The 286,369-nt window shown below is 38.0% G+C and overlaps 23 protein-coding genes and 3 long non-coding RNA genes across 51 annotated transcripts; 9 read left to right on the top strand and 17 right to left on the bottom strand.

The window, feature by feature from the left end:
• Positions 1 to 3,143: 3,143 nt before the first annotated feature.
• LOC133737726 (auxin response factor 16-like) lies at positions 3,144 to 3,641 on the bottom strand. The gene has a single exon (XM_062165231.1). The coding sequence runs from the start codon at positions 3,639 to 3,641 to the stop codon at positions 3,144 to 3,146; it is 498 nt and encodes a 165-aa protein (XP_062021215.1).
• A 13,000-nt stretch (positions 3,642 to 16,641) lies between these two features.
• LOC133735361 (myosin-6) lies at positions 16,642 to 30,120 on the bottom strand. Its single transcript, XM_062162778.1, has 39 exons — positions 29,746 to 30,120; positions 28,726 to 28,854; positions 28,406 to 28,549; positions 28,070 to 28,215; positions 27,821 to 27,977; positions 27,596 to 27,654; positions 27,326 to 27,485; positions 26,534 to 26,683; positions 26,309 to 26,445; positions 26,066 to 26,212; positions 25,858 to 25,959; positions 25,355 to 25,412; positions 25,166 to 25,267; positions 24,862 to 24,899; positions 24,631 to 24,757; positions 24,350 to 24,520; positions 24,128 to 24,259; positions 23,925 to 24,034; positions 23,764 to 23,824; positions 22,950 to 23,127; positions 22,623 to 22,828; positions 22,300 to 22,419; positions 21,987 to 22,085; positions 20,986 to 21,198; positions 20,651 to 20,790; positions 20,328 to 20,460; positions 20,187 to 20,231; positions 20,016 to 20,099; positions 19,601 to 19,771; positions 19,289 to 19,435; positions 18,965 to 19,153; positions 18,589 to 18,714; positions 18,397 to 18,467; positions 18,214 to 18,313; positions 18,069 to 18,125; positions 17,688 to 17,744; positions 17,478 to 17,558; positions 17,283 to 17,365; positions 16,642 to 17,151 (listed from the first exon to the last, which is right to left on the bottom strand). Exons 1-39 carry the CDS (start codon positions 29,746 to 29,748, stop codon positions 17,037 to 17,039), a joined length of 4,548 nt encoding a protein of 1,515 aa, XP_062018762.1. The 5' UTR covers positions 29,749 to 30,120; the 3' UTR covers positions 16,642 to 17,036.
• A 1,820-nt stretch (positions 30,121 to 31,940) lies between these two features.
• Positions 31,941 to 35,433, bottom strand: LOC133741075 (probable mitochondrial import inner membrane translocase subunit TIM21). Of its 2 annotated transcripts, none has more exons than XM_062169013.1 (9): positions 35,277 to 35,433; positions 35,064 to 35,173; positions 34,903 to 34,973; positions 34,790 to 34,808; positions 33,966 to 34,129; positions 33,376 to 33,557; positions 33,212 to 33,260; positions 32,561 to 32,680; positions 31,941 to 32,420 (listed from the first exon to the last, which is right to left on the bottom strand). In XM_062169013.1, exons 2-9 carry the CDS (start codon positions 35,146 to 35,148, stop codon positions 32,250 to 32,252), a joined length of 861 nt encoding a protein of 286 aa, XP_062024997.1. In that variant the 5' UTR covers positions 35,149 to 35,173; positions 35,277 to 35,433; the 3' UTR covers positions 31,941 to 32,249. The 2 variants fall into 2 exon arrangements, with proteins under 2 accessions (XP_062024997.1, XP_062024996.1); XM_062169012.1 differs by having other exon boundaries at positions 34,908 to 34,973; positions 35,277 to 35,432.
• A 4,198-nt stretch (positions 35,434 to 39,631) lies between these two features.
• Positions 39,632 to 46,940, top strand: LOC133738427 (uncharacterized). Of its 14 annotated transcripts, none has more exons than XR_009860119.1 (15): positions 39,632 to 39,887; positions 40,154 to 40,933; positions 41,070 to 41,150; positions 41,656 to 41,715; positions 41,864 to 41,967; positions 42,282 to 42,379; positions 43,091 to 43,149; positions 43,450 to 43,566; positions 44,085 to 44,126; positions 44,733 to 44,805; positions 44,916 to 44,971; positions 45,745 to 45,787; positions 45,910 to 46,132; positions 46,252 to 46,325; positions 46,620 to 46,940. It is a non-coding gene; the product is annotated as an uncharacterized LOC133738427 (long non-coding RNA). The 14 variants fall into 14 exon arrangements; XR_009860118.1 differs by having other exon boundaries at positions 39,646 to 40,469; positions 40,864 to 40,933; XR_009860120.1 differs by having other exon boundaries at positions 39,648 to 40,933; positions 45,910 to 45,973; positions 46,061 to 46,132.
• A 4,389-nt stretch (positions 46,941 to 51,329) lies between these two features.
• LOC133735189 (uncharacterized) lies at positions 51,330 to 53,015 on the bottom strand. Its single transcript, XR_009858829.1, has 2 exons — positions 52,879 to 53,015; positions 51,330 to 52,714 (listed from the first exon to the last, which is right to left on the bottom strand). It is a non-coding gene; the product is annotated as an uncharacterized LOC133735189 (long non-coding RNA).
• A 16,035-nt stretch (positions 53,016 to 69,050) lies between these two features.
• On the top strand, positions 69,051 to 72,999 carry LOC133735517 (multiple C2 domain and transmembrane region protein 10). The gene has a single exon (XM_062162921.1). The coding sequence runs from the start codon at positions 69,655 to 69,657 to the stop codon at positions 72,718 to 72,720; it is 3,066 nt and encodes a 1,021-aa protein (XP_062018905.1). The 5' UTR covers positions 69,051 to 69,654; the 3' UTR covers positions 72,721 to 72,999.
• A 266-nt stretch (positions 73,000 to 73,265) lies between these two features.
• Positions 73,266 to 78,433, bottom strand: LOC133740997 (uncharacterized). Its single transcript, XM_062168928.1, has 13 exons — positions 78,197 to 78,433; positions 78,057 to 78,111; positions 77,873 to 77,962; positions 77,640 to 77,717; positions 77,479 to 77,553; positions 76,975 to 77,027; positions 76,223 to 76,373; positions 75,998 to 76,108; positions 75,613 to 75,739; positions 75,340 to 75,437; positions 74,265 to 74,403; positions 73,638 to 73,690; positions 73,266 to 73,520 (listed from the first exon to the last, which is right to left on the bottom strand). The coding sequence occupies exons 1-13, from the start codon at positions 78,361 to 78,363 to the stop codon at positions 73,440 to 73,442; spliced, it is 1,278 nt and encodes a 425-aa protein (XP_062024912.1). The 5' UTR covers positions 78,364 to 78,433; the 3' UTR covers positions 73,266 to 73,439.
• A 4,616-nt stretch (positions 78,434 to 83,049) lies between these two features.
• Positions 83,050 to 88,455, bottom strand: LOC133736924 (receptor-like serine/threonine-protein kinase ALE2). Its single transcript, XM_062164539.1, has 9 exons — positions 87,926 to 88,455; positions 87,587 to 87,655; positions 87,194 to 87,310; positions 87,012 to 87,113; positions 86,116 to 86,484; positions 85,782 to 86,036; positions 84,738 to 85,130; positions 84,285 to 84,525; positions 83,050 to 84,031 (listed from the first exon to the last, which is right to left on the bottom strand). The coding sequence occupies exons 1-9, from the start codon at positions 87,993 to 87,995 to the stop codon at positions 83,323 to 83,325; spliced, it is 2,325 nt and encodes a 774-aa protein (XP_062020523.1). The 5' UTR covers positions 87,996 to 88,455; the 3' UTR covers positions 83,050 to 83,322.
• Positions 88,456 to 96,286: 7,831 nt separating this feature from the next.
• On the top strand, positions 96,287 to 100,015 carry LOC133736929 (WD repeat-containing protein WDS homolog). The gene is made up of 4 exons (XM_062164544.1): positions 96,287 to 97,794; positions 97,923 to 98,024; positions 98,822 to 99,457; positions 99,572 to 100,015. Exons 1-4 carry the CDS (start codon positions 97,144 to 97,146, stop codon positions 99,755 to 99,757), a joined length of 1,575 nt encoding a protein of 524 aa, XP_062020528.1. The 5' UTR covers positions 96,287 to 97,143; the 3' UTR covers positions 99,758 to 100,015.
• A 5,716-nt stretch (positions 100,016 to 105,731) lies between these two features.
• LOC133736926 (uncharacterized) lies at positions 105,732 to 109,398 on the bottom strand. Its single transcript, XM_062164540.1, has 2 exons — positions 107,569 to 109,398; positions 105,732 to 107,207 (listed from the first exon to the last, which is right to left on the bottom strand). Exons 1-2 carry the CDS (start codon positions 108,812 to 108,814, stop codon positions 106,156 to 106,158), a joined length of 2,298 nt encoding a protein of 765 aa, XP_062020524.1. The 5' UTR covers positions 108,815 to 109,398; the 3' UTR covers positions 105,732 to 106,155.
• Positions 109,399 to 109,953: 555 nt separating this feature from the next.
• Positions 109,954 to 116,893, top strand: LOC133736927 (uncharacterized). Of its 2 annotated transcripts, none has more exons than XM_062164541.1 (14): positions 109,954 to 110,217; positions 111,206 to 111,367; positions 111,524 to 111,640; positions 111,732 to 111,816; positions 112,255 to 112,363; positions 112,478 to 112,545; positions 112,648 to 112,767; positions 112,847 to 113,808; positions 113,998 to 114,198; positions 114,286 to 114,346; positions 114,728 to 114,841; positions 115,406 to 115,519; positions 115,641 to 115,765; positions 116,500 to 116,893. In XM_062164541.1, exons 1-13 carry the CDS (start codon positions 110,138 to 110,140, stop codon positions 115,722 to 115,724), a joined length of 2,277 nt encoding a protein of 758 aa, XP_062020525.1. In that variant the 5' UTR covers positions 109,954 to 110,137; the 3' UTR covers positions 115,725 to 115,765; positions 116,500 to 116,893. The 2 variants fall into 2 exon arrangements, with proteins under 2 accessions (XP_062020525.1, XP_062020526.1); XM_062164542.1 differs by having other exon boundaries at positions 111,209 to 111,367.
• Positions 116,894 to 118,474: 1,581 nt separating this feature from the next.
• Positions 118,475 to 122,016, top strand: LOC133737727 (uncharacterized). Its single transcript, XM_062165232.1, has 3 exons — positions 118,475 to 119,575; positions 119,839 to 120,996; positions 121,099 to 122,016. The coding sequence occupies exons 1-3, from the start codon at positions 118,475 to 118,477 to the stop codon at positions 122,014 to 122,016; spliced, it is 3,177 nt and encodes a 1,058-aa protein (XP_062021216.1).
• A 6,792-nt stretch (positions 122,017 to 128,808) lies between these two features.
• LOC133736934 (uncharacterized) lies at positions 128,809 to 129,382 on the bottom strand. Its single transcript, XM_062164548.1, has 2 exons — positions 129,114 to 129,382; positions 128,809 to 129,033 (listed from the first exon to the last, which is right to left on the bottom strand). Exons 1-2 carry the CDS (start codon positions 129,233 to 129,235, stop codon positions 128,823 to 128,825), a joined length of 333 nt encoding a protein of 110 aa, XP_062020532.1. The 5' UTR covers positions 129,236 to 129,382; the 3' UTR covers positions 128,809 to 128,822.
• A 7,547-nt stretch (positions 129,383 to 136,929) lies between these two features.
• LOC133736931 (alcohol dehydrogenase class-3) lies at positions 136,930 to 140,151 on the top strand. Its single transcript, XM_062164546.1, has 8 exons — positions 136,930 to 137,221; positions 137,894 to 137,940; positions 138,021 to 138,346; positions 138,629 to 138,711; positions 138,796 to 138,871; positions 139,350 to 139,507; positions 139,583 to 139,744; positions 139,834 to 140,151. The coding sequence occupies exons 1-8, from the start codon at positions 137,051 to 137,053 to the stop codon at positions 139,948 to 139,950; spliced, it is 1,140 nt and encodes a 379-aa protein (XP_062020530.1). The 5' UTR covers positions 136,930 to 137,050; the 3' UTR covers positions 139,951 to 140,151.
• On the bottom strand, positions 140,010 to 143,262 carry LOC133736930 (ammonium transporter 1 member 4-like). Its single transcript, XM_062164545.1, has one exon. It carries the CDS (start codon positions 142,786 to 142,788, stop codon positions 141,310 to 141,312), a length of 1,479 nt encoding a protein of 492 aa, XP_062020529.1. The 5' UTR covers positions 142,789 to 143,262; the 3' UTR covers positions 140,010 to 141,309.
• Positions 143,263 to 143,396: 134 nt separating this feature from the next.
• Positions 143,397 to 146,860, bottom strand: LOC133736933 (uncharacterized). The gene is made up of 8 exons (XM_062164547.1): positions 146,582 to 146,860; positions 146,295 to 146,507; positions 145,995 to 146,186; positions 145,696 to 145,898; positions 145,499 to 145,577; positions 144,740 to 144,872; positions 143,854 to 143,946; positions 143,397 to 143,768 (listed from the first exon to the last, which is right to left on the bottom strand). The coding sequence occupies exons 1-8, from the start codon at positions 146,684 to 146,686 to the stop codon at positions 143,695 to 143,697; spliced, it is 1,092 nt and encodes a 363-aa protein (XP_062020531.1). The 5' UTR covers positions 146,687 to 146,860; the 3' UTR covers positions 143,397 to 143,694.
• Positions 146,861 to 147,573: 713 nt separating this feature from the next.
• On the bottom strand, positions 147,574 to 148,386 carry LOC133737728 (uncharacterized). The gene has a single exon (XM_062165233.1). It carries the CDS (start codon positions 148,384 to 148,386, stop codon positions 147,574 to 147,576), a length of 813 nt encoding a protein of 270 aa, XP_062021217.1.
• A 288-nt stretch (positions 148,387 to 148,674) lies between these two features.
• On the bottom strand, positions 148,675 to 152,118 carry LOC133736928 (uncharacterized). Its single transcript, XM_062164543.1, has 3 exons — positions 151,569 to 152,118; positions 150,392 to 150,478; positions 148,675 to 150,290 (listed from the first exon to the last, which is right to left on the bottom strand). Exons 1-3 carry the CDS (start codon positions 151,866 to 151,868, stop codon positions 148,950 to 148,952), a joined length of 1,728 nt encoding a protein of 575 aa, XP_062020527.1. The 5' UTR covers positions 151,869 to 152,118; the 3' UTR covers positions 148,675 to 148,949.
• Positions 152,119 to 170,709: 18,591 nt separating this feature from the next.
• LOC133738123 (uncharacterized) lies at positions 170,710 to 179,608 on the top strand. The gene is made up of 20 exons (XM_062165575.1): positions 170,710 to 170,896; positions 171,176 to 171,852; positions 172,313 to 172,513; positions 172,931 to 173,014; positions 173,130 to 173,189; positions 174,201 to 174,245; positions 174,342 to 174,541; positions 174,664 to 175,110; positions 175,221 to 175,310; positions 175,542 to 175,635; positions 175,727 to 175,906; positions 175,998 to 176,087; positions 176,782 to 176,844; positions 176,976 to 177,050; positions 177,335 to 177,385; positions 177,915 to 177,992; positions 178,228 to 178,365; positions 178,688 to 178,795; positions 178,897 to 178,962; positions 179,082 to 179,608. Exons 2-20 carry the CDS (start codon positions 171,502 to 171,504, stop codon positions 179,154 to 179,156), a joined length of 2,496 nt encoding a protein of 831 aa, XP_062021559.1. The 5' UTR covers positions 170,710 to 170,896; positions 171,176 to 171,501; the 3' UTR covers positions 179,157 to 179,608.
• Positions 179,609 to 179,721: 113 nt separating this feature from the next.
• On the bottom strand, positions 179,722 to 183,055 carry LOC133738124 (uncharacterized). Its single transcript, XM_062165576.1, has 7 exons — positions 182,231 to 183,055; positions 181,863 to 182,063; positions 181,496 to 181,603; positions 181,211 to 181,348; positions 180,857 to 181,108; positions 180,395 to 180,715; positions 179,722 to 180,299 (listed from the first exon to the last, which is right to left on the bottom strand). Exons 1-7 carry the CDS (start codon positions 182,942 to 182,944, stop codon positions 180,132 to 180,134), a joined length of 1,902 nt encoding a protein of 633 aa, XP_062021560.1. The 5' UTR covers positions 182,945 to 183,055; the 3' UTR covers positions 179,722 to 180,131.
• Positions 183,056 to 185,119: 2,064 nt separating this feature from the next.
• Positions 185,120 to 185,734, bottom strand: LOC133737729 (uncharacterized). The gene has a single exon (XM_062165235.1). The coding sequence runs from the start codon at positions 185,732 to 185,734 to the stop codon at positions 185,120 to 185,122; it is 615 nt and encodes a 204-aa protein (XP_062021219.1).
• Positions 185,735 to 219,850: 34,116 nt separating this feature from the next.
• On the bottom strand, positions 219,851 to 221,468 carry LOC133735973 (acyl-acyl carrier protein thioesterase TE3, chloroplastic-like). Its single transcript, XM_062163409.1, has 5 exons — positions 221,269 to 221,468; positions 220,721 to 220,821; positions 220,353 to 220,462; positions 220,062 to 220,157; positions 219,851 to 219,970 (listed from the first exon to the last, which is right to left on the bottom strand). Exons 1-5 carry the CDS (start codon positions 221,466 to 221,468, stop codon positions 219,851 to 219,853), a joined length of 627 nt encoding a protein of 208 aa, XP_062019393.1.
• Positions 221,469 to 230,168: 8,700 nt separating this feature from the next.
• LOC133737730 (uncharacterized mitochondrial protein AtMg00310-like) lies at positions 230,169 to 230,693 on the top strand. Its single transcript, XM_062165236.1, has one exon. The coding sequence runs from the start codon at positions 230,169 to 230,171 to the stop codon at positions 230,691 to 230,693; it is 525 nt and encodes a 174-aa protein (XP_062021220.1).
• Positions 230,694 to 237,962: 7,269 nt separating this feature from the next.
• Positions 237,963 to 241,341, bottom strand: LOC133736985 (uncharacterized). 9 transcript variants are annotated; one of them, XM_062164613.1, is made up of 7 exons: positions 241,127 to 241,341; positions 240,907 to 240,990; positions 240,098 to 240,235; positions 239,708 to 239,765; positions 239,030 to 239,221; positions 238,783 to 238,936; positions 237,963 to 238,285 (listed from the first exon to the last, which is right to left on the bottom strand). In XM_062164613.1, exons 1-7 carry the CDS (start codon positions 241,154 to 241,156, stop codon positions 238,228 to 238,230), a joined length of 714 nt encoding a protein of 237 aa, XP_062020597.1. In that variant the 5' UTR covers positions 241,157 to 241,341; the 3' UTR covers positions 237,963 to 238,227. The 9 variants fall into 9 exon arrangements, 5 of the variants coding, with proteins under 5 accessions (XP_062020597.1, XP_062020601.1, XP_062020600.1 ...); XM_062164617.1 differs by lacking the exon at positions 239,030 to 239,221; XM_062164616.1 differs by having other exon boundaries at positions 240,098 to 240,990; positions 241,132 to 241,340.
• Positions 241,342 to 243,328: 1,987 nt separating this feature from the next.
• LOC133738677 (uncharacterized) lies at positions 243,329 to 246,194 on the top strand. 3 transcript variants are annotated; one of them, XR_009860221.1, is made up of 5 exons: positions 243,329 to 243,493; positions 243,648 to 243,793; positions 243,899 to 243,962; positions 244,583 to 244,706; positions 245,306 to 246,193. It is a non-coding gene; the product is annotated as an uncharacterized LOC133738677 (long non-coding RNA). The 3 variants fall into 3 exon arrangements; XR_009860223.1 differs by having other exon boundaries at positions 243,330 to 243,493; positions 243,648 to 243,742; positions 245,306 to 246,194; XR_009860222.1 differs by having other exon boundaries at positions 243,333 to 243,493; positions 243,648 to 243,721.
• Positions 246,195 to 259,859: 13,665 nt separating this feature from the next.
• LOC133737731 (acyl-acyl carrier protein thioesterase TE3, chloroplastic-like) lies at positions 259,860 to 261,817 on the bottom strand. Its single transcript, XM_062165237.1, has 5 exons — positions 261,618 to 261,817; positions 260,754 to 260,854; positions 260,360 to 260,469; positions 260,067 to 260,162; positions 259,860 to 259,967 (listed from the first exon to the last, which is right to left on the bottom strand). Exons 1-5 carry the CDS (start codon positions 261,809 to 261,811, stop codon positions 259,860 to 259,862), a joined length of 609 nt encoding a protein of 202 aa, XP_062021221.1. The 5' UTR covers positions 261,812 to 261,817.
• Positions 261,818 to 286,369: the final 24,552 nt, after the last annotated feature.

Here is a 286,369-nt window from a genome sequence, read left to right on the forward strand (position 1 = left end):
ACTCTCTACAGTAGCAGACTCCACCATCTACACAGCCTCGCCCTCCACCATGAAAAAACCAATCATGACCAACAATAAAATAAACAAAAAGCCATTTTGCTGATGGGCCGAGAACCACCGAGCCCACCAACACAAAACAAAACAGCCCACAAGGAACCCTAGCCCAAAGAAGCAAGCCCACTTGGAGGCCCAAGCCACCAACCAAGACCAACCTCCATCTTCCAAAGCCTCCGTCCAGTCGCCAGAGAAGAGTTTACCGTTGTCGTCAACGTAAACCGCTCCACCAGCATCCGGGATCCAGAGCGCCTCGATCCTGGATGACACCTCCATCAAGGTATCAATTTCCTCCCCCTCAACCGCATCTACTTCCTAAGGAGGAGCTCTGTCGCAAGCAATGAAGAAATCAGTCCCTAGTTCGGGACGAACCCGATCAGAGACGCACAGCACAACCTGAAAAACCACCAAGCTTAGATCGAACCCCCGATCTCTACCATAGCCTTCCCCGACACAGATCGTTGGATAGAGAGCGGATCCACCATCACTGCCAATTGAAAATCCTCCATGCCAGATTCGGTCAACCAGAACCCCATCCCCACCAACATCAGCAAAAATGCCTCCTCCACCCGAAGAGAGAGGTAGACAAATGATTTTATCGCCGCCGCTATATGAAAAAAGAAGCAGGTGAGAAGTTTTGTCGCCGTTGCTCGCCGTAGAGAATAACTGACGATAGTCCTCTCGAGAGAGGGTCAGAGACATTTTCTTCCAAACTAGAAACTTGTTTAGGGTTTTGTCAACAAAAAATAAAAAAAAACTTGTTTAATGTTTTGTATATTTCCTTTTTATATTTAGAGTAATGTCATAGGTATTAAATGTTTGTACCAAAATGTGTATCAAATAACTTGACATCTTGTATGTTACCAAGATATTTTATGTCTAAAATGAGGGCATGACAGTCATCTGAGTATCTGACCACATTATGGTAGTTAAGCAATTACTCGTTAATTTTTAATACTTAAAGAATATTTTAATAATTTTTTCTGTTATAATTAACGAGATGAATAATAATAATATAGATATAAAAACTTGAAGTCAATTTCCTTCCAAGAATTAGGAAGTTTTCAGACAAGCATAAAAAGGGAATTAGGATGTTGTGACAATGACAAGTCATCCTAAACTGATTTTAATTGGCCCACAAATTCTCCCCTTCAAAATAATATTTGGAAAAAAGGAAAAAGATCTATTCTAGCATGAGGTAGGAAATGTCTATGTGGCAATTGACTAGGACCCCAAGCAAATGTTCCCACGTGCAGGAGATGAGACCCGGGGATCACATCGAAGCCCTGGACCCCTTGGAGGAGGAGGAAGAAGGTGGCTCCATGCATAGGGATTGCGATTGCAAAGCTGGTTCCGGTCCACAAAGCCCATCCCGGCCAACCGTTCCCGCACCACGCTAGCACCCTTGTTGGCCCCACACGTGTCCGACACATTTGTACGCGAAGCGATGATAAATTGATAAAGTCGGGAAAGTTTGAATTAATATCACGTAAACAAATTTTTTTTTTTAAGAATAAGCTAATTAGTCTGCAAACACATATTCTGCACGTATAAGAAAATTGCTCAGATAGTAAAAATTATTAAGAACAAAAAAAGTTAGAAAGTTATATGATAGTGGATAGTTATTTGAATGATTCGCTCCATGCAGATAATGGATAGATCTGTAGAGAAAAGTGGATTGTAGTTTCCTATTTTTTCATTTTTATCTAATTTTTTTTTGTTTCAGTACTTTGACAATTATGTCTTTGGAGAAAATAGTGTAGATGAAAATGTTTCAAATAAATATCAGAAAGACTCTATCTAACAATGTTTGACAATCTAAAAACTCTATGGTCTTTTTCATAACGATGTTTGATGATGATTTACATTATTATTTATATTAAGCTTACAAATGAGTGCTTGTTTTCACAATCTAAAGATCTATATATAAAAAAAGAAAGCCTAGAGTTTAGTTTCATGGGCTGCACCAAATTTTAAAATGTTTAAAATGTCTTTATGAATGAAAAATAAAAGCTCAAAATAAAATTATCCAAAAGAGATATTATAGTAAACTAAAAAAATAAAAATAAAATAGAAATATGAAAATTTAAAGAAGTGATAGAAACTTCCACATTTTTATATTTTTTATAACAATACATGCGCCGCACGGATATAAGACTAATGATTGAGAATGACATATATACCCCTTTTTTTTCATTAAGATATATACCTAAAAATACAGGTACAAGTACAACCTTCCCACAGGCCACAACCTTTCCCATGCCATCGGGAGGAAAAGTAAAAACCCTAGTTTATAGGTAGAAAGCACGTTACTTTCTTTTATCTTTAATAGTTACTATAGCTAGCTAGAATTAAAGGTCTGCTACCCCGATGAATATAGAATTAGTATAGTACGTTTTTAAGTGATAAAAAATGATTCCTCTGGGAGATTAAATTGTATGATCGAACACCTAGCTAGCCAGCTAGCTAGATTCAAAGCACGAATCTATCTTAGCTACATTATGTTATTTGATAAAATCTATAGGTCCGTTCATAGAATCATAGTACGTACGCGGAAGTTTGAGAAAAAATGATGTGTTGGATCTACTTTCGGTAACAAATTGAATAAATGTCATTTTCACATGCGTCCCATGGCTGAAGCTAGCTAACCTAGAAAGTGAATTTTAAACTTTTTCGTGATCAAGTTCATAAGTGGATTAATAATAGTGTATCCGATGTCATATAGCGTTTCATTCAAACGTCATTGCAGGTATAAATTTTGGGAACAATTTTACAAACAGTATCCAAACTAAGGCTCATTCTTAACTTCAGTACCCAATTATGCAAAACTATTACTTTGGTACCCCAAGTTTGAAGCCCGACCCAACAATCGTATACGCCGTTATTAACGGTGTTAAGTCTTGTGCCACCTAGCAAATTTTGAGGGATATTTTGGTCACTTCATGTCTTAATCCAGATTTTTTTTTTATATTTTTAAGAGACTATTTTTAATTAATTGCAACTTGGTTTCTCTCTCCTTGATTACTCCCCATTTTGTTCTCTTCATCTTTCTGAAACACCGAGAGCTCGGAATACTAAAAACCCGACGCTCATCTAGAACCACCGTGGTTCCACCCTGATTCCGACCACCCATCCGGCGATCCCCGCTTGGCCCGCCAAATCCAGACGCAGAGGTCGCCATTTTTGACTCGCAGGAACACAATCGAGTCACCGACAACGAGCTTCTTCTGGTTCACGAACATGCTCCACTCAGTCATCAGCAAATGCCTGCGAGGGATGCCTAGGTAAATGTGCTGAAACTTCCACACCTCGCCGTGGACGCCCTTGGTGACCACCGTCTGCACCGGCGGGTCAGCGGAGTAGTCGAGCCTCAAGAAAATGATCTCAACGCAGTACCTCGGGACGGAGAAGCTGCCGCCATTGTTGGCGTCGGACTGGGTCAGAGTTTTAGCTAAAGAAGAAGGCTTTTCCAGATTGTCAGACCCATCAGAGTCCACATAGCCCCGGTCTTGAGCAAAAAGCTCGCTGCTCTCGGAAGGGAGAAGCCAGATTCTGGCGAAGACCTCGTCGGTTTCCGGGTCGGCCATGTATTCCCTCACTGTTCATCTCTCTCTCTCTCTCTCTATGCAACAGGGTTTACGAATTTCAGAGAGAAATTGATAAAGTTATTGAAGGATTTGGTTGTGTATTGTGTTTGTGAACTGCGATTCCATGGATTGTTGGGATTTCTTGGGTACGGTTTGGGCTAGTGGTGGTGGAGGAGGCGGAGGAAGTGGGGGAGTTGGTATGTGATTTGGGTGGAGTTGTTGAATTTGGGTTTGATTGAGAGAGTGTAAATTTGGGTTGAAATGACTTAATTACCCTTCAGGTTTTGCCACGTGTCTGGGCTCTTAACATCGTTATGGACGGCGTGTACGATTGTTGGGTCTGGCTTCAAACTTGGGGTACCAAAGTGATAGTTTTGCATAGTCGGGTACTGAAGTTAAGAATGGGCCTTAATTAGTGTATTGTTTGTATAATTTACTCTCAAATTTGTAAAAACACATATTATAATCTTTCAATTAACTAAATCTTTGTCATTGCTTTTTCTTCTTTTCAATACATAATAAAATGTGAGTTGAATACCTATATTCTCAAAGTTGTGTGATACAAAGTTCGTAATTTCAGTTTTGATGAAAATTTTGGTGATCTGAATTACACCATGATTGAAATATTAGTAAATATTAATATTTAAAAATTATTTTTAATATTGCTCAAATAACAATAAGGTCAAATTACTATTATTTAGACGAAAGTTTTAATTAATTATTTTTAAAAACTGTAAAACTTTGGGTATGACATACTTCACGGATATGCAAGATAATAGTAGATCACGACCGTGATTGAAGCTAGGGTTAGGGTTTCTGTGAAATATATAGATGCTAGCTAGGTGGCCGTGAAATTCATAGTCTACCCCACATCTGCACTCACTCACTCCACTTGGAGCTAGCTAGCTCATTAGCTCGGATATGATCAGTGTGAAAATCAAAGAAAATATCAAACACTTCATGGGGAGGAGAGGAAAGCATGTGCCTGAAACCTAGAATTCCATGAGGCGTCTCTCCTTTTTACGAAAGGTCTTTTGGGAGATAGATAGAAGCTTGGCCTTTCTAGGGTTTTCTGCATATTATATCCCAGACTGGCTTTGAAATCAATGAGACTGAGTAGTATCATCATCACCACCATCATCCCAACTCTACCAAGTTACTACAAAACCCTATTTGCCATTTTTAAATTGGAAAACAGAGCTGAAAGCTCCAAATGCAAACATACAAAAGGGATATACATAATCCCATATCCCATGCATAATAATATGATAGTATTTGATATGATGATAGGGCTGTGTGCTTCTTTGTTATCCCCTAGCTATTCTAACAGCCTTGCAATGCTCCACTGCCAGTCTGCCAGCTTAGGTAGGACGTACCACTTTCTACTTTTAGAATGATGGGGAGGAATTGTTTTCTAGCTCCATCGTAGTATATTCATCCCTGCCTTTTCCTCTTCTTTCATAGAAAGATCCTAGCTGCATTGGCTCGCTACGGTTTGTTTTCTTTCATCGATATGTGCATGCATGAGCTTGGCTAGGTTTAATATTTCCATGGACGGCGCTACAGTTGCTGAGAAGGAAACTAGCTAGGGCAACCGCGTTTGAATATTGGAAATGGAGGAATAATATCTTTCTTTAGATGATCGATGATTAGTTAGTGCTTTATAGCTCGTTAAAATAGTCACGCGTAAGGAAAAGTGCTTGGAAGAAAAGCGAAATCATATCACTGGCTTCGAAGTTTGTTTGTTTAATTTAAGATTAGCTAGCTAGACTTGCTATAGAAGCTGAGTTTATGCCACAACTTAATTGATCATCACCAAGCAGAAAGGTGATTTGGGGAATGGAAATGGCGGTGGCTAGTACAAGTGGAGAGCATGAAGCACACATGGATTAGAGGGTAATAAACAGAAGTGTAGCTGGCATATATATGTGGAAGTGCATACAATCCTCTCCATGCATCGTCAGTGCATGGGTACTTGCAATATGAATGGATGTAATTTTTTTTATATTAAAATATATAAAGGGGTGGATTAGATGAGTGGCTGTTATTTTTTTAGAGATTAAAATAACCGACAATGCAAGTGCACTGTCGGTGCATACAATCCTCTCCAATCTATCTAGGGCATGTTGGAATTAATCGTGGAGGTCGAGTAGACAGTAAACTTGTAAGAAGAATGTCCTATATATTTGTTGAGTATGATTTTTTATTTTATTTTTATGTGAAAAGACTATGAATTAAAGGTAGATATTTATTGAGTATGTTATATATTAGGGCTGTAAATTTGGCTGGACATATGGCCGGTTCTTCTTTTTGTTCTTTCTCTTCTGGGCTTTGTATGTAAAAAACTGAGTGGAGTTTGAACTCAATATTAAGCTTGATAAGATATAAGAACTGATTATGAACACTGATATATCTATATTTAGAGAAATGATATTCACACATCATTTTATTTTCTTTTAAAAATGCTAATCACACACCTTTTAATTATTGTTCTAATTAACACAATAGAAGGTGTGTGATTAGTAATTTGTAACACAAAAGAGTATGTAAATATCACTGGCCTCCATATTCATATCGTAAAACTCATGAACAACTTGTATACCTTTAGGAACCATCTTGAATATGTTTGTGCTCGGTTCATTTACTAAAACTTAGTTCGAATTGATTAAATAGTTCTTTGACTCATTCCCCAATTGAGTCAAATCGAGCTAAGCTTGAGCTTGAAAACAAAAATCAATCCAGCCTAGCCTAGCTTGAGCTTGGAAAAGATTAATGTCGAGCCAAACAAAGAATTTGAAAATGTCTGAGCCGGACTGCCGGACGAAAGATTATTTTATGTATCAAATATGCTATATCAATATTTACCTAACGAGTTAAAACTTAAAAGGATAGAAAAATGATTTATCAAAGACTTTTATAAAAAGAATACATATCTAACGAAAAATAAATAAATAAAACCAAAGTAAATAAGTAATCACTTCTAAAATCAATTAACGTCTTATGTCATTAGTTGATTTCTCAATTCCCGCCTATATATGCATAATTTCGGTCTTATTGACTCATAAATTACACTGTTAATGATCTCCCTCGATCATTTTTTTTTCCTTCGAATTACATGATCGAGAAGGGAGGCTACCGTCTTGACTCTAGCCCTCGATTTTTCATTTAAAAAGTTAGTGAACGTATCTATTAACAATGTATTCTTTATCTCTAAAGAATTTCATTAGAACCTTTATTATGGGGCTTCTTCCTCTTGATTTCCATACTGCTCATCATCTTCGGATTTGGTAGTCTCACACTTCTTCTTAGTCAACCAGAAGGAAAGGAATATATAAGTACAATATTTCGCTTGTATGAATCGAAAGGAAATATATAATAGAAATTTAATTGTAGGGTTAGGTCCAATTAATGATTATGCAAGGACCCCAAAAGATTACAAGAGGTTGAATATTTTTAAGTATGATAGTATCAAAAAATAAGTATTAATGATATATACTATATCTCTCATACACTCATTTCACTCACAACTGCAAATTCAAAGCTCTCAATTATTGTTTAGCAAAAAAAAAAATGATAATCGACTTGCCGACCCACCCAATCATTAAAACAACGTTAGGGTGAACCCCCAACCTCACAAATCAAGTGGCTCATAAATCCACGGCTCCAAATGCGTCCTACCTGAATTTTAATCCCAAGCCGTTGATGTTAAATGCCTTGGGGCTCTATCAAAATGCCTCACATGACATACACAATGAAATAAAACAAAGAAAATCTGAATCAATATCTATACACACACATAAGAACATTAGAAAGATTTGGAAAGATCTTCAAACCTTCTCTTGCTCTTCTTTCATGTGGTTCACTAAATTCCTCACCAATATACAAGCAATATTGAAAAGAACTTAGATTAATTCTAGAAGGAATATATCTTCCATGTGTTTGGATATGTTGTACATATAAATTCGAACATAAAATCTTAGTGATACATAAATTATGGTAGGTTCCTTTCAAAAAAAAAAATTATGGTAGGCATAAAATTGGTACCAGGAGATTAGTGCTTAACTTTTGTTTAGGGTTTAGGATTCTGGTCAACGGAAAAATTCATGACATTCTATTCAGTCAAACGTATAGTTAGTGCATTAAATGTTATGGTTCTTAATTAATGTGAAGAGTAGCTATTTTACATGAAATTTCATGTCGTTAAGTTCATTTTTATAAATTTGACGATTCCTAAATCTTGTTTTAACATGGGGCACAAGAGGACAATTTTCTATACATAATTGCTGCTTATGATTTTTCTTTTTCTGAAATCTTCTTATTTGAATGCTCGACTAAGAAAAACTTGAGGGGAAAATGAAGATTCTAGAGAGAAAGGAACATGGCTGCATATACCTATTGAGGAGCTAATGGTATTATAATTTATACAATCTTAATTAAACAAACCCAATAAGGCCTATAGTAGTCATATACCTACTATATACTGTTAGGTATAACCCTATAAGCTTTCATTGAGGAACTAGGCTGTTTCCACTTCTTAGTAGTACTTTAATTGTAAAAAACCCAAATATTAGCTTTTAGATCATTGTAGCTGGGGGGAAAAAACAAAGGATTAGTGTGTAGCATGTGCTATCCAATTTTGGTATGAATACCATTGAAAATGCTCTAATAAAATTAGAATTGTGCCCTAAACTATGGATTACGCTGTGATCACTTGGTAAGCTAGGATCCCAATTCCCAAATAATAAGCATTTTGTTTAATCACATGGTTTGAGAACATGGTCTATGTGTTTGTTTAAAATGAATCATTGAGCTTGGAATGTGGGTGACCTCATTAATTACGGGTGTGTATGTTCTCATTGTTTCTTCCCCTAGAAATCAAAATTAAAATGTAAACAACACGAAAATAGATGGTCATTCCTTTCATTTATTAATTTCGGTTGATGAGGGTCGGTAAAACAGTTTAATGAAGTAAGTGTCAAGTTATCTCCTAATTGGTATCTATCTATGTTAGGATCATTGCACCTGGCGCAACCGTAGCATTGCATGTGGCATTGGACTTTTATGTTTTAAGCAATTTATTTTCAAACAAATATTATTAATTTTGATGTGAATTTTCTACTAATTTGGCCTTCTCTTTATCCTAGGTGCCGCCCCCTTCTATTGTTATACCGGCCACAAACCCGGCCTCAATATCCACACACAGATTTAGTCTCCCAAGTCAGTGTGAGTAAGAGAGAGGGAGTTCAGGTGAGACCGTGAGAGTACTGTTTGATTAGATTAGAATATAGAGCGCGCAAGAGGTGAACATGTGGTAATTCTTGATGAGATGTGTTGAAGGTGTTTTCTAGGTCATCTACAGCAAGTTATATATATATATATATATATATATATATATATAATCTTGCTCAGGTGCGGATATCCGTACCTTTTGCACGGATTTCTGGTTTTTACTCAATTTTTTATCACACATTTACATCTTAACCGTTCAGTTTTTAGGTCCTAATGTATAGATCATCTCTACAAATTTTCAGCCAAATTGATGATCGTTAAGGCATCCAAAACTGCAATTTACACGAACAAACCGAATCTGTCGAACCGGAACCGTTCGTGTTCATTGTTGTAAATTGCAGTTTTGAATGCCTTAACGATCATCAAATTGGCTGAAATTTTGCAGAGATGATCTATACATTAGGACCTAAAAACTGAACGGTTAAGATGTAAATGTGTGATAAAAAAGTGGGTAAAAACCGGAAATCCGTACATTTTGCTTAGGTACGGATATCCGCACCTAAGCAAAAACGTACGGATTTTGTGTTTTTCCCCACTTTTTGATCACACATTCACATCTTAACCGTTCAGTTTTTAGGTCCTAATGTATAGATCACCTCTGCAAAATTTCAGCCAATTTGGTGATCGTTAAGGCATCCAAAACTGCAATTTACACGAACGAACCGAATCTGTCGAACCGGAACCGTTCGTATATATTGTTGTAATTTGCAGTTTTGAATGCCTTAATGATCACCAAATTGGCTGAAATTTTGCAGAGGTGATCTATACATTATGACCTACAAACTGAACGGTTAAGATGTGAAATTGTGATCGGAAAGTGGGTACAAACCGGAAATCCGCACCTAAGCAAAAAGTGCGGACGTCCGCAGCCAAGAAGGGCTGTGTGTGTGTGTATATATATATATATATATATATATATTTCCAATTATTCAAGTTAATTACTAAGTCTTAGATAAGTAAATATCCTTCCCACATTATGGTACTTCATATACTAATTGTGGTTTTCTTTTTCTTTTGTTTCTTTGGTCAAGACTAATTGTTGTTATTATCATATTATTAGCATATGGTTTGACTAATGCATGCTTATTTTTTATGAGGTAAAATTATTATATATGTGAGAAGTACAATATATATAACTAAAAATAAAATGTAAATTTCGATTTGGTCAAGTTATGGTTTCACCATGCATATGCTTACATGTGCTTTTGCAAATAGTAAAAGAAGTATATGCTCACAAGGTGAGATCATGCAATGCACATATGCACTAAAATGCCTAGCTACTAATTAAAATTGCTTTCCTCCTCTTGGAACACCACATACTTGAGACGTGTATTCTAATTAAATTAATTGGTTTATTTCCCAATACAATGTATTCTTAAAGAATTAAGTTGATGCAAGAAGACTGGCCAGAGCAGATCGATGATCAGGAAGAATTACAAAGGAGGGAATATATATCCAATCTAAATTTTCTGTCAGAATCTCAAGGAGTTCTCGAGAACAAAGTTAGTTGGCTGCAGTAGTTCGAAGTTCGAAGTTGGAAGTTCAATGATATGCATGTTGTTGTCTACGTGGCTATTTTAGATGCAATCAGATTCATGCATGTATACACGTCAACTCACCCATTGACGTCTGCAGTCTCATGTAGCTCTTTGATTCTTCCGAAGCTGGTAGATACAACTAGTGCGACTCCACACTGACACACATGATTAATTCATTAGTTTTTTTTTTTTTGAATAAATTTTTTAGTTATATACGGATTAATTCATTAATTATATTCCGTATATATATATAGGTTCTCACTTACCAAAATTGTTCGATATATTTTTTTATGGTGAAATAAACATTACAAATAGATTTCACAACTACCTATTTTAAACCGATTAAAGTTGTAAGTTAGAAAAAATTAACATTTTTAAGCTCTTAAGTAATCAAGTGAAGCTAAAGAGTTTCAAAATTTCCAATATGAATGAACACAAAATTACTTCTAGTGACTAGAATATATATATATATATATATATATATATATATATATATATATATATATATATTTTATAAGAAAAAATTCTGGTGACAACGGTTGATATTCTCAATCACATTCAAAGTAAAAAAAAACTAGCTAACTTTCTTTAAAACAAAATAACTCTAAATGATACCATTCCCGATTTTGGAGCATATTGGAAAATGATCTAGAGTAGCACAAACATGAATAACAAAGTTGCAGCTCGCAACTAAAGTTTCCTTAGCTCAAATTTATGTGTATTTCTTCACTTTATTCACTCAAACAATACCATTGCGGTTTCCTCATTTTTCAACTAAATGATGTCATTATTTCAACAGAATTTGATGATCAGTATATAATATACAGACACACGTACACATACTACATATACTGTTGCTCAAATTAATTTGGTTAATTTCAGATTTATATTTAATAAATAAGGTGCTGCTATCATAGTACTGTTCCATATTTTTCACTTTCTTCTGAAAAAAAAAAGAAAGTATGGAAGATACAAATATATATTTTGTGCGACGTCATTGATGAGCAATTTAAAGAAACATTAGTATGATAGTATCGATGATATCAAACAAAAAAGAAATACTATAGATGATAATATTATTGTCTCGAATGTAGAAGATACGTTTAAAATTCGATTTAATTTCTTTTAACTATGAATGTTACATGCTTCGTGCCTGGGTATAAGCAGCATGCACACTCCACATAAGAGGCATTATCTGAGGCTGGCCGGTCTGAACTGTGTCGACCGGCGTTGAACCATGTGGAGTGTGATCGTCGCTTCAAAAACTATCCCAACACCGTCTAAAATTTTAATGCCTAGCTATTTCATTCCATGTGATGTGACCCATGATCCTAATAACTATTCTGAGCAATTGGGTATGACCCGAATATTTTCCTCATTTGGAAAGTCAACACTTAAAAATTACAGATGAAAACCCAGAAAATAAAGTCACTTGGGTTCATGCAAAAGTCAACCTTTTGTTTAATATTTCCAAACCGAATTCTATAACCAGTACGTTTTTTAATTTCCTCTCGATCATTCTTGATGTTGAACTAGACGGCAATATATGTGAATATGGTCGTCCATAATCGAACGAAGACTGATTCAAATAAAAGAGAACTACTGAATACCAGCTAGCTAGGGTTAGATCAGGACCAGGACAGAATTGGAAGAAGCCAGGGTTTCGAATTTCATCTTATTTTTTTCAAAGAAAAATTTGAACAACGAAATCAAACACCCAAATTAAGAGTGATACTGATACTGATAACCAAGTTATACGAATTGAACCTCATGAAGAGGTCGGCAAGTCCACCTTTGAATACCTTTCAAAATCACAAAAAAAAAAAAAAAAAAAAGTCGGCAACACATCTTGGTCCTGATCTGAAAGTGAGATCGTTTTCAGTTCACTACCTTCAATTAATTTATTAAGATTTCGTGTTAACTAACTTTGTAACTACATTAACTGCAAGCTTATTATAAATATAGCTAACAACACTACTTATTTTTCAACTAGCTTAGGACTCGTGATTAGTTAATTAATTAAGAACATGACCAGAGCAAAGCTAGGTTTACCGGAGGAAACAAGAACGTGACCATTAACGATAAGAGCAATGGATGGATTAGCATTACGTCATGAATTAATGGCGATGGAGGTTTGACCAGAGAGATCTGGATTCTGGAAAACACATGAAACCACATGGAATAGCCGATTATAACCACCACCTTATTTCGAATAATAAGACCTCAATTAGACCGTTAGTGAGAAATTAGTCAAATCAAATTTATTAGCCAATTGAAATTCCATTTACCAAACCATCATGTGCAACAGATACATGATCATAATCCCACCCGTCTCACACCTATAATATTTGGTTGTCTTGACCAACTATAATCTCCATATGATTGTTCAATATACTAAAGAGAGGATTAGAGCACCATTGACTGAACAAATTAATGCATTTGGATTTTCTGCTTTTCCTTCTCGTAGTTTGTTGTGATGTATATATGCAGGTAGATAAGGGAAGCCATTGTTTTTTACGATATCGCTAAACTAATTGAGTAGTTGTTGCCAAAACACGGTCCGAGTCTTTAGAAGCTTATTATGCTAATTAGTAATCTGACCCGTATGCATGTTTACTTGTAAAACTATAAGAAACATGTACGTATGAAGTTTATAACAATAGGCGCCGTTCACCTAAGTGTAGGGTAAAAGCCAAACTCTTTTGATGAACGTGAGAGTGAAGTGTTCTACCACCGGAGCTAACAATTTCTCCCATTTTAGCCCTAGTTTTAAGTCCAAGTTACATATGATCACGAGATACATAAAATGAAGAAGTACTTCACCAGTCCAACGGCTGGGGGTTTTGCAGATCATTAGGTATCATTATGGCAGTACTAATTTGAAATGTAGGGGGACTTCTCGATCTTTGCTCTTTCTCTAGCCTACAATAACTAAGAACTTCTCCCCTTTACTCATAGCACTTTGAATCGTATCCACAAACTCTGAAACATGTATGATCTTAACCGGGTGAGACAAATATGATAAGATCATATCAAGGAGATGATCTCATAATCTATAACTAGAGGGTTCAACTTGGATACATTTGATGTGCCATGTGATAATGAAAGTGACTCACTTGGACTCCTCCAATTAAATCCCCATCATCTTCATCCTCTAGTAAGACAAAATTAGGGTACATCATACATGATTGCGAATGTCATGACAATGATCGATCACAACGACTACCGAGTTTTTTTAAATTTTTAATTTTTATTCAAAGCATGAATTAGTGTTATATATTGGGTCAAAGGCTTAATCAAATTTGGAGACAGATTAGGGTTTAGGGCACACAACAAATTACCCATCATCTTCATCCCCTAGTAAAGTAGTAAGACAAAATTAGGGTATATTATACATGATTGCGAATGTCATGACAATGATCGATCACAACGGCTACTTGGTTTGTTTTTTGTTTGATTCAAAGCATGAATTAGTGTTATATATTGGGTCAAAGGTTTAATCAAATTTGGAGACAGATTAGGGTTTAGGGTACACAACAAATTACAATGAGACTTTTTTTTTAACTTTGTCAAGGGAAACCCAAAGGCTTTATTTTAAGTTGCATTTTATTGGGCCCGTTTTTGCTCAATGATTGCAAAGTGAGTTTAACTTTGAATTTGCTTGTTATGTAGTAGCCCGTAACAATAAAAATGATAGTCCAGTCCGTGAGGGGGCGCAAGCATAGTCAACTAGGGCTATCAATGGGTCGTGTCGGGTTGGGTTCGTGTCAGGTCAAAGTATTTGTCATGTCGCAAGATACAAACTCAAACTCAACCTATTTAATAAAATTGTCAAAAATTTAAACACAAACCCAACCTATTTATTAAACGGGTTACCCATTTCCAACCCGCTTAACCCATTTAATAAATATGTCGTGTCGTGTTGGACAAAATGACTAATTTAAGGGTTAACATTGGGACCCATTTAACTAAAAAAATACATAAATTTATTAAAAACCCCACAAGACAAAGAATATAAATAATTCACTTCAAAAAAGAAAAGAAAAAAAGAATATAAATAATTATATATAATTCATAAATAACTAAATCCAATAATGGTGAAGTAAAATATTTCAAATTGTATCCTATGATCAAATACTCCCAACGTCCAAAATTTCAAGAAGTATAACATAATCAGGTTTTGGACGTGAAATTGATGATATATGAAAACATATCATAGTTTAGGATGAAAACCACAATATATACTAGACAACAGGAAGAGATGATCAATATAGCTAGCTACTTGATTGCTCAAATTGAGCACTCCCCGGATAAACATACATAAGGGTCTTATCAATAATTGAAGAGAAGAAAGGGATTCAAATTTCGCGTCTTTATACGGGTTCACTTTGTGTTGGTGAGTTGACATGTGGCCGACCCATTTATTAAATAAGTCATGGCGGGTTAACCCACGGCCTACCCGCTTTGTAATCGTGTGGGTCCAACCCGCTTTATTTCGTGCGAGTTTCGAGTCGTGTCGGAATTGACAGCCTTATAGTCAACTATGCCAATTGAACTTTCCGGAAAGCCATGAAAGACCTTCACATCTAATCTTTCAGTAAGTTTGCGATGCAAAATTTTCTTAGAACCTCAAAGAGGCTTCCCTACCCTATAATTATGCCTGCATTGCGCGAATGTGAGAACACGCCGAAATTTATAAACCGGTCACTCATTCTAATAAGAGAAATATCTTCTGTACGTTGGATTGTAATACTTGGACTAAATATAGCTAAATAATGTAACGGTCTGAGAAATGGACCCAACAATATTGTAGTTAATGATGTTGTGGTTTTTGTCTAATTTCCAAGTGGCAAGAGGAGAGATTAGATAAAAAAAAAAAAAATTGAGGGGACCTTAAGCAATTACCACGGACCAATACCAGGGTGTTTAAATTGGTTCGGCCAGGTGAACATTCAGGAATACCACATGGATCAAGTTGACATATATGTGGATAGGGTCCAATCCCAATTTGCAAGCTGTATGAAATTGATGAATAATTTTGGGAGTACAGTTGTACTGGTTTGAAATTAGGGTGGTCCAGTAAGGGGTCCTAAAATTATATCCATGGTCCAGATCCTAATGAGGACTTGGGACGTTCTTGTGGTTGAGAAGGGAATGGTGAAGCTCCTTGTGAAATATGTGAAGGAGTTTGGTCTGTCCCATGTGAAATCCTCATGGCAAACGAAGTAGAATTTTGTTTATACTCCAAAATCAATTTTGCTTTGATTTTCAACTGTGCAATAATACATGACCTCGTTCAATTATTGTTTAGCGAGTCAATATTGCTAAAAGTTATTGATGGCATGACCTGTTTCATTACAAAATATCTATGTTATCAACTTGTTGATATAGCTTAGAATTTGGTAATGGAAACTGGTGGAAAGAACTGGAGAATGAGAATGAGAATGATAAAGAAAGATAGTGATGCTCCAGAGGACTTCAATGCACATTGATGATTTGATAAGGGTTACCACCATGCATAATATGAACACAGGCCAGAAGGCTGGTCCAAAATAGAATTCACAGTATTTTCAGTGATGCTCAAGTCTCAATAGCAAAAGTCTTCAGCACATGCTGTGGACATGATTAAGTGCTTGCAAGATGCACATCGAAGAATATACACGCTAAATCCACAACACTTTTGAGTGCATTTCAAGTAGCACTGCAGCAACCGCAAAATTCTCTTACGCATACAAACATTGCAGATCAAGTTATCGTTCCGTTGTGTCACCGCTGCGTTAAAGCAAATAGAGTCGTCAGTAGAGCGCTCTTTGCTAGTTGGTGCTTTGTTGAGTACAAGCGTTTAGTAAAAACTCAAGATAGTATTTCAGGATGTTCTACTTATTGTAATCAGGGGTTTAAGCTCATTGTGCCCCGCCTTGTATTCGACAGTTTTTTTAATCAAGGCTTGAGGGCTGCCGCACCGCCCTTTTTCTAAAAAAAAAAAAAAAAAAAAAAACAAACAAACAAACATTACATATCTAAAGCCCTAAATTTGTGTGAAGGGCGACTACAGCCTCAGATTTAGGGTTGAGTCCTAGGCATGCCAACAAAGGAACGCCCAAAATTGCTCAGTGTGCTTAAGAGGTGATTTCTTTATAATCTCTAATGAATTTTCAAACTTCTCCAGAATCTGAGACCGAAAACATCAAAAAATTATATATTTATGTTGTATATATACTTCTTTTTGTACAACGAAAATTGGTGGCTACAGCAATAGCTAAGCTACCACAAGACATTCGTCTATACTGGACTTCCTATATCTTGCTCCGCAAAATGGCAGACAAAACAAGACGGAAGGGGAAAAAAAAAAAATACACACCCACTTCTATGTATTGTTGCCCCTTATAATGATGAGGACTATACAATTTGAATGCCACAATGAAAGAATAAACAGAAGGGGCATGGATATAAAACGGCTTAAAAGAAAAAAAAAAAAAAAAACAAGATTTACAACAACAAATGCAATATAATTTGATTTACTGCCTAACTTGTGAAAAATAAAAAAAAAACTTGAGCTTCCTTAGCCCTACTCGTGTAAAAATTCGAAGGCAGGATTCTCAAGAAGTTCGTCTGCTGGTTTGACATCGGTGAAATCCTTCTCTTGCAGGGAAGTAGAGAGGTCTTCAACCGAGAAAGGGATGCTGTGTATGAAGAAGCATGTTTTAGTAACCAGTTTTCTTTATAACTAAAACTAAGATGAAAAATTCATTTACAGTAAAACATATAGGAATTCCATCAGCGACAGCATATTAATGATAGACGAGATCCCAACCTAGAATTATCATCCAACAAAAATGAGTTGCTGACAGCATTGTTAGAGTCCTCCGTCATGAGTATTCTCATACTGGATATTACCTGTAACATATGATAAAAACAGCCACTGCTAAGACCCAGATTCACTGAACAACTATATGCATCCAATGACTGCAACTAAGGAGGTATCATCCTAATCCATAAACAAACTTACATCTGGAGATACACTTCGGGTATTGTAGTTGTCATCAAAGTAGAGAGTGCATATTCTATAAAGTTGCTGAACACTCAGGATCTGAAGAAACCAAGGCATTGATATGTGTGAGAAAAACAGAGGAAGAGAATTGTGTGGAAAATATGCTGGAGAGAGAGAGAGAGAGAGAGAGAGAGAGAGAGAGAGAGAGAGAGAGAGAGAGAGACTCACAGGACACAGATCATTGATAATTTCATCATAAGAAATCCTGTACTTCTGATGAATGACCTGTTAATCAACGTGAATTAATATCAACTATGCTATATAGCAATATAATTATAGTTGGGCCTAGTAAGTGTAAGAAAGAGAGACAGGAAGACCCCAAATTATGGAGGTCAGTAAGACACTACTAAATACAGGACAGACATTCCAATGCAAGTCAATAAGTGAATAACATTTATGCTACATTCTTTCAACTAATAAACAAGCATCCAAAATTGAGGGATTGTTGTGTCATCCATGCTAATTGGTATATGTATCAGATCTCAAATAACCAAATTGACCTGAGTGCAACACATGATATATACTATGATATTTTGATAAAAAACATACCAGGAAACCAACAGCTTGTCTTATGTGCTTAAGTTCATCCCAAGATGAGCCTGCATACTGCAATTCAAAGAGATGGAGGAGTCATGAAAGTCAGAAAAACACTAGAGATCTGTGCAGGTGCTTAAGTTAAAGAATGGAAAAAGACCTCTTCTTTGGCTTGGCAACACCATAGCTCCAACTCAGCCAATCCAGATTTGACATATTCCCCATTGCTGAATGTACAGCATTCACGGCGCAGAAGAAGACTGCAAAAGTAAAGCATGATCAGTATAGTTGAACATTATTTCAGCAGAAGTTATACAATTGCCAAGAAGAAAGAAGTAATTACCTATTAAAGAGCTGCACATTAATGTATGAGAAAGTCTGAGTGTAGATCTCCTTGACAAGAATAGGAGGCACCTGAAACCCCAATACCACAATCAATTTTATGCTTCAAGACGAAGAAAAGAATAAGACCAAATAAAGAGAGTGGCATCAATTGGTAAAGCATAGTCAAACAAAAGTACTATAAGTTTCTTACAAAATTTTCTTTCAAGGTGCTAAGGAAAGTGCTAAGGCTATCAATAATGCTCTGCCAGTGACTTGCAGGAGAATCTTTACCAAAGGACTTCCCAGATCTTAGTACACCCTTTGCTGTTCTTGGTGCCTATACCATTAATGTAGCAACAGAAAGGAAAAAAACCAAAGTTATTAAGAGAAAAGAAAACAAAGCATAGGACAAAGGAACTCAATGAAAATGACAATCTACGATTCAGAAGTCAAGAAAAGAGCTTCAAAAGTCAAAGTCGCATAATTCAATCAAATGAATTTATAGATGGTATCACAGCCACAGCCCCCTTTGGCAGGATCAACACCTTTATCCCAATCACACACAGATTATATAGAATTCAGTATACCTGGATACACAAAGAAAGCAATGATGATAATTCCTTTTTCAAGTTGTCTCGAAGTATGCCATATATTTTCTCCACATAGGCTGTAAGCTGCTGCTTGAAAAGTAATGCTGGGTACTTAGCCTCCACTTGGCGTACTACATCAAGTGCAGGTGCAGGAAGATTTGCAGAAGAAGGGGATGAGCGAAAACCCTACAATTAGAGAACCATATTAAGGACAAGAGTGACATCTGTGATACGTTTGTTATAACGCATCTCAAAAAAATATAAAGTGTAAAAAGAAGAGAAAAAAAAGGAGAGATAATATAGTGAGAAGATTTTTGATACCATGGTCATCCTCCCAAAGAGAGATGTTGGAGCAGATGGTTTCCGGTGTGAAGTTGTACCAGCAGCCTTCAGACTTCGTTGGAGCAAGAATAATAATGCAGAAGTATTTGATAACCAGTAAGCCATGTGGTCATTGTTGTCTTGGTTCTGGAATCAATCAAGACATATGACCAATGTTGGTCGGTTAAACATTTTATGATCATTTTTGTCTTTGAATTTTTATCACAAGTACAGATCAAAAACATTGATTCAAGTATCACATTTCAGTTCAGAAATCACTTCCTATAATAACACATAGATTAAGTCAGGTACCTCAATTTCTGAACCAATCATCTGGATGAGACGATCAAAGACACTAGTTCTTTCAGCCTCAAAAGATTTCCATTGGAGAAGACATTTGTAGATTGTAAAAGCTGCAACAGGTTTTCCCTGACTGAATCCTATGTTTTTCACAACACACTTGATAAGAGCATCAACACTCTCCTGTGGAAAAAGTACAAGTCAATGCGTTAATGAAGGGCGCCTACTAAGAAAGAACAGGAGTAAGGGAAAAGGCACAGCCAGTGCACAGAGCACGCTCAGGTGCTGAGTCTAGAGGAAGGCAAGACATATGAAATATGCATTAGTGAAACTTTAACCTCTGACCAGAAAAAAGAAAGACAAATGAGAAAATAAGGGGGGAGGGGCAAGACAAGATGAAAATATTCTTGTGTTACTAAGAACATACATGTTGCCGTTCAACAATAGATCTCCTCAACTTGCTATCAGCTTCTGTGCCGAACTTCTTCACAGGTGTTGCACTCTGTAATTCCTGAAAAGACAACTCGTTCAACTGCCAGAAAATACAATAAAGCTAAAAGAAGATTGATGGAAATGAAGAAAAGTAAAGGTAAGTTACATTGGCTCCGTCTTCTTCACTAGAGTGGTGACCATTTTCCAACCTCTGCAACAAAATAATAATAATAAATAAATAAATGGCGAGAATGAGAGGAGAGAGAGAGAGAGAGAGAGCACGTGCGGTGTGGGGGAGAGGGATAACCTGAGTTTCCGGAGTTGATGGAATAGGTGGAATACGTGGATGCTCTGATGCCTTTTTAACAGGCGTACTTTGTAAGGATTGCAGACGAAGAGCTTCGTTTTCAGATTCAATGTCAGAAAATTTTTCTTGAATCCTACAAATTAAAGTAACATCAATCACTATGACACAAACTGGGACAGGAAAGGCAGACGCAGAGAGAGCATGAATGCATGACTAGTAGCAAATTAAATGCAAATCTGTAACAAAGCCGAATTACGTTCAAATTGGACCATAAATCAATCCACGTGTCAGCCTATTACAGAAAAGAAGGGTAATGAAAGAACCTTTGCATGGTAGTCTTTAACTGAAGTATTTTTGATTCTGCATCCAAAGCTTGCTTCAACCTTTCCTCACTAATTTTGTTTGCCTCTACATATTTTTTCTCTGTTTCATCAATTTTCTTTTCAAGTGAGTTCACCAAAGCCTGCAGATATATCAGAGGAGCAACACCTCAGCAAATAGGGATGTGAAGTTAGAATCACATCAACAAAAACAAAAACAGAAATGGACGAGTTCATTTTCCCAAACTAACTGTACTATCTCAATAGGGCATCAGATTCACTAAAAGAATAGAATACTCTTCAGCAAATTGTACATTCTATACTTCTGGCCACCTTACCTTGAGCTTTTCATTTTCATTCGTTAGCTGGTCCATCATGGCATGGTCAACAACTGGAACCTCCTGTATTATTGGGACTTTTTCTTCTGCTCTTCTTGCAGCCTCACGTTCCTTCTCAAACGTCACCTTAGTTTCTTTAAATTGAACTTGCATCTCTTGCAAAGCAGACTTCAGTTTTTCATTTTCTTGTGTTTTAGCTTCTTCCAAGTCGGCCTAGAAGCAGCAAAATATTAGAAATGGAAAACATCATAGATAAAGGCAAGCACATTTATTGTCCTTTTGTCCCAATATATGTTGTTTGATTTTCCCAACACACCATTTTCAAGCTGGATACATTATTCATGACCACAAAACACACGGTGGCAACAAAAATCATTAGCAGATTAGTTGTGCCCCCCCCCAGTGACACCACCTCCCACATGAATAAGACTGGGAGGGGGATAAACAGCAGCATTTGACCCAGTGACCTGAGGTCCGATCCATCAGGCCAAAGCCCCAACATAGACCGAGGCCAATTGGCCAAATGGTAATGGCCCGGCCTGCGATACCCAGATTTTTTTTTTTAATAAATTTATTTTTTCCCTGGGCAGCTTTGGTCAACTTTGTCAGTTGAAAGTGCAACAGGAATCCAAGCCAACGCTAAGCCTAGACCCCTAAATTGGTCCAGCCCTTCCCGTGACAATAGTTTCTGGAAGGTGAGTTTTGGAAACCTTTGCACAAGTCTTGGGGGGGGGGGGAGAAAAAACAGGTTTATTCTGATATATCACCAGGAAGGGACACATAGACAATGGAAGCTCAAAGAATAAGGTCTTTCCACTTCACTATTCACTCTTCACCAACACTAAATGTTTATCAACAGATAACATGCAACAATTTCACATTATCCTTAGTTAAAGAACCTAAATCAAGAACAATAGTAATAATTAAAAATCAAGCAAGACCATTCTGATTAGTTGCATTTCTAGTATCACAACTTGCAGTAAATTCATAGCCATGCATACCCTCATGCGCTTCTCCAGTTGTAATCTCCATGTCAATTCTTCAACTTGCTTTTCCAATTTATTTTTGGCAGCTTGGAGGGCTCCCGTTTCTCTTGCAGCCTGTATAATTTTACAATAAAGAAATGAGATCATCAAAAGTCAAGTTGCGGAAAGTTAAAAATTGACAAACTCAACAGTTTATCTGCTTCGGAAAGACCACATAATGAAAGAAACAAAACAAGACATTATCACAAAACTTTTGGAGTCGGTAACATGTTGAACAGAGGTCTAGCATAAGAACAGCTGTGAGAAGAAAATTAAAGGATAAATTTACCATCTTAAGTTTTCGTAGTTCTAAACGAGCAACTCTTCCCCTCCAAGCACACTGTGTGGTGATTGCAGCTTTCTTTGTCCTTGTATAATGCAAACGTGCCAAAAATTTGCGACTGTGGCTCTGCAGTTACCAAAATAATTCGAAATATCTTCAGGAAAATTACATGAAACCAAAATATTTTGATATTGAAGGGCACAATTGGACTACTAAAAGAACCGTTCACAGATAGTTCAAAATTGGTATTGACATTTCAAATAAAAGGTCCACTTGCCGGGGAAAAAAAACAAATTTCAATGATCTATTTTGTCAATGAATTATTATACCTGGATGATAATTGCTGCTCTAGTCTGCCTTCTTAAGCGTAGCTCATTACGAGCAGTCAACCCTCGGATGCCTGTCTGAATAGATACAGCAGAGAAATACAAATCTTGGTAAGCTTTCCTAGCAAAATACATGCGCAGATGCCTTTGGATCATCAGACAGGAAGCTTCTCTCCGCAAACCCTCGTAAACATGTCGAGCAAGTTGTCCTACAATTGACACAAACCATGTGACACAACAATTATGAAAAAATCTCAAGGTCTCAGTAGAAGGAGGCACAGTAATATAGCTTTGAAACTCGAGATCATCTGTAATCTTTAGAAACCTTACCTCTGCAAGCCGACTGAATGAGTATTGCAGAAACACGAAGTTTGGCATAACTTCTTCGAGCCAAATAAGATCGAACCTTCCTTTGAATGATACTAGCAGATCGTCCTAAGACCTCGGTTCTACGAGTATCCAGTTCTGCCATCTGCCCAGCTCTAAGAAAGACCTTTGTCTTACCAATCTGAAAACATGAACAAGTTAAGATCGATTTGGAAAATTTAAACACAAAATCAATGTATGGCATGTGCAATCAAGTATCAAACTTATCTTAACTAAAGGAACCAATAATGATAACAACTCCATTTAATGGAAACCTATATTCTAGCCCTTCCTGTTAGCAAAATGGCATTATGATCACTGACATGGACTAATAAAAATGCAAACAGTGTTTTTTGGTCCATCATCGTACAACGCAATATTGATGACCAACAACTTGTTTGCAACTTGACATATCATTTATGTGTTGGAGTCATTAAAAGAAAATCATGCTTGTTGGATGCAGTGAAGTGAATGTGTGACCTGCCGACAACCAACTGGTGATCATAACTAGCAGCCAGCCTTCCTTATGCTGAAGGAGTTATGACACATATGCCATTTTCTAGGCAGAGGAAATACATTTCGGCTAGACAACTATAATAACTCCAATAATAATCAGACACATCTTCAGAAAAAAATCCTAAGCAAAAGATATACAAAGACATTAAAAAGCTACAAGATTGAACGTAATTTGCACTGAAACTATGCAGCAAAAACTAAAGTGATAGATGAAAACCGTGAGAATAAGTTTAAGGAAAATTTATCATCAAGAAATCATTACCTGATAGCCTTCTAAGGCCACCTTCTCTAAAAGTCTTTTGCAAGCATTGACCTCATCAGTACTACAACGGAAGAAGATAAGTAGAAGAAAAAGAAGTTAGCACCTGTATTGATATGACACTATATCAATGCATAACAAAGTCCAGCCAAGAAGAAAAGCACCTTCCATCCAAAACTTCAGGTGCAAGAAGGCCAAATCGGTCTACAAATTCAGCAAACGGTTTTCTAGTAGGATATCCAGCACAACTTATCCTGATTGCCTCCATGACACCCTGAATTGAGACCATACATAAGTGCAGGAAATTTAATACAACATGGGAAAAAGAAAAAGAAAAAAAAGTAATCTGAATATGACACCCTCTTACCCCACACCGTAGTTGTTGCAAAACATTCTTGTTCTCAAAGATTGCAGGTTTAAGAACATTATTGGGTTTTACACAGCGAATATAATGTGGCTCTGTGTGACTGAGAGTTTCAAGCAATTGTTGCAATTGTAGCTGCATAAAGTACAAATGAGGTATCATAACCAACACAAGTAAAGATATAAACCAATTATATACCTTCAAAGAATATTAAAATAATCAGACCTTAAACCGAGAACCGATAGAAGAGAACTTTGACGACTTAGCTGAATCCTCAACTAAAGACAGAAACAAGCCTGAGACAAAGGAACATTTGGAAGCACATAAAAGTGCCTGATGTTCAGCAACCACATAGTCCTTGTTCTTGTCCAGAAACAATTCTGTTTGATAAGTGACCTGGAAATTATATCAAACCTTATTACTAGTTGGGTCTAACTCTTAATAAAGCATACAACAAACTAAAACCAAAAGTACTCATAACACTTGGGCAAACAAAGCATACTTACATCACCAGCATAATGGCCAATTGTGAAGTCAGTCCGTGACAATTTTGGTTTACTGAAGCGTTGATGATTCTTGAATGTCTGATATAACTTCTGGGCAAATGTTTCATGAGTCGATCTTGGAAACATACTACAAAAAAACAAGACTCAGTTATCTCACCAGCAAAAATGTCAAACTATCAATGGGTGATTGATTTCCCATGTGTTATAAAAGGTCTGAAGTACTACACTTACCAAGCTTCATCTAGAAGAGCAATTATACCACCAGGTTTCTGAAATCAGATATCAAAACATATAAATTATAACTTTATTAAATAGAGTCATCAATAAAATATACACATTTACTATTTTGCAGTATATTCACTCAATTTTCAATTTAGCGAAAAGTAATGTTTTTTTTTGGCAGTAATGTCTGTTAAACAGTGACAGAAATGAAAACAGAATTACCTTGCAACACTGAAAATGGTAAACTGTTGTCAAGAAAATATCATGAAGGAAAATTTATTCAGGACTCCATGCACAATTAGAGAGTACAAACCTTTTCAATTAGATCTAGGATATCTTGATTGTCAACAAAATCAATGTAACTCCAATCAATTTCTTCTTTTGTATATTCTTCTTGCTCCATTTTAAAAACGTGCTGCCAAATAAAAAGATGCAACCAATATAGATGTACTGAAGATATTCCAAGGATACTAGAGAACATAAAAAGCCTCTTCAGTCAAACCTGATTGAAATGTTGCTGAAGCTTCTCATTCGTCAAATTGATACAAAACTGCTCAAAACTGCATCAGAAAAAAGAACCCAGAAAGCAACTCTTTAAACTGGGGTCACATTCTGTAACTCGAATGTCAATCAAACTATATTATGCATCTTAGAACTTCACATAAAGTAGGGCCAAAATCTTGCTCTCATACTGTGGTTTTCCAGTCAACCCGCATGCACCAACAAAGTAGGAAGAGTAAATGTAAACTATAATAACTTTACAATCCTCAACAAGTTTGGGTAGGAAAACATAATGTGTTCACTGGAGCTCATTGGACCAGTATAACCATGAGAAATTACTTTTTTTCTGAGTAGTGACTTTGAACAACTGATGGGAGATGATAGGGCTGCCTCAACTATTTCAGATCTAAAACACGTGCTTGTACTGGGGTGAGGGGAATGTTTAAGCACTTGACAAAAAAAAAATCATAAATGATAAAAACAAAAGGCATACTGTTTAAGCACCTGTTGGTCTTGAAACTCTCAAATCCGTAAATGTCCAGAACACCAATTAAAACCTTTGAGTTGGGGTCTTGCCCAATTGAATTGTTAATCTTGTCTACAAGCCTGCATGACAGAGAGAGAGAGAGAGAGAGAGCAATTAAAGAGCAAGCGAAAGAAAAGGTCCACAGAAATATAGCTTCTATCAAGCTATAATTATATAAAAACTTACCAATCAAACAGCCTGGAGTACACAACTTTGGCCAGAGCATCTCTGCTGACAGCTGCGGCTTCAGGATCCAGCCACTTTGTGATTGTTTCATCACGAGTTACAATTACACGTTTGCAAAGAGAATCTTCCAGTGCCTTCACATCACACCTGAAAATAGGATTGCATTACTTAATGAAGACATGGAGAGCCAGACTTAAATTAAGAGCATTGTATTCTAATGGGTCAATGAAATAGAATATTTACATTAGAAGCTCAGCAACAGTTCTCAGGTGGAACCAAGATTTTTCATCTTTTGGCATGGACGAGTCCATTTCATTTCCCTTTGCAAATTCAATGTTTCCAAGATGCAGAACTGCTGCCACAACTCGAAATATTGCATCCTAAATGCAGTAGAAATAAAAATTAGAATTAACATTCAGGCTATTTGTGAAGGCTCCTATCACTTGAAGCTACCTCCTATAAAAGTACCTGTTCATCAGTACTTATTCCAACAATATCCATTGCCTTCCGTGTTGCCTTGTACTCTTCAGAATCATCAACCCCATCCAACTCATAGCAATCTGATTGATTTAAATAATGAAATGTTCTTGGGTGTCCCAATTTGTACCTCTGAACATCCTGCAAATAACAGAGAACAAGTTGTAAAGAAAAAAAATGATAATTACATAGAAAAGAGTGTATCTGCTTCTAGATGGACATAATTTGATTGTAAGAGATAGTGGGAGAGAGAGTGAAAAACAATAGAATGCTATTTGACATGTAGATCAGTAGATGGCTCATATGAATAAGATATTCTAAACATATAGCTTCCATAATCCATACTTTTTTTTTTTTTAAATGTTCCATAATCCATACATGGTCTTAAAAGATTTAGGCAAATGCTACATTGTCCATAGGATTTGGTTGGGTAAAGAATACAGAATTCTAATATCATATCACAATTCTGACCTCCTAAAATCAATGTTGGCTGCTCTGAGGTTTTAATGTGCATGTCATGACAAAAAAATTGAAAATAAAAATATGCATGGGGTGTAATTCGTTACAAGAAATGAAATTTTCAATCAAGAGAGGGCATTCAAGCTCTTCTCAGTATTTGAATCCATAGTTTAGATCTTTTCTCAAGGCAGACTCAATTAATTAAGAAAAAAAAAATCGATCCAAATGCCAAGGGATACAGAAACACTAGGACCAAATGTGCAACACGTAAGGTTCCTGACTATTGTAAAGGTAGTCCAGTCATATGAAGCCAAGATTCATTACCTCTGGTGGAGCAGCACAAAGCATGTAGAAACAATGATAATTTCTCTCAGGATTGGACACCTGACAAACACGTGATCTTTCGAGCAAATAAGTTCTTATAGCAGCTCCAGATATTCTCCCCCTCTGATCAAACTGAATCTCCACAAATTTACCAAAACGACTGTAGCAACCGCAAGACACAACACAAAATAAATGCATATCCCAATCAAACATGTAGTATGCAGAAATTAGGGTGTGGAAAGGGAACGTTCTAAATAAAGATCATCCCACCTGGAGTTATTGTTTCTAACAGTTTTTGCATTACCAAATGCTTCCAAAACAGGATTGGACTGAAAATCAAACAAAACCAAAATAAGTTCATGTCATATGGATAAAGTGATAAACTTCAAAATTATAAAGAAAACAGTTGTCGACCAATAAACATGATAAAATCTGACAAGCTTTTTGGTTTCTCATCTAAGTTTGCCACACAAACTGAGGTTCAATCCTTCGTACCTCCAGGACTTGCTGCTCAACAGTCCTCCCTTCAGCAACAGCTCTCCCTCCCATGTAAGCAAGATACCGCATAAGCAATTTGGTGCTTTCTGTTTTACCAGCCCCACTCTCACCACTAACCAATATTGCCTGACTTACTCCGTCATTAATCATCAGTCTGTAACCAAATGAATGGAATTTTACTTCAATGTGCAAGAAGAGAGAACCAGAGACCATATAAACAAGCTACAATGAGATATGACAACATACCTATATGCAGCATCAGCAACAGCAAAGGGGTGTGGACTCAACTCACCAAAGGCTGCCCCTTTATATTGTGCCATCATATGGCTATCATAAAGATGAGGTAGTCTCATGAAAGGGTTCACAGCGATCAAAATGTTCCCTGTATAAGTCTGGAAGCACACTCATTATGTCAGACAATTACCCTTCACATAATAAAACAACTGAAAGGAACTTCACACGCCTGTGCATCACAAACATGCAGGATATACCTTATCGCTCCCTCCCCACTAGCAAAACCAGATGGAATATATACAGGAAAAATATTTAAATAGAAGAAATTTTTTGTTTATGCATACTTACATATATTTCGTTTATATCATATCTTGATCTTAGATTATCTAGAACTCCTGGTTCATGCAAATAAGCTAACTTTGTCATATCATCCACTCCACATGGTGGAGCTTCAGGATCTTTGGGATAGGCATTGGAAGTTTTAACAACAACCTGCAATTTCACATGAAAAAAATGGGATTAGTGAGGAATGAAAAGTCGGGAGTTATATCAAGTACACAATTGCAAAGATGACTCAAAGCAAATAACTGTGCACCATATTCAGCATAGAACATAATTAATTGAAATTGGCATGCACAACATAGTAGTATAATTCATAATGCACTTACCGTCTTCCCTGAAGTGCAGAGAACCTTGATCTCTTCACCTTTAACCTCCACGATTTCACCATCTAGCCATGCTTCTTCAGAATCCTCCACCCAAACAAGAGATCCAACCACAGGACTTACAGGAGCAGCCTACCAAGCAAAGAGTTTCAACAGTTAACATATAAAATTGAATTGCTTTGTTTGTTGCAGACTTGCAGTTGTATTAAGTGAGTTATCATAGTTAGAAGTAAGAAGCATTCAGTGAACATTTAAAGACAACCAAGAATTAGTGCCCCTGGCAATAACAAAGCTAAAACACTCTCTGTTTTCAATACCAAGAAATTTTACAGAACTAAGCAGAAGAATCAGCATATGCACACTAGCAAATACAAAATGCCGATCCCAAATCGTAAGGAAATGTAAACAAATCCGACATCCCATCGCATTAATTAACAAAAAGCCCTTAAACCCTCAGACGGGAAAGGAGTATACAAGGTTTATATCAAGTCAATAGTAAATAAGCTAGAAAAATTGAGAATGTGGAACTTAATAAGCTAGATTTTCAGCATAGCATAAGCCGTGGACTTGAACGCTCAAAGTTCGAACTCAATCAAAAATTCAATGGCATAAAAAGCCACCATTCCATTAAGTTCGAATACGGGCATCCAATTCCACTTCCATCACAAACTTGGATGTGGTCATGAATCTGCAGCATTACCAATCGCATTTTCAGCCTAGGGAAGTTGAACCATTCAACCCATGAGTCAAATTTCAGCACAACCCCCCAAACAAATATCCCAAAAGTAGTAATCACATTGAGTTATAACCTCTCATTTCTAAAAACTCTAGTCCTAAGCTAGATCAAATCTCTCTTCTGCTTCATCCCAAACACAGATCAGTCCACCAACAACATAAACACCATTGGCAACCACCAAATCATCAAGAACTCACATTCACAAACACAAGTTCCATACTTTTTTATGACAGCCCAGAACTTCCAACAAATCAAAAACAAAACAAAAACACATAACAAAAAAATACCATTCACGCCGAGAACTGATCGGATCAGAGACACAGCTTTGCTTCTGGATCTACTCCAACAACAACCATTCAAACCCAGCACCAAAACCCTTCAAAGCTTCAAACTTTGCCCCTCCAAGGCTCCAATCTTTACTTGGTCTATTCCCCCCAAACCAATCCAAAAACCAATAAAATGGGAAAGAATAAAAAACAATGATTTGATTTGAGAGAAATGAGAAGCTTAAACCCTTCAACAGGTCCAAAATAACTTGAAGAAGAGATTAAGCCACCCCCCACAAGATGCTGTTCTTCTTTTGTTTCCTTTCCTTAGTTGCTTTGTTTTACTGCTTCTCCTCTATCCAGCCTTTGCTTGCTTGGACTTTGGTCTTATTTTTCTTTTTCTAAGCCTTTATTACCCTAAATTGTTTCATATTTGGAATTTAATTAACAAAAATTAAACGCCTAATCCATGGCTTCGTTTCCGGAAATGCCCTCGGATCTCGAGGGTAATAACGGAATGTTTGGCAGTTGGCTCCAAAGACACCGTCTTTTGTTCGTTGTCCGAAGTCTTCTGGTCCCAGAAATTCTCGAACTTGGGAGGCGGTAAAACTAACTCCAAGACCTTCACTTTGAAGTATTTGGTTTTTGTCAACTTGTTCCTTGTTCCTTTTCTTTCCAGTTGTCAAAGGTCTTCTTCTTGTAAAGTTGTTTTTTTCTTTACCACTTTTTTTTTTTTTGAATTTGATTTTAGAAAAAATAAAAATTGAAAGTCTAATAATTGTTTTAGTCTTTACTACCCATTGGAAGCATTGTACATTTTACTATGAAACTAGCACATATTATAAACATAAATGGCCCCAAAAAAAAAAAAAAAACACATAATATGAACTTTCACAAAAAAAAAATAAAAAAATTCCAAGTTTGTTTGGCATTGGCAACATTGAAAATGCCAATTCGTTCTTTGGTACTCTTTAACTTTCACAAGTTACAAACTCTTTATTATAATAATAATTTTATGTAAAAACAAATATATGGCTACACATCATTGTTTATGAGAACTTTCAATATACATCAAAGAATTCATTATGCACTATCAAATATTCAAATGTGTTGTTCACAAATTATCCATTAATGGAAGAAGACAAAATATGCTATGTGCAAGTCATTGTTCAATACACGATATAGGTCGATATGGAGGTAAGAGTTGGTAATCATATTGTAAGGTAAAAACCCTCAATCAATCGTTAACCATGAGTAATTTGGTGTTTTCATTATTGCTTGATGGCACTATCTCAACTTAACATGGTAATTACCCTTTATATACAAGATTCTATGTCCTTAATTATCTAGAATCCCAAAAGTCTTCAATGTGACGTGCATCAGTGTAAATGCAATCCAATTTTTTTAGTGATAAATTATTGCGTCTAAAATTGTATAAACTTGACCATTGAAAAATTCACAAGGCTACCTTCGTAATAACATCCCAGCTTCCTGGGCAGTTATGGAAATACACAAATATACCTAAGCTAAACATGTCATCCAAGACTCATAAACAAAGTATATACGGGGGATCATTCTCAAAAAAAAAAAAAAAAAAAAAAGTATATACGGAGGTAAAATATCCGCTAATAAAAAAGCACATGGTAAAAGAAGGAGGCCAATAAGAAGGGGCCACGTAAGCCAGCGAATTTAGGATGTCGGAATCGACCACGCGCCCTTCGGTTTATTCCGTTAACCCACCGTGTCACACACATTACGAACTCTCTACACAACTAGAGCGCGTGAGGAACACGACCGTGTATTTGAAGTTGAAGTATTGAGGCAAGTCATCTGCACGTTCTTCCGCGCGTGTCGGCCCCAATCTGTTTAGTTTTGGACGTGCAAAGCGACTCCTTGTCTACCTAATATGGGGTCAATCAAGTTGACGGTGGAGATCCCAGGAGAAATAATGCGGTGCAATCAAGGCCGTTGATGGGGACGCGGTACCCCAAAAGTGCAATCCACCGCCATGACTCACGGGGCTCAAATTGGAGATTTGCAATCATATAAAAGAAGCTGTCACATTTATGCTTTTTCAATTAAAAAAAAAAAAAAACTAATTATGGGGTGATTAACAACAAATTGGGGTAATTAAGATCGTAATCTTAAAACCATGATGTTGACAAAAATGCCCACGACAGCATGATTGTTATAACTTTGTAGCGCAATTTGAGTAGGAAGGAAAACGTTTACCTGCTTAAAACAGCAACATGCACGTTCTCTAATTGAAAAGGCCAAACCACTTGAACAACAATATGCAAAAAAAAACGAGTCATTGTGTATCAAAAACGTACTCTTAAGACTTTCTCATGTGAGTTGATAAATAAAGACGGGGGATTCAAAAGTTGAAGCTCGGTACTGTTCTGGGAGAGTTAGGGAAGAGCAGCGCTAACCCTTTTCCAGGATATTACGGGGAAAAGATAAGAGAGGGATTATTAACAGGTCTAAACTCTAGGGAATTTGTTACACCTTGTTGAAGAGCGCGACTAGGGGGCTGGCTTGTACTCCGGCAGATAGGACTCTAGGATCAGACGTGATTGGGAAGGTGATGTTGTCTCGACAACCAGATATGTGTATTTCCACCTCTTGTCTGCGTCTTTGAACATCTCAGCGAATACTTTCCCAGCTCCGTGCGGCCCACGGACATAGAAATTGACCTACATTCAATTGGGCATACAACCAGAAATTAGCATTCTAGTCCAAAGATAGCAGTTCAGGATAGACAGATTTTGGACAATTACAAAACTCAAAATGACAAATGACAAATGACAAACACAACATGCTAGAAGGAAGTCACCTCTACGTGCTCTAAACCATCTTCATCAGTCCACATTCTGTTTGGAATGCGTTGTCGAGCAGCACGATTTCTACTTTCTTGACCATATCCTGTGATAGGGTATCCAACCCTCATTCTAACCTAATGAAACACAATCAAAGTAACAAAATATGAGATACTGTATTGCCACGATAATATATATGCTGCAACATTGATTTGACTTGGCCATCCCACCAATCATGTTTTCCAATGCCATGATAGTACTGTATAAAAACTTAAGTGGAATTCTCACCAAAGCAGAATTTTATCAGAATGGTGTGAGGTGTGAGCACACTTCATTTATACGTTGATTATGTCTTAAGTATGTAGCTCATATATTAAATACTATTAGATTTAACACTAGATGAGTGCTTATTTAACTACTGGCACCTTTTGCTTCAACTGGGAGTAAACTTTAAGTCCTTAAATGCTACTTTTTGCTTTTTAGGCTTCTGCCTACCCACACAATGCACAAATGATGCAAGTAATGTCTAAAAGGAAATTGAAAATCCATCAGAAAACACAAGGCACCAGAGACCAGCACACATAAGTGGAAACCCCTTTTAGGAAATCATCTTAAATCCTAAAAGATATGTTGTTCATGAAATTTGGAGGACAAAAAGATTTACTAACCTGAGCATCATCTTGAATCCGTTTAAGCGCCTTGTTGAAGATTTTGTACCTGTGAATGATCATGTTGTCAAATTATAGTGATATTTAAGAACAATGAACAGCATTTATAACCATGACAATTATTTTAACTAGGAAATTTAAATAAGATATGTTGTTCCACTTACTCTTTTGGTTCAAAAATAAGCTCCTTAAAAACGGCATATGCTGCCAAGCCAGCAATTCCAAACCCGATAAGAATGACAACACTATAGGATGCCCCCTCAACAAACGTCAGTGGCTTCTGAGGGATATTGTACGTAGGAGCATCATCAAAAGGCTCCTCCACAGTGGATATGTCTTTCTTAGTCTGCAAAGGGAAATAGTTGACAAATTAAGACCATAGAAGTTTAAACGTTATCAAGAGAGAATAGCAATTTCATGCGCAGAGCAAGAGATTGTTATTTTGAGGAGCTGATACAACTATCTTAATGTTTACACATTCACACGGAATCTTAGAATCCCAAGCAGGAAGATGGTTTTAAAACTTTGATCTGAAGAAATGACAAGAATTAGCCTGTTTTCCTCACATTGATAATGACACGTGTTTAACATATTTCAACCAGATTTCTATGGTACTATTCAGCATATGATCGATCAAGCACATGAACATAGATCAATAACAGATGATGTTTGCATGGCTTAATGATGCATCTACAAATATGAAGACAGAATAGAATGGACATGTAACTTTTAGAAATTTGATTCAGACTCTAACCTCAGATCGATTTCTTCGCGGTTTCTGTGAAGCTTCTGAAGACATGGTTCTACTAAAGCGAGGAACAACATTGTTTGCTCCATAGTTTCTCGTAAGTTGTAATGGAGCCCACTTAGTATTGATTAATTCTCTAGTAAAATTCCTTCCAGACAGAACCGAAATTCCTGCCAAACATGATTTCATCAAAATAAGATACAAATAATAAACCAATCAGTGATGCAAATGCCTACTTTCCTAATTGCTCAGTTCATCTCATTGATTGATTTCCAAACGACCAACGCATGTTCAGACCCTTCAAAAGTTGAACTTATCACCTTTCTTTATCAAAGCCCTATGTTAAGACACATTCAATTTTAGAAAGTCAATCTGCTAGCATAAATGTCAGTTTAAGAGAGTGTGAAAGAGATGTGAACATCCTAAACTATCTGTAGAAACTAACAAGTCATCAAGATTCAAACTATCAATGTCAGTTCAATGTTTTGGAGGCACAACAAATGATCACTGTAATTATATAAGATGGTTTGGTTTAAGAAAAAGCCACTAAACTCCATTAGAAATTCTATCACAACCCGCAATTCAATGAAAACTGGACCTATGAGGAAAGAAAAACCATCCTGCAGAAGGTAGATAGTCCCAATCCCCCCACCACCACACACTCACACACATTTCCTAATTCATTCAAATCGTTGCAGTATCAACATTCAACTACAAAAACTCCATAAAAGAAGCGAAAACAAACTGTTTGATATTAATAAAAAAGAAGAAGCTGGTTTTAATAGGATAAGCAATAAACAAGAACAGAGTACGTGATAGGAATCACTAACCATCAGTTCCAACTATGCGCTGCAGAATCAAAAAAGCAAAAAAACAAAAAACAAAAATCAGCTTACAATGTGCAAAAGCAAGAGATTGGTGAAAACCAATATATCACAATTACCTCACCCTGGTCAAATGACTTGAGTAAGCAGTAGACTGCCTTGCAACACCAGACTGCACCATTCCCAGTAGCTGCATCATTGCCAACACCAACTCCACAGTTTACAAAAGTTGAAGCCTTTAAAAAGCTAGAAACACTAGTGAAGCAAAAATCATAGATACCTGATCTGAAGTTGTCTTCTGGGTGTGGAAAGCCCTTGAAATCTTTGGCAAAACCCCAACTAAATCTGATTGCTTTCTCCTCCATAGCTGCAGAGCACACTTGTATGACCCTGAGAATCAAAAAGAAGCATTGCATCTGCTGAGTCAACTAAACCCCTTTAACATTCAAAAAAGTCAAAACCCTTTGAGGATGAAGAGGGATCGGAGACATACCCATGATTGTTCGGTGTGGTGGGTAGGGTTGAGAGTCTAGGTTTTGTTATTCAATCCTCTAAAACCCTTAAACTGGAGCTTCGGTGGTGGTTGCTATGGAATATGGATCATGGTCTCGGGTCGGTTTTAATTCGTTTGGCACTTATATGGGCCTTGGTTCCATCAAAACTTGATGGGCCTTCATAGTGGCTTGTGCTTGTGGAAGTTCTTTCTCTCTCCCCCTTTTTTTTTTTTTTTTTTTTTCAACCTCTAAATTAGATGACCTTCTTTGTTTCTTTGTTATTTAGTTTTGTTGAAAATAAGTTGTGCCTAATATCTTTCCAACCCCGATGATGAAAGGATGGACTCGATGTGTTATGATTTTGAAGAGAAATAGCATGTTTATAGGTCTTAAGATTTATTTTGCAATTAATTGTGACATGTGATTGTTGCATGATTCTTCCTACATTAGATTAGTTTATTGCAATTAGGGAAAACATTTCTAAACTTGTATGACTTGCATACCAACTTGTGAGATTTTGTGTTTTATTGTAAAATTGATGTTTATTCATATGATTTGTGTACTCTTGCTTTAATTTCTTCACTCTAGATGTATGGTTTAGGTTTTCCCCTCCTTAATCTATATTCGGTGTGTTGGACTATAATTTAGCAAACTAATTATTATGATTGATTGTTTTACAATTGAAAATGAACTTTACGATATTAAGAAGTTTCTTTCTAACAACAAGGTAATTTAAATACACAAATTCTTTTTTAATGAATAAACCTAAATATTTATTGAACTGGGGACAATGAGTACAACCGTAAATGATGTTCATCCAGTATTGAAATAAACAATTTTAAATTTGTTTTTACAATTGAAATATAAACTTTACATTTTCGAACCTAATACTTCATCCGTCATCTCGACCATGTTGTGATTCCTTATTACTTTTGCTGAGATAATTTGTGTAAATAGGTATAGCTTCAAGCTTTTCTCAACAAGCAAAATGTTTGTTGCATTGACAAGGCTTCTGCCTTTCTAAGCCCATCACCACCACCTTCTGCTCCCTCTCCTTCCCCTCCTCCTCCTCCTTCACTGACCAACAGCCCCTCCAACCTGGGCTATGTGCCTGCAAATTCTCACAACTCCGGCCAACTTTTCGGTTACGAGAAGTGCCGGAGACACCCCAAGTTCATACCCTTCCCGAAATTCTCCGGGCGGAAGTCGACAACCTTCGACGACTCTCGGAAAGTAATAGGTTTAACCAATACAGTTCACTTCAACGGAAGGCAGAAATCAGAAACAAGGAGTTCTTCGACAAAAATGATAAAATCGTTGTTTCCGACAGCCCCTTGAAACTGTTCGTTGAGCTCGAATACCAGAAGCAAGATGATAGGGTCGTTCTGAAATTTGGGGGTTGTGCTTCACCGGCGGTCAACTCATTGTTGGGGTTTCTGAAGGAGGCGTTTGGAAAAATCAATGAAGCTGAATTCCTCCACAATCCCCAAATTCCCTGCCAGCTTACTAACAACCTGCCGGATTTTGAAGATTTATATTACAAGAACGCAGAAGCTAAAGAGCTGGAGAAGGCAGCCAAGATGGTGGTTCAAGGGTTAATATGTTGGTTTTAAGTGTGGTGATGAGGGCTGCGGTACCCTATTAAAAAAAAAAAATTTGTTTCTTTGTTATTTAGTTTTGTTGAAAATAAGTTGTGCCTAATATCTTTCCAACCCCGATGATGAAAGGATAGACTCGATGTGTTATGATTTTGAAGAGAAAGAGCATGTTTATAGGTCTTAAGATTTATTTTGCAATTAATTGTGACATGTGATTGTTGCATGATTCTTCCTACATTAGATTAGTTTATTGCAATTAAGGAAAACATTTCTAAACTTGTATGACTTGCATACCAACTTGTGAGATTTTGTGTTTTATTGTAAAATTGATGTTTATTCATATGATTTGTGTACTCTTGCTTTAATTTCTTCACTCTAGATGTATGGTTTAGGTTTTCCCCTCCTTAATCTATATTCGGTGTGTTGGACTATAATTTAGCAAACTAATTATTATGATTGATTGTTTTACAATTGAAAATGAACTTTACGATATTAAGAAGTTTCTTTCTAACAACAAGGTAATTTAAATACACAAATTCTTTTTTAATGAATAAACCTAAATATTTATTGAACTGGGGACAATGAGTACAACCGTAAATGATGTTCATCCAGTATTGAAATAAACAATTTTAAATTTGTTTTTACAATTGAAATATAAACTTTACATTTTCGAACCTAATACTTCATCCGTCATCTCGTCCATGTTGTGATTCCTTATTACTTTTGCTGAGATAATTTGTGTAAATAGGTATAGCTTCAAGCTTTTCTCAACAAACAAAATGTTTGTTGCATTGACAAGGCAACAAGCTTCTGCCTTTCTGAGCCCATCACCACCACCTTCTGCTCCCTCTCCTTCCCCTCCTCCTCCTCCTTCACTGACCAACAGCCCCTCCAACCTGGGCTATGTGCCTGCAAATTCTCACAACTCCGGCCAACTTTTCGGTTACGAGAAGTGCCGGAGACACCCCAAGTTCATACCCTTCCCGAAATTCTCCGGGCGGAAGTCGACAACCTTCGACGACTCTCGGAAAGTAATAGGTTTAACCAATACTGTTCACTTCAACGGAAGGCAGAAATCAGAAACAAGGAGTTCTTCGACAAAAATGATAAAATCGTTGTTTCCGACAGCCCCTTGAAACTGTTCGTTGAGCTCGAATACCAGAAGCAAGATGATAGGGTCGTTCTGAAATTTGGGGGTTGTGCTTCACCGGCGGTCAACTCATTGTTGGGGTTTCTGAAGGAGGCGTTTGGAAAAATCAATGGAGCTGAATTCCTCCACAATCCCCAAATTCCCTGCCAGCTTACTAACAACCTGCCGGATTTTGAAGATTTATATTACAAGAACGCAGAAGCTAAAGAGCTGGAGAAGGCAGCCAAGATGGTGGTTCAAGGGTTAATATGATGGTTTTAAGTGTGGTGGTGAGGGCTAGGGTACCCTATTAAAAAAAATAAATTGTTTCTTTGTTATTTAGTTTTGTTGAAAATAAGTTGTGCCTAATATCTTTCCAACCCCGATGATGAAAGGATGGACTCGATGTGTTATGATTTTGAAGAGAAAGAGCATGTTTATAGGTCTTAAGATTTATTTTGCAATTAATTGTGACATGTGATTGTTGCTTGATTCTTCCTATATTAGGTTAGTTTATTGCAATTAGGGAAAGCATTTCTAAACTTGTATGACTTGCATACACGCTGACACGCTTAGGAGTTGCATTTGCTAGCTGTTTTTAGCATGTACATGTCGGTTTGTTATGTCCTAATCATCTGAGAATCTGAGATTATGATGAAGTCTTTTCTAATTAAGTCAAATAATTGTTATTAATATTGATTGAGATTGGTTATCCGTATTTGATTAAGACCAAACATTTGGTATATCTGTTGATTTAAATCTATACAATTTCGACATGACATTTGTCATTTTGTAATCAAATTTTAGTTAAAGTAACTAAAAAATAATTTGGTATTTGGTAATTATAATTGTAACCAAGAAATCAACAATGATTATGCGATGTATATGTTTGATTTCCTATGCATATGGAATATTATTATTTGGTGTTAAGTACCGAATAATCGATTGCAATCAATCTTTTATCAATTTATGCACCCCTAATTATATGATATAACATCGCAAGAAATCGACATTCATGGCTAAATAAAATGCATTGAAGACGAGATCTTATTATTATTTTCAACATTATAAAATCAAGAGAAAATTAATTAACTCATTCAATTACCATTAGTTTCTTTCCAAATTGATCAGAGTGTATGGAAAACTCCCTATCTTGACTAATACGTACCCATTGTCATCGATTCAATATGTAAAAGAGATATGATAAATGATTTCCTGCAAGAAATCAGGGCGAAATTGGATGAAACTAATAAAGTTTGGTAGATTACAACCGTACGTAAGGATTAAGGTGGCCTCCTTAGATGAGCAAGTAAAAATGATATAAACGTCTACTATGTGCAGTAATTAAATATCATCTAGCTAGCCAGTACGTACGAGCAGCTTGGTTGCATCTCCTTGGGATCTTCCTCGATGTAATTGCTTCAAATTCTTGCACCAAAAGTTGGATCTCATCAAAAATTGCACCTTCCAAACTTAGGTCCAAACTCCAAAGATGTATATATTGTTCATTAAGCTATAACGAGTGGAATATTATGAACTTTATGTCAAATCTGGTAATGTATTTCTGTATTCAAGCACTCTTACTACTGAATTACAATCATGCTGTTATAGAGCTCATACCATGATTACACTGTGTGTATTACAGCTAGAAAGCTTACATACACACCTCTGTCAATATTAGTATATTCCAGCTGCAGCATTGCTGGAAAGCATAGTGTGCTACAGCTCATGTAACACTTTAAGTATATATGCATGGAAACACTATATTGCAAATATGAAAACATATGATCAGCTTATCACACATGAATGTTTAATACCTGTTTGGTGCCTTGAGGATCACGTTGATCTATCTCTCTGGAGTCTTCATCAGGTCATTACAAATGGTATAGACTACGAGATTACAGTATATGAATTGGAATTGAAATTGAAATTAACATATATGATCGGCCCCCGAACCCCGTTTCCCCTTCCCCTTTCCGAGCTCTAGCGTTCCACCCTTTGCATGCCGGCTCTATTGGCCTCAAACCCCTGATTGGCCCCCGGATTCTTATTCCTCGATCTTCTCCTGAACTACTGCCCAATAGTTTTATTCTTTTCCACTACTCACAACTGCTACAGTAACCGTAACCACTCTTTGTCACGAATTCAGGCTCCGTTTGAAATTGTCTTGGATTCCTCATGTCTCTGCTATCAGCTGCTATCATTTCGGCATTTGCAATCATTAATTGGGACCATTATTAGGCCGTGGGTCTTTAAAGTTCAAATTTTAGTTGTTTTGGCTTGTCTTTGGCTTTATATCTCGGCGAAATCGGCGTCGCTGTTAAAGATCGATGTTTTTGCCAAGGGCTTTCCTTCTTCCTTTCACTTCAATTGAAGAATTTGGAGAGAGACGACGCCGCAGTTCAACGGCTCCATTTTTACAAGCGCAGAGAGATATTTCCCTCAGAAGTAAGAAGCATTTTCTGGTACGTACATGGTTCCTTTGACCTTGTTTTAATCATTGTTCTCAATTATACCAAGACGGAATCCAGGTACGTATACTCTTTATTGGAATTCTTTTGTGTTTCAAAACAGAACAGAACAGATCAATGCTTTTCTATGATTACTTTAATTAACTATCGCACCCTTAATCAAAGAAGTCTGGTCAATTACTTCGTTCACTATCGTAGAATTTTGTTACTTCTTCTAGAACCTACTTGGTTTCCAGTTTGTGTCCCAATTATTGATATTGATATCCTCACATTGCTTCTATGTATGAGACTGTTAATGCTACCATGAACCCCTTCTCATTCTCTAATGAGATGAGATGGGTTTTTTGTTGTGATTGGTTTTGAATTGATATGGGCTTTGATGTTTTAGGGGTATTATATTTGTGCTCGAGTTCGTTTTTGACTTCTCGCGTCTTCGTTTCTTTGCTGCGCAGAAACAGGTAAATCTGGAACTGATCTACAGTCTTAGAGTAATAGTCTTCTGTTTCAAATATTGAATCTCTCGACTAGTCTTTTAGTTATTTTAGTTTCAAATATTAAATCTGGACTGACTGACTTTGCTGGTTTTCTGTTAAGGGAAAGAGATACGTTCAGTCTGCAACTCTGATCGTGATTCTTTGACAGCCCGTCAGCTTTGTCTCCGTCGATACCGCCAAGGTGAAGTTTCAATTTTGGCATCATATAAAATCTAGCATCTTCGACTTTCAGTGTATGTTTGAAATCCATAATCTTCCTGTATTTTAAGGTCTTCACCTTAGATCTGTGTAAATTCAAAATTTGTATCGAATTGAAATCGGAGTATACGTTTGATATCTTAAATATTTTAGATTTTGTTCAAAAAGCTAAATATTTTGATAAGCTTTAGTCATTTTTTGTAAGTTGAGTTTGGTCAGTTTAAATAACTCCAATTCAATTCCCTTTTTGTGACTTCATCAGGAACATGGTTCATAGACACATTATTGTTCATAGAGTTTTATATAGGTTTTAGGGTTCTCTTATATTGATCAGCTTCGGATAAATTAAGTACAATTGAAATTTATTACACATTCTGATTGTTAGATTAAAGAGTCTTTTAGTTATGGTATCTATTGTTTATTACTTGCTTTTTTGTTTTTTATTTTTTTATTTTGTGTCTATTAGTTGATCATTTCGCACTAAACAGGCCTTTTTCAGCTTTCTCTCATCTGTGGTTGGCTCCCGCTTTTCTGACAAACCTTCACAAGTACAAACTTCCTCCTTATATTATTATACAAATGGAAGCTTAATGTTGAAAGCACCTTAATAAAACTTAAATCAAATAAGCATTTCAGATTTGTTTAATTCTTTCTACTATCAAAAAAATGCTCATCAGTTTTCTGTTTTGATTGTAGTAATATAACAGTGTCTGCATCTCCTTGCGATTTGAGTGTAACAACAGGAGTTAACAGTACTGCTTCGGTTTCTGATATTTGGATTGTTGCCTTTTGCTTTCTTCGTAAGTATTAGCATATACTCCAATTAATTTTTGGTTAGCTGAATTAATTGTCCGCTGTTCAATGTTTTTTTGTGAATTTATGTGCCTGTATATTCTACATTTAGGCTTCAAAACAAAATAATGAAACTGAAATGTGTTATTGCTTTGATTGTATGAATAACACAAACTGAAATGTGATATTGATTATGATTTTATTTATGGATCCTCGCATTAGTGTTTGTCATAGTAAGATTTGAATCTCTAAACCACCACATTTTAGTTTTATCTTTTAATAGTGTTCTCTCTAATGCATTCATTTTTTGTCTTGATTTTAGTCATTAGTTCTGCACCTACCTGGGATTTGAGTGAAGAAACAGAGGACGGACTGTGTTGTAGCCACTGAGCTCGCGAAGCCCCTCACTGCTTACTGCATGTAAGATTAGCTCAATTTAATTACTTTAGTTCAATTTTCTGATTATTTATGTCTGCAAAGAACAAACTTTTGGAGAAAAAATAATGTGTGTGATTGAATTGTGATACTAAGAATGAAAACCGATTAGACATAGCTTAAAATGGGTGAAGCTCATATTTTCAAGCTTTCCTTAATTTCCTTTATCCTCAACATCTGCTTAAGGCTTTTCAGTTGAGATATTATTGGAGTGGTATTTTTCTGATTTGACTCTGGTGAGTTCTTTGAGAGACATTACTGTTTTGTTTTTTTTCAAAACTTCATTTGCTTTTGTATTGTGGTTAGTTACTTTCGAGAAGGTGTGTTCCTGCAGATTTATTAATACCATATCTGACTATTAACAAATCAGATGATGGTGATCAATGACAAGAAATCTGTTTCTGCTGTTAATGTTCTTAAGGGTCTCTCACATAATGGTGATTAATGACAAGAATTAAATTCGATCTTATTCTCTGACTTCTTCATGCAGCATTGACAACGCATTTGGTATATGAAGTGGAACTAATTTGTGAGGACACATCAACAATATACCCTGATAATACAAAACAAATTTGATAGTTAACTAAAAGTAAACGATATCAAGTAGTAGGAAGTTGGTTTTAATTTTAATATTGATTGAGATTTTATTGATTTGTATAGGTTATTGAAAGGCTTTTCTTGATTTTGTTTTTTCAGGCAATGACAGAAACGAGTTTGGAGCAGAATCTCAGCCAAAAGAGGCTGAGGAAAGTGTGGTAAGTGATTCTGAACTTTTGCATTACGAATTGTGTGGCTCAATTGGTTTACGAGTTTGAGTTGCGAATGGAAGTTCTTTTGCATTTTTATTATTCTTAGACTACTTATAAGGTAGGATTAGTTGCTAACATGCCTTCTGGGTTTTGCACTTTTAGACTACTTATAGAAGTTCTTTTGCATTTTTATTATTCTTAGGTTCCATACTTTTGTCAAATTTGTAGTAATTTCATAATCAATTTGTTCATTATAAAGAGTTTAGGATGATCACATCTCATTTCTATACTATTGACCATGGCAAGAGCTCCATGTTGTGACAAAGCTAATGTCAAAAGACAGTGGTCTCCTGAGGAAGATAAAGCTAAATCTTGAGACTCATGGAACTGGTGGCAATTGGATTCATCTGCCACAAAAAGCTGGTTAGTTTATTAAAGGGTCTTTCTAAACTGGAACCAATCTTTAAGGATTTAAATGCCAATATGTATGGCAACCACGTATCCTATTGCATGTAAAGTAAATGGTTTTATTATGTTAGATTCTTAATGGAATTCTGGAATCGAATTTGGAATTTGTATGCTTTATAGTTGGAATTTGTTTTATTGCTCTTGGCTCATGATTGGTTTCATCAAGATCTTTAATTTAAACTTAGATAGTCACTCGAATTTGGTAAAGGAATTAATATCACTCCTGGCTCACGAGTGATATTAATTCTGCCACAAATGACATTGTAAAGGGAACCTGGCAACTGGTATGATTTGTTATCTGTTGTTTTGTTTGATGCTAGGCCTTCAAATTTTTGACAATATTCGGATAAATGGTAGAAATTTTAATGACCTATAATAAAGCCCAAATCTATTTTTAATTCCGGAACATTTTGTTCTGTGTTTATCATGAACTTATGACAACCTTGCTTTTGTTGTTTTTCTATCTAAAACAGGCTTTTAGGTTCTTCAACAAGAATCAAGTCGACCACATTAAGGTAAGAAGTAATCTTCTATGTGTATATTTGTTTTGTTAAATGAGGGCCAGGCTTGGTCAAAAAGTTCTATGTTGAGGGTGGTACAATGCACACCCACTGCATAACTTACATACCAAATTATGAGGGTGGTACAGTGAGGGCTTGGTCGACATAATCTTCTATGTGTCTATTTGCCAAAAAGTTCATTCAAGTCTGTGATGTTAACCAACTGATCGATTTTTTGATTTGAATAAAAGAGTTTCCAGTTTCTGAACATAGAATATTATTCTAGCTGTAGATGAATAACACTTCTAGCTGAATTTTGATTGAATTTCTTTACAAACTTCTTTGTTTACTTCAACAATTTTAATTTCTATCATAATTTACACTTTCAGTTTTATACAGCTCCCAAACTGAGATTTAGTTGATAATCTAAGAAAACAAACTCATACCAAAAGCAAATAGAAAAGGCTTGATTTTGAAACAAACCATCTTTCTACGGTTATTTTTTCAACTTCCGCACATCATTACTTTTATTCAGTTTTCTGCTCCGATCTACTCCTAAGTTCTGAATTTTGTTGATTTAGTATATGTTTATGTAATGTCCATTTGAATTGTATTTAACAGGGTGATCAGAACACGTGGTTTTCTAATAAAGAAGCCAAGCTGCTGAAATTGCAGAAAGTCACCTCTGAATTTGGTTTGTTTTTTATCCCTATTTGTTCTTCAATTTAGTTTATATTGGTCACTTTATATGGATTTATTGATCTGCCAGAATTGAGGCAGTAATTCAATGTTTTCATATTGTAGGAACTTTGTTTCTTCCATGACTTGGCATCTGAGTAACCGACTGCAATACTTCGAAGGTAACAATCTGATATTTTCCAATCAGTTCTCTGTTTATCTTATGAATCCACCATTTCAATCTGATACTTTCAAGCACAACAAACACTCAGCCACATTTATCGTCTTTTTCCTTTATCATTGTCGTTTTTTATTTATCTATTAATTTTAAATACATACAATTTGATCTCATTTAATAAGCAAACTTTTAAGTTTTCAATAGTTCCAGTATCCAAAATGTTTTGCTACTGCTTTCAGTTTTCAACTTTCTTTCTATTTTGTTTGTTTCTTTCTGTTTCCAGCTTCAATTTTAGATCTGTTGTTACTATTCCTTCCATTTTGAATTCTTGCTCATTTTGAAGCTCTTCGATTTTCAATTAATTCACTGAGGTATCTACAGCAAGATTGTTGTTTTGCTTATGGATGTTTGTTTTAGTATTTCATTTCTGTTAAATTCAGGGTTAGAAGATCGTTGGAATATTGACAATTGTCAACTCCTTAATCTTTATTGTTTTGTGAATCTTTATGCCTTACTATATCAATGCTGCTTTTTATTTCAAAATCACTATCTGCCATAGAGACAATCCTTTAGATCTGTATGAATTCCTCATTCAATAGGAATTCATCTTTGAAAAGAACATTCCCAAGATTATTGTTCTGCATTTTGATAATGTCATTCATGTTGCTTATTAGATAGTTGTAGCATGCAGATCCATATTCTTTTGTTTAGTTTATACTGATAAAGCTGCTCTAAGTATGTTGTTACATCATTCTTACAAACAAATTTCCATTACAGATAAGTCAGTTTATCAACACGCAGGCACTACTAGCTAACAAACGTACTACTTCTTCTTACTGTACCAAAGTGCTTTAAACTTCAAGCAGTTTTGTTTTTCATCTGATGTTAAGCTTAGAAAAATAATTCGTTTGCAACAACATATAATGCATAAGCTTTTGACAGAAAATGAAACTTCAGCATCCTTCAGATTCATATAAAAGCTGTCTTGCTGCCTTGACAATTAAAGGTTTGCTTTTATTCATCTCTAAATTCCTTATGTTTGCACTTCTTGACAATTAAAGGTTATGTATTCTTTATATTGTTTCTGTACAAGTTAAGCAATATCAGCATGTCAAAGATACAAAACGAATTGCTTCTAAAACGTCATGGTTCTCTTACGAATCTGGTATGGTTTGCAAATCTGATGGTATCTTTTTCTAATTTTTTTCTTTCTTTCTATATACTCTCCTTAAGTATACTTGGTTAGACTCCACGTCTAATCTAATTCAAGCACCCCTTCCACAGGTCTGGGAATGTCCTTCTGTGATTTTGATCATTGATTTATTTGTATTATCCTCCCAACATAGTGGCACTCAAAGGTCAGACGATAAAGTATTTACAGTCTTGGACATCATTTTACAGTTTTCAATTTCAATATCTGCATCACTATTTATGCCTGGTATCTGCTAAATGCATATATCCAAGTAGTTTAGTGTTGTTTAATGTAATGTTCTCGATGTAAATAGATACTTCTTCTTGATTTGATGTGGAGGTGTGCATTAGCTAATATTATGTTTTCATACCATTTCTCAAATTCTCCATCTGCAAGATTTTGTAACTTTGGATGATGACTGCAGTTGAACATCTTTCTTTTTCTTCTTTGGGTGAAACAGTGATAACTCGATCAGAGCTATGAGTAGATGTATAGCAGCCTGCTTCAGTACTCATGTTGTAAAGGCTTTAGTCACACAAAGGTGCTGAACTCGGGAACTTTGAGATCTTTTCTCACATGTTGTTTGTTATAGGAGAGATCTTCTATCATCGTTGTGTCTGAAATCTCTTTCTTTGAGAAATGCAGCACTTTTGAAAATTGTTTTTGTTATTTCCTGCAAAGGAAGAGGCAGTGACAGATAATTAATATGAATGCTGTAAAATATGATGCAGTAAACATGTAAAATGTTTGTCATTAATGAATCGATATCTGATAGCTTTTAGTTCTCCTTGCAATTTTATATCCATGCATATTTTTGGTAGTCTGTGTGTATACTATATAGAAATTTCTCCTAAAAAACATCGGTTTTCTTTTCTTTTCCTTAATTTCTTACCAATCTCAAAGTAGATAAAATCTGTTAAGTTCAGAGATATAGGAGTGATCATACTGGTATGTGTTTTTGATAATGGCATATGTTTTTGATTCGTGAACTGGTTTTCAGTATGCTGTAATGATGAAGTTTTAAGTTTTTTTTACTGGAGGTGTTGAAGTTAGTTCCTTTACATACCACAAAATTCTATTTATGCTCAAATTGGGTCTACTGCATTTGAATCACCGTGAGTATATCTCATACAACCAAGTAAAGCGGAATAATACGTTTCAATTAGCGGAATCTGCACTTCTTGTATTCCTTCTGGAATTTCAGGCGCTTAGATTGGATCTTTACTTAGGTTTCCAGAGCATTTTCCTAACCTGTATTAGCACTTTCTTTTCTACTCTTTCATTTTCAGTTTCATGTCAATTGTATTCAGTCGGTTTCTTTAATATGATATTAACAAGTACTCCAAAACCACACAGTCATTAGATTATACAAAAAGTAGGCAGAGCTTGCAAGTTTTATAATGTGAATGCTTGATGAACTTGAATATCCGCTGCCTTACTTCTACACTGCAATTAGTTGTTTCTTCATCATACAATTTGACAATGCCAACAAATCAAGTTGATAAAATACCAGATATATATTTGCTACTCTCTTCTTAAAATTTAATATCTCATTTCATCAATTAAATTTTCAACTTCCACAAGTTTCAGACTAAATATGCATAACTCCTCTACAACGGCATAACTCCCGCAGCAACGCGCGGCCAATTATTCCTAGTAGAATTTATGAACGGCTACATAGAGCTTTACCCAATTCTACTTGGCTTACTCGCTTCCCTCATGCTACTCTAACCAATCTTCCCATTCATGGGTCTGATCATGCTCCTATTTCTCGAACTTTTAATACTACTACAAAATGTACTTGCCGAGGTTTTAAGTTTGAAGCCATGTGGCTTTAACACCCTTCTTTTTCTGATTTGATTAAGACAGTTTGCAGTTCCTCATTTCAGGGTTCTCCACTTTCAGGATTTTCTTACTTATACCGGTCAATTTCAAGCTTTAGCTAAAACTTGGAATCGCAATATTTTTGGTAACTTGTTTAGTACTCTTTCTACTGTGCATGATCAACTGAAATTGATTCAGAGTCAACTTTCACATTCTTGGTCTGATGCCTTATTTATGCAAGAACAACAACTTAATTTATGCTCGGCTTACCGCAACTTATCAAGCTGGAGAAGTATTTTGGGCACAACAAGCTCGTACTAATTGGTTGCAGCTTGGAGATGAGAATACTAAATACTTTCAAACTCAAGCTCTAATTCGTCGTAAACATAAGTGTATTCTCAAAGTTAAGGATGATTTAGGCTTATGGCATGATGATTGTGCTGATATTGCTTCTATTTTTGTTAGAAGTTAGAACCAGATGGTCTAAACAAACGTTTTTCTGCTCCTAGAACTCTAGACAACTCAAGTATGACGACTTATTTACAGATTATTTCTCCTTGCATTTCTGATTTGGATAACTCTGCTCTTTTATCTCCTATTACAATGGATGATGTCTATATTGCTCTTTTTTCCATTGGTCCTCTTAAGGCTCCTGGACCAGATGGTCTTCATGCCAAGTTCTTTCAACATCATTGGAATATTATTAGTTCTTCGTTATTTCAGCTGGTGAATGACTTCTTTTTGAATGCCACTGATCTTTCTACACTTAATCATACTAATGTTGCCCCTTATACCTAAAATTGATAATCCAGAGGTTGTTAACCATTATAGACCAATCAGTCTTTGCAATGTAGCTTACAAAGTTATTTCCAAGATTATTGTTAATAGATTAAGGCCTGTTCTTGATTTAATGTATTTCGCCTAATCAGGGTGCCTTTTGCCCGGGACTTTCTATTTTCGATAATATTTTGATTGCTCATGAAATGTTTAACTCCTTTAACAAGAAAAAAAGCTAAACTTGGTTCTTTAGCTATAAAGCTTGATTTAGAGAAAGCTTATGATTACTTGAATTGGGAGTATATTAAGCAATGCTTGATTAGATTTTGGGTTCCATCCTCATTGGATTAACTTAATTATGAAATATAAAACTACTGTCTCTTTTTCAATGCTGATCAATGGATCTCCTCAAGGTAATTTCAAACCTTCTAGAGGTATAAGGCAGAGGGATCCCTTGTCTCCATACATTTTTATCATCTGTATGGAACCTCTAATCCGTCATTTAAATCAGTTGGCTCAAGTTGCTAAGCCCCAGGCAGGCCTTCTCACTTCTCCTTTTGGTTTCCATGTTTCTAATTTAGTATTTGCATATGATTGCTTAATTTTTGCTAAAGCAACTGTAATTGCAGTTCGTAATATTAAGGAAGTTCTTGATCTTTTTTCTCTTACTTCAGGCCAGCAAATTAATTATCACAAATCTACATGCTATTTTTCTAATAATGTTCCTTGTCTACTTAAAGATGATATTTGTGCTTTACTCGGTATTATGAGGAAAGCTCATATTGAGAAATATTTAGGTATCCATAACATTGTTTTTTGGAAAGATCCAGTTAACTCGACAGAATTAGTTTTACGAATGCAGAAGAAATTTACAGGCTGGAAAGCTAATACTCTTTCGCGAGGTGGTAAACTTACTCTTCTCAAAGCTAATCTCTCAGGTTTACCCATCATGTTCTTTCTTGTTTTAAATGCCCTTCTCGAGTTACTTCTAGAGTTGATGCTGAGTGTAGGAAGTTATTCTGGGGTTCTACCTCGGGCTAGCCTCCCATTGCCTGGTCCCAAATTTGCTCCCCAAAAGAAAAAGGAAGTTTGGGTGTGAGACCAGCTACTTTTAATAAAGCTGCCCTTTGCAAATTAGCTTGGAAGATTATTGCTGAACCTTCCAATTGGTGGGTTAAAAACTTAAAATTATGTAACAGAAATATCTGAATTCGTCGGGACAGTTTTTTCTTGGCTCGTAAGCAATCACACCATTCTTTAGCATGTAAAGGTATTTTAGGTGCTCGTTCTCTCCTTTTGCAAGGTATTCGTTGGATTGTTGGTAAACGGTGAGCAAATTAATTTTCGGACTTTTAATTGGTGCTTTCCTTTTCCTTTATATAATCTTGTCCCTGATAACCAAAAACCTTTTCTGGATCTCACTCTAACTGTTGATAAAGTTATTGCTAATGGTTCTCGGAACCTTGCTCCGGTTCAACAATTTCTACATGATGATACCTTACGAACTATTACTTCGTTACCTATGCCGCTGGTGCATAGGCCTGATGAATATGTTTGGGGTCTAATTGGCTTTGGAAAGTTTACTATTAAATCTGCCTCAAATCTTCAGTCATCTCACTTACTTGAGCATTCTAAATCCAAACTGTTTTCTATCATGTGGAGGCTTATAATTCCTCCTAAGGTGAAACTTTTTGCTTGGTTACTTACTAGAAATTGTGCCCGCGCTTTGCCGTGGAACATACTCTTATCAATGAATTGAAGTTAGTTTAGCTTAAGTAATTGGTGGAGATTGTTTAGGAGAGTAACTGCTTGTATAGACAACAACACTGGAATACCAATTATTACATCTTATTCAGATAATTGAAGGAAGTTTAGCTAAAGTTATTTGGTTTGATTTGTATAGTAAGAGGTTATTTTGATAATACGTTTGTAACTATACTACCTGATCATCTTAACACTACCTGGATCTACCCTACTTATAGTCTTTAGTACATATAAGTTCAAATCAAAGACTAAGTAGTCTGATGATCAGGTAGTATAGTAAGAGGTTGCAGGAGTCTCACTTGCAGTTTACAGACATTGATCTCTCTCTGCTTGAATTAAGCCAAGTTAATCCAAATTTGACAGAGGGAAAATAATTTGATCACGTAGTGTATACATGATGTAAATTGATGTTTCGAAAAATGATCTTTGACATAACATGCTTCAAACAAAAGATTAAGTATCAGGATCAATGTTTGGATGACGTTGAAGAAGAATATGAAAAATATAAACATGAAATGAGAATTATTACCACTATCCAACTTTGAAGTAGATAAAAATATGATAGTAGTGTGGTTTTATTTGCAAGCCTGTAGGGTCTCGAGTGTCTGCTGGATTAAGTAATAAGGTCTATTAAGAAATTAGCTCAGTTAATGCCTATCAAGAGTTGAGACCAAATAAAATAACCTTAATGATCGACCAACATGAGAGAACTGCACTAGTTCTCATTTGTAGTGTCAAATGAAAACTTAATTGTTTAGTTACTTTCTGCAACCTATATGAGTCACATTTCTAAATAGGCCTGGAATGCAAAAGAGTAATGCTGGTGCCACTAAACTGTACTTTTATAATTGCAGCACTATATGTATACATTTTTTCCGGTAAGGCATTCACCTTGAACTAAGTTTGCGTTTTCACTTCCAAGTACTATACAGACCGAAATTTGAATACCTTAAATTTCCATTCACTTCCTTGATTATCTCAGCAGTCGACCTAACACCCAAACTATTTTCAATTAAAGTTTGCCTAAGATGCATAAAACTAATTAACTTTTGATAACACTTTCAAACAGGGTCACTATAATTCCAGGTTGTTTTTCTATCTTCTTTGCAATAGTTTTGACTGCCAAGATTCAATCACAAAAGAAAAGGAACAAACTTTAATCAAATTCCCAAAAGGAAAAAAGGTTTAAGGGTTCTTCTGCTGCGTTAAGGGGATTAGAATTGGCAGTCAAGAAATTCAGAGAAGAAAACTCATTCGTGAAGCAGATCGTGCCCTGAATAAGGAAATTACCAATTAACCCAAAAAAAACACATAAAACAACCATTTTGAGCTTATAAACGATCAGAAGAAGCTCAAAAAAAAAAAAAAAATACCCACAAAATCTGTCTTATGATGCAGGCTCTGTTCGATGTATACTATATGAACACAGAATCTAAAACAAATGAGGCAAAGCAAAAGAAACAGATGAACCCAAAGCATAGACCACCTTAAATGGCAATCGATCAGAAGAAACTATCAAAGCCAAGCTCAGGATGATGAAATTTTACATAAAACCCTTAATCGAATAATCTCAAAAAGCTGAACCCAACAAAATTGACCGAAAAATTTATAAGTTAGCTGATACTTAATTTAAAGATTGAAACTTTGAATGTGAAACGGAAATTCCCAAATTGGGAACAGACTGAAACCGACCAAGACATCCCTTCCTCCTCTCTAGACTTTCCCTCAGCAAATCTTCTTCTTCTTCTTCTTCTAATTGGCAGCGAAAAGTCCCCTCCCTCTCTGTCCAAGTCCACCAAAAGCTCTTGGAGACTGTAATTGGATTACAGAATTCGAATCCAGACCCTATCCCTAACCCAATCAATCAATCTCGGTCTCTCTCAAACTATCTATCCAACCAAAGCTATTTCCTCTCCATTTCAATTTTCTACCACCCAAAGTTGCATGCACTGAAATTCAAAACCCAACCAATCGCACCCAAAATGTGAAACCATTCGACCAAATAAGAAGCTTACCTGGAGCTTAGGCCCAGTTTGGGATTGATTTTGAAGGTGCTTCTGGACCTGCTTCTGCTTTTGGGTTTATGTTATGCTGTTTGGTAAATGTCTAGAAAGTGGCTTTTGATCCAACTTGCTTCTCCTAGAATCTGAAATTGAGAAGCACCCAAGTACCAGCTTTGGGAAGCTGCTTCTGTCAAAACACGGAGTGAACAGTATTTATGTCCTCATCTTTTCTATAGAAGAGCATTACTAATTTCAAGTCTCCCTGCTCATTATCAACTACGATAATTCGATGATATTCAAGCTCAATACCAGAGGATGAAATTCGAAGATTAAAGCCAAAGGATGACGAACCTGAGCAAGAACTGGTTTGGGCAAATTGGCGCCTTGAAAGAAAGCGACGGCCTCAGCTCCGCTCTCCGAAAGTAAGCTTCCAGCTGATCCGTATACGCACCGGCCGCCATTTGTCTCCGATTTCGCACAGATCACATCCAAGACGCCAAACCGAATCAAATCCTGCTCGAATCTCAGGCGGCAATGGCGGATCGAATTGTGGCTGCGTGGGATTGGTCGGTGGATCGATTAGAGAGGGAGAGAGAGAGACATTGGGTCTGTTGTGTTTCAGACCAGAAAGGTAAAGCTTCGTTTGTAAAATTTTCATTGCAATTACAGTTGGAGGAACTTGACTCAACTGTATAGTAAACAAAAGGATTACTAATTTCTTTTGTTTAAGAATTTGTGTAAGTTGTCGTCACAGGAGTACTCTGATGATCAAATACTATTGAGGGGTAAAATATTGTCGTCAATATGGATGCCTGTTGTTGTTTCTGATTCTGTCATAATAATACTAGTGAGTAAGCAATGTATGATGAATTCATGTATATTAGTGTAAGCAATTATCTGAATCTGGTATAGTGGCAAACTAGTGACTGAGCAGTGATATTAGTGCAAGCTAAAATATGAACCAGCTATGATGGTGAACTAGTGACTGGGCAATGCCTGTTGTTTCTGTTTCTTTCATTTTGCTTTAGGCGTATATATGGAGATCGAGGGAAATTAAACTTGTGACGAAGCAATGTATAATGGATTCATATACAGTACAGGCACTTTTATAAAGCAATGATTTATGGCGCTTCAAGTGGCATTTTTGTTGTTGTTGAGGACTTTAGTGATTTAACATCATTTATACACACCAGCATACCTTTTATTCTCAAATGTTTTTATTATCTGTTTAATAGGGCATGTGATGTTTACATCAGTGATCATTATCCAGGTTTTGGATAACATGCAGGAGTCGGCTGGTCTGAATTATGGTGTATAATTTCTTTGCAATTTGAATTACTGGGTGATTGAATTGACTTTGAACTTTCGCTTTCAAAAAAACTGTCAGTGCAACTAAGGTTTTAGAATACTCTAATTATCTTAATGGTATTTGAAAGAGAATTATGTCCTACTGACAATAAGTTGATGCTTTGCTTGATGCAGGTGACACCACCTCATTGTCATGTAAGAAACTCTCCTTCACAAGCAGTGTGGGTGGCTCTTCTCCTCTAATTTACATGGTTTTTGCATTGGGGCTTTTCTTTGTGTCATTGTGTTAGCATATGACATTTTCTATTGGCTTTTACTTTATCAATTGTACATAATGCATAATTATTGGAAGGTTTGGTTTCTGTATTACTTTGTGCTACCATTGCTTGATTTTGCATAATCAATTGATTATCTTTAATACTCTACTTTCAGTATTCTTTTAGACTTTATTGATTACTATTATCATCTTTAACTGAGCTCAGATAAATGAATTTTGGATAACTCTAGTCTCTACTGTGAACTAACTTAAGATCTTGTGAACATACAGGCCGTAGACTAGACTCATAAGCCCAAAAGCAATGTACAGATTAAATTTGGAGATTTTACTACTACAAGAGGTCTCAATAAAAAGAGGACACATCATTGTCAGATAGTCTCTGTGCAACACCATTGGCTTGCCCAGGGAGTCGGGGACATAGAAAAAAGAGAAATACGAATGGGATCAAGAAGACAAGAAGCACCTGGATATCTTCTAGCGGGTTGACATCCAAGTATAGAAGATTTCATTGTTGAATAGCTTGAAGACAATTGGTTTCAAGAGTAGTAGGAATAGGAATACAAGGCTGCTCAAACATGTAGTTTATCTACTTTGAAAACGACCTCATGATTATTTTCATGATATTGTTGTCTAACGATATTCAATTTTTTGTTAATATAAATTTGAACTCACATACAATATATCATATGTTCTATTTCAAGAGGTTGCTGCTATTTCCGCATCATAAGAGGTATAGCATGGAAAAGGAAAATAAGACCTGTGCAGTCACAGGCTTCATCTACATATTACAAAATTGATTGAACTTTGACTATTATTGTACTATTATTACCAATTTGTAAGTGATCTCCAAAGAGACTGGATCACTATTGTTGTAAGACAAAATCATTGTATTTTAACACAATGTTAATGTTAAACCCCTTTCAAATTCATCGTCTTATTTCTCAACAAAGTTTTCAAATGGATGTGCATCTCTGATTCACAAACTTCTTGTTTGTTACCCAGAATTGCTTAGGTCCAAGCAAAATTGCCCAGATTAGTATTTTTAGCATTTATGACCGTTTTAGTGATTATACCCAGTCACAGCACTTTTATCCATTTAGCATTTAGTTGCAAATTTCAAGTGACTTTAACATATTGTGTAATGGTTCCCGTTGAACTATGGTTGGGAAATTAATTCAAAAATTAATCCAGTTATTCTAGACAATTGTGTAATAGTAAAACATAATATGCATGTTGAAGGGTTTAAAGTAAATCTTTTATTTGGTCCAAGGATAATACATAAGATTTTTTTTTATTTGGTATGGTTACATAATCAAAAAATAAAATTATGTATTTTAGTAGCATATCTTAGCATATATGACCATTTTGGTAATTATACCCAGCCAAAGCACTTTTGCCTTACAACTTACCAAACATCTAGAAATTGCTTTCGTTCTCACAGCACTTTTAAAATCAGTTTACCAAACGCCTCAGCTGCTTCTTCTCACAGCAAGTTCGGAAGTGTTTCCTCTCACAGCAGGTTCGGAAGTGTTTCCTTTCACAGCAGGTTCGGAAGTGCTTCTTCTCACAGCACAACAATCCCAAACTAAGCCTTAATTTTCCTCATATACCATAAAGCTTAATTTTGATGGCTCGATTCTCCCCTCCCATCGTGCTGCTGCGGGTTTTGTAGTGCGAGACTCATTTAGCCAGCGTCTCTTAGCTATATATGTCCAAGAACTTGGGTTTCATGGATGTTCTTTTTGCTGAAGCGATGCCCGGCCCTTCGTGAAAGTCTCTCTCATCTCTCCAACATTACTTCTCAACCTCTGCTTATAGAAGGTGACTCGCAGCTGCTTATTGATGCCTTGAACCATCGTGTCTTTGTTCCTTGGCGAATTAAATTCCTCATCGGTTTCTTTTGCTCATGTGTGGAGAGAAGCTAATTTCCTTGCTGATAACTTAGCAAACCATGGGCATTCCACTCCTTCGGTCCCGTTGTTTACGACCACTGCCTTGCAGTTTGATCAGTAAAGAAGCGGTTCCTGTTAAGACATATATGGTTGCAGTTGTGTGTCGAAGCTTGGATACGGAGGATTACTTTTGGAAACCACAAATTATTTTTTTTAAAGTTTATTTGCCTCCTTACTTGAGATGTTTAATCTCATCAAATTTTGTTAAGACATATATGGTTGATGATGTGCGTGATTGCTTACCACCAAAGTTGAACATTAGGAATAGAATCTTCACTTGAATATAGGTCATAGTGAGCTAAATTGAAAAGACTCACATTAAATTTGTTTAATGAACCTAATGTAAACTTGAGCTAAAAATATTAATGATGTAAGTCTTAAGTTCAATACTACACCATCTTCCCTTCTATGTAAGCTAAAAAATTGTGGGCTTATAGATTTTTTGGATTTCAACTTTAAGGCTTTACCTCTCTAAGGGATTCTAGGCCCAAATCACTTACTCCCCAAGTGTTGCGGGAGTAGGGTTCCTTGGGGTGGCGGAACTGTGGTAGTCCGGCCTTCGGGGTGCCACAATCTCAACTAGATTAGTAGGTGTTAGATCAATAAAGGTGTTGGATGAGATGCTTCATGCTTCAATGTAATCTTTAAACCTTCTCAATTGATACCACTCATGGAACCAACCTCTGAAACTGTATCCGGATCCGTTGTACCCAGACCCGAACACAAAGTACCCGGGGTCGAGACCTTCCAAATCCGTGAAGAAATCCAGCGGCTCGTGCTGTGCCGTCGGAGAACGCCAGCTCTTTCACGACGCTTCTAGAACTTTCGTCGACCCAAGCCATGGAGCTCCTCCACCATACCTCTCATTGAAGTCCTAAGCTAATCCGGCTCCTCGAACTATTATTCTGTAAATCATGGAGGCTGAAGACGTCTTCGCTTCTTTGTAATTCTGTTGATGAAGCTCGTAGGTCTTGAGATAGTGGAGAGAGAGAGACAGACAGACAGACAGACGATGACATGAGTTGTAATTTTTAGTCTTTTAAGGTCATGTTATTAGGAAATGGAGTGATTTAACATAAAATATTATGTTATTTAATCTAACATATCACATGTATAGATGACCTTAATTATCATTTCCTCTATAAAACAATCACAAATATATTTCACTTAAGGGTAATCATTTGGTCCACATGCCCAAAAATTCATGGGCACTCGCCTGGTTTAGTGGGAAAAATCTCGACCCGTAGCAAATCCTATCTCAGCCCTGCCCCTTGGCCATGAGGCAGGGTTAGGGCGGAGGGTTCAAAGCCTAGGCCTGGCCTTATAAACCCAGACATGAAAGCGCATTCAATTCTAGTATTAATAATTTTTTATGTAGTTATTAATTGAATCTGTGAATTAAAGGCCATATTTTCCTTGAATTTTGTATTTTATCTTGTTCTTTTTTCTTTTTTTTTGGGCAATATATTTTATCTTGTTCAATCATTAAAATATATCATAATTTTTTTTATATCTTTTTGTATTTTTTTTTTTTAAAAGAATGACATTACATATAAATATAATGAGCTCGGCCCTGCCCACCCAAAAAGTCTGTAATGCCCTGTGCCTATGGGCGGGCCTGAGCCTTAATTTTATGAAAAAGCTTGGTCAAAAAATAAGAAAACATATGTTGTGACTTTGCCCAGCCCGAGTCCATTGATTATTGATGACCCCTAAGCAATACTATTCCATTTTGACACCACTAACAGTGTCATAGGGATTAAAGAAGTAATACTTTGCATGTACTGAATACAATACACACTGATGGCCAATGATAGAAAAAAAAAACCCACCAATATTTTATATCAGTGTAATACTATTCATTTCTGGACCGATGATTTGTGGTGGCTAAAAAAAGGTGCTAATGGTAAAAAAATTTGTTACGTCCCGTATCTCAATTTACCCGTTTACTAGTCATTTGGACGGTAAACGACCTTTACTTTCACTTTTACTGTCGTTTAAGTACTTTTAGTGGCCCTAAAAGTTGACTTTTCGTTCGGGTCAAAATTTGAGGAAACTTTCTTCATGGAAGTCGTAGAGGACATTAAACCGAGCGCGTGCATACTTGGTTCGTAAAAATCGGAGTTCGTATGCGAAAGATTAAAGTTATTGTTCATGGTTACTGTTCACGGTAACTTTCTATAAATAGCTGAGTTACTGTGGTAGATTTCCATTTTCGGAAATCTACCGAATTTTCTCTCTCTTCTTCCCCGACTTTCCTTCCCCTTCTGCCTGTTTTCTTCCATCGGCGAATTCTTCCGTTTCCGGCCACCCCACGACGGAATCCGAGCACCGGCAGGCTCGCCTCCTCCTCCTTGTCATGCCTGCGGTGGTGTTTTGCGGTGGCTCGGCCGGAGGAGCTCAGAATTGAGCCGCAAAGTTTACTGTAGCCGAACGGAGGTTTCGTCGATTTCCGGCCGTATCCGGCCACCAAAACCACCGTCGAAGGTGCGGTTTTTGCCAATGATCATTTTGCCCCTAGCCTTGATCCACGATTTGCAGTGTAGAGGGAGAATCGATCAAAACCCGATCCTAGGGTTCTTGGAAAATTTCTGGGTTTTCTTCATCGGCCAATCTCGAGCACTTAAAGGTAAAATTGGAATTTCTTGTAGTTGTGAAAAGTGTTGGGTCTGTTGAGTAGGTGGTGCTGCCAAAATTTGGTGGCCATCGGAGGTGCTGGTCACCGGCGCGTGGGCCCTACGCACCGCTACTGTGGGTGGCGCGTGGAGGCGTGTAGGGTTTGTTTTTAATTCCTGTTTTAGCCCAATTAAATCCTATAAATGTTGAAGAGCTTGTATGTGAAGTTTGGTGAATTTTGGAGGAGTTTGGAATTGGTTGTGATTTTCCGAAGTTTGGAGTTTGTGATTGAATTGTGGGAAATCCGGCCGTCAGACTTCCCTTGTTTTCGTTGTGGAATATGTAAATCGAGGAATTGGTGTTATGGGTATGTTGTGGGTTGAATCCGAAAAGAATTGGAGAGATGATTTATGAGGATTCGATTTTGAGAATTGTATTTAATTACAATAGTTATTCACGAATTATATTTATGTACATGGCGTTGTACCGAGCTATTGCTCGACGAAGGAACTCGTACGCATGATCGCCTAAATGGTACTATGAGTGGACTTTTGTTTTAAATAATGATGCATGCGTTTATTTTCTTGAATTAATGCTTTATTTAATTAACATATTACTTTTCGAGCATATGAATTGATTTCGGAATTTGATTTCGGTTTATCTCGTGGATTTACTTTCATTGATGAGTTTCATGAAGTGATTATGAATTATTCCGGTTGTGATTTTCGGATATTAATTTTGTTATGCTCGGATTCGAAATTATGATTTATGTTGTTTTTCAACAAAGTATTTTCCATGGTATTTATTTTAAAGTGGAATATTAGTTCATTATTGAACTTCCTTGCTTATTAATCATTGACCCGAGAATATTTTTGCGTGTGGGACACGCCGTTGATTTATTGATATTTCTTATTTATTTATCGACTTTCGGATTTGGCATTGGGAATGCCTTGATGATGATTTTGGAATTGGTTTTGTTTCGAATTATGGAGATTATGATTTATTAATATTTCTCGCATTTTTTGCTATTGATTTGAGATACTCTTGGCGTGTGGGACACGTCGTTGGAAATTCATTTGCGAGAGTTGGGGAAGCTTTATGGATTTATGTGGTTTTCGGATTTTATTTTGCCAGACTTTGGGTGACTATTATCATTGCTAGCATTGATCTTCCGCCTTTGTGGCGAGGTGATGGGATCACCGAAGCCCGTCCGCCTTTGTGGCGCTGGTTACTGTCTTTGTGACAGTAATGTTGAAGCCCAGTATCCTAATCGCTACACTTAGTGGCGTGTGGGTATATAACGAGAGTATATGGGAGTACTTTAGCCTGGGAAGCTATCACCCGAGCCTGGGAGGCTCATTCGTATGGCTATCTTCTTCCCCTACTTTTATATTATTTATGGGCTAGCGGGGTCTAGTCCGATGATACGACACTCAGCGGATTTGATTTACAGTTTCCAGTTTCCTGATTTTAAAGATAAATGTTTTACCATTGTTGCATGCATCGAGTTTTTAAAGAAATAAATGTGGGAAAGTATAGAATCCTTTTTCTTTTCAATTATTTATTTTTGTCCACTCACGCTAACGTTTTCATATACTTTTCCCCTGGGCCCTTCGGTTTCAAATGCCCAGTTTGCAGGCGAAATTAGTTGAGGTCGGGCGTACATGGAGTCGAGGCATAGACAACAGCATTGCTTCCGCGTACTCATTCTATTTCTATTTTCTTTGTTACCTAGTGGATTAGTATTGCTCTGATAACCTGTGAGATTAATATTGTTTTTGGGTTGAGACTGATATTTGTGAAATTGGAGTTGTGATTTGAGGAGCAGGTGGCTCCAGGAGAATAAGGATGAGTGATTTAGAAGTGTAAATTTCATTTCTCCAGGTTTTGGGTAGTCCATTTTAGGGGAAGTTCTGTCAAATTTTTGAAAGAATTTCTTCTAAGGTGGACCCCGCAGGGCCACTTCGAATTTCAGGGTGAAATCCAGGGGCGGGTCCTGTCATTTTTAGTAATGAGCTTGATAGATTTCTAACAACTCTTTCTTGCAGGCAAAGATTGGTACTAGTCTAGCATATGTTTGGAGGATTGATACCAGTCTATCATTAAATTTTTTTAGAACTAATTGATTCTCTTCCATCACAATAAAAGCTATTTGTAGGAAATGCTTTGGTATCCCACCCTTTTTTAATGTAAAATAAAAAAGGAGGGGCAAAAAAAAAAGAGAAGGATTTTAGAAAGTATTTTGTATATTTTAATCAATTAAGTACTGAGGTCATTCAAGTTTGAAAATGAAAATTACTTTCTTCGAACTTGATCAATTTAATCAATATAATAGAAAAAGAAAATTTATTACATTTTTTTTTATTAAGCAGAGAGGGATTGAGTTTTTAAACCATTCTATGTATTTTACTACATGTAAGAATGTAACATAACAAAAATAGAAAGACCCAACCCCTTTTGTTTGTATTTTTTATTTTATCAACTTCAATCTATTCTATTTGGCATTGGTATCAAGTTCTAATCTTTCTTCAAAATTTTCTTCCAAAACCCTAGCGCGTCTTCCGGCGTACTCGAACGACGCTCGTCCGGTGGTGGCCTGGCATCTATGTCGGCCTTGTCGCGTGATGTCAGGGCTGCTGCTGGACCGAAAAGACTTGCTGATAGTTGTTCTCAGTTTGTCTCTTTGCTTGGAGTTTGACGGCATCGCTGCCGGATCTTACTCTGTTGGACGCTGTGGCATGTGGGATCGACGGCGACATGGCAGGTCGAGGGGCAACGCACAGGTGATGGCTTTGATGGAGGCGTAGGCAGCGGAGTTTGTTTGGTGGTGACTTGGTGTGATGAAGATCGATCCTGGTGGGTCGGGTCTTCTCTTGTTCGATTTCGCTGAGAGCTCTGGTTGACCGCGTCGGGTGTTGATGGTGGTGGTGTTCCTCGTAGCGGCGGCGGGGCTGCTATGTTAGACTATTGGCGGCTTGGCACAGTGCGACAGGGGTTGGATTGGGTTGCTTGCTGCTAGGCTCGGGCTAGGGCTAACTGTGGGCTATTTGGTTGTGGCCTCTATAATAATAATATATATATATTTTTTTTTTCAGGGCCCTATGCTTGATTGCTTGTTAGGTTAGGTTACTTAATGAGCCCTAACGAATGTAATTTTTCTTATCTATTCGCTATGTTTTTTCCATAGCTTATAGGCTCGCTTTTAAGTGAGCGATAAGTTAGAATATAATTGGTCTATTATATATATACATATCCAATCCAGAGCGGAGCTCCGCTTTGAAATTAACGTGTGAAGTTCGAGTTTTGGGCCACTTTTTGGTCACATATCTACATCTCGACCGTTCAGTTTTTAGGTACTAGTGTATAGATCATCTCTGCAAATTTTCAGCCAAATTGATTATCGTTAAGGTATCTAACTCGCTTAAACCAATGGACGGACTGAATCTGTCAACCTGAACCGTACTAGCTTTAAGGCAGTTATCAATGCCTTAACGATCATCATTTTGGCTGAAAATTTGCAGAGACGATCTATACACTAGTACCTAAAAACTGAACGGTCGAGATGTGGATATGCGACCGAAAAGTGGCCCAAAACTCGAACTTCACAGGTTAATTTTCAAAGCGGAGCTCCGCTCTGGATAGGATATATATATATATATATATATATATATATATATATATATATATATATATATAATCATTCTCAGGTGCGGATATCCGCACCTAAGAAAAAAGGTGCGGATTTCCATTTTTTCCCCACTTTCCGATCACATTTTCACATCTTAGCCGTTCAGTTTTTAGGTCCTAATGTATAGATCATCTCAACAAAATTTCAGCCAAATTGGTGATCGTTAAGGCATCCAAAACTGCAATTTACACGAACGGACCGAATCTGCCGAACCGGAACCGTTCGTGTACATTGTTGTAAATTGCAGTTTTGGATGCCTTAACGATCACCAATTTGGCTGAAATTTTGCAGAGGTGATCTATACATTAGGACCTAAAAACTGAACGGTTAAGATGTGAAAATATGATCGGAAAGTGGGTCAAAACTGGAAATCCACACCAATGAAAAACTGCGGACGTCCGCAGTGGAGAAGGCCTGTATATATATATATATATATATATTATTCAGAGCGAGGCCATTAAAGTGCGAGGTTGTAGTTTAAGATCACTTTTCGGTCGCATATCTACATCTCGACCGTTCAGTTTTTAGGTATTAATGTATAGATTATCCCTGCAAAATTTCAGCTAAATTGATAGTTGTTAAGGCATTGATATCTGCCGTAAAACTAGTACGGTTCAGGTTTGACAGATTTAGTTCGTCCATTGGTTTAAGCGAGTTAGATACCTTAAATATCATCAATTTGGCTGAAATTTTGCAGAGATGATCTATATATTAGTACCTAAAAACTGAACGGTCGAGATGTGGATATGCGACCGAAAAGTGATCCTAAACTCCAACCTCGCATTTTAATTTCAAAGCGAGGCCTCGCTCTGGATATGAACGGTATATATATATATATATATATATATATATATATATATATATATATCACTGTGGTTTCACCATGAAACTTTGTTCTGTCCATTGTGAGACAGCGGGTGGATATGTAATGACATTATTGACATAAGTTTTATAAATGAAATTACTATTAATTCAAAAATTTGGCATTGGTATCAGATCTAAAAATATTGAAAATGATAATAATAATAAAAAATACTCATAAAAAAGTTCATAAAAAGAAACTCAAAAAAAAGTTCTATAGAATATGGATTATGGACGTCCCCATACCTAAAATTTGTGGGAAGGTCCCTCCGACAGGTAACCAGGGCCCCAAGACAGAGTCTTTTTCCCTCCACCATTGCTGCAATGCATGGACAACCGTGCACTGCTCAGTATTATATATTTCTCTCTGTTATTTGTTGCCGGAGTTGGAGAATGCGACTGATAAATAATTCACATTTTCGAATCGTCACCACTCACCAGATCACACTTCTCTATCTCTCTCTGTCTCTCTCTCTCTCTCTCTGCACGAAACAGGAAAAAGGGGTTTTGGTGTAAAAAAGGAAAAAGGGATTTTAGATAGATTCAAAAGCTAGGGTAATGACATATCATATATTCATATATTTCCAGTATTCCAGTACTGGGTAGTGGGTAGTGGGTACGTTTTAGGTTAACCCAATTCAAAATGCAGAAAAAGACTACTATTCGTTTTTGCACTCGCATACCTTATGTGCATACACAGCTGTGCTTTCTTCGTTCCTTTTATGGCTTTCTGCCATCAGAAATTTTTGAGAGATGGACCATTTGGTTGGACTTTCCATTGTTTCTTTTGCTGCCCTCTATTACCCAAAGTTTTGTCTGTTGTTTCGCATTAATTGCTTGCATATATAAGCGACAAGAAACCCATCTCTCTCATTCTCTCTGGGATTATGGTGGGTCCAACGAGAGGAGATAACCCTAAATTGTGCAGGGCAGTGACCTCTGCATCTGACACTATACTTCATCTTCAACATTCGTTTGAGGAGTGGAGAAATTAAGAGCATCTCCAACCATTTAGTCAAAAGCCAAAGTCATATGCAAAATATGACTCTCATCACTATTCATTCAATTTTTGCATCTCCAACCATCTTTAGTCAAAAGCCAAAGTCATTTAATAAATTAATCATTTTCGAGAATTAATTAACTACAATATGTAGCACATGCAGTAGGGCCCACCATTTTTTCAGCCAAAGAAATTTGGCTTTCGTTATACAAACTTGAGTAATTTTGACTCCAGTTATGGCTCAAGAGTCAAAATAGCTAAAGCAAGACCATGGTTGGAGATCCCTCTACCAAAAAGCCAAAGTCAAAATGACTTATAGCTAAATGGTTGGAGATGCTCTAAGATAGCCACAGATGGAAAATATCTATGGAGCTAGGTTGACCCGTTGACCATGCTAACTATGTAATCAAAAAAATTGAATTTTAGTAAAACGAAACTATATATGGTATTCATGCATCTAGAGAACTATCTATAACTGAATTTTCAGTTTCTATAAGGCAAGTATATCGTGAAGAAATTAGACAACCAAATACAACTACAATCATATATATTCGTGACAAATTCGTTGGTTAATCTATATACGTGAATACGTAACCGAATGTGATATTTTAGACGTATGAAGAATAACCATAAATTTCGGTTAAAAAAATGTCTATAGTTTTTTTATAGAGTGTAGGGCTGGGCGTTTTGAACAGGAAACCCGAAAACCCGGCCCGGATTGGCCCGGACCACCGGGTTCGGGCCGGGCTTTGAAAAAAAAAAACATGAAAATTTGAGGCCCGGACCGTTTATGAATAAAACGGGCCGGTCCCGGGCCAGATATCTCAGCAGCGTAAAAGCCCGAATAACAGCCCGCATAACCCATAGTGTCATATGTCCCTCTGTGATAGGCTAGTTATTTAAGTATAGTGTGAAATTGACCACAGGTGATCACCGAACCCTACTTACCTAGACTTTTTTTTTTATCTGATCCTACTTACCTAGACGACTCGTTTTGGAAAACCCTTATCCACCACTCGTTTAGCACGACCTCAGCTCTCTGCCTCTCTGTTCTTCGAACCCTAAAACCCCAAATTTCAGATTTCCAATCCCAGCCTATTACGCCCAATCAAGCTTCAATCAGTTCGTGTATAACTTTCATCAGCCTGTTAAATCCATTGCTTGTTCGAAATGACCACTTCTGGGAATGAGATCGTGCCGGCGAATCCATCCACTGAGGGCAGTGGGGCGACTGAGGGCGGTGCGGCGACTAATGGCGGATCGGCTACTGGTGGAGGAACCGCGACTGATGGCGGTGAGGCGACTTCTCTTTCTTCTGCTTCTTCCTTTCCCTCTTCTGCAACTCATGGCCTCATAATCATATGATTAATTGAAACTATTTCTCATAGATTCAATGGCTTCTGGATTGGATTAGTGAAAGATTGAAGTTTTTGTATAGTTCTAGGTGGATGATTTCAAAAGCAGCCGAAAGTTTGTGAGGTGTGCTGAAGTCGGCATCTTGGCCGGTGAATTGCTAAACCAAGGTTCTAAATTCGGAGGCGCTCATCGGGTTTGAATGTTTGATATATGAACCACCTTAATCGGCCTCTTATTCGATTTGGAGCTTCTAGTCCTTGCTTCCTCTCTCTGGCTACCGAAAAGCCCGGAAAGCCCGAAGGACCGGCCGGTTTATTAACGGTCCGGGCTTTCCCGATCCCTGAAAATGGAAAACATGTCAAGACCCGAAAATTTCGGGCTCGGTCCCGGTTCCTGTAAAACCCATGCCGGGCTGGGACCGTGCCCAGGCCTAATAGAGTGTTTCTAAATGTATCCAGCAAATATCTTAACATACCCAGCCCTAGAATATTATATTAAATTTTCCAAATTTACCCTTAAATAAAATACACCCAGCTAAAAACCCAGCAAAAAAAACGCAAGATGCTGTGAAGAGCTCCAAATTTGTGTCTCTTTGTACAACAGTAAAGAAAAGTTTTCAACGAAAGCAACAAAAACCAAGCTCGTATTCTCCTCCATGTTGTTTCTGTAAGAGTCACAGCAAGCTGCCAAAGAGATGCAACAAAGTTTACATCAGTCCATTCATATTGATTGCTGAAAGTATTGTGTGAAGTTCTTATAAAATCAAGGTACAGATGGAAAATATCTATGAGATATAAAATCAAAGAGATGCAAATGCAAGAGCTGCTTCCCAAATCCAAAATCATGAGGTATGCTGAGCACGTGCAAACAAACAAAAAATGAAAAGAATGAAAAAGCAAATCATTAAGTGAGACAGCAAAAATGTGTGATCTGTCCAACTTGTATCCATGAGTCTTCTCCCTGGCAAGTTCGGCTTCCAGAGGAGTATTGAACTCAATGAAGCAGTAAGTAGCCCATTGTCTTCTACGTCTCTTGGATATTGTTGCTGGGTTTGTAAATCAAAGCAAGGGTAAAGTTGGAAGTTATAGGACAATATTTTAAGTGCTGGGTGTATTTAGATATTTGGTGGGTGCATTTAGAAAGACCATTTTTATATTACCCGCCCTATGGATTGAGAGAAGAGGGATTCTATTCATACCTCCAAAATCACTAGTCAGACCTTTTGCAATTTTTGAACATTTCATAATCCTATTTTACCCTTGATACAATTAAGCTAAAAAATAATAATATCTCCAGTTGTAGTCATCTCTCTCTCTCACTCATACAGACAAAGTACAGTTTTTAAGGATTTTCTATTACTAGAATTCTATGTTTCAAGTTCATAAACAGTGATAGTTTCATTGTTCAAGTTGACTACCTTATCAGATTGGTTTTGATATGAGCATTCTCATGTTGACATGGACACGATACTTGACGTAAACATCTTTCTGGGTTTACTGTTTGACATAAACATCTATATGGGATTACAATCACAGTATGAGGAATACAGCAATCTTGAAACTTTTTTTTTTATTATTAACAATCTTGCTAAAGTACGAATTGGCACTCTCAATTACATTTTCCAATCAATTTGTTATCTTCAAATCATACTTCGAGACTGGTTTTAATCATAATAGTTACAAGTTCATGGCCCTGAGATGGACCTGATTATGTATGAACATCAAAGAAATTGCACAAAACTTATTCCGCAACCCAGAAATCTTAATTCCCCAAACAAAGAAACTATCCATGTTTATGAACTAGAAAAATCCCTTACTAGAAAATTTCAGTTTCCAAGAGATTTTAGTTTCTTATTAAAGAAACTATCAATTGTTTTGGGGAGAAAAATTTCTTCGGGTGAAGACGTTGATGGTATATCTATACTATTATTAAGAGAAGAGGGTTTGTTAGCCAAAATCCAAAATTTTGACAGAAATGACCCTAAAAAATTAATAAACTTTGAGAATTAATTAAATCATAAGGACAGTTATGACATTTACAAAATATATTTTTATTAAAAAAATAAATAAAAATATAACCCACAACCCACTTTTCTCTTCTATTATCTATTCTCTACAATAACTGTTTTCTTTTTTATTTTCAAGAAAAAAAAAATACTTGCACATGCAGTGCATGTGTGGAGAAAGACTAATATATTATAGTGGAGGTAGGAAAAGAGGTGTACAGAGAAATCAATACGGGTAGAACTGGAAATATAGTGGTAAAAATATTGTAGGAGGTCCAAATATGAATAGAATCTCTCAAGAGTGCATCACCTTCAGTTATCATCAAAGAAAAAAGAAAAAAAAAAGAGAATCACCTTCAGCCTTCAACCCCGTGACAACCCAAGAGAAGCCCTTCCTTTTCTCTAGGGGACAAATGAAGCTTGCAATGATGCTTAGCTTTCAGTACAGATTTACCATAACGGATTTATAACCGTCCACGAAAGAAGACAAAAACCAAATCTTCCAATCGTAGCTCCTAGTCAAGTGTCATCATACTCCAAAATCCAATCAAATCAAGGCATTTCTGCAATGCATGCGCGCCACGTGTCATGCTGAGCCTCTAACCATTCAGATTAACGACGTTAAACCCTAAACCCAGCTGAGGAACCAAATCCCATTTTTGGCTTCGCTTTAATTTCTTTACTGACCCAGACCAGACCAAGGAATTGAAATACAAAACAGTAGTACGTTTGAGAATATCCACGCCTCGCGCGACGGACGACCAAACATAAATTAAATTCTAAAAAAACTGAAAAGATAAAAATAAAAATGTTTTGGATGAAAGCGAAAGGACAAAAGTTCTAGTTCAGAAACCTCGGACTTCGAGACACACTATTTATTATTAGAATAATATTGTCGCCTTGCAGGTTGCTACCTTAGCTCAGCTTTTCTGACACAAATTTCGCTGCTATCTGATGACTCACTCTTTGACCAAAAAAAAAAAAAAAGATGACTCACTCCACTCCACTCCGTCGCGTGTGGCTGTGGCCAACCCGACCCGTTTTGGAATTCAAATTTTCAGCTCACAAAATTGGGTTCCACTTTCTGTTTTTTTTTTTTGGAGAATTTAGAATCAATAAACAACGGGCTAGATTGCATTAAATATACTTTTATTTATTAAAAAAGATGTTGAATATGAATATTAACGGCTGAAATCATTTTATAAGTATTGAGACACTTACACTATCGGTGCATAGAAGAATTTTCACTTTTTTAAACCACGATATTTATCACCATCTCACTTCTAATTTTATCTAATAATATCTGTGAAATTTGAATCTGTAACCTGATTATTTCAAACAACATGCCACAATTTAGTGACAATCTACTTCTTTCTAAAACTTTAAGTAATTACATTTTGTCTCATTACTATTTTGCAGGCTCCCAAGCACATAAATGAGAATAAAGATTACACCAACCAGGCGTTTAGGAGGTGAAGTGTTATTAAATTACAGTAATTACAACGAGCACAAACCTTTATTCTGGTCTTGGTTGTGCCCGACCCGAGAACAAGTCCGTTTATCTCCCCCCAGTTGATTCAAAGTCCATTAGAAATGGAAATCGCGTTTAACAAGGTGGGTTAACCTTTAAACAACCATGGGTCCCGCTATATCCAATCGGTCGAACACTCTTCTCGGATGTCCATTGGTCCGTGGACTTCACGCGTTGAGTCAAAGAGTGGGACTGTTTGACTGTCTTTTCCTTCTTCCAACTCAGAGAGAGTGAGCTCCTCCTCTGTACTCTCTCCGAAACAGAGCACTCTCTCTCTCTGGCTCTTTATTTATCTCTCTATCTCTGAGCTGCACGCTCTTCTGATTTGCACAGTGGTTTTCTGGCTTTATTGAGCCTCCGAATTTGTCACATTGTGTTCCCTATACACCACTCTCTACCCATCTCTCTGCTCTGCTTCATTCATTGTTTGCTTCCTCTGTTTTTTTTATTTTATTCCTCTGTTCTCTGCTTCATCTTTCATTTTCTCTGTTTCCTCCTCCTTCTTCCTCTTCTTCTTTTACCAAAACCCATCCATGACTGTGAGCAACAGCACCGGCAAAGAATGCCTTGTGGTGGAGGTGGTGGCGGCCCACAACCTCATGCCCAAAGACGGCGAAGGCTCGTCTTCCCCATTCGTCGAAATTGAATTTGAAAACCAGAGGCTCCGAACCCAGGTCAAGTACAAGGACCTGAACCCGGTCTGGAACGAGAAGCTAGTCTTTAGTGTCAAGGACGTGGCTGATCTTCCCTATAGAGCCATAGAGGTCAACATTTTCAACGAGCGGAGGTCCGGCAACAGCAGAAATTTTCTGGGTAAAGTCAGAGTTTCAGGGTCCAATATTGCCAAAGAAGGAGAGGAGATTCCTCAGCTTTATACTCTCGACAAAAGAAGCCTCTTTTCTCATATCAGAGGCGAGATTAGCTTGAAGCTTTACCTTTCGACGAGAGAAGAGGTCAAGGAAGTTGGGGCTAATGGAATAGTGGGTTCCTCTGTTTCCAACTCTGCTTCTTCCTCTGGGTTTTCGAAGAAAAGCAAGAAACTTCAGGGCCAAAACTCGGTTATGGTGTCACAGAACCAGTTGATACAAGAAGCAAAGCCAACGCAGCAGGGTCAGAGCAACAATAATCACTCAAAGCCTGTGGAGAACAACCAAGGAGTGATGATGAAGCCGATTCTGATCAATACAGGCCCTGTTTCTGCAATCTCCGGCGGCGGCGGAGCAACCGGCGGAGGAGGCGGTGGCGGAGGTGGTGTTTACGGAAATGTGTTGACGGAGTTTTCGCTGAAGGAGACGCGGCCTCAGCTCGGCGGTGAGTCTTTGAAAAAGGATAAAAGCAGCTCTACTTATGACCTTGTTGAGCAAATGCAATATTTGTATGTGAAACTGGTGAAAGCTAGAGACTTCTCTGTTTTTGGTGGAGGGGAGGTTGTGGCTGAAGTGAAGTTGGGAAATTACAAAGGGATAACAAAGAGGGTGAGTTTGAACAATGTGGAGTGGGGTCAGGCGTTTGCTTTTTCTAAAGATTGCATACAGTCTTCAGTGGTGGAGGTTTTTGTGAAGGAGGGGAACAAAGATGACTTCTTGGGAAGGGTGTGGTTTGATTTGAATGAGGTTCCGAGGAGGGTGCCGCCGGATAGTCAGTTGGCGCCGCAGTGGTATAGAATGGAGGATAAGAAGGGAGACAAGTCGAAATCGGGGGAGGTGATGATTTCGATTTGGTTTGGGACTCAGGCTGATGAGGCATTTGCTGAAGCTTGGCATTCCAAGGCTGCAAATGTGAATTTTGATGGGCTTGGTTCGATTAAGTCCAAGGTTTACTTGACACCAAGGCTTTGGTACCTGAGGGTTACTGTGATTGAAGCTCAAGACATTGTTCCAGGGGAGAAAGGGTCTGCAATGATGAGGTTTCCTGAGCTTTCGGCGAAAATCCAGGTGGGGAATCAGGTCTTGAGGACTAGGATTGCGCAGCCTAGCAGTGTGAGGAGCCTCTCGAATCCTTTGTGGAATGAGGAGATGATGTTTGTGGTGGCTGAGCCGATTGAGGACTACTTGCTGGTCTGTGTTGAGGATAGGGTTGGGCCGGGACGTGACGAGGTGGCAGGGAGAGTGGTTATTCCGGTGGCAGCAATTGAAAGGCGAACGGATGATAAGCCTGTCGTTTCGAGGTGGTTCAACCTTGACAACGGCAACCGTTTCACCAATGCAGCTGGGGAGTCCAAAGTGTTGACAAGGTTTGGGTCTAGAATTCATTTGAGGGTTTCACTTGATGGAGGTTATCACGTCCTTGATGAGGCTACAATGTATAGCAGTGATCTTAAGCCGACTGATAAGAGGCTTTGGAAGCCTCACATTGGTGTGCTTGAAATGGGTATTTTGGGAGCCACTGGGCTTATGCCGATGAAGATCAAAGAAGGGAAAGGAGGGTCTAGTGATGCTTATTGTGTTGCAAAGTATGGACAGAAATGGGTTCGAACTCGAACTGTTGTTGATAGCTTGTCGCCTAAGTGGAACGAGCAGTACACGTGGGAGGTGTTTGATCCTTGCACTGTTGTTACCATTGGGGTGTTTGATAATTCTCGGATTGATAAGAACACGGCCAACAATGCTGGAGTCCGTGATTCCCGGATTGGGAAGGTTAGGATTCGATTGTCCACACTTGAGTCTGACCGAGTCTACACTCACTCATATCCGCTCTTGATGCTGCACCCTTCTGGTGTCAAGAAAATGGGTGAGCTTCATTTGGCGGTCAGGTTTTCTTGTGCCAATATGGGTAACATGTTGAACATGTACACTATGCCACTGCTTCCCAAGATGCATTTTGTGCAGCCTTTGACTGTGAATCAACTGGAAACTCTGAGATACCAGGCTATGAATGTGGTGGTGTCGAGGCTTAGCAGGACAGAGCCACCGTTGGGGAGAGAGGTGGTGGAGTACATGCTTGACCATGACTCGCATATGTGGAGCATGAGAAGGAGCAAAGCCAACTTCTTCAGGCTAGTGAATGTTCTATCAGGGCCTGTTGCTTTTGGAAGATTTGTGGAGTTGATGCGCAGTTGGCAGAAGCCAATCTGCTCTGCCTTGTTCGTTGCAACTTTCCTTTTGCTAGTTGCATTTCCGGAGCTCATAGTCCCAATGATCTTGCTGCATATGGCATTTGTGGGAATGTGGCGGTTTAAGTCCCGCCCTCGCCACCCATGTTTCATGGACACTAATCTATCCCATGCTGAGAGTGTTTATGCTGATGAGTTGGATGAGGAGTTTGATTCGTTCCCAACGAGTCGGAGTGCAGAGATTGTTAGGATGAGGTATGACCGGCTTAGGAGTGTGGCTGGGAGGATTCAAACTGTTGTTGGTGATGTGGCTACACAAGGTGAGAGGTTCCAAGCATTGCTAAGCTGGAGAGACCCAAGGGCAACATTCTTGTTTGTGATCTTCTGCTTGATTGCTGCTGTTGTGTTCTATGCTGTGCCGATTAGAGTGGTGGTGGTTTTGGTGGGATTGTATGCACTCAGGCCGCCGAGATTCAGGAGCAAGCTGCCTTCTCAGCCTTTGAGCTTCTTCAGGAGGTTGCCAACTAGGGCTGATAGCTTGTTGTAGACTGTTGAATTATCTGCTTGACCATCATCTTAGATATTTAGAGCTTTTTATGACTATCTAATTTAGCAGTTCAACTAGAACTTCTGGACATAGTGGGAAGGCCTTTTGTGCTTGGCATGTAGGATATTGTCTTCCTGTTTAGTTGTTTAGCTGCTTGGTATGTACTATGTAGGCTGTTCACTAGGTATTTAATTCAGATTTAGGTAGTAGTTTATTAGGCAATGGTGGTTCGGGTTAATGTGAGAAAGTGTTATCCTTTGTTTTATAAAAAAACTGCTGATTCCTCCCATGGCATTATATAATGTGCAGATCTGTTTTTTTTTTTTTTTTCTACATACTGCGCTTATTTGCACTGGCATACCTGACTTTTTTCGATCTAATATATACCTGAAAATTGAAAGATGAAAACATTCTGGGCATGAAAATTGCACTTACAAGAAGCATTATCTGAGGAGAGTACACGAGCAGTAATACTGAGAATTGACCTTTAATCTCACAACATAAGAAAATTACAGAGGAATTGACTGGAGTTGGTAAGAATGAAATTGCACAAATTTACAAACTACATTATCAAACCTTCTGTTGTTTACAAGGGGATTGCAAATGTCTCCATCAAGAACAATAGTTTACAAATTTCTATCTCATGGGAGGAAGTATCTCAAGTTCTAGGCCTAATGTCTCCAAATTAGAGCTCTGAGTTGTAGCTGTGTGAAATCTTATCATAGAAATGGTGCCAAGAGTGGATCTGTGCGGTGTGGAAGACTAGTTCGTGCTCCCAAACCTCTACAGCAGGCAGCAGCCTGCAATTGAAATCGTATAGAAAAGGTCATGAACAAATATATGCTGCACAATACTACTACCACATAAAACTATGCCTTTGGGTCAGTTAGCCATTTGGCAGAAACATGTCTACTAACCACTTGAGAAGCAAAAGGGAGCATTTTCTCTGGTGGCGTGTTGGTGCAAACAGCTGCAGTAAATGGAAATGCTGAATCAATAAAAAAGATACAAGAGACAACAGCCATGACAAGGAAGATAAACTGAAGTCTGGAACCAACTTCTTACTACTGTATCGTTAAAAAAAAAATGTTATGACTGACTGAGGACAAGGTACAAAACGTAAAATTTGCAGCAGCATTTTGATTCAAGTTTAGGAAATCAAAGAAGACCAAAACATTTCTTCAGATACAAGTACACCCAGAGGATGATTTGACTTCATTTAGTCCATATTCACATGGATGGTTTATCTAGTTAGTCATGCTGGTAGCCCAACCACAGCCCCACTCTTCCACAAGATTAAACTGGTGATCCTAGCCCTTCTGTTCAGATAATCGCTAGTAGGGCTTTAAAGAATGAAAAACGTTGCAATCTCTTAAAACTAAACAAATACGACATTTTATTTATTTATTTATTTTAATATTATTTTGATAATAGAAATACAAATGCAAGAAAAGCTCAGTGAATCAGAAACCACGTTTTCTTATTAATGATGAAAAGGTGCTGACCGTCAGTAAGGAAAATAACATTAAACAATTAAAACATACCATAAATAACTGCTCCAATAAAACTATCTCCAGCACCCGTTGTATCTACAAGCTCAGAGGGTGGTATTTTCTCAGCTGTTCCCACAAGCAGCCTTCCACACACTGTCCCTATTCCATTGGCTCTCAAGTTTGTAACTGGCTGAGAGGATATAAATGGATAGACTTAGAGAGCAACAGATCTTAATAATATGTAGATAACATATATAATCATGTCATGACAGCTCTCATATTCTAGAGCTGGAACATGCAATGAAATTCAGTAACTTGCTTTCTGCATCCACAATTCACCCCAGCCTTGGTATCTAAAGGACAAAGGAGTGTACAACAGGTTTGCGTGTGTATACTGTATGCTAATTAGAACGTTTCTGCCAATCTAAATTTCCCTTTACATCTTCCTACAGGCATTTGGTTCAAGTTGGGTATTGTTGGGCATATAATGCCAGGTTAAGATGTGCCAAGACTTGGTCACCTCATTAGTCGTTGAGATAAGCTTATCTTGGTTCAACACTTTCTGTTCAAACAGATAATTAAAATATCACACAGTTATATGGCATGAAAAGAATCTCGAGTTAAAATTCGTTGTCCTGAGGCTAAGTAAATATTCAGCTTCTGTGGATGAGCTCCCAACTTATCTGGTGAACCCTTGACCCCTTGAGGGACCTCAAAATTGTCTAAAAGGATTGATAATTAGACAAGAATCATGCGAGGAACAGGTAAAAAAGCAGTGAAAAGGACTCTAGAGTTGTATTCAAGGAAACTTACTCACTTCTAATGCCTTTTTATATTGTCACACCAATTGCTTCAATGGTTTTGTTTCATCATTTTATTTGGTTTGAAGTCAGAGAGTTGCATGTTACTGGACTCAATGTGGCATCAAAGGCTTTATTTCCTATATTATAATTCATTTCAACTATTGAAGAAATTAATTGATGAACTCATGCTGCCCAACTGTAACTCATTCTTATGGTTGACTGCAGAATGACCAGAATTACTTTCACGTCTTCTGAGCCGGTTTGATTTAATTTCACCAAAAGCAAAAGGAGTCTACTTTTAATGTAATTAGAAAGTGGCTTACAGATGAAACATATGTTGGTCTGGTTATGCTGTCATCCTTTCTCTGCTTCAGCGCTTCGAATAAGCTGTCCACGTCCATTTCTTCCGTCTGAGGAGCCTCTGCCAGACACAGATTGTCAATCATGTCAAAACAAAGACAGAGACTGTCAATGAAAACCTGTAATTTTCAAATCCAAGATAAAAACAGACTGTATATACAAAATTCAAAGCCACATTTTCTGACCCTATGTTTCATATTGTTTTTCCAGTAAAAGATGGGTAATCACATAAATACCTTCTATATTTCTCTCAAGCATTATGCATCCATCTTCACCCAAGGTCACAATTGAAAATTTGAGCTTTGGCAATTTCAAAAGCATTGAAACAAGAGCACTTGGAAAAGTTTCTGCTCCTGTCCATGCCTGAAACCCACAACAAGATCCAGAGAAATGAAGAACATGTTAATTGTAAAATCATAGTAATTACATAGCATATGTCTTGAGTGAAATATATGCAATAATGCTTAGATTAACTAATAAAAGCAGATGGTAAAGGAAGAGCAATGCTCTAGAAAATCACATATATGAAATATGAATATCCAAAATTTGGTGGTAGTTTTATCAGCTGAAATGTTTGGAAAGACAACCAAATAGTATATCATGGACAAACAATTGACTTGCCTTTGGAAATTTTGCTGAGCATATGGCATACTCAGACAAGTTTAGAAGATCATCCAACCCTTCTCTTATCCTTTCAGCCTCAATTAATATAGGTATGTTCCGGCGAGTAGCCTGTAAGATTTCAACTATGCTATTTATTCTCTTTACTCGGTAACAATTTTCTCAAAAAATAGCTAAAGATAAGAACAAGAAGTTAGATTGTAGAAACACGAAGATAACAGCTACCTCCTGTGCAATAAGTAAAGCAGTTTCATGTAGACGTCCATCAAAATAAGCAAGTCTTGCTCCATCCAGTGCAGACGATAAACTTGAAGGCGAAAGGTCATCCGGTATCATAGGAGGATATCCTTCAGTATGAATACACGTACGAGTATTCCTGAAAATGTCAAACGGGGGATGGGAAACTGAGAATCCAAAAAAAGCCTTATAAGATGCTAAATTGGTACGTATTCCTAATCATAAATACAGTTGAACATCAGAAATCAATTTGAAAATCATTAAGCCAATGATGCCAGCATTGCCCACTGAACCACCAATTCATAAATGAGTAAGTGCATTTTAAGGCACCGGTTAACTTGGTTGCTATCAAAGATGACATGAATGAAAAGCACTTGGCAAAACAGTAATGTTTCTGGAATTTTGAACTTTTAGCAACATAAACGAGTGATTAATTCTATTTGGATCCAAAATTTCTCAGTTAGTCCCTCTTAATTTTTATTTTTTTTGTTGTACATGTTCAATTTCCATTTATTCCTTAAAATAATTGAAATACAATGATCAGGAAATTACTCCAGCGCTGTACTGCCCCTGCCCCTCCCCATCCCTGCACTGGGTCAGTGCCCAGAACTAGGTATGAACATATGCACTAGATCGGTTTCAAAACTAGCAACAAGGACAATCTGATGGGCTAAACAATAACACCGTGTGTGTGTGTGTGTGTGAGAGAGAGAGAGAGAGAGAGAGAGAGAGAGCCTCACGTTTCATTGTCAACAATAATGTAGGTAAATGGTGAATTACCCTCCTCAGCAACCTGGATAAAGACAATTAGAATCCAAAAATGATGGCAATATTCAGATTTCAGAGCATTCATGTACTACTTGTAAAGTGATAAATCAACATAGCATAGCTACCAAGGCAATGTAAAGTGACAGGTTCCAAAACAAATCAAGGGGGATACAAATTTTCTTAACTTTTTGCTTACTTATTTTGACTTATATAAGAAAATTACTTTAAAATCCAGTTTTAGATTTTGCAATGTTCAAAGCTTCTATGCTAATCCGATCTTTCCAAGACATGTTGATCATGTGGAGATGCTAGAATACTACACATTCATTCATTACATTAATAGCAAAATACCTAAACTGACAGCAAAGATTGTCCATTCCTGACTCGAAATACTTAAAGAACATGCATTACAGCAGCACAGTAAAACAGTACAGCCCAGTCAAGACTAATGGTTTTCCTTTAAAATGCATGCTCACCACAACAAAAGAAGTATCTACGCCTTCGGCTTGTAGCTCCTCCATTATACCCCTGCCTTGTGTATCATCCGCAACCTATCATTTCCCAATAATTAAAACATGTCCTCAAAATCCAAAACCAGCAAAGAAAATATAGACTAAAAAAAAAAAAAATGCAGCACCTTGGAAATGACCCTGGGACTTAGCCCCAAACGAGCCACACAAGTTAAAGCATTACTGGCATTTCCACCTCCTTGAACCTAAAAACGAGCCACACATGTATCAACAACAACAACGACCAACTCAACAAAGCTCATAGCCTACGCCTACTACAATTGGTAAAAATTGCACAACAAAGTTAAAAAAGTCAACATATTCCGGTAACGGTAAGAAAAAATATAATCGGGAAGTGTACCTTCAAGCTGGTGGTCCTGATCTTATCGTCCGGCTTAGGATAAGAGGACACGACCGCCAAGAAATCCAGCCCCATGCTGCCCACACCGAGCTGCGACGTCACATTTAGTGAACCATAAAAAAGAATATTCCGATAGTAAGTAACAAACTCCTACATTGCTGGGAATAGGAGAAGAAGTACGTACCACGGTCCGGTTTTCCGGGAGAGGGGGAAGCGAATCGGAGGACGACATTCTGAACCTGAAATTGTGTGTTGGTAAGACGAGATTGAAGAGATGAAAATGAAGAAAAGTTGGGAGACGAGTATTAAAGGATGAGGGCGGACCTGGTTGAGCGACGTGGTGAAGCAGGTAGAGATAGGGTGTGGCTGTGGCTGTGGTGAGTCTTTGAAGGTGAAGTGTGAAAAGGAGGAGGAGAAGAAGAATAGTGAGGTAAGCTGACGAGAGGAGAGGTGGAATTGGCTTTTGGGGTCGTGTAAACGAGAGACAGCATCTTTTCTGTTATACAATGGCGCGTGGAAGGCAATGTGTGTTTGTTAGAAACTAGAAAGAGAGAGCGAGAGAGAGACAGAGGGGCTATCATCTATATGAGAAATATCTCTTTCTTTCTTTCTTTTTTCACTAACAAAAAAAATGGCACCAACCAATTTTAGTTGTCTTAGTTAGGCATTGTTCTATAGTCCGAGTCTAGTTCAAAGTTCCACACTTTGCATAGGTCAGTCCAAGTCCAAGTCCAGGTCCAATTTTGCATAGGTCGATCAACGTCAGTCCAAGTTCAAGTCCAGGTCCATTGTCAGTCCATACTCCATCGCATAGGTATTCTGTACCCGGCCACACGGCATATGAGAAATATCTTTGAAATATTATTTTTATTTTTTTATTTTATGAGATAGCTATATACCGTTTTGAAAAGGAAGCCCGATTCCTTAAACCGTTTTTGTAAAGTCAGCTTTTGAAAAGGAAGCCCGATTCCTTAAACCGTTTTGGTAAAGTCAGCTTTTGAAAAGGAAGCCCGCTTCCTTAAACCGTTAATATCATCCACTTCACATGGTGGAGCTTCAAATTTTAGTCACAAGTAGTTTTTTACCATTCAAACACTAGGGTTACCATCTTGATCAAGGAAGAAAAAAGATTTTTAATTTAGTCACACTAAGTCGTTTTTGACCATTCAAAAACTAGGATTACCATTTTGATTGGTTGACAAAGAGAATGTAAACTTATGTGATAGCAGTGCAAATCTTGAGTGATGAAGAGAATTTGTCGATGCAAAATGGTTATGATAAAATAAAAAATGAACAAGTGTGTGGCCAAAAACAAAAATGAAAAAATCAACCTGATTCGTTGAAATAACAGTTGGACCTAGACACCTCAAATGAAACCCATGTGATAAGGTGTAGACCAGGAGTCCTTCCGCAAGAATGTTAATTACGCTGTTTCCGACAGCCCATTCAAGCTCTACGTTCAACTCAAATACGAGAAGCAACATGACTGAGTTGTTCTAAATTTCGGAGGGTGTCATTCGTTGGTTGTCAACTCCTATTTGGAGTTGCTTAAGGTCGAGTTTCAAAAAACTAGTGGAGATGAATTGCTCTATTATTGATTCACACGCAATATACGTGTGTTTCTAGCCCTAATTACCTTGAAATTAGCGAATACTCAAGCATTATTTCGTAGTATTACTTTGTTTTCTTCATTTGTAGGAAATTATGGTCAAGAGAGGGAAAAGATGAAACAAAGAGAGAATTTGAGCAAAAAGTCAACTCCGACTAAAGGACGAAAAGTCAACTAGTTGACCATCGGGTCAACCAACAACTTGGCCCAATAGCAAGAAGTTCAAGGCCCAAGACCAAAGAAGCACACAAGTGAAGACCCAAGCCCATTTGTATTACATCTTTGTATTTAAATTTCAAATTCAAAATTGATGTAATGACAATAATAAATAGTGGCCCGCACCTCACACACATCACACATGTGGATGAAGATATTTATTTGTGTTCACACTAGGCACACACTCACTTACACTTTTGCCCTCCGGTTTTCTTTATATTTTCTAAAATGTACGTTTTCTAAACTTCTAATTCTCTACTTTTTTATTAGGTTATTTTAGTCTTTTCATTTTACCTTTTTTCTACTTGTTTTTGAGCCCTTAGATCTAGGGTACAAGTCTAATCTTGACCCTTGAACCCAAGGGAGTATTTAAGCACTTTTGCACACACATTTCACAAGTTTAAGACCCATTTTTCTACACCCTAGGCCTTTTGGCCGAATTTGGGACTTCTATCTCTTCTCACCTCTTCTTCTCTTCTTCATCCCCCATTCTTCACATGTAAGCTTGCACAAGGAGGAGACACACACATTTCCGGTATCTAGGCCACCATCTCTACACCATGGCTTCGTAAGGGTAGCAAGAGAAGCCGTGAAGTTATGGCAATAGCTAGTGACAAGCTTTGCCTTAAATTTCATGGATTTCTCCTCTCTTTCCCTCTTCTTTCTCTCTCTTATTTCTTGCTTATGGTGTTGTTTGATGTGTATTGATATATACTTGTGTGTGACCTCTCATGGTTTTAGGGTTTTGAAACCCAAGTTTAGTTTTATATGGATTTGTTGAGGAATTAATAAAATTGATGTTTATTCATATGATTTGTGTACTCTTGCTTTAATTTCTTCACTCTAGATGTATGGTTTAGGTTTTCCCCTCCTTAATCTATGTTTGGTGTGTTGGAATTGGAATATTAAATTGGGGAATTTATATTTCAATTTAGATTATGATATGAGTATGGTGGAATTTGCCCATTGCATATCTCTATTTTCCATTTGGATTTCTTAGATTATGGTTCTCCAATCACCCAATTTTGAGTATTATTACCCTTGATTGTCGGAATAGTATTCGGAATTGTTGGGTAGGGTAATTGTTATCACAAGTACTCTTTTCGACCTTATTATTTGTGGTGATGGTTGCTAGAGTGTGTCACAATCGATTGTTGAAACATAAAATATTTAGTTTTGAGCACTTATGGCCCTAACAAGGCATAAGGTTTGAGACTAGTATAGGGTAGCCAAAAACTAAGTATTCTTTCTTCTTCTTGTTTTTGCTTAGGGTTTGACTACTATTTTATGACTACTATGGCACAAGGATGGATTGTTGATGGCACAAGGATGGATTGTTGATGGTGGTGATGAAGATGTTGAGCCGGAGAAGAAGGCTTCATGTACTCGAGTGCATAGAAACACTCAGGAGGCTTATGCCCGCTTCATATTGGGCGCCTTTTGGGATCCTTTGTTTTGGAAGTGCTTAGTTAGTTCGGCTGTTTTGGTAAAGCACGCTTTGAAAACTGCTTAGTTAGGTTTAAGCTTTGTGGGTGAAACAATGGAGTTGAGTCACTTCCATTACTAAGCTCAATGGTTTATGTTACAATGTTATGGAAATTGCATCAGTTGAGTCACTTCCATTATTAGCAAAAATGCATTCCCACAATATACAAAATACATAATAGATGAACTTGGCAACACGCAAACCCACAATTCCTACCAAACTGAATTGCTAATCATGATTGACGAAGAGAATGTGAACTTATATGATAACATTGCATGTTTTGAATGACGAAGAGAATTTGTTGAAGCTAAAATCAGTAAAATGGTTAGGGTAGAATCAAGGTTCTAAAAAACGCTAGGTAATGTTTGAAAATAGTGAAAATACTTCAAATATGGTTCAACAATAATGAGATAATGAGTTCTTAAAAATAAAGAACAATTGCAAATTTGATTCTTGCGACCCTATTCCTCAAATTCTTCCTCCCCATATCCCTCTAGTACTCCTTCCGTATTGAACTCAAACTCAAAATCCATCTCATCTACATTATCTTCACCATATGGATCCATAAGCAAAAGAGTTGTCAACTTCACCACAGACAATTAAAGACCTGCCACATCGATTGCTATAACCTCAACTAATCAATTGCATCTTTTCAATTTCGTTTGTGTTCTGTCATTTCAAAGTGACAGACGTCAAGGAGGTACACCTCTCGTTGAAGACATTAAAGATTTTTCACTTCTCTCCTGACTAACGTCTGTATCAAGAAATCTCTAAGTTCTTCCTCTTCATCCGATACAAAGTCCTCCTTATGAAGTTCTCTAATTTCTTGAAGTATAGAACCTTTCCTAGGCTCTAGGCTACTATCCACTCCCGATCCCTCTCCAACCATTTCACTAGTAAGATCCGACTCAACATCTTCATCACCACCATCAACAATCCATCCTTGTGCCATAGTAGCTTCACTAGCAAGTAGTACGCATCTACATTTTTCTCTTCTTGTTGATGATCTTGGCATTGAATTGTACATAGACTAAATTGTTCAATCTTGTTGTATCTAATCTATTCCTTTTCTTTGTATGTATCTACATTAAGGAAAAAAATAATTAGTATAACAATTTCCGGATGTGAGAAATTATGTTTGCATCTTCAAAAGCATGAGCATCAAATTATGATAAGTAACTTATGCAATTACTTATCATAATTGATAAAATATGATAATGGCCAATATTATTAGGAATTTAGGATTCACGACTGTTAATTTGTTAAACTTTCATATCAAATTGAGATATATACAACTTAATTTCTATTGTTTTAGACTAACGCCCATTGGTGTTTTCAGAGTATTTTTTTCAAAGTCTTTAAGAAGACTATATATACATTATGTATTTTGCAATATCATAACAAAAGAGGGAAGATTCGAATTTGAGACTATAGGAGGAGTTTTGATTCATAAATTTGTGAATAAATGGTACACTTTGTTTAAGATTTCAACAAAGATGATCGATAATTGTTTTTATTTGTGAAATTATGGTGTCAGAATCATGGATGTCTACTTCGGAATGATTACTGTCTGGCATGCACTGAGCATGATAGCATTTTCACTAATCAAAGATGATGTCCGGATTAAGATAGGAGGTGGGGAAACTGTTTCAGATTAAGATAGGTAATGTGTTCAATCTCATTCTCCAGTATCCCGGGAAACCACATTGGGCCATCATCGAACTGAGTCCAAGTGAAAATCAGAGACCAACTAATTTTAAGTTGAAATTTGAATTAAATTTATCAGAAGCTGACAATTCCTGAATTTTTTTTCATCTGACAATGCATATTTGGCTACAAGCAAAAGATGACTTTCAGCCTCACAAATTTTAGAAAAGGGAAGTTGTCAATCAATTAGGCATTGAACCCAAAAGGGAGATGATACACAGGTAGTATCCAACTTACAACTCCATCCAACTCGTATGTAATGAATCAAGAATTCCAAAATTAGAAGCCATTGTCCTCTCTTTCCTTCTTTTTTCTCATCCTCCACACATGGACTCAGGCAGGAATTTCAACTTCTAAACTACACCCATGGCTTTCTTGAAAAGCCGCGGTCCTTTTTGAACTGTACAAATTCAAAAATAAAATTAACAAGCTTCAAACCCAGAATCCATCGTTCCAAGCACGCTTTCCAAGCAGACCTCCATGCTCACTCATACTTCCTCTTGCTCTGTAGAAAGACGGCTTGCTACGGATGGTTCTCAATGGCCCTGATCTATTGCCATGTCTAATTGGTAAAGATACCCCATTCCCGAACAAACTTGAAACTGAAAACGGTCTGTTTTCCATGTCTTCAAGAGTCCCTGAGCTATACTCCATTGTAATGAAAGAAGAGGCTTGCCCGTAATTTAACCGGGGAGTGAGTCCACCAGCGTTCCACCAACTGCTATCAGAAGGGGCAAGATCACATTTAAAGGAGTCCGGGACAGAAGACTCCTTTTGACTATGGCAGTCCCCACCAGTCTCATCCGTGTCATTGTATATCAGCTTTAGAGCCTGCACAACCTCACCCATAAAAGGCCTGTGAGTGACCTCAGGATGAACGCACATGGAAGCAATGGCTGCCACTTTAGCCATGTCATTGAAGTCATAAGTTCCGGCTAAGGCAGGATCCACCAACTGCTGCAAACCTTCTCTGCTGGTTAGCAGCGGTCTTGCCCACGTGACCAAATTCTCCTGCCCCTGAGGGTGGGACATGTCAACAGGTTTCCTTCCAGAGAGAAGTTCCAGCAGCACAACTCCATAACTATAAACATCGCTCTTGACGAGTAAATGCCCTGTCATCGCATATTCTGGGGCAACATACCTGTAAATCCATCACATGCATCAATTGGTCATACTAATACAAGGACTTTTAAATAAATCTTGCCTGAGGCAAATTTCAATTCATTTGGCATGTTTAGTAGTTTGCATAAATCGTTCATTAAAGTTTCCCGATTTCCTGTACCGTGGCATAATATAGCTAACATGGCGACATGGAGTCTATGCCTATATGTGCCTTACAAAATATTAGATAATTGATCTTCAAAATGAAATCTTAAATCATGTCATGTTATTACCCGAAAGTTCCCATGACCCTTGTAGAGATGTGATGACTTCCTTCAGTTGCTTCCCTAGCCAACCCAAAATCAGAAACCTTGGGAGTGAAGTCATCTTCCAGCAAAACATTACTAGCCTTAAAATCTCGGTGAATAACACGGGGATTAGAATCTTCATGAAGATAGGCTAATCCTCTTGCTGCCCCAAGGGCAATCTTCATCCGTGCGTCCCAGTCAAGAGGGCCCTTTTTCTTGTCAACACCTGGAAAAACAATCATAAAATACAATTCATTTGAATTTAAGACTAATCAATTCCAAGAAACCAAACAAAAAATGAACATCCATGAAGAGAGGGGAAACCAAATAGCTTGTTCAGGCGCTTTGGATAAATAATTGAGAAGGAGATTGATTTTGCTAATTTAGCAAAACAAATTTGAGCCAAAGAAAGAGATCAAAGCTGACAAGATACCATACCATGCAAATGAGACTCAACACTGCCATTGCGAATAAGCTCATACACCAAGCTGCGTGCGTGCCCTTCAATACATATACCAATCAGTTTCACAAGATTACGGTGATGTAATCGGCTTAACATCTCAACTTCTGCAATGAATTCACGGTCTCCATTTTGGTTGTTATCCCTTGTAAGCACTTTGACTGCAACTTCACTTCCATCCTCCATAATTCCATGGTAAACACGTCCAAATCCTCCTTCTCCTAGAACCCTTTGAGAACTGAACTTATTTGTTGCTTTCTCAATCTCAGAACGTGGGAATGTTTTAACAGAGAGAATACTGGTAGCCATGGTGGACATTAGGGATACTGAAGTGGAGCTTGGAATGCTACTTGATATCATAGACCCAAAGCCTGCATTATACACAGAAATATCAATCAGTGTACCTATGTACAGTATGCTTAATACAGAACTGAGTTCAAAATTCATATAAGAGTACCAAATTTGCAGCCAAAGAAGGGCAATGATCATGAAATGGAGGAAACATCTTTTCTGTAAACAAACTCTACAAATCTGAACAAGCATAACCAAATCCCACAACTGGAGAACTGATAACTGGCTTGCCAGTCTTAAGTCATGGTACTTTAGTTATCCAGTTTTTCAAAGGTTATCCCAAGACACCATAATATATCGGGAAGAAAAAAGAGTAAGGTCAAGATTAAGAAAAACTGGAGATAAAAGGTATTGGCTTTCTGAGCTTTAAGGCAAAAAATTACGTGTATACAACTATTTTATCCAATAAATGCTTGAAATTTTTTTATGAACACATGCACTTATGCAATTGTTTATAAATTTATATATGCATATACGCATCGCACGTGACTAGCCTAACAATGAGAACCACAACCTGTATCAGCAACCCTACAAAGTATACTCCTGATGGACAGTGTACGGGGAATAGGAGTGTATTGCTGTCCCCTACCCATAAAGTAAACCCAAAAGTAAGACCAACGACAATGAAAGAGGATCCTGGTAACTCTGATTATGAAAAGCCACATACTTACCAGATCTTTTATGAATAGATGATTCACGTGCAGGACCGACAGCACTAGATGGTCTTCCAACTTTCCTCCATTTTATGAACACCAAGATTGCTCCAAGAATAACCAATAGGAGTACAAAGGCAGAGAGGGCAATAATGGCAATGGTTCTTATATTCATTCTCTGGTTCTTTCTGGGAAACTTTGCAGTGATAGGGAGGTTTTGAGGACTTCCAGTTGGTCCATTCCCCTTCAAATATGGTGGTGAAGAAGGTATCCCTGATAATAACTGTTTCAGTCTCAACCACAATACATACTGAAATGATAAGCCAGAACATATGAGAGTTGGGGTTGGTACCTGGGTAACTAATGTACAACACTTCATAATTGCCAAAAAGAGTTAGATTGAGAGGCACTTTCTTATGCTTGAATCTGTCATATGTCAGTATCGCAGTGGTATTATCAAACTTCTCTCCTAAAGGAACCAAGTTAATATCCACTACTGTTCTTCCTTGATTTTGACTATCAGCACTTGCACCCATTATTATTACTTGGCTTTGTGCCAAATACGTGCCCTCAGCAACCTCAATCTCCAACTCACTCATTACTGGAAAAATAGAATAAGGAGCTATATCCAGTAAAAGTCTGACTTTCATGGGAAATACACAACCACAAGGTGAACCAAATGGAGATGCAGTAAGTGGCTCCACACAAAGTTGATCACAACCTGCAAAAAGTACCATGACAAAGAAGTAACTAACAAGCCACTCCACAGGAGATAAAATATATGAGATGAAAAAGGTTTTTTCGTGACCATAGTTAAACAAACAATATCTTCAGGTTTCCAAGAATCTGAGTCCTATTTTTTCGAGCAGAAGCTGTGCCAGAAGTTGGACAAGCTACCCCTCTAACCCAGGATATGGTAAATTCAAGCCAAGCCTCAAACTCATCTTGCCAAGTAACTTTACAGACCATTATTTATTTTATTTTTAGTTGCTAACAGAACAAATTAAACCGCACTAAATAATTGCCTCAGCAGAGGAGTGGTTATGAGGGACTAGATGATTAGATTACAGATATAAGCAAGGTAGCATCCAACTAGCCAAATAAAGGTTCTTGGCATCCAAGGCAAAAAAAAATTAGATTAAATAATTTGGTTTGAAATGCATCAAAAGTTAGCATATATTGATTGAGTAGATGTAATACAGATGACTGGCCCCTGAAATTGACAGATTTGGGGCCCTATATTATTACCTGGGTCTTTTGACGGGGCAGGAGCAACAGCATGGGGTCTTCCTTTCCCACGATGATGATGATGACGACGACGGAGTGGTGGTGAAGGCAAACTGCTGGGAGCTGAAATTGAAAATTTAACATCAAGATCAGGCCACAGAACTGGAATATCAGTGCAATAGTATTTTTAAGGTGATATATACCTAGATGAACTGGAGAAGGTGCAGGTGCAGGTGCAAGGGATGCTGAAGAAGGCTTGGTCATTCGTGTTTTCGATGGTTTTGAAGAAGCAAATGGAAAACTCATCAAAATTGACCTTGCTGCAAATGGTAGTACAACGATACATATATATCATCCATAACAATATCCATAGCTATAGAAAGAAGTAAAGTTAACCGAATGGGGACACATAAACAAACACTCTGGGAAATGATTTGCAGCATTGATTTTCAACCAGAGTTTTTCAAGTGTATTGACAACATTTCCAATATATCATCAGTTCAAGAAAGTTCATTTACATCCCAGTGACAATGTAACTTGTCCAGATTTAGACTGACCCTGTCAGGTGAACTATACACAAATACTATCTCACTTACCGCGCTCCAGTGCGAAACCTCTCAAAGTTAATGGCCGATTTGAAATCTGAGGAGTTAGTGACAATTGCCCTGAAGTTATAAGAAAGCAAATAAGTTAGTTTTTCTTGATATACTCCGGCTGCTCGTTAGTAACATCTAGCATCAAAAATAAAAACAAAAGACTACCCAATATAGCGAAGAGTCGCACCTTCGATACTAATTCAAGCACAGTTTGATTAAAAAATGTGCAATATAAAATTCACAATTTCCTTTCCTTCTGTTTTCCCCACCAGAAGCCATCAAAGAACTGAACAGAAATCCAAAAATTCAAATCCAGATACTAAAAACAGAAAGCTTTACCTGAGCAATAGAAAACCAAGTTGAGCTGGAGAAGAACAAAAGGAAGAAGAAGCAGAATCGGAGTACGCATTGTCTCTAAAATCCACAGCAATCATTCTCAGAAGCAGCCAGCTCCGAGCTGGAGAGTGTTGTCAGAGTTCGGCCGGAAAATTCCACACTGTCGGTGAAGCAGCAGCAGCGGGCGGCGGCGAGCCTCTTCACGGCATTTCAAGACTAAACAGACGAATTTCATAGCTCAGACAAAGAGTGGAGAGAGTGAAGAGTGAAGCTTAGCGGCGACTAAACCCTAGGAGAGAGAAGAAGAGGCGGACATTGCGGGGTGGGTGGGGGGCTCTTGCAGATCCATGAAACGCGGTAAAAGATCTAGCAAATCGGTTTGTTTTAGAGAGAGAAAATGTGGGTGGTTTTGGAGAGAGAAAGGAATTGAGGGAGAGGAGAGATCTTGATTCTTCTTTGAGGTTGAAGAAGAAGAAGAAGAAGAAGAAGAAGAAGAGGAGAGAATGAGAGAAAGGGGAGAGTGAGGTGAGGGGACTTTATTGCTGCTGTCTCTGTGTGTGAGTGTAGCTCCAGCAAGACTGGGTTTTTTTTGGTAGGGGCGGTCTGATCCACGCGCCAAGCGAGCGAGTGTGGTGGGGAGGGGGGCCCCACCGAAACGCCAGGGGCACGGCCGTTTCGTATCCCAGTTGGGGGAGCTGGGAACCGTTTTTCTGTTCTGTTCTGCTAAACGTTAATTTTGAATTTTGTTTTTCAGAGGAATAATTTAAATATAGAAAACTATAGGGGGTCAATGGGTTTTAAGTGTTTAACTATCACATCTCACCCCCAATTGGAAATTTTTTGTAAGTGAACCATGAATTTTGAATTTTAAAATGAACTATTTGGTAAGGATTTAATCATGTATTAACTACCCTAGAAAATAGGAAAGATAATGGAATATTTCGGGTCTTTAGCTTCTACCTTGATGATTTTGATATAGTTGACATTATGTTCATGCTCGTTCATATAATTTGGAAACTAATTTTGTACCCTCATTAGATGGTTAATCCCCGTATCAATTTTTTAGTTTTTTTTTTTTTTTTTAGAAGAATCCCCTTCTCAATTTTCTCAATAAACTTGAATTTTGGTTAATGTCTTTCTGATATTGTATGAGAGTATATAAAACGAGGATAAAGTTCTCATTCTGAAATCTCAATACATATTTAAAACTGAACTCTCATATTCTTGTAGTGGACTCCACATCTTGTATTTTAATTGCAGTAACAAATTTTTACACTCATGGTGAACCCAATATATCTTATGTGTATGTCTTCTTGCATTGTAAAACGCAAGATATATCACAACATGCTCATAATTAGAGTTTAAAGCATATACTTTTACTTTTCTTTTTCGATCACACGAAAACTAGTGTGTGAGTCTAATTTAGAATCTCTTACTTATAAATTAGTGTGTGAGCCAGAATTTTGGCTTCTTCATTTGACTTTATATTCAACGACTATTCAATAGGGTATAGAGCGGGGTGACTCCTCTGAATGTAATAGGCGTCCTTGGACATTGTGTTGCAGTAGAGTGAGGTCGGGCTATGTGGGGTTCTAAACCAAGGTAGTTTTTTAGGTGTTAGCGACTCAAGCCTAAGATGATCGGAGTTGCGTGTAGGGATATGCGCGTGCACAAAGTGTTAACGTTAGTGACCGAGGGGGTCGCTAGTTAGCTTTAGAGAGAGAGATAGAGAGAGAGAGAAAGAGTTGACACGAGATGTATAGTGGTTCGCCTCCGCATGAGCGGGAGACTACGTCCACTTGAATGTGTACTAGTGTGTCGAGCCTTGCGGCCCAACAAGATTACAAGAGGTGTAATCGAATCTCTTGAGTTGTGGGAGGAGGCATTCCTTTTATAGGTGAAGGAGTGCTCTTCCTTTACATTGTTTTCGATGTGGGACAAGTAACAACTATTCTAGTATAGAAACTATTCTAGTGTAGAAATGCCTAGTTTGTGGAGGCAACTTTGCAAGGCCGGAAAGGTGGCTTCCCGGCGACGGATTTGTGACTTCCGGATACCGTAGCGTAGCTTGAACATAGGGCTACAAGATGCAAGTCTCGGTTGGGCCTCACCATGGCTTGTGGGTGTCCCAAAGAGGGTGTTAATTATGCTTGGTGAGATAGCAAATACTCCATATTGTTGGAGGTATGTACACAAAGATTCATGTTAGCCCTTCATCTTCTCTAGTTGCTTTGTGGTGCCTGACTTGTAGGTATGTCACTTTGCGGGTGGAAGGTAGCGACAGTAGTGGTGGTGATCGATGACGAGTAGCTAGGTTGAGGGTGGGCTAGGGAAAACGATCCCAATCCATCTATTTGTTGGTCATCCTGTGATGATGTCTAACTGGGCAACCAGAGTGGAGGTCTAGCCTACCATGTGGCGAGTTGAGCAGCTAATATATTTATTGAGGGAGCAGGCTGCCTACATTCAGTTGCAGGGTTGGTTTTATGGGTTCGGGTCCTTGTCTTTCAAACCCTAACCCACTACTCTACAATAAGGTATGGGTTGGACATGTGTAACACCCTAAATCTGAATTTATAAGAAAATAATCTGAATTTGATGAATTTTACCCTAAAATACCAATTCATTTAGAACTCAATTGAACTAAAAACCAACAATACAGAGCATAGAGCTTGACGAGAGAATCAAGTTTTATACCTTATGCACCACCAACGGTGACCAGAGTTGCCGAAAAACGCGGAGGAACTGCCAGAAAGCCCAACGCTTTCGAGTTTCAATTCTTCTCCTTGAACTATTGGTTGGGCAAGACGTGAAGACGATACCAAAAATAGATCAGCAAAGGAAAGATGAGCCAAACGACACCCGTGCGATGCTACATCGTGGCCGAACGGCGGATTTCCAATCGAGTATCTTGTTGCGGGTCATCAGGTTGAGAGAATGGGTCAAGATAGTCAAATCGTGATTTGACTTGGTATTTATATAGTTCCCGTTTAACTGGTTTTCAACGGCCCTGATCAAGCGGTGGATAATCCTGTGGTTCAGATTGCACCACACAAATTTCTTCTTTCTTAAAATAATTTCTATAATTTCAAAACTTCTGAAAAATCATAATAAATAGCTCGGGTGTTCGAAAAATTTTCCAAAAAATCTCACAAACTCGTCACAAATCAAAGATTTCACCTCATAAAAAAAATCATAAAATATTCTCGAACACTCCAACAAATCAGTGAGACCATAAAATAATTCTCAAATAATCTCACCTTAGCTCGTTTAATATTTACAGGACTCACATTAATTGTCCAGATCAACATGCAATTTGGTTTTGTTCTTCTTTTATTTACTTTATTTCTTTACCTTCAAACTTCTTCTATTTATATGTCAAGTAAATTAACAAAATTTCTACAAATTTCCTCATAATATTTATTTTTGTTTTTTATTTTATTTTTAAATGCCTTTGGTATAAATATATATATATATAAATATACTTATATTTAAAACAATTCCAATCATAAACCCAAATAAAGAGGATATTTCTTCTATTTTATAAAGTTAAGGGTATTAAAACATGTGTATCCCTTGATCTTTTGATGGTATGTGCATGACAGACTCATTAAATTGGCTAGTCTTGATGTACACCAATTGTGACCGATATGCGAATTTTCTAGATGATTGTTTAGGTCAAGTAAAGTCACATAGGTCAGAGGTTTTTTTTTTTTTTTTCATGTTTTTGTATTATGTTTTAGGGGGGTGTATTCAATTCAGATTTTAAAAGACTTTGTTTGAGTTTTTATAAGGGTTCTTGACCAAAAGCACCAAAATTGGCTAAAGTTATCCCACTTACCCCAGCAAAAGATTTTTATTCTCACTAACCCAATTTAGATGCAAATGACAAATGTACCCTTAGCCTAATTAAACAAGGGAAAATGCTCATTTACCCAATTTTAGCTTAAAATGTGCCCACTTGCCCGACTAAGAGTTTTTAAACCCCATTTACCCAAAACACTCTAAGGGATTATTTCCCCTTTACCCAATTAATTCTTTTTATTAATTTTTGGGACTTTTTTGCCCTCTCCTTCAATCTCTCTACTCTCAGTTTCTCTCTCTCTCTCTCTCTCTCCCCCTCACCGATTTCTCTCTCCTCCCCCCTCACCGATTTCTCTATCTCTCTCTCTCTCTCTCTCTCTCTCTCTCTCTCTCTCTCTCTCTCTCTCTCTCTCTCTCTCTCTCTCTCTCTCTCTCTCTCTCTCTCTCTCTCTCTCCAGAAGACGTCGGATCTCTCTCTCCCTCCCTCCATCGCTCCGGCAGGTCGCCCACGAAGCCTGCTCTAGCCATCGCCGCGCCGAAACTTGTCGTCGTGCTCTCCGCTGCCAGGCTCGACGCCAAGCCGACGGTCCTCGTCGCTGAGAAGCTCGGCAAGGCCGGGGTTGACCTTCTGAAGGAATCGACGACGGACTGAAAATGGCTATCTGCTATTGTGCAGTCATAACCATAAAAGTTGTAACATTAGTGCCCCCCAGTAGACTTTGTATTGGGGGCCAATGATGACTGCTTTATTTATTGACGGACTGAAAACTGCTATTCCAAAGTAAATGTAGTGTTAAATTGCAGTAGTTGATAAATGAAAAAAATTGTGTTGTTTGTGTCAGTCTAGTGGGGGGCAGTAGACAGAATATTGACCCTCATAATGTGGGTTTTTAGACATTATCTGTTGTTTTGAGTGTGAATAACTTGTATAATCTGCGAAACATAGGAAGCGGTGTAATGTTTGATGGTCTATTGGGGGGCAGTAGACACATTAGTGCCACCCAATAATGTCTTTCTTAGGAGACAGTAATCATCTCTTGTTGATTTGTTTGTGATAAAGTGCAATACACTGTGAATCCTTGAAACTGGTGCAAGTTTTAATGGTTTAGTGGGGGGCAGTAGACACATTACTGCCCCAAATAATGTCTTCATACGAAGTCAGAACCCTTCACTTAACTGGTGCAAGTTTTAATGGTTTAGTGGGGGGCAGTAGACACATTACTGCCCCCAAATAATGTCTTCATACGAAGTCAGAACCCTTCACAAAACTGGGGCAAGTTTTAATGGTTTAGTGGGGGGCAGTAATAATGGTTTAGTGGGGGGCAGTAGACACATTACTGCCCCCAAATAATGTCTTCGTGTTAAGTTTAGGGTTTAGGGGCAGCGTTAGGGGCAGTAGACACATTGCCGATGAACTGCGACGAGGACGTTGGAGTGGCTGGATCGCCGATCAATCGAACGGCGACGAGAACGTTGGATCGCCGACTGGAGCTTCATCGTCGTGTTCAGATTTGGACTGCATCTCCGGCGCGGCGATCAGAGAGAGAGAGACAGACCGGAGGTGGAGATCATGGGGAGGAGAGAGAGAGAGAGAGAGAGAGAGAGTGGAGGTGGAGATCGGGGGGAGAGAGAGAGAGTTTGGGAAGGAGAGAGAGACTGATAAGAGATGGATGAGTTTTAATTTAATTAACAGGGGCTAAAATGTCAATAGATGTAAGATTGGGTAAATGGGGTTAAAAAACTCTTGGTGGAGTAAGTGGGCATTTTTTGGGCTAAAAATGGGTAACTGGTCACAGCCCCATTAAACAACTACATCAATGCCACTCAATTCCCTCTGTCCAGCACGATGCACTCTCCCCCCCCCCCTCCCTTCACTTCAGCATGATTCCGGCAGACCCAGGCCATCTCCCTTTCTCCTCCGGCTCTGGCGATCGACCCATGCCGTCTCCCTTTCTCTTCCCTAATCTAACGATCGACCCAGGCCGTCTTTCTCTCTCCTCTGGCTCCGATGATCGACCCAAGCCCTCTCTCTCCCCCCTCCGGCTCCGGCGCTCAACCCAGGCCGTCTCCGCTCACTGTTCTTCCCGGCCACGTCGCCTTGCTCGTGCTCCGAAGCTCAATCGCCACGCGAAGAACATCTCATTATTCTAGGCTCCGACTGCATCTCCGATTCCAAGCAGTGGCGACCCGACCCGACCCGCTCCTCCCTCTTCCAGCTCCAGTGGCTTTGACGACGTCGACTGCGGCAGAGCTAGGTACTAGGTAGGGCTAATTGATCATATCCAATTGGGTAGGAAGGTTGGGTTTTGAACCTGGAATACTTGACTGAGTTGACTCTGTTTAGTTTTCGGGTCTTGGAGCACAAAGTGATATAAGATCATATTCCAATAAAAGACTTGGTTGTCACTTGTCAATCTGTCTAGTTTTTGGATCATTGGGTTACGAAACGCTGTTCTACCATTATTTATATCCTTGAGTTTCTTTTTTTGATCAAGCATGCATATCCTTGAGTTTCTGCCATTACAAAACGTATTCATTTCCATTTTTTTTTCTTTTTTAAGTAAACTTGTGGGCAAAAGGCCTAGAATGAAAGAAAAAAAAATGTTTTATCATCTCGTAATAGACGTTTATTGGGGGCCGATAGACGACTATTGGGGGGCAATAGACGTATTGAATTGATGTAATCTTCTTGTTTTTTTCCTGTAATCAAAGTTTTATTTGTCTAAATTTAGGGAGATTAGTTCCCATTTTGGCGACTGAAAGTCATATTGGGGGGCAATAGACGTCTATTGGGGGGCAATACATGGCTGATAGTCGTCTATTGGGGGGCAATACATGACTGATAATCGTCTATTGGGGGGCAATAGACGTCTACTGGGGGCAATACATGGCTGATATTCGTCCATTGGGGGGCAATAGACGTCTATTGGGGGGCAATAAACGTCTATTGCCCCTCTATTAGGGAGCAATAGATGTCTATTGGGGGCAAAAAAAACTTTCCGGTGAGATTTTCAGCAAATTCCGATGGGCGGCAGCCGGTGACCGGATTCCGGCGAAAGTTGGCCGGATTCCGGCGAAAATTGGCAGGATTCAGGCTGCCGGTGACGGGCTCCGACGAAGTCTCCTATGGTTTCTCTCTCTTTCATTTTCTCTATCTCTCTCTCTAAGTAACAAAGGGGTGAGGGGTAAAATGGTATTAAAAAAAAATTAAAAAAAAAAAAAAAATCTTAATGGGGTATTAGGGAAGACTCTCTTAGAGTGTATTGGGTAAGAGAGAATTAAAAAAACTTAATGGGGTAAGTGGGAAAAAAATCCCTAGAAATGGGGTAAATGGATAAAACCCCTTTTTATAATCCATGGATTTACTTAATCCACGAATTGTTTAAATTCTATATGGACTCTGTTTGATTCTAATGGATTAATTTATTAGTATTTGTTTAGATTTTACAAATCCTTATGATGTTTTTGTAGGTTAATTTTTTTTCCTTCTTCTTCTTTAATTAAGCAATGGATGTATGGATCCAATTATAATGCTATATCAATGACAAGAAAGTTTGGCAATCTACCATTCTTTATGTTGTGTATAATGATATATGAACAATAAGAGAAAACTAACCAGCCAAAATGTTACACAAAAAATAAAGTAGTAAACTAATGACATAATTTATTTCATATCTAATTTACAAAAGAATCATGTGTGTATGTATCATCTTAATAATACCATTGAAAGTGAGCTTAATTAGCTAGAAGGATTAAGGCTTCTAGAGCTATAGTGATAAAAATAAAATAAAAAATTATTAGATGAGAGCAGAGGTAGAGGAAGATAGTGGGAAAATAGGTCTAAGACAAAATGGATGAGTGTCACCTATTGAGACTTGCTTTTTCTTTTTTTTGGTGAAGAGCTTCTTCATTTTTTTAGTGTGAAAGAATCCATCAAAATCTCTTAGGAAATGGTTGGATTGTTTTTGAGTTTTGATATGTATAAAAAACACTATAAAATCCTCCAAAATCCAGCATTTAATGAAATCCTTAAAAATCCGTATACTTTTGAATATAAGCAGATTTGAATGGATAATTTTAAATCTTAATTGAATACATCAAGATTTTAAAGGACTGTTTAAAATCTCAGTTGAATACCCATAGACTTCTAAAATAAATAAAAAATCTTGTAGACTCTTAAATGAATACACTCCCCTTAGTCACTTTGAGTAGGTGTGTAGGATAGTTTTTACTGGTTAGAGATTTTCTTCTCGATTAGGCAAGAAATGTCTTTCGTTTGTTGCTTCAAGCATTTAAACTTTGATTAATTTTCCAACGGTGACTCGATGCAATTATACAAAGATATAAATATCCATTCCCTCAAGGAGTAAAAGAATTTTAGCCCTCTCTTGAAATTTTCGACACCAAAGCACACTGAAAAAAAAATCGAACCGCAAGGATACGGCAAGGCGACGTCGTTAATACTTTCCGTCATTTTCTTTTTCTTTCGAAAAGAAAAATGGTTGCGGATAATAAAAAAAGGGAGAGAATAATGGGTCCCCTGTTTTCCCATCACGGATCAGAACGACGACGTGTGCTGCATTAGATCTGCTCTCTGCCATTTTCTTCTTTCCCAGGGTGTACTAGATTCTACCCCCCCCTTCATCTCATTGACTGTTACTTACATGCCTTCCAATTCATCACCCACTTCGATATCATCACTCCTCCTCGTCTTTAACATCGTCTCTGCTTCTCTATCATTTCTCTGTCCTCTTATTTATCACAGACCCTATCTCTCTGTTTCTTCGTTTTCGAACTCCAAGCTCTTCTGGGTTTGTTCTATTCCTTCCCAATATTCATCTCTGTATGTAAAGTTCAATACTTGAACTATATGCTCATCTGGGGTGTCGTGATAAATGTTCTCAACCCCCCCTATTTATCCCAATCTCGTATTCAATACAATTTTGAGGTTTTGATTATCGAAAGGCTTTGAAGGTGCGTCGCCTACAATTTTGGGTTCCTATTGGTTTATATGTATACTGGGGCTATGTGTTTGCATGGTTGCTTCGTTGCACAGAAGGATTTTTGGGCACTTTGAGTTTGGAGCTTCTGTTGTATTGGTACGTTTGCTCAGTTTTGAATGCTTTTGTTGGTTGAATAGAGAATTTGAGGTTTAGGGTTGTTGGAGATTTCTGTGCAGAGCTTTCGGTTTTGGGTATTTGGATATAATATATTGTTTTGGAGCTGTAGAGACAAATTGATTTCGAGAGCTTAGTCATTTGGTACTCTGCCCTTGTAATAAGATTTTACTTGGAAATAATATTAAACACTTGAAAGAGTGTTTGTTTTGTAATTGGGTTGTTATGGTTGGTGGAAGAAATTGGCATATTTGAGTATGAAAGGGTAGAAAGTACAGTAGCTGGATTAGCCGAACTTGGATGTCGATGGAGGGTTCGACTAGGCTCGGGCCAAGAGGCCTAATAAAGAAGCATGAGTTTGTAAGAATAATAATTCAGTGCCTATATTCGATGGGCTATGGGAAGGCCGCTTCATGCTCAGAGTTGGAGTCTGGCATTGCTTGCCAATCTGATTATTTTCAGATGCTGGAATCGAAGATATTGAGCGGGAATTGGAATGATTGTATTGATATCCTTAATGCCATTAAGGATTTGACAGAAGAAACAAGAGCTACTGCTTTGTTTCTAGTATTCAAACAGTCACTTTTGGAGTATTCAAAGTGCGGGGATGACAAGATGGCTTTAGACATTTTGCAGAAAGAGGTTTCAGCATTACAGGTGGGCAGAGATAAGGTTCACAACCTGGCTCACAGTATCCTTTTCTCGAAGGATATGGAGCAGGGTAAGATGGACAACAATGAGGTTTGCGAATTGCGAAAAAAGCTGTTGCAAGAATTGCAAAATTTGCTTCCTCCACCAATTACACTACCTCCGCGCAGGTTGGAACATCTGGTTGAAACTGCTGTTTTGACCCAGATTGATTCATGTATGTATCATAATTTTTCGGATGCTGTTTCACTTTATGCAGACCATTTGTGTGGTAGGGATCAGATCCCTACTGAGACTGTACAGGTGTGATTTGCTGGCTGAGCTTCTGTCTTGAAAAGAAACATTATTAGATTTTTTTTTCTTCTTTGTCTCACATCATCTTTTACTGGATGGTTGAGATATAAATGAACACTGGTTTGTCAATGCTGCAGATTTTGACTGAGCATAAGGACGAAGTTTGGTTTGTACAATTTTCTCATAATGGGGAGTACTTAGCTTCTTCATCAAGTGATTGCACGGCCATCATATGGAAGGTACCATTGCATTACATGAGGTGATCTGTATTAGAAGTTTATTCAAGTTATTGAAAGTCGCTTTCTGGCTATTTGAATATTATGTTCACCTATATAGGCAGATAGTGTACTTATTCAATGGAATTCTAGTCTGCCTTGTGCAGGGATAAGATCATGCATTGAGTATACAAATAATGTTCTAGAAATTGCTAGAGAAAAATCTTGAATTTTTCAAAACAGATAAAGAAAAAAATTGTTGGTTCAGAACATTGCACATTTAGAAAATACTTTAAGCAAATTTTTTTATTAGTAAATATATGCTTCCAGAATCCACCAAATGTGTCAGGAAATAAAATTTTGTCCATTTAGGCAAGAGAAATGCATTAAAAGGAATTTATTCTTATTTTAACGTACATCAAAATTGTTTATAGTGCCACATGGACAAATGCAGGATCAAATGAGCTGTCTGTAACGGAAATAAAGTTTGTTAATGTGGAAACAAAGTTATATTGTTGCTAAATTATGCCATTGTTAGCTCATGTTTCAATGCAAACTGGATACATATGCCATATAGGATCCTAATGTATGAGTTTTAATTTTTTATTCTTTGTTAGTATCTCCATTCAATAGAAGTTGTATAAGTGGAATGCTTGAAAAGTGTTTAGTGGATGGCAAAAAACTACAAAATCAGATACTGACTTGGATTTCACCTTAATATTTGCTAAAAAGAATTTCATGGAATATAATCATACTGCCTAAGTTGGGGAAGATGCTTAGCTGCTAGGGTTTCTGACATTAATTCTACCTTTCGGTGCCAGGTGCTGGAAGACGGCAGCGTGATATTAAAACATACCCTATGGAGCCACCTTAAACCAGTATCCTTTGTGGCATGGAGCCCCGATGACTCAAAGTTGCTTACGTGTGGAAATGGTGAAGTCCTCAAGCTATGGGATGTGGAAACAGGTACATGCAAGCATACATTTGGAGATCATGGCTTCATTGTCAGCTCATGTGCTTGGTTTCCCGACTCAAAGCGACTTGTGTGTGGCAGTTCTGACCCTGAAAAAGGTATCTACATGTGGGATTGCGATGGCAACGAGTTAAAAGCATGGAGAGGTATGAGGATGCCCAAGATTTTAGATCTTGCTGTAACACCAGATGGGGAAAATCTTATCAGCATTTTCTCTGATAAAGAAATTCGGATTTTGAATGTGGGAACAAATGCTGAGCGAGTTATCTCTGAAGACCATTCTATCACATCCCTCTCAATTTCTAGAGATAGTGAGTACTTTATCGTCAACCTAAATAGCCAGGAGATCCATATGTGGGATGTTGCTGGGAAACTGGAGAAGCCACTGAAGTATATGGGTCACAGGCAGAGCAAATACGTAATACGCTCCTGCTTCGGTGGAGTGAATAGTACATTTATTGCCAGCGGTAGTGAGAACTCACAGGTATGCTTGCTTCCCCCAATTTTGTTTGTTTTCCTATACATGTGTATACCGATCATTCTTGCACCACTAAACTGAATGGGTCCTCACAAGTTAGATAATTACCATCTGCTATAGGTCTACATTTGGAATCGGCGAAACTCTATGCCAATTGAAGTTTTGTGTGGGCATTCAATGACTGTGAACTGTGTGAGTTGGAATCTTAGGAGACCTCAAATGCTGGCATCGGCTAGTGATGATCATACTATCCATATATGGGGATCTAGTCTATCTAAAAAGACTCAACCTGAGAAACTTAGTTGAACTTGTCACATCTCCAGTTTCACAACCTGTGTATATATAGCTTTTGTTCTTTTCAGTTTCCTATTCATTAATGAGTTTGTAAATCTTTTTTTTTTTGAAAATTTTGGTGTAGAGTTCCAGTTTAGATCCATTTTTCCTTTTTGACTGTAGCGGTCGCTTTTGCTAGTCGCCATAAACACATTGTCCGAAGTAACTTGGATCTCAGTACTTTACCTTTTCCATACTATACTATGAACAATATGTGAGCTTTGCTTGAAATTTGCAACGTTTTCTTTTGATTCACGAGTTATGAGAGGGTAAGAAATGACTCTTTGCTTTTCCTACTCTCAGCTTGTTGTGTTCCTTCAAAACCCAACTTTTGTTGGGACTATTGCATTTTTGTCCAGGTCAGGCTGCAAATTTTCGGTCCATATTACTGAACTCCAACATCTATCCTCCTTATGAGAAGCCTCAGCGTCTTTAAAATCAGTGTGACCAAATTTAATGTAACCCCGAAAAATGTAATCATCAAAAGACTTGGACCAAAAACGTTATTTTTTTTTATTTATAAGAAATACAATCCGACCATGAGTGGTCAAATAATAGAGCTTTCGACACCTGAAAAGGAAAAGATTTCTCTCCCAAATTTGTCTTTAGTAGAGACCAAAAAACTTAAATTATATGTAAATTGCATATGGGTGGACTTTACTAAGTCGGAAAAGCCTAAATGAGTCTACGCAAATGCAATTTATTTTACGACATTGCCACTAGTAATCATGCTAATCCGATACTGTTTTTTTTTATTTGTTTTTTTTTTTTAGAATAAAGAAACTAACCAAATTACAAAACATGAAAATAATCGGTGGTGGACAATAAATTTAGAAAATTACATAGTAGCACCTGACCAAAGATATAAACACAGAAAACTCACATTCAATTTGTTTTATACAAATAAGGACACAAGCCCAGGCCCAAAACCAAATGTAGCAGGCCTGGCTTCAGATTTTGATAGAAAATGACTAAAATGCCCAGTTTTCCATGATAATTTACGTTCATGCCAGTAGCATAATACTCTACGACCGAAATCAGAAATCCCCAAAAAGCAAAACGCAAAACGCCCAAATTGGTCAGAAACCCTAAAATCTCTGACGGATCCAAAACGCACTGCAAGAGATCCGAAGCAGTAGCACTCTGCTTGAATCTGGCTCCAATGGAGGTTGATAAGGTAAGCTCTTACTCAAATTTTGCTGCCTTAATTTATGTGTCTTCGAAAGTAGCAGTAGAATCGATTGAAATCTCCAAACCTGAGCAAATCAAAAGTAGCAGTAGAATCGAAACCTCCAAAGTTCGATTTACCCAGCTTGAAACCTCAACATTTGTATAATCGATTTCGAGGATTTGTATATTAGCTACTGTGTCTGTGTTGTGGTTAGAATTCGTGTATGCAGGTGCATGTTGAATGTGGCTTCGAAATTGTGGTTCTCGAAGCTTTTGTTTGTGTTTGGGAAACAGTAACTTTCAGGTTGCATTTGAAATTTCCTTGTGGTTAGTTTGGTTATTTTGAAGGATCTGAAGTGCATCCAATTTTTCTGTTGGAAAATATTTGGAGAACCTGGGTGTTCTTTAATTGTTATTCACTGATTCACAATCCGCTGCAGATTTCATACAATGTTGTTACTATTTGTGTTCATTTCGGAGGTCCAATCAATGCATAACTACTGTGGAATTGCTACTGTGTTAAAGTGAAGTTTCTTTCTGCAGTTCATTAATGCTATGTGCTACTGTGTTCAATTGAAGTTTCTTTGTGCAGTTCATTATTGCTATGTGCTACTGTGTGCAGTTTATATGAAGTTTCTTTCTGCACTTCCTTATTGTTATGTGCTACTGTGTACAAAAGTGAAGTTTCTTTCTGCCCTTCATTATTGCTATGTGCTACTGTGTTCAAATGAAGTTTCTTTCTGCACTTCCTTATTGTTATGTGCTACTGTGTACAAAAGTGAAGTTTCTTTCTGCACTTCATTATTGCTATGTGCTACTGTGTTCAAATGAAGTTTCTTTCTGCACTTCCTTATTGTTATGTGCTACTGTGTACAAAAGTGAAGTTTCTTTCTTCACTTCATTATTGCTATGTGCTACTGTGTTCAATTGAAGTTTCTTTCTGCTGTTTATTATTGCTATGTGCTACTGTGTTCAAATGAAGTTTCTTTCTGCACTTCATTATTGCTATGTGCTACTGTGTTCAATTGAAGTTTCTTTCTGCACTTCATTATTGCTATGTGCTACCCGTCAGAAAAGCTCTGGCATGTAGGATAAAGTTTCCAAGCACTAGAGTAAAGAGACAAAAGCATAAAGAAGTGGAACAAGACAGGGAAGAAGAGGAGGATGAAGAAAATGAGGAAGCTGAGGATGAAAAAGACAAAGAAGAACAAGACGGGGTAGAACCGGATAATGAAGAAGAGGAGGAGGAAGAAGAAAAGAATGATGGAGCAAGGAACAGTGGCAAAGACCAGAAACAATCATATTGCCAATACAGGTGCAATATGATTGCCTTCCATGATGTGCTTCATAAAGTGTATGAGCAGCTCAATCGTGAAGAAAATATGAGATTGAAAGCTGAGTTGAAGAAGACGCCATTTTGGAACTTGATTGAAGCTTATGACAAGGGATTGATGACTAAGAACACAACTGCAAAATCAGATCGAGAGATGCATAGGTTAGTGCAATGCTACAAGCCGGCTTTGAAGAAATTTAAGTTTGGAAACAAGTTGGCAGAAATAAGTGTATCGGATGTGCACTACATTTTGGGTTTGCCAAACCAAAAATCAGCTCTCACGGTGCCAAACCCAATAGATGATCCTAAGAAGCCGACTGATCATCCTCTTGTTCAAAGGTTCTTTGCAAATGACCGAAGGATAAAAAAAGCAAGAATCATGAGCTGTATTGATGAGCAGTTAAGGGAAAAAGCTCCTGGGTGGATAGAGAACATGACAAAGTTGCTGCTACTGCATCTGTTCATCACACTACTGTTTGCAAGCTCGGGGTCTACCTTAGGATGGAGCTTTGTGAAATGCATCACTGATATTGAGACAATGAGGAGATATAACTGGGCAAGAGCTGTTAGAGACTATTTGTTATTGTGTTTGCAAGCTGCCACAACGGGAAAAGCAAGGCAAATCAGTGGATGTGTAGCATTAATCCCGGTAAGTCACTACTGCTACTGCTACTGCTATTGCTACTGTATAGTTAAATTATGTGTTACTTATATCTGTTTTGTTTTTGTTATAGTATTGGATATGCGAGAGGAGTACTATGCTTGTTGAAATTAAAGGCAGAGAAGCAATGACTCCAGGGTGCGTCAAGTGGAGTCTCCCTCAATTCACAAAAGAATTGCAGAAAATGCAAGTTGATGACATAGAGGTGATGGATACGCTACTGTCTGCTACTATATATGCTTATGCTACTGTGCAATATGCTACTAACTTGAAAAATATTTTATTGCAGATTGATAATGCAGTTGTCGACAACAATAGAAGCAAACATGGCAAGGAAAACAGTGACGATGACTTTGAGAACCCTCCATCAAAGCATGCTGCTACTGCACAGGCAAAGGGGCAGAAAAGACAAAGAGAAGAAAGGAAGGCCACAGTAGCTGCCAAAAAACCAGCCAAAAAGCGGGTGGCCGAAAAGAGAGCAAAAAGTAAAGAAAATAAGATCTCGAATGAGGGTGCTACTGCACCAGCTGAAAAGGAAAAACGTAGAAATGAAGAAGAGACAGCTGATAATGAATCAGAAGGTTTTGAAGATGAACATGAAGACATGACATTAAGAGATTGGGTAACTACAATGAAAAATTACATTTATAGTAGCTACGTGTACATTTTTACTAAAATCATCTTTGCTTTGTTTTTTAGGTGGATATGAACAGCATGAATTTTGCGAAAAAGATTGACGAGAATAAAGGAGAGGAAGGGATGCAAACAAAAACCACAAGTGGAGTAAATGTCAATGATATGGATTTGGGTGCAACTGAGGAAGAAGAGGTAAATAAATTTAAGTTTCTCGGTTTATGCAGATTTGTTTTGGTCTACTTCACTTTGGATTTTTACCTTGTTTTGATGTAATTTGATTGGTAATAATGTGATACTGCATTATTTTCTAATTTTTTTGAATTATCATTTTCTTTTGGTTAAGGATGCTGCAGATGGTATTAGAGATGACTTTAGCTTTGACACTGGATTTGGGGGGCAGGAAAATGAAACAAACTTTGTCGATCAGGATCGGGATGGAACTGAAGGAGGAGAACCAGATCAAATGGAAAGGAATGAAAAAGCTGCTACTGAGGCTGATGATGTTGAAAGGAACGACAAAGCTGCTACTGAGGCCGATGCTACTGAGGCTGATGATGTTGAAAGGAACAAAAAAGCTGATACTGAGGCCGATGCTACTGAGGCTGATGATGTTGAAAGGAACAAAAAAGCTGCTACTGAGGCCGATGCAAATTTTATGGATCAAACCCTGAAAAATATTACAGAAGAGATTGTGAATGAAGCTGCAAGGAAAGAAAAAGCTGCTACTGAGGCCGATGAAGCTGCAAGGAACGACAAAGCTGCTACTGAGGCTGGTGCAAATATTGCTGATCAAATCTTGCACAACATTGTAGAAGAGATTGTGAATGAAGAGTACAAGAGCAGGTATGATTCATGTTGTGTGGATTGCAATGCTCGTTGTTTTGATGTTGGAATATAGAAAGTTCATATATTGATTCATGTTGTGTGGATTGCAATGCTGGTTGTTTTGATGTTGGAATATAGAAAGTTCATAATTGGGTGAGGTTGTATGCTACTGTGTGCAGGAATGATCCAGTTTGGTTCGATGAATGGGAAGCCTTGTTGCAAAGTGAGTACGATGAATTTGGCTATCCAAGCACTGATGAAGAGCAGATCAATACAGTGGAGCATTGGCAAGATGTAGCAATGCTGAAACAAGATATGGCGGGAAGTGCTATCGAGAGCTGCAAGAGGAAGCAAGCTTATATAGAGAGATTGTGGGATGAAAAAGAAGAAGTGTCAAAAAAATACACAAAGTTGAAGACAAAGTTGAAGAAGAAGCAAGAAGAGCTTAGAAAATGGAGAAACAAATGCAAACAACTAATGATGATAGTGCAAAGGGTAGAAAAAGATGAAGAGGCCAATGAAGATGTTGCTGCTACTGCTGCTCCTGCTGCTGTTGCTGCTCCTGCTGCTGTTCCTGCTCATGCTACTGCTCCTGCTGCTGTTCCTGCTCATTCTACTGCTGTTCCTGCTCATGCTACTGCTCCAACAAATGAACCAAGGACACGATCAGCGATAAAGAGAATCAAAGAAAGAACCGATCGGAAAGAGAAGCAACTAGAAGGTTTTGAGGTGCAGAAACCATCAAAGAAACAGAGGAAGAAGAGCAATTAAAGGACTTAACAAACATATTAGTAGTCTATTTTGGTGCACCAATCGTATAGGATTCGGTGTTAAGTCAGTCATCCAAATTAGTATATATTTGTAGATTTGGTGTTAGTATATATTTGTATATATTTTCATTTTTTGTGTATAATCGTATGGGATTTGGTGCAGAAGATAGGGATATGTTTGTAGATTTGCTATTGCCTATCATTTTTTGATCTTTCAACAAGTAGGATGGGAAGGGGATCAAAATCTTGAATTGCAAAGGTTCTTAAAAGGTTGAAATTGATTCAAATTTTCTAAGCCAAACCAAAATTTAATGTTAGGTTGGTGTGATATTTTCTTGGGGAATTGTAATGTTGGAAGGCATTTGATTGTGGTTTTCGGGTTTGGTGACCAAACATAAAATGAAAAAGATTGAATATACACGGAGGCAGAAGATTGAACATAAAACAAGGCAGCGTGCCGCTGCACCGCCAACAGGCCCTGCTACTACACTAAAACACTTCTCTACTACACCTGTTTAGGAGTGAACATAAACAAATCTGCTACTTCATTGCTGGAAACCAAAAATATCAATCACTGAAATTAAACTTTTTTCTATAATTTGCTACAACGAAACAATGTCATATGCTACTGTTGAATAAGCTATTGCTTGAAAACGATCATCCATGACCATTTATCCCTATAATACTCAGTTCCTCATGACATAGAAACTTCTCAAAAACTCAAAAAATTAATCTGAGGCACTGCTACTATATAAAATTGCAGTGTGAACATATATGAATCAAAAAATTGCATGTCATATTGTTGAATCATGCCATCTGCTACTGTTGAATCAATCTGCTACTGCTGAATCATGTTATGTGCTATTGCTGAATCATGTCATATTGTTGAATCATGCCATCTGCTGCTACTGTTGAATCAATTTGCTACTGCTGAATCATGTCATGTGCTACTGTTATTGTTGAATGTGCTACTGTCTCAGATCGCCACATTGCATGACCTGCGATTGTGGTGGCCAAGTTGATCACACCGTGTGCATTTCACTGGTCTGGACTCTTCCCCAAATGACTTGATCCTCCTTGTCCGTGGTCTTCCAGGAGGTTTTCGAGTCTTGGGAGGCTGCAAAGCTGAATCACCAAAACTACTAGGATTGGGCTTATCAAGATCCGGGACTGGAAAAATAGGAAGATCATGAGCACTTCTATAGAATGAGGTCTTCCAGTAATCTTCAATGTAACGGTAAGGGATACGGTTCGCCTTCTGCATTACTTGAACTGCATGAGAACATGGGAAGCACCTAAACTGCCACCAAGCACAAGAACACTCCCTCTCAACCAAGTTCACCATGACAGTGCTATCCTCTGTACAAACTTCAAAAATATCATTAGTAGACTGGCTAACTCTCCAATTTCTCCCTGTTTCTATCCTTTTCGACAACTTTTTCTCAAGCTTAGGACATAGCACACTCCTCCAAGTAGAAGATTGAACCTTCCTTTCACAAAAAATCTCCATAACTCTCACACGAATGCCTTCAAGCAACTGAGGCAGCGGCATGCATCTCTCATCCTTGACCATGTTGTTGAAGCTCTCTGCCAAAGAATTACTCATTTCGCCATATCTTTTAGCAGGGAAGCAAGCAATAGCATAGTTTTCGGGTGGCAAGTTAGCAAGAAAGGACTGACCCTGCCCACGACTTTGCTTCCTAAATTCTTCCAACTTTTCATTGAAGATATCTAAAGTCCTAGCATATGCAGCTTGTGTAAACAATCTCACAATGTGTTCCTTAAAAGTAGAACCATAGGAACTTGGATACCTGCCATTCAAATTGTCCTTTAGATGCTTGATACAGTAGGAGTGAGGCGCATTTGGAAACACCTCTTTCACACCATCCAAAAGACCAGCTCCACGGTCTGTCATGAATACAATAGTCCGGTAGTCGCTCGCCAAGATTATTGCCAAATGTTCAAGGAACCACCTCCAATTCTCTTTACTTTCAGCATCAACAATGGCAAAGGCAAATGGGAAAACATCTGGAAAACAAAAAAAAAAACAAAAAACAAAAACAAAAGCAAGAATAAATAAGACAAAAAAAGGATCGAATATAAGAACTGCTACTGCTTTAAAATGCTACTGATAATGTTACTGCTACTGCTACTACTATTGGCATTAAAGAAATTCAACTTGACAATAGGAAAGCATGCAAAACAAACTCACATCCGATCATCATGTGAAGATCACAAGAAAACACAATAAGGGCTGCTACTGCCAGGTTCTCATAAATTACACTAAAAATTCACATTTAATCAAAATTTACATATGCTGCTACTACATGGACAAAACAAAAAAAAAAAATCAAAAAAGAAAACTCAACTTTAGAAGAAGTTTGCATACCTTTGTTCCCTGTTTTAGCACAAGCACCCAATAGCATCCCTTTATACTTGTTTTTAATAAAAGTCCCATCAAGGAAAAGCATAGGTCGACAATATTTGAAGCCGTTTATGCAAGCCCCATAAGATATAAACAATCGACGAAAACGATTATCAAGAGAGTCAAGGATGACGTATGAACCGGGGTTGGTTCTCTTTAATGTGTCAATATACCAAGGCAATAGAGAATACCCAAATGCTTCACTACCATGTAACATCTTATTAGCAGCCTCCTTGCCCCTATATGCCATGTGATAAGGAATATCAAACCCATAATCATGCTTGAAATGCTTGACAATATCCTTGGGCTTAATCAAAGGATCGGATCTCACTTTATCAGCCATAATAGTGGAAATAACTTTGGATCCTAGCCTCTTATGATTTTGATGCCGGACAACACCAACACAAGAATGATTATTCACCAACTTTATTATATGGAAATAACCACTAGCCTTGTTTAAGGAAGCATAAACGTACCATTCACACCCATCGGAATCTTTCTTGGCACAAGTAGCACTAACACGGCACTTGTCATTCTTAACATAGTTAAACTCAAACCCCTTCTCAACTGCAAATTTGCACAACTTATCCCGAAATTCGACGGCACCACCAATGAAAACTTGACCAATCTTATATATATTGTCATTCCAATCACTAGACATATACTTCCTTTTAGACTTGTTGCTCACAAAATTTCCAATTATCATGTTGTTGTCATCCTCAAGGTTTGAATCATCACTACTAGCATGATCTTCATCAACAAGTTCAGGAATATTCACAATAGCAGTATCCACAGTAGCAGCAATTTCCTGTTTATCGACACACATCTTGGAACAAGCTCCAACATCAAGAACATGTATATCTATAAAGGGAAAATTTAGCAGTTGGAAGATATCCAACATGATCAAAATATCATCGTCACACTCTAAGTAGCAATTGGGGCAATCGTTAAGTGCATATCTAAAAACAAATTGACCATCCTTGAGGTTTCGAAACCTTGAGGAAATTTTGGCACACAAATTTTCATACGTGGTGCTTGATGACAACGGTAAAAGAATAGTCTCTGTCCCATATGTAAATCTTCCAAATGTTGACTTTGACATACTATAAAACACATGTAGAAAACTATTATTAATGTTATATACTGCTACTGCACAACCTGAAAGCCAAAATATTAAAACAGCTACTATGATAATAGTAAAACTAAACATCACATCAAACTCTGCTACTGCTCTACAAGATATCAAACCTCAAATACACAATAATCAACCACCTGCTACTGCTATTACACAAATTCAAACACCTGCTACTGCTCTACTACAATCATAACACAATTATAAACCATCAGACACTAAAATCACAATACTCCAATTATAAACCAACTCAGACCTCAAACTTCAGGATTGAATATCATAGCCTCGAAGTATATTCCCGTACCAATTATAGGTAAAAAACCAACAGACAAATTCAAAATAGAAAAGTAAAAAGAAAAAAGAAGAATCAAATTCAACCTAAAACGAGTTCAATAATTCAAAACGAAACAAATTGAACCAAAACTAGAAGAAATTCACAAAAAAATTGGATGAAACAGTAGATGATCAAAATCTTAGAAAGCATGAAATTGACACAGAAGCATGAATTTGAAGCAAGAAGACATGAAGAATCAAAAAACTTACATGGAAATTCGATCGCTTTCAATAGGAGAAGAGAAATTGGAAAGCTTCCATGGACGGGTTCTCTCACTGCGTTTCAAAATAAAGAAGAAGAAGAAGAAGGTGTCGCTGACGAAGGAGAAAGATAAAGAGAGAGAGAGACGGTCTCTCCTACGTAGCAGAAAGGGAGTTAAATAAAGAATAACCCAAAAAAATAAGTTAAGGGCAAATAAGTAATTAACCTTATAACAGGTGGCAAGTGGAGATCAACTTGTCCTTATCTGTAAGATTTTGTCCTTGGATGTTTAATTTCATCTTTTAAGGATGTATCTGTCAAACAATATTCTGTCAATAACTTAGATGTAATTTGTTACAATAAATTCGAATGTAACTAAAGAAAAATCGGATAGTATTAACAGATGTGTAAATTCGAATCCAACTAAGAGAGTAACAAAAATAGTTGGTCGTTAGTGTTGATCTTTTCTGATAAAATCAAGACAAGGATTTTGTTTTTTTTTGGTCTGAAAAATCATTAAAATAATCACATGCCGACGTGTCATAACCTCAACCCTCAGAATCTTCAGATGGACGGTGCGAATTATGAAAGTAAAGAAAGCAAAGGGGGCATTTTCGTCAAAAGGCATGGATCCCCAATCGGGGTTTCGTAAATCGACCAAAAAAAAAAGAAACTATATAGGAAAAGAGAGGAACAAACAGAGCCCCTGTTCTCTCTTCTACACAGAGAGCCAGAGCCTCCAACATTTTTTTCTTTTGGTTTTTCTCCCTGGGTTTCAGATTTCACACACTTCTTCCTCAAAATTCAAAGCCCTGCGGAATTGAGTCTACCATTGATTTCATACAGGTCGCTCTCAATTCTGCTCTATGAAGTCCGATCTTATGATGACGGGACCTTCGCCACCGTCCGATCAGTTCATGTCGCCGGCCGAAAGCCACCACTGCAGGTCAGAAGAATTCCGAAAATTCTCTATCTATTACGCATTGCGTTGTTGATTGTTTGTTTTTGGATCTATACGCATTTGTCATTTTGGAATTGGCTGAATTGTATTCGATTCCAGAATCTATGAGCTCAGATTGATGCTTGTACGGCTTGAAATTTAGTCACAGATAATCTATCTATGATCTTTTATATAATTCGTGTTGGTTGCCTGACTTGCCTCCTATGGCTGAAGGCTTGTTTCATGGCGTTGTTGAATCTGAGTGTGTAGTTAGGAAAGCTTCAATTTAATGAGCGTTTTATTGGTTTAAGTTTGGAATTCCGGAATTTCGGAATTCATTTGTGCTTCTTGAATTTGGATCTGTCTTAGTGATGAATTTCATGTTCTAGTTATTAAGTTGAATGCGATGCGCTGCCCTCTTCAATTCTGTTGGTTTGTTTGAGATGTGTGTTTGATGAGATTGCCTCAAGTACGTACAACAGTTCGTTGTTCAGGATCATATATGTAAAAACATCAATCTTATAGATCCCTTGGACTGCGTGTAGCTTTTGGTATTGAAAAAGTTTGCATTAGAACTTTAAAGTTAGTGTGATTCGTTGAGATCTATATATATGCGGAGAGAGTTTTGATCCCTTCTATCATGAAAAGAGAAGAAAACATACAATACAGTTATTGAGGGGGTGGATTTGAAAATTTGAAATAACATTTGATGACCTCTATGATTCGCCTAGCTTAGCACGCTTTCTAGTCAAATATGCCCAATCTGTATTACTTTGTAAAAGCCTAGACAAAAGAAGAAGTTGTTTTCCTTTTTTGTTGAATCCTAAATTAGTAAATTTATATCTTGAGTTTTTTAACATAAGGGATTAAAATTTAAGGTCTAATCGAACAGTTTACTCGAAAACTTGAAATTCAGAGTTTTTATTTTAAATCCTCTTACACATACATAATCATAGAATGTTATTGTTGAATGAACTTCTCAATATGTTTGCAGCAGAAATGTGGTCGGCTTGATAGTAAGGAGAGAAATTTCTCCTCGAGCAAAACACTTGCCTAGAAGACGGTGGGGAGAAATTCCTAAAGTGAAAGCTGATTCCTCTTCCACTGGCCCTGAGTGCCAAGCAACAATAGATGCTAAGCGTGGCCTTCTTTCATGGTACCGTGAGTTCTTTCTTCTTTTAACTGTATTCATAAGATATACCTACATATGTGTTAAGAGGGTAGAAGGTTTATGAGTGAGAGATTATGTATTTTCTATATAGGTTATCAGAGATGCTATGCATTTATTGAATATATATCATGATCTTTCCAGGGTTGAAGCAGAGTCAATACGGCATTTGTCAGCCAGGTACTGTAATTTAGTACCTCCTCCAAGGTCAACCATTGCAGCAGCATTTAGTCCCGATGGAAGAACGGTTGCTTCTACACAGTGAGTTATCTAATTCATTCATTTATCTCAATTTGAAATTTTGAACACTAGCTTATATTTATAAATTTTTTCAATCTTTTGACACTTGCAGTGGTGACCACACTGTGAAGATAATTGATTGCCAAACTGGAAGGTGCTTAAAGGTTTTGAGTGGCCATAGGAGGACACCCTGGGTGGTAAGCTTGGTTTATACAGTTGCATGCACTTGTTTATTGAGGATTTCTTATGCTATGTGCCTTTGCAGCAATACTATTTGCAACTTGTTCAATGAAGACCATACTGAAAGTTTTATTTTTTTTTAGTAATCATTAAAAAAAAAAAAAAAAAAATTAGAAGGAACTTTGCTGAAAATTCAGATACAAATTAAATATTGTTATCACAGTTATTGGACATACGGTATAAGAATTAACAGGAAAATAATGTTAGTAGAGTCTTGTTGCAGAGTTAGCTGTACCATGTTAGTTCCTGCTTAGGTTTACTTGGTAACTCATGAAGTCAATTAGGAGTGAAACTGATGTTGGAGTTCTACCTTCTGATGGATACAAATTTCCAACGCTTATTATGATTATCATTCTCAAGTAAAATTGTGGAATTAACAAATGTAACTCTTACAGGTGAGGTTCCACCCTTCGCAACCAGAAATAATTGCTAGTGGCGGTTTGGATCACGAAGTTCGCTTATGGGATCTAAACACTTCTGAGTGTATAGGATCACGTGATTTCCGTAATTTCAAACCTAAAACTTGCATTTCCTTAGTACCTGCATTTTTTTTTTGTGGCATCTTTTACTCATTCAATGAAGATTGATAGTTCTTATGTGTGCTGAATTTGATTGCAGATCGACCTATTGCATCCATGGCTTTTCATGCGACAGGGGAACTCCTAGTTGTTGCATCAGGACACAAGGTATTGGTTCTTTTTTATATGGATCTTTAGTATATTACATAGTCCTTGAAGATTTATGAGCTTGTAAATTTGATAACATTTAATGTCAATTTCCTCTTTCAGGTGTATATATGGAACTACAAAAAGCAGCATTCGTCTCCAGACATTGTATTGAAAACATGGCGTTCACTTAGAGCAGTGCATTTTCACCCCCAAGCTGCTCCATTTCTTCTAACTGCTGAGGTGAATATTCCAAACAGTATTTTAATCAATTATTTGAAGTCACCTATCATATAGGTTACATTATTAAACTGATATGCAGGTCAATGATCTTGACTCTTCAGATTCCTTGATGACACCAGCAACATCTTCCGGCTACTTACAATATCCTTCTCCTGCTGTTTTCTTGGCAAACGTTCATTCTAGTGAACGCCTTAGTTTGGCTGCTGAACTGCCACATATGTCCTTGCCTTTCTTCTTTGTGTCACCATCTGTAGATAATCCAAGAAAAGAAATGCAGGGGGATGGGCATGTTGGTCCAAGTAACATGCAAGTCACTTCTGCTTTACGTCAGTCTGAAGCAGTTGCAAATGCAACAGAGCAGAGTGATAGCACAGCTTCTCCCATGGAGGCATTTCCATCAGTTATATCTCTTACTCATCTCAACGATGCCATGGAGACTGATGAGATGCAGGCTATAGGGAGAAGCCAGCATGAAAACTTTACTAATGTAGATTCTGCTATTAATAGACTACCTGAAAATATTCCGAATCCTCTTCATTCTGCTGAACCTGGGCAACTTCGTCATATTTCTCCTTATAGAGATTCAGCATTTTGGGAGCTTCCTTTTCTCCAAGGGTGGTTAACGGGTCAAAGCCAAGCCACTTTTCCCTCGATGCTTCCTCTTAATGGTGCTGGGCTTGACACTTCAGCCCAACATAATGGTTCTTCTAATTTAGCGCCACATGTGGCAACTTCTTTAGCAATGCGAGGAAGCACCAGCGTATCCGGGGTTTCTGAAAGCGCTGGTTTGCATTTTCGCTTCTCAGTACCAGAATCTGGGGATAGTGCTGCTCTCTTAAATGCCCTGCATGATGGGAATGAAGCTCAGCCCATTATTAGCAGAATCCAGTCTGAAATTACTACATCACTGGCTGCTACAGCAGCTGCAGAGTTACCATGCACTGTGAAGCTAAGAATATGGTCACACGACATAAAAAATCCTTCTGCTCCACTCAATACTGAACGATGCCGCTTAACCATTCCCCATGCTGTTCTTTGCAGGTATATTGGACATACATGACACTCTTCTCTCATATGGCCTTAATGAGTTGATTGCAGTTTTTTTCACACGAAGTCACCAACATCTTTGTTTACACGATTCTCATTGAATGCATTTTGTGAATTGTTTCTGTTTAGCTCGGCATAATGTTTATGCTATTTAAGCTGCATATTTCTTCTTTTCTTTTGCAGTGAAATGGGCACTCATTTCTCTCCTTGTGGGAGATTCTTAGCCGCCTGTGTTGCATGCATGGTTCCTGATATGGAAGCTGAACCTGGACTACAAAGTGTAGTCCATCAAGATTCTGGAATTGCAACATCCCCAACCCGGCATCCAATCTCAGCACATCAAGTCATTTATGAGCTTCGCATATATTCACTCGAGGAAGCAACGTAAAAATCTAGTCCTTTTTACAGCTCTTATCTAAATTCTGTTATCGACATTTTATATTTTGTTTATATGTTCATTTTCTGACACAGATTTGGTTCAATACTCGCGTCCCGGGCTATCAGAGCTGCACATTGTTTGACTTCAATCCAGGTTAGTTTTATAGAAATCTTGGCTCCTATCTGCAATAGTCTGGGGATCTGGTGTTTTCTTTGTTGCTATTGCCTTGGATTCATTGTCTACTATGATTAGTTTTGGCCATTATCCTCTTCTTTCTGGTCATGATGTATGATGTGATGATATACTTGTCTACTATGATTAGTTTGTTATATTCAATTTTATTGTGTTATCATTTGTTGAAGTAGTTTGGCCAACCATCCGTTAGTATTGAGTATTGAAGTCATATAGTTGGTTAAGTGCAAATGTATTACTGTTAAACGTAAATTCCAACTACTGTTACTTACCTCCTTAGTTTGCTGAAAGGGGCACATTTTATTTTGAGTTGAGCCTCTGTATTTGATGTTGTGCTTGCAGTTCTCACCCACGTCTGAGCATATATTAATTGCCTATGGTCGACGCCATGGTTCTCTTCTTAAAAGTATTGTCATTGATGGCGAAACAACCGTACCTATTTACACTGTTCTTGAGGTACTTCTAAGTCCCTTCTTGTTCTAAAACTTATGGTGGTTCTTTTATATTTATTTTACTATCTTATTACTTGTATTGAGTAGTTTGTTCTTTGACAAGTTTTAGTTTACAAAAAGTGTTCTTTGTTGACAGATGCTTCATTTATAGGGACATTAGTTAATACTTTTGGAGCTTTTACTATATACTGGTCATGGTCTTTTAAAGGTTTTTGTTAAAACCAAGGAAAGAAATATCAATATTAGTAGATATTCCATTATCTTGATTACTGAAATATTGGAAAAAGTAAAAATGTAGGTGAATATAGGTGAGAAAGCAAAACATGACGGAACTTTCTATAAAATATGGAAATTTTGAACGAAACTTCTAAAAACCTTGGAGTTGTCAGTTGTAACTCTTGTCGACTTTTGTTCGAGACAAAAAAGAAGAAGAAGCACTTCACGGCCTTTTTTGTTGATTTATTTGTGTTTCAGCAAGATCCTAGTGGGTACATATGGTACTGTTATCAGAGTTTAACTTGTTGTAGTGTCAGTTATCATGAATTCATGATTTCTCTCTTTATTGTAGGTCTACAGAGTTTCAGATATGGAACTTGTGAGAGTACTTCCTAGTGCAGATGATGAGGTTAATGTTGCTTGCTTTCATCCGTTTGCTGGGGGCGGTCTGGCTTATGGAACTAAGGTGTGCTTTTCATTCCCCAGAAATCTTGCAATTATTAGTCTACTGACCTTTCTTGGGTCCTTTATAAAGGTTTTCTCTTCCCCTGCTCTGATTTGCAATGCTAATTTGCTATAAATTGCAGGAAGGGAAGCTTAGAGTCCTCCAGTTTGATAGTGCTCACAGTGGAAACTGCTTTACAGAGAAAAATATGGCTGCCCTGGTATAGTGAGCAAGGTTGCACCATACTTTTCCGTTCTATAATTCTTGGTGAGTTTTCTAAGGTGTCTGTTATTGAGATATGTTTTAGTTTGGTGTCTCTCTGCGCATTACAATCGAAGAGTTTTATCATATCTGATGTCAAGAAAGTGGGTTTTATCTTGATGTTCACGAGATATTGAGATAAGCAAGATAAGCGTGCAAATGCTAGACATTAGATGTATTTTATCTATGTCTAACACTTCCATGCTTATCTTTTGGCTTAATGGGGCCAGAATTCCCTATAACGTTTCCCAATCTTGCCATTGCCCCATCTCTGTCAATTTAATAGACTTATGTTCTATTCCTATTACTAAATATTTATCTACATCAATATGAAAAGAATGTGGAACAGATGAGAATGAGATATTTAACGATAAAATTGGAGTCATTTAAATTGACAAAGATTGGGAAAAGTTAGTGTACAATTGGATAAAATTGATGAGTAAAGTTGAGGGAGCCAATAAGCCTCATCTTTTTCTGTTTGCTTAAATTTTAAAAGCTAGATTCGTAACAGTGAACCATCTCTTCTTTCAGCTTTCCTGCATGACCAACTCTTATGTTGTGTAAATATTATTTTCACTAGATATAAACTTGACTTATACCAAATGAGATTTGTTTGTCATAATTTTGGGCAATCCCTTTTTCATAAAGCAATGTACATTTTCATATGTCGGGATAAATTTCATCCGCCTTGTGCTATTGTTACTGTTTTTGTTGGAACTTATGGAGAGATGTTGCTGTAGGATCCACGACAATGTAGATATCGGAATGCACATTCTGAACGAGCTTCTGCACATTCTCAAAACCACGTATTCTGAAGTGCAAAGCAGGATGATGTGAAGGATCTAGAAACTTGTGAAAAATGGTGGGTACCCTATCAAAGGTCAAGCAATCAGCTCCATTTAAATTATTGGTGGTGCGTATGAAAACCATGTATGGGTGATAGCAAGGGACATGGTAGATTCATGTACATATAAGTTATAAAGAAGTTTGATTAAAAAGAGAAAAAAAAAAAAAAAAAACTTATTTGATCAAAACGATCATTTAAAGTCAATCTGTTTTTTTTTTTTACGTAGCTTGTGAAATTGTGAAGTACCGTTTTCAGTGGAAAATGAAAGGTTCTGTGACTTCTGTCCACTGATTCAGAAGAATAGCATACGTTACATTGATAATTTTTTTTTATTACTAATTTATGGTATGGAGTTATGGACATGACTATCAAACAAAAAAATTCGGGATAAAAGTTTCTGATTTTTGTAACAAATTTTATGAACATGTGGTGATCTTAATGGTTCCATTGTTCAATAACAAGCCTCAAATCGGTTGTTACGATTGAATTTACTTGTACTTGTTAAAGCAACTCTAACAGCTTTTCTATTTTAAGAAAAGAATGGTTCTAATTGGACCTCTAAATTTGCTATTTAGACATTCCATACTTAAGGCTAGTATGGGATTGCTATGACTTTTTTAAAAAAAACTGCTGCTGCTGTGTTGTGAGAATAATCAGCTGTGAATTAAAATAGTTTCGTGTTTGGTAAATAATATTTTTAAAAGTGTTGTCAGTACATAAAACAACTGCAGAATGTGTTTTGATCCACAACAGCTTCTAAAAGCAACCTCTAGACTACTTCTAAAATCTGCTGCCAGTGATCTATAACTTTCAATTAAAGCTGTTTTTTATTTATTTACCAAGCACAATAAAATTTAAAATTTTGAACAAAAGCTGATTTTTTTTTAAAAGCGAAGCAATCCCAAACGGGGCCTTAGTATACCTCTAATTTACTTTTTAGAATACTTAAAAAGCTAAGTAGACCCCTTATTTTTACCAAAACACCATTGAATATGAGATACAACAATATGTTACTCCACTTTTTATCTCTATCTTCAACCATGAGAAGAAGAATGAATCAAAATTACATGATATTGCTCATTTATGAGTAGGTCTGTCCTCCACCAAAGTTAATCAGAGGTTCTCGATCTTGATATGTTGCTGTAATCCTTTTGAATTTGCTAAAATGATTTCAAGGGTTTGGGGTTGGAAAATCGAGTAATAATTATATCATAATATTCAATGAATTTAGTTTAAGAAAATTATAATAAACCCTAAGTGCCGCCGGAAACCTTGTGCTGTACATCCATCGCCGTGAGTTCACGACAACCAATTCTCCAGTACGGCTGTACCATACGGCAAACCATTCCTATCAGCATGCATGAAGGCAATATCCTTCTGTGGAACTGCAGAGGTATTGTCAACACAGAGACACAGCGAGCCCTAATTGATCTCGTGCAGGCCAAGAAACCCTGCCTTATTTTCCTTTCTGAAACCCTTACGCACCAGGGACTGATCGATTCCCTCACCAGTCGGCTGGGTTTTAAAGGGAATATTTGCTTTGAGCATCAAGATGAGGTGCAGGGGGTAGCGTTACTGTGGAGTGATGAAACTCATGTTAATCCGCATTCACACTCTGCCCACCATATCGATGTGGAGGTAGGAAAACCTGGTGAAATATTGTGGCGTTTTACAGGCCTATATGATTTCGCAAGTAGAAGCCATAGAGAGCGTACATGGCAATTGATTGAGCAGCTGGCGACTAAGGGATGCCATTTACCATGGCTAATGGCCGGTGACTTTAAGTCTTTAACGAAATCGTGTCACAGGCAGACAAATCTGGGGGTCCTCCAAGATCAGCTGCTGCAATGGCTAGGTTCCGGCACACTATGGCACATTGTGGACTTATTGACATGGGTTTCTCAGGGAGTCGCTTCACATGGTCAAATAAATTCATGAAAGAACGACTTGATCGCAACTTTCAATCTGTACAATGGAGAAGCAGGTTCCCATATAGCAGAGTAGTGACTCTAAGTCCAAATGAGTCAGATCATTGTCCCTTACTGATCGAAGTGAGCGCAGAGAAAATTTCGCATAAAAAAGGTCCAAGAAGGTTTCAGTTCGAGGAAATATGGCATGGGAATGAAATGTGTAGCAATATTATACAACAAGAATGGGCAACGCCCACTACGGGTAATGCAATGCGACAACTTGGACACAAGATTCAACAAGCAGGAAAAAAACTAATGCAATGGCACTCAACTGAATTTGATAAACAAAAGATTGAGTTGAGAATCATTCAGGAGAAACTGTACGACATTATGAAACAGCCTTATTCCCCTGAACAATATGAGGAGCAACGTCTTTTGCACATCCAACACAGTAGTTTGCTTGCGCAACAGGAGAGGTATTGGAGACAACGATTCAGGGCCATATGGTTGAAATATGGCGACCGTAACTCTGCTTTCTTTCATCGGCGGGCTAGTAACAGGAAAAGCCGCAATACTATTAAGGGGCTAGTTGATGAGGATGGGGTTTGGCAGAATGACCCTTCTGAAATCAAAAGGCTACTTATGAGTTATTTTACCCAAGTCTTCTCCACGGAAGGTGTGGACCGTGATGCCCTAAATGAAGTCATTGCTGCAACACCAGTCAAGGTCACTGATTGGATGAATGCCGAGCTTACTAAGCCATATACTGATGAGGAAATTCGTACGACGCTATTCCAAATGCACCCGTCTAAAAGTCCTGGACCGGACGGTATGACTCCCTTTTTCTATCAAAAGTATTGGAATATAGTGAGTCTTGATGTGTGTACTGCTGTTAGAAACCTGCTCACTAGTGGTGAAATTTGGAATGAGTCCAACTTCACACACTTATGTCTGATCCCAAAGATTAAAGATCCTAAAGATGCAAAACATTTTAGACCTATTGCGTTATGTAATGTCATATGCAGAATCAGCTCTAAAGTGGTTGCCAACAGGTTGAAAGTTTGGCTACCTGACATCATCTCCCCCCTACAAAGTGCATATGTACCAGGTCGATTGATTTCAGATAACACACTAGTGACAATAGAAGCAGCTCATTTCATGCATCAATTGAGAAATCAAGAAACTGGTTTTTCTCTCTGAAATTGGATATCACTAAAGCTTATGATATATTGGAATGGGATTTTCTTACTGCAATGTTAACCAAGCTGGGTTTCTTGCCGCAATGGATAAGTATGATTATGACTTGTGTAACTTCTGTGCAGTACTCTATTCTAATTCAGGGTGAACCAACTTCCATGATCACTCCTACCCGAGGTATACGACAGGGGGATCCTTTATCCTCTTATCTATTCATCTTGTGTGCAGAAGGTCTGTCAGCTCTCATATCTAAGGCTATTGAGTCAAATGCCATTGAGGGGCTTAAAATGTGTCCACATGCTCCTACTTTACACCATCTGTTTTTCGCAGATGATAGCTTTTTGTTTGGAACAGCTAATGAGCAAGAATGTATTCAATACCGAAGAGTGCTTAATGTCTATGAGAATGCTTCAAGACAACAAGTAAACTTTCAGAAAAGTAGTGTTGTATTCAGCAATAATGTCCTTCAGGACAAACAGATGAAGCTAGCTGATATTTTGCAGGTTAAATGTGTGAAAGAGCATGATCGGTATCTTGGTTTGCCTCTGAGAGTGGGCAGATCCAAAACAGCAATTTTTGCATACATTAAAGAGAAGTTGTCAAAGAAGTTGATTAGTTGGAAGTCTAATATTCTGAGCTCTGCAGGCAAGGAGACTCTGATCAAAGTTGTTGCCCAAACAATGCCATTATATGCCATGAACTGTTATCTACTACCAAAGGGTCTCTGTGATGACATTCACCAACTTTGTGCCTCCTTTTTTTTGGGCGATACTGAGGAGAAAAAGAAGAGTCATTGGCGGAGTTGGGAAAGATTGTGTCTCACAAAACATGAAGGAGGTATGGGTTTTAAAAATATTTATGGATATAATTTAGCTATGTTAGCAAAACAGGGATGGAGATTAATATACAACCCTAATTCTCTCATTGCTCAATTATACAAAGCTCGCTACTATCTAAATGACTCCTTTTGGGAGGCTGAATTAGGGGATGCCCCTTCATTTTCATGGAGGAGTATACTACAGGGTAGACCTGTATTACATGTGGGGATACACTGGCGTGTAGGAGATGGTTGTGATATAAATATATGGAGGGATAAGTGGATTCCCAACTGTGCACAGTATTTAATTCACAAACCACCACACTGTACTTTGAAACAGGTCTCGAAGCTAATTGATGTTGGCAGTCGATCTTGGAAGGAAGATGTGATTAGAGGTGTCTTTCCTTCTGATATTGCAGACAAAATATTATGCATTCCCTTAAGCATGAGAACTATGGGACACCAGGTATTTTGAAAACCAGAGAAAAAAGGCTTCTACTCGGTTAAAACGGCGTACTGGATAGCACGAGAGAAGGTGCTTGGCCATGTACTCTCAACCACATCTCAGGGTGACCCTTTTCTTCCTCTCTGGAAGCGTCTTTGGCAAGCAAACATCCCTGGGAAAGTGCAAATCTGTTTATGGAGGGCTTGCAATGATTTACTTCCTACAAAGGCAACCTTACTTCGGAAAGGATACACAGGAGACACGAATTGTTTGCTTTGCCTAGCCAAGTTTGAAGATAAAGCTCACATATTCTGTAAGTGCCCAACTGCTCAAACTATACTTTCACCTCCTCCTTTTAATCTGCAACCGAGCTTACTTCCAAGCATCGATTTCAAAGAATGGATGCTAGACCATGCTCTCAATCTCAGGCTTGATACTTTTGACAAGCTTCTCATGGTCATTTGGGCCCTTTGGAAGAACAAAAATAATAAATTTGGGCTTGGAACTTGTCAATCTCCAAATGATATTGTGTTTGGCACTTTGTCGTGGCTGGATGAGTTTCGAAAAGCCCAGAATGCCAAGCACAAACCAATTGAAAAACCAAGAAGAACATGGAAGCCTGATGCTCAAGGTAGATGGAAAGTCAATATAGATGGCAGTTTTCTCCCTAACCAAACAAGAGGTGGACTGGGAGGTGTACTGCATGATGCTCAAGGCTCTTTCAAGGCAGCTTTTGTCATGCCAGTCCAACATGTTGCAGGGGCTAAGCAAGTGGAACTCCTTGCGCTAAAAACAAGTTTAGAGCTGCTTCAAGCCTTTCCCAACCAACCGGTTGTTATTGAAACAAATTGTCTCGAGGCAACTACCGACTTGGCTAATCCTAGATATGATATGCTGGAGTATGCTGGAATCCTTGATGATATCACACTAGCTTTACAAGCCAAACCGGAAGTGCAAATCAACTTTGCCCCTAGATTGTGCAATATGGTGGCCCATCGCCTAGCCAGTCTAGCTTTTGAAGACCATTATAGTTCAGTCTAGAATGACATTCCACCAGATTGTATTCTTGATGTTCTCATCACCGACTATAACATGAGTTGCTAAATGCCATCAATAAAGATAATTCAGTTATTCAAAAAAAAAAAAAAGTTTAAGAAAATTTCAAATTAGATTGTTTTGAATTTATTTTTGTATTAAATGATGGGCCATGTATAGAAATTATTGTTGTCACTTAATTATTTTAGGTAAATTATAAAACTATATGGCAATATATATAAGGAAATTCCGGAAGAAATAAAAAAACAATTTAATTGAATGTTATATTTAAGGAGCATCTTTAGCAGACTCTCTATTTTGACTCCTTAGTTATTTTGGAGAGGATGTTTAGCTTTTTATCTATTTTAGCAGCTGCACCAGACTCCTAAGTGGCTCTCCATTATAACTTTTAGTTATCTCGCTCCTAAATATAGAGAGCGAGATCAAGCTCTCTATAATCTAAAACATTCTTTTTAAGTTATTTTATGTAATTTATAAATATATTTAAACTATTTAATCTTCATTTGAAAAATTATATAAATTCAAAACTAGCTAAAATAGAGAGCATTGATGCAGAAGTATTTCTAAAGTGGCTAGCTAAAATGACTTTTTAGCTACGTACTTTGGCTAAAATTTAACTCTAAAATGACTAGCATTGCTAAAGATGCTCTAAGAACATTATTATTATTATTTTTTTCATTTTTATCTCTTTGTCCTTTCATATGACCTAACAAAGTCTATTAATAATTGAAAAAAGTTAGAGGTCCAAATATCAAATTTGGAGGTCTAATTAGAACCACCCTTAAGAAAAATGAGCATCTTTTGCTCCAACAAATTTCCTATAACTATTTCCATCTTAAGGATAGTGAGGAAAGAGAAAACAAAACTTCCCAAATTTACAGCAATCTCTAAAGTTTTAAGGAATAAGAGTAACTCCAACAGCTTTCCTATAATTTTTGTATTATAAGAAAGCAAAAGTTTAAGCTTTAAACAATTTTTATTCTCCAACTCTAACAGATTTCCTATTTTACAGCTATCTCTATAATTTTTCCTTAAATTTTTAGAGATTGCTGTAAATTTATGGAATTTCTCTTTCTCTTTCCTCACTATCCCTAAAATATGGATAGTTATAGGGAATCTGTTTGGAGCAAAAGAGGCTCATTTTCCCTAAAATACAGAAAAATCAAAATATGGGGAAGCTGTTAGAGTTGCTCTAATTATAGAGATTTTAGAGATTGCTGTAAAATAATCTGTTGAAGTTTGAGAAGAAAAATTATGGAAAGTTTTGACTTTTACATCCCTATAATACAAAAATTATTGAGAAGCTGTTGGAGTTACTCTTAGGCCATCGATACTGAGATCATTTTCCCTTGTATATCAAAGGGTAGAAGATCGCTAGGTTGAAAAACTCCTTAAAAATGTGTTCTTTCCTAGAGGATTTATGCCTCGTTTGGTACACGAAATTGGACTATGGGGAAAGAACCCTGTTCTTTTCTTGTGTTTGGGATGTAAAAGAAAAGGAAATATTTTCTTAAAGAAGGGAAAATATGGAGGAAAGTGGCTCATCCCATAGACCCAAAGGATTTACTTTTCCCAATTATTTTCATACATTTATTAGTTATTTTTTATTATTTTATTGCATATTACTAACAACTTTCCTTATGTTACTAAACACCGAAAATGAGACTTCGTGAGAAATTAATTTTCCATGGTATGAGAGAGGCAGATGAATTATTTTCTTTTTCGCGAACCAAACGAGGCTTTGAGCCATGCATATTCAATTCACAATTCTGAAGGTCTTTCAAAACTAGAATCCATCTTGAATTTGTTTACTTAAGGATGGGTATAATTATGCGGATGACTAGTCATCCAAATGCGGAGAGGGTGGAGACCTCTCTGGACGAATTTGTCGTCGACAAAAGTGTGACATTTTTCTATCTTGTTGTCTTTGTCGTCGGACAAAACTGTTAACATATACCGGTTCGTCGGCAAAAGTGTAAAGTCATCGGATGACTTATTAACCTGTAATCCTGCATGGTACAAAAACTGACTGCATTCTCGAATTAACTAGAAATTATGCCCGCGCTTTGCGGCGGGATTTAGTTTTATAAATTAGAAGCCTTGATTGAGCTAAAATAGATCTTAGTATCAGGGGACATCATTAGTTTGATCTCCATTCCTAATTATTTTCATTCAGATGTTAATATACTAATACACAAAATTTAGAAAGAAAAACACTCGAGAGCAGAATTTTAGATAACTGAATTTTAGCAGCTACTTCTTCTGAAACAAAGCTAAAGCTTCCTTCAAAAATTGACCAAAACCTCAGGAGAGATCTAAGATTTTGGTCAATTTTTGAAGGAAGCTTTAGCTTTGTTTCAGAAGAAGTAGCTGCTAAAATTCAGTTATCTAAAATTCTGCTCTCGAGTGTTTTTCTTTCTAAATTTTGTGTATTAGTATATTAACATCTGAATGAAAATAATTAGGAATGGAGATCAAACTAATGATGTCCCCTGATACTAAGATCTATTTTAGCTCAATCAAGGCTTCTAATTTATAAAACTAAATCCCGCCGCAAAGCGCGGGCATAATTTCTAGTTATCCTGAAACCAAAGATAAACCAAACTGTTAAAAATGGAGTCAGAAGCGGAAATGAAGTCAAAAAATAGGGTCTAGGATTTTCGGTGAAAATTAAGCAGAAAGAACCCAGAAATTATAAGGCAAATTGGCTTAGAAAGAACTAACTTCGTACTCAGATGATGAGGTGAAAATCCCCTTTTGGTGACTATCAGCAATCTCTCTCTCTCTCTCTGTGTGTACAAAGCAAAAAACACGCACCCGATCTCTCTATCTCTCTGTGGATCGTCCTTGATATCTCTCTGGATTGCTCTCTCTCAGACCCGATCTCTCTATCTCTCTCCGGATCGTTCCTCTCTCTCTGTAGATGTAGGTCAGTAGAAGTCTGGAAGTCGTGGAACTTCTGGAAAGGTCAGTGGAGGTCAAAAAATCGAAGGCATTGGCAGCGTGAAATTGTAAAGCAAAGGCAAGGGCAAAACCGCCTTTTCCACACCCAATGAACAGGTGTGAATAGTAAACCGACGTTTCGTATATTAGTAATACTAGCAAAAGTCCCCGCGCGATGCTGCGGGATTTGTTGTTGTTAATAATTTTGTATGTAAAGCTCTATTGATATGAACAATTGGGAGGAAAAGAATAATCAAGTGGTGCTTGAAATTGGTTTGTCACTAAGTCAACCAATGTTAAATTGAAATTAGCTCCAACCAATCTGTGAAGTCTTGTTACCCACCTAAAGATCTCAGTTATCTCTGCAAGAGCAAGGGAAAAGGCTGAATTAATACAGTGCTTTAATCTGTACATGTATACATCACAACACAAATTTTGTTTTAAAACTACAAAATCAACTCATGACACAAAAAGCTATATCATCTAAATATTAGAAAAAAAAAAAAAAAAAAAAAAACCAATACCACAACCTATACCAAATAGGAACAATCTGCAAACAATCAAATCATTACTTGCAGATTGCTAAATAGATATATATACATAACATAACACATATATAGACACTCATTCCATAGAACACATCCATACAAATATATACATACTCATTCAAACACAAACTCAAACCCAAATTACTTTGACCTACATGCTAATATACAAAATAGACCAAATTTAGAAACACAAAACTACAATTTTAAACAACTCATACAAACTAAACAACAATTTCAAACAGTTCCTAATAGAATCCCAAGTAGAAAGGCACATTAATAAAACAATACCAGAAAAGAATGAAAACAAAATAATTGAAGGAATGAAATTTTGTGCTCCAATAATCAATTCTCAGTTTTCTCTTATACAAACTCAGAATTTTTTTTCACCAAGCATGACTGAAACTCCAATACAATTAAAAGAATCTAATTCTAACTTCTTAAAGCATTGAAAAAGAGGAAACATTCGATCAAACAACACACTTTCACAATGAATGCAAAGAAACCAAATCAATTTGCTTTTCCAGAACTCTTCTTCCTTGTGTCTTAAAAGCAGACCAGTTTACTTATGTCAAGAACCTTATCTCCAAAAACCCAAATCAGTTATCCAATTTCCTAAAGCAACAGTCCTTTCCTTGAAAAAATCCATGAGTATATTCGGAAATTTCATTTCAATCATTCATATTAACCAACTCTTTAATTAAGCATAAACACAACAAACTGAGTTACTGAATTTAACTTTCAACAAACTCGGAATCAAAATTATGAAATTGGAGAATGAAATTCAATCACCCAAGGAAACCCCCAATTCAATAACCCTAACCCTCAAAGCTAATCAAACAAAATTAAGGCCCTAAAATCACAACCCAAACGCAACAAAATTCAATTCCCGATTTCCGAAATCAACAAATCACGTACGTTTTGGTTCTGGGTTTCTCAAATTTTATCGAAAAGGCTCCCTTCATTTTCCGTTTGAGAAGAATCGGAGAAAAAATCCAAAAGCCCCAATTAGGAAAAGCCAAAAGTACAATCAATCAAAGATCGTATCGCCCATCATCATTCACAACCCAACAACAGTGCTGAGAGATAAAAAAAAAACAATAATAATAAAATTAAAAAAAATTGCAACCCAAAACAGACTCAGACGCAGATACCTCTTCTGAAACAAATCCAGATCAATCACTTCTCTCTCTCCCTCTCTCTCTCTTCGGCAACAAAGATCGATAACTTCTTCTTTCCTCTCACAGTCTCTCTCTCCCAAATAGAAGCTCTCAGTAATAACAATCGGCAACAAAGCGTTCCGAAGGGCAAACCCGCCACTTCACTTATGAACAGTTGAATGAACAGGGATGAACAGAAGAAATATCGATTTTGTTGTTGATGTTGCTGGCTGCGTTTGCTGCTGCGAAACAGTGAACGTCGATCTTGATAGAGTCTTCCCGAAGACACAAAAATGAGGGATTTTGCTTATTTATATATTGTGAGGAAATAGTGGCATGGTAATTCAGGGAAAACCGAGGGCAATACCGTAATTTCGCATCCTTATGAACAGTTGAATGAACAGGGATGAACAGTCAAGGACATTCGGCTTTAGATTATAGTATAATGAGCAGAAAAACAGTTGACGGAGGCACGTGAGGAGATATATGAATTTGAATGAAACAAAAGAAGCATATGTAGCAGCGGAAACAGCATCATCCAGCTAAGCAAACAAAAATTAAGATGGGATCCGAAGCCCTAGGAACCAATTTTATCCGGACAAACTTTTGGTCCATTCAACTGGTACCTTCCTCCTTCACCCAAATAAGAAACCCTAATAATTCCAAACCAAACACAGACATGACTAAATACAGATATTCCTTTCCCATCTCTAAATATTATTGACCCTGTCATAACTAGTGTTAAACTGCCAAAAAAAAATAGTTTATCAACTCAAATGCCCTATTATTTTCTACCTCATGATCTAGATTTAAGGGGCAACAGGATCGTTATCTCTTTCTTCATACTTACTGATCAGGAGGATATTACCGTAATCACGAACACTCATCCATATTAAAATGAGGACAAATGGACGATTGCTTTTATTAATTTTTCTTCTTCTTTTTATTCTCTTGTCTAAGTACGTACCGGTCATCAATACTACTGTAACATTTTCTTATTAGCTACCATGATCATGAAAGCTAACGGTGAAAACACCTTTCCATTAGGGGCGAATGGCAATGTAAAATTTATCCATCGCAAATAGCCCAACTTTTTAACCGATTCTTTTCATTACTTAATAATAGAGAACTCAAAGTTTCAACTATAGCTATGCATCTGCATATCCCTAAAGAAAAATTAGACTAACGTAGACTTAAATTTATTTCACTTCTACTAGTGTCGTTAATTTTTTTTTAGAGTATGAAATCGTGTAACTGAATCCTAAATAAACCGTAAAACTAATTAACCTAATTCTAAAACAATTAAAATATATGAAACATGTGAATACTAAATAAACCGTAAAACTAATTAACCTAATTCCAAAACAATTAAAATATAGGGTTATTATCACAAATGGTACCTGAACTATATCTCAATCTTATCGATGGTACCTAAACTTCAATTTTGATCACAACCAGTACCCGAACTTTTCGATTTCATTTTAAATGGTACCTAAGGCCACATTCGGTCACTATTCCGGCCAAAAAAGCCAAATCTAAAATATAAAAAAATTTAAAAAAAGTTCAAGGCAAGTCTATTACCAAAAAAATCATCACTATATATGATTGCAACCCTTGAAATCATCAAAGATCATCACTATGATTGCCTTTACATGCCATTTTTAGTTGGAATAGTGACTGGAGGTGGCTCTAGGTACCATTTAAAATGAAATCGAAAAGTTCAGGTACTGGTTGTGATCAAAATTGAAGTTCAGGTACCATCGATAAAATTGAGGTATAGTTCAGGTACCATTTGTGATAATAACCCTAAAATATATGAAACATTTACGTGTCCAAATCATTGGCTACACAAAAGAATTTTTTTACTTGCATCTATAAATTATAAAAAATAAAATAAAAAAAAATAAAAAAAACTATCCAGTTTGACCAGTCAAAGGTACATTAAAAGCTATTATCAGGATTAGTTGCAATGGGACATGCATTGACTAATTGTTTTCCCTTTGTTTGACTACTAAGAGAACAATGAGATTACTAGATTCACTCCCTCCCAATCAATCCTATATAAAACCCTAAAAAACCCAGAAAAAATCTAAATTAGAAAGAGATGGAAGACAATGATCTATGAAGAGTGATATTAAAATAGTTATGATGATTCGAATTTATAGTGTTTATCAACAGCAATTGATACATCCCAAGTGCAACTGAGTCCCTTTGGGATCGTAACCAGGTCGCCGGCTCCGAACTCGACGAACTCCGATGACCCTTTCGGGTATGCCTTCACTCTTCCCTTGAGCAAGTAACACGTCTCCTCTGCATCAAACTTCAGCTGGTACTTCCCAGGAGAACAACCCCACCTAACAAAACACACCCTTAATTATATTATATGATGAACACAGAGAGAGAGAGAGAGAGAGAGAGAGAGAGAGAGACTCACTTGGGCCAGCACTTGATGTCCAATTCAGATAAGCGAGACTCAGAAGGGTTTTTCTCAACTGTGATTCTTAGGTTTGAGGAAGAAGAAGATGAAGATGAAGAGCAGGAATAGTCTGCAGCCATGTTAGAAAGAGCTATAGCAGTACTGGTGAAACTGTTTTTTTGGAATAATATCTTGTTCTTATTTTGGGTTGTAGCCAAAAGCTCAAGGTATTGTGGGGGATGGGAGAAGGGGAAGGGAATCTTTTTACATAGAAAGAGAAGGAGAAGGATAAGGAAGCTTATTATATAGAGAAGGGAAGGAAGAGAAGGACAGCTAGCTAGCTCTTCTTCTTCTCTCTCACCCTCACTCCTCATTAAGTATTTACCATTGACTTGACCACAATGTATGTCATGATCACTAATTATGTTTTCGGTTCTTTAATTTGCAATTGGGTGTCAACTGGTAAAGCACTTACTCTCACGCTACGCTACATCACAATTTTTAGATGGGGTTTTGTCCACTTACTCTATTTCTAGGGATTTTTTTCCCACTTACCCTATTAAGTTTTTTTAGAGCAACTCCAACAGCTTTCCTATAATTTCTGTATTATAGGGAAGCAAAAGTCAAAGCTTTAGCCTCTTTTTCTTCTCCAATTCCAACAGATTCCCTATTTTGCAACAATCTCTAAAATCTCCATATTCTTCCTTAAAATTTTAGAGTTTGCTGTAAATATAGGGAATTTGGTTTTCTCTTTCCTCACTTTCCGTAAAATAGAGATAGTTATAGGGAATCTGTTGGAGCAAAAGAGGCTTATTTTTCCCTAAAGTAGAGAAAAATCAAAATATAGGGAATCTGTTGGAGTTGCTCTTAATTCCCTCTTACCCAATACACTCTAAATGAGTCTTCCCTAATACCCCATTACGATTTTTTTTTTGTTTTAAATTTTTTTTTAATACCATTTTACCCCTCACCCCTTTGTTACTTAAAGAGAGAGAGGGAGAAAATGGAAGAGAGAGAAACCATAGGAGACTTCGCCGGAGCCCGTCACCGGCCGCCGGAGGTTTTTAATACCATTTTACCCCTCACCCCTTTGTTACTTAAAGTGAGAGAGAGAGAGAGAAAATGGAAGAGAGAGAAACCATAGGAGACTTTGCCGGAGCCCGTCACCGGCCGCCGGAATCCGGTCACCGGCCAACTTTCGCCGGATTTCGGTCACCGGTTGCCGGATTCCGGTCATCGGCTGCCGCCCACCGGAATTTGCTGAAAATTTCACCGGAAAGTTTTTTTGCCCCCAATAGACATCTATTGCCTCAATAGTCTATTGCCCCCTAATAGACGTTTATTGGCCCCCAATAGACGACTATCAGCCATGTATTGCCCCCCAATAGACGTCTATTGCCCCCCGATACAACTTTCGATCGCCGGAATGAGAACTAATTTTTCTAAATTAAACAAATAAAACTTCCATTAAAGAAAAAAAAACGAAGAGATTACATCAATTCAAAACGTCTATTGCCCTCCAATAGACGTTTACTGCCCCCCCCAATAGACCTTTTACGAGCCTCTATTGCCCCAATAGAATTTTTTTTTTTTCTTTTCATTTTGGGCTTTTGACCCATTTTACCGCAAAAAAAGTGCTATGGCTCCATCTTCCATAGTATTCCTAGAAAGCCACATATCCATCTTCCTTGCTTTTCAACTTATTATAAACAACAATATCAATACAGCGAGAAAAACACAAAGTTGTTGTTATTTGTATAAGCAACAATTGCTTGATAGACCTGCATCGAGACATAGATTCACATATGTAGACAATATCCAACAAAATTTATAAAACAAGTTTCGTAAATAACTAAAGAAGGATAATTCATGCAATTATGCAGTTCTGATGCAGAACCATCTGCAATTTTCTAAATACGAAGCAAAATGCCATTCTTGACTGCATCAATAGTACGCAACGGAAGCAATTTTAGTGTGCAATCACAAACGAACTTCTCTAACCACAAAACACGGAGCAATATTGCTTCATTTGCCCATAATCGCAATGAATCCCAATTTTGGTCGAGCTCGAGCGCCAAATCTTGCCGGAGATGAGCTCCGGTTTTGATTTCCCTGGAGAGGCGGTTACCGGCGACATTGAGAATCTGTAGACCTTGTGGTGGAGCTTGGCTGGAAAGTCCTTCCAGAGGCCGAGCATCATCGACGGAGCTTGGGAGTTCTTCTTCGCGTAGCGACGATGCTTGGAATCGGAGACGGCGAACCACAACTCTCCGAGCTCACGATTCCGGCGGACCATCAAACTCGCCGAGTTTCTGTTTCTACCGTGGATGAATCTTCCGGCGCCGTCTTTCTGAGCCGAGAGAGAAAGAGATCGGAGAGAGACCAGATTGGAGAGAGAGAGAGAGAGAGAGAGAGAGGGCAGATCGTGAAGCAAATGTAATTAATTAATTACTTTAAGGGCAAAATAGTCATTTTACTTCAAATAGGGTGAGTGAGAATAAAAATCTCTTGCTGGGGTAAGTGGGATAACTTTGGCTCATTTTGGGGCTTTTGGTTAAGGACCCTTTTTAGATTTATTCTTCATTTCAAAATCCCATTCAAATTGAGAAAATAATTGTATTAATGTCATCACTTGCGTCGCAAAGAACCCTAATCTCTCCCCAACTCCAAACTAACGGTGTTGTTCATTTTTTATTTGAAATTCCTCTCCTCTCAAACATGTTTAGGATACCCTTTTTTCTTTCTTTTGTTTGACTGCAAACATTTCATTAAAATTTAAAAGAATAGTGCAAGTGTGCAACAGAGCACTAACGTATGAACTTAATAAATTATGTTCAAACAAAATTTAATTAGGACCGGCCAATTAAAAGAATATCAAATATCATCATATATAGTTTGCAATCTATATAGATTACAAACATCTGATCGAACATTAAAACATCTGATCGAACATTAAAAAAATAAATCATAATAAGTTCTTTTCAAACTATTGTAATTATTTTAAAATTTATCGCGATTGTACTTTAAGAAAATACATAAAATACATGCATTGCACTTATCATTCCAATATAGTAAGTAGATTTGTGACGGTCTATGATAAAATTTTACTGTTGTCACGTAACATCGTATATTTAACAGTTTTTTGCTTTTAATTTGTGCATATGCATTTTAGGCATATATCCTTGACTGGTCCAACGGTTGGACTGAAAATCTAACCGACATGGGATACGTGGCAAGTGGTGAATGGATGGTCCATATGACAGTTTGACCGGGAATCAAAATCCTTGAAGATACCGACATAGCTACTGTCAGCCCTTTTGGCTTCCCTCCTCCATAAGTCATCCTCTTCCTCCTCCTCAAATCAGAACATCTGCACGTGTCACACAACGTGCAAATATTATTGAATCATTGACTTTGATCGTGTCTATAGTTCTTATAAATTCTTCTTCAATGTACTTACCAAAGATCAATCAAATAAAATGTCTGGCTATTTGATTTTAATTATTGAATTATATTTGGACATACTGAGCATTTAGAATCAAATGACGTCTAAATATTAAAGGGGCAACCATCAAGTCTTTCTTTAACATAGAATTCTAAACTCATATATGCGAATCACGAATCCATATCTGTCACACATTGTTTATGTATGAAGCAGGTTCTTCTTCAATCTTGGCTGCCCAATTTGGAATTTAAGAGTGAATATCAAAATCATTAAGTTGTTGGCTCCAAGTTAGAAATTGCAGCAGTTGTCTCATTCAGACATGGAATTTGACTTATAGTGGCTGCACACATTTTATACCTTGTAAACGATGAGTTGTTGTGCCTAGTATTGTTAATTGTACATGCACGTTTTGAAGGCTTTAAAGAAACATAAGGAAACAGATCAGGTATAACTTGAAAGTTAAGAATCATCTGGAACAGTACTCACCTAGACCTCACGTGCCCCATTCATCACCACCGTCATCACCACCGTCATTGTCGTTTTTGGGGGGTTTCTAGTAGGACGTGTAGGAGCATACCTACAATAATTATCATCTAGCTAGCACTGTACACGGAGTTCTTTCATGTCACAAACCCTAATCATCAAATGTTATAAGTAAATGATTGTCAACCGTTGATCTATGATTTTAACTTAAAATTAAATTCTAATCCGTGTTGTAAATTATTACGCCAACAAAGCTTAATTTGTACACGGTACTTCAGCTTCTGAAATCCATTAACTGACCATATGCCTTAAGAATTTAAGAACTTCACCACATAGTTAGTGGACATGTCTCGTTTTCTTGTTCTCTTCATTATGTATTAGGCCGAGTGGACTATGATCTTAAGGAGCTAGAGCTATACAAACTCTCCATGGGCCTAAATCCAAAGCCATTGGGTTTTACTGACAAAATCAAAATATCAAATGGATCATAATAGCCTAAAAAAGGGAAAGAAAAAAAAAAGAAAAAAAAAAGGGGTTTTATCCATTTACTTCATTTATAGAGATTTTTTTCCCACTTACCCCTATTAAGTTTTTGAGAAAATTAGATAAAAACCCAAAAAACAAAGCTCCTATTAAGAAAAACCCATCCCTATATTTTCTTTTAAGCTACACCCAATTCACATAATTGAACATTCCTTATAGGTTTTAAATCTATAATTAACATTTTTCACATTTTTTAGTTTGACTTTTTTGCCCGTCTGATTGAATAAATAAAATATTCTTCAAATATAGCTGTTGACTATTTTTTGAATTTAAATATTTAGAATTTAATACAATCAATTTAATCCTTGATTTTTCTCTTATTTAAAACAATTAATTGCCTTAATTATCCTATATTTCTTCCTTTCCGCTGTGATCTATATATTTGCTATTTTGTATCATCAGATTCTGTTATATTCCTATTATATAAATATTTCTCTTTCTCGACATGATTAAACATCCTCTCATTAAGGTATGTTATTTTGCTTATCCGTTCTAATAGGTGTAGTTATACAATCATTCCATATTCATTAATTTTCTAAAATGGTCGAGTTAATGTAATTAGCCCATGTAAAATGTACTTGATGTAGATTGATTGCTTCAAGAATTTTTTTTTCCGCCCCTACATTTTTCTCCACATAGGTGCCTGATTCTATGGGGTGGTCAAGGACCACATAATAGTTATGTGTAACTGTAGAGTTTGCTTAATATATAATTATCCCTTAATTTTGGCACATTGAATAATTTTGAATGTGCAAGAGTTTTTGCACTATAATTTAGCAAACTCATTATTATCATTCATTGTTTTACAATTGAAAATGAACTTTACAATATTAAGAAGTTTATTTCTAATATCAAGGTAATTTAAATACACATTCTTTTTGAAGGAATAAACCTGAAAATTTATTGAAATAGGGACAATGAGTAACCGTAAATGATGTTCATCCAGTATTGAAATAAACAATTAAATTTTTTTTTTACAATTGAAATATAAACTTTACATTTTCAAACCTAATATAAAGAATATTATAACACTTCATCCGTCATCTCGACTAGCACTTTGCAATGTAGTCTTCATAAATCTCTCAACTACTAGTGCCCTGCATGTTGTGATTCCTTATACAATTGCAAATTACCTTCATAGATCTATTTCAAAGGTAAAACTCTATTAGGATTTAAATACATATATCCAAAATATATTATCTAAATTATAGGTATATTAATTGTCAATACTATAGGTTATGGAATAAACAACCTATGATATAGAGTCACACAAATAATTTAAAACTACAAAAACAAACATCTAAATCATAGGTATTACATATTAAAGCAATCTAAGTATCAGGTAATTAGAAACAACGATTCTATTTTGAAGGAATGAAACTAAGTTTTGTACCAGATTCATAAATTGAAATTTCTAATTACTAAAAAACCATCCAATTCAAGCTTTACACAAAATCAAAAGATTAACAAAGATATTATACTAAATAAATCTGATGAATAGGTAATTTGAATTACGAATATGATATATGTACCTATTTGAAAGAAAGTCTCTAACCCATAAGAAAATGATGAAATAAACCTCATGAATAGATAGTTTGAAATCATCATTTGAAATCATATGCAACTTTGTGAAACGTCTCCACCCAAAGAAAAAATGACGAATGAATTCACTAGCTTCTATATATAGGAAGAAACATACCAAAAATTCATCATTATATGATAATAATGACATTAATATAAACACCTAAAATTAAGTACTAATAAAAACCTAAAGTGAAGGTAATACCAATAATAACGTCAATCAAACTCCATAATATTTGCTAGATGATTTTGACTATTAATCCTATTTAATAGGTGAATGGGGAATTTGATAATGGTAGCTTCAGTAATTCTTAACAACATTGGGTTTTAATATTTACCCTATTTAATAGGTTTTTTTTTATTTTGAATAAATCTAATTAATTGGTTTGGGTGTATATTAAAACACTCTTATGGATGAGTTTATTCTAAAAGGGGTGTGTGAATTTGGGTGTAGAATCAAATTCCCCTAAGTTTTTTTAATTCTCTCTTACCCAAAACACTCTAAGGAAATCTTCCCTAATACCCTATAAAGTTTTTTTTTAATACCATTTTACCCTTACCCATGTGTTACTTAGAGAGAGAGAGAGAAAATGGAATAGAGAGAAACCAGAGGAGACTTCGCCGGAGCCCCATCACCAGTCGCCGGATTTCGGCCAACTTTCGCCGGATTCCAGTCACCGGCCTCCGCCGAAGGGTCTTTCCTGAAAACCTCGCCGGAGGTCTCCAAAGAGGTCGTCAGAGATCTCATAGGTCACTGGAAAGATTTATTGCCCCTAATAGATGTCTATTGCCCCCCAATAGAGAGGCAGTAGAGGTCTATTGCCCCCCAATAGAATTTTCAGTCGCTGAAATGAGAACTAATCTCCTTAAATTTAGACAAATAAAACTTTAATTAAAGAAAAAAAAACGAGGAGATTACATTAATTCAAAACTTCTATTGCCCCCCAATAGACGTCTATTGTCCCCAATGAAACTTTTTTTTCCCTTTCCTTCTGAGCCTTTTGCCCCCATTTTACCAAAAAACAAAAAAAAAAAACATCACAAAAGATCTTTCCAACAAAAAAATCCGCGCTGCGCCAGAGCCTTCACTCGGCGCCTTGGCAGGTGCGATTTTCGGCGTTGATTCCTCGCTCGGGAAACGGAAGCGAGGCCGGCTGCGAAAGAATTCACGCCTTGATTGCGAAACCGGAGACCGCCGTGCCGGTTAGCTTAGCTACGTTGGCTGGTGGTGCCGGCGAGAGAGAGAGAGAGAGAGAGAGAGAAGGTCGACGCCTTCTAGAGGAGAGAGAATATAGAATGGATAAGAGAGTGGCATGACAGTAGTTGTTTAATTAAGCTGAGGGTAAAATTGTCATTTCACTCTAAGTTAGGTTAGTAAGAATAAAAATCTGTTGTTGGGGTAAAAGTGGGATAATTTTGGTGCTTTGGGTCAAGAACCCAAAAAAAAAAATCAATATTCATAAGTATATTCACAACGTGTTGAGTTTTGATTTGAATCTATAGCGGATAGAAATGCGATACTCCATATCCATTAACGGAACGAAACGAAACGAAACAAATATGGATTTCAAAACCGATTCAATTCGGCTTAATTATATATATCTTTTTAAGTGATGGAAAGTGTAGCTGAAAAGCAATTTGTATCCCTCTACTTCACTCACGCATCTTGAATTTCTTTGCCCATCATAGATTCATTAGGAGTAAAACGGTAGGGCCCATAACCCAACCAGAACCCGGGTCCGGGTCGGGTTCACTGAAACAGGCCATATATAAATTGTTCTTCACAGTCCACATATGATAAGCACACTCACTCTTCTCCATCCGATCTCTCATCTTCTCTCTCTCTCTCTCTCTCTCTCTCCCGTTTCGCTCTGTGGTTTCGGTTACAGTTACAGTCAAATCCATGGCGACCCAAGGTCAAGTCATCACCTGCAAAGCGGCGGTGGCCTGGGAACCCAACAAGCCTTTGGTTATCGAAGACGTCCAGGTGGCTCCGCCGCAGGCCGGAGAGGTCCGCGTCAAGATTCTCTACACCGCTCTCTGCCACACCGACGCTTATACCTGGGGCGGCAAGGTCAAAACTCTCTCTCTCTCTCTCTCTCTCTCTCTCTCTGTATTTTTTACCTTTTCTTTTTGTAAAATTAAACTTTTTACAATTGATTACTTATACGGCACTAACTATGTGATCTTTGTTTGGTGGTAAATAGTATTTTTGATAACAAGTTTAACTAATATTAGGTGTGTTGGAAGGTCAATTCTGAGTTTAGGGCGAGCGGGGAGTTTATACATCCCATCAAACCTCATCTTTGTTTGACAAGACTTTGTTTTGATAACAAGTTTAACTAATATTAGGTTGTGTTAGATAATCAATTGTGAGTTAAGACGTGCCATCTAAATTGAATTTTCCCATTGTACTCTATTATTAGCCGTGTTATGTAAAAATGATTATATGAATGGAAGCACTGTAAATATAATTATATATCAATGCCGACTCGTTATTATAAGGGTGTATGTGGTAATAGAACTGACTGAATACAAAAATTTCAAAGGATTCTTGGAAATGGTAGGAGGAACTTGAATTTATTAAGGCTAAGGGTAGTGAGCTTCGGTAAGGCAGCACTTTCGTTGATATGTTCTTTTCTGCATTTCGAAAATATAATGCTGCTGTTTGAATCTACTCTGATTGATTACCAATTTTATGTAGAGGGAAATATAATACACTGATTTCTCTTTATTTGCCTTGTAGGACCCTGAAGGTCTCTTCCCTTGTATTCTTGGTCATGAGGCTGCAGGGTATGTCATTTATGCTATATCACATATTAATTGTTTTGTTGGTTCTTTGATTCAAAGGCGGCCACTTCAACTTAATGCAGGATTGTTGAGAGTGTTGGTGAAGGTGTTACTGACGTTCAGGCGGGAGACCATGTCATCCCTTGTTACCAGGCTGAATGCGGAGAATGCAAGTTTTGCAAATCAGGGAAGACAAATCTCTGTGGAAAAGTACGTGCTGCCACTGGAGTTGGAGTCATGATGAGTGATCGTCAGAGCCGTTTCTCTATAAACGGAAAGCCTATTTACCATTTTATGGGAACCTCGACATTTAGCCAGTACACTGTTGTTCATGATGTTAGCGTTGCCAAGATAGATCCAAAAGCTCCTTTGGAGAAAGTATGCCTTCTCGGATGTGGTGTTCCTACTGGTAAGGATAATAGAACTTTTCTAGTTAGTCCCCGGTTTCAACTTTGGATAAAATCATACATTTCAATTCAGTTTGTATTTAAACTGTATATTCATACAGCAGTGATACTTATTTCCGCTTTCCTAAGAAGTTGCCTGGTTCTTTCTAAAAGGAAAAAGAAAGAAGATAGAAGTGTAGCTATTTTGATACTTGTTTTTGGCAGTTTTGGCCTTTTGTAGGTATGATATATGTGAAATTTCTCTGTTCCTTCCATCTTGATTACTCATACGCATGTAATTCCAGGTCTTGGGGCCGTTTGGAACACAGCAAAAGTAGAAGCAGGGTCAATTGTTGCTATTTTTGGCCTTGGAACTGTTGGTCTTGCAGTAAGTTTCCACGGGACCTTCAGTTTCATAATCTTATGATGGAGTTCTGAATTGTAAGGGGTGACTAGTTGACTTGCTTGACAGGTTGCTGAGGGTGCCAAAACAGCTGGTGCATCACGAATAATTGGCATCGACATCGATAGCAAGAAGTTTGATACAGGTAAATCTGAAGTTCTTCCACATCATAACCGTATAAAGTAAATCTTGATTTATCAGTCTTTGTATGCTTTTTTCGTATGATTCTCCATGCTTTTCAACAAAGCTAGTGTGACCTTGGGTGAAAGGAAAAAGTTGACTTCTACTCGTAAATTTTAATGGAAGAAGGAATGAAGCATATAGGTCACCAGTAATGGGTAGTCAGAATAGGTGGCATTCACACTAACCAAAAATGAGTTGATGTCACAAGCTTTTCCCTGCAAAAATTATGCACCTCTGACCAAATATTTGAAGTACATTCAATTTGCCTCTGTCAAAAGTATTATAGTTCCTGCACCTAGGATTGTCTTTTGGCTGCTGCTTTTAATTTGTCATAAAAATCAAAAAATACTTATTGATGTATCTTCAGCTTCTATTATTAATGTCTCGTTTCTTGGTATCGTTTTAGCGAAGATTCTAAAATTTACATGTATTGTTTGCAGCAAAGAACTTTGGAGTTACTGAATTTGTGAATCCAAAGGACCATGAGAAGCCAATCCAACAGGTCATAGTTGATCTCACTGATGGTGGTGTTGACTATAGCTTTGAGTGCATTGGGAATGTCTCAGTGATGAGGGCTGCCCTGGAGTGCTGCCACAAGGTGAGTGCATTTTTGACTGGTGGATTGATTTATTTTGTATAGAACAAATCTTGACATCACTTGAAAAACTTGCAGGGCTGGGGAACATCAGTTATTGTAGGTGTTGCGGCATCAGGGCAAGAGATATCAACTCGTCCTTTTCAGCTGGTGACTGGTCGTGTGTGGAAGGGAACAGCCTTTGGTGGTTTCAAGAGCCGCTCACAGGTGCCTTGGCTTGTAGAGAAGTACTTGAAGAAGGTGACAAATGGTTTGACAAGTGTTCAACAATGTGAATTCCTCTTTATTAACTAGTAAATGAATTTGAACATTATGCTCTCTTGTTACAGGAAATCAAAGTTGATGAATACATCACCCACACTTTGACCCTTGGGGAAATAAACAAGGCATTTGATTTGATGCATGAAGGGGGATGCCTCCGGTGTGTGCTTTCTACAGAAGCATAAGAGCGCCTACCTCCAAGTTTCGCATGGGATGAAACTTCTTCTTCCCTTTTTCTTTGTTATATATCCCTCTTACTGATGGCTGTTTCAAAAAATAACTGGATGTTGCTGCTTTTATAAGTATAACTGCAGACTGGTTTGCTGGATATTGTGTATTGAAGGAGGCTTTTGCTTGTTAAGAAGAGTGAAACAGTCTTGATATTATGCTTTCTTGTTGGTCACAATTCAATCATTTTACTAGTATTCATACAGACAATAGCAGCTGTTGAACCCAGTCTTGACAGTCCAAATAGGTTGGTTGAGAAACTCTAGCAGGATGAATAATTGAATACAGTTAATGCATGATAAAAACAGAACGCAATGGTTATCAGAAAATTAAAACAAATCTGGGCATTGTTGAAGAAGTGAAAAACTTAATGGCCATGCTCCATTGCCATAGGCTTTCTTCTATGCATAATTCCGGTCCCCTTTATGGCAAAACTAAAACTATTTCATTTTGTCTTTAGATTTAATTTAAAGAGTTGAGATTAAAATACTTAAAATTCATTCTATAATTTCTTTGAGTAACGGGAATAGTTTTGAGTATTAGGCCAATTCACTAAATCCTAATATTTGCTTGATCATTAAATGTGTATCTGATACGATGAATCTGATATTGAGTGTCTTGGTTTCTTTAACAGCACATAAAGTTCAATCAATGCCTGTTAGAAAGCTGCACATTTTCAATTTCTTCAGTTGATTTATGCAGGGGAGTTGGGTTTTAGAGACTTCAAGGGATTAAGTGACCGAAACCAAGGAGGGTTGCAGCTTCTGAAGCAACTAAAAGACAGAAATCCTTGCGCCAAATTCAGTAGCATGGACCAAACTCATGTGAGCGGTATTAACATGACCCATTTTTGCAAGGGACAACAAGTTGCAAGAGGAAGATGTCGATTTTGAGCTGATTCCGAGAAATGCTTGAAGGTTTCTATTCAGCGACGTATTACTTGAGGTGTTTTCAATCTGTTTTGACATTTAGAAAAAGAAGAAGAAACTCTTGATTTTGTGTATGTGGGCTCTTGTTTTATGGATTTGTGTTTAGCTCCGGTGGTTTTAATGAAGTAGACAGATGACACTACATGCTCAAAGCAGAGGAGAATTTCTTATCAAACCACACAAACACAAGTTAGACTAGAAGTACAGATAATTTTATTTTACTTGACCTCAACATATAATATCATTGAAACCACACAAACTAAGCAAAATGAAGAATCAATGCATTTGTACTCTAAACACAGTCCAGCTACTACATGTTTCATAAACTAAAATTACCTAATTGAACTATATATACACGCATGTAGAATTTAAGCTAGGATCATCAAATCAAACATGTGGAGGACCCGTATTAGACACCATATATCCAGATTTCAGGTCACTTTCATCAGTATAGACATAAGCCAATCCTCCATGACTCGTCACATCCATTCCTGCCATTTCCTCGTCTGATGAAATCCTCAACAGCTTCAACTTGTGCAGCAAGAAAAACAATGTCCCCATCGTCACACTCACAAACCCCGCAACCACCACAATCTGCACCAAATGCGCAGCCAAGAGTTTTGCACTGCCTCCCATAAACAGCCCAAATGGCCTCTCCGGGTGCCCCGGATAGACCTCATTCACATAAGCCTTCTTGGCAAACAAGGCCGTGAATATGATCCCCCACGTCCCACACCCGCCATGAAGCTGTGCAGCCTCCAAAGGGTCATCATACTTCAACTTCTCGGCAAGCTTGTTGCACCCGATTAAAACCCAAGCCGCCACAATCCCACAAATAATTGCTGCCCAAGGATCAACCACTGAACAGCCAGATGTAATAGCTGCGAACCCGCCAAGCAAGCCATTGCACACATCAGTGACATTCCAGTGCCCGGAGAGCAGGCGCTTTCCGAAGAGGGTAGTCAATGCTGCCGCACATCCGGCCAAGGTGGTTGTCACAGCAGTCCGGCCCACAGCACTCCATTGTCCATAGTAAGATCCACTATCACCATAAACCTTCAATATGTTGAGAAATGAACCTGCATTGAAACCATACCAACCAAACCACAACAAAAATGTGCCCAAAACAACCAATGTGCCACTATGTCCACGCATTGCCACGGACCGGCCTTCATGATCAAACCGGCCGATCCTAGGCCCCTCGATCAGCGCACCCCACAAACCGGCAATGCCTCCGACCAAGTGCACAACGCCGGAGCCTGCAAAGTCAATCACACCAGAACCAAACAAGAGATTCTCAGCACGAGCAGGGCTAGCCCATCCATCTGCAGACCAAAACCAATGTGACACAATCGGGTACACAAATCCTGTCAAGAAAGATGAATAGATCAAATAGGCCACGAATTGGGTCCTTTCGGCGATTGAACCACTAGTGATTCCGGCAGCCGCAATGGCAAAGGCCCATTGGTAGAGGAAGTAGCCGTAGTCGAAAGAGGGGGAAGGGAAATGGCTGAGACCAAAGAATTGCTTGCCAATGAAGCCATTGGAGGGAGTTCCAAAGGCAAAGGCAAAACCGAAAAGATAGTAGAAGATGCCGCCGGTGGCAGCGTCTAGGACATTGGTGAGCATAATGTTCATGGTGTTTTTGGCACGAACGGAGCCGGCGCAGAGCATTGCAAAGCCGAGCTGCATGGCGAAAACAAGATAGGCAGAGAAGAGAAGATACGTGTTGTCAACTGCATAGCCCGTGTCGACAAACTTGTTCGACACGGCACCAAAGCGGCCGCAGATGTATTCTGCAGCCGCGGTGGCATTGGGGCCCAGGAGGGGCTGGAGGTCCGAGGCGGAGCAAGTGATGGCCGCCATTGGAGGGAGAAATGTGGAGAGGAATAGGGGAATCTGAAAGCAATGAATGGAGAGTTTTATAGTGAGAAACGGAAGATTCCTAGGATTTGGTTATAAACGGGAGATTCTCAAGAGATTCCGGAGTGGAGTAGACGTCTGGTTTTCCATCTTTATAGGGATTACAGTTCAGTAGTTACCACACTGGCTGTAAAATTGTGAACTTTAATTCCTTTTTTGAATTTTGAATATAACGTGAGGAATTCAAATTACATACCAAGTTAAATGTATATTTCAAGAACACGTTAGTGAAATGAACTCAAATTATATACCAAGTTAAACGAATGTTTTAAGTACACGTTAGTGAAATCAATGTTATAAATTAATTTCTTTTTCTTTGATCAAATGAAATTTTCTTTCCTCTTTTGCTTCTAATTTCTTGTTCTGGGAAATGGAAAAATTCCAATCTCGGATCTTTTTCTATAGGAGTAAACACTCTCCATCACTATTGTCTTACGTATATCTCACAGCTGCTAACAACCTAAAACACTAAGCGTTAATTCCGTGTAGAAATATTTTGAAGTGTTGATTAAAAAGGACAATGATAAGTCTAGAGAAAAGAGATTCGACAATGAGCAAAAAGACTTGATTCAACGAAAAGCTGGGCTATATTCTTTTTGGTCATATAGGCTGGGCTATATTTAGGGTCTTCATGTCGATGGTGTAAGAACTAACTTAACTACTAAACAAACATTTCTAAAGAATCACAATTGTACAACGTTGTGACTTGCCTTGCCTTCATTCTGAAATGGGTGGTCCAAAGCCAGTTCTGTGTAACAAAAACTATGACTCCTAGACATACCTAGCTATTGTTTGCTTTTGACTAATTCAATAGGGAGCCAAAGGAACTCAGTATCTTAAAATTGCAGCCTACCCTGGAAGAGCCCAGCCCCCGGCTTTGAACTCTTTGTAGAAGCTGGATTTTTTAGAAACAACAGCGAACACTGCACACACGGCAAAGAGTTGTGTCAAGGAAACAAGAATTTAAAAAATGAAAACTTTGACTAAAAAAGAGTGTTAAATGCACACCTGGGATCCCTTGAATAATGAAATTAGCTTCTTTCAGAATATCATAAAGGGTTCTTTTCTCATTTACTTTGACCCATCTAGAGGAACCTTTGCCTGAGGAACATCAGATAAAGAAAGATTAGCTAACCCTGTGGAGCAAAGAAAAACCTACAGAGTGGGTTGGATCATTTTCTTTGCAATCAGCCAAAGCAATAACTTCAATCGCTATAAGAAACAGTTTGCAAAAATTATAAGTTACATACAACATTTAGTTGGAAGTTGGAACAGAACTAAAGAAGATGCATCAAAAGTAAGAGATAACTATCAGCTCTCCCAAATGAACTGAAAGATTGTATATAGTCCATTAGGTATCAATTTTCATAAAATGATTGTATTGTAGAAGTAGCTCAAAGACCCTAACTTAAATCACCAATCTAGTGTTCAGTCTCTCAACTTGTATCAGCATGAGCACATATAATCTACAATCACAAATGAAAGTTCATATCCTAAAGCCAAGTGAAAACATAATTATGTGTAGTGACTGAACGCCGAAGACATAGGACAGATGATTTATTAAAATAGCAAAGGTGTAAACTTCGAAAGTAAGATAAACAAAGTTGCCATATAGTGTAAGATTTCTGCACTAGTATTCTAATAATTTATATGAATAGGAGAAGCTATATCCGCAGACCACTGACAACATAAGTATTCATAGACCTCTAGTCCTTGATATACACTCACAAACCATGATTTTGATTGATTTCTTGCCTAATAGCTGAATACTCAGGTGCATATTAATGAACTACAGATAAAAGGTACAGAAATAGAAAAAACAAATATTGTATATATCAGTAGCTGTCACTTGAAATAGGAAAATGGAAGGAAAAATAATTTGAATGAAGCCTACCTGCTGAGCTGCCAAAATTAGAATTTTCAGTTGCATCTTTTTCCTCAACCACGCTTTCCAGATTGGATGCTGGAGTTCCCTCTAGGAGACAACGAAGAATCTTCGTCTTTGACAGTGGAACTCCTGATTTAGCCTGGTAAATAAAGGGCAGAGGAATTCGAAACGAGACACAACTATGCGATGTTTAAAGATACAGAAAATCATTCCTTGGAGTACTTGGATATGCATCAGGTCTTCAGGGAATATGAAAAATGAGAGGGCTAGTTTTATATAAGTTCTCTAATACACAGACATGCACACAAAAATCCCAGAAAGAGCTAGTCGCAACACAAAAGAGAAATATCCTGTTTCAAAAGTTGATTTATATCAACAAGCCAGCTGTGAACTCATGTCCTGACAGTTGGGAACTAGACAAACCTACAAACTAATCAAAATTTTATTTCCAATAGGCATGCCAGAGTCCACTAAAGATCATGCAAAAAAGTGAATAGCACCATCCTAGCAGTATAACTATCATCAGCTCATGTGGTTGATATGGTCAAATTGCTGAGTTGAATTAGCTAATTAATCTCAAAATGATAAGAAACCAGAAAAAATAGAACAGCATGCTAACTAAAAGAATAATTTGCTAAAAAATTCAATATGGAAGAATCTACAAACGACTCTTGAAGAAGGAACTTCCTTTTACTTCAAGTAAACAAAACATTATACATATAGAGGGAATTTAACAACAAAATCACATTTAAATAAATGACTTACTTCATAGAATAGTTCAACAGCATCACGAGTATAATTGTGTTTCTCGTCCCATGGCAAAGGCGGGGCGCTTTCTGAAAACATGTTTGGGAGTTCAGGACATAACAAAATCCACATATGTCAAAAAGCATTGCATACCACATAAAGCACTCATTGACAATTCATCTTTAAAATATAGGACAACACTTTAAAAGAAGGATATCATATCAAGATGAGCCGAGAACATTTCCGTCTCACAGAAATCCTCGATAAAGTCACTTGACATAACCTCTGGATACAAAAGAAGAACAGGCCAATGAAGAATACTATTCTTGTCCAATACAGGCTTTCTTGATCCAGTAAGTTCTTGATACATTGGCTTCCCAACCTTCAAGCCTCTTTTTTCAATTGCAGAAACAATGTCCTGCTCAGCCAAGAAACAAAAATCATCTTGAGAACAATCACCACAAAACAACTATAATTCACAATGGTATCATCCCAGTAGCACGAAAATTCAGACCTTAGCCTCAGTAAGAGCTTTGGAGACTTGAGCCTCGCGCTGTTCAAGTTCCATCTTCTTAGACTCAACCTGCCCTAATAGCTTCTCTAGCCCTTCATTAGTGGGGTCAATTTGAAGCCCATTTTTGCAATGTGAAATCGATTCAGCCAACAAGTTCAATGACAAACACGCTTTCGCAGCTCGGTAAAATGCCTAAGCCAACAACACCCAAATATGCTCAACACCCCAAACAACCAAATATTCAAACTTTGCAAACATATCCCAGATGAGAACAAAAACATGTTCAAGAATCAGTACTACCTTGACATTAGTGTTACTGAGCCTAATTGCTTCCTCAGCATCAGTAAGAGCACGTCTGTAATTACCAAGCAAAAGATTGACATGGGCTCTATTCGAATACAGAATAGACGTCTCTGGGTCACTCAAAGCTTGGTTATTGATTGCCCTGGTGTAACAGTCTATGGCATCCGAGTAATGCTTCTTACCCTTTTTCACAAACTCGTTGCCCTTCTCCTGCAAACCCAGTAAAATTTTAAACACAAGAGACCAGAGTCACAAAGTTGTTTACTTGTTGAGAAAGAGAGGACCTTGAGTTCAATAGCAGCAGATTCTTTGAGGGCGGCGATGGCATCAAGGTCAGCCTTTTCGCTTTCGGTTTGGGGTTCGGCGCCTTTCTCCATCCATAGTGCCATTGCTTTGCCTTCTCTTGAGTTCGCTTCTTCCCTACTAGTTTGTTCTTCTGCTACCTAGTGTTAGTGTTACCTGCAACTCAGCTAGAAAAGGAGGCAGAGGGCTGTTTCTTGTTTGGTTTATACTGAGATTTTGGAGTCCATGACATGATGACCACATTACCCTACACTAGAATGTTCACTATTTCGTTCTTTAAATAATTTACTCTTCGAAAAAAATGAATAATCATTATATAGTTCGAGACTTTCATAGACTAAATTACTAATTCACTATAATGTTTATATATGCGTAAATACCGTATAAATATAAAAGTAAGAGAATAGACCAATCACTATCAAAGTAAAGCCATATGAACCAATCAGGTTATCTTGAATCACAATCTGAAACTATTTAATAACTTCTCTAAATACATTGGAGTATGATGCTTATCAGAGTGAACATTATCTAGAGAGTCTAGAACCATGTCAATCTTGTTTATTGGTAAAAATTTCAAATAAAAAACCAACAATCAAAGTAACATCAGTATCATCTACGTTGATTAACCTTCTCATGGGACTTTCGAAACTTAAGTAATCCATGTCTTACAAATAAACACGATGCTCCTTATATTTACTCGATTACAGAATTTACAAGTCTTGTTAACTACAATCGTACTGCATGATATTGATTTGTTCCTTGAGCAATGAAAAATTCTGTAGCTTTATGTGTTGGGTTCTTTTCTAACAGAGTAACAGGTGTAGCAACCAGGTATTTGCTAACAAACTTGAAAACACTTGGCTACGGACGCTAATATTCGACGAATTGACTCAAAAAAGGCTAAACCACTCGCAATCGAATGGGGAATTGTTTTGATCCTCAAAAGTTGTCTATACAATAGGCGTGGGATACATCAATTTTGCATTTTGGCATGGACTTCACGCACCAACAACTCAGACCTACAAACAATGCGTCTGCTTTCACAAACTATATGATCAATCATCTCATGCGTTTCTGCTGGCCTCAGCGGTTTCAATAGCAAATGCGTGCTCCCCACCGTTTTCGATCTGTTACTGAAAATCTCCCTCGCCGGTTGAACATGTTTCCACCAAAAATCCGAGAGAGCTTGTTCCAAAACACGCCAATACTCCCTGTCCCTGTACAACTTAAACAAGCTACTCCCGTTCAGTGTCCAAACATAGAAATGCATCCACTCTGTGTCAAGAATCTCCATCAATCCCTGGGCCTGGGGGATACAGTGCGCCGGAATGCGAAACCAAGGCAAGGCCCGGCTCTTCTCTCCGTCGAAAAATGGGCACTTGATTTCCAGTACTCCTGTCGAATTGGAAGGCGATTCGACTATCCCATCCGGTGAAGCTGCGAGCCAATCAGCTTTGCTATGAACTTGGAACCGAGGAGGCAAAACATTGTTTTGGGTAATCATCTTGTATCTTTGGACAGCTTCTTCTTCTTTGATGTTACTCCAGGAGGTAGATAGGTTACCGGAAAACGGCTTAACAGCTCCAATCTTCTCTCGCCAGAGCTTGACCCGCTGGCGAGGCCAGAATCCGACAGCCGCGGCAAATGTGCTCGCCGTCAGTTTCTCTTCTCTGAGCTGTTGCCAATTTTTGGAGCTGTTCTGAAGACTGATTGCATAAGCAGCAGAGTAATTTCGAGAGCACTGAAATTGGGTGCGGATGATGTGTTTGTGGATAGCAGCAAGCATACTAGGATGAAGATGATCGAGAATTATTAGACCACGAGCATGTTCCTGGGTTTTGGGGATTATAGGGTTTTAGGCTCCACGATTTTGGGGGATTAATGACACAAGCTGAGGTTTTGGAAATTGGATCTGCGCTTTCAAAAGGTGCTACATTATTTTGCTCTTATAATCTTTGACAATCTTTCATTTCTTTAACCACGGTAATCTGGTATACAAAAACCAAAACAGCTTCATACTGGCACTACTGCCAAGCACGAAGCTTTCTATTTCAGGCAATTCAGAACTAGAAAATTCAACAATGGGAGAATGTTAATTAATAAAATAGGTGTAGTATTGGAACAACCAGACTCCCTATACAGCATCTCCAAGACACCAACCTAGGGGCACTTTGTACACTGGCGCTTCAAAAGGACTATACAGTGCTACCATAGCTCCATAACTATTACACTTGACCTCCAATCGGGTTAACTAGCTTCCTTCTATTCTAAACCACAATGGGTAAGAGTTGCTAAACCTCTGCAAGCTTCGTTCTTTTAAGGAAGCACAAAGGAGTGACCGACAGTCAGCTACACCTGTGTGAGACTGTTGAGAGAGGTTTCAAAATCAAACAGAAGCATCCCCGCGTCAGCAAGAGCAGGCCCTGGAGACAAGAGATCCAGTTGAGAAGGCACAAAATCATTTGTTACTGGTGGAGTTGGCTGATTGTCCAGTAGCCAGTTCTCGAAATCACTTTCCAACCCCTGGAAATTAGGGTATCCGTTGGACTGGAAATCAGGTTCCTTGACTGGAGATGGCCCATATATAGCCTCGGTGCTTTGAACTTGAGAATTTCCAATGGGAGGTTGAGGTTGCTGAATGCTTTGACTGGTGTTGTTCATCCAACTGTAGTTGCAATCTGAAAACCCCAAGTCCACAGCACTTGGACCTATGCCTTGCAGAGAGACGTTCTGGCTTGCATTTTGACTTTCAATCCCATACTGATAGATATTTTGGGCATCATTTTGAATTTGACTCCCTTGCTGAACATTTTGGCTATATGCTGACTGAGGAAAAGGTTGACTGTATGTTTGGGGCTGCTGGGGAGGCAATGCACTTCCAACAATGCCACTGCCCATGGGCACGGAGGGGATCCGATTCAAGCTGTTATGAACCTCCTGCCAACTGAAGCGAATTCCGTCATGTGATGCTGCCATGGGGGAGGGAATTCTGCCATATTGTGATGGATTGGCACAGCCGCTGTTATTTAACGAACCACACTGTGATGGATTAACATGATTGCTGTTATATGATGAACCATATGCAGAATGGTTCCTTCCCAAAGAAATCCGAACAGGCCCTGCTCTTTTAAACATTGTCGGTGAAGAGGTAGAGTGAAGGCCTCCATTACCCATATTCTGAGCTCTGCTACTCCTTACAGCATTACTATGCAACTGCTGAGAAGCTGAAGATGGTTGGACAGAAGCTGGTTGGACTCCATTCTTGGATGAAAGAAATCTTGGTTGGTGGCTTCTACCTTGATTCCTGACAGTAGAATTGATAAGGGTGGTTGAGAGGGGAGCACGGATCAAAGTTGACCTCGGGACCTTATTCAGTGGTATAGAGGTAGGTGCTGGCAAAGTAGGGCTGGCGGAGGAGACAGCATGGGTCGTAGTTGGCCTACAGACCTGAGTCTGTGGAATAGAGTTGGGTGCCAATCTAATAATATCAAGAGGTGGAACTTGATTAAGTTGAGGCAGAGCCAAAGATACTTTTATAGCTGGCATGGAAGCACTTCTCCCCATCTTGAAATTTCTCCTCAGTACTTTCCACATCTCTACTTTCTCCATAGCATGACAATGGCCAATATGCGAAGCGCCAGTGCCCCAATGTACACAGGGTGCCAAAGAGTCACAGACATAACAGTGACACTGCATTTCAGCAAGTATAGAATCACAGTGGTAAGTAGCTAACCTAGCACAATAAGTAGCATAATGTTTTATGAATTCATGGCTCACAAGAATTAACTTACCAGGTCACAGTGCTTCTCATGTGGCGTAGAAGTGAAAGGGAATTTGGCACAAAGATGTCGTGGATGAGGGTAGTCTCTGCACGCTATCTGCAACAACAACAAAAATAACATGAATTAACCAAGAAACAAAATGGTTCTACATCTTTCAAAGCAATTAAAATCCTAAAGCATCCGATCGTTTGCGGTACTAAGATCACGCACATGTAACTATGTTTAGCATAAAATATAACAAGGAAATACCGAAAGATTAAGCCACCAGACAACAAATGACGCATAGATAACCTAAGCCAAGAAGCCCCATAATCTAAGAAACACTTCTTCAAAACCACAGATTTTCAAATTCAAGGCTGTGATAAACAAGAAACCAAGTGTTGATGGTAAATCAACGGGAGCAAAATCAATATGGTGCATACTCATCGTACAAAAAAAAAAAAAAAAAAACAACTATAACTGATATCAGGAATAAGAAAAACTCTCTTTTGATGATACCTCCCATGGACCCCAGATCAGGTTGCTACTTGTCACTCCATGTAAAAAGGAGTTATCTCAAACCCGGCAGCTGAAGTAGCTAGCCAAAGGTCCATTGTATTTTGCCATCTCAAGCATTGGCGCTGAAATCCTGCAAGAATTCACCATGAGGCAGAACTATGCAGCTTTATTGCAACTAACAACCTGATTTGGGGTAAACATTATGAGAGACCTTTTGTCTAACCTATCATGGGCAAATCAAAAATATACTTTCAAAGGACCACTACATCAGTTAGCCCAGCAAGCTAGCTCACCTTACAAGACCCAATCTTCACGGGCTTTGTTTAAACCTAAAGTTCATCTAGTCAAGCACAACCACTGTTGATGCTTCACACATCCATAATCACTGAAAACCCAGAATCGGAAAAACTATTACTAGATTGTTCTTCTTTCATATCTCAATAATCCGATTAGCCTAATTTGGAAAATACTTCATGTTGCAATCCTTTTTTCTATAGGAAACAAATCATCATTCCCTCAATTCTATATCAGTTTTCAATCAAACAAAAACGCCCACAATATTTACTTCTCTTTCTCTAACCTCTCTACTTGTGATTATATAAAACCATAGAATGCAAAAACCCACAAAGCCAAAAAACACAACACAATTTTCCACATAAAAAAGAACACAAATTTCTCTATACAATACCTGGCCCTTCTCGCCCACCACAACCAAATCGTCCGACCCGCTACCCGACTCGTCGTCCACAACCGAAACCGCCTTATCCGGGTCACCATCCAAGACCACACAATCGTCATCCACCTCCTTCAGGGAACACTTTGACCCGCTGTTGACCTCGCCGATCACCACCACGTCATCGGAATCGTAGTCGCCGAACTTGCTCTCGACGGACTCGATGAGATTGGAGAGCCAGTCGGCGCTGTCGTCATCGAGGTCGTTGAGACCCGTATCCTCGTCGGAGCTTATGTCTATGGGGCCCGAATTCATCGTTAGAGAATCAAGAAATCGCGGAGTTAGGGTTTCAAGAAAACGTCATTGGGGCGCCTCGAGAATCGAGGAATTGGGAATTGGGTTAGGGTTTGTTGGGGGGGGGGGGGATTGAGGAGATGGGGGAGTTGAGAATTGGGGTAAGGGTTTTGAAATGGGATCGTGGCGGAGAGACTGAGTGAGAAGTGAGTCGGAGTCGCCACTTTACCAAAGTTTTGGTCTCTTTTCACTCTGGGGGTCTTGTACTTTTCTGCAGAGGAGGGGTATTTCTGGAATAGAGATAGAGAGAGAGAGAGAGAAAGAGAGAGAGAGAGAGTCGGTGGGATCGTGTGCCGCAAGGCGCAACGGCAGCGTAGTGGATACGCTTGGGTCATGCAAGGCTTTGTTTGTTGCATTTTGGGCTTCAAAAGAAGATGTATTGGACCACAAACAGGACTGTGAGGATTTTTTAGCACAAAACAAATTTTGAATTTCGAAATTTCATATAATGTGGTAATGTTGTTGTATTTACTTGGCCATGATTTATTATATATATCACATGATATATTTCACATCACATTTCTTTCACGTAAATAAAATATGATTATTAAACGCCCTTTTCGCAAAGGATCAGATCTAGTGACTCGAACTTGAGTAAATGTTTTCATGATTGTTTTGAATTTCAAACAGATTAGAGCGAATCACTTTCGAAATTACTTACTATGTGAAAACAATAACAAATGTTGTGGAGGATTGTTAGGTAAACCTTTTTCCCCTATTCAAGTGTTAGTCATGTATTAATTCTCAAAAAGAAAAAAAGTTAAGTCATGTATCAATTTTTTTTATTTTTATTTTCTAGAATGCGTATCACGTCTTTCAAGTAGTGTTTTCAATAATACAATTTGTTACTGAAAAAGTTTAGATTTCTTTATTAAAGTAATAAAATTAAACACCAATCGCAAGATGTCCATATGACTAAGATGCCCTCCTCCACTCATTGTGGTAAAGCATTAGTCTTTTGCCAACAGTCCAACACACACTCCCCATCAAATCACTTATTGGGCAAAAACAATGATCGTTAATCTTTGCACAATAAGATGAGAATGAGACGTGCAATGGCGGAGCTAGCTGCTAGCCCAAAACTTTTAGGAGGGCTAATGATATATTTTCTCTTAATTTTTAATAATTATAAAAACTATGATCAATCAAATACAGCCACACGGAGGTTTGGGGAGCCAAGGCCATCTCATAATATAACGAGGCTCAGCCACTAGAGACGTGTATCTTGAGAAAGAGCCCTTCACTTTTTGGCAATTATCCAATGCTCAAGAAGTTTATATATATGCAACCAACTTCAACTCATGATCAATATATATATTCCTGAAGAGCATCTTTTACGTGTGTGAGCAAAAATATAGTGGCACCCAAGAGAAGACTTCCTAGCCAGAAATAAGGCATATTAACCAAATATCCAATATGGATGGATCTGAATATCAACATCTAAACCATGCAGACCGCGTGGATTAGACTATACTGGGGTTGTTTGCCAGAAAAAAAAAAAAAAAAAAAAAAAAAAAACCTTTAACTCTACTGATATAGTTTGTTACAAAAGAAAATATAGTTTGTTACATATTCTCACCGAGCACGCAATTGTAGTATGAAAATAGATATAGCTCTTCTAAGAAGACTCTAGAAGAATTTTTTTTTATTTTTTGATGACAAAATACAAACAACAACTAAAGGACAAAACCTCTGCTAACACCCCCTCCCAACTAATCCAAATAGAATGCTGGGGACACAGAAAGAGGTAAACAGTAAAACCAAACAGATGGATTTTGAGACCTCTGAGCTGCCAATGCTAATTGATCTGGGACAAAGTTGGCTTCGCGATATATATGACGGAAAATAACCGACTGTAGCTGACGAGTGAGAATATGAACATCCTGAATCAGTGTTCGGATTTGCCAAGGTAGTTGGCAAGCACCACGGACGCAGTCCATAACAATCTTTGAGTCACCCTCAACAATAACATTAGGAAAGCCATGTAAGACCGTTGTGTGTAAGCCCTCCCGCAGTGCTGTAGCCTCCGTAACAAGAACAGGAGCACAACCAGTCTATCTATTAGCTGCCACTAGAGGTTGTCCATCTTCATTACGGATAACAAAACCAATAGAAGCCACATGATTCCGGACAGAAGCATCAAAGTTTAACTTAACTTGGTGCATATTAGGAGGTTGCCATTTAATATGAAAGTATCTCGAGATCTTTGGCTGGGAGCATTTAGGATTGGCTTTGGCATAGTTAGAGCTGAGTGTGAAAACCTGAAATAAACAGTCAACCGGCGAAAGTTGTAGATTTCTGAAAATGATTTTATTTCTACAAGTCCAAATAGCCCAAGTCGTGTAAAATATAGTAGAAAGAGCATCAGCTGAGGATGGATCAGTACTAATCTTATGAATCCAGTCTAGAAAAGTAGTATGCCAAGAAAGGGGTTTATATAGGGGATAGTGGACCAAACTTGATGAGCAAACGGACAACGCATAAAAAGATGATCAATTGTCTCAATTGAATGCGAACAAAGAGCACAATATGAAGGAATATTATGATTGAATTGAGACAGCAAATCTCGAGTTTTAAGTGCATTTCTAACTAAGTCCAAGCAAAAATCTTAACTTTAGGAGCAATATTTAACCTCCATAATTTGGATAAAATGGATATTCTAGAGCATGAGACAGTCGACCGTGCTTGAAGTAAAGAAGCAGACTTAATAGAAAACTCACCTGAAGAAGAAGGACCCCAAACAAAAGTATCTGAGACAGGATAAATAGGGATAGGAATAGCTATAATCTGCTGAACAATATCATGAGGAAGAAGATCTTGAAGAGCCGCAATATCCCAAGTGTTATTAGTGATGAAATGAGCTACCGTAAGTTGCCAGTCCACTTGAGATCTCTGATCTTGTGGTTGTTAGGAATTTGACCTAAAATTCCTCTTGTGGAAGCAGACAAGTGCAAAACAATATAGATAAACGATCGAGAAAACAAACACGAACTTGTTAACGAGGTTCAGCAAAGAACTTTGCCTACGTCCCCGGGCTGCTTGGGTTTCACTATAGAAGAAGAAGAATACACGAACAAGAATACAAGGATCTCTCACAAGAGGTTCTCACCAACTCTCAAGACCTCACTTGCTCTCTCTGTTTAATGCTTCAAAGACTTGATCTACTACTACAATCTATGCCCCTATTTATAGATATCTAACTAGACCCTATAAGACATTGGAAACCTATTCCCAATAGATATAGAAACCATTACCAAGTAGGATTATGTAAGCAGGTAGGAAACAATCAAAACTCCTCTTTGATCAATGATTAACAAATCCTTATCCTATGTGGAATCGGATCCACACACCCAACAATCTTCCACTTGGAGCCGATTACGCTAGTAGCTAACATTAATTCTTCAATACTCTTCAATCATAGCCAACACAAAACCCATTATCACACACTACTACAGAAAATGAATCACACGACACCTCTCATACGACGTCACACTGTTTTCCGTGGTGTGAATCATTTCTCATTATTTAGATGACGGTTGTAAAATTTCCGTCTTCTAATATGAATTCAACCAACGGATGTTTTTCATGCAGAAATTATGTATTGCTTCAGAAGACGTTTATAAATGGAAGCGTGGTGTGAGGTTAAAATGGTTATAGGGCGGCAAGTTTCCCACCATTTGACACCACTCAAATTTTCCCAACATATAGTGGTGATACGACGGTTAGCTTAAAACTGTGGTATGAATCCATAGGTTTACAAGAGAGAAACATATTCACCAACATTCCCCCCAAATGTTTCCCCCCACTCTCCCCCCAAACCCATTTCCCTCCACCCAGGCAGCAATAGGAGGCAAATTAAAAATTTTAAAGTGACATTGAGACAACACTTATATGTAAAACCATTGTCTGATGGCTTGTACATATGTATCAACTAATAGCTTATTCATGTGTTCGTGCCAAGTACGTGAGCCCATTTAGACCGAAGTATACTTGGGGGAAAAAAAAACAACTAGGCGTTCACTCCACAACTACCCGGCCAAGACATCAAGTGAAGACTAGCCACTAACCTCGACATTGAAATACCCTCACAAACGCCTGCCTTTCTTCGACAGACCCCGACACTCTCTCTCATCCGACAAAGCTCTCTCTCCTCTTCACAAGTCCCGGCCACTCTCTCCCTTGACAAACCCTTTCTCGATAGACCCCAATCCTATCTCTTCTTCGACAAACCCCAACCAAAGATGTCTCTCTCTTAGACAAACCTACGCCAAAATCCTAGAGATCTGGTTATTCGATCTGGGAGCAGCGAAGGGAAGAAAACCTAATGGGTAGCCTCTAGGGTTCTTCAGATCTTTCGGCGATGGTGGTTGTTGCTTTCGGGTGGAGTTGAATCAGAGAAAGAAGACCTCGGATTGCCAGGGCTTCGAAATCGGAGTATGAGAGGTGACATATTCACCTTACCCGCGGTGGTCCCAATCAAACGAAACCACAAAACCCTAGTGAGATTTCTTTGTGGCTCATCTCGGAGGTCGACTGGACAGAACCGTGTGGCCATTCTTATAGTCGTGACCGGATGGCGTGCAGCCTGGCGTTGACTCGTCGGAGGAAGGCGAAGAAGATGGTGGTTACGGTGAGTCCACCCTAATGGTCAGAGATCAGTGACAGAGGAGAAAGAGTCCTCCAGATCCACTTTCTCTCTCCTCCATCTCTCTCTCGTTTGTGCTTATTTCTCTTTTATAATGAACTAGACGCATCCAGTAGCTAAATAACTTGGTTTAGATGATTTGAGATGTTTATAATGAATCAGTAGACAATTTTGAAGCTCCTGAATTTTCAAGGAGGACTTTTGATAGGTATCGATTAATTTTTGATTTTTAATTTAGTATGAAAATTGATATGGATCTGTTATTCGAAATAGTTATATAGATAGATGTTAACAGCTTTCATGTTTAATTTGGGTTAATTTGCAGAAGCTCAGGAAGCGGCACTGCTAAGGAGGAGGATCAAATCACATTACCACAAGACATACTGTATTTTATCATATCTCAAACATGTAATACTCTATCATATATCTTGTCTTTTAATTTTGAACCCATACATATGTTAACCACTTGCAGCATGAGAAAGCAATGAACAGGTGAGTATTTTCACTCTAGACAATTGTAGTTCACCTTCATCAAGTCTATTTCTGAAATTAACTTGTCCTCCTAGGATCTTTTTGTTTCATTTAGTATTATTCTTTTATGCTGAGTTTCACAATAAATATGACATCGGAAAAGGAGCAGCATGGACTATATATAAGCCTATATAATTGATTTAGATACAGGTGGATCATGGAAACAAAAGCTTGATTGGTGAAGCTAAGTATTTTGCAGAACCTATGCCACCGAAACATGATTTCTAAATATGGGTGTTTTACTTACGCTTGCAAGTACTATGGTGTTTCTAATAATGGGTAGGTAAGTTGCAGAGAATCCTTTTGATTCGAAGGAATAAAAAAATCTTCAGGGATTCTATGCACAGTATGCACTACTTTGTAGAATGTATAACCTAAAAAGGGAGAATGGAGGAAGCTGATAGAGGTTAATCGGGTTTAAGTCACAGGAGGAATATGAATGAGTAGTTAGGGAGAGAATATGAAGGAGTCCAAAGCCTCCTAAAGTGACTTGTTCTACTATAATTCAGACTATAAGAAGCAAGCTCGTCTATAGGAAAGTAATCCTTCTGCAAAATCTGAGTTTTATCTTGAATGAAGACCTCCTTATTAGCTAGTCTCTTGTTTGCATTTGGTTTCTTCTGCTAGTGTTTTCATCTTTGACTCGAATATATTAATTACTTCTTCTATTTCTAATTCTTTTTAGGTACATCATGGAGGTTCTGGGGCAGCTGCTGCTGGTTTGAAAGCTGCGGTAACGTAATTGCTTATGCTATTCTTTGCAATCTGACATTTTTGAATGAAAGCTGCGGTAACGTAACTGCTTGTGCTATTCTTTGCAATCTGACATTTTTGAATGATTCAGCGGCTTATCTTTGGTATTGTGATTAACTTTGGTAACTGCTCATTTTTATGCTTGATTATCTTTGGTATTCTGATTAACTTCTGTTATCTTTTAAAAGATCCCTTCTGTGCTTATTTGGTTTAGTTGAAGCAACTTTATGTGATATTGGCTCAAATTGGGAATGATCAAGACCAGTGTCTTTTAACTAACTATTCGGCAAAAGGCTGTTTACTTGGCACTTGTTATTGATATTGGTATTTTGTCCTTGTTCTTCTTCTCTTGCTTGCTATTTGATTTCCAAAATTGAAACTTTAACTGAAATTAGTCGACTACTTTGAGTTGATGACTTTTAGAGTAATTGAATTGGTCAGCCATTATCGACTACTTTGTGATTATTTTCCTGGACTTAATATATATCCTTCCTTGGTTTAACACTTCGAGTTCTGTCGTAATTCCCATAATTCAATGAATACTATGTTTCACTTTAGATTAATGTTTTGTCTCTTTTTCTGTGCTACTTGTAATTGTTTTTCTATGTTACAGGGCCATCACATAGAGAGAATAATGGGGATGATGAGAGGATAGAGAACTTGGCCAGGAGGTCAAATGACCAATCTGAACAATGTTGTGGGAGTAATGGGATATGCTCTTATGAAGTTCTTTAGAGAGAATAATGGGGATGATGAGAGGATAGAGAACTTGGCCAGGAGGTCAAATGACCAATCTGATCAATGTTGTGGGAGTAATGGGATATGCTCTTATGAAGTTCTTTGGGATGGTGAATGTGATACTGATTCAAAATCGCTTCTCAATAAGTTTGCAAGAAAGGTAAGGTGCCTCTCTTTTTATTGGTCCACTCACATCTCTGGCTTGTTAAGGTTTTCTCTCTCATTCATTGGATCTACTTTGATTTCTGTTAGTACTAGCTGTGGATTTGGGTAGTAATTCCAGTAACTCTATCGTTAATCACCATTTCAATATGAATTCAGAGACTTTTTTCTTTTCTTTTCTTCCATGAGACAATTTCATCATATGGTCAAAATTTGAGCTGCATATATTCTGTAAAATATATATGTCTATAGCCTAATAACAATTTTTGGTAAGAAATCTTGGTTAGCATGATCAATCATACAATATCTCTGTTTACTTTGTATATTTCTATATTTGTCACAAGGACCTGTTGGTGTTTCACATTTTGCAACTTTGTTAGTGCAATGAATTTCGCATAATTAATCATGACATTCATATTTCCACAAGCGTCATTCAAACTTTCATGGTGGTGCAAAGGTGACCAGAGTGACCAGCACAAGCATGACATTGTCTCTTTTGAAAGAGGAAACATAATAACTGCAGAGCGCAGCAGTAAACAGATGAATTTACTCTATCTAAACATTCACTTTTATTTCAGATTTCTTTGAAGGGGAAACTCACCCACGGACTGTGCTTATACTGACCAAACCAAATTCAACTTATGTTCGAATTCTGTGTGCAGAAATGGTCAGGTATGGATCTTATCCTCTGTCACTTGTGGAATCAAATGCCACCCATTTGGTACTCTTGTCAATTCAGGGTTGTGATGTGGGATTCAAAACGTTATTGCAAAGGTAACCCAGTAACATATGTTTGACCTTCCTCTTATTTTTTTTGTTATTTTTCTTTGTTACAGTTGTTGGACTTCAATGTTTGGAAGACTGCTTGGAAAAGAACTGCTGAGAACTGAATTAAGGAACTTCTCTTGCTTTTGTGTAGTTTCTCTGCAAATAGTTTCTAAAAGAACATGGTTTTTGTTACAGTTGTTTTTGTCTTTATAGTGATTATGGATAATAGTCTTGGGTTAGAATGATGCTGATGATATTATTGCACTTTCTCAATATGCAGAAAAAGAGAGTGCGGATAGTTTTGGGATCTATCTTAACAAAAAGTGGGTCACATAAATTGCTTATGTCTTGTTTTTAACTTTCAAGAAAGAGGAAGAATTAGTCCCTATACCACATGGGTGTCCATTCCTCCATATATAGCACATAATGTATCTATAATATATGCTGGATATCCTATTAATTACTAGGACAATAGCATTGATATAATGAGAGCATGTCAGGTTGTCTCTACTTGATGTAGTGAAAATTTCTTATGCTCTCGTGTTTGATTGTGTTTCAGGTCCATGAAGCATCCAACCATACCTAAAGGGCCAAAGTTCCATATCACTCAACATAAGAAGATCAAGTGCTGCTTGTCATGGAATGATGATGAGCTCCTGCTCCCTCAACATAAGGTAATGATCCTCTGTGCTGACTTTATGTGTGTGTATATGTGCAGTAATTCGTAGCTGAATTTATAAATTAATGTATGTATATGGCTGGATTATGCTAATTGAAAAATCGACAAGTGGATCACTACTGTTAAGGTCTGTTTCTGTCCAGAGTCAACATGTAATATATTCAGAGTATTTCTTTCTGTTTTTGGTTGCAATCTTATATTTTTTTATGTGGAAAAATTTCTATATTGTTAGGCATTATTGATCTATTATACAAATTGATTACTGTAGTCAACTATATTTCCATGACTAATATGCATAAACCTTGTTCATGCTAGGGTCGGAGAAAACGAAAACTTATGTGCAGCAATATCATGCAAGAAGAAGAAAGCCAATGTCTTCGTTCCATTAATTGGAGTAGTTGGTGGACTTGCTATAGGCATCTGACAAGGGTCTGATCTAATCACTGCCCTTTACTCTTGAGCCTTGATCCTTGTCCACCTCATCTTAGGCCTTTTCGTTTTGAGGTTATGCTATTATGTTTGTAGCATCAATGGTTATATTATTTAGCATGAGAAGAAAAAGAAACAAGGTAATGAGTTCATGGCTGCAAAGTCTGCTGAAGCTCATGGACTGGAAGCTCTGAAGTGCAATAGGCTTGAAATTTATTTTTAGGGCTGGCCTGACAATTTTAAGTACATTTTTGGATGTATTTTGCAATGAGGGTTTCTTAGATGTACTCCATTTGTGTATCAATAGTAGCATATATTGTCAAATCCATTTAGGTACATTTTTGTGGATTATAACAATCATATATATATTGGTAAATTACTATTTATTTGGTGATTTTTGATTCCAGCATTGAATATGAATCATTCTAGTAGGACAACAAATGAAAATGTCGTCTGATGAAGATTATAGGGTGGATTCAAACAAATTTTCAACAATTCACACGACGGTTCTTACTGATATCAATGTTGGATGCACACAAAGACAACAAGTATTAGCAAAAACCATTGTCTCAAATGTCACCATACAACGGTTCGAGTTATATCTGTCGTGTGAAGGCACACATACACTGAACCGTGGTATGAGTAGAAGTCACACCACGCTAGAATCCTAAAAACCGTGGTATGAGTAGAAGTCACACCACGCTGGAATCCTAAAAACCGTGGTATGAGTAGAAGTTACACCACGGCATATTTCTGTCGACAGCTTGTCGACAGCATGTCGACAGCATGTCAGCAGATCTGCCGGTCCATCTGACGACGGATTCAGCTGCAAACCGACGACCCAATGATCGGTATACGACGGTTGAAAACCGTCGTCTGACAGCGTTTCATCAGACGACACCTCGATAGACCACGGAAATGCAAAACGTGAGACGACAGTTTTAAACCGTCGTGTGAAGCCTTTTGTGTAGTAGTGACAGCCAACATCTCCTTCTTCAAACTTGGAGACCAACTGAAGCTAAGCACAGCTTCAGTTTACTTATTGACACAGACTTAGTCAACATATCAGCAGGATTCTCACTTCCTTGAATCTTCAACAATTGCAGCACTTCATTCTCCACGAGTTCTCGTATGTAGTGATACTTCATAGGAATGTGTTTAGTCCTTGAATGAAAAGCAGGGTTCTTTGCCAAGTGAATTGCACTTTGACTATCACTGTACAATGCACAATTCTCTTGCTTTTTACCCAATTTCTCCAACAGACCCTTTAGCCACACCATCTCCTTACCAGCCTCTGAGACTGCTACATACTCGGACTCCGTTGTAGACAGGGCCACTTGCCCTTGCAAATTTGAGACCCAAGATACGGCATCACCACCCACAGTGTACACATAACCAGTAGTACTCCGACAAGTATCATGATCTCCTGCCAAGTCTGCATCAACATATCCTTGTAGTTCAGCACTACCTCTCTTGAAACAAAGAGACATATCAGTAGTACCCCGAAGATACCTCATGATCCACTTCATAGCCTCCCAATGTTGCTTTCCTGGATTACTCGTGTACCTACTCACAACTCCAACTGCATGAGCAATATCAGGTCTAGTACACACCATAGCATACATTAAGCATCTAACTGCCGATGCATAAGGTACATTCTTTATATATTCTTTATCTTTTTCGCTCTTGGGTGATTGGTCCTTGGACAATTTAAAGTGAGCCGCCAACGGTGTTCCTACAGCCTTTGATTCATCCATATTGAATCGCTTAAGCACCTTCTCAACATACTCCGCTTGTGAAAGCTTCAGAGTACCAGCCACTTTATCACGGATAATCTTTATACCTAAGATTTTCTTCGCCTCACCCAAATCCTTCATCGCGAACTGGTTTGACATCTCTTTCTTCAACTTCTCAATCTCATTGAAGTCTTCCCCAGCTATCAACATATCATCCACATACAGTAAAAGAATGATATAAGATTTGTCAAACTTTTTGAAGTAACAACAGTGATCGGATTGACATCTTGTGTAGCCACTCCCACACATGAAAGCATCAAACTTCTTATACCACTGTCTTGGGGCTTGTTTCAAGCCATAAAGGCTCTTTTGCAGTTTGCATACCAAGTCCTCCTTACCAGGTGCTATAAAACCTTGTGGTTGCTTCATGTATATGACCTCCTTCAAATCACCATGAAGAAAAGCAGTCTTGACGTCTAGCTGCTCCAAATACAGACCTTCAGCTTCCACTAAACCAAGCACCACCCGGATTGTGGTATGTTTCACAACCGGCGAAAAGATCTCATCAAAATCAATTCCCTCCCTTTGCTGAAAACCTTTCACAACCAACCTTGCCTTGTAACGTTTTCTCCCATCAACTTCTTGCTTAATTTTGTAAATCCACTTGTTATGCAATGCTTTCTTACCTGTTGGTAACTTAGCTAACTCCCAAGTATTGTTGGACATGAGAGAGTCCATCTCATCTTGCATGGCACCCTTCCACTTAGCAGAATCTTTATGTTGCATAGCCTCATCATAACTCACGGGTTCACCACAGTCAGTTAACAACAAATAGTTAGCACAAGGCTAGTATTTATCAGCTGGTATTCCTTTAGTACTTCTTGACGATACTCTTGGCACAAAAGGAGGTGTCACTGGCTCATCACTAGGAACTTGTTCTTCAGGTTGTGCAACCTCAGGAGCTTCTTATTGTTGTCGTTCCTCCCCATGATTTTCCTTAGACACATCTTCATTGGACAATTCTTCCAACCTTGCAAACTGCCGATCTTTTCTTACAAGACTTTTAGGCTCTGCTGCTTGCCTATTCTTGTACATCACTTCTTCATTAAAGATGACATTCCTGCTCCTTACAACTTTCTTATTTTGCATATCCCAAAACCTATAGCCAAGCTCGTCACCGCCATAGCCTATGAATATGCACTTTTGAGACTTGGGATCCAACTTGCTTCTCGCACCGGACTCAATGTGAACATATGCCACGCAACCAAACACTCTTAAATGCGATAGGCCTATCTCTTTTCCACTCCATTTTTCGTCAGGTAGGAGATGATTCAATGGTACTGATGGTCCACGGTTAATTAAATAAGCAACAGTATTAACCGCATCAGCCCAAAAACATGTCTGGCAATCCTGCATGTATCCTCATACTCCTTGCGCGCTCATTGAGAGTCCTATTCATGCGTTCAGCCACTCCATTCTGCTGTGGAGTTCCGGGAATTGTCTTCTCCATCCTAATCCCATTCTCTGCACAATACTCTTTGGAAATCATTACCATAGTATTCACCTCCATTATCCGACCTCAGACATTTGATCTTCGACCCGGTCTCATTCTCTACTATCGCCTTCCACTTTTTGAAAGTATCAAATACTTACCATTTATTTCAAGAAATAAATCCATACTTTCCTTGTGGAGTCATCAATATAAGTCACATAGTACTTTGAGCCACCTAACGAAAGCTCCGGTGCAGGTCCCCACACGTCAGTATGAACCAACTCTAGTTTTGTATCTTTTGGTGCCTTGCCACCCTTTGAGAAACTAACAACCTTTTGCTTCTCAAATATGTAGTCTTCACAAAGCCCAATCTTCATTGAGTCCACACCATGTAGTTTACCCTTCGACTGAAGTACACCCATACCTTTCTCACTGATGTGCCCAAGTCTACGATGCCATAAGTATACATCTTCATTTTTCTCAACGATCGCAATGCCTTCATTGTTCTCAACAATAGCAACAATATTCAAGGTCGTATAAAGTGTTCTTGTCTTGATTCCACGAGCTAACACCATAGATACTTTACACACCTTCCACGTACCTTTCTCAAAGGTAGTGCGACATCCTTCATAATCCAACTGACCCATAGAGATCAAATTCCTCTTTAACCGTGGTATGTGTCTAACATTGGTCAAGGTCCATGTTCCACCATTTGTCAGCAAAATCTTCACATCACCCCTTCCCACAATCTCCAAGGCTCCACCATCAGCAAGAAACACTTTGCCAAAATTACCACGTCGGTAATTCACCATGAGCTCTTGTTGTGAAGTTGAGTGAAATGACGCTCCATGACTCCAATGGTGCTTCAGTAACACTTAGTACAAGTGCATCCGAATCACACTCAGTTGTGTTTGCCATCTTCATTGTCTCCTTCCACTGGTTACAGTCTCTCTTGACATGTCTAGATTTCCCACAATGCCAACACCCATCGGACCACTTTCCTGACTTGGACACGCTTCGGCCTTTTCCAGGGGCCCTAGACTTGGACCTTCCACGATTGTTGTTTGAGTTCTTGTTGAACATTCTACCTCTATTTTCTATAGAGAGCGCAGAACTTGAAGGATCTTCAAGGTTATTTTGTCTTCGCGTCTCTTCATTCAGAAGAATGTCACGCACATCATTAAACTTCAGCTTCTTCGTAGTCCCAGCTCCACTACAAATCGAGTTCACAGTCACATCCCAATCTGAAGGCATGGAAGTCAACAACACCAAAGCTTTGATGTGTTCGTCGAATTTAACATCCACCGATGCTAGTTGCTCGATAATATCACCAACTATCCCAACTTGCTGGCGAATAGATATACCCTTACCCATCTTCAAAGTGAACAGCTGCCTCATCAAGTACAACTGTTGAACGGCATTTGGCTTCTCATACATGTTGGACAAACTATCCATCATCCCCTTCAACGTAGTCTCCTTGATAACAAATCGCCGTACATCATTTGAAAGCGATAGTCGAACGGCTCCAAGGGCTATCCTATCCATCTCGACAAATTCTTCCTCCTTCATATCTTTTGGGAGCTTGCCCTCTAAAGTCTTAGCAAGTTTCTTCATATTCAAGTAGTCCTCGATTTGTGACCTCCATAGGCTAAAGTCATTACCGTCGAACTTATCAACCCTCTTCTCAACGTTTTCTACGCTCATTGTTTCCACTCTAGAGCCTAAGCTTTGATACCACTTTGTTAGGAATTTGACCTAAAATTCCTCTTGCGGAAGCAGACAAGTGCAAAACAATATAGATAAACGATCGAGAAAACAAACACGAACTTGTTAACGAGGTTCAGCAAAGAACTTTGCCTACGTCCCCGGGCTACTTGGGTTTCACTATAGAAGAAGAAGAATACACGAACAAGAATACAAGGATCTCTCACAAGAAGTTCTCACCAACTATCAAGACCGCACTTGCTCTCTCTGTTTAATGCTTCAAAGACTTGATCTACTACTACAACATATGCCCCTAGCCTATTTATAGATATCTAACTAGACCCTATAAGACATTGGAAACCTATTCCCAATAGACATAGAAACCATTACCAAGTAGGATTATGTAAGCAGGTAGGAAACAATCAAAACTCCTCTTTGATCAAGGATTAACAAATCCTTATCCTATGTGGAATCGGATCCACACACCCAACAGTGGTAATAAGGTAAATAAAGGAAAAGAAAAAACCCAATTAAAAGACCAAAATAAAATAGAGTGACCATCCCCCACAATCCATCTAATGCCCTGGGAGAGTAAGTCACGAGCATCTAAAATACCTTTCCAAGCCAATGAATTAGAAGATTTTTTCTGAACAGTAAGAAAATGATTACGTCTCAGATATTATTGATATGTATATTCCATATAAAAATAAATAAAAAAATTATCTTAATTAATTGTTTCTGATTCACCAGTTCTTATTTCTTTTCTTTTGAAAGCGATCGATTAATAAAAAAAATTAAGATATATAAAATAAAACTTAAATAGAATTTCCCAGGTTTAATTATTCGGAATCTTTCCAAACTACTTCAAATATTTCAAATGAAGATGAAGAGTTAGGGTTAGTCAAATGATATGAACAATTTACTGATATGAACAATTTACGAGTGAAAAATAAATATGTACTTTGTTTATTATTAAATTTATTATTAATATTGAATTGTTAATATGAAATTAAAATTATTAAGTCCAATTTTATGAAGATAAAAACGAAAAATTGCAATTTCGGTCTAATTATTACGTATTACAATAATTTATTTATATCTATAGAGCAAGGATAAATAATGACAGCAAAAAAGTATTTAATATGAATCATAGGGCCCATAACTTGACTCATAAAACCTATTTCCCATAAAACAAAACCAATTTATTGCAGTTTGGTTCGGCTATTCCCAATCATTAAGAAATTTTTTTAGAACTAATTGATTGTCTTCCATTACAATAAAAGCTATTTGTAGGAAATGCTTTGGTATCCCACACTTTCCTCTGAACCAACTGAACCCACCAATTATCAGGCTGAGTTAAAATCTTCCAACCCAATTTAGCTAAAGCTACTTGATTGAAGTGACTAGGTAGTCTAATGCCTAACCCGCCCTTAGCTTTGGGAAGACAAACTTGATTCCAATCAACTAGACCGTGAGACTTACCCCAGAAAAACTGCCTAAATTCCCTATTAATTCTATCTGAAAGTGTCTTAGGACATTTAAAGCAAGAAAGAATGTGGTTACGCATCCCAGAAAGATTAGACTGTAATAAAGTTAACTTACCAGCTCATGAGAGAGTATTCTTTTTCCAACTTGCAAGTTTTTTCTGAATCTTAGCAGTAAGGTCATTAAGATTAAGTGGATCCTTCCAGCAAATGATGTTCTGAATCCCTAAATATCGACCAATAGAAGATTTATGCTGAATACCTAAACAACAAGCAATATCTCTTTTAACAGATGCAGCAATATTATTTGAGAAATAAATTGTGGACTTATGATAATTGATTTGTTGTCCAGAAGCTTCCAAAAGAGAGTTAAGGTGTTCAGAATATTTTTCGCCGCAGTGTGTGAAGCTTTAGCAAAAGTAAGACAATCATCGGCAAACATAAGGTTAGAAATTTTAAAACCAAAAGGAGAGGATAAAATACCAACCTGAGTTATAGATTTAAGAGTCATATCATTGAGTTTCCTAATGAGAGGTTTCATGGCCAAAATAAATAGGTAGGGTGAGAGTGGGTCCCCTTGTCTAACACCACGGGTAGGCTTAAAAGAACCATGGGGCGAGCCATTAAGAAGAATAGAAAAAGAGGCAGAACTTAAGCAATTCCGAATCAGACAAATCCAAGAAGGAGCAAAGGCAAAAACCTTTAAACAAGCTAGTAAATAATCCCAATTAAGGAGATCGTAAGCCTTCTCTAAATCAATCTTAATAGCCCTAGCACCAATTCTACCCTTCTTCTTGTTAAAAGATGAAAATAACTCATGGGCAATACAGATATTATCATGAATAGACTTACCTGGTGCGAACGCTCCCTGATTATTAGAAATACATTTAGACAACAAAGGACGAAGTCTAGTTATCATTATTTTTGTAATAACTTTATAGGCCACATTGCAAAGGCTGATAGGTCTTTAGTGATGAACGGTTTTCGGATTATCTGACTTTGGAAACGATGTTAGTACGATTAATAAGTGAGAGATCAAGATTTGTGGAGAAAGCAGAAGACACTAAATGATATAACGATTCCTTTACTTGAGACCAAAAAGTATGGTAAAAGATAGCTGGCAGACCATCAGGTCCAGGAGCCTTCAGCGGACCTATGCTATATGAACAGCTGAATAAACCTCTTGCAAAGACACTGGCGCCATCAACATTTGATTGTCGGCTTCCGAAATACAAGGATGAATGAACTCCAGAAAAGAAGATAAAGCTGCACTAGAAGGTGGACCAGAAGCAGTAAAACGTTTCTTAAATGAATTGATAAGAACAGCTGCAATAACATCCTGATCATTAGTCCAGTTATTTAAGTCATCCTTGATACGCAGAATTTGGTTTTTCTTCCTTTTAATAGTAGCTTGCATTTGGAAAAACTTAGTGTTCTTATCTCCGAATTGTAACCATCTAGATTTGGCTCTTTGAGCCCAAAACAACTCCTCTTCCTGAAATAAAGACTCGAGTTGAGTAAGGATATGAAACTCTTGTGCCTGAAGATCAGAAGAAGTAGTAAGAGTAGAATTATTCTGAATATTCTGAAGTTGAGTATGTAAGTCACGCATTCGATGAAACAGATTACCAAACACATTAGAATTCCAGGTCTAGGCTAAAGCCTGGAAAACATTAACTTTAGAGGTAAAATTTTCCGCAGCACTACCAACAATGGGGGCAAGCCAAGCCTGTTTAACAATATGTGAGAAATCATGATGATGTAACCACATAACTTCCAGTTTAAACACTTTGCGTTTCCTAGTGATAGGAGGATTAAAGGATAAAAATATCGGCCCATGATCGGATCCAGAAATTGGCAAATTACTAAGGTTCATACAGGGAAAAACACTCAAAGCTTCACTATTGACAAGAACTCGATCTATTCTTTCAGAAATTCTAGAGCTATCTGCCTGTTTATTAGTCCAAGTGAAAGCACTACCCGTGAATGGCAAAGAGATTAAACCATTGGTTTTGGGCCTTTGGTTGTGGGATGTGCGGGTTCAACTTTGTGTTGAGCCCATGTGATTGGGTCTGGTTCTCTTGAGAACTGGGCCAGGCAGGAGGGTCACTTTACACCCTAGCCTTATCCATTACTTAGTGCTTTGGGTTGGTCTGGCCCAAGAGTTTGACCTACTTGGGCAATTTTGGGGCATTTTATGGTCTTTAAGGGCTAGTTTCAATTCAGATCATGATTTTGGTGGAATTGGTAATTATCTCAAGTTTGACCGGTGTCCTTTAGCGGCTTATGCATAAAGATTTGGTTCATATTTATTTGCTAGGAAGCAGCATTCTGTTTCGTAGCACAATTGAGTGTAGGTGGATGGATGGCTAGTCGATGATTTAGTCCTAGAAGACAGGAAATTATTCTTTGTTTATAGGTTTTTTTTTAAAAGCGAGCTCAAATAGATTTGTAATTAGTATGCAATGCTTAGATAGGAACTTGGTTGTTATCCCGCCAATTTTTTTGTCTTTAAAAGTGCTTATATACTTTGGCCTTTTGGCTGTTGATATAATTATGTCAACTTCTATTAAAAAAAAATTATTTAAAAAGATTATTATGTTAAGTGAACTATATAGTCACACACAGAAGGAAAAAAAAAAGAGTCCAAATTACTCTAAATTTTCAGACTTAACCATTACTTGTACCGTTGTACGCCTTTCGAGAACGAGGAAAGAAAAGGTTGGCTTTGTTTGACCACTCATCCAAAATGCTACAAATTTTAAATTTGCAACACAGAAAATAATTATAGTACCAGTAAAAAAGGTAAAACATTAAAAACAAAAAAAATAGAGAGGAGAAGCCATTCCGGTGATTAACTGGGGATCCACCCTAATCCGTCGGTTACAAATTTAATGTGATTTAACTTTCGGTTACGAGAATCTTACTTAAGAAAAAATAAAAATAAAAGATTGATTTTATTATAAGCGCCAAGTTCCAAATTGCACACGAAAATATTATTATTAACTAAAAAAATCACACAAGTTCCAATAAACACATACTGAGAGGCACGTGCAACCTAGGAGGATTTCCCGGTGGCTATTTATTAATTTTAACTAGCATGTGCCCACCGTGGGTGGGTGTTTTTTTTTTTTTTTAGGAAGTGGGTAGTTGACTTTCTTAACCAAAGCAGTTTTCTACAACAATAACTACTATTTATTTTATTTTAAGAAATTTAATTTCTTTTTATTTTTTTAAATTGACATTATTGTCCTTGTTGGTTATTTCAGTTTCTAAAGTTTTTTTAATATTAGAGGGTTATATTTGTCAAAATTTTCAGTTTTGGAGAACAAGCTCTCTTCTCTTAATAATAGTATAGATTAAACGCCCTGGAGCGGACGGTCAGGATTTACGGAGCTATTAGCGTCATCACAAAACGGCTTTCCTGGAGTGGGGCCCACCTCCATTTAAAACACAGTTCGTTAGGTGGTTTCTGCATGCGACACGTCGGATTTCAAAGTCAAAAAAGCACTTTCTCCCGTTCTCGTTATTGGAAGTTATTGCGATTTTTTTTTTTTTTTTTTATCATAAATTTTTTAGGCGGTAAATAACTAAATATCAGAAGCAGAGTCCTATACTTTGTGATTTTTGTCCCCTGGGAGCTCTAGCTAACCCAGGGAGGGAGGTTGGTGATATTATCTAAATTATCTTTTCTTTTCTCTTCTTTTCTTTTCTTATGTTGTCCTGACTTCCGTTCATTGCACCAAATCCCACTCTCCCCCTATATTTAGCAACTTTCCATCTTTCCCTCTCTCTCTCTTTTTACTCTCTCCCCATATCCCAAGCACATTCCTCTTTCTTTTTCACCTGAAACAAAAACCATCTACAGGTACTAATCATCTTCAAATCCTTGTTTTCCATGCTCTGTTTTTCAAATAAATGCCATTCATTTTTCTTGTTGCGGTTGTAATTTTAATCTGTTGTTCATCTTCTGTTGCGGTTACGAATCATGCATGATGACGTTGCCAAATCTGAAATAGGGAATCATAAACACTTGGTCTCCCTCTCCTGCGTTATTACGCTTATGCTTTAGAAGCTGGTCACATTTTATGTTTTGCTTCCCATTGTTTGTAATTTTCAGGATATTTGTTTTGTTCATGGTATATAGGTTGGAAATTGCATGCAGATAGTGGAGTGCACGTGACGAGGAGATGAGTGTTCTGATTGTCTGATCATATTGAGTGTTGATGTGATTCGGGTGTTTTAGGAATTATTGAGGAACAAGCACATTCAAGGAGAAAACCCGATTCAAAATATTTGTGTTATTTGCATTTGGGTGTTTTTGTTAGGTGGTATGTTGTACAAGTTGTGAGACATGGAAATTGGTGAAATTGGGTGAAAGCGCTATGCTGGTAAGCTGGGTTCTGGCCACATGTAAGCAATGGGGTGGTGATGAAGTGTATTCGATCATTTGGTGCGTGAGCATTTACAAAGATGAGCTTAGTGTTTGAAATGGATGCAAAAGAAGATGCTGAAGGACACGAAGAGGGGGGTTCGTCCCCTATTCAGGTTATATCTGAGGAGGCATGCACAGTGGCAGGAGAAGCCCCCAATAACTTGGCCAGTCCGAATATGCCGCCATTGGCACCGGGGAATGGGCATAGGCGGACCCAAAGTGATGTTTTGACCACCAAACACAGGCGCAGTCATAGCTTTCAGAGATTGAAAAACCAAATGCAGAAGGCTTGGAGATGGGGGACCAATCATGATTCCCGGCTGGCTTTCAATCCTGAGGTTTTGGCAAACCAAAAACGCCAGTGGTATCAGCTTCACTCCAAATCAAAGGTGTTCTTTTCTACTATTTGCATTTAGCCTTTATCCATCATGCTGTTACTATAGATTCTTTAGTCATGTTTGAAAGGGGATGGCTGTGTGGCTGGCCTCTGTCACTGTTCAGTACATTGTTACTTATCCAGAAGGGAAAAACTGAAGAAAGAAACATACTATTTGAGGGATTCATGCTCTTGAGTTATAGCAAGCATAGGGTTTGTTCTTAGTCTATTGTGTCGTCGAGTTAGTTTTGTTTAAGCTATTTTCTTCTTCAGAGGAAACATCAGTTTCAACCTTTCCTTTTCAGATTTCATGTTCTTAGTTTTATATGTCAAACTTGTCAAAGGGATATATGATATATTAATAATTAATTGGCTTATCAGACAATGTAGAATCTTATCAGACATTACTGCCTGTAATGTTATTCCTTGGATTATGAAGTTATTAGCTAAAGTTTATGATGATGCCATTGTAGGGTCATGTAAATTATCAGGAGCCAACTTCACTCTTTGAGCATTTTATAATTGCGGGGCTTCATCCAGATACTAATCTTAAAAATGCCGAGGCAGCATTCATTAAAAGAAAGAGATGGGAGACGGACATGATAAGCTATGGAATTACCGACCTTAAATTACTGCAGCAGAAGGGACCTCCAGCCCCAATATTAGAACCTCAGGTTGAATGCATGACTGCTTATGAAGCTTCCTGCAAACCTCTTTCCTGTTTTGTTTTTGGTGTAAAAATCTATTTTCTATTTTCAACAGTGTATATGAATGAGTGATGGATAAGTGGTATTTTCTCAGATTTAGTTGTCAACAATTATGAAATATTTAATGATTATTCTAGTACTCCTGAAAACTAATTTTTGGACCATGCATTCCGATGATTTGTGCTTGTAGATACAAAGTTTTATTTTCTTCAATGGAAAGACATTGTAAGCTAGCATGAAAAAGAAAATAGAGGATGGTTTTATTCATTTCTGAATATTTGCAAGAATTTTACATGCTACGTAAATAGACAGTCCTTTCTTGTCCTCTTCTGGTGGGAGAAGATAATATACCTATTTTTGAAATATTTCTTTTTGGGTTCACAGGTACTTTTTAAATATCCTCCCGGGAAGAGGCTAGCAATGCGTTTGAAAGATTTAGCTTCCTTTTGTTTTCCTGGAGGTGTTAAGGTTTGATATACCTTTTTCTTTTGATACTATATTCTCCCATTAATCTTATAATCATATAACAGTTGTTATAATGATGTATGCTGTATGATCCCTTGTGTGAATTGCCATGATACAGGCACGATTAATGGAGAAGACTCCATCACTAAGTGACCTTAATCAAATTGTGTATGGACAGGTACGGCATCTCACCAAGATCTATATGTTTCATTTTGAAGTTACACAACTTATTGTCTGTTGGATTGGTACCAGTAACAAGATTGTAGTAGGGTATGAGCTATTATCAAGTGTGTGTATCATATATAATTATGTCCACATATATATACCTTAAGGTAAGTAGACTTTTAGCTTTTCATAGTCTTTCTCCTTTAATTACCCTTTATTACTTGATTAAACAAAACCAAGTGAGCGACAAAAGAAAAATACAATGTGTAACAGTTATTCAACGATGGATATGTACAAGCTATAGATTTACCTTTCTTTTTGTTTCATTGCGCTCATATAAGTCGTTGTTTTAGTGCAGTGTCCATTTAAAACAGTCCAGTATGTGAGTCAGAGTTTAGTGCTCAATTTAAGATGTTTAGCAACCACTCTCTTTCTTGGAAAGTAACAACAACAAGATGTCAAAAGCTTAGATATTTACGGAATAGACACAGATTTATACTAAGCTGACACCCTTTCCATATGCAGTCCACCCTGCATGTTGAGTGGCAATTATACCTGAAAAAACAGAGAAACATATCTGCAGCCCCAACCTGCACTTCCAAACTAATAAGTTGAGGAAAAATATGAGGAGGCCTCTGATATAATGTTAAACAGGCAATATCTTCAAAATCTTAAACTGTTAAGAGAATGAGCTCACAATGTATGACAAATAACTGAGTTAAGATGATCTTGCCAAAACTGAGCCAACAATAGTTTTGAGGGTTGGTTTTTTTTGAAGCTATTTATTTTTATACTAAACAATGTTAGGAAACTGATATGGCCTTGAAATAGGTCCTCATAAGTTTCATCAATCGTATATAGCTATGCAAGAGTGTTACTGTTAAGTCATACCCATTTGTAGCTTTGGAAATAGTCTTACCACTTCATGACTATATTTTATCTCATTGGTTGCTGATTAGTTAATTTATTTTCTTTATGGTTATGTAACACATAATAACACTCCAATTATTTATATCCTCAACAGGAGCATTTAGGCAAAGATGATTTAGCATTTATCTTTTCACTCAAGGTATTAAGCATTTATCTTTTCTGTTTTGAAGATTTATACTATCTTCTTTGTAGCACATGTGGTTACAGAAAATAACTTTTTGTGCCTTTTGATCAGGTAGCAGACAATGCAACACTTTATGGTATTTGCCTACATGTGTTGGAAATAGTTCAGAGGCCTCCTGCTATCTTAGGCATCACATCACCTCTTCCTCATTCATCTGAAGGACTCTTCCGTTTTTTGGTTTCTGCACCTCGGTGCTACTGTCTGTTATCCAAATATCCTTTTTTTGAGTTACATTACGAGATGTTAAACAGGTAAGAAGTTATCATAACAGTTATATAACTTGTAGTTCTAGTAATTGATTTTTCAACATTGCCGTTTTAAGAAAAACATTTATAAAATTCAAAGCAATGCACCATCTTTTACTTGGATGCAGTATCATTCAACAGGAGCGCCTGAGTCGAATAACACAACTTGCTAATGGAATGAGCCTCAATGACCATGTCCCTTCAATGCCCAAAATAGATGATGAAATGAATAATAATGAGGAGTCCCCTGAGACAGAGTCTTTTGATGATTGGATGAATTCTGCAATCCCTGTTGACAGTGCAATAGCCCGTACAGCTGTTGCTGCAGGAATTACACCTGATGATGAGACTTCAACTTCTTCACTCAAGATATGGGAACCACAGTCCCTGGAAAGTGCTTCTGCTAGTGAGGCTCCAGATTTTATTCAAGTACGCTATTTAGATAAGGATGATAGAAAGGATTCACAATGTTTTGATGACTGTGGTTCCTCAGAAACTTCAGAAAGAATATATGGAAGTCACACAAATGGCCATACTTCACGCGAGAGTCTTGGGAGTTCTGAATCTCTATTTAGGTGGTAAATATACGAGTAACTTACCATCTAATATGTCAGTTTATGCTGAAAATATTATCTAATAGATTATTATCACCTTTTTTCTTTTGTTTTTTTCTTTTTCTTTTCAGAAATTGTCATACTTCTCCAGAAGTTGGGACATCTTTCTCCTCCAGGAATCGCACATTGGAGCGTTTTGGGAGTTCTGAATCTCTATTCAGGTGATTGTTCATTTGTTTCTCATTTTATGCCTAAAACATAAAATAGTAGAACCTTCTTTCTGTGCTTTCAGTGTATATATGCTGTTATATGAGATCACATAGTACTTGGAAAATCTTTGCTACTCTGACGTATCTCTGAATTCTTCTAGTCTTTGTTGTATCGTACTTAATAGTTCTTATCCTTCTTATCATTCAAGAACAACTTCAGTGAACTATTGTTATCTGTGGCAGTCCAGCTAGAAGCATGTCAGAGGATGATGATGATGACCTTTCCTCAACTTGTGAGCAAGATTTTAGCGATGACTTGATAATGGCATGGGCTAGGGTGAGTCTATCAATGTTGTAGATTTTGATGAAATTCATGTTTTAGGTGACATTTTGATTTCCATTTGATGTTTTTTTTTCCTCCATGATAGGAGAATAAAAACGATTTGCTACAGATTGTATGTGGTTTTCATGCTCTTCCTCTTCCCGAACGAGGAAGTGAGTTAGTTTTCCAACCTCTTGAACATCTACAGGCAATCCAGTATAATCGACCTCCAATTGCTGCCCTTGGTTTTGATGAAAAAAATTTAGATTCATCTGAAGATCCTGGGGTATTGTTTGATTGCTCTTTGTTCAACTGTTGTTGGTCCTTTTTTTCTTTTCTTTTTAAATACTCACTCAATAGTTCTCTCTTTGTTAAAGGTTGATGCAAAGTTGGCTGCTTCTGAGGAAGCGCTTTCACTATCACTGTGGACAACTGCTACAATTTGCCGAGTTCTCTCTGTTGAAAGTGTAAGCTCATTTGTTCAGTCGAGTCCAGCTGTGTTAAATCATTTTACTATGTTATATTTTTCTTTCCATGGTAAGCAATATTTATTCTCATCATGTGAGGTAATGGTTTCTTTTTCACCTTCCTATGATCAATAACTTCTGAATGAAGGGTTCACAGGAATGTGCCTAAACATCTGACTTTGAAAAGATAATCTGATAATAGGAAGCCAATAATAGAATTGATGTGAGCCTTCCTGTAGTTAAGACTCAAGTGTTCTTTTATCTTTTTCAAATTGGAAGAGCAACAAGTATGTTCTCATAGCTCCTAGGATCAGACAGCGAGGTACTTTACAAATAAAATTTCTAAACCTTTTGAGACAATACAACTCTGAAAAAAGTCCATCATCATCATCTAAATATTTAAGTCAGTGTAGTGATAGAATGGTACTGCCACTGACAGTGATGTTCATGCTTCAGCTTAAGACTTTTTGTGATTTACCTCTCAATAACTTGGTAGATAAGGTATTGAGATCCAGAAAATTTGTGGTAAACTTTGTAGCAACTGAACACTTTAACCCTTCACATTTTACTTAAGACTCTGGGCTGACTTGTATGGTAAGCCTGCACTGAATTTCTCCTAGTTCCCCTCCCCACACCCTAAAGTAGTAAACCTTCTTCTGTACTTTTGTTAATTAGTCAATGGTGCTTTTGCCAGATTTTGGCATTGGTTGCGGGAGTACTACTGGAAAAGCAAGTGATATTAGTATGCCCTAATCTGGTAAGTTTAGTACTTGTATCGGAACAATATTATTATTTCTGAGGTCAATAATCTGCTTTCAATAATATATTTGTTTCTTTCCTTTTGACTAATTTTCAGATTTTTATTATTTGACACTTCAACCAATGCAGGGTGTTCTATCAGCTACAGTGTTATCTCTCATACCCATGATTCGTCCATTTCAATGGCAGAGTTTAATGCTTCCTGTAAGTAGATATTTTCTTACTGATGTATTCAGTGTCAATTTCAAAAATTTTAGATAAGCTAAGTGTAAATATAATCTGAAACCTCTGTGAACTCAGCATAAACTATGGCAGGTTCTTATTTGTAAATAACCGTTTTTGACCTACTAATTTCTCTCTTTGACTTTGCCGTTTCCTTGTACTTATAGCCACAGTTTGGTCTTTGATGATTTTGTTTTGTAAGTGCACTGTTATGTACTTCTGAATCCAGTGTATGTGATTCTCTAAGTTCCTTCAATATTCTTCAGGTTCTACCAGGGAAAATGCTGGATTTTCTTGATGCCCCAGTTCCCTTCATTGTAAGTTTTGTTGCATTGTAATTTTAGTTTATTTTTGCTAAAACCATGCTAGTTAGTTAAGCTTCATTGAAGTTTATTTTTTCGTTGACCTTGAAAGATCCTTCATAAGATTTACAGATATTCCAATACTGAGAAATTTCTTCTATCTATTGCTTATTAGTTGACTATGCTTCTGTTTTTACTGGGGTCAATTTTTGTTCTTTGATTAGTTTAGTCACCTTATTGTTCAGTTTTATTTTATTTTTTTATATTATATATATATTTTTTAATTATTGACAATCATGTACTATTAGATTATGCTTCAAACTGTGTAGCGTTCCATGGAACTTATAAATTCTTGGAATTCTATTTTATGCCAAAATGTTTTATACACTACGTAATGTTTCTATCGTGTTGCCATATTTTGCATGCAAGGGGAGCTTGCTCGATTCGATTTATGTAACTATGTTTTAACTTAAATTTCAGGGAAACTTGTAAGGAAATGATCTCACTGTTTTAATCTAATTATTTTGTCCTTATCATTATGCAGATTGGGATAGAACAAGTTCCTGCAGATCTAAGGAAGAAAACATCAGATCCTGTTGTAGTTAACATGCTCATGGATCAGGTATTTTTATTTTATTATTTATTATCTCTATTAAAGTCTCTCTGCTTACCTTATCAGACTTGGGTAGATTGTCTCTTGCAGAAAATGGTGAAAGGTTTATTTTATATTTTATTTGCTTGCAGCTACTTTGGTGGAATCAGAAGTTTTTTGTTGATATATGCTATAAGTTTAAAGTTGTTCAGTGATTTTCTGGACTTTTTCATTGTATAATAATTGTACTTTATGGTTTATGCAGGTGAAACTGCCTCATCACTTGCCAACATTACCACGATATAGAGATCTTGCCCTTGAACTCGCGCCAATCCATTCTAAACTGTCACTCGAAGGTTCATTTGCTAAAAAGCATCCTGTATATAGGTGCAACGAAGTGCAGGTTTTTACTTTCATACTTGCATGCTTATTGCTTCTGCTCAGGTCTATGCGGGGTTTTACATATGGAAACTTCATTTCTCATTCAGAGAGACATTGTTGATATTGCAAGTATCTCAATGAGAGCTAAAGAGTTCTAAGTGAGAGTTTTAAGTTTATCAAATAATCTCTTTGAAATTTTATAAGCAGTTCCAACTTCTAAGGATTTTTTTTTCCCATTGTTTGTGCACAATGAATTTGGATCCTTACCGCTTGTTATGATATGAATATCTTATGTTATTGTGCTAGATGATTTGGGAAGCTGCTGATGTGTAATACATTTGCAGGCTGAAGCTGCAGCCCAGTTTTTGAAAGTCATGAAGAACTACATTGAGTCACTTTGTTCAGAGCTAAGGTCTTACACCATAACAAGTGTACAGTCAAATAATGACAGGGTAGAGAATCTCATTCCAGGGCTTATTATACATACTGCAGAAATCACAGATTACCTGGCTCATTATACTTCTGTAACATGCAAATTTTCACTGTGTTTCAGGTTTCGTTACTTCTCAAAGATAGCTTCATTGATTCCTTTCCTAGTAAGGACCGGTCATTTATCAAGGTAACTTTCTTTCCAAAGAAGCGTTGATGATTCATTATCTTTGGTGATTTAATTAAGTTGTAACTGAAGGCCAGTACTTTGTCACCTTTCATTTGTTTTGCAATTTCTGACTTCTGCAGTTGTTGGTAGACACACAAATGTTCACAGTTCTATCCGACTCTCGTCTGTCAAGCTTAGAGAATGGCAACCTTTAAGTTAAATGCCGACCATCATGTCCAAACCTGTTACAACTTAATGCACCATTTTAAGATTCCAAGTTGCATTTCAACTAGTCATCTCACGCGTAATGGTTTTTGCCACTGTCAGCGACGGCGATGACGTGTTGATGGATCATGAGGACAAGTGAAAGGGTAATGACTTCTGTCCCTGCTGTTCATAACCTCTCAAGGAATTCCTGTCAACCCAATGATTTGGAGCCACATTTGCCATCTGCTAAGAAAACTTGTGGCAAATACTCAATTGTGTTTTGTCAGTCATAAATGCAAATCAATCCACACCAGTCTATTTCATATTTTCGTCTCAGAAATCTTGTAAATGTAAATAGAAAAAATATTGTATCAAGAAACCTTTGTTCATATTTTTTTTTTTGAACAGGGAAACCTTTGTTCATATTATCAGAGGAAAGATGCACTTTTTCCTAGTCACATATGTTTTAGCCTCTGATGTTTATTTGTCATTGCATGAGATGTGCATTACAATACATTTCCCTGCATTCCAGCGCAATACATTTCCCTTTCTTGGCAGAGAACTGAACTAATGGAACAGAGAAAAATGAAACGGATATGGATTAACATCTAATTTAGGCAACACAAGTTGAAGCTAGAATACCTAATTTCAGTCATAAAAGTACTACAAAACTTTACTGTCACAAAGTTTTAGAGAAACCTGCACCACTTACTATTACATTTACATTTACATTGTGATGGCGTAATTTTGGAGGACCACATCCATTAATATAGCATATTCAACGTGTCACATTTCATTCTACCAACTAGCAAGTATAGTTCTAGACTTCTAGCATTTTCCTTCAAGAGTTGAATCCTCAGTACGACCATTAGTATGGCGCTCACATTGTTTCTGCAGATGCAACGCTGCGGAGCCTTTGGTTTCATCCTTGGTCAAGCAACAGTCACATTCCAGTAATGGCTATCATCGGAACCATAATCAGATCATTTCTCCTCGTCCTCAGAGTCTGATTTCGCAAAAACTGTTTCAGGCTGGGTTTCTGCATAAGCTGGAGCTATGTACTTTGGATCTTTTGCTGCAACATCTGCATACTTCAGTATGGCTTCTCTTGGATCTTCGTCCATCCACGTCTCCTTGATCATACCACCTTGCTGAGATGGGAAACAAACGATGAGTACTGTCTTCATTTCTTCAGTATATTAATTTGAAAAGGAAAGATGACTATTGAATTGGACAAATAGCAAACCTTCATTAGGTACTGGGTCAATAAGCTTCCTTTACTTGCACCAACTCTTCCACCAAAGCCTGGTCCTGTCATGGGAAGGTCAGGCTTATGGGATTTAACTGGATCCTTCAATGTTTTTTCTCGCTCACGTTTACGGCTTGGTTGATCTCTAAATAAGGGTAGAGCATGAGGGTTGTGTATGACTGGGTTTGCCACAAAATCATCAACAGATTTTTTCCTAGGGGCACGTGCAACGCAGACAAGAGCTCCTCTTTCACTAAGAGTTGGATCATATAGTACATGAGTTCCGCCTTGGCTTTTATCTCCTGATGTTGCAAAGATCTTCAGGGACAAAAGAATGTCAGTTCTAGGTATATTTCAGATTTCAGAAAATACTTAGTGTGCTTCTCAATAGATCAACAATGCATGGAAGACTAAAGAAAATGATTGATTAAACAAGGATGTTATCAATGAGAGTATTACCTGATTCAGTTTTGGGTGCCAGGCACATTGCACAACACTGCAAGTAGGGGATATCCCAACTTTTGAAACAAGTTCCAGTTTTGCTCGATCAAAGAAGCATAGTAAACCTCCAGTTGTGCTCTCCCTTTCAATTGAGGTTCCAGTCAGAAAGAGTTGCTCATCAGGACTAAATGTGACGTTGGTTTGTGCATAGTTATTTGGGAGATCCTGAAACACCTTGAGAGGATCTTTCATCTGACGTAAGTCCCAAACCTGGTACATATTTCAAACGTTAGAAGGTAAATTCACCACAGAGAAAATCCATAGAGGCACCAATTTGTCTGGTAGTGGATGGCAATATACTACACACATTACCTTCAAAGTGCCATCACAGCTTCTTGAGAGTAAGATTCTCCCATCCCTAGAAAACTTAAGCCCAGTAATATCATCTGAATGAGCTTCCTGAACGTGTATGTCCGGCCTACTTCCCCATCCGGGCTTAATGTTCCAAACCTAATAGAACGATTTGAGTTATGTGAGAATAAGCTGAGACATAAGAGTATTAATTATTCATCTAGGAAATCAATGCAAACTTCCCTCCGAAAAAAGGAATAGACAAAATGAGGTTATTTAAGTAAGAGATATTCAGACAAAACGCACCTGTATAGAACCATCTCCTATACCACCTGCAATTCGTTGTCCTTCATGATCCCAAGTACAAGTGGTGACTGGAACTCTTCCAGGCCTAGCAAGTTTTGGCTTGATTACCTAGTTATAGAAGTATTGCATGATTTAGTCCAAAACTCTTGTTCAGTAAAAACTATTCTCAATACTAAAAGCAAAAAAAGGTCTCCACATTAGAAATCAAATCTGAATAGCAGACAATGATTGTGCATCAACATAAACCACGTCCAAAATCTGAAGAGAACAACACACAATGCAGTGCTGGCATGGTTATGTGTGATACTTAAAACCCATACATTCCTACGAAACTGTCTCGCAAGTATAACCCAAAATTTTTGTTTACCTGTTTCTGAGTATTGAAGTTATTGACATCCCAAATGCGCAGTGACCCATCCTCCGATGATGTCAAGATTTCGTCTTTCTTTCTAGGGTGCCACTGTCCACAGGTCAATCCAGTAATATGCCCCTTGGTATTCTTAAGATCACGAATATACATGTCCCCTTTGACAAACTCTCCTAGCGTAAGTCCGTCACGATCATAAATCTGATAATGCAAATGTTTTCAGAAACCATATAACAAATTCAAATTGCAAAACAAAAACACACAACCATCATATAACAAATTGCAAAACCCCTCAACCCCCATATAGATAAAAACAAAGCTAGACAATATATGCACATAATAACAAGATGAAGTTAATGGGGATTCACCTTTGCCTGAGCTGAGCCGGTGACACACAGAAACCGGTCGGCGGTGGGGCTCCAGCTTATAGTTCTGACCTGATGACCTTCAGACGGCTCCAGCTGCCGGAAAGATTGCAACTTTGCATTCATTCCTTGAAAATCGTACATTCTCACAGAGTAGTCATAGCTACCAGATATAACTCTAGACCCAGTGTGATCAATGGCGAGGGCCGATACCACCTTGGTGTGTCCCTTCAGGACAATCTCATTGCTCACCGGAATCCGGTACTTGTTCTCCTCTTCCGCATCGGAATCCCAATCGTCCCTATTGGACCGCGCCGGCGCCGGCGGTCCAATCATCTCACCATCGTCGTCGCTCTCGGCACTCCCGGACGGCGGCGGCGGTCCGATAAGGGCATCGCCGTCGTCGTCGGAGGCCGAATTAGGCTGCGGTGGACGAGGCGGTCCGATAAGGGTTGCGTCAGAATCGCTAGGGTTAGGGTTAGTGTTGGGGGTTTTGGCGGTACGGAGGGAATTGAGCCAGGTTTTGGAGGAGGAGGAGAGAGAAGGGAGGTCGGCGGAGGAGGGTGGTGGTTGTCGTTGCTGTTGTTGAAGGTTCTGGTTACGACGGGTCGTATTGTGGATGGTTTCGAGAGGGGTTTGGGATTTGGATTGCTTACCGAATGTGAGAGGAAATTCGGCTCTAGCTCCGTCGTAGATCTCCGCCGCGTCATCCGCCATTTTGTTCTCCGCACTGTGATTTTGGTTCTTCGTCGTTGGCCGGAACCAGATTGGGTTATATATGGCAAAGCTCTACCGCCATGGAAGTTTGAACATGAGAGCTATTGAGAATTTGAGATAAACAACTGGTTCGGGGTTCAGGGTCGGGTCCATCCCATCAGAGGCCCAACTATAACTGAGCCCAATTATTGTCTTTGGACCCGAAATAAGACGTGAATTTAACAGGTGGTCTCGGGTCAACCCGTCAACTTTCAAATGACACAATCTATTTACTTTAGCGTGTTTGGACTTTGGAGGAGGGAAAGATGATGGAATTTTTTTTTTTTTTTTTTGGCAAAAGAAAAATTTATTAAATGAAAGAGAGATCAAATATCAACGGGGGAAGACATGAGACCAAAACCTCTTATAAGGAATAAAAATGCAACAAGCATTACCAAATCATGGATATGGTTGAAGATAAACCAAAGTCCAAAGAACTAAGATTGAGACGCATCATAGGTGTTCGATTGCGTGTCGGGTACCTTAAACTCATTTGACATTGTTTTGCTTGAATTCTTTGTGTTCAGGCTTTGGGAGAGTGTGAAGAAGATTCTCATCTAAAGTTGCTTCACCCTCATCAAACCAAGTTTCATAATTTATCTCAGATTAAGCATAAAGTGTATGACCAAGAGGTTCTTCCTTTTCCAAATCACCCCAACAAATCTTTGGAACATTATGTTCTACTCAGTGTCAACCAAAGTGTTTAAGCAGAGTCCAACTATCACTTGTTCATTTGCAACAATGGGCTCATCTTGTTGCACTTGAGTAAGGATCTTAAAGTTGTTACTAGTCGAAACATTGTCATTACATGTAGATCTTGTTGGAGCCATGCTATCCTCACTTATCATTACGCATTTTCTTTATTAATTTTTTTTGCCGTGATCTTAAAACTACCAGTGTCATGCCAACATCATTTTCCTTATCTCCATTGACCTCGCTTGGTGAGGCAAGTTTTGAAACTGTACCATGATATGAAGTTTCCAGTCCTTTCATGAGCTTAAGGGATTGATCACTTATTTCATTGATCACCTGATCTGCAATTTCCTCAACTTACTGCTAAGAACTATGACTACTTTGTGATGCGCTACATGAGAGATACATTTGAGGATAAGGATTTATCATTTGCCAACAAGGTACACTTAATTATAAGATATACACCTGTTTTCATTCACTTAGTATTCTATATGTGTTTGAATGATCTGTTTGGTACTGTTGACCTACACTTTATATAACTTGGGTTTGTTACTGGATATCGTTTAAGTGGGAGATGAGAAGCAACCTTGTGTATTTCCAAGAGGACATTGATGTGATGTGGAGTGAGTGGGCAAAGTTTTCATCAAGTCATATATGTAGGAGCTAATTAGTGGTAGGTTGAAGGAAACAAATCACTTTGTTAAGTTCTGCTGATACATGCATATGAATGATTGTAGCAGATGCATGTATATATGCATATATGGTTTTGGAACAAGTGGAAGTCTTCTGCTGTTTTCAATGGTGCAGCCAGAATGGTTTCTTTACTTGTAGAATGCAGCTATATGTGTGTGTGTGTGTGTGTAATACCATCGTGTTCTGTTGTAAAAGGGTATATTAAAGTGATGAAAGGAAGACCGAGAATTACTTTGTCGGTTAAGTTTTTGACTAGGACAAATGATGTTTTGAAGCATGCATTGTTTTGACAGACATGTGCTTTGGGAATTTCGTATTTCATATCCATTTTGGTTCCATTAGCTGATCTTAATGTTTCTTTTGTTTTTTCAAAATATTTAGAAGGTATTAGACCTTCTTGTGTGTAGTTGAGATCTGCACCTGAATCAATAAGTGTTGTTGTTATTAATTGAAGGTCTTTGATTTTAAGGTGTACTTCGGCATACCATTTTTTGAGTTGGATTTGACGCATAATACTAAGGGTTTTTTGCTCAGATGATTCCGCATCGTTTTACTCAGATAGTTCATTGTTGGTAGGGTTTTCGGTAGGATGGTGTATTTTAAGGAATTGATTATCTATTTTAAGAATATTTAAATCATGTTTGATTTTGTTTGTTGTCATGACTGATTTCTAAATTTATTTTTTGTAATGATTGTATTTGTGTTTTAATTGTCTTTTTTTTTTTTTGAAATAAATTTTGATTGAATCAATTAACGATTACAATCGTTTCGAATGACATCTCTTATAAATTCGGGAGCTATGACAAACCAAGTTTGACTATCACTATTTCTTAAAGCATGAGAAGCAAATCCATGAGCTACTGTATTTGCTTCCCTTGGTACATAATTAATTCCATAACCACCATGATATTGCAGCACTAGTCTGATCTCATCAAGCAACATACTCATTGTAGATAAATCCGGTTCAATTGAATGCAAAGCTTGAACCAATAAAGAGCAATCAGATTCAAACAGTACCTGCTCATGCTGTAATGCCACTGCCAAATTGATCCCTTCCTTTAACGCCATCAATTCTGCATGGAAATGTGACGTTACTAAAGGGAGAGGTCTAGCAGCACCAACTTGAAAATCACCATTAGCATCTCGGATCACAACTCCAGCACCCCCCTTTCTTGTTGCCGGCTGGAATGCACCATCACAATTAACTTTCACCCAATTCTCTTGTGGTCTTGGCCATTTAACCGATTGTCTCCTAATCTCCGTTGGCTGCACATTTACTTTTTTGAATTCCTCATACCAACCCATAGTGAGCAACACAACCTTAGATGCATGCTGTCTCTTATGTTCCCATAATTGGTTGTTCATGTTTTTCCAAATCCCCCACAAGAGCATCAAACACCTAGCTATCTGCTCCTTTGTCAAACTATTGATTGCACCTAAAAACCAATCTATAAAATTGTCGCCCGGCCCAGCAGGCAGCTATAAACCAGCTCTATGCCAAACTTCCTGTGCATATGGACAATCAACAAAAACATGCAAACTGTTTTCCAAAGTATGAGGACACAATAAACACCCCATCTCTCCATTATAGCCTTTAGTACTCAATCCCACCCGTGTAGGGAGAATATTAACCGCTATCTTCCATGCATGTAAAGCTACCTTGCTAGGTACTTTAGCATCCCATATTGCCTTCCACACTGCCTTATAAGAATCAACAGGTGGTGGTGGTGGGGGGGCTAAAATTAAACCCAAAGCCAAATCACGAGCAACAAAGTATGCACTATTTGTAGTAAAGAAACCCTTCTTGTGAAAATGCCAAATTTGTCTATCACTCTGTGCATGCCTTGTCAATGGAATGCTCAATATCAAATCAATATCAGATTGGGTAAAGTACCTGGCAAGTAGATTTACATCCCAACTCCGAGTAATTGGGTCAATAAGCTCCTCAACAAAACGGGGTGCATCATATGGAGGAGGTGAAGACGGCCCTCTAGGGTACACATATGGAATCCAATTATGATTCCATATCTCAATACGCTCACCATTCCCAACCTGCCGTCTGAGGCCCTGTACTAACACCTGCCTAGCTTCCACAATGCTCCTCCATGAAAATGAGGGTGTATCCCCTAAACCAGCTGTGAGATACTCACCATTAGGAAAATAAATAGCTTTATACAATCTAGCTATCAATGAATTTGGATTTTGTAGCAACCACCAACTTTGTTTAGCCAACATAGCCTTATTAAACCAATGCAAGTTCTTAAAGCCCATACCACCCTCCTTCTTAGGAACACATAACCGTTCCCAAGATCTCCAGTGAATTTTATTTTTCTCCTCTGAATCCCCCCACCAGAAACCAACACATAACTTATGCATATCATCACAGAGACCCAAAGGGAGCATATAGCAGTTCATCACATACATTGGAACAGATTGAGCAACAGCTTTAATTAGAATTTCTTTACCTGCACAGCTTAATAATTTGGCTCTCCAGCTGACGACTTTCTTTGTAAGTTTCTCTTTCAAGTAAGCAAATGCAGCTGTCTTTGATCTTCCAACATGGGTAGGCAAGCCAAGATACTTCTCATGTTTATCCACCCTTTGAACCCCAAGGATATCTGCCAGATACAATTGCCTGTCCATACTAACATTCTTACTAAAAGCGACATTACTTTTCTGTAGATTTACTCTCTGCCAAGAAGCTATCTCGTATGCATATAAAATATTTCTGAATTGTTGACATTCCTCTTCAGTTGCAGAGCCAAACAAAAAACTATCATCTTCAAACAATAAATGATGCAAAATCGGTGCAGTAGGAGTAACCTTGATACCTTGAATCCATTGTTGTTGTGCAAAAAATTCAATTAGAAAAGACAACCCTTCAGCACATAAGATAAACAGATAAGGTGACAATGGATCACCTTGTCTAATACCCCTAGATGGTCGAAGATAACCCCGGACTTCTCCATTCACTAAGAAGGAATAACTGACTGTTTGGATACTAGCCATCACTAGATCCACCCACTCTTCTGCAAACCCTAGCTTTAAAAGGATCTGTCTCAAAAAATTCCACTCCAGCCTTTTATACACTTTACTAATGTCAAGTTTTAGAGAGAAATACTCCTCCCCGCTTCTCTTCTTATGCAAAAAATGAGCCACCTCAGTTGCCACTAAAGTATTGTCAGAGATCAATCGGCCTGGTACAAATGCACTCTGTAGTGGAGATATAACCTCTCCCAAAATCTTCTTCAATCTATTGGCCAACACTTTAGAGCAAATTCGGTAGACCACATTACATAGTGCAATAGGCCTTAACTCAGTCATATCTTTCGGGTCTTTCACCTTGGGAATAAGGGTGATATGAGTAAAGTTCACCTCTCTGATAAGATTTCCAGAAACCAGAAAAGAACGTACTGCCCTACAGACATCACTACCTACAATGTCCCAATACTTCTAGAAGAAGAAAGGAGACATGTCATCCGGACCCGGGGCCTTGGAAGGATGCATCTGAAATAATACTGCCCGAATTTCATTATCTGTATAAGTTGCCAATAATTGCTGATTCATCTCAAATGTAACTTTAGGATGGACAGTATTCAAAATCAATTCCAAAGCTGCCTCATTTGTGCCTTCCGTAGAGAACAAGTAATGATAATACTGAGTCACTACATTCTCAATATCCTCTGGTTCCATTACCCAAGCTCCATCTACATTCTTCAACCTCTTGATCGTATTTTGTTGTCTCCTATTTGATGCTCTTTTATGAAAATAAGATGTATTCCTATCTCCCTCTTTCAACCACATTGCCTTGGATCATTGACTCCAAATAGTTTCCTCCTCTGTCAACATCTCCTGTAACCTGCTATTTAATTCTTGCTTCTCAACATTCATCGCAGCATCAAAGGGGGCTTGTAACAGTTCATCCAGCCTCGCCCTAATAGCTTGCATCTCCGTTTGTCGAAAGAGAAAAATATTTCGCTGCCATGTAGCCAACTGCTTCCCTGTTTTCTTAATTTGCTGACAAACCTTTTGCATAGGGTCCCCTTAGTAGCCCCCTGCCATCCATTCTGAACCACAGCCTCACAATCACTATGCCGTGCCCAAAACTGCTCAAATCGAAATCTATGCCTCTTCCGACATGTATGCGTTACAGAATCATTACAAATATCAATCAAGAGTGGACTATGATCAGAGGAACTCGGGTGGAGGTGTGTAGTGCGTGAATGCCTGAACAAATCACGCAACTCCACGTTTCACAGACTGCGGTCTAACCGTTCCTTTGTCTGATGATCAGACCATGTATACGGGCTGCCGTAAAACCCCATATCAATCAGAGAAAAATCTGTAATGGCCTCCACGAAAGCTTGCATCTGCCCAAGCCTCCTAACCCCGCCGCCAGACTTCTCATTGCTATCCACAATCTCGTTGAAATCACCGCACAACAGCCACTGTAGCTTTATCTCCGCCGCCAACCGCCGCATCAGAGCCCAAGTCGCCCTTCTGTCCCCGGTTTGAGCTAAACCATATATACCCGTAAGCCTCCATTCATCAGGTGTCTTTATTTCTAGTTGTAAATCTTGAATTGTTATTTCTTTTTTACTAGTTTTGAATTTGTCAAAGGTGGAAGTAAGGAAAATTCTTTACTTTTTCATGTGTGATTAATTTTCAACTTCTTGAGGTATTCAGATTTTAATTCTTGGTTATCGATTTTTGCAATTAGGTCAATTAATAATTATTCTTGTTCTTCTTGTTTAGAAAGAACATTTATTGTTTTGCAACAAGTATCTTTGCACCCAAAAGTGATATCTGGTGAAAAAATGTTCATCAGAATCAGCTGAGATGAAAGATTCTATTGATGTAAAATTATTTTCACTATGTTCATTTTTGGAATCAGTGTTTCTTAATTCTAAAAGCCGGGTAAGATTTTCACGTTCTTCATTATTGATTTTTAATTGTTTAATAGTATTTTTTACCGGGCAATTATTTGCTAAGTGACCTGTTTTGTTACATTTATAACATTTGGTTTTACTTTTGTCAGAAAGTTTTCTGTTTGGGTGGCCGCTTGTTTGTTTTGGCCAGGGTTTTCGGAAATTTTTTTTAGAGTAAAATTTGTTTGGTTCGAAATTATTTTTGTTTCTTGAGTAAAATTTATTGGGTGTAAATTTTCGTTTTGTATGATGATAATCAAATTCATTATTTTTCTTTTTATGTCGGCGTGATGGAGGTGGAGGTGATAGACCATATTGTTCACAAAAGTTGCCTAATTCATATTTGGCTGTTTTCTTATCTGATTTTACTTGAGAGTTTAATTTCATGTCTTTGCACTTTTTTAATCCTTCTTTTTGAATAATTGTAATAATATTTCCATAAGTAAGGGTATCGTAATTAATGTGCCCTGTTTCATTACTCAGGACTTGTCAAATTTTGTGAGCAAATAGTTTGGGCAAGCTATTTATGAATTTTTCTTTCCAGAAGGGTTGGTTACTATCATCTCTAAGCATAACTCTAGAAATGAAAACATCATTTATACCATTTAAAATCACTTAAGGTTGGACATCTGAGATTGCTAAGTTGATCATGGATTTTAGAGGTGAGGCTAGGTGTGCCTATGAAATGTTGAATAATTGTGAATGGCCGACTAAGTGTACTTAGTTGAGGGTTTATTTGAGGAACAACCTCAAAGTTGGTAGCTTTGGGAGATGTTTGTTCCTCATCTAAAACTTGTTGAGTTTCAATTTCTACATAACTGGGGTAACTAACTTGAGAGGTGGTTTTAATATTTTTAATTTTTAATTCTTCCTCTAATTCTTTTATTCTAGGGCTAAATATTGTTTAGTACCCTGTGGTTTGAGCCCAACATCGATTCAATCCCTCGACTTTCAATTTCATCAAAAACACCCCTGCATTATCAAATCTCATCTAATAGGTCATTCCGTCAATAATCCGTCAATTGGAACCGTTAACTCGCTGACGAGGCATGCTGTAGATACCTCTACTAGCAAGGCTAGTTTGCTACCTCACCAAGCATAAACAACACCCTCATGGGATCCAACCGCTACTTGCATCTTGTAGCCCTATGTTCAAGCTACGCCACGGTATCCGGAAGTGGCAAATACGTCGCCGGGAAGCCACCTTTCCGGCCTTGCCAACATGCCCTCACAACATGGCTTTCTAGACTAGAATAGTGATTTTAGTCATCCCACATCTAAGAAAATGTAAATGAGAGGGGTTCCCTTACCTATAAAAGGGAACCCTCCTCCCACTTCAATATCATCCCATTACATCTTTTGTAATCCCTTTGGGCCGCAAGGTCCAAACACACTAGTTAAGCTTTCAAGTGGACGTAGTCTCCCGCTAAGGCGGGAGACGAACCACTATACTTCGCTTGTGTTGTTTTCTCTCTCTCTCTTACGTTAATTAGACCCCTCGGTCACAAACGTTAACATTGGCGCAGTCTGTGGGAAGCCAACGCAAAGGCTTCGTCACTTACCATTGAGTTAAGTCATCTTAACATATTCTTAGTGGCAACTTGTACCATCGGCCAAGTCAAACGCCGAACAAGTCCGGTCAACGCCGAACAAGGCTGGTCAATGCTGGTCAGTGGCTGGTCAACGACCATCTCAAAAAAAAAAAAAAAAAATATTTGTGATGATTCACTTTAGATACCCAGAAAACCTCTCTGGACACCCATCCTATCTTCAATCATCATCCTCCGCTAGCGAGGACTGGCGCCAGTTTCAAATCACAACTCGATTGCCACCGCCGAGCTTCTGTCAAGCTGCAGCACCGAGTTTCCGCCAACGAGCCAAAACTTCAACTAGCAGAGCTCCAATCCCGGCGGCGGAGTATGAGGATCCCAGCATCAGCTCCAATCCTAGCGGAGTATGAGGATCCCAGCGGAGCTGCAATCCCTGCGGAGTGAGGATCCCAGCGGAGCTTCAATCCCAGCGGAGCTCCAATCCCAGCGGGGGAGTATGAGGATCCCAGCATCAGTTGCAATCCCAGCGGAGCTTCAATCCAGCGGAGCTCCAATCCTAGCGGAGTATGAGGATCCCAGCGGAGTTCAATGATACGTGCAAAAGCAATCGCCAATTTAACCCTGAAAAGATGTAGTTGTTAGTATAGAATAAGCAGGGATCGTTCAAGCCGGGGATTGAGGGTACTTACATGTGAAAAAATAAGAAAAAGAATTTACAAGACAAACGAAAATAACAAGTATATATAGACAACAATTCGAAATTTACAAAGAATCCAAGTTAGAGTTAAATTAGGAATCCTACTCCTACTAGAATACATCTTACAAGTCATAGTCATATTAGAAATCCAAATACAAGTAGGAATACTACTTCTACACTAATTAGGATTACTTAATCTACAAGAAAACAAATTATTGACCAAGTCAAACAAGAAATCCTAAGTCAAAACTAACTCTAACTACTTTTCCTAAAAAACACCAAAGAATCCCTAAACAATAGGAACTCCTAAAAAACACAAAACAAACTCCTAAAAACCACCAAATTAATTCCTAGAAAACACCAACACATATTTACTATTCACGGAGACACTATTCACGAATTTTTAAAAACATTTTTATTTTATTATTTTATTATTTATATGAACATGCTGGAAAATTCTACAAAATGTTAACGTATGACATGCATACAATTGCCTTAAAAGTGGTAATTTGAGTCCTCAAAATAGTAATATTAGTCCTCAAAGTGGTAACATGAGTCCTTAAAGTGATAAATTTTCTTAGTTACCACATGAGTCCTCAAAATAGTAATATTAGTCCTCAAAGTGGTAACATGAGTCCTTAAAGCGGTAAATTTTCTTAGTTTACCATATGAGTCCTCAAAATAATAATATTAGTCCTCAAAGTGGTAACATGAGTCCTTAAAGTGGTAAAAATAGTTGATGTATGAGAAATGTTAACATACTATAGCTTTACCCGAACATGCTACCTAAAAACTCTAAGTTAATTTTATTTATTTACACAAACAAGAAAACATAAAGATGGGGGGTTTTTGAAGATTGAAAACAGAAATTTTAGAAAACATTAAAAGAATAAAAATCGTTTCTATACAAAGGTGGGAAAAGAAGAATTTTTGAAGAACAATTTATCAAGAACCAATCAAGAACAATTCATTCATGCATTCTTTTATCTTTGTAGTTACCAGGGAAAAATATCAACCAAGAAACAAAGATACAAGCGACCAATGTCCCTTATTTGACTTCCCTTTACACAGTTGATCAAGCAACGCACTTAATCCAACATATTTCAAACGCAGGTATCACACAATCGAAGCGACTCATAATCTCATGCATTCAAATCATTAAGAGCAAGTGAAAGTTAATTTAGTCAATAAACATGCAAATCCAAGTACTCAACGCAAGTCAATTCATCACATGCATAATCTGATTTCGACCTTTGTACAAAGCCTTTACTACCATATTGAATTAGGGTTACAACGCATAAACCTAATTACTAGCTCCAATTACATGCAATCACTCTAAGTTGGCCACCAAAGAACAAGAACATGCAAAAGTTTTCTATAAAACAAAACCAGATTATCAATCCATATTTGGTATCTAACAAGAATCAAAGACACATAAATGAATCAATCATAGAAAAGAACATCAAAATAGCGTCCAAAAAATAAGATAGTTAACTCATGGTTTCGGTTTTACACATACAGAAATCAAAACAGAAAATACAAATACAAGAACACTAAACCGTGAAGAGAACATAGGGAAGGTGGTATGAACAACCCTTAGACACGTCCCAAAGACCCACAGCAGCTCCAAGGCGGTGGCAGAAGGTAGAATTCACGGCAAGGATGGAAGATGGCACGGCTAGGAACTTGTAGATGCAAAAACCTGAAACTCAAGAGCAAACAAGTGAGAAACGAATTTGTGGAGAAATATTGTTCCCTTTTGAAACATAAAATACACTAGGTATATATAGGAGAACGTCTCAAAGCTCTCCCAATTCGTTTCTACTTGACTTCTCCAAGTTCTTATTGATTTAGGACTTCTTTGACACAAAACAGATTTCCGGCAGAATTGACCTAAGTGCACTAAAAAGTCCATAACTTCATCTAGAAAATTGATATCGACAAATCGTAAAATTATCTGGAAACTAGACATCTGTAGCTTTCCAACCATATAAAGATCATAATTTTCCAAGCTCTGAGCGATTTATGACACTCCGTTGAAGTTGACTGATCTGCACAAGCAGTAATCCTAATCTGAAATGGATTTGACTTTAAAGCATAACTTGAGTCCATTTAGGTTTTCCTTCACATCACATGCCTTTCAAATGTCTTCCACGCCACTTCTAGATGCTTCATGAATTCTCTTTAAGCTCTCCTAGTGCAAGTAGAACTCCATATGCAATTAGGTTTCCTAGTCGAATACTGCTTCGTTTTCCGAGATGCCTCCACACTCTTCCGGAACCTTCTTGAGTAATCCTTATCCAACAGGGACTCCTTGTCACACTAGTATTCCTTATCTGAGTAGAATTGGGTTTCCTTGTCCAAGTAGAACTCTTAGTCCAAGTCAGCTTCAGACTCCTACTTCAACTAGGATTCCTTCTCCTAGTCAAATTGGGAGAACTTCCATTTCTTCATTTCTTTCCATTTCTGCGCTACTTGTACCTTCCTTAGCCATTTTTGGACTTTGAGACTCCATTTACACCTACAAAACACTAACTAAGTTAAATTGATCAAGATAAAGGAAATAACTTAGCAAAATATAGGGTTTAAACATTATTAACGTCGCATTTTATGCTTCTATCATTCAATCCCAGCGGAGCTTCAATCCCAGTGGAGCTCCAATCCCGGCGGCGGAGTATGAGGATCCCAACATCAGTTGCAATCCCAGCGGAGTGAGGATCCCAACGGAGTTCAATCCCAGCGGAGCTTCAATCCCAGCGGAGTCCAATCCTAGCAGAATGAGGATCCCAGCATCGGTTGCAATCCCAGCGGAGTGAGGATTCCAGTGGAGCTTCAATCCCAGCGGAGTCCAATCCTAGTGGAGTATGAGGATCCCAGCGGAGCTCCAATCCCGACGGCAGAGTATGAGGATCCCAACATCAGTTGCAATCCCGTGCCTTGCCCACAGCATTCAGGACCAAAACAAACTATTTGCGGTCATTCGCCGATTACATGGAGCGTCATGCTTGGACAACTCCAACATGATTTGGGTACTTACATCAATTCCAACTTCAACTCGCTCTAAACCGGCATAAGATAAGTAACTATATCTTATCTCTTACGCTCTTGCAATTAGAGCCTTTGCCATGACTATACATGTCTCCATCACCCTTAAGCATGCCTACAACATGTTATTAGCAACTTTACTACAAGTACATGCTATACACATATGTCATGCTTCTATTTTAATTGCAACTCAATTAAATAAACATGCGACATGCATCTAGAAGCTTGTGACACTTACGACTTAATAAAACATGCTAGGATAAACGACTTGCTCGTGTTACGACTCGCTTGGGTATCGAGTATGGCCACAACTTGCGCTTAGGCCATGCCCCGTATGCTCGCACAACGCTTACACACTCAACTACACCCAACTTGCTCGATCATGTCCAACATGCTTTACTTAAGCCCCAAGTTCACAAACGCTTCATGCTATGTCACCGGGGCTACTCCCACAAAATTACTTTGGACACCCATTACACTAGCCACTATCTATTGTGCGTGTTATATGGCCATAAGATCCACATATACAACTACCAATATTTTGCATGTTCATACACATTAATGGAATATTGAATTCTTCTACCATTTGTCGCTTGCAACAAATCGAATTCTTTTCACATTCCATTAATACGAGCGGTAACCAATACAACAAAGCATTCTACATATGAGCGTTTTTCGTCTCATTGTGCAAGTTAGACGAGTCCCTTCTTGCTTAAGGAGTTCGGGGACTTGTAGGGGCTAGGCGCCTCTCGGACATTGTTTATGCTTGATGACTTCATGATTATAACTCCTGAACCAAGAAGCTCCTCTTACTCGGGGACTTCGGGGACTTGTAGATACCTCTACTAGCAAGGCTAGTTTGCTACCTCACCAAGCATAAACAACACCCTCATGGGATCCAACCGCTACTTGCATCTTGTAGCCCTATGTTCAAGCTACGCCACGGTATCCGGAAGTGGCAAATACGTTGCCGGGAAGCCACCTTTCCGGCCTTGCCAACATGCCCTCACAATATGGCTTTCTAGACTAGAATAGTGATTTTAGTCATCCCACATCTAAGAAAATGTAAATGAGAGGGGTTCCCTTACCTATAAAAGGGAACCTCCTCCCACTTCAATATCATCCCATTACATCTTTTGTAATCCCTTTGGGCCGCAAAGCCCAAACACACTAGTTAAGCTTTTAAGTGGACATAGTCTCCCGCTAAGGCGGGAGACGAACTACTATACTTCGCTTGTATCGTTCTCTCTCTCTCTCTCTCTTACGTTAATTAGACCCCTCGGTCACAAACGTTAACACATGCCATGTCAGATCACGTGGGCTCCACCTATCAGGCAAAATTCCAGAATTTCCCCTGCCTCTCTCACAGCTCCAGATTAACTCGACTTGGAGCTCATATCTTCCTCTTCTCTCTGTTTCAGCATACTTGGGCTCGAAACTCTTCGAAAATGCAATGCTCTCTTTGTTTCAATTATTTCTTCATAGATTCTCTGTTCTGAGTTAACTCATTCTCTATTTTTTGTATTCAAGGATGGCCGCCGCCATGCATGCCAAAATGAACCGCAGAAATCTCAACCAGATTGTAGATACCTCTCACTAGCATGACTAATTTGCTATCTCACCAAGCATAAGTAACACCTTTTTAAGGGGCCCACAAGCCAAGGTGGGGCCCAACAGAGACATGCATCCCGTAGCCCGATGTCCAAGCTACGCCACGGTAGTCGGAAGCGGCCAATACCTCGCCGGGAAGCCACCTTCCCGGCCTTGCCAACATGCCTCCACAACATGCTTTCTAAGACTAGAATTAATAGTGGGTTTGCATCCCACATTGAAGAACATGTAAATGAGAGGGGTTCCCTTACCTATAAAAGGGACCCCTCCTCACACTTAGAAGCCATCCTATTACATACTTTGTAATCCCCTTTGGGCCGCAAGGCCCAAACACACATAGTACAATATTCAAGTGGAAGTAGTCTCCGGCTAAGGCGGGAGACGAACCACTATATTTCTTCTCTCTCTCTCTCTCTCTCTCTCTCTCTCATTCTTTACGTTAATTAGACCTCTCGATCACTAACGTTAACATTGGTGCCGTCTGTGGGAAGCCAACACAAAGGCTTCGTCACGTACCATGAACTTTGACCCGTAGCCGTCCAGTCAACGCTGATCAGCATTGGTCAACGGAACTTCTCTTCGGACAAGCTTCATCCGCCAAGCTTCGTCCGCCAAGCTTTCCTCGGTCAAGTTTTGTCTGCCAAGCTTTCCTCGGTCAAGCTTCATCCGCCAAGCTTTTCTCGAACGCGCTTCGTCCGCCAAGCTTTCCTCGGACAAGCTTCGTCCGCCAAGCTTCATCAGCCAAGCTTTCCTCAGAAGAGCTTCGTCCTCCGAGCTTCGTCCGCCGAGCTTTCCTCGGACGAGCTTCGTCCGCCAAGTTTTCCTCAGTCAAGCTTCGTCCGCCAAGCTTCATCCGCCAAGCTTTCCTCGGACAAGCTTCGTCCGCTAATCTAGCTTTCCTCGGACAAGCTTCGTCCGCCAAGCTTCATCCGCCAAGCTTTCCTCGAACGAGCTTCGTCCGTCAAGCTTCATCCGCCAAGCTTTCCTCGAACAAGCGTCGTCCGCCAAGCTTCTTCCACCAAGCTTTCCTCGGTTAAGCTTCGTCCGCCAAGCTTTCCTCGGTCAAGCTTCGTCCGCCAAGCTTTCCTCGGACGAGCTTCGTCCGCTAAGCTTCATCCTCCAACCTTTCCTTGGACAAGCTTTGTCCGCCAAGCTTTTCTCGGTCAAGCTTCGTCCTCCAAGCTTTCCTCGATCAAGCTTCGTCCGCCAAGCTTCGTCCGCCAAGCTTCGTCCGCCAAGCTTCGTCCTCCAAGCTTCGTCTGCCAAGCTTTCCTCGACCAAGCTTCATCCGCCAAGCTTCGTACGCCAAGCGTTATCCGCCAAGCTTTCCTCGGACAAGCTTCGTCCGCCAAGCTTCATCCGCCAAGCTTTCCTCGGTCAACCTTCGTCCGCCGAGCTTTCCTCGGACAAGTTTCGTTCGCCAAGCTTCATCCGCCCAGCTCTCCTCGGACAAGCTTCGTCCGCCAAGCTTTCCTCGGTCAAGCTTCGTCCGCCAAGCTTTCCTCGAACAAGCTTCGTCCGCCAAGTTTCGTCCGCCAAGCTTTCCTCAGTCAAGCTTCGTCCGCCAAGCTTTCCTCGGACAAACTTCGTTCGCCAAGCTTCGCACGGCCTCGTAAATTGGCATAAGATAAGTAACTAAATCTTACCTTTTACGCTCTTGCAATTAGAGCCATAGCCATGACTTAACATGCTTTCATAACTTCTAAGCATGCCTACAATATATCACACTTGATATGCACTTACATGTCTCCATGGCCCTTAAGCATGCCTACAAAATGTTATTAGCAACTTTACTATAAGTACATGCTACACACATACATGCTTAAATTCACTTTCATGTGACATTCATCTAGAAGCTTGTGACACTTACGACTTAATTAAACATGCTCGGATAAACGACTTGCTTGGGTTACGACTCGCTTGGGTATCGAGTATGGCCACGACTTGAGCTTGGACCACGCCCCGCATGCTCGCACAGCGCCTACACGCTCAACTACACCCAACTTGCTCGATCGCATCCAACATGCTTTAATTAAAGTTCCAAGTTCACAAACGCTTCATACTGCGTCACCGGGAGCTACTCCCGAAATTTTATATGGACAACCATCACACTTGCCATTATCTATTATGCATCTTACATGGCCATTAGATCCATATATTGTTACTTGCCATGCTTATTTGTTATTCATACAATTAGCAAGATTTACATGTACACTATATGTAAAACATTTTTTCTAGCCTCTTGGCCACCATATTTTGTCAACCCCTCCCCACGGGAAGGAGACCTAAACGGGTCTAAAGACTCCACGAGTCTATGGTCCACGACCAACCGCCAAGCGATAAGGCAACGCCTCATAATGACGATGACCGCTACGCGGCATTACAGTCAAGCTTTTCTCCTCCGGAAAAAAGTAAAGGGACCGGTTAACACAGCCCACGGCAACCATTGACCCGGCGGTTAACCCCCGACGCTTGGGCATCAAAGATTAGGTTCGCTACCTAACTCCCACCGCCTTCCTGGCAACCACGAGCTTCCCTCTCACGAGCTTCCGCTCACGCCTTCGCGGCAACCACGAGCTTCCGCTCACTCCTCCGCGGCACCATCGAGCTCCACGCTCACGAGCTTTCAGTTCATGCCTTCCCAGCAACCACGAGCTTCCGCTCACACCTTTGCGGCAACCCCGAGCTTCCTCTCACGCCTTTGCGGCACCCCCGAGCTCTCCGCTCATGCCTTCGCGACAACCCCGAGCTTCCGCTCACGCCTTCACGGCAATCCCGAGCTTTCCGCTCACGCCTTCCCGGCACCCTCGAACTTTCACGCTCTTGCCTTCCAGCATTCCCAAGTTTATACTCACATCCCCTCGACATAATACACGTTAATGGAACATTGAATTCTTCTACCATTTGTCCTTTGCAACAAATCGAATTCTTTTCGCGCTCCATTAATACGAGCGAAAACCAAACAAACACAAGAGTTCGCTTATTCATCATTCACGAATTACAAACGCTTGCCTCCATGGAACTCATGCAACTTGCACCGAGCGTAACCTCGTCAACTCGACCACGTTCGTTCTCTTGCGAGCACCACGCGCATCATATGCAATTCGTATACTCATTCTTAGTATGCTCAAACAACCATATGCGTTCTCGAGCGTATGCGTCATATACGATCATACTCGACGGCATTCTCATGTATACATCAATATGTATCATGCACCTCGTACATTCATATATGCCAATGCATATCAATGCAACTCCCATACGTTGCCCAATACAACAAGCATTCTACATACGCGCGTTTTTGTCTTTGCAGGTTAACGAGTCCCTTCTTGCTTACGGAGTTCGGGGACTTGTAGGGGCTAGACGCCTCTCGAGTGTTACTTATGCTTGATGACATCATGTTTATAACTCCCCAACCAAGAAGCTCCTCTTACTTGGGGACTTCGGGGCTCCTCTTACTTGGGGACTTGTAGAGATACCTCTCACTAGCATGACTAATTTGCTATCTCACCAAGCATAAGTAACACCTTCTTAGGGGGCCCACAAGCCATGGTGGGGCCCAACCGAGACATGCATCCCGTAGCCCGATGTCCAAGCTACGCCACGGTAGTCGGAAGCGGCCAATACCTCGCCGGGAAGCCATCTTCCCGGTCTTGCCAACATGCCTCCACAACATGCTTTCTAAGACTAGAATTAATAATGGGTTTGCATCCCACATTGAAGAACATGTAAATGAGAGGGGTTCCCTTACCTATAAAAGGGACCCCTCCTCACACTTAGAAGCCATCCTATTACATACTTTGTAATCCCCTTTGGGCCGCAAGGCCCAAACACACATAGTACAATATTCGAGTGGACGTAGTCTCCCGCTAAGGTGGGATACGAACCACTATATTTCTTATGTCTTGCTCTTTCTCTCTCTCTCTCTCTCATTCTTTACGTTAATTAGACCCCTCGGTCACTAACGTTAACATAGATTGACCTCATCAGAATCTGGTTTAACTCTCTCTCTCTTTCTCTATAACTCTTCTTTTGCATTTTACTTTTCACTTTCATTTTTCAATTTTGCCCAACATATTTGGTGATGATCCGATTTTGTTCGTGGTGTTGATGATTTGACAGCCGATGCGGTCCTATTTTGTTCGTGGTATTGATGATTTGACAGAAGGGACTAGTCGAATTCTGGTGAAGACCTCGTCAGTTTCGGGGTCGGTCATGTATCTGATTCCGGCGACGTGGCAAAGAATGAGAGGTGGGATTCTGACGGAGGAGGCGGGGAAATCGGCGTGGGGTTGGGCATGCTCGACGTGGCCTTGAGGAAAGTAGAAGACTTTGGAGTTCATCGGAGGCATTTGGACCATGCCGCCGGCGCAGGAGTGCCATAGCTGACGATCCAAGCTTTTCTCCATGTCCTTCATGGTTTTGGGTTTTTGTTTTGAGTGTTGTGTTCTGGGTTCGATACTTGGTTTGATTGACTCTGCTATTTCAAAGCAATAAAGGCTTCAACACCACGAACAAAATCGAGAAGATTGAGTGTCCGCCAGACCTCGTTCTCCGGCAAGACCTCGCCATTGATGAATTTTCTGGGATTTATGTGATCTGGGTTTTTGTTCAATTTGGTTTTTATTGGGTTTTTTTATGATTTTCTTCTTAGCTTTGGTTGCTGGCAAATTGAAGACAAGAGAAGAGAAGAAAATGGAATGGGCTCTGTTTGAATCTGATTGTTGGTTTGATTTTATTTGATGAGTTCCCAAATTTGTTGTTGTGATCATTTCTTTCAAATTTTAGAAATGTAAGAGTTAATGGGGAGCTTGGCAATTTGGATCCTTTGTATATAAATGTTCAGAAAGATTTCAACTCTCTTTCATTTCTTCTGGAGCTGTGAGAGAGGCTGTGAGAGAGGCAGGGGCAATTCTAGAATTTTGCCTGATTGGTAGGGCCCACGTGATCTGACATGGCATGCCTCGTCAGCGAGTTAACGGTTCCAATTGACGGATTATTGACGGAAGGACCTATTAGATGAGATTTGATAATGCAGGGGTGTTTTTGATGAAATTGAAAGTCGAGGGACTGAATCGATGTTGGGCTCAAACCACAGGGGTTAGTCCTTTATTCTAATATTCTTTACTTCTTTATCTAAGTCATAATCTTGTCTTGACATAGTTTCGGCTGAGGTGGAACCAGCAAAAGAATGTCTTGAAGCTGTGAAAGAATGCCTTGAAGATTGTCCTAATTCATGGATCCTAAGATTTTGACTTATTCTAGGATTATTAAAGTTGATTCTTACTGTGTCATCGTTGTATTGTTGGATACAGTTTAAATCAGATAGATTATGCTATATATTGATAGGTTGGTTCTCACTAATGAGAGACCATTCAGAAGGGAGATGGACATCAGACCATCTTATTGTATGTGGAACTCTAATATTAGCATTTTTTTCGACTACTTTGAATTAAAAGAGTTTGATCTTTTGGGCTTTTTACTTATAGCTTGAAAATTCATATTTGTACCAGTAACTTTATAATGGATTCTATAAATTAAGGCTAAGGGTTGGATTCCCTCTAGGACATGGTATCCTGAAGTTTTAATATTTAAAGTTAAAGCTTTTATGACAAAATACTGTTTACTCCCTATACTTATAGGGTATCGACGTTTCAGTCCCTGACGTTTCAATTTTACCTAGATGCTCCCTAAACTCTCTAATTTCACACAAAAAGTCCATGCCGTCAATTTTCAATTTAAAATTCCGTTATCTTGCTGACGTGACATTCATTTCACACTGAAATAACTATTATACCCTCACCTTCTCTTTTTTTATTATTTATTTATTTGTTCTCTCTTTTTTTGTTTATTGTTTTCACCTTTTCTTCTTCCAGCTCTCTTTCCTCATTCTCTCTCTCTGTCTCTCTCTCTCTCTCTCCTCCTTTTGCCTCCAAAGAAGAAGCAACTGCAGCAGTAGCCTAAGAGGCGGAGCTGCAAACCCCAACCAGCCTCTTCAAGCCAGAAGCCTCAGCCCAATTGACTTGATACACAATTACGCAAGCGTACGTATCATTGTCAAGATAGGGAAATATTATGCCCAAAGTTATCGTACCACGGGGATTAGTGGCTAACCCACAATCTTTGGGTGGTCGGAACTAAAGTCACTAAGCAAACAAAAGCAAAAGATCGAAAAAGAAAATAAATAAAAATGCTAATCTAAGGCACCAAGCTTTAGCAATGCTCGGCTTTGGTTTGCACCGAAGCCTAATCAAAACTAAGAGCCTAGTGATGACTATTTACAATGAGGTAGAAATTGTCATTCAAAATTGTGATTTTAATTTATCTAAAAGACTACGCCAAAAAACTAAATTAACAGCAACAATTAAAAATGAAGAAAAATAAAAGAGAGATAGATTTTGGGTGCTAGGAATCACTCTCTAGCAATTTCAATGCAACGAACACATTTCAAGCAAACAAACATATTTTCATGAGAACCAAATCCCATACTTAATGCCGGTCAAGGCCACTAAGCCGAATTTCCTTAATGGGTATTCACATTTTCGGTTAGGACAAATATGAACTCTCTAACTCATGAATTAGTACCTTACTAGGGCTACCAAAACATGAACTAAAGGCGTAGAGCTCTAGAAATTAGGGATTTAAGCATGCAATAGTTACAACCTAGAATGTAACGATTACTTAGTTCTACCTAATGCCGGTTAAGGCCACTAAGTCAATTTCTCTCATTTGGTATCCATTCTTCCGGTTAAGGCAAGAATGAACTCTCTAACCCTAATCATTATGCCTTGTTAGGGCCACAACGTCTAGAATTAAAGGCGAAGGGAACAAGAAAATAAAAACTTAGGCAATCATTCATTCTCGATTAAGCAACTACTTGACACACCACACTAATTACATGAAGCTAGTGAACAAAAGAACCACCAATTGTATCATACATCACAAATCTCAACACATAACAAAGAGAGTGGTCAATTCCCTAAAATTCATGCTCAAGAATCAATTGACATAGTAATTAGAGTGCACCCATATGAAAATACATTATTTATCACTTGAAAATATGTCAATTACATCAAAATTGAGCAAGAGTTAGAAACCCTAGCTCCCAAAAATAACTACTCACAACCCATATTCATGAACATCAAAATTACAAAATTCAAATAGCAAAGAGTAGAGAAGTGTAGGAGAAAACAAGGATAGTCACAAATAGCTATGAAGCTAGCATGACTAGCCTTGAATTACAACCCCACAAAATACCCAAATCTTAAATCTTGTATAAATTGAGCTCCTTAATAGACCCTTGAAGCTTTGTGTGAGTAGTTCTTCAAATCTCAAAAGAAATTATAAAGAAAAGAGGAAAAATAGAGGGGAAGGAGGGAGAGAGAGCAGCCCAAAGGGCTGCCTCTGTTTTGGTACAGAGGTGCGGCTACTGTGAAGAGGATGATAAGAATCGCATGGATAGGGTTGGTGCAATATATACATATATGGGGTCGTGGTTACTGCTCTGGAGAGAAGAGAGACACTTCATATGTTGTGCTTGTGGTCGAGAGGAAAAAAGGGAATTGGGGTCAGCGTGGAGAAATTCTGGTCAAGGTTAATTGGATTATGTGCCACGTGTCAAGCTTGGATTGGTGGCTACCAATTAAACCACTCTGCACGTGCATGGTTTTATTAATTAACCAATAGTTAGGTTAATTAATTTAGGCAATTAAACCAATTAAGCCACTTGATTAATAAACTAAGCTCCCTTTCCTTCCATATTTGATTGACCATGGTTGACCGATGCTCCACTATTTTGTTCTTTTATCGGAATACTCCAATTTGCTTCATTTTCTCGTCATTTCCCCTCGATTTCTGCAACTCCGCTTATTACCTACAAAATAAATAAAAGTGGATTAATTATATATTAATTGACTTAAGGATTAGCTTAATTATAGTATTTTAGATATAATTACACGTATAAAAATACGTGTAAAAAACTAGCCTCTTCCATCTGACATTCCGATAAACCCGAGTTAGATAGAGAGGGGTGGTGGTGCTTGCTGGCATGACGGGGATGATGGATGGATGGTGGGATGGCCAGCAGTTGTTTGGGTTTGTGTGAAATTAGAGAGTTTAGGGAGTATCTAGGTGAAATTGAAACGTCATAGACTGAAACATCGAGACCCTATAAGTATATGGAGTAAACAGTATTTTATCTAAGTTTTTAATATGTGAGGATCACTAAGGCTTATTGTAAAATCTGGATAGCAATCAAAATGGATTGGACTGTTGAATAGGCTTGACTCAATTATTCCGAGGGTACTATCATTGAAGTCAGTAAACCATGCATCTCTCAGGCATAGAAGGATAGAGGCATTGAGACTTTTTCGGGTTAGTGGTTTGACGCCTATTTGAACTAAGCCTATGTGTAGGAAATTGTGACCATCTTTTTTGTGTTTTTTATTGACTCAGGGCTAAATAATTGACACGTTTCATGTTGTTTACTAATAGCATAAACTTGTTCTGATAGATTATCAATGTTCCATTCGTATGTTTTATCAGAAGAGACAGAAAACTGATTACTGGGATATGTACTGGGTTGAATACCATCGTGCTGCATACTACAAGTAAAGAAACCATTCTGGCTGCACCATTGAAAATAGTAGAAGACTTCCACTTGTTCCAAAATCATATATGCATATATACATGCATCTGCTACAGTCATTCAGATGCATGTATTAGCAGAACTTAACAAAGTGATATGTTTCCTTCAACCTAGCTACCACTAATTGGCTCCTACATATATGACTTGACGAAAACTTTCCACACTCACTCCGCATCACATCAATGTCCTATTGGTAATACACAAGGTTGCTTCTCATCTCCCACTGAAACAATTTCAAGTAACAAACCCAAGTTATATAAAGTGTAGGTCAACAGTACATTCAAACACATATAGAATACTAAGTGAATGATATATATATATATATAGGATTAATTTCAGTTTACCTACCTAAACTTTTACTCATTCTTCATATTAGTCCCTAAACTTCTAATTTCATCAAGATTACCCCTGAACTCTCAATTTTCATCAGCCGTGTCCAATTTTCAAAGCTCCGTCCAATTTGAAGGTTAAATCTGTCATTCGGGGCCCACTGTAAGGGCTAAAATGGTCATTTCAAGACCAAAAAAAAAATAGAACAAAAAAAATTATCTTCTTCTTCCTTCAAACTTCAATCCCACTCTGACGTCTTCTCTCTCATCTCTGACCTGATCTAATTAACCTCTCCATTTGACCTCTCTCGACTCCCTCACCGAAAAACTCCAACTCCAAACCCAAAATGGCGAGGTGGCCCACATCAGGTCGAAGCCTAGACCGAGTCTCCACTGACCCAGATAACTGTGATGGAGACCAGGCCATTTCTTCGTCCTCCGGCCACGAATCGGCGGCGGACTGGTGGCGTTAGCTTTGTCTTGACGTCGCCGTCCTCCCTGTGTTCTCTTTTTCTTCATACAAGTTCCGGCGAGTGAGAATCGAAGCCTAAAATATTTCTGGGTTCGCCGATGGGTTTTCTGATTCCGGTCAAATCGTGGCGGCTTACCGGTGTCAGAAGCTTCCTCTCGTCCTTGACGACTTATCCATGGCGTTCGTTGTCCAGATAACAAGTTTTGAGGGAGAATCGAAGAAGATAACTTTTCTGAGTTTCCCGGCGATTTGCTATGTTTTCCGGTGACGCTAGGCTTGGAACCCGGTATCAAACTTCATCCCCTTGTCGAGCTCTACAAGATGGTATAATCAATTTACAGTTTTGTTTAAGATTCAAGGAATTGCAATTTTGGGATATTCTGTTATTTCGGGTTTCACTGTTCATGGTGATTAACCGACTTTGCTTGGTTAATTTTCGATGACTTACGGATCACAGAACATGATTTTGGCTCTTAGATACTAGATTTGCAGAAAGTATTTTTTTTTTCTGTGTGTTCGAGCACTATGCTTTGGTGAAATGTGGTGATTTTGAAGTTCTGTTGCCAATTTTCGAGCAATTATCTCTACTGTTGTTTAAATGGAGAATTTGTGGTGACAATAAGAATTGGGTGGAATTCCAGAATCTGGCCATCAAGAATTTGTGTTAAACTATGGTTGTTTGGATTGAGTCTACATGAGGCAGCGGACCATGAGGGAGTGGACTCCAAATTGAAGGTTGTGCAATTGTATATGCAGATGAGGATGTGGCTTGGACATGGTTGATGAAACAAAGAAAATTAATTGAAGAATTTTTTTTTTTTTTTTTCCGTTTTCTTCTTATTTAGGTTTGACAAGGGGTAGTATAGAAATTTAGCAATTCCATCTCCTGCCACGTCATCACTTAACGTCCAAATTGGACGGAGTTTTGAAAATTGGACACGGCTGATGAAAATTAGGAGTTCAGGGACGAACATGAAGAATGAGTGAAAGTTCAGGTAGGTAAACTGAAATTAATCCATATATATATATATATGTTTTTGGAACAAGTTTAAGCTTTTGCTGTTTTCAATGGTTAGGTTTGGTGCAGCTAGAATGCTTTTTTTGTTGGTTTTATGGTCTAGAAACTTGAATGTATGGATGATTGACAAATGTATTGGAGCATTGTTTATACAAAAATATATATGGAGCATTATAGAATTGCAAATGGAGCATTATTTTTGTGCAAATATTCTAGGCAAAGAATCGATAATGAACAAACAACAGTTCATAAATTGCATTGTATGAGTACTTGTATGTTGTAAATCACACAACAAACCACTTATAAATCACCCAACGGTTGCTAAAACACTTTGTCGTCAGATTTGAACTCACACAACATAACAAACAAAAAGCAGTTGTCCATTTGTTAAATCACATAACCATATAGAAACAATGTGTTGTACAAATGGTGCAAAAAATCTCTCACATACAACAATCATTGCTTGCTCACAGATACGATTACAACTATCACACCACAATTATTTAAAAACATCTGTAGTGGTAATGATAATCCAACAACATTTTATTACATTTTGATACGCTCAAAGCAAGCGCATAATTTAACCCTGAAAAGATCGTTAGTAGTATAAGCAAATAGGGATCGTTCTATTCCGGGGATTGAGGGTACACCTGTCATTGTCAAACAATTAAACAATTAAAATTAAAACAAAGTATAATATTCACAAATGTATTCACAAAATATAAACATTTTACACGAAAAGGGGGGATTTTGTTTTTGGTTTTTTTGAAAATGAAACTAAATTAACAAAAACAATTAAAATGCAAAAACATAAAAATACGAATGGAATGAAGGAACAAAGATCAAAACCGAAACTTATGATTAAAATTGATTCAAACCCTAATATTGTTCATCTAAGTCATGAGAAAGGAGTTGATCATGTGAAACATTCGAAAGCAAATGAATTCCCATTTTTTACTTTTCAATGCTAATTAACCTAAGCGAAAGCACCTAGATTAATCCTATCAAACATGCAATCAAACCCTAGAAAGCTAGTCAATCATGTCATGTTTAACGCATTACACATAGAGAAAGGCTATCAACTCAAGTGTACAACTTAGTATGGAAAAGTCCACCTAATTGCAATTCTCTTTAATTAAATTCGATCTTTGTACAAAACCTTTACTACTTTGATTCAAGTTTACACAAAACGAAAAGTCGATTTCATGTTCTTAAACCTAGCACCATTCATATCGAAACCCTAAGTGTTTGCAACCACATAAGATTAAAATACAAAAGTTATCTATAACGCAAATTTAATTAAACAAACCCACATAAGCAACTCTCGAATCACAATATATGAATCTGAAAATTCTCAATTAATCATAAAAATTCCAGAAATAATACTTTGTTCAAACATATATGTCAACTAGTTCATAACCAACGAAATTCAAAGCAAAGGTTACAAAGGAGAATCGGATTACACCGTGGATGAAGATGAGATGGATGATTCACGTTGTGGATTCTTGAAACTCGAAAGCAAGCTTCAAGGATGGCTATGGATGGAAGTGCTCACGGCTTCTCTTCTTCTTCTTTGGCCTTGCTTGAACTCGTGGAGATGACTAAACTTGAAACTAGAGGATGGAAAGGAAAATGGAAAGGAAATGGAGAGACAAAGAAAATGGAATGGATGAAGGAATGTCCTTTCTTCTTTGTTGTAGCCTCTATTTATAGGCTACCAAGCAAAACTATTTGGATTTAAACAAATGATGATATGTTAGGTTTGAGCATTTAAACATTAATGGAATTTATTAGGTTTGAATATTTAAACACTAATGGAATTTGTTAGGTTTGAATATTTAAACACTAATGGAATTTGTTAGGTTTGAGTCACTTTCTACTCATTTTTCCTTCAATTAATTCTCCACCAAGACTTCAGATTTTGCCCGTGACTTCTTCATATGAAATGATCCATCATGAGTGTAGATCATTCTGTAAAATTTTCAGAATTTATCTCCATGTGTTTGGGCCGGAATTTCTGCTGGACTCCTTACAGGTCCAGTTTTCCAGTTTTGCTTCTGCAGAAAATTGGGCTGACTGTTTGAAGGCCTTCCACTTCTTTTTGGCTCTTGCACTCTTCATAAGAAATGTTTCTTAGGATGTCTAGAATAGATCTGGAAGGTTTCAGCTCATTTGAAGTTCATTTGGTCAGGTGGTCGCTCCTTCTTCCTTGCTTGGCTTGGTTTCTCCTAGCCGGAGTAGGAAAATGTGTAAAGTTGACCTTTTTAGTGCATTTCCATTTTTCTCCATCATTTTATGGACCTAACACTTATTTCATCATCATCTACTCCAATGTACCTAAAAATAAAAATTGAATTAAAAATCGATTCGTTAAGGAATTAACTAAGCAAAATGTGAGGAATTAACTATTAAAATACCACATTAAAATGCTCCTATCAAATTCCCCCACACTTAGCTTTTGCTAGTCCCTTAGCAAAATCAAAACACAGACACAACTAAGACTCAACGAAAATTTAAAGACTCTACAAATACAATGACTCTATTGCCCTTCAACTTTTTGTCTCAGCAATCTCTTACTTTCACCACACCAAGATTAGCACTCAACCAAGAATTAATGTTTAGGCATTCGAGAGTTAATTAAAACATGTAATCCACACATACACAAGTAGGACTTGGTTGTAACAATGGTGATGGGTTTAAGCTTAGCATGCTTCAGACAAGTATGATTCAAATCTCACAAGTATATCCCTCTTTCTTCTCTCAGATCATGGCAATGCTTAAAAGCTTATTCACTCAAGTACATGTGAAAGATAAACAAAGTAGATCACATATGTATAGAAACAAAAGCACATAATTTTTCTTTTAAAGATCTCATGAATGATATCAACTACTTGCACGAATGGACTGCCATAGGTTCAACTCTTGTAACTTATCTCCACATCAAGGGCTGTCCCATCTTAAGGATCAAGAAGGTCCTCTCTCAAGGGTTGTAATGGGGCTCAGGCTCAAGGTTTAAAGAAACGAAAGGTAAGGATTTATCAAAGTGTCCTAAAAACCTAGTAGAGCTCATATGAATGTAGAGATTTCGAAATATTCCACCAAGGCATTGCAAAAACGTCACTTCCCCATAGTGGTAATATAAGAGGGCCAAATGTCTTCATGTTGGGCCCAATCTTCAATGTAAACTTCCCTTGAATCTAGTGAAATGGACAAAGGCCAAATTTTTCTGTAGTGGGCCTTCAATTCAAAGCAAACTCCAAAATCACTAAGTATGGGGTATTAAAGTCCATATACTTTTTTTTTATTTCTTTTTAGCCGTATATATATATATATTTTTTTTTCTTTATTTTCATTTTTCACGGCTTTCACATATCTTTTCTTTATGGACAATTCTACCCCCACACTTGAACTTTCACCTCTTCTCAATCTTCATCTTTAACACCAAACCCATGTAATATGTCTCAAAAGTTAGCTCCACTAAGTTCTTAGAACAAAGGGTAGAGTTGTAACTATACTAAGCTTCATGGTTAAGGATTTTAAGGGTGATGAACGAAAAGGCTTAATGTAGGCTCAAAGGGGCTTAACTAGAGGGGTCCCACGACGGGCACAATTGGGGACACAAGTTTATTTGGCAATGGTGGTAATTCCTAGAGAACCTCTATCCCTTCCAGAATCAGGGCCATGTATTGATATCACGTCTCAACAAGCACAAGAGCGAATTCTAGCATTCTCTAGTCCATTAAACTTAATCTATGGCAAGCAGTCAATCAAGATGAAAGAATAATGAGATCATCAAAACATCGCCAAGAAATTAAGAATATATTTTCATTTCACTCCAAGAAAAAGGGACATGGCTCAATTATCTCACATGGGCTTTATGAATCACAACTCATCTTAACATGCTTATATTCTGTACCAAGGTCATGCAATCCATATCCACTACAAAGCACATATTTTTCATATATCTCAATTAACCAAAGAATACCATGTTTAAAATCATCTCAATGTTGTGATCCTCTTTTAGTCATGATTTCAGAGATATAGAATCATCCCAGACAGTTGAAAGGCATCCTAAGACTCAAAACAAAACAAAAACAAGAACAACACATAAAGTGACGCAACATACAAGAAAAAAAAAAAAAAAAAAAAAAAAAACGTTTTGGACTTAGGGATATTTCTCTTCTCCTTTCGGTAACTCCTTTGGAACATGACCAGGTGAAGAGAGGAACGATTTTGGCGGAGCTCAGCTCACTTGATTGACAGGGGACGAGACCCTTTGTCAGCACTTCTCATATCCAAACTAGACCTTTAGACATCACATCCCATTGGATGCGCCTACGATGAAGAAGATATTTACCCAAAATTCATTTTGACTCTAACAACAAACAAACAAAACAAACAAACTAAAGAACAAAGATAAACAAAAACCAAAACATGAATATAAAACCTAAAACAAAGTTAACGATTTTTTTTTTTTTTTTTTTTTTTTTTAATTTAATTTTTTTAATTTTCTGATTTTTCTGATTTTTTATTTTGTTTTCTTTTTATGACAAAAACTAACTACAAGCATTAATCCTTCCCCCCACACTTAAATCATACATTGTCCTCAATGTTAAACAAGTTAGAGCATGCAATGAACAATTATCATGTGAATGGAATGATTAACTCAAGAAAACCTAAAAACAAAAACTAAAAATGCAAATAACAAAGATACAATCAGAAAATAGTAATAGAGGAGATAGAGTTTAAGAGAGCAAATCTGCGTTGATGGCTCCTCCACAGCTACGGTTGAAATGGGTTGCCTCCCATGCAGCGCTTAATGTTTAAAGTCTTTCAGCCTAGACTTGTACCTCCATTTACTCCTTTGGAGGAGCGGTATGCGGGCGAGTGGCAGCCTTCTTGCTGGTTTCAGCCTTCGGAGGAGGGTTCTGATGGAGTGACATAAATAAAAAAAAAAAAAAAAAAAAAAAAAAAAAAAAAAAACGGGGGAGGCAAGGTTCGAAACCTTAACCTGCTGCACGAAACCTTTGTCCCCAACCACTGGAGCACAAGCTGTGCTTAATATAATGTGTACAAATTTTATACTTATTATGTCATAAACGAACATAATAAAAATAAACGAGAGGCGAGGTTCGAACCTCAGACCTCTTGTACACGAACTTTACACTCAACCACTCGAGCACGGCTGCTCACGTTATTATCCATACCAATCCTTTTATTTAAACCAACTGTTTCAACTGTTTCAACAATTCGGCACAAAACATCCAAGACTGTTGCAGAAATCCGGCCCAACTCATCCAAAACTGTTTCAGAAACTCGGCCCATCAGGCCTCCACCCACAGCTACAGTGATGCCTTGATCCGAGACAGGCCCAAGTACGGCCCACTTGTGTCACGGCTTATCCCTTCCGTGATTTACGGCAGTCAAATCTGCTTTCGGCTACAGCTGTCTGCCACAGCGCCTCGAGATTCCCTCGGTCCCCTTACACGCTCTCCACGCGCCAACAACTTTTCCGGGTTTCAGGGCGACTTTAATCCAACGCGTAGAATGAATCACAGGAATCGTCCATCCAACGGTGGAGATCTGCTCACCTCGCTCTATAAATAGGTGCATTCTGAGGGCGCAACTGTTCACTCCAAAGGAACGAAAATCTCTCCTGAGTTCCAGCCCCTCTCTCCCAACTCTTCAGCTTTTCCTCTTCTTTCAAAACTCAAAATATTTCTTCTTCGATTCAATCCTTCTCTTCTGATCTTCTCTCTCATCTAGTTGATTCAATCCCATCTTTCCTCTGAACTTTCAGATCTCCAACACACCATCATCATCCTTAATCCCTTTAACAACAACTCCTTCAAACACTTGACAACTTTACTCTTCGATCTTCACATCCCCTCAACCCATCACCATGGAACCACGAACTCTGCAACTGATGGAGCTACAAACCCAGCAACAAATCGAGGATGGAGGAAACAACCAAGCAGCCGGGAGTAGTGCCTACACAGATTTCTGGCGAAGCCGTGCCAGGTGGGTTCCTACTCCAGATCAAATAAGGATCCTCAAGGATCTTTACTACGACAAGGGAGTTAAGCGCCCAACTACAGAGCATATTCACGAGATCTGTCTCCAGCTGAACCAGTATGGACATGTTGAGGGCAAGAACATTTATTTTTGGTTCCAGAATGTCAGGGCTCGAGAGAAGCAGATGAAGAGGTGCAATCAGGCTGCTCAAGTGCCCATGGGAACTAGTTCTCCTGGTACTGGTGGATCCATTGATCTCAATTTTGGGCCAGCTGGTTCTACTGGTGCTGGTGGATCCATCGACATCAATTTTGGGCCAGCTGGTGGATCCATTGACATCAATTTTGGGTCCACTAGTTCTACTGATGATGGTAGATCCATTAATCTCAACTTTGGTTCCACCGATTCTACTGGTAATGAAGGATTTCTTGATTTAAATTTTGTTTCATATTCTTCCTCACACTTCAACACTAATACCAGTACAACTCTTTTGGCACAACAGGAGGACAAACATCCCTGCAACAACGAGGAGGAGATCACCAGGAGATTGAAACCCTTCCATTGTTCCCCATGCATGGTGAGGACATCTTGGGCATCATGAAGACTACTTCCGAGAGAGGTAGCGGTTATGGCGGTGGCTCTCACATTTCCCTTGAGCTCAGCCTCAACTCCTACAGAGATGCAGACATGGCTTAGTATAGAGTATTATTATTATTATTATTATTATTTTTTTTTTTTTTTTTTTTTTTTTTTTTTGTAAATAGCTGAAATTAATAAGACTGAATGAATGCATTTTTTTTTTTTTTTTTTTATTTTTTTTTTAAATTTTTTTTTTTATTATTATTATTTTTTTTTTTTTTGTAAAAAGCTGAATTTAATAAGACTGAATGAATGCATTTTATTTTATTTTTATTTTTATTTTTTTTAAATTTTTTTTTTATTATTATTAAAAAATATAGGACTCAAAAATATTTATAGGACACAAAATGAAAGACAAAAATATTTATAGGATTCAAAATGAAAGACAAAAATATAAATCCCTTCCCCCACACTTAAATATTGCATTATCCTCAATGTAATCAATTAAAAGCATGCAATGAAATAAGTAAGCATATAGGGATGGAATTTACGAAAATAACTACTAAAACAAAAAGAAAATGGAGGAGTAAAAGGGGAAGAGAAAGCAAATCTGATTATATTCTGAATTGGGTTGCCTCCCAAGCAGCGCTTGTATTTTACGTCTTGCAGCCAGACGGTACCTACATTAAATAAAGTTAGTAACTTAATATTAACAAAGAAATACAAAAAAAATAAACAAGTAACTATGAATTACAAACTACAAGTATAATTAACAAGTATTTTGTACATAAGACACAAGTTAAGTACACAAGTGAGTATAAAACGTAAAAAGTATTTTTACAAGTATAAAGTGTGAAACAACAAAATAATTTACACGTAAAGAGTATGCACAAGTATTTCTTTTGTTATAAACATTATTGATATCAAATCTAATTCCAAGCGGTAAATCAAGTGGACGTGCGGCCCAAGTATAGTCGTCTAGACACAAAGTCCCTCCTACATCCGTTGGGCAACCTTACTGATATGGCCAGGTAGGGGAGGGTGAACACGAGAGGAAAAATCCATTTTGGCATGAGCTAAGCCCATTTATAAGCACTTCTGGATTCAAAAACCCGTCATGAACGTTGTCCCCTTCCTAGACACCATCTCACATAGGATATTCTTACTAGGATGTAAAAGGTCCTAAGTGTGTTAGACAGTTCAATGAATGTTAATAAAGGCCGCCCTCAACCATAAGGGACCTGAACTAGGTACCAATAAGGGGTTTAGGCCAATATTAATAAACACGACTTCACCTATTCCTTCTTTAATTTACAACTCACAATTAAACTCGTATTCAACAATAAAAAAAAAACAACCTAGTTAATTTAAACTAAGTATCAAACAGTTTATATACAACAATTATAAACAAAAACAAGTGATTTTTCAATTCCCCGGCAACGGCGCCAAAAATTGATAAAAAGCGTCGTGGCTAAGGTATCCCCGGCAACGGCGCCAAAAATTGATACGCTCAAAGCAAGCGCATAATTTAACCCTGAAAAGATCGTTAGTAGTATAAGCAAATAGGGATCGTTCTATTCCGGGGATTGAGGGTACACCTGTCATTGTCAAACAATTAAACAATTAAAATTAAAACAAAGTATAATATTCACAAATGTATTCACAAAATATAAACATTTTACACGAAAAGGGGGGATTTTGTTTTTGGTTTTTTTGAAAATGAAACTAAATTAACAAAAACAATTAAAATGCAAAAACATAAAAATACGAATGGAATGAAGGAACAAAGATCAAAACCGAAACTTATGATTAAAATTGATTCAAACCCTAATATTGTTCATCTAAGTCATGAGAAAGGAGTTGATCATGTGAAACATTCGAAAGCAAATGAATTCCCATTTTTTACTTTTCAATGCTAATTAACCTAAGCGAAAGCACCTAGATTAATCCTATCAAACATGCAATCAAACCCTAGAAAGCTAGTCAATCATGTCATGTTTAACGCATTACACATAGAGAAAGGCTATCAACTCAAGTGTACAACTTAGTATGGAAAAGTCCACCTAATTGCAATTCTCTTTAATTAAATTCGATCTTTGTACAAAACCTTTACTACTTTGATTCAAGTTTACACAAAACGAAAAGTCGATTTCATGTTCTTAAACCTAGCACCATTCATATCGAAACCCTAAGTGTTTGCAACCACATAAGATTAAAATACAAAAGTTATCTATAACGCAAATTTAATTAAACAAACCCACATAAGCAACTCTCGAATCACAATATATGAATCTGAAAATTCTCAATTAATCATAAAAATTCCAGAAATAATACTTTGTTCAAACATATATGTCAACTAGTTCATAACCAACGAAATTCAAAGCAAAGGTTACAAAGGAGAATCGGATTACACCGTGGATGAAGATGAGATGGATGATTCACGTTGTGGATTCTTGAAACTCGAAAGCAAGCTTCAAGGATGGCTATGGATGGAAGTGCTCACGGCTTCTCTTCTTCTTCTTTGGCCTTGCTTGAACTCGTGGAGATGACTAAACTTGAAACTAGAGGATGGAAAGGAAAATGGAAAGGAAATGGAGAGACAAAGAAAATGGAATGGATGAAGGAATGTCCTTTCTTCTTTGTTGTAGCCTCTATTTATAGGCTACCAAGCAAAACTATTTGGATTTAAACAAATGATGATATGTTAGGTTTGAGCATTTAAACATTAATGGAATTTATTAGGTTTGAATATTTAAACACTAATGGAATTTGTTAGGTTTGAATATTTAAACACTAATGGAATTTGTTAGGTTTGAGTCACTTTCTACTCATTTTTCCTTCAATTAATTCTCCACCAAGACTTCAGATTTTGCCCGTGACTTCTTCATATGAAATGATCCATCATGAGTGTAGATCATTCTGTAAAATTTTCAGAATTTATCTCCATGTGTTTGGGCCGGAATTTCTGCTGGACTCCTTACAGGTCCAGTTTTCCAGTTTTGCTTCTGCAGAAAATTGGGCTGACTGTTTGAAGGCCTTCCACTTCTTTTTGGCTCTTGCACTCTTCATAAGAAATGTTTCTTAGGATGTCTAGAATGGATCTGGAAGGTTTCAGCTCATTTGAAGTTCATTTGGTCAGGTGGTCGCTCCTTCTTCCTTGCTTGGCTTGGTTTCTCCTAGCCGGAGTAGGAAAATGTGTAAAGTTGACCTTTTTAGTGCATTTCCATTTTTCTCCATCATTTTATGGACCTAACACTTATTTCATCATCATCTACTCCAATGTACCTAAAAATAAAAATTGAATTAAAAATCGATTCGTTAAGGAATTAACTAAGCAAAATGTGAGGAATTAACTATTAAAATACCACATTAAAATGCTCCTATCACATTTCTATTGTCTGATCAGGTAACCAACGTCATCTTGGATCTTAATTCTGTTATGCGAGAAGCCATGGAAACAACAAATAGATGTAGCGCATGCCTGACAGCCATTGGCATGCCCAAAATTGGTACATTAATGGTTCTAAAATAGGCATTAATCCTATGATCAACACACAACGGTGTTTCACCGTTGTTTGAGTGTTGTAATCACACAACACCGAGATATACAACGAAACTTTGCTCTTGGGACAACGGTCATCCACTGTTGTGTGATGCATTTTTTGTAGTAGTGCCTAATTGTACCACATAACTAATTGGACTAAAAGTCAGTTCAACCTATTACAGAAAACCTATTCCTATAAGGTAACTATTGATTATACATAATCTCTTAATAATCCTAATAATGACTCACGTGTTAACAAGTTGAACATGTGGACCAATTATTGCATTACACTTTATTTTTCTTTAATTTGGTATTCTATCTTGTTTAATTATTAACCACAAAGGAGATATCTCATAATTTTTTGATTTTTTTTAATAAAAGAACACTTATACAAATATAATGAGCTCGACCTTGCCACCTATAAAGCCTTGGGCATATGGGCAAGCCTGTGCTATGATTTCTAAGAAAAAGCTCTGCCCTACCATGTCCAGTGGCCCTAACATATGAAAGAATATGTTGTGGCCCTGCTCGGCCCGGCTCGAGACGGTTGATTTTGAATAGCACAGGGCCGGCTCTACCCAATGATTACCTCTAAGTCATATACAAAAAATCACATTATACATACACCTAAAGCCGAATCACTGTTCATCAATGTTCATTCAAATGTTCATAAGTGAAGTGGTGGTTTTGCCCTTATGTTTCTCTCATTTACGGGATGCCATCCTTCTATAGTCAAGTCAAATATGTGTGGATTTCATTCATGGTTTCTAGAGGAAACAGAGAGAGAGAGAGATTGTGAGAGGAAATAAGAAGTGATTGATTTGGATTTGTTGCAGAAGAGGTAGAGAGAGAGAGAGAGAAATATCTGCGTCTGGAATAGTTGCAGGTCTGGATTTTTTTATTTTATTATTATTATTTTTTATCTCTCATCGCTATTGTTGGGTTCTGAATGATGATGGGCGTTTCTCAATCTTGCTTTTTTTGAATTCAATTTTCAGATCAGTGTTGTGATTCTTCAATTTTCAGCTTTATCTTCTTAGATATGATCTTTGGTTGATTGTACTTTTGTCTATACTAAAGCAAAATGAAGGTTACTGTGCTTATGAACAGTATATTGACCGCTTCGCCCCTGCATTCTCTCTGAGCTTTAACCTAAGTGCCCCTGAGGCAGGTGTTTGCAGCCTATTGCACCGGGTGGTTATGGCTTGACTCTACATGTTCATCTGGAGAAAGACACATAAATTATACATATACAAAAGTAGAATGGGATTTTTACTGTTCAATGAATAGTAAAACAGTGATTTCCCGAAGTTGCCCCTATTTTCTTTCATCTTTGACGCTTTTGTCCCTTAGTTTATTTTTATTTTTAAGAAAAAACACAAAATATTAGCTCATTCAAATGATTACAAATAGAAGTGAAAGATAATTATGATCTTAAAATTTATTTGTTCTTGAATCCATGGTTTTAGCTTAGTAGGATTATACAAACTTTTTATCCGTCTTTATATATGGCTTAGGTTTGTCAAATGTGCAATAACCTGAGCCCAGAACATAAGCCTTGATTTAAAATAATTTTTTTAAATAGAAATGAAAAAGTCAGTAAACATGGTATTATATAAGTGGGTGTCTTGAGTAATTCTTAAATTTGAATTTAGAACTTTATATGTTTATCACAGATCAGTAAATTGTTATAAATTTTTTTGAAAGCTTCAATGCTAAGTTATTTCATATGCTGCTCCTTATATTAGATCGTTTGTATCCAAAAACAAATGAAGGGTCTTCAACACCATATGAACCAATAAGTGATACATCAGAGGATAATTAGTTCCAACTTGAAATGTATGATATTTTGGTGAGATTTAACCACTTTTTTAATTTGTATGTAAAGAATATCTTTTGTTAGACTATCCATTTCTTTTGAAAAATGTAAATACAGAAGTTTGGTTAAAATATCAACTCATATTCAACACTTCAATTTAAAGTTAGGTTAAAATACCAGCTTTCATAATATGCAAAATGATAATATATTTAGTTAACATTTTTTATATTGTCATTTCTATCCTACTGCGTATAAAATTTACGACAAAAAATACAAATCCGCAGCATCGCGCGGGCGAGTTGCCTAGTGCTTCTTTAATATCCATAGAGAGATATAGAGAGGGAGTGCATACAATGGGCAAGGCCAACCAGCCCATGAGGCCATAAACTCTTAGATTCTTTAAACTCCATGAGTCCATGTAGTATGGTGCTATGTTATGATAAGATGAGAAATAGGAAAGATGGTTAGAGACGGAAGATGTCAATTACTGAAGCAAAGAGGAAAGTAGTTCATTGTTTGCAAATCCCAATGAAATTGTATATGACAATTACAATCACAATGAATCTTGCTAAGCATTTATATGCAGATAAGAAACCCGCAGCAAAGCGCGGGGCTGATAAACTAGTCAAATATAACAAACGAAGCTCGCTCTCGGAAGTTGCCACCATCACCTTCTTCTTCATCTTCTTCCCTCCCTGCTGCTGCTCTATTAATTTTCTCTCTATTTTATCTACCGTCTAGCGATTTTTAGATTATTAATTATATAAAGCGCAAGTTATAATCAAGACGTACTCGAGGTTGCTATGGAGATTGATTTGTCTTCTCTTCGTCCTAACATGTATAAGTTCCGATCCCTGACCCGACCATCAAACTACCAAGCACGTATCATAATGGTCCAGAAAATCAGATACTCCCTCTGACTACGTTAGGATCACAGGCCAATAATTTGTGAGTTCTGAACGGAAAATCATGAACTTTATTGAAACATTTATTACACAAATTATCTGTCTCACATAGATATATGCTAAAGAAAGGAAAGAACCCTGTACGTACTATAATATTTTAATACTAACAACAATCTAAATTACTTAATTAATCTGCGAATAAAATCTTTTTTTCTTCTTCCTCCGTTCTCCTGGTACCAGCGGGAAAGGAGATATTATTGTCCTACTGTAGGTTTAGTAACGAAGACTTTCCCTCGCACCAACTCCTTTTTGGAGAACACCGTTAGCTAGACTCCTTATGGCGATGAAACTGGACAAATTTAGATATCACCTCCGATGGAATACGGACAGGGTGATAGTCTTTATTAAGCCACACTACTGTGGCCGTTGCTTCGAAGATAGGCTGTTTTGATATCATGCCATGATTAGAAAGTTACTCGGCGTCAAGGGAGTCAAATCTGATTGTAAATAAGATTAGAGTGATTATGGAAAACCTCTAGATTTGGCAGCTTGAAAATGAAATGCTCAAAATACAGGCGAGCGGCTGAGGAGTTAGTCATCCGCAACTTTATGACAAACTTGTCTCCACTCTATTTGCACATCATGTAAAAGAAGCAAGGATGAGTTTTCACACTACTCACAGCGCACACATACAAGCATGCATACTATAGTAGAACAAGGGAGAAAAAAAAATGGTGAACATTTACATTGTGCGGTGACATACGTTTACTAAATTGCAATATTAACAGAAAATGACTTGAGAGTGATTCGAATGAAATACATACCTTTAGAGGTGCAATGAATTTCAGAGACGATGCTGACAAAGCCATTGCTTCACCGGTTTGGGCAACTTCATCAGCACTCAGGCCGACGCTTTCTAAATGTTCATTAAAAGCTGATCAAAATGTTGAAGCACGAATGTCAATTTATTATCACATATGGGGTATAGATTTGGTATCATTTAAAGGCCATGTGTTACGCTATGGATTCATTTCCCATGAGAAAATCAACACCCAAGCCTTGATTTAAATTTGGCCACCAAATTAAGCAAGCATGCATGTACGAAAAACAGTGTTGATATTAAAGAAAAGCCTTTCAAAATATAGAAATGTTAACTATATAGTTCTGATACGAATGAATATAGAGGTCTCACCGTGCTGGCAATAATCTACATAGACAGCATTGTTAACCACGCCATACCGATCAAGCTCATATTCTCGGACTTTAAGCTCAACATCATAAAAACCACTCATTCTGCAAGGTTCAGAATGGAGAAAGCTTTTTAAATTACATATTGAACTTTATGATCACTTGCAGACATCCAATAGCTTAGAAGTTAAAACATATAACATGCCTACGCACATTACACAATTTTGGTCGGACAATCAACAAAACCATGTCAGATAGAAGGTAAAATAAATTGTAACTTTTAGTCTCCAAGATGCACGAATTAAGCAAATGCTAGATCAACAATGTCCAATTCTTAACCGTAGATAATATGTTTTAGTCACCAAAATGCACGGATTAAGATGAAAAGAAAGGTACAACAAAACCCAAAAATTATGACTTTAACAAGGGTAGCAAGCACTTGAACCCAAATAACAGAACTTTTTAGTATAATTGAATTACGAACTTTTTGTCTATGACATATACATTTTCCGGATTTTTTACCCATTTTTTTAGGGTTGTATTTATTAGGACCTTAAGCGACCTCCCATATCGCAAGCAACGGAAGTGCTGCATATCCTGACAGTGGGGAGTGATCGGAAACGTGTCCGTGTGGTTGGAAAAGATACCGATCGCGATTGACGGTGGGAATGGAGTGAAGTAGGAATGACGCATGGGGAGCGAAAGGTCACGTGATTGTAGTCGGCCATTGAAAATGCCTGCAACCTCAACATCTCTACTGCTTGGGAAAGCTAGAGAATGAAACTTTCTAAGAAAAAAGAGAGAAATGAGAGAAAAAGAGGTATTTTACTAAACTGAAATGAACGGGAATGAATTACGAGGCTGAGGTTCAATATTTATGCAACGAGCTGGGTTAGCAGTTGAGTGACACGTGGCCTACAGCTATAGGGGCCACGATGGGCTAATAGCTTAGTAACTAATTCGATAATTACAACAGAAAATAGGGATAATTAGAGCTAATTAACTAAGCTAATTAAGGAACAATGATCAGAATCTTCAGTAGCAAGGCAGCTTGATTTCCATTTGACCTTATCAAGTTAGTAGAGAGAGTGTGGTCAGTATCAGAGACGGACGCTAGTTTATATTATTATTATTATTATTTTTTATCAAGAATAGGACATAGTCACTATGAACACACTAAACTGCTAATACTTTCCACAAAAATTGCACACACACAATCTTTCTATGCTAAGGAGAAACCGTTCAGTTTTTAGGTATATATGAGTAGATCATCTCTGCAAATTTTCAGCCAAATTGATAATCATTAAGACATTCAAAACTGCGATTTACAATTATGAACACGAATGGTTCAGGTTAGACAGATTTGGTTCGTTCATTGATTTAATCTAATTTGATACCTTAATGATCATCAATTTGGCTGAAAATTTGCTGAAGTGATCTATACATTAGGACCTAAAAACTGAACGGTTAAGATGTGGATATGCGATCGAAAAGTGAGTCTATTCAAGGATATCCTTATATTTCAAAGGGGTCGTGACCACTTACCCATTTTCAGCTTAAAAATTACCCACTTACTCCACTAAGAGTTTTTTAACCCCATTTACCCAATCTAACATCCATTGACAGTTTTGCCCTTATTTTAATTAATAAATTACATCTCAACTCTCTCTTCGATCTATTTTCTCTCTCCTCCCCCTCACCGATTTCTCTCTCTCTCTCTCTCCCCCTCTCCATGTCGCAAATTTTGGTTGTGGATCGGTGATCCGATTCAGATCGGAGCGGATCGGAGCTAAAAAATGGCGGCATCGAGGAGACTCCGGGACTTGGAATCGCAGCCGGGAAACAAGATCTGCGTGGACTGCTCGCAGAAGAATCCGCAATGGGCTTCGGTCTCCTACGACATCTTCATGTGCCTAGAGTGCTCCGGCAAGCACCGCGGCCTCGGCGTCCACATCTCCTTCGTTAGATCCGTGACCGTGGACTCTTGGTCCGAGATCCAGATCAAGAGATGGAGGCCGGCGGCAACGAGATGCTCAACGCCTTCCTCGCCAGCTACGGCTTCTCTAAGGAGACCGATATCGTCACCCAGTACAACACCAACGCTGCCAGCAGCCCGTCCCCTGGGTTTTCGCTGCGACGGCTCCACGGAGAGCGACGGCGAGGATAACGTGTGGCGGTGGCCGGCTGGGTTGATTTGGTGCCCTGGTTTTGGGTGCCCAGAGTAATTTGGGTTACCCGGATGGCTTGGTGTTAGGCTGATGTCATGAAGATAGTTTCTGGGTTGTTTTTGGGTCTAGAACTTTCATAGTTGCCTAGTTGGTTATGTCTATGTTAGTGAGAACTGAGAACTATGTGGAAGAGTGAGTTGACCGGGTAACTCGATTTTAAAGTTTTTTTTTTTTTGGTAAATTTGGAAGAAGGCTTATAAGGAAAGAAGAAAGAAGAATGAAAAAAAAAAGTTTTATTGAGTAATTATACATGTCTATTGCGGGGAAATAATATGATTATTAGAGGCAATAATATGATTATTGAGAGGCAATAATATGAGTATTGGGGGGAAATAATATGCATATAAATTGATCAATTGTGCCTGTAGTGCATTCCTTTTGGTTTTGGGAGTTTATGCAATTCACTAGAGGGCAATAATATGAGTATTGGGGGGCAAAAATATAGTTACTAAGTATTATTAGGGGGCAATAAATTCATACGCCGGAATCCGGTCACTAGTCCGGTAGCCGGATTCCGATCGCCGGTCGCCGGAGTCCCAACCGGAGTCAAGCAAGGGCTCCAATGACTTCTTTCTCTAAGTGACAAAGAAGGAGAGGGCAAAATTGTCCCAAAAATAAATAAAAATGAATTAAAAAAATACTTAATTGGGTATTAGGGAAATAATCTCTTAGAGTGTTTGGGTAAGTGGGCAATTTTTAAGCTAAAATTGGGTAAATGATCATTTTCCCTATCTTAGGATATTCTTGAATAGACTCACTTTTTGATCGCATATCCACATCTCGACCGTTCAGTTTTTAGGTATATATGAGTAGACTATCTCTGCAAATTTTCAGCCAAATTGATAATCATTAAGACATTCAAAACTATGATTTACAATTATGAACACGAACGGTTCAGGTTAGACAGATTTGGTTCGTTCATTGATTTAATCAATTTGGCTGAAAATTTGCAAAAGTGATCTATATATTAAGACCTAAAAACTGAACGGTCGAGATGTGGATATGCGATTGAAAAGTAAGTCTATTCAAAGATATCCTTAGATTTTAAAATTTGCAGAAGTGATTTATATATTTGGAAAACGAAAAGATGCGGATGTCTAATGTCAACCGTTAGATTTCATTAATGAGATCGGACAACGATGCTCCATTTATGTATCTGTTCGTCTTTCTCTCTCTCTTCAAAAACTGAATTACTGAGTGAAGATGAAAAATTTTCTGTTGCTTTTCAAGCCAATTTAAGATTCAAAACAACCCATTAGAGAATCCATGACTCTTTTATCAACAATCTCTTATCTGCAAAATCTAAGTTTTTCCTTTTTAATCAAATTTGGGGAATCATAGTCACAAATCGAAATTTGGGAGAATTTTGTAGCATTTTGAGATAAGAAATTGATCTATGAGAGAGGAAGGTGGGTTTGGATCGATGTAAATTTTGAGCTATTAGACTGAGTGAGTGAAAAACAAAGAAGAAAGAGAGAAAAGAAAAAGAAGAGGAAAGAAGGAGAAACAGAGCTGCTGAAGATCATTGATGGGTTATACACAGCCGCGTTCATAGACCGCTCCTAGAGTCCTAGATTGTGAAATAGGAAATTAAAATTCCATGATGGAGAACCCTTATTGCCAATAAATGCTTCGAGAATCGAGAAAATTGTATAGATCCTTTAAATAACCTTTATCATCTTTGAAGACAACTCCCAGCCCACCTACACCGTGTTTTACATCACACGCGCCGTCAAAAATTTAATTTCAGGCAAACTATAGAAGGAGGCTGCCAAATCGTAGTAATAACAGCCGGTTTCGTCTCTCAGCGCGCATTACACCGTTCAAACTCCAAGTGCTAATCATAGGCAATTAAGGCATTGTTAATTAAGTACTAGGCTTCAAAGCTGTTTCTCCATGCCTATGTAGATTTCTATTCCTCCACAGCCACCAAAGGATGAAAGCAAAAGATTCAAAATCATTGCCAACAGTAATTGAACTTGCATGTTTAATAAGGTCAGCAACTGAAGGTTCTCTCCACACTTTGGACACGTCACTTAAATATATGTTTTAACTTTTTAAGTGCAGCTAAAAAAAAAAGAAAAATTTATTATACACCTAATTTTCTAATCACATATTAGATTAACCTCACTGATAAGATTCTTTTAAAATACACCTAAACCTGTTAATTAGGTTTCTCTCAATTTTTTTTTTTAAATAGAATAAATAATAAAACCTGTTTTTGTTAAAAATTACAAGAGATACCACAAAACCTAAATTTATCGTAGATGAAACTGATGCCTATAGACATCTCTCATAAACCCACTTACTCCACTAAGAGCAACTCCAACAGATTCCCTATATTTTGATTTTTCTCTACTTTAGAGAAAAATAAGTATCTTTTGCTCCAACAGATTCTCTATAACTATCTCTATTTTAGGGAAAATGAGGAAAGAGAAAACTAAATTCCCTATATTTACAAAAAATTCTAAAATTTTAAGGAAGAATATGGAGATTTTAGAAATTGTTGTAAAATAGAGAATCTGTTGGAGTTGGAGAAGAAAAAGAGGCCAAAGCTTTGACTTTTGCTTTCTTATAATACAGAAATTATAGGGAAGCTGTTGGAGTTGCTGTAAGCCCTCATTTGGTTTCCAAAAAGGAAATCAATTCCTTAGAAAATTCTATAGGAAAGAAAAATAAACTTCCCACTAACTTTCATTTCTGCTGTTTGGAAATTAATGTTGGGAAAGCAAGGAGAAAATATATGTTTGTTTCCATTCTAGTGTTTGGTTTGTGTAAGGAAAAATTATATCCTCTATATACTTACACAAATCTCATAAGTTTTTTAAATAAAATTGTCAATAATAAAATTGTCAATATATTTGTACTATGTAATTAATGCAGGAAAAGTGGAAGGAAAAATGAATCATTTGAAGGATGAGAGGATTCACTTTCCCTTATATTTTTCCTTCTTAAAAGGAAAGTTGTTCATTTCCTTATACACATTGGCGGACCTACATTGTGCCCAATAGGGACTGCCGCCGTCACTCACCAAACGTTTGCATACATAATTACATATATAAAATTAGTCTGCCCCCATAATTACATACATAATTACTTGTCATGCTATGGAAAAGTATAATAAAATATCAAGGTCATCTCCCACTTAAAGAAATTAGTCTGGCTTTGATACATTAATTGGTCATAATTAACTACAATCTTGTTCTATATGAATTAAAGATTATAACTACGATCACATCTCTTATGGACACATAACTTTGCTTTTTCTATATGTATTCATACACATAATTTAGCTTGGTGTTTTCACATCCCTCATTAGTCAAAAAACAAAAAAACAAAAAACCTCGCCCCCAGAAGATTAAAATTGTAATACCCGAGGTATTGAAAAAAATAAAGAAAAAAAAAATTTAATAATAGAGTAATAATAATAATGAATTATTGTAATATTCGGTGATATAGTGGGAGTTAGTTATATTCATTAAGTTGTTTGGAATGTATTATAAAGCGAAATTTATATTTAAAGATTTGAGATCAAACTACACAATTTGATAAGTTTGTGAAAAACCTTCGTGAATTTTCTAGACAACCGATCTATTTATTACAAATAGAGGAAATTTGAAGGTAAAGAAAGAAATAATAAAAGTTTATAAATAAAAATGATGTGATCTGAGCCATTAATAATAATAATACCATTTAATCATACCATCCATTTGTATCTATAAATACATGATAGAACCTCCCAGAAAGGGGAGGAGGATTCTTTCAGGTTCTGGAGAACTCTATGTCTCAGAACTGTTTATCTCCTCCTTTCCTCGGCATGTCTATCAATTTGGCTCCTACATTATGATCGAAAACCAGATTTTTCCTTCTCGCTTGCTGATCTATCCCTGCCTCTCCTCTCACCATCACACGTTACTAGTTGGTTTCTCTAATAGTTGCTGACATCTCTCAACCAAAGGTTTGGTAGACGGGTGATCGAGGCCTGAAAATTCTTGGCGGTTTTCAACATATATCCTTTTATAGTGGCTCCTGTTGAAAATAACTCGGGAGCAAGGGCCCACGTTTACTCCTACCCTTGGGCCCTTACCTTCCCAATCTACAATCCACTTTGAACCAAAACCCCCCCTCCGCCCTTCCTGTCCGGGCCCAAGTTTAGAACGGGCGAGGCCCAACCCGGATGTTAATGAGATAAGTCTGGGCAGACCTATTCTACCACCCTTTACCAGGGACCCATCCAAAGGTAAAGGCCCAGTCCACCTATCCCATCACCCCAAGCATCTGATCCCCCAATCTCTTCCCACCTGGCCTACATCTAGGCACAGCCCCCCAATCCATTTTAACTCCCCAGCTCCCCCCCAGCCTCAGCCAAGAGAACACGCTTACAACTAAACCCACCTGACAACTTGCGACATGCAAAAACCAGACTCATCTCCAACTTGTCTGAATCCTCTGACCCACCCTCCACTTTTGAGCAGTACACCCCAATCCCAGCCCCAACCCATCCAGAGCCAATCAAGAGAAATGGTAGAGGTCGGGGAAGAGGTAGAAGATCGAGAGGGGGTAGAGTCGGCGGGGACACTCCGACGGTTCGAAGGGGGATATATGCAATTAATCCAACTAGCAGGAAAAGGGGTACCAAGCTAGCACAATGTGGTGAAGATGATCTGGGAAGCTTTTAAGGAATTCGAATTGAGATCCTTGAAGACTCGGTGGAGTCTTTCTCTACCTCTCCAAAATTTGGAAATGAATTGGAGGTTTCCTCCCCAACCAATGGCAGTGGTGGCTGGCCGACAGCCACACGGGACCCATGAGTCAACTCCTCTCTTGGAATTGTAGAGGCTTAGGACGGGTCTTGACAATCCAGAAATTGGGAGAGCTTGTTCGCTCCCACTCTCCGTCCGTGGTCTTCCTCTGTGAGACCAAACAATCAAGTTACAGAGTCAATAATCTTAGGAGGCAGCTAAAGTACTACAAAGGCTATACGATGGACCCATCTATCAATTCTGCCGGTGGCCTAGCACTGTGGTGGCGGCCGGAGGTCGATGTGGAGGTAATCTCTGCAAGTAAGTACTTAGTTGACACTTTTATCAAGTTCCCTAATCTAAATGCTGAGATACGGGTCTCTTTCTTTTATGGCCCCCCGTACCCGGAGGATAAAGAGATATTCTGGTCTTATGTCTCGAACTTATCTGTCCCTGCCAATATTCCCTGGATTTGCTTGGGAGATTTTAATGAGCTAATATCTGCTGATGAAAAAGAGGGAGGTATCCCTTGGCATTGGAATAGAATCAGATTTCTAAAGGAGTTCATGGATCTGAAGGCTCTCTTTGAGCTTCCTTTCTCTGGGCCCAAATTCACATGGGAGAATATAAGGGAAGAGACTTCGGAGGTCATAAGGTAAAGACTTGATCGTGCAATTGGTAACGCTAAATGGTTATGTAATTGGCCAGATTCCTTGGTCTATCACGAACCAAGGGTTGGTTCTGACCACTGCCCCCTCATTGTCTATAATCTTCCCCGAGCTCTAAAGGGCCCGAGACCCTTTCGTTTTGAGGCTAACTGGATGGAGGACGATGAATGTGAAGAAATAATTAGAGAGGCTTGGAAATGCGACCCCAATCTTGACCCCATGAGACTGTGGGAATCAAACTTAGTGGCATGTAGAAAGAGTCTGATTCAATGGAGCAAGTCAAAATTTCCCAATAATAAGGCAAAGATTGAGGCTTTAAACCGGGAACTCTGCTACATCCAAGAGGGTGCTTTATCTACCACCTCACGGGCTAGGGAAACTGAAATCCTTTGTCAGCTGGATACCTCTTGGAGATTGGAGGAAAATTTCTGGAAACAAAGGTCTCGAATTAACTGGCTTCTTCATGGAGACAGGAATACAAGATTTTTCCATTTAACCACTATCAACAGAAGGCAGAGAAACCAGGTCAATGGTCTCTGTATTGACAACGACACATGGATCAGAGGGGACAGTCAGATTAGAGATGCTTTCACCAGTTTCTTTGGCAATCTATACTCCTCTGGGGGACACCACAACTGGGGAAACACGTTGGAGGGGATCCAACCATTGATTACTCCTCAACAGAACTCAAGCCTAACAAAACCCTTTTCTATGAGCGAGATCATCACAGCCACAAAGCAACTTGGCACCCTCAAAGCTCCGGGCTTAGACGGGTTCCCAGGCCTCTTTTATAGAAAATATTGGGACATTGTCAGAGACGATATCAATCAGGCAGTTCAAAGCTTTAACAGTGGCACGTGCTCTGTGGACATACTCAACAGTATGAATATTGTCTTAATCCCGAAAGTCCCCCATCCTGAGAAAGTCAGCCAATTTCGCCCCATCAGCCTCTGCAACAACTCAATAAAGATTCTTTCCAAGCTCTTAGCAAACAAATTAAAGCCCACCTCCCTCATATTATTGCTGAGCAACAGAACGCTTTTGTGCTTGGAAGACAAATTCAAGATAACATAATTCTAGCTCACGAGGCTTACCACTACCTCAAATTGAAAAATTCCAAATCAGATCATGAAATGGCTCTTAAATTGGATATGAACAAGGCATATGATCGTGTTGAGTGGGATTTCCTCCAGGCAGCCGTCCAGAAGTTTGGATTTGAACCAGGATGGATTACTCTGGTCATGGAGTTGGTCACTACTGTCTCTTTCTCGATCCTGATTAATGGAAAGCAAGGTGCTCCCTTTTGCCCTTCCCGTGGCCTTAGGCAAGGGGACCCATTGTCCCCATACCTGTTTCTCATCATTGGTGAAGTTCTATCCAGAAATATCACAGCTGCAGTTGACTCAGGTCATTTACATGGGCTTAAGCTGAGTAAGCATTGCCCGGGACTCTCTCATCTACTCTTTGCAGATGATGCACTCTTCTTCCTAAAAGCCACTAATGTGAACTGCCAGCTACTTGGCGCTATTCTGAAGGACTATTGCTCGGCCTCGGGTCAGACAGTGAACTTTGACAAATCATCAATATTTTTCTCAGCCAACACTCCTCCTGAGACCTGTAATGAAATTGCATCGGTTCTTCAAGTCCCAATAGCTTAAGAACCAGGGATCTATCTTAGTCTTCCAACACATTGGGGAAACTCAAAGCGGAAGGCCCTCGCCTTTATTAGAGAAAGAATCAAACAGAAGTTGGAAGGATGGAAATCAAATATCCTTTCTCAAGCAGGGAGAGAAATCATCATCAAGGCAGTGGCAATGGCAGTCCCGGCCTACCCCATGTCTGTTTTCCTAATGCCAGCCACTCTCTGTAAAGCTATCAACTCTGATATCTCAAATTTCTGGTGGGGCTTTTCTGACTCAAAGGAAAAAACTCATTGGAAAGCTTGGGATGTTCTCTGTAAATCCAAATTGGAAGGGGGCATGGGTTTCAAAGACCTTCTGATCTACAATAAGGCCCTCCTAGCGAAACAATGCTGGAGACTGTTGAAGAACCCCGATGCGTTGTGGAGCAGAGTCTTGAAAGCCAGGTATTTTTCCAACTCGTCCTTCCTGTTGGCTAAGAAAGGAGCACGCCCCTCCTGGATCTGGAACAGCCTTCTTGCAGGAAGAGAAACCATTTCTAAGAATGCTCTTTGGCAAATTGGAAACGGTAGAAGTGTGGATGTCTGGACGGATAGATGGGTTCCCAGTAAGAACGGTGTTCCAATCAAGCCAACTGATACCTCTAACCGGTTCACACCTCTAAGAGTGGAAGAGATAATTGATGAGAACAGGAGATGAGATATTGATCACCTCAAAACCTTTCTGGAAGAATCTGATTTCAATGCAATCAAGGCCATCCCTATTGGAGAGGAAAATACAGAGGACCTGGCCCCACAACAAAAGGGGTTCCTACTCGATCAAAAGTGGTTACAGAAGGCTTTTTTCCTCTTCAAAGCCTGTGGTCAATAACAAGGCTTCCTATTCCCGTCAAGTAGATCATAGAATCTGGAAAGTAGTTTGGCACGCAAAGACCCTTCCCAATATCTCCAACTTCCTTTGGCGGGCTATTTTGAACTCTCTCCCTACTGCCTGCAATTTGTTCAAGAGGAATATCACTCAAAACTCCCTTTGCGCGATCTGCGGTGAATACCCGGAAACAACCGAACACTGCCTTCTGCTCTGTCCCTGGACCATGGCTGTGTGGTTTGGAAGCCTACTTGGTTATTCCCCAGAAAGACAAAGAATCACCAACCTGGAGACTTGGCTCTTAGAAGTTCAGAAGGGTTCTACCACACTAGAGGAAGACCCCACAAGTCTCTTGCAATTAATCGGGTTCCATCTATGGGAAATCTGGAAACACAGATGTGAAGTAGTTCTCAAGCATGGAAGGCCAAATCCGTCAATCACCATTGAAAAAATTAAGAAAATCTCTTTGGAATGGAACCAGGCTACTCTTACGGGTGTTAGCCCAGACGAGACGGAATCCATTCCGCCCCATGGCGTGGGCTGGCACCCTCCATACCCGCAAATAGCAAAGGTGAATGTGGATGGGGCTTGGAATACTAGCAATCATTCTAGTGGTATTGGAATTATCATAAGAAATCATAGAGGATCTTCTCTGGGAGGAGCATGTTTACATGGAGCTCATAATTCAGCTATTGAGGCTGAAGTTGACGCGGTTGTGAGGGGACTCCAGTTAGCAGCCCACCTGAAATTACAGAATATCATCCTTGAAGGAGACTGCAAGGTGGTTCTCGCTGCACTTGATGACCCTTCTATCACCCCAAACTGGAAGATCACTCCCATGCTTTGTAAAGTGGCTCACTTGAAACCGTTTTTCAGGAGTATTAGGTGGAATTGGATTCCACGTGAAGCGAACCGTGTGGCGGATGCCGCGGCGAAGCTTGAAAAATTGAGGTTGTGCTCCCTGGAGTGGGCGAACAGGCCCCTAACCTCACTGATTTCCATTTTGAGGAATGATGGCCTCCCTGGCCCTCCCTGATCATGCCACGGCTATTGGGTCCTGTTTCTCTGCTTTCTTGTTGTTAATCCTACTCTTTAGTGTTGTTTTAGCTCTGTTTCTTCCTAGCTTTGTTTCACTTTCAGTTGTACTCTCTTTTCTTTGCCCTTGAGGCTCAATGAATTCCTTTCTACGACCAAAAAAAAAAACTCGGGAGCAAGGGCAAGGTATGAAACTCTGTCTAATCATTGCGCTGGTATAATTTGATTTAGTCTAAAAAGGGTGTTAAAAAAAACTGATGTATTTGGATGAAATTCTTTAATCCACAAAATGAATTCGGATTGTTTTTCTTTATTAATCCGGGTTGGGGTGTTACAAAAATTATGGGTCGGCCACTGCTTATACACACCAAACATAGGAAATGAATAAATTTCATTTCTCAAGCCCACAATTCCGCGAACCAAACGTGGCCTAAGAGATTAGTGTGCCCACTTACCCCATTTAAAAGTAAACAGATTGTTTTGGACAAAGCTCAATTATAAAATTACAAACATGCCACTCTCTCTAATAAAAGTTTATTGGGTTTAGGTGTTAGCCGGACTATGGTCGCCGGACTTCAAAACTTTTATTGGGAGTCAATAAACATCCTAATACTTTCAAAATCACAATTATCTTCATTTTTCATTGATTATTGACCATCAATAAATTTTTTATTCAGGCAATAAAACTTTTATTGGGGTGTAATAACAGATTTTATTGGGGTCAATAAACCTCCTAAAAATATTTATTGTCCTCTAATAAATCATTTATTGTAAATTAGGGTCTAAATATTTGTTGCCCTCACTAAAGTCGCTTAGATTGTTGGTGCGTCAATTCTTATTAATTGGTGCATGCTTGAATACATAAAATTGGTGGATACTTCTACTATTATTTGAGATATTTTCTCATTATCTATTTTAAATTAGGGTCTAGACATTATATATCTCCTTTTGTTGTCGACAATTTCATTAATCATGCCTTTTAACCCTTATTTAAATAAAAAAAATCAACTTTTTATTATTACTATTATCTCACTTTGCGAGATCAAGCGGGAACAAAGTTTTCAATGACGCATATTTAGGGCCTAACCTCACATTGCATACGTCCTCTTTTACGGTGACTTTTTTGTTTGGGTATGGATTTGGACATCTCCGCATCTTTTGGCTATGGATTTGAGATTTGTGACACCTCATGTATGGATTGAAGATTTGGGTGAAGAGATTTTACTTCTCCTGGGACCCTGGGAGGGGGGAATGTAGTTTTGTTTATGACTGCTCAAAATAAAATGTGAAATGTTCAAGTAAATCCAGATATGTGTCTGGCCCAAATTCTAGGTTAGTTGACCTAGTTGTAATAAGGTTTAGAATTAGAGATATTCTCGGAGATATTCATAGATATCCAATTAATTGTACGATTATCTTTCCTTGTACAACTCTGATTCTATGCCTTGTAATCCTCTATATAAAGAGGCCCCTATTATCAATGAAAGCACGACTCAATTCTCTCCCAATTTCAGTTTTCCTTAAACACGTTATCAGCACGACGTCCGAACCCGAAAATAAATAGCCAAACCCTGATTCAAAAAGCTAAAATCCTAAATCCGAATACAAATCCTTGAAACCTTTTCTGCTTCCGCCACACAACTTGAAGCCCTCGACCCCAGGAATCCAGAACCGGCGGAAGAACGACCAGAACCAGCCGGAAAGTTATCAAACCGGCCATCGGAATCTCTAAATCACCCGCAGCAAATACTCCACCGATTCACCACCTTCCGGACCTCCAATTTCTACCAAATTTTGCCAGCAAGAGCCCCTCCATCAAACAATTCAGGAACAGAAAGAAATAGCCCAAAAACCGGTCCAGAAGACACTGAACCGGCAACCAAAACATCAGGCAGAAAAAAGGGCAGAAGAGAAAAAAAAAGAAAAAAATGAGGAGGAGGCAGCCCAAACCGAGCCAAAGCCGCAGCCCAAGTCGCGGCCCATTGATGCAGGCCCACCAAGGCGACACTTCAGCAACCAGTCAGCAGCCACGTCAGCAGCTCCGGCGACAGGTCACCGCCGACCACTTTTCCGCCACCGCCGGCGACTTATTTCAAGGATTTTTTTTACTAAAAGTTCCCGGTTTTTTTGAGTTTTTATTTAATTTCTCTTCTTTTTCTCAGGGACTTGCAAACTCCATTCTTCTACCCCCCCCCCCTTTCTTCATCATAGGGGAGACCTAATTAAGCCGAACTGTGGGGGTTGGTGCTCACTCTAAGCTTGGAGCTTGTAGAGTCCTCCAAACTTAGAGTTTGTTGAGAAGAAAGATAGACCACAAACATCATTGTTTCGATCTAATCCAACCCCTCTTGGAATCGAATTTCTTGGAAGTGACTACGCTCGGAAATTCCTAATTTCTTGGAAGCGACTACGCTAAGAAATTCTATTGTTTTTGTGGTAGCCTTTTTGCTCCGAAACTAACCCTAATCTTTTGTTGTTTTTCAGGATGAGTAACCTGAACAAGTTGAGCTTCGCTCCACTAGAGACAACAGGCGCAGGATAACACAAGTGGGTCTGTGATGTGCGCCAACATCTTAAGGCTGATGGGATCCTAAGTACGATCCAAGAGCCAAGTCAGAACGTGCTTACTCCTCAACAAGTTGCCGCTTTTGAAGCTAATAGAGCTACGAGAGAGGTTAATGAAGCTAAAGCCATAATTCTCATGATAAGGCACATGAATGACGTGCTCCAGAATGAGTACGTCAATGAGGAAGACCCTAGAAAGTATGGGTAGAACTCGAGCAACGTTCGTGACTAGCATAGCCTCTGCTTCTATGATTTCAAGTCTGTAGTTGACTACAATTCGGAAGCACTTCGTATCAAGTCTTTGATGGAATTCTGTGGGCAGAAAATCACTGATACGATGTTGATCGAGAAAACTCTCTCTACATTCCCCGTCTCTGCATTGATGATAGCCAAGAACTATCGGATTGATGTCAATGCCGAGAGCATCACAAGATTTCATGAGCTTATTGGAGCCATGAACGTAGCTGAAAAGTACGACAACATACTTGTGAAGAACTATAACTCTAGACCCGTGGGAGAAAAGCCAATTCCGGAGTCTAATTATAGTCGCGCCCCTAAGGGAGAGCGCCAGGAGCGAAACCCTAAGGAAATGGATCATTCTGGACGTTCTGGTCCATATTCTCGCCCCAAAGAGGAAAGAAACCGCCAAGATAGGCATGCACGGAACGATAGAGGTCAACGTGTGAAAAGAGAGAGAGAGGTAGAGCCTCCGGTTATGGTGGTGGTGCCACCAAGGATCATAGCCATCCCCAATGCGCTCTAGGCGCGCCTCGATTAAGGGAGTCTGACCATGATGATGCTTGTCTTCGGTGTGGAGCGTCCGGACATTGGGCTAAAGTATGTAATGCACCCCAGAATGTTGCTAACATGTACAAGATGTATCGTGAAGCAAGGGAAGCAAATTACATGGAGCAAGAAGATCAAGATGACGATCTCGCTCTAAGGGTTGAAGACTTCATAGGCCAAGATCCAGAGACTGGCGATTTTGATTAAGTCTTTTTATTTTCTAAGAGATGTAATAGGCAATTGCCATAAATTTTTGTAGTAGATGCCAATGGTTTAGTCTTTCTTCAAAGTAGGCTCACTCAAAGTAAGTGTGATGTCTAGGAAGGTTCTGAGATTAGTGGTACTTAAGCGAACCTTGCTCCACTGACATCTCTCTACTCACCTGGTCATATTTATTTTGGAGTTATCGAAAGAAGTTAGACGACTACCATTATTTTGCATTAGCTAGCATTTTGGATTAGATTTTCTTTAGTCAAAGAGACAATGATGTAACTCTGTTGGTTTATGAATAAAATTTCTAGTTCTTTTCATTATGACTCCATTTTGATTCTGAGCATATTACTTTGTGACTACGATGGCTGGGTCATCAATATTAATTTAAGCACATAGAATAGCCCAAGTACCCCTTGCCAAATGGCACCTTGATTACTGTCACAGAAACTCTCTACGCTCCTAGCTAGGGAAAATCGCACCTATGAATAGCCAACGAATTCCATGCGAAAACGCATGTAGAGAACGAACATGAGTTCCTTTGCAATACCTCTATTGATTGAGAACAAAGGCACATCTTAGAGAAGTTTATTTTTCTCTCTAATAGACTCTATGTCACTATTCGAGCTATTAAATTCAATAAAGCTATGTGTCACGACAGGATAAGTCATCCTGGTTATGATATGATGATCCGTCTACTAAAGACTTCACATGGACATCATTTCTTTCGAGCGAAACGAAGCATGAATCAAAAGTTGATTCCTGAACTAAGTGTGACCGCCGCAGCTGCCTCCGGAGCCGCCACAGTCCACCACCAGCCTAGGGCTGGCATAGTCCTTATCCATGACGCCATGGATAGCGTACATCATGGTAATGGCGCCCTAGGTGATGCTGCAATCACCAACTTTGCTTCAAATAGCGTTTCAGACGCTCAGACTCAACCAAAATTCTCATTGGTTGCTTCTAAAACCTCTCGCTCTTTTTACAAAGCCCATTCCATAGGTCTGAGACCATCCTATGCAAAGGATATATATGCAAATACTCATTCTGTTCTTACTTAGAATCCATGGGGATTCTGTGGACTAATTCAACTAACTTGCGGACGTTTAAATATCTCATGATGTTGGTTGACACGCAAACACGCTGGTCATGTGTTGTGCCATTATCGACCTGTAAATGCTACTTATGCTACACTCTTAACACATATCATATGACAATGAGCTCACTCCCCAGATCATCCTATTCAGTTAATTGGATTTGGCATTGCTAGATAGTTTACATCGAAGACTTTCGATGGTTATTGCATATCACTGGGACTGATGTTGGACATCATATTTCCATGTACACACCCAAATGGTCTCGAGATAAACGACTACGATGGTAGTCCGGACATTGGTAATGCGCACCAATCTCCTTATATCCTCTTGGGGTGATGCAATATCGCATACAAATATGTTAATTTATCTACGACCCGCCGCCACTCAATTTACCTCTGCGTTACAGCTAGTGACTGGGTACCAGTATTGTACTTACGCATATTTGAGTGTGCCAATTGTGCCGCCACAGTGCACTACGATGGGTCCTTACAGACGAATGGGTAACTACGTTGGATTTGAGACTCCAACAATTGTGGGCCACTTAATGCCCTTGCTAGGCGATCTCCTTACCGCTAGATTTGCGGATGTCACTTTGATGAGACAGTTTTCCCGTTGTTAGGGGGAGATAAGAACAAAGATGTTCAGCAGGAATGACAGGAATTGTCGTGATCTATCCCCACTATGTCTCATCTCGATCCCCACTAAAGTGACAATATCACACATATCTGCTGCAAACATGCCTGCAAGGATGGACGTCCCTACGAGAGGACGTAGCGCCACCCTACACGGAGGTAGGCATGACACCAATGCCAAAGAAAGTGGCACTTTGGCGTTACAAGCCATGGCCCACTACACCAATTTTTCAATCAGACGACAGTTTTTCACTATCGTCTGAGTATAAGGTTTGCTGTTGTCTATCTCAATACCGTCTGATACATGAATCAGACAATACCAAAAAACTGTCGTCTGATACAACAGCAGTTACTACCCAGTCTATTGTCTGAATACCACAAAGAACAACAACGGCTTATATACTTACTGTTGTCTGAATTCTGTGCCAGACAACAGGGGCTTATATGCTTGCTGTTGTCTGAAGGCTGTGCCAGACAACAGGGGCTTATATGCTTGCTGTTGTCTGAAGGTTGGGTCAGACAACATGTAGCTGAAATTCCCATTGTCTATCCATTATTGATATTATAGGTTTCTCTGAAAAACTGTTGTCTGTTGTTTTGCTAGACAATGGCTTTCTCATTCTTTTAGTCCTTAATGTATTATAGTTAGATAGTTCATACAACAGTTTTTGCTTGACATTTTATGATGAATAATTATTAGACAATAATTTTTAGCTGGAATAGAATGGTCTGAGAGACATTCAAAAGACCGACATTCTGCATATATGGAATCCAAATGACAACACATTCAAAACAAATTCATTTATGTAAAGATTCGATACATTCATCCATATATTCAACAAAGTTATTCCATCCCAACATTAACCCTAACCATAAAGTTATACTTGTCCATAAATGTGATGCGCATTAACGTCCTAAACCTCACAAATAAGTGAAAACAATGCACCAGCAGCTTTAAGCCTTAACTCCTTTATGCTTGCTAAGATAACCATATTTACAACATCAACTGGAAAAGCAACAGGCGGATCATCGACCAAATTGCTAGCTGGAATGGCAATATCCTCTAGACCCCCAGTACGTTATGTCCTCGCACACCAACCTTAGACAATAAAACAACAGAAAGTATTAAGAGCTGAATTGCAACTCAGATTTCAATTATTTGTAACAAATTATTCTCCAAATACCCTCATATTTCTGATATAGATTGTGGTACACGTCCATTAACAAATTGAATCTGTCAGAGTTAAAAATCATATTTAAGAGAAACCAAAATCTCACCCAAAGGTAAAAATGCTTACTGGTTCACCATACCAGACTGGACAATATGAAAATGAAAGCGAGATCACAAATCCATAACTTAGGACATAGATAGCATATAATATTGGATCTAAAGCAAAATTAATGAAAATTGAAAAAGAAAAACGAAAAGTGGAACGAAAATGTTGGTGAAAAATAGATAGAAGAATTAAAGCAACTGGCATAGAAAGACAAATAACATTAGAAAGAGTGCAAAGCCGTCTTTGGCATAATTCAAACTAGTATCCAAAGCAAAACAAATAGTGCAACACATTCCAATCACACTAAATCGAAACTTACCACTCAAAAGTTACCAGCCAATAGATGATAGCCCAAGGCCCCTTGATCCTAGAAACCACATTCGACACACAACTTTCACACCCTCCCAGCAACCCCATTAGAACTTCACCATCATTCTCCTCACTAGCAATCTCAATCCCCCCAAAGATCTCACCTTTCCATAAAAACACCACACTAAATTAAAACCCAACACACAAAACCAAGCAAACCAATCCAAAACACCCAAAATTCAAAAACAAATACACACCATTATAAACAAGAACATTCATATTCAAATCTATCAATGGCTGAACTACTGGGTTTACTCCCCTGATCGCTGCAAAGTAGCTCCAAAAAAGTGCATATAAGGTGTTCGACCATTTGCCACGGAGAAGCAGTTGCTGAACTCCTCCAATTTGACTTGGCAAGAGTGCAAAACCAAGCCCGTGTTCTAGCTGGTCTTCGATATGAAATTGGAGGTGTTGAGGATTAAGACAAAGAAAGGATTAAGGTGTTGAGGGAACACACAAAAAAAAAAAAAAAAAACTAAAAGACAAAAGCACTCAAACACACACAGCAAGTTCATCTACTCAATCACTTCAATTTTAAAAACAAGACAAGAAAATGCTAGTAGAGTATAAGCTTGTGCGAAACTCTACAAAGATAAGCACTCGAGTACATATGCAAGATGCTTCCAGAGGACTTACAGTGGAGCAACATTTTCATGCTTAATGAAGAATAGCACTTTCCCAACTAATGCTACTGCTTTGTTCAGACCCTCTGATAAAATATTTACAGTAGCCGTTTTATATGACGAATTCACTTACAAACAACGAAAATGACAAAAATTAGTATATTTCCCACAAATAAAAAAGATAATGGCCATGCTCACTCAAGTTCATAAATCACCATAAGCTACACTACATGAAAGAGTAAGGTGGCATACAATTTACCACAGCCAGAGATGATGCTAAAGATGCAAGTCGTTTAGATCTGGCATGTCCCTATAGCACAAAATCTTATAAAATCAGCCACATTTCAAGAATATATATGGGTAAGACAAACTGGGAAATTTAATGGGATCATATGAGATTATAAAAAACAAAATGACTCTCAATTGCCCTTAACCTGGTGCTTCTTTACTTGATTGTGATCAATATTAATAATTTAATACAAGTTCTTAGTGTCCTTGTTTTAGTCTCCAGTTTCTCAATCTCATCAAATGCAGTCCGCAAAATGGTGGCTTGCAACTAGTAAACCATGGTACTACTAAAATTGGGGGAAACACATACTCAAGACCTCAAGATACCACATTTACGAATGAAAAATGCATTACCCTTAACAAATTATCTAGCTTGTCAAGAAGGTTAACAATCTTTTGAACCTCTTCGGTAGCATTGAGACCAGGATCCTTTAAAGCAGCAGTTTCAAATCCAGTAAAGGCCATTTCATAGTTTTCTAGATATTTGTTTACCTGAAATATTGCTATTGTCACAATATATCTTAAGTACCACTCCAGTAATTTAAATGATACTGGAACTCAATCTTGCAGCATGAATGGTCCCTAAAATGGCCAATACACTAAAGTCATTGACAACAGGAATTAAGGATCCATGACCATAATGAAGGCTTCTACTTTTCAGACAGAAACTACGACAAAATTTTATAGTTTCCCAATATTATAACTTTCTTGCTAAAGTATTCTATGAGGGCAACACATACTTACATATATAGGTACCAGAGCTCTTTCATGTCAAGCACCTATGAAAGTGCATACTGCATGCACCCCAATCCCCCCATATGTAGTGAGGCACCATTACATGAAACTTCAATTCCAAAATCCTAAATCCTAAATTACCACAAAGAAGAATTCCTTTTGTCTTTTTTAACTACACTTCATAGAGTCACAGCTGCTATGAAGATTCAACAGTACAATCAATGCCCCAACTGGCCCTCCAGTAAGAAACAAGACTATAAATCCTATTACTAATCAAACCCAGAAACACACGTTAATCAGCAAAAGAAAAGCTGCATTCTTTTTCTCAAAAAGAATGAAACCCAGAATTGGGGCAAATTGTTAACAAAGAAAAACCCTAAATTTGAAATAAAATCGAATCAAATTAAAGAACCCAGAGTTTTCCTTACATTTTCTCCACTATGCTGTCTTGGAAAGAGCAGTTCTTGAATTAGGTACCAGGACTTGGGCTTTTCTTGATGAATCCATAGTACCTGAACCCACAAATTCGCACAGTAATAAGAGAAGGAGGCACAGAGAAAACAAAAATAGATGATGAAAATATGCGATTAATCGAAAAGACCAAAACGAAATCCACCAAGGGTAGATCTGAGCTTCCCTATCACGAACCCAACCTGAATTGCAGAACTCCGATTCCATTTATCGTCTTCAAGCAGAGGAGCTGATCCAAGGGTGGTGTCGTGAATTGGTGGCCAAAAATGGTGGTCTCCGATGATGGCAGAGAGAAGTGGAAGGGAAAGAGAATAGAAGGTAAGAGGAGAGGAGAGAGAGAGGCGTGTGCGGCCCGAGAGAGGAAGAAGGAGAAAAGGAGGAAATGCTAGGGTTCCCTTTACTTTATTTACTTTATATACTGCTCTAACATTTTACCAAAATTTGGTCTAACGGAGGGAAGTGAATTTTGAAAATTTAACCAAGCCTTAAAAGCCAATTCTAGGGCGCCAGCATATTGAACCCTAAAACTCAGACAACATCAACTCAAGTACATTGTCCGAAAGAGAGTGGCACAATAAAAACCTAAAAACTATTGTGTGAATCAGAACAATCAGACAACATCTTTCAGCAGGCATTGACTTAAAAGATATCAGACAACAGACACCTAAAATAAAATAAAACAGTTGTGTGACTGAAAATAATCAGACAACAGCAAAAATAAACCATTGTATAAATGAACCTTGGACAACATCACATAATAACTGTTGTCTGAATTGACTCATTCAGACAACATCAAAAAAATCAACCATTGTCTGAAATGCTTTTGCACAAGAGCCAAGAAAAAACTGTTGTTGGATTCGAAAACTTAGACGACATAATATTTCTTGCTGTCGTCTGATTATTTCAGACGACAGTTAAAATGTTTGCTGTCGTCTGATTCCGAAATTGGTGTAGTGGCCCCAGCTAGGATGCGTGGGAGGGAAGGATATTTTGGCACAACTCAATCCTTGGATCATCAACACTCAAAATTCGTCTCATGAGTATCTTCTGGATTATGGTTATTGTTGGGGGACGTCTCAATGTCAGAACCTATTCCTGAAAATATAGAGCTCTATGAAAATTACACTAGTGTACATGAGACGTGGGATAGAAACTCCATCATAATTGATGATGTAGTTGCGCATGAGTTTGTTGAGTCCTATGATATCAAACCACGCTCCGTTGATGAATGAATACCAACATAGAGAAATTTGGCCTAAATGGAAAGATGCGATCCAGGTTAAGTTGGATTCTCTAATGAAGAGGAAGGTTTTTGAGCCAATGATGCCAACACCTCCTAACATAAAACCTATTGACTAATGGGTCTTTGTTAGAAAGCGTGATGAGAAAATCATGTCATCAGATCTCAGGTCTAAAACCCAAATTGAGTACCCAACCTCCCACCTACCATCGATTGCCACAATTAATGCATGATTTTATTTTATTTTAAGAAGAAACGATAAACTTCATTATCAAGTTAGTAAAATAATAAAAGAAGCTATGACGTAGTCGTCCGTCAAAATAAATTCTTTTATTTAATGATATATAGATAAGTCAATAAACTTAAGGGGAGTGCTACGTATACACGCAAGACGTGTATGAGAATTCTTAGACTCAGATCCTTATTTGACACGTGGCTCCTCACTTTCTTATGAAATATTTAGTGAGGAGTCACGTGTCAAATAAGAATCTGTATGCAGCACTCCCCTAAACTTAATAGTCATGTAAGATTCATGTGGATTCAATATCATTTGACCAAGTTATATACAAACACCTGAGGACTTATGGATGAAGTTATAAGAGAGTGTGATGAGTTAAATACCCAAATACTACTAAGAGATATTATAGAGATTCAGTCACACTACTAGATTGTCTTTTACTGGTGGAGCATTGATGTGATTCTCCTCCGTATAAATGAGGTCATGTAACCTCTAATACACAAGTTTAAATCGTCTTGCTCCATAGAGAGCACTTGAACTTTACAGAGTTGACAGAAGCCCTTGTTTCCATTCCTAGCTGTTCCAGCCTCCAAGTATGACACCAAGAACCCTAATTTATATCTCACTAAAATTAATACAAACACATGTCAAATGGTATCCTAAACTATTGTTAGTGATCTTGGTTGTTTAATATATATGTATCTATATTTTCAACAACGGTTCATTGTAATTTTCCTAAACAGTAAATGTGCACGTATATTCGCTGTATAGGTACACACATTTACTATATACCAAACGTCAGTTACTGTTCATAAGCACTGTTCCTAAGGCCCTCGATTTGAAGTGACGGTTTTACCCTTGATTTTTCTTTCAATTACAATTTGCCATTCTTCTGTAACGTTCCTATCCCCTGCCACCTGTAGGTTTACTGAGCCTTCACCTACACTATCGACACAGATAGAGAGAGCCTCATCTTTTGGGTTTCGGTTATTTGCTCGACACAGAGAGAGATGGAGCGAAGTAAACAGAGGAAGAAAGGAGAGAAGAAGAGGCCATCCCTTCAAAAGTAAGCGGAACCCTCACTCCCCAAAGCTTAATTTCACTGCAAATCAATCATTTTTTTTTTTTTCTGGATTGATTGATTGATTGGGTTCCTTAATTCCTCTGCGAAGAATTCTTTTTTTTTGGATGGATTGATTGATTGGGAATTGGGTTTTCAGTGTCCATCGTTAGGGTGGAGTTTGGCATTGGAGGCTTAATCGTGGACACCAAGGTGTTTTATTGGCCAAGAAAGGTCTTTTGCTATGGATTTCTGGTATTTGTGTAGATTTGGATCCTTCTCAGCTTTGCTGATTAAAATTTTTCGGTGAAGGATTGGATTTGGGTTTATGTTTTGGTGAATAGATATTTGGTTCTTTGGCTTTTTCTTTCTCTAAATTTTCCTAAACGATATGTATTGATATTTTTGCAGTGTGCTTAGCTTTGCTATTTGAAGAAGATGAATGGGAAAATGAGCTCTTCTTCAGCTTCAGAAGGTATTCTAATTGGGAAGTTTGTTGCTTCCTTCTGTTTCAAGCTTTTGCTGATATCTTAGATTATTGGGTGTGAATGCTTTAGTAATTGCATTATTATTGCTTTTTAACTTTGATTTCATGCTTCTTTTGGTTTTACTGTTTTTGCTTCAAGTTTGATCCTTTCTTTTATCACTTTGCTTATGATTTGCCAAATGATAATTCACACTTTTCATATTACATTGTTGGTATCAAAATGACAGAAGGGATTGCTTCTGTTTAATTGACTATTTTAATTTTCGAGTCTAACATCAAAGGAATGAACACAGGGATTTTTTTTTATCCCGTACTTAAGGAATAAAGGTTAAATAAGAAAACATGCTACAATTGAAACTTACTATGAATTCAGTTGAAGGACCATATATGTTTCCAAAGAATTATACACAAGATGCAACAATGACCAAGTTTCCTTAGTTCATAACAAGTGAAATTTGAGAAAAAAGTTTAGATTGTTAAATCAAAATAACCAGAGGAGCAGAAGTACCAGTGCACAGAGAGTATCAATGTTGACATACAAAATTGAACATGATGGGTTCATAGGGAAACTAATATTGAGTGGGTCAAATTTCAAAAAATTGAATCAGAAAGACGAGATTGAAAAGAAGAGAGGGGCCTTACCAAAATTAGGGGTTTAAGACAGAGCGAGCAAGCAAGCACCCTGATCACACTGACTGGGGATCTCACTCATTGATATGGCCATTACTTAAGGTATCTACATATTATTTATTTATTTTTATTTTTTTGTGCATTTCTTTGTTTCACAGTAATTGCAAGTTACTTTAGATTGAACTGTATTGTTAACTTTGAGTAACAATTCATGCAATTATGGGAACTAAGTTCTCAATCTTGCTACTTTTCATTTCGATTTTCAGATCACTGCTCAAATTCCTCAATTTTGTTATTTATCTTGCTTGCTTCCTGGGTTCATAAAGTAATTGCTCCTGTTTTTGGTTTGTGGGATCTGTGATATTTTGCTATTGCATACAAGTCATCAATGAATGAATCAAAAGTTAGAAAGAAAAGAGAGATGGAATCAGTTTTGGTGGTGCATTATTCTCACTTTGTTTCTCAATTGCATCAATATGTTTTTCAATGTAGAAAGCCTCTTCTTCTTTTTTTTCCTTCTTTTTTCCCCATAATGATTCATGGCCTTTTGAATGGGAGATATTGATTTTATTTGAATAGTGTGTGAAACTTAGTTGGGGTTGAAATGAATGAATATATAAATCCAATCTCAAGCTGGCTTTTGTTCCTTTTTTTTTCCAATCCTGGTTGAATATTGTCTCTGAGGATTCTGTTTCTTTTAGGTCTCCATTGTTCTCACGTGTCATGACTCAGTAGCTGACCCTGCAGCACTCAAATCAAATTGCCTAATTGTACAGCTGATTTTGTGAGTTAATTTCTCTTCATTTTTTTTTTCAGATCTGTGATTGGTTTTCTTGCATGGTTGAATTTGAAAGGTTTGGAAATTCGTTAGTAAGGGGAATTTTTGGGTGTGCAGTTGAATAATTGTATAGTTGAAGTTTAGGATATAGAGGTAGATATGCTATCACTATTTCGAGCAAATCTATGTTGCTTTCTTCAGTTCACGATAGTATTGGCATCATGCGGGTCATAGTCCTTTTCAGGTCCCACATAGAAATTTAGATGGGTTTGATTTTGGACTTGATTGTTATCATGTTGAGTAAGATTGTTAACTCAATATTCTATTACAAAAGCCTAAATGTGCTTATTCAAAACTAAGCATTAATGAGCAAGACAAGACCCTTACTGTAGATAGGTGAATCATGTAGATCTTGGAATGCATATAGAAACAAGAATTATTTGAAGTTTAAAAAAATGCACACCAATAGATCAAAACAATTACTATGCATGGTGTTTTTGTTTTTCCCTTCTTTTTTCAAATGGTTGGTTTTAACTTTTTTCAAGACATATATATCTCCCTAAACATATAGCTACATACATCTGTCTATTTATTTATCTAAATTATTCAGAATTTTCAGTCAGTTTTCAACATTAATGACCTTATCTAGGTATTTAAAACTATTTACAATGATAAACAGATTGTTCCAACACAAAAAAAATTCTGATTAATTCGTGCTTTCACACAAGAACATACTCATTAATAATGTTAGTTAAACAAAAAATATGAAAAACAGTTAGATACAATATTACAAAGGTATGTTACAGTTGATCTGCTTATAAGCATATATTTCTTCTGCTTAGTGAATAGTTATTAATTCCACTTTTCATATTAAAAAATTCAACGAAAAAAGTTGTATTTGAATCAAGTTCTTATTCTCCACAAAAATTTTCAATTCTTGGAACTATTTTTTTTACTTTATTTTTTATTTTTTATAAATCAAAATCTGATGATGATGCTAATGGTTATAGTAATGACCAGGTAATTCATAGTAATGACCAGTTCAATTACCTGTTCTGATACGTGAACTCTAGCTGAACATTGATTTACTAACTGTTTACTCAGATAGATGACAGTGAGGAATTTGTGATCTGAAAAGTGGAACCTATATTGGAATTGTTTTACTTCATAATTTCATTAAAGTCCTTCGTTCATCCAAGGGAGGGAATGAATATCTGTTCTTTTGTTCATCTGACCTGAGAGTTTATATATGTTTTTTTTTTTTTTTTGTGAACTTAGATTTTATGAAATTTTTATATGTTGTTAAGCACAACTTTTTTTCCTTTAATTATGATGTGCTTTGTTATATGTGCGACTGTGTGTGTCAGATACACAAAGCACAACTATAAATTTACTGCATCTTGTGTGCACCTCTCATTCATAACTGTAGATACAGAAGTTGTGAATTCTGCTTCTAGGATTAATGACCCATCAGAATGTTGTTTATCTTTGTTAAAGCTAAATTTTGATTTTGGCCTTTGTAATCATGACAAGTATTTATCTAACAAAGACATAAGTGTAATTGAAAATGTTAAGAAAAGTTACCATTCAAGTTAATATATTGAATCAGATACTCATATTTACTCTTTTATTGTAGATGGACACAACAATAACTTACAAGGATATGGAGACAGAAAGGGTTGAACACTGACAAATATGATGGGCTTCATTGATTTTCTTAAAGCTGCAATCCATGAAATCTCTCTCTACTTGCTCAATTGTAATATGGTCTACATCATATTTTTATGTATACAAGCTATGCTCTCAGTTTTAGGTCCAAGCAACTAATTGTTCCATTATGTAGTGGTTGATTTTAGTTTAATCTTGAATTATATGTTTGCTCAAAATTATCATCCTAAAAAAAAAAAAACCACACCATCGCACGGGAGAATTAGCTCCAAACCCCGCAGCAAAGCGCGGGCAATATTGCTAGTTACACATATAATTGCTTACGTCTGTGGTGAGGGAACCCAAAACTACATCTGTGAATTGTGAGCTCTAGTAGTCTGCAGCATTTATTTTTGGTTGAAGTACACAAATCACAAACGCCAACGTACTTCTCCTTTTCGGTTGAACTTTTCATTGGTCCATCTCTTGTGTTGACTTGACTGTTCCATTTTTCTTTGATAAGGTGGTTATTGTCAACAGTTGCAGAACTTGAAAACTTGAAGGATAAGCCCCTCTCCATGGATATAGATATATATTAATTGGTCACCATCAGACCAAACCCCATATGTTTCAATTTGCAATGAAGGGGGCTAAAAGTTATTATAAAATTAAATGCCAAGTGATATCATCCATGTAAGATCAAATATGGACATAACACATATCATCATAAAGTAATTAATGATTAGCTTAATATCAATCCTAGTTTAACATGGATACAAACAGTAAATCAATACTAGTGACTTAATGAAGTAGTGTATCAATTCATTAAGGATAGTAATCCATTGCTTAGTCGACAAGAAAGGCTATAAGTTGTGATACATTAGGAATCTAATAGTGAAACCTAAACCGACAAGGAATGCTTTAATGGGAAGCTTCTTGAGGTTTAAGTCTCATATATATATACAGATGAATTGGTCCCTGATTACTACCACGACTATTGCATATTGTTCTGTCCATTGAGAAGCAAGTTGGTAAGTAACAGAAGACCATATTCAGTGATCGTGTTTAGCAGCTGCATAAGATGGAATCCATGACAGTAATTGCAGAAGGTAAGCCTTGATCTTTTTATGATTGTTGTGCATATGTTGTGAGTATGTAATTATGGTTTTACAATTGGTATCAGAGCATAGGCTCACAAATATGAAAAATCGTTTTAGGGTTTTGCAAAACGAACATAAAATTTTTTAAGGGTTTTTTTTTTTTTTTTGCTTTACGGGTCAAGTAACTGATCAGGTTACTGACCGAGTCACTGGTCATGTAACTGATCAGGTACCTGACCAAGTAAGTAACTGACCAGGTAACTGACCAAGTAACTGGTCAGGTACCTGATCAAGGTAAGTTACTTAAGTCGACTGCTGCATCTGGTTAATTATAAAATTCACGCTTCCGCTATGATTTTTTAGCAGCAAATTGGGGAAAAAGCAAAAACAGGTTTTTCTGTGAGATTGATTTTGATTCATAGCATGATAATTGAATTTTTGATTGTGCCCAAGAACCCTAGTTGCATTCCCGGCGTGCGTTAGGTTAGAGTAGATGGTGACCGGATGAAATTTACAATTTCTTGATTGTTCTGTGGTTTCTTGGAATCGAATCAATTTTGGTTATGCTTGAATATGCATGTTGAATTGATTGATGATATGGTATTGTATCTGTGATTGTGTAAAATTGTATGAAGAACAGAAATCTCCCAGATTTTGTTTACACGTTAAAGTTGACAGATACAAGAGCTTAATTTTCTTACAAGGATGAATCTGGATAGAATGTAAAGTAAAAGAGCTCATATGTTTTGTGGTTTTCTGTTGGCATAAGTGATTATGATGCACAAAGCATCCTTCATTGATGTTGGCAGAAAACATTGATCAGGTACGTGTAACTGGTCAAGTAACTGACCAAGCAACTGACCAAGTAACTGTACCTGATCGAGTAACAAAACTGAAATTGTGTTTTGTGTTTTAAAACTATGCTTCAGTTTTATCTTCCAAAGAAGTGGTTAAGTATGGTTTTAGAATACAAAACAGCAGTATGCATGCTTGATGAAAATAAATACGGATACTTAGAAATTTTTCTTCTGTCTAAAGATGTGGATAAATTTCTTTGGATAACTTGTTTTCATTGAACATGGCATATTGATAAAGAACTCCAGGATATTAAGTTTATGCTCAAAAGTGATGCTTAATATTGTTTTTGTTATGGACTGACATGAATGCAAGTATGGTTGTTTAGGTTTTCTGTATGTTCTTGTTTTGGTTACTTAAAGCTAAATAAAACACAGAAAACTTAAACATATTTTCTTTACAAACTGAGAACTCACTCGAATTTTTGTTTTGCTCCTTAGGTAACTCTTACATGAACTTGAACAGTGTCTTGATGTTAACTGGAACCAACTATAGAGCTTGGCTAGACTCTGTGGAAAATTATATGGGAATGCATGAGAACATAGACTACTGCTTTACTGAGGATAAGCCTGAAGAGTTAAATGAAAAGAGCACCAAGAAAGATACTGACCTTTACAAGAAGTGGCATAGATCCAATAGAATGGCTAAGAACCTCATCAGAACATCTATGTCTAAGACTGTCAGGGGAAGTATAGAAGAGCCTGAGCTAGCATCAGATTTTCTGGAACTCATAGGTGCTAAGTTTAAAGAAAGTGAAAAAGCAGAAGCAGCTAGGCTGACTAAGGAGTTTCATGATTTGAAGTACATGGGTTCAGGGGGAGTTAGAGAGCATATTATGAAGATGATCAATATAAATGGCAGACTCAGGGAACTCTTAATGGGGGTTAGGGATGAGCAAGTAGTGCATTATGCACTACATTCCTTGCCTAACAGTTTTAGTCATCTTAGGACCAGTTACAACTCTCAAAAGGGAAACTGGACTCTAGATGAACTTATATCCATCTGTGTGGATGAGGAATCTAGGATCAAGGAAGAAAAGGAACCTGCTACAACCATTAACCTCATTGAGAAGCCTAAAAGGAAAAAGCCCCAGAACAAGCTCAAGCCTACCAAAGCCATAACTAAGAGTTCAACAGCTGCAGTGGCCAAGGAAAACAGGCCATTCAGGTTCAAGTGCTACTTTTGCAAAAGAGTAGGACACATGAAAAAGGACTGCACTGGCTATAAGAATTGGTTAGCCAAAAAGGGTAAGATTTTTTCTAATACAGTTTTTTCCTTAGAAATTAATCTTATAAATGTTGAACCACAGTCTTGGTGGATAGATTCAGGCTCACCTATTCATATTACTAATTCTTTGCAGGGATTCATAAGGAGGAGAATCCCAAAAAGTGATGAAGTGAACCTGTGTGTAGGCAACAGCATGAGAGTGGCAGTCAAGGCTATTGGAACCTTAAAGCTCGATTTAGGATTAGGAAAATTATTAGTTCTGGACAATGTTTTTTATGTACCTTCCATGAGAAGGAATTTGGTTTCAGTTTCTCTTTTAGTAAAATCTGGTTGTAGACTTGTTATGGATAGTAATGGAATTCTTATTTCTAAAAATTCTGTTCAAATTGGTTCTGGTGTTATTATGAATGATTATTTACAGTTAAATTGTTCAATGGCTCAACAAGAAATTTTACTTGTTGAAAATAACACCAACAGTACTAGCACTTTAACAGGTGTTAAAAGAACCAAACTAAATGAAAAGTCTGCATTTTTATGGCATAGAAGACTCGGCCATGTTTCAAAAGAGAGACTGAAAATTTTGGTGAAAAACAACATCCTAAATGAACTTGATTTTTCTGATCTAACAGATTGTGTTGAATGCTTTAAGGGAAAAATAACTAATACTAGAAAGAAGACTGCATATAGAAGCCAAAATTTATTAGAACTCATACACACTGATATATGTGGACCATTTAGGCATCAAACTATCTGTGGGAATGTGTATTTTATCACATTCATTGATGATTTTTCTAGATACAGTTATGTTTATCTACTTTCAGAAAAGGCACAAGCATTGAAAGCTTTTCAAATCTTTAAGTCTGAGGTAGAAAATCAACTAAAAAAGAAAATCAAAACAGTAAGATCAGATAGAGGGGGTGAGTTCTATGGCAAGTACACTGAATCCGACCAACAAAAGGGTCCATTTGCCTTGTTTTTGCAAGACAATGGAATTAAAGCTCAATATACAACACCCTATAACCCACAACAGAATGGTGTTGCATAGAGAAAGAATAGGACTCTTTTGAACATGGTTAGATGTATGATGTGTACAACAGGTTTGCCTAAATTTCTGTGGGGTGAGGCTTTAAAAACTGCAAATTATATTTGCAACAGAACACCTAGCAAAGCCATAGAAAATACTGCTTTTGAGCTTTGGTGTGGCAGAAAACCTAGTCTTCATCATTGCCATGTTTGGGGATGTCATGCAGAAGCTAGGATTTATAATCCAAGCTTGAATAAACTTGATCCTAAGACAGTTAGTTGCTATTTTATAGGTTATCCAGATAAATCTAAAGGCTATAAATTATATTCTGCTCATCATTCACCTAGAATTTTTGAAACACATCAAGTAAAGTTTCTAAGTGAAAAAGTTCACAATACAAACCTTGAGAATTTAACCTCAGATTTTGAGGAAATTGTGTCGGATGAGAATATAAGTGTTGTATTGCCTTTAGAACAAGATGTAACTGATCGAGTCACTGGTCGAGTAACTGACCACGTAACTGTCCCTGATCAAGTAACCGGTCATGTAACTGGTCATGTCACTGACCATGTAACTGACCAAGTAACTGTACCTGGTCATGTAACTGACCATGTAACTGGTCAAGTCACTGACCAAGTAACTGTCGCTGGACAAGTAACTGACCATGTCACTGGTCAAGTAACTAACCAAGTAACTGTCACTGGTCAAGTAACTGACCCTGTAACTGATCAAGTCCCTGTCAACCCTCAGCCTAGAAGATCACAGAGAGCAAGAAAACCAACTTATGGGGGGGAAGATAGTGACTACATTGTTTATCTGCAAGAAGCAGAAATTGAAATGGACTGTGCAGAGGACAATGATCCAACTACATTTAACCAGGCTATTGAAAGTAATGAATCTCACCAATGGCAGCTAGCAATGGAAGCAGAAATTGATTCCATGAGCCAAAATGCAGTTTGGGAATTAGTTGAACCTGACCCTAATCAGAAACCTATAGGTTGTAAATGGGTTTTCAAAACCAAAAGAGATGCAAATGGCAATGTAGAGAGACATAAAGCAAGATTAGTTGCCAAGGGTTTTACACAGAAGGAGGGCATTGATTTTACTGAGACTTTTTCTCCAGTTTCTACAAAAGACTCGTTTAGGATAATCATGGCTTTAGTGGCTCACTTTGATATGGAGCTACACCAAATGGATGTTAAGACAGCCTTTTTTGGTGAACTAGATGAAGTAATTTATATGAAGCAGCCAGAAGGTTTTGTGCAAGCTGGAAGTGAAAACTTAGTATGCAGGTTAAGAAAATCAATTTATGGCCTTAAACAAGCTTCTAGACAGTGGTACAAGAAATTTGATTCTGTGATTTCTACTTTTGGATTTACAGAGAATCTTGTTGATGAGTGTGTTTACTTGAAGACAATTGGAAACAATTTTATTTTCCTAGTACTCTATGTCGATGATATACTTTTGGCTAGCAGTAATTTTAAACTGCTTAAAGACACCAAGAGCTTTCTGTCAAAGAATTTTGACATGAAAGACTTAGGAGAAGCATCCTATGTACTAGGCATTGAGATTAAAAGAGATAGAGCACAGAGACTACTTGGTTTGTCTCAACAGAATTATATCACCAAAGTTTTGAAGAGATTTGGTATGGAGAAGTGTGCAGCTGGAGAAGTCCCCATGTCCAAGGGTGATAAACTAACCAAGAAGCAAAGTTCCAAAAGTGATGTTGAGAAAGAAAATATGGAGTCAAAGCCTTATGCTAGACTTGTAGGAAGTCTCATGTATGCACAAGTCTGCACTAGGCCAGACTTGTCTTTTGCAGTAGGGATTTTATCGAGATTCCAATCTAATCCAGGCCATGAACATTGGGTAGCTGGGAAGAAAGTGTTGAGGTACCTGCAGAAAACAAAGAATCACATGCTAGTTTATAGGCAAGTGGAGGATCTGAAACTCGTTGGATTTTCAGATTCTGATTTCGCAGGGAACTATCCAGACTCCAAGAAGTCAACTTGTGGATATGTGTACATGCTAGCAGGAGGTGCAGTTGCTTGGAAAACCATGAAGCAAACTCTAGTTTCAACCTCCACCATGCAAGCTGAATTTATTGCAGTATATGAAACTGTGTGTGAAGGACTTTGGATCAGAAATTTCTTGATGCAGACCAAAGTGTTAAGTCACATTGTGGCAGGCACACTTGTGATTTATTGTGATAATGAAGCAGCAGTTTTCTTTAGCAAGAACAGTAAAAGATCAAATAATTCTAAACACATTGATTTAAAGTATTACAGTGTTAGAGAAAGGGTTAAGCATGGTGAGATAGCTGTTTTGAGCATTGACACGAATTCACAGCTAGCAGACCCCTTCACCAAGGCATTGTCAGTAGCAGCATTCCAGAAACATACAGTCAGCATTGGAGTTTTAGCTAATCTAGATGCTTAGGTTCAGTAGAGAGTTAATCCAGTTGGAGCAATTTAAATTTCTAAGGTTTTTGAGTTCATGTATTTTTAGTTGTGATCTTTTGACTTTATTTATCACAACTTATTTGTAATGACAGATTTTATTATTAATGAATTTTGAGGTATTTTCAGATTTTGGTTATTGCTGCAGTTTTTGTTGAATGTTCTGAAAATTATCGATTTTGTGTTTAAAGTTATACTTGCTATCAGATGGCTTAAATCATGTGAAGCATGATGTTAAGGTTCAAGCAAAATTTTTAAGCCATCAGTGTTCAGTGAATTTGCTTGAGTTTCTGGTTTTAGAAACATAAAGTAGGACCTAATATATGTTTACTTGTTGATACACATTAACATATATTGTATCACTTCTGGTTGAACATATGTGGATTGCAGAAGCTTGTGTTAGTGGTTTTGAAACTCTGCATTTTTGTTAAAATGTATACTGTTTCTTGCTCTGCATAAGTAACTGTGATCTGACCATGTTGGAATGGATTTTCGATTTGAGTTTGTTATCTGGCGCGCACTTCAGTAAGTTAAGTAGGTTTTGATGTTCTCTGGTGCAAATCATCGAGCATGATATGTGTGAGTCCAAGGGGGAGATTGTAAGATCAAATATGGACATAACACATATCATCATAAAGTAATTGATGATTAGCTTAATATCAATCCTAGTTTAACATGGATACAAACAGTAAATCAATACTAGTGACTTAATGAAGTAGTGTATCAATTCATTAAGGATAGTAATCCATTGCTTAGTCGACAAGAAAGGCTATAAGTTGTGATACATTAGGAATCTAATAGTGAAACCTAAACCGACAAGGAATGCTTTAATGGGAAGCTTCTTGAGGTTTAAGTCTCATATATATATACAGATGAATTGGTCCTTGATTACTACCACGACTATTGCATATTGTTCTGTCCATTGAGAAGCAAGTTGGTAAGTAACAGAAGACCATATTCAGTGATCGTGTTTAGCAGCTGCATAAGATGGAATCCATGACAGTAATTGCAGAAGGTAAGCCTTGATCTTTTTATGATTGTTGTGCATATGTTGTGAGTATGTAATTATGGTTTTACAATCCATGCCATTGCATTCCCTCCAACTTTCTTTTTCTATAAATATCTACCTAGACAAAGTGGCCAGCTAAAAAGCCAAGCTCATTTGTGTTGCTTTCTAGCCATAGATCTGGTTTCCTTTTCATTACAAAGGCCTGGGTTTTGTTGCTAGCTAGCTAGCTAGCTTTTTAGCTTCTGCAATGAAGATGATCATCTGTGACCTTGAAAAAGCCGGTCACAGTTTCAACAGAAGGGGTTCGTTTTGGACTGACGATGGCAGGGCGCGCGCGGTTTTCTCAGCATCTTCAGTTGGAGATCGAGGACGATGAGGAAGCTCTCAAATGCATGGGCGCGCAGCTCTGTAGAGACTTCCTACCTGCACTCGTTTGAAAAAAGGGTTGCTCACTACTCCACAAGGCCATGCCAACGAAGTCGATGTGCATCACCTTGAGCTGCAAGAAAAGAAAGACTTGATCGAGAGGCTAGTGGGAGTTGCTGAGGAGGATCATGAGAATTTTTTGTTGAGGCTCAAGAGCCAAATCGATAGGTAATGTATAGTTCTGAGTTTAGATTTTGTTGAATTTTGTTTGTTCTTGACAATAATGTGGAGTTGATGATTTCTTTTTTCTTGATATGTGTATCTCAGAGTTGGAATTAGTCTTCCTACGATTGAAGTTAGGTTCGAGCATTTGAAAATTGCAGCTGAAACTCATGTTGGAGGCAGGCCTCTGCCTTCTGTCTTCAATTATTGTGTTAATGTACTGCAGTACTGGAGGTACTAATAGACTACCACATTTCAAGTTTTGGGTAGCCATTGAAACAACAAATAGATGCGGCACATGCCTGACATTCAATTTCTGGCATTGACATGCACAAAATTGGTACAACGGTTCTAAAATAAGCGTACGTTAACCCTATAATCGACACACAATTGTGATTCATCATCGTCTGACACCAAGATAAGGTGGAACTTTGCTCTTAGGACAACGGTCATCCACCGTTGTGTGATGCATTTTTTGTAGTAACGCATAATTGTACTACATATATAAGTAATTGTACTACAAGTCAGTACAATTTATTACAAGAAATCTGTTCTTATCAGGTAACTACTGAATATACATAATCTCTTAATAATCTTAATAAAGACTCAAATGTTAACAAGTTGAACATGTGGACCAATTGTTGCATTACACCTTCTTTTTCTTTAATATGGTATTCTATCTTGTTTAACTATTAACGACAAAAGAGATATCTCATAATTTTTTGCACTTTTTAATAAAAAAAACAAATATACAAATATAATGGGCCCGACCCTGCCCATCTAAATTGTCCGGCTCGAAAAAGCATGTAAAGCCCTAGGCAATATGGGTAGGCCTGGGCTATGATTTCTAAGAAAAAGCCCTGCCCAGTGGGCCTAAGCCCTAACAGATGAATGAATATGTTGTGGCCCTGCTCGGCCAGGCCCGATCTGATTGATTTTGGGCAGGACAATATCGTGACGGTTTCATCCTTGCATTCTCTCTGACCTTTTACCTGGTTGCCCCCGAAACAGGTGATTACAGCCTATTGCGTCGGGTGGTTACGGCTTGGCTCTGCGTAGGCCTCATCATATGGCCCTTGGGCCCTAAGCCCGCCCGGCCCATAGGGCCGAAGCCCGGCCCGGCCCTTCCATTAGGGCGGGCCGGCCCGACCCTTTTTTATTTAGGGTAGGGTATGGGTCACACAAATAAAGCCCGGCCCTACCCTACGGCCCGGCCCGATTGAGCCCGTAAGGGCTAGGCCCGGCCCGGCCCTAAAATTTATATTTTATTTTTGTTATTTTCTATTACATGTGTTATATGTATAAAACTATGGAAATGTAGAAAATTATTTCAATCTGCCATATTAGGAAATGAGTCTTTTAAATTGAGCCATATTTTGAGAAGAAAAAAATAATTTTTTTTAAAGAATTAACCGTTAATTCGGCAAAAACGCCGCCGTTTTAATATAATCTTATGGGTATTTTAATATTTACCAATAATTACTGTTAACTAATTAACTGTAATAATTACAAAGCTATTATTTCAAATTGGACAATATATTCATGTAATACCAATTTTGAAATAAATCAAGTAATCAACATAACTAAAAATAATCAATTGGTCGAGTTGAAACCATTTTACCAATGTAATGTTAACTTCTTAATGAGCAAAATGGGGGACGAAATGGAATTTTTTAAAATGCACCGCTGGATGTTATTTTCATATGAATATATGTTAGTGGTAGAAATTTCAGCAATTTCCGCCTTCGTTTGGACCTCGATCTACCCGGTCAACTCAATACCCTAAATAGAACATAAAACAAATATGCTCTTAACCGGTCCTTGGAAATTCACTTTTTTCGATCTTTCAGCTCCCACACTCTCATGGGTAGGGGGTCTACTTATGGATGTCAAAATTCCGCAACGTTTGTCCGCGCATGGTGCCGCTCCCCTTAGGGAAGTTTGCTTGTGCAAAGCGTTGACCGCTCCGTTAGGTGCCTTATTCACGGCGGATCGGCCTAATTTCTTTACACAATACCTATCACTATTGTATAAACATATAAGAATTTTCCGATTGATCGATTTTCATTTCAAAATTTTTGGATCGCACATAATCCTTATATGCCTATTAATGTAGTATAACTAGTTTATTAGGCTTGTTACCCTCCATGAGCAAAATGGGGGACGAAATGGAATTTTTTAAAATGAACCGCTGGATGTTGTTTTCATATGAATATATGTTAGTGGTAGAAATTTCAACAATTTCCACATTCGGCTGGACCTCGATCTACCCGGTCAACTCAATACCCTAAATAGAACATAAAACAAATATGCTCTTAACCGGTCCTTGCCAATTCACTTTTTTCGATCTTTCAGCTCCCACACTCTCATGGGTAGGGGGTCTACTTATGGATGTCAAAATTCCGCAACGTTTGTCCGCGCATGGTGCCGCTCCCCTTAGGGAAGTTTGCTTGTGCAAAGCGTTGACCGCTCCGTTAGGTGCCTTATTCACGGCGGATCGACCTAATTTCTTTACACAATACCTATCACTATTGTATAAACATATGAGAATTTTCCGATTGAACGATTTTCATTTCAAAATTTTTGGATCGCACATAATCCTTATATGTGTTGTAATGTAGTATAACTAGTTTATTAGGCTTGTTACCCTCCATGAGCAAAATGGGGGACGAAATGGAATTTTTTAAAATGAACCGCTGGATGTTGTTTGAATATGAATATATGTTAGTGGTAGAAATTTCAACAATTTACGCATTCGGTTGGACCTCGATCTACCCGGTCAACTCAATACCCTAAATAGAACATAAAACAAATATGCTCTTAACCGGTCCTTGGCAATTCATTTTTTTCGATATTTCAGCTCCCACACTCTCACGAGTAGGGGGTCTACTTACGGATGTCAAAATTCCGCAACGTTTGTCCGCGCATGGTGCCGCTCCCCTTAGGGAAGTTTGCTTGTGCAAAGCGTTGACCGCTACGTTGGGCGCCTTATTCATGGCAGATCGGCCTAATTTTTTTACACAATACCTATCAATGTTGTATAAACATATGAGAATTTTCAGATTGGTCGATTTCCATTTCAAAATTTTTGGATCGCACATAATCCTTATATGCCTATTAATGTAGTATAACTCGTTTATTAGGCTTGTTATCCTCCATGAGCAAAATGGGGGACGAAATGGAATTTTTTAAAATGCACCGTTGGATGTCGTCCGTATATGAATATATGGTAGTGGTAAAAATTTCAGTGACTTCCACCTTCGGTGTGTGTATTAAATATGTTCAATAAAAAACAATGAGTCTTTTATTACCAATATATACCATTAAGCCATATTTTGAGAAGAAAAAAATAATATTTTTTTTGTTGTTAAACAAAATAAGGCCATTTTTTGGCCCATTTCGGCCCTATTCAGCCCTATTTGAGGGCCGGCCCGACCCGGCCCTTTCGGCCCTAACGGATCGGGCTTTTCGGGCGGGTAAGGGTTAGCATATTTAAGCCCTGGCCCGACCCTACCCGGCCCTAAATTTTGTTGACTTTGACTAGGCCCGGCCCGGCCCGACCCTAAGCCCTAAAATTTAGGGTAGGGCCGGCCCTAGCCCGGCCCATGATGACCCCTAGCTCTGCGTGTTCATTTGGAGAAAAGCACCTACTTTGATATGCATAGAGAGATATAGAGAGGGAGTGCATACAATGGGCAAGGCCAGCGGGCCCATAAACTCTTAGATTCCTTAAACTTCATGAGTCCATGTAGTATGGTGCTATATGTCATGTTGAGACGAGGAATAGGAAAGATGTTAGAGATGGAAGATGTCGATCAACTGCTGAAGCAAAGCGGAAGGTAGTTCATTGTTTGCAAATCCCAATGGAACTGTGTGACAATTACAATCATAGCGAAACTTGCTAATTAAGCATTTATATGCAGAGAAGAAATCCGCAGTAAAGCACGAGGCTGATAAACTAGTCAAATATAACAAAGTAACAAACGGAGCTTGCTTTCATAAATTGCCACCATCACCTTCTTCTTCATCTTCTTCCCTCCTTGCTGCTGCTTTATTAATTTTCTCTCTATTTTATCTACCGTCTAGTGATTTTTAGAATATTAATTATATAAAGCGCGAGTTATAATCAGGACTGGAGGTTGCGAAGAAGATTGATTTGTCTTCTCTTTGTCCTAACACCGAAGTTCAATTCCCTGACCCGACCATCAAACTACTACAAGCACGTTTCATAATGGTCCAGAAAATCAGAGACTCCCTCTAACTACGTTAGGATCACAGGCCAATAATTTGTGAGTTCTAAACGGAAAAACATGAACTTTATTGAAACATTATAACACAAATTATCTGTCTCACATAGATATATGCTAAATCCTAAAGAACGCAAAGAACCCTGTACTTGCTATAATATTTTAATACTAACAACAATCTTAGTTACTTAATCTGCGAATGATATCTTTTTTCTTCTTCCTACCAGCGGGAAAGGAGATACCATTGTCCGACTGTAGATTTAGTAACGAAGACTTTCCCTAGCTCGCACCAACTCCTTTTTGCAAGACATCGTTAGCCTCCTAATGGCGACGAAACTGGACAAATTTAGATATCACCTCCGATGGAATACGGACAGGGCGATAGTCCTTATCAAGCCACACTACTGTGGCTGTTGCTTCCAAGATTGGCTGTTTAGAAATCATGCCATGATTAGAAAGTTACTCGGCGCGTCAAAGGAATCAAAGGTGATTGTAAATAAGAGTGGAGATCGAGTGATTATGGAAGACCTCCAGATTTGGCAGCTTGAAAATGAAGTGCTCAAAGTACAGGCGAGTGGCTGAGGAATTAGTCATCCTGACCTTTATGACAAACTCGTCTCCACTCTATTTCCAAATCATGTAAAAGAAGCAAGCTAGAATGAGTTTTCACAATCACAGTGCACACATACAAGCATGCATACTATAGTAGAACAATGGAGAAAAAAGAAGGTGAACATTTACATTGTGCGGTGACATATATACTTTTACTGAATTGCAATATTAACAGAAAATGACTTGAGAGATTCGAATGAAATACATACCTTTAGAGGTGCAATGAATTTCATAGACGATGTTGACAACGCAAATGCTTCACCGGTTTGGGCAACTGCATCGGGATTTAGGCCAACCCTTTCAAAAAGTTCCTTAAGAGCTGATAAAAATGTTGAAGCACGAATGTCAATCTATAATCACATATGGGGTAAAGATATACAAAGATGTGATCTATTACTGCTGATCAATTTAAAGGCCATGTGTTACGCCATGGATTCATTTCCCATGAGAAAATCAACACCCCTGATGCCTTAATTTAGGTTTGCCGATTTGGCCACCAAATTAAGCAAGCATGTACGCAAAACTGTGTTGATATTAAAGAAAAGCCTTTCAAAATATAGAATTGTTAACTAGTTCTGATACGAATGAATATAGAGGTCTCACCGTGCTGGCAATAATTTGCATAGACAGCATTGTTAACTACGCTATACTGATCAAGCTCATAGTGTCGTACTTTAAGCTCAACATCATAAAAACCACTCATTCTGCAAGGTCGTTCAGAAAGGTGAAAACTTTTATTATAACTTAGAAGTTAACATAAAACATGCCTAGGCACATTACACAATTTTGATCAGACAATCAACAAAACCATGTCAGATAGAAGGTTAAACAAATGATATCTTTTAGTCACCAAGATGCACGAATTAAGCAAATGCTAGATTCAACAATGTCCAATTCTTAAACGTAGATAATATGTTTAATTTAGTCACCAAAATGCACGAATTAAGATGAAAAGAAAGGTATAACAAAACCCATACCACCAAGCAAAAATTATGACTTTAACAAGGTAGCAAGCACTTAAATCCAAATAACATAACTTTTTAGTATAAATGAATTACGCACTTTGTCCATCATATATACAAGGTTGTATATATTTGATAAAGTAATCTGGAGTTCACATCCAAAACTAATTGACAATGGATAGAGTGGCTCAAATTCTTATAAACCCATAGGGAATGCCATTTTTTTTCCCATGTGGGATCTATATATTCTCAATACGTCTCCGCACGTGTGGCGAATTTTCAAGCCATACACGTGGACAACTTTAGGTGACGTGGAGCCTGTGTGGCCGTAAGACATACACATGTGGGATAACCCACTTTGATACCATGATAAAATAATATGGGCTTGTTCACATCCAAAACTAATTGGCAATGAATGGAATGACTCAAACCCGGCCTTATAAACTCATATGCAATGTCTCATTTTTCTCATGTGAGATCTATATATTCTCAGCAATATTAGTACCTTAAGCGACCTCCCATATCGCATGCAACGGAAGTGCTACCTATCTTGACAGCGGGGAGTGATCGGAAACCTGTCCGTGTGGTTGGAAAAGATACCGATCGACGGTGGGAATGGAGTGAAGTAGGAATGACGCATGAGGAGGGAAAGGTCACGTGATTGTAGTCGGCAATTGAAAATGCCTGCAACCTCAACATCTCTGCTGCTTGGGAAAGCTACAGAGTGAAAGCTTTCTAATAAAATAGAGAGAAATGAGAGAAAAAGAGGTATTTCACTAAACTGAAATGAACGGGAATGAATAGTACAAGGCTGAGGTTTAATATTTATACAACGAGCTGGACTAGCAGTTGAGTGACACGTGGCCTACAGCTATACGGGCCACAATATAGGGCTAATAGCATAGTAACTAATTCGATACTTAATTACTACAAAAAAATAGGGCTAATTAGAGCTAATTAACTAAGCTAATTAAGTAACAATTATCAGAATCTTCAGTAGCAAGGCAGCTTGATTTCCATAATTAGACCTTATTACGTTATTAACAGAGAGAGGGTGAATAATATCAGATACGGACTGACACTAATTTTTTTTTATTAAGAATAGGACATCAGACACTATGAACACACACTAAACTGCTAATACTTTCCACAAAAATTACTAAACCCTATTGTACCAAATGTTCTAGAAATTAGTAGGCGCTAAGCGAGTGGTGGGGAGGCCTAGCACCTATGAGATTATAAGACCCTTGATTTAAACAGTATGAATCAATGCCTAGATAGGAGGTTAGGCCATCTCCAATGGAGGGCTAAGGGCTTGATATAGCCCAAAAAATAGTGAAAACCATCTCCAATTGAGGGCTAGGCTATTACAAAAATGAGTTTGGAGGGCTAAAAGGGCTATGGGCTGGGGTATATTTGGCCCATTATTTAGCCCTTGGGCTTGTGCTGTGTGGGGACCACGTTGTACACAAAAAACTCATTCTGATGAATTTGCATGGCTGATGTCAGCTAAGTTGGGATACTGTTTTTTTTTTGGGTCGGCTAAAAAGTAGCCGTTTGGAATTTTTTTTTTGTCAGTTTTAAACTAGGCGTTTGATCAAAAAAATAATTATATAAGTGGAAATAGTAGCATAGTTATATAATACTATATATTAGAAATACATAATGAAAAACAATAAAATAATAGGGCATTTAAAATTATAGCTCTAAGGGTTGGAGATGGTAGAAATTATAGCCCTTACTATTCACATAAATAGTGATTATGGGGGCTAAAATTTAGCCCCCCACAGCTGGAGATGACCTTATAATGCCTAAATTTAGACCAATATGACCCACTTATCCACAAGTGATTAGTGTGTCCACTTACCTTATTTAAAAGTAAAAAGACTCTTTTGGAAAAAATTCAATAATAAAATTACAAGCATGCCACTCTCTCCAATAAAAGTTTAGGGTGTGGCTTGCCACCCTATAGTTTTCTTTGTTCACCATCCTTGCTCATTACATCTTATATTTTAATTTTAATTATTAAATTTACTTATCTAACCCATTTTTCTTTTCAGAAATATCCTTATAAGATATATTTAATTAAAAAAGATTTTTTTTAAACTTAAAGTTCTCATTTAGTTTATGCCAATAAAAAAACTAAAATATATTAAAGTTTCCTAATAAAATCATAATCAGATTTACTTCCATTTTTTTTTCTTTCAATTTTAATGTTCGTTTGTTTCAATTCCTGTCAAAATATTAGTACTGGGTGGGTGTGTTACTAACTTGCTAACGTAACCGAGGTAGCTTGCTATCTCACCTCCAATAAAAAAAAATATATTAGTAAGTTAATAACTATGATCAATGAAGAAGAGATTGATTTTTTTTTTTTTGTATTTTAAATTTTTCACTTTCGGTGTTCTAAAAGGGTACTGCAAAGATTTTGATGAAGTTCACACTAATGGTTTTAGGAATTGAATAATGAATTAACGATGAGAAGACAACAAAAAGACAAAAAATAGTAACAAATTCACATTTGGGTGGAGAAAATGAAGATTAATGTTATCCAATGAGAAATTAAGTAGTATTTGTATTTAATTAATTGGTTATGTATTTATTTTTTCTTACATATTTGAATTAAAAAAAAATTAGTGTACTTATTAGTCATTTTGGACTTGGGTAATATAGTTTTTTAATAATTTAAATGATTGTAGGGTGAACTAAGAAAATGGTAGGGTGGCAATAGCTGCACCCAAAAGTTTATTGGGTTTAGAGTTTAACCAGACTTGGATCGCCGATTGACAGAATCTAGTCGTCGATCGCCGGAATTAGCCGGAATCCAATCACTAGTCGCCGGACTTCAAAACTTTTATTGGGAGGGTCAATAAACCTATTAATACTTTGAAAATCACAAACATCTTCATTTTTCACTGATTATTGATCAACAATAAAACTTTTATTAGGGGGCAATAAAACTTTAAAACTTTTATTGTGGTGTAATAACATATTTTATTGGGGGTCGATAGACCTCCTAAAAATATTTATTGCCCCCCAGTAAAACATTTATTGGTGGGCAATAATAAGTTTATTGCCCCTAATAAACTTTTATTTCCCCCAATAAAACATTTCCCAATTTTTATGCCCCCAATAAAATGTTGGGAGCTTCTATTCATACCTCCAAAATTGGTATTTAGACCTCCCCACTTAATAGACCTCAAACTTACTTTTACAAATAACCAATATGCTATCTACACCTCCTAATTTTCCCATAATACCCATCATCCAATAATATCAATAAAAACTTTTTTTTTTTTTTTGTTCTATTCATATACCTCCAAAATCGATAGTTAGACCTCCATCAATTTTTGAACATTTCACAATATTATTTTACTCTTGATACAACTAAGCTAAAAAAAAAAAAAAACAACTTTCAGTTGATAGCTAGCTCTCTCTCTCTCCCCCCCCCCCCCCCCCTCTGATTGTTGTATTTTGTAGGCATATGCATCTTTAGAGGCCAAGAGCAGTTCATTTCTTCAACATCCTAAGATTCGATCCCTCGTTTCATATATTTGCTCGATGGGAACAGTATGCTTCAATGTATGAGTATGATTTTAAGAGAAAGTGGTTTGTTGGTGTTTTGGTTAGAGAATATTGCATATCCGAAATTGACTTGAGGAACTGCAAAGTAAGGAGCTGGTCTGTTGATTTCTCCGCTGCTTGGTAAGGATGAAGACCATACAAAAACAAAAGGGAAAAAATGGCATGAGGATGACCATTTGTTGATTTCATACCTCTAAAGGGAAAAAACTTTATTTAATTTTTTTTTTCTTTCTCTTTTGTGTCTTTATTGGTAATTTGACATGAGCTATCACTTGAAAAAAGAAAGAGGTCCAAGTGCCAATTTTGGAGGTATGAATAGAAGCTCCCTAAAATGTTTATTGGCCACCAATAAAACGTGAATAGTTTATTGTCGACCAATAAAACCTCTGGCGAGGTTCCAACAAAGTCCTGTGGGATTTCGGCGACTTCCGTCAAGATTCCGGCAAAGTCTAGACTTCGGCTGTCACGCCCCTGATTTTTAACAAAAATAAAAATCGATATATAATCCTATAATTATATATGCGTGATCGTTCAGTCATCAATAACAATTACCTGGAAACTTTTTCCCTTCAAACTAAATACATATTGATGCCCTGAACCCACAATGTCAATATTGAACCGCACCACAGAGTCATATATTACATGAGCTTACGAATTAAATTGTCAACAACAAAATAAAACGTAAATGCTCCTCAGAGCTTACTACAAGCGTCTTAATAACGGTAAAGTCACAAAAATGGCTTCCTACCGTAAAGCTGCTAGCACGCTACCTCAGGTTTTGCTACGATTACCCTGACCTGCAGGATTAACCCCTACACCGTTTGAATGGTGCACCGGGTTGCCACACAACAAACCCGGTAAGCTTTTGCAAGCTCGTATGAGTAACTCAAAACAACTCACACAAAATCACGGGATAAACCCACACAAAATCACGTTTCAATCAAGAAACAAAGCACGAGATAAAGTCACACGAATCACGACATAAACTCACACGTTTCGACAAATCACGGGATAAACCCACACGTTTCAATCGAGGAAACAACTCACACAAATCACGGGATAAACCCACACGAATCACGTTTCAATCAAGAAACAAAGCACGAGATAAACTCACACGAATCACATTTCATTGATTTCAATCAAGAAACAAATCACGGGATAAACCCACACAAAATCACGTTTTAATCAAGAAACAAATCAGGGGATAAACCCACACAAAATCACGTTTCAATCAAGAAACAAATCACAGGATGAACCCACACAAAATCACGTTTTAATCAAGAAACAAATCACGGCGGACAGGCTAGAGCTTTAACTGATCGTATCTACAAACCCGGCCAAAGGCTTGAATTCCCGATTTCCCGATCACATTTAGTGATCCACGATCCTCAACTCGTAAGTCTTTGGATCCACGGTATAAATACCAAAACATTAAAGGAGTCGCACTAGACCCAAAATGTTACACGAATCTAAAATGAAAGATTCCCCATAATTGATCCCTATCAATTACTCCTGGTACAAGACCCACATTTAAATAAGGGACAGTGACCACTTACCCAATTTTAGCCTAAAAATTGCCCACTTACTCCACTAAGAGTTTTTTAACCTCATTCACCCAATTTAACATTTAATGATAGTTTTGCTCTATCAATTAAACTAAAACTCATCGATCTCTCTCCTCTCTCACTCTCTCTCCTCCCAGACTCTCTCTCTCCCTCCCTCCCTCCCCCCTTTCAGCACCGTCGTCGAGGCCCAATCCGAGGCCATCGGAATCACGCCGTCGTTGACACTCAAATTGGTCCGACATCAAGGCTCTCAATCCGTCGTCGTGCAGCATGGTTTTGACTCAAACAAAGACTCTGACACAGTCATCGATGCACAAATCGGAGGTCACGGCAGTGGCGATGCTAGGTTCCTTTTTGTCTACTCTCTAAGAGGAGCTTCTATCTGTCGCCGTCGTCAGAGGTAAGATATGTGGTTTTCTCCTCTCTCTGCACACACTCACATTCTCAGTTTGTTTTGCTTCTTTTTTTTTTTGATTATAAACTGTTAATTGAGTGAAAATGGAGACTCATTGAAAGCCTATTGTGGAGTCGAAACACTAAAAAAAAAACATTATTGCCCCCTAATAATATACCTATTGGGGGTCAATAATCACTACACTGTTTATTTAAGTACACTAATCTGTTATTGATTGAAAAATGGAGTGTTTTCTTGGTGCTCTATTGGGGGGCAATAGACAGATTATTGGCCCCTAATAATTTCTTAAGTGTGGTTAATTAATCACTAAATTTAGAGCCTTGAAATGTCTTTTGTTGTTTTGAGTTTATTATAGTACAATAATCTGTGAATGACAGAAACATGTGATTTTTGGGTGGCAGTAGACAGATTATTGCCCCCCAATAATGTCTTTATTGGGGGTTAATAATGTTAGAAACTCCGATTTTGAAAGTCTAAGATAATGATTTTGGTTTTGTTTGCACGCAGAATGGCAAGACCAAGATTCAACCTGTTGAGTGATTCTGAAGAGGAAGCACACAGTTGAGTGAATCATGCCTCTTGATGTAGCTTGGAGAAAGTGAAAACTGAGATCATGAACATGATATCCAACTTCTAATGTACTGTAAAGGAGGATCTTTATTTTGAAAGTAGGAATTTAACATAGGGATTCCGAAAGTAGGGATTGTACATTCTCCCATGCAATTTATTCTTCAATTACGGTGAAATGATATGATTTGGATGATATGATATACTTTTGTTGCATTCAAATTATTACATGTACGGTCCTTTCAACAAATTGCAGATAGATTCAATAAACATGTTTATTGGGGGGGGGGGGGGGGGCGGAGGGGAATAAAATCCCCATTGCCCCCCCCCCCCCAATAAACCTCTTATAAACAGTCACTGCAAACTCAGTTGTGTTCAAAATTTAATTCACTTCTTAAAAAGCAACAAAAATCAAAATAAAAGTCAATATCAATCATCCTCAAAAGAAAAATGTTACAATGAGCCTGAACATAAACAATTATTGACCCCCAATAAACCTATTATTGTCCCCCAATAAAAACTGTAAAACCTAACAATTCTGTCCAAAAACATGTATTACTGCTTCAGAGGAATCATATAACCTTTTCCAGAATAAATGCATCTAGCAACGAAAGGATCACCCATATTCTTGCAAAAAAATCAACAAAACAAAACTATTATTGCCCCCTAATAAACAGATTATTGCCCCCCAATAATAATTTCAAAACTACCAAAACACATCAGAAGTAGCAACAAATTACTTTGAACACAAAGAAAAAGATCATTGAACAACTATTATAGGGACTTCATAACAATTAAGACAGATTATTGCCCCCCAATAATGTAGTCAGAACAACCAAAACGCTTCATAAACTATGACAATTTACTCTTAACACAAAGGAAAAGATCACTAAACAACAACTAGAGAGACAGAATAACAACCAACACACATTACTGCCCCCCAATAGACAGATTATTGCCCCCCAATAATATAGTAAAAACTACAATACAACCAGTTTAACTAAACACGAAGCTCAGATTCACCAAAATCACTTCAAAATTAACACAACAATTCAAATCTAACACAATGTACACAAAAAGACCCAGAAATTCAAATCAAACATATTAGATCGAGCTAAAATAATACAATTTGAGATCGATGAAGAAAAGAATCAAACAGCGATGAAGGAGGAACAGAAACAAGACCTCGATCTCGATCCATGGTGATAATCACAGCACATCTCCTCTCTCTCTAGAAATCGCAGAGTTCGAACTTAACACGAAGCTTAGATTCACTAAAATCAGTTCGTAACCCAAAAATTTCAAAACTAACACAACGTACACAAACAGACCTAGCTAGAAATTGAAATCAAACATATTAAACCGAGCTAAAATCAAACAATTTGAGGATGATGAAGAAAAGAATCAAACCGCGATGAAGGAGGAACACAAGCAAGAGCTCGATGTCGGTCCATGGTGATAATCACAGCACAGCTCCTCTCTCCTGTAGAAATCGCAGAGCTCTCTCTCCAGAAACTGCGCAGCTTCTCTCTCTCTCTCTAAAATGGCATAGCTTCTCTCTCTAAAAACGGGGAGTTTCTCTCTCTATCTCTTTCTGTTTCAATTTTCAGCTTTGACAATTAGAAAAGGGCAAAACGGTCCAAAAATATGAAGAAAACAGGTCCAACTCTTAGAGTTTTGGGTAAGTGGGGTTTAAAAATAAAAATTGTTGTGTAAGTGGGCAATGTCTTAGAGTGTTTGGGTAAGTGGGGTTAATTAACCCCAAAATTGGGTAAATGATCATTTCCACCCGCGAACTAAAATGTTCCACAATACACCACACTTTTCAAAACAATAGAAATCAACCCTTTCACAAAATATTGTTTCACGAAAAGTCACACCCAAAACAATAAAATGAACGCACCCATAATTATTGTTTTATCACACAAATCCACCTACACATATATATTTCACGTAAATATATATATATACATGTAGACATTCACTCAGAAATGCTACTAATACCCACCTATAGTTTGCAGTTAACTAAATAACTAACAAAACGACAAGGTAAACCCGTTCGTAAATGAACATTGTGAGATTACTCACCTCGAAACTCCCGCTGCGTCTTCAATAAAGAACAAAACAACCTAACCACCAATTAACCATCCAAGAATACTTCGTCAAGTACCTAATCACATACGGTTTCAACTTAGTGACGATTCACATTTGATTTAAGTCTGAAACCCCTGTTTTGAACTAAAATCCCCAAAGTGGCGCCAATCGAGGCAAAACCACATCCGAGGCTTCCCAAAGCCTCCGGAATACTTCCATGATCAATATGCCCAAACCACAAGTCAATCGGACGCTCGAATCCTCACGGATCGAATAAATCGACCGGTATGAAACCGTAAATATCATAACAAATTCATACGAACTCCAAAAATTACATATTATATATTGAAATTCTCGTATCGATGAGTAGAAGATATATAATACCAGAATCAGTCCCCTACATGGTCGGAACGCCGCCAGAACGCTGCCACAGGCGGTGGCGCACCGCCGCTGACCAAAACTTAATATTTCACAAAACATCCAACATCAAAGATGTTCATCTCATCATGCTTAACCATTTTCATAACTAGCACGAAGTCAGAAACCAAGCATAAAGGGTCGAAAACTACCTCGCAAGCCGTGAATTACTGTTCAATCCGAGTTGAACCAAGCTTCACGTGAATCGATCCAAACAACCACCAAGGATCGATCAAGGAGGTTGCTGCGAGCTCCCTAAGCTTTGTTTGAAGCCTCGCCGATGTCGGAGATCGGAGAACCGATCGGGTCTGATTTCCTCAAACTTCGCCGCCTTCTAGCGCCGCCACCATTGAGAATCGCCGCTAGAGGATGCCAGAGGGACGACCAGAGCAAGGAGGTGATCTGATCTGGAAGGTTTCGCCGCTGGAGACCGTCGGAGTTCGCCGGAAATGCCGGGTCGAGTCAACCGGATTTCTTCCATACCAAAGGTATCAGTCGAGAGAAAAGAAAGAGAAAAGAGGGCTTCCGGAAATGGAAAGTGAGATTTATGAAAATATTTTCGGAAATTCCCTATTTATACCAAAATGGAAACTTCTTCCAATGACAATAACTTCCTCATACGAACTCCGATTTTCGCATTCCACATATTCACGAACTCGTATCGACGCGCTCTACAACTTTTGTGAATGACATTTTCGGAGAAACTCAACGTATCAAAAGTCAACCTTGAACCCCCCCCCCCCCCCCTAAATCCAAATTCTTCGAATAATAATTCGTCTGAAACACTTCCGCTCTGTCCACGAGCCATGAAACCGTCCAGTAACCACAAATTAGATTTAGGAAAATCCTCGGAAAATAATAACGAATTTCCGGGGCATCACATCGGCGACCTGTGACCTCTTTCTGGGGACCCGTGACAGGCAAAGTCTCTGATGATTTTTCTTTCTTCCACTTTTTCTCTTTTTCTATGTGACGAAGGGAGAGATGGCAAAATTGTCCCAAAAATATACAAAAAATAATTTAAAAAATATAATTGGGTATTAGGGCAAAAAATATGTAATTTATTGGGTATTGTTATAAACTAGAGAATAAGATAGAGGTACGTAGAATAGAAAAACAGAATATAGAGGAGGGGTAGAAGTGTATGTTTCATTCTCATTAGACCCCTTTATTTAGGAGTAGGATTTACATCATAACTAATGAGTATTATAATGGACATCCACATATATATAATATTTACAACACTTCTCCTTGGATGTCACCATTAAATGATATTGTGTTAGACGCGCTTAATGTTGCCTCGTCAAAAACATTGTCAGGTAACAAAAACCCAATGGGATAAAAACAACCCTGGTCGAAGGAGAAAAAGAGTACAACGCGCATATGTCCTAGGTAGCATAATTTTGAATGCTCCCCTTGATGAGAATCTCCCCCTGATTGTTGCAAGCTTCAATCATGTTTGTAATAAAATGCATGCACCATGTATATTGGATATGGTGTGTCAATTACATAAATAGGTGAGCCTATGTGTGCTTTGATTTACACCCGTTGTGTGAGCAGATCGCTTAGTAGTCTAATTCCTCGATCTCTAGGCCTCTTGATGTGAATTAGTGACCCTTGAACCGGCTATAATTCATGTCAAGTGAGTTCCTACGACCCTTGAACCGGAGTAGGAATATAATGAAAGGGAATTTCGGTCCTTAAGCCTTGAACCGCCTTGGATACGACTACAGCCAAAGTAGGAAATTTGCATCTACATTAGATTAACTTCCTACACATGAGATTTGGGTGAAGGAACCTTCCTAGCACCCGGTATTCTCATTCATATTGTTTACACTTTTATTAATTCCTTTGCATTTTTAGTAATCGCTTTACACTTTATTACTTTTTGTTAAGTTCAAATCAACTCTCAAACATTGAATCCATCGACTCATTTGTATATACCCGGCCATCTTGAGGCTACAAGTTTGTGGTTTTGAATAGGCTTGGTGTGAGCTAAGCCGAGCATTGCCAAGGCTTGGTGCCTTGATTGTTTATAGTTTTTATTTTACTTTATATTTTTCTTATGTGCTTTTAGTATCCTACCGCCAATTATCTTGGTTAGGTCCAACACCTAATCCCCGAGGTACATAAACTAAGGTCCAAATACTTCCCTTACTTGACACGATTCGTACGCTTGCGAGAGTTTATGCATCAAGTCAATGGCGTCGTTGCCAGGGATACTAAAAGTAATGGAGGTTCACCACAAGGAGGTTTTCTGTAACTTTTCTCCGCATTTAGATTTTCACTTTCATAGTTAATTTTTGTGCCTTCGCCCAGACTTCACTCTCATGCCTAAATCCTACACGGATTTTAGCTTTCGAGCTCACTTTACAACATTGAGGACAATGTTGGTTTTACGTGTAGGGGTGAAGGCTCGGGCGCCTATGAAAAAATAAAAATAAAGTCATTTTTAGATTAGCTTTTTGTAATTAGAATTTAGTGGTTAATGCCTTTTCCAACCCAATGACGAGACATGGACTTATCTTGTTATGATTGTGGATAGATTGAGCATGATCTAGGACTTTGAATTTGTTTTGTAATTGAGTGTATATGTGATCTATGCTTGGCTATATGTGTACACATAGCCTATGGTTAGGTTGGTTCATCATAGTTAGAGAAGCATATAGATGATTTGATTAACTTGCATGCCCTTATTTGTGAGCTTTTGTGCCTATATCTATAGTGTATGCATTGTTCATTCACTTATTCTTTCATGTGAGTACAATTTCATGACATTGCGTATCTAGAACTTGCTTGAGACCTCTCGAGGCTATATGTTAGCTTACGATGGGATGAAAAGGATTGAGGCATTAAGCTTAATACCACCATGGCCAAAGAAGCATGTGCCCAAAAATATTTACCACTAGATTGCCACTTTGAGCCTATGTATATATTTAGCCTTTTTATTCATTAGCACCACAAATCCCTACCTAACCTATACACTTTTATCCTACCCTTCCATGGTAGTTAATGAAGCGATTCGAGAGGATGACTTTATGTTTGAGTGCTTCAAATGAAAAGAAAAATCAAAAGTGTGTGTGGGGGTGAGTGTGTGTTTAGAAAAGAAAGTTCCAAAAAAAAAAAAAAAAAGAAAGAAAAAGAAAAGGTGATTGAAAAAAAAAAATTGTTAAAAAAAAATATATAGCGATATTATTTTTGTTTATAGTATAGTATAGTATAACATGGGTTGTACATTGGATTTTAGGGCGAGTGACTTAACATTCGAAAGCAAAAGTCTTAAATATCTATAAGAGAGAGTTGCTTCACAGGCTTCTATGGACTTTGTTTTTCCTTATCCTTCATTTCTATTAACCACTTTCCCTTAGCCCCATTACAACCAAATAAAAGACCTCTTGATCTTGAATGTTGTGAGTTACCTAGCGGAAATGAGATCCAAGAGCAAGCATATGGCGACGTGTGTTGTGAAATTGCTTTTGAGTGAAACACATATAGCCCCTAAACACTTGAGCGATAATATTTAGTGAACCTATGTGAGTTTAGTGGGTTATATTGGGTCTTCTATGTACCTATTTGATTATGGTGGATTGATTTGATACATGGATATCACATGCATATACTTGAGCGTTTCTCACATGTGCATCTTAATTGCCTTACAAATTCATAATTCCAATGTTATGCTTTGTCAACCTCATGATCAGGGTTATGGTTGGAAAGGCTAATACTACACTCTCTTTATGTTTATGATTTAGTAGATTTTCGGATTAGATTTCATTTAGTTTGCTTGAGGATAAACAAAGTTCAAGTGTGGGGATCACGGGATACGGTGATCTGCTATTGTCGTGATTCCATTCTCTCTTCTTGGACTCTCATCCCTAGCCACCAGGGTCGGGGTTGGTATATCTCCCCCTTTCTTTTCTGTTTTTACTTGACTGACATTGTCGTATGTCTCGAATTCTGCCTGGGCATGCCTAATCGCAGTGGCCATAAGTTCATCATAGCTCGCCGGGGGGTGATGGTTAATCTCGTTGAGGAAATTCCCGGGTGTACAACCCTGCCTGAAAGCCATTTCAGCCAACTCCTTGTTCAGATCTCGGCACTTGGCTGTGGCTGACTGCCACCTGTTGACAAAATATTTCAACGTTTCACTTTCTTCTTGTTGTATCTTCAATAGTCCCATAGGAGTGTTGAATCAATCGGTGCGCAGAATGAAACGAGCTATGAATTTATCTACCAACTCTTTGAAAGATCCTATTGAACTGGCCGACAGCTCGTAAAACCAACTCAGAGCCTCCCCGGAGAGCGTTTCTTGGAACATGTTGCAACAGACCGCGTCTGTGTAACCCTTAGAGCTTGTTTATGAGCGGAAAGCCTGCAGGTGTGGATATAGGTCACCAACTCCGGTATAGTCTATTTTGAGCAACTTCGTGGCATTCGAGGGCACCGCATTCCGGACCGTGGGTGTGAAAGGTCCCGACCTATCCTTCAAAGTAGTTAGAGGACGCCAAGTTTTTCGATTCTCGCTTGCCTCTACCCTTACTTGGAGAGCTACCAAGGAATGACTCATCTATATGAGGAGAGCCGTGTTGAGGTTTGTTACCGGTGGTTCAACTTGTGCCAGCCTAGGTAGCGGGGGTGGTAACTCTCTTAGGCTCTCCAAGTGGAATTCGATAGGCTCGCCGGCCCATCGGGTTCATGTACGAGGGCCCCGCCCCGAGAGTCCCGTTGATTGCTGGTGCCAGAGGAACCGTTACCTCAGGCACAAGTGGTTGTGACGCTTTGGTGAAGGCCTGAGTAAGAGCCTCGCTCTGTTGGTGTCGTCTGTCTAATGCATGGGTTAGTGCTTTGTTCTCATCTTCCAGTTATTGTAACCTTTGCTACGAGAGGAGGCTCGTCTCCCTATCAATCCTTTGCTGCTCCCGGTCGATTCAACTCTGTTCCCGGAAAGCTGAAATCTCGGCCCGCATGGCCTCCATTTCTGAAATCAGATCGAGAGGATCCTGTGCTGGTGACAGATTATTGCCTTCTATTGGGCTCATGGCTCCCCACCCATGGGTCTCGATGATTGGATTGGGAACCTTTGCAGTAGGAGTGCTGGAGGAGAAAATAAGTTCTCGAGCAACACTCTTGCCCACCTTAAGCGGGTGGGGTTACACGATTCCCACAGACAGCGCCAATATTTCTGCAGGTTTGTCCAGGGTAACCTGACAGAATGCTGCACCTGCTGGCAGATAGAGAGAGTGCTCCGGGACCCTGGCAAAGGAAACACTTGAGTAAGGCTACGTATGTAATTTGACAGAGTAACAGTAAAGGATCAGAAGTTATTACCCTCCTCAAGGTGGTTGAGCTTGGTTTATATGTGTTGAGCAAGGAGAAGGATTCTCCCTTTCTTCAATGTGGAATGTGAATCCACAGTTTCCATACTGATGTCGGGTTCTAGTATGAACTTTGGTTAGCCCTGCCGGGCTGGGCTAAGATCTGTACCACCCAAGGTGCCACCCATTGTGAGCACCGCCTTGCTGGGTACCGGTCCTAGCCCATGACCTGGCACTTGGATGATCCTGCGAGGTTTGGCGGTAGTGTGAAATCGAGTGACAGTCGAAAGGTATTTGCTAGTATGTGCAATAGCAATATGAAATTTGGTGATAAGGGGAGAGTGCAGAAAGAAGGAAAAAATTAACATTGATGATGGAAGTTAAATAAAATACCAAAATTGCATGCCCTGATTAAGGCAATGAACAAGATCTGGAAATACTCATTAACAGGCCGCAAAGAAAAAGAAAGAAAAAAAACGGTTCATTGATAAGCAAATCGATATTCTGAGATTCAAATAGGAGAGAGGGAATCAATCATATCAGCCATGGTTTTTCTTCTTTCCAAAAAAGCTCAAAGATGACAGCCCAAAAAAGCTCAATCATATCAATCATATTTTAGATTTTAGATTTTTTTTTGTTATAAAAAAAAGTTAGTGATTAGACAAATGTGCCCTCAAATTAACGACTTGTAACAGTAAATCAGTGACCAAAGTGATAGATGATGTATAAGTTGAGTGACTAAAGTGATATTTTCAAAAGTTGAGTGATCAAATTGTCGAACATGTCATATTTCAGTGACCATTTGTGATATTCTCCCTAGCTAGAATGTCGGTTCAATTCCCTAGTTGTTAGCACTACTAGTTTCAATTGGCTTAATATGATTTCAGTTGTTCACATTGCTTTTGATAATAGTTGATAGTTTAATCTTCAAGCTGTTTACTTTTCTGTTATTCATTTTTCAGCCGTTTTTATTTGCTTTCTTGAACTTTATCAATTGCTCTTTACTTTTTCGCTCTTTGAGATACCAGTCATTTACTTTCTTGCAATTTACTTTATTGTTCTTTATGCTTCAGTCTTAATCTACAATTTACTTCATTTTCTTTTATTATCGTGTTTACGCTTTTGTATTAGGAGTAGTTGTAACCAATGTTCTAAAAATAACTAGGTGCTAGTCAGGTGGTGGCTAGGGGCGTAACACCCTAAGAACTAGGCCAAAGCCTGGTAACTTGATATGATTTCAGTTGTTCACATTGCTTCAAGCCGTTTACTTTTCTGTTATTCATTTTTCAGCTGTTTTTATTTACTTTCTTGAACTTTATCAATCGCTCTTTACTTTTTTGCTCTTTGAGATACCACTCATTTACATTATCTTTATTGCTCTTTATGCTTTTGTATTAGGAGTAGTTGTAACCAATATTCTAAAATCACTAGGTGCTAGTACGGTGGTGGCTAGGGGCCTAACACCCTGGGGACTAGGCTGAAGCCTAGGCAGTTTTTATTTTTTTAATTTATAATTTGTTTTATAGCGTATAATTATATAAATAAGAATAAATAAAGTATAAATTGGTTGAAAATAATTAAATTACTCAAAATAGAGAGAAAATGTTATAATGAAATAAAATAAAAAGATCACACTTGCAAGCCTACAAGTTAGAAATAAACAACTACAACTGGATCATGATCGAGAACTTCTTGATGAGGTTGAAGAAACGAATCGATAGGTAACGCTTCAGATTTCATCTACTCTACATATTGGTTCTTTCTTGACTTTTCGTTGTTTTTGATAATAATATGATTGTTTTTTCTTGATGTGTGTATCTCAGAGTTGGGATTTGTCTTCCTACAATTGAAGTTAGATTCGAGCATTTAAAAATTGCAACTGAATCATATGTAGGACGGAGAGCTCAGCCTACAGTCCTCAATTCACTACTACAATATGGGCCATAGAGCACCGATCTGGGCCACTATTAATTTTGGTCTCCATTCTCAGCAATATATATGCCACCATTGCCTTGGATTGGTGACTTTTCATGGCCCAGTCACCGAACAACGGTCTCCATAATTTTATTGTAATATAGAATTGCGCCACAACCCACCGTCACCATTTTACGGTGTGATTGGGGACTTCAATATATTGAGCAAAGGGGAATAGGTCTCTCTCCCCTCTCTCTCTCTCTCGCTCTCGCTCTAAGAAAAATCCGGGCCTTATACGAGTTGCTTGTAGATCTATCGTTGTTTTCATCGATCTGTGCTTAATGGGCTTGTAGATTTTTCAATTTTGTTGCATTTTCAGTTTTGGTGCTCGTAGATCTTCCAGTTTTGGTCCATTTCTTCACTCACTGTGCTACATGATTTCAAGTTCAAACCCTAATCCATCTCCCCTCGGCTTTCTTCATACCCTTTTCCAATCAGGTATGTGCTTAGTATGATTTGTTGCGAGTTTTCTTCTTTAAATTTTTGAGTGGCTTTCAACTGGCTTTAATTGGTTTTTCTTCTCTTTGCATCTGACACAGCCTGTATAGGATGATTTACTTTTGCTGCCTACAAAACCCATTGAGCTTCGGAGGCTACGATCTATTATACCCCTCAAACTCTAAGTTTGAGAAATGACAAACTCACACGCAGGCAGGTGCTACTGGGCTATGGTTGTGCGGCCTGAGTCTGATTGACACTGGCGATCGGTCAGGGAAGCACGATCGAGCTTGCTAGCTTCAATTTTTATTTTTTAACTTTTTTGTTTATAATTCATGGTAGAATTCTTTAGCTGACGATGTTGAGATTTGTTTACTTTTTTCTCGGCAAGCCCTGGAATTGTAATGTGTGACTATATGAGTAAAGCTGTTCATGTTTCCTTTCTATTGAAACTTCAATCATGGTTGCCACTTCACTTGCAAGATGGGTTAGTTCCTCTGTGGAGTTTCAATAAATCAGCATGCTTTTATTGCTAAGAAAATGGGTTTGATATGAAATTCCATCTTTTGGGTACTTTTTTGTCACATAAACTTCTTTGGCAATCCAGTGCACCTTGCAAAGAAGTTTGTTAAAGGAATTGAATTTTCAAATTAGTGGCACTTGAAATAAAAGTTGCCTCGGTTGCTACTCAATATAGCAGTTGTTGCCAGATTTGATTTTTGAGATCACTCGTGAACTCTCTTTAAGAAAAATATATTTTTGAAATATTGTCCCCATTTAATTTTTTGTTATTTCTATATTCTTTTTTAATATCTTGCTCTATCTCAGAAAGCTATATCACAGATTCACAGTGGGTTTCGGTGCTTCTTGACATTTAAATTTGCCCTTGCGAATAGTCTCCAACTTCTGATGGATATCTTTACAGGTGCGACACTCTCTAAACGATCTCCGTGAATCAATCACATCCATCAAAATACTTATTTCTCATTCTGAGGAGATGTGATTTTCTTTTCTAAAAGTTCCTATCTTTAAGGGTTAGTGCAATTATTAATGAGATATACACATCATATTGTTCTACTCCTCTGCTATGCTATTAGACTAATTTGTTCCCCAACCTATATCAGGTTCAGGGTCAGGTCCTATGTGTATCTGTCAATCAAAGTTTGAACTAGAATATAGCTCCACTCAATTCATCTCTGCAGTTTAGTTTGTTTAATTAGTTCAAGCCACTCTTAACTTTGAGTTTACTTTTTTGATTTAACAGGTCTTGGGCATCATGTTTGTACAAGATTTTTCATCACAAATATTCTGATATTGTATCATGTCTCAGGTTTCCCAAATATTCTTGTCAGGTAGAAATAATAACAGCAAGTATGAAGCACTGTTATGTTAAGCATGTATAAGGGTATGCATATAATATCCTGATGTATATATAGATACATGGGTTGTCGCTGACATGCCTCTAAATACAGGTAGTCAACTTTATTCTCATATTTTGTATAAGTAAAATATTTTCCTTCGCTTTTCACTTCATCATATGTTTTGGAAATTGCAATATATAAGAATATCGAAGATAACAAAGCATCATGTTATGATATGCAATATTTAATCAGATCAGATTGCATTGCCAAATGAGAAGCATAAGAGATTGTGATATTTCTAATTTTTGTAGTGAGAAGGGATTGGAATTGATCTAATATTTTGGGTATCTTACCTATTATAATCAATCATTCTATTTGGGAGATATAGTTTTTCTTAGATGTAGAATGATTTGTGGGTTTAGATGGAGTAATTTATTTTGTATTTTTGATTTGTTAACAAATTGTGTTAATTTTAATGACCATATTGTTAGTAACTTCATATTTAGAACTGTTAAGTACACATGGTGGAGATGACCTCTGTATTAATTGCACCCTTTGTTTTCTTGGCAGATATTGGAAATCAGAACAGCAAGAGTTGTGTGATCAAGCAATTGTGCAATGGTTACTGGATAACACACATTTGTTTTTTTTTTTCCTTTCCTATAGGAATTTATTGATGTCTTTCCAGTTATTCGGTAATAATGAAACTAGATGTAAACCAGTTTTGCAATCAAGTTATTTGAGAATTGGTTCCACTAGCTTTCTATTGATTGTAAGCATTGCATGGCATGTAGGTGGATAAGAAGGATGCCAAATTTGGCATTATTTATAAATATTTTTTTAAATTCAGAATAATCACATTTTGACACCGTAATAATGGTGCCAAATTTGATTTGACATCTGACGGTAGTTTTTTAGGTGATGATGGCTGTCATGGCACCATTAGGCTATTGCTGCTCTTTGTCTCATTAGAAACTGGATCAAAGGGGACTGACATTTAAAGGGTTTTTTCGCCACGACATAATAGAGGAAGGTTCATCTACTCCGACACCATCACTCAGAACCCACGAGAAATTGATAGGTCCGACACTCTGACCTTCATCCCCAACCTCAATCCCTTCATCACTTTGTCCAGAGGCGCCAACACTTTCTTCGCTACTGTCGGATACCTCCTCTTCCCTGGTACGATGAACAACTTCGTGTTCCTCACTCTGACGTGCTGCCATACGTGACAGATAAATAGTCTGGAGGGGGATAAGATCTAGCAGTTCTTAAGGACTATCTCCTGCAGAAGTAGGACGACGCAACGAATCAATAAAACCCCTCTCCGACGAATTAAGTGACGACACATCCGATTCTTCACTACTTGAGATATCAATAACGGCCAGCATGCCACACAAACACTCTAAACCGAGAAGTTGGCAGTCAAGTCAGATCTAAACCTACCCCATGCCATACAAAGAACTCATTCAAGAACAGTCACTCCAAAACCCCAGAAAGTACCCGAAAAGTCCCAGAAAAGCCAGAAACTCTTAAACCCGTACAAACAAAGCAAATGCATTCACACAAACCAAACCAAAAAAAGAACACAAAAAAAAAAAACCCAGAAACAGAGCATACCTCAAATTCGCAGAAGCAAACGCCGACGAGCGACGAAGCAGACCAACCGCAGGAGGAGCTCGACCACTTTTTCTCTCCTTCGAATTCTTTTCTTCTTTCTTTCCTCCACTCGATCAACACGATTTGCAGATCCTTTCTCTTTGGTTCTCTCTCACTTAGAAAAGGAATGCAAAGGAACAGAATAGGGCAGAGTGAATGAACTCGATTTCGTTTCCCCCCTTAAATACAAACTCTGGCGACAAATCTCAGCCGTCTCCGAAAAGTAACCGCCCGCCATGATCACGCCACGTACCCCCACTAACCTAGACGACGCCTCGGTAAAAACGACGTGACCATAAATGCAACATTTATGATGAAGCGACAACGGCTGCGCAGCGACGTTTTCGCACACGCCATTCCTATCAACAACCCCCACGTGTCACCTACAGTGTCAGAAGATCAAGCAGAATCTGGCCAAATAACCCCAAATTTCAAAAATCACCGCCATATACACCTCTCTTCTGCGAAGTATCCTCATCTCCCGCCAATTAGCCTTCTCCTCCGCTACTTAGCCTGATTCTCCGCTAAATATCCTCATCCCCCTCTACGAATCATCAAGCAACGAATCAATGATCCGCCACAACATAAGTGTTACCGCCAACAATATCATTTCACCGCCAACATTTACCTTGCTCCAACAAACTTGCAAGGCAATCATACCATCACTCATCAACCGACAACTACTGACCAACATGTCTCCGACATCGTTACTTCCGATGAAAATTGACGGTCGCTCACCCGACACAATTTACATTTAGCGGAACGTTCCCAACCAGGGATATCCCATTTATCATCGGTACACCGACCTTAACGAGGCGGTGCAGAGATGGTGGCGCGCATGAGGTGATCCTAGGGTAGGGTTCTAGGGTTTCACGGCAAGAAGAGAGAAGAAAAGAGTTTTAGCTTTTGATTCAAGATTAGGGCTCGTGCTGATAACGTGTTTTAGGAAATTGGATACAAAGAGAGAATTGTGTGTATTCGTTGATAATAGGAGCCATATATATAGGGATTACAAAGTACATTATTTTGGAGTACAAGGATTCCTATTCTAACTCGGAGTAGAAAATCTCTCATATTATAACTATAGAACTAATCCTAGTTTGACAAGCCACATTAAATGTCAACATTCTTCAACAGTTATATGATTACTATTTTCTCACTTTGCAAGTTCAAGTGGGAACAAAGTTTGCAATGACGCATATTTAGGGCCTCGCCTCACATTGCATATGTCCTTTTTTACAGTGACTTTTTTGTTTGGGTATGGATTTGGACATCTCCTCATCTTTTGGCTACGGATTTGAGATTTGTGACACCTCATGTGTGGACTGAGGATTTGATTCAATGGTCAATATACTTACTTAAGAACTTTTTTTTTTTTGACAATTAATTACATAATAACTTCAAAATCGTTTTAGGTGAAGAGATTTTACTTCTCCTGGGACCCTGGGAGGGAGGAACGTAGTTTTGTTTACGACTGCTCAAAATAAAATGTTAAGTATTAAGTTGGGGCACGTTATCATTGTATGATTATCATACATGCAAATATATATCATTTTCGGTTGACGCAATCATAAAATTGTCACCTAGTCTAGACATTACGTTAGGGTCATTGATGTTTACACCCATCATTCTCCTTTAATATTGGGCAATATACTCATCCACATGTATTATATTCCTCCCCTTCTTCTTTTTGGTACAGATACAGGCCGGGTATCATATATCAGATCCAACAGGAAAAAAGTTAAAACCAATATATGTTTCGGAATTAAAAATCCCCAGATTTAAGTGTAAAGTGTTAACCACAACAGAGAGATCACAATAGGACATAGAACCCCGGCCCCCTGTAAAAAAATGAGTAGTGGTGATAATATATGCAGCATTCTAGTGAAGACCTATGATGCACTGACACGTACGGGATACGGGATGTGATACGATACGATATGTGGATACGATTTTTTTTCAAAAAAATAGAATACGATACATTTCGTATACGTTTTCTAAAATAATATGTAATATATATATATATATATATATATATATATATATATATATATATAATGTTAATAAATATATTTGATGAATATTGCATACAAAATGATGGTTCAAGCGACATAAATAAAAATAAGACTATAATAGATGGTTGCTGCCACGGGATTTATAATAACAAACAATAACAACCCCTACTCCAAAACGACCTTCAAGCTTTAATAATAGATGGTTGCTGCCACGGGATTATAATTCAAACCAATTTATAATAACAATCAATAACAACCCCTACTCCAAGTGGGGCGGCTGTGGTATGTTTTAGGTTTTAATTGATAACAATTTGTCAAGACAGTAGTGTTCACCTGGTCAGTTGCTAACCAAAGAATTTATGCTCAATAATCCTTAGATTTACATCCAAGGGTGGAAAACAAAACACCTCAACTTAATAATAATTCTCTGCCATTAGATTTACATCTAAGGGTGATTGAGCATTATTTTCTTGGTCAACAACTGACCAGGTGAACATTTTCGTTTGTCAAGAATACTCCCAAAACGTATCCAAAAATAGGTCAGCGCGTATCCAAGACGTATCCCCTATGGTCAACACCACTACATAGTCAACAATACGTATTGAAGGTCTCAGATACGCACCCAACGCGTATCAACCCGTATCCGTATCCGATACAGATACGATACACCATAGTCAGATTTTTGGAATATCCATGCTTCATAGGTGAAGACCAGTGGGAGAAGAGGTACCAGCAGGGGCAGATGCACATATAGCCCAGCTTAGGCACTTGCCTAGACTGGATTTTTGAGTTTACATAGATTTGGTATAGACAAGCTATGTGAAAATGACAGAAATAGAACAAAAATGACAGAAATATGGCAGAAATAGGGCAGGAATATGGTAAAATAGGCAAGCTTGGTACTGAATATATCCTTAATAGGTTTGGCATAGACAAGCTATATATGTGAAAATGGCAGAAATATGGCAGAAACGGGCAAAATAGGCAAGCTTCGTAGGATATACTACTGAATATATCCTTACTATTTACTTTGAGTCTTGCCTTACCTGAGAAACATTTCTGGATCCGCCCCTGGGTACCAGCTACAAGTATACTAATAGCTGAGAGATCATAAAAAATGTAATAATTGACTACAATTCATTTGTCTGGTTTTTCCGGTCGTTATAGGCCGCGGGTCTCTGTAGCCACTCTTGGCGGATTATTATACGACGCCGTCACTGTCGGTATCCGAACTTTAAAGTAAACAAAACAATCGCCATTATATCCGTGCTCCATTATTACTATAGGTTATCCTTATCTGGTGAATAGGCATATATATATACATGGATGGTGACTCTTGTTTGTTTTGCAGTCATGAAACATGAACTTGGTCGATCTCCATATACATACAGGGATCTTAATTTGAATAAATGATGAAGATCACTTCAGCACTGGCTCCGCACCGTACAATGAAACCATTTTTTCCTTTTAAATTCTTCTTTCGGCTGCCTTAATTAAGTATTCATTGATATTATTATTTTTAATAAAATAATGATTTAAAAAAAATAATAATAATAATAAAAGAGAGAGAGAATTCATTAATCACCAAAAAAATGAATAATCGGTTATGGTCTCAACACTACAACACATATTCCTAACATGATCTATAGTTATGGGCCGTCACTATTAATAACATCTATAAGCCAAAATGGCCCAACCCCTAACCAAACTTCACGCCCATATCGGCAGACTACAATAAAAGGTAACCAATTCCAAATGTTATGATACAAACTTGCCACCAACATCAAGACGAACCTTTTGACCCCCTTCCAAACCATGTCCCAAAACAGCCAGACTACATGTAAATGAAATTCACCATCACGTTGAGAACCAAAAGACACCAAAATTAGATCACATAGTTGTTAGGAATAATGCTAAAAATTTGGCACAAACACATGACCAATTCCCCTAAACCCTAGCTCAAATATAATCCTCATAGAGTACATCCTGAATAATAGCAGGAGTCTCATCTAACCATACATCATAAAGTAAACCAACACTAGCAAGGTGTGTTAAGCGATCTGCTACACCATTTGCTTCTCTATATATGTGTCGAACCTGGATAGACTGAAAAACCGTCATGTAAGCTTTACAATCTTCCAAGACACGACCCACCTCAGACAAATCCTCCTCATCCCTACTCAGGGCAGTAATCAATAGGATAGAGTCACTTTCAATATCAACATCCGTCCAACCTTGGTGGACACCAAGTAAAAGACCCGCTCTACACGCTTCAACCTCCATATGCAAAGCGGAGTGAGCATGTAAATGAGGCCTAGCTAAAGTTGCGACTCCCACACCTGCATCATTTCTAACGACTACCCCAATACCTCCACAATCATTTGCAATACGAAACGCCCCATCAACATTAATTTTGATCCTCCCACTTGAAGGGCATTCCCATTTTGTCTTCAGACGCTTCTGATTTACACTAGGCTTGTAATGATATGTTTGGAAAACTTCCAAATATTGCCCAACCCACTGAGCCAAGTAAGCTGGATTAAGCACAGGCCCTGCCACAAGACCTTATTTCTTTCAGCCCAGACGGCCCATAAAGAAGTGCAAAACAAGCCTTGCTCCTCAGTAGACAACGTATCAATCATAGACCACATCCATTCACATAAATTTGGAGCAGGATGATTATGGGGAGCTAGCTTCTGCCTTTAAATTACAAAAGAGACAATTATAGTCTACAATATGTACCTTGAGACGAAGTAGAGCAGTACGAGTTGGTAGAATGTCACACAACAACCTCTAGACAAAAACCTTGACTTTAGCCGGTACATGCATCTTCCACACTGCAGCCCAATACCTACCCAACTGCCCACCAGTCGCATTGCTAGAAGAAGAGGCAGTTGACGAAGCTTCTCTAGCTTCCCTCCAGGCAAAGTACCCACTTTTAACATTGTAACAGCCCTTTTTGTCAAAATGCCAAACCAAGCGATCTTCTGTATGTCTCAAACTCAAAGGTATACTAGCAATGACATCTACCTCCTGAGGTGTAAAAAGTTCCTGCAGCAAATCCAACTGCCAGGCTTTAACATCTGGATCGATCAAATCCACCACCTTCAAATCTTCGAGTCCCTCCATTGGCAAAGAGAATGGTTTGAAATTATAAGGCACTGGAAGCCATTTATCATCCCAAACAAAAATATCATGCCCACTACCAACTTGGAACCCCTCATTCCTGTACACAAAACTCGCCTACCAGCCAATATACTTCTCCAAGTGTATGAAGCTCCAGCCTCTAACCTTGCATCCATAAACCCTATATTGGGGAAGTATTTAGCTTTTAATAGCCTTGAGAGCAAAAAGTCTGGTCTTTTGATGATGCGCCAACCCTGTTTAGCTAATAAGGCTAAATTAAAATCATGCATATCCCTAAACCCTAAACCACCCTCCCTCTTCGAAACACAAAGTTTATCCCAAGATAACCAATGGATCTTCCCTTTACCCTCCACATCCCCCCACCAAAACTGAGCCATCAATCTATGAATCTCATTGCATAAATGTTTCGGTAACTCGAAACAATTCATTACATAGGACGGGATAGCCTATACCACAACTGTGATCAATATTTCCTTCCCTACTGCACTGAGAAGTTTATCTCTCCATCCATGTGTCCGTTTTTGCACTCTTTCTGTCAAGTACCCAAATGCCTCCTCTTTCGAATAACTTAACTCAACCGGTAACCCCAAATACTTATCATGTTTATCCACTCTTTGTACCCCTAACAAATCCGCCAACCTTTCCTGTTCCTCCAACTAGACATTTTTGCTAAAGGAGATGGAACTTTAAAAATTGGGTTCTTAG

This window comes from Rosa rugosa, chromosome 3, assembly GCF_958449725.1.
Source record: "Rosa rugosa chromosome 3, drRosRugo1.1, whole genome shotgun sequence".
NCBI classification, from domain to species: Eukaryota; Viridiplantae; Streptophyta; class Magnoliopsida; order Rosales; family Rosaceae; genus Rosa; species Rosa rugosa.

Excerpts from the sequence above, each read along its gene's own strand:
- LOC133736927 (XM_062164541.1), top strand. The coding sequence starts at position 110,138 with ATGAAGTCCGATCTTATGATGACGGGACCTTCGCCACCGTCCGATCAG. Across the intron at positions 112,364-112,477 it reads TATAGGATCACGTGATTTCC|ATCGACCTATTGCATCCATG; the intron begins GTAATTTCAAAC and ends ATTTGATTGCAG. Across the intron at positions 112,768-112,846 it reads CATTTCTTCTAACTGCTGAG|GTCAATGATCTTGACTCTTC; the intron begins GTGAATATTCCA and ends ACTGATATGCAG.
- LOC133735973 (XM_062163409.1), bottom strand. The coding sequence starts at position 221,468 with ATGTTGAGGTTGCAGGCATTTTCAATGGCCGACTACAATCACGTGACC. Across the intron at positions 220,158-220,352 it reads AATTCATTGCACCTCTAAAG|AGTGGAGACAAGTTTGTCAT; the intron begins GTATGTATTTCA and ends ATGTGCAAATAG. Across the intron at positions 219,971-220,061 it reads TCAAGCTGCCAAATCTAGAG|CCTATCTTCGAAGCAACGGC; the intron begins GTTTTCCATAAT and ends ATATCAAAACAG.
- LOC133736985 (XM_062164613.1), bottom strand. The coding sequence starts at position 241,156 with ATGGAATCGGAGTTCTGCAATTCAGGTTGG. Across the intron at positions 238,937-239,029 it reads GAATGTTCTTGTTTATAATG|GTGAGATCTTTGGGGGGATT; the intron begins GTGTGTATTTGT and ends TTTTATGGAAAG. Across the intron at positions 238,286-238,782 it reads TGGCTGGTAACTTTTGAGTG|GTTGGTGTGCGAGGACATAA; the intron begins GTAAGTTTCGAT and ends TTATTGTCTAAG.
- LOC133735517 (XM_062162921.1), top strand. The coding sequence starts at position 69,655 with ATGACTGTGAGCAACAGCACCGGCAAAGAATGCCTTGTGGTGGAGGTG.
- LOC133741075 (XM_062169012.1), bottom strand. Across the intron at positions 33,261-33,375 it reads CTTATTTTTGAACCAAAAGA|GTACAAAATCTTCAACAAGG; the intron begins GTAAGTGGAACA and ends GATCATTCACAG. Across the intron at positions 32,421-32,560 it reads ATGGTTTAGAGCACGTAGAG|GTCAATTTCTATGTCCGTGG; the intron begins GTGACTTCCTTC and ends AATTGAATGTAG.
- LOC133735361 (XM_062162778.1), bottom strand. Across the intron at positions 25,413-25,857 it reads GAGAGTTTCAAGACCAACAG|TTTTGAGCAGTTTTGTATCA; the intron begins GTGCTTAAACAG and ends TTTCTGATGCAG. Across the intron at positions 24,035-24,127 it reads TGCAACAACTACGGTGTGGG|GGTGTCATGGAGGCAATCAG; the intron begins GTAAGAGGGTGT and ends GTCTCAATTCAG.
- LOC133736931 (XM_062164546.1), top strand. The coding sequence starts at position 137,051 with ATGGCGACCCAAGGTCAAGTCATCACCTGCAAAGCGGCGGTGGCCTGG. Across the intron at positions 138,712-138,795 it reads TTGGAACTGTTGGTCTTGCA|GTTGCTGAGGGTGCCAAAAC; the intron begins GTAAGTTTCCAC and ends CTTGCTTGACAG. Across the intron at positions 139,508-139,582 it reads CCCTGGAGTGCTGCCACAAG|GGCTGGGGAACATCAGTTAT; the intron begins GTGAGTGCATTT and ends AAAAACTTGCAG.
- LOC133736924 (XM_062164539.1), bottom strand. The coding sequence starts at position 87,995 with ATGCGTACTCCGATTCTGCTTCTTCTTCCTTTTGTTCTTCTCCAGCTC. Across the intron at positions 85,131-85,781 it reads ATCTATTCATAAAAGATCTG|GCTTTGGGTCTATGATATCA; the intron begins GTAAGTATGTGG and ends TGTATAATGCAG. Across the intron at positions 84,032-84,284 it reads AGGGTCATGGGAACTTTCGG|GTATGTTGCCCCAGAATATG; the intron begins GTAATAACATGA and ends ATGGATTTACAG.
- LOC133738123 (XM_062165575.1), top strand. The coding sequence starts at position 171,502 with ATGAGCTTAGTGTTTGAAATGGATGCAAAAGAAGATGCTGAAGGACAC. Across the intron at positions 171,853-172,312 it reads AGCTTCACTCCAAATCAAAG|GGTCATGTAAATTATCAGGA; the intron begins GTGTTCTTTTCT and ends ATGCCATTGTAG. Across the intron at positions 172,514-172,930 it reads CCCCAATATTAGAACCTCAG|GTACTTTTTAAATATCCTCC; the intron begins GTTGAATGCATG and ends TTGGGTTCACAG.
- LOC133736934 (XM_062164548.1), bottom strand. The coding sequence starts at position 129,235 with ATGGCTGCAGACTATTCCTGCTCTTCATCTTCATCTTCTTCTTCCTCA. Across the intron at positions 129,034-129,113 it reads GACATCAAGTGCTGGCCCAA|GTGGGGTTGTTCTCCTGGGA; the intron begins GTGAGTCTCTCT and ends GTGTTTTGTTAG.
- LOC133737727 (XM_062165232.1), top strand. The coding sequence starts at position 118,475 with ATGGCACATTGTGGACTTATTGACATGGGTTTCTCAGGGAGTCGCTTC. Across the intron at positions 119,576-119,838 it reads TGGTTGCCAACAGGTTGAAA|TACTCTATTCTAATTCAGGG; the intron begins GTTTGGCTACCT and ends ACTTCTGTGCAG. Across the intron at positions 120,997-121,098 it reads TGAGAACTATGGGACACCAG|GGTGACCCTTTTCTTCCTCT; the intron begins GTATTTTGAAAA and ends ACCACATCTCAG.
- LOC133737726 (XM_062165231.1), bottom strand. The coding sequence starts at position 3,641 with ATGGCCGACCCGGAAACCGACGAGGTCTTCGCCAGAATCTGGCTTCTC.
- LOC133740997 (XM_062168928.1), bottom strand. The coding sequence starts at position 78,363 with ATGCTGTCTCTCGTTTACACGACCCCAAAAGCCAATTCCACCTCTCCT. Across the intron at positions 77,554-77,639 it reads GTCCCAGGGTCATTTCCAAG|GTTGCGGATGATACACAAGG; the intron begins GTGCTGCATTTT and ends GGGAAATGATAG. Across the intron at positions 75,740-75,997 it reads GCTCAGCAAAATTTCCAAAG|GCATGGACAGGAGCAGAAAC; the intron begins GCAAGTCAATTG and ends TGTGGGTTTCAG.
- LOC133736928 (XM_062164543.1), bottom strand. The coding sequence starts at position 151,868 with ATGAATTCGGGCCCCATAGACATAAGCTCCGACGAGGATACGGGTCTC. Across the intron at positions 150,479-151,568 it reads TGGTGGGCGAGAAGGGCCAG|ATAGCGTGCAGAGACTACCC; the intron begins GTATTGTATAGA and ends TTGTTGTTGCAG. Across the intron at positions 150,291-150,391 it reads ATGAGAAGCACTGTGACCTG|TGTCACTGTTATGTCTGTGA; the intron begins GTAAGTTAATTC and ends GCTGAAATGCAG.
- LOC133737730 (XM_062165236.1), top strand. The coding sequence starts at position 230,169 with ATGGCAGTCCCGGCCTACCCCATGTCTGTTTTCCTAATGCCAGCCACT.
- LOC133737729 (XM_062165235.1), bottom strand. The coding sequence starts at position 185,734 with ATGAACAACCAATTATGGGAACATAAGAGACAGCATGCATCTAAGGTT.
- LOC133736930 (XM_062164545.1), bottom strand. The coding sequence starts at position 142,788 with ATGGCGGCCATCACTTGCTCCGCCTCGGACCTCCAGCCCCTCCTGGGC.
- LOC133738124 (XM_062165576.1), bottom strand. The coding sequence starts at position 182,944 with ATGGCGGATGACGCGGCGGAGATCTACGACGGAGCTAGAGCCGAATTT. Across the intron at positions 181,349-181,495 it reads TAGGAGATGGTTCTATACAG|GTTTGGAACATTAAGCCCGG; the intron begins GTGCGTTTTGTC and ends TCGTTCTATTAG. Across the intron at positions 181,109-181,210 it reads GCTGTGATGGCACTTTGAAG|GTTTGGGACTTACGTCAGAT; the intron begins GTAATGTGTGTA and ends AATATGTACCAG.
- LOC133736926 (XM_062164540.1), bottom strand. The coding sequence starts at position 108,814 with ATGTTTAGTTTTACTATTATCATAGTAGCTGTTTTAATATTTTGGCTT. Across the intron at positions 107,208-107,568 it reads TGCTAAAACAGGGAACAAAG|ATGTTTTCCCATTTGCCTTT; the intron begins GTATGCAAACTT and ends TTTGTTTTCCAG.
- LOC133737731 (XM_062165237.1), bottom strand. The coding sequence starts at position 261,811 with ATGTTGAGGTTGCAGGCATTTTCAATTGCCGACTACAATCACGTGACC. Across the intron at positions 260,470-260,753 it reads TGCAAATTATTGCCAGCACG|CTCTTAAGGAACTTTTTGAA; the intron begins GTGAGACCTCTA and ends CATTTTTATCAG. Across the intron at positions 259,968-260,066 it reads TCAAGCTGCCAAATCTGGAG|CCAATCTTGGAAGCAACAGC; the intron begins GTCTTCCATAAT and ends ATTTCTAAACAG.
- LOC133737728 (XM_062165233.1), bottom strand. The coding sequence starts at position 148,386 with ATGCTTGCTGCTATCCACAAACACATCATCCGCACCCAATTTCAGTGC.
- LOC133736933 (XM_062164547.1), bottom strand. The coding sequence starts at position 146,686 with ATGGCACTATGGATGGAGAAAGGCGCCGAACCCCAAACCGAAAGCGAA. Across the intron at positions 145,899-145,994 it reads AAGCTCTTACTGAGGCTAAG|GACATTGTTTCTGCAATTGA; the intron begins GTCTGAATTTTC and ends TTGGCTGAGCAG. Across the intron at positions 144,873-145,498 it reads CTGTTGAACTATTCTATGAA|GCTAAATCAGGAGTTCCACT; the intron begins GTAAGTCATTTA and ends TTTATTTACCAG.
- LOC133736929 (XM_062164544.1), top strand. The coding sequence starts at position 97,144 with ATGTCGATGGAGGGTTCGACTAGGCTCGGGCCAAGAGGCCTAATAAAG. Across the intron at positions 98,025-98,821 it reads GCACGGCCATCATATGGAAG|GTGCTGGAAGACGGCAGCGT; the intron begins GTACCATTGCAT and ends TTTCGGTGCCAG. Across the intron at positions 99,458-99,571 it reads GCGGTAGTGAGAACTCACAG|GTCTACATTTGGAATCGGCG; the intron begins GTATGCTTGCTT and ends CATCTGCTATAG.